Source organism: Ylistrum balloti, unplaced genomic scaffold (assembly GCF_031769215.1).
Source record: "Ylistrum balloti isolate Yb309-2 unplaced genomic scaffold, AGI_CSIRO_Ybal_v1 Utg369790, whole genome shotgun sequence".
Lineage (NCBI taxonomy): Eukaryota > Metazoa > Mollusca > Bivalvia > Pectinida > Pectinidae > Ylistrum > Ylistrum balloti.
In genome coordinates this window covers 1,256,321-1,502,500 of record NW_026781974.1, presented here as the reverse complement: position 1 = coordinate 1,502,500, position 246,180 = coordinate 1,256,321, and the positions used below count along the sequence as shown (strand labels likewise).

General features: G+C 37.0%; 5 protein-coding genes across 8 annotated transcripts; 3 read left to right on the top strand and 2 right to left on the bottom strand.

Moving 5' to 3' along the window:
* The first annotated feature begins 13,742 nt into the window (after window positions 1-13,742).
* LOC132544330 (ubiquitin-associated and SH3 domain-containing protein B-like) lies at window positions 13,743-39,202 on the top strand. Its single transcript, XM_060207912.1, has 12 exons — window positions 13,743-13,855; window positions 17,448-17,501; window positions 17,801-17,987; window positions 18,868-19,060; window positions 22,206-22,375; window positions 25,461-25,669; window positions 26,446-26,758; window positions 30,232-30,352; window positions 30,969-31,088; window positions 32,227-32,319; window positions 38,210-38,449; window positions 38,681-39,202. Exons 1-12 carry the CDS (start codon window positions 13,743-13,745, stop codon window positions 38,920-38,922), a joined length of 2,055 nt encoding a protein of 684 aa, XP_060063895.1. The 3' UTR covers window positions 38,923-39,202.
* Window positions 39,203-42,220: 3,018 nt separating this feature from the next.
* Window positions 42,221-44,340, top strand: LOC132544293 (prothoracicostatic peptide-like). Its single transcript, XM_060207868.1, has 2 exons — window positions 42,221-42,414; window positions 42,696-44,340. The coding sequence occupies exon 2, from the start codon at window positions 42,846-42,848 to the stop codon at window positions 43,524-43,526; it is 681 nt and encodes a 226-aa protein (XP_060063851.1). The 5' UTR covers window positions 42,221-42,414; window positions 42,696-42,845; the 3' UTR covers window positions 43,527-44,340.
* A 7,993-nt stretch (window positions 44,341-52,333) lies between these two features.
* Window positions 52,334-91,357, bottom strand: LOC132544322 (metabotropic glutamate receptor 2-like). Its single transcript, XM_060207899.1, has 5 exons — window positions 91,151-91,357; window positions 55,789-57,174; window positions 53,884-55,171; window positions 53,559-53,765; window positions 52,334-52,368 (listed from the first exon to the last, which is right to left on the bottom strand). The coding sequence occupies exons 1-5, from the start codon at window positions 91,355-91,357 to the stop codon at window positions 52,334-52,336; spliced, it is 3,123 nt and encodes a 1,040-aa protein (XP_060063882.1).
* Window positions 91,358-94,899: 3,542 nt separating this feature from the next.
* On the top strand, window positions 94,900-174,656 carry LOC132544346 (IQCJ-SCHIP1 readthrough transcript protein-like). Of its 2 annotated transcripts, none has more exons than XM_060207931.1 (9): window positions 94,900-94,912; window positions 115,824-116,949; window positions 163,425-163,646; window positions 165,633-165,668; window positions 168,537-168,740; window positions 172,753-172,824; window positions 173,195-173,309; window positions 173,660-173,753; window positions 174,194-174,656. In XM_060207931.1, the coding sequence occupies exons 2-9, from the start codon at window positions 115,945-115,947 to the stop codon at window positions 174,264-174,266; spliced, it is 1,821 nt and encodes a 606-aa protein (XP_060063914.1). In that variant the 5' UTR covers window positions 94,900-94,912; window positions 115,824-115,944; the 3' UTR covers window positions 174,267-174,656. The 2 variants fall into 2 exon arrangements, with proteins under 2 accessions (XP_060063914.1, XP_060063913.1); XM_060207930.1 differs by lacking the exon at window positions 94,900-94,912 and adding an exon at window positions 103,300-103,912.
* Window positions 174,657-181,618: 6,962 nt separating this feature from the next.
* Window positions 181,619-242,856, bottom strand: LOC132544333 (serine/threonine-protein phosphatase 2A regulatory subunit B'' subunit beta-like). 3 transcript variants are annotated; one of them, XM_060207917.1, is made up of 14 exons: window positions 242,781-242,856; window positions 236,525-236,902; window positions 211,571-211,933; window positions 201,775-201,878; window positions 198,741-198,843; window positions 195,663-195,737; window positions 194,357-194,443; window positions 193,358-193,514; window positions 192,561-192,609; window positions 192,205-192,291; window positions 191,579-191,723; window positions 191,104-191,253; window positions 189,847-189,950; window positions 181,619-186,109 (listed from the first exon to the last, which is right to left on the bottom strand). In XM_060207917.1, the coding sequence occupies exons 2-14, from the start codon at window positions 236,813-236,815 to the stop codon at window positions 185,941-185,943; spliced, it is 1,884 nt and encodes a 627-aa protein (XP_060063900.1). In that variant the 5' UTR covers window positions 236,816-236,902; window positions 242,781-242,856; the 3' UTR covers window positions 181,619-185,940. The 3 variants fall into 3 exon arrangements, with proteins under 3 accessions (XP_060063900.1, XP_060063897.1, XP_060063898.1); XM_060207915.1 differs by lacking the exons at window positions 236,525-236,902; window positions 242,781-242,856 and adding exons at window positions 188,281-188,311; window positions 223,763-226,107 and having other exon boundaries at window positions 186,024-186,109; XM_060207914.1 differs by lacking the exons at window positions 236,525-236,902; window positions 242,781-242,856 and adding an exon at window positions 223,763-226,107.
* Window positions 242,857-246,180: the final 3,324 nt, after the last annotated feature.

The following is a 246,180-nucleotide window of genomic DNA, read 5'->3' as shown; positions in this document are numbered from 1 at the left end:
ACTTTTGAACGCTAACACAGATGAAGTTGAACACGTTAAACACTGTTATATATGTAAATATTCTTATCAATATTCATTATCGTCTTCCAGAGTTACTTCCCCTCGAGAATTAATATTAATTTTCAAATCAAAATGATGATGATGATGATGATGATGATGATGATGATGACGACGGACGACAACGACTGGGACGACGATGATGATGATGATCGGGGTTATGCCCTAGATCAGAGTAGGACAATTTTTTTTTTTTAATTTGTAAATTTCTTTTCTTCGTCTCATATACGTAAGAACGGACCAGAAACGTAAGGGTATTATATCATTCATATGCAGTACGGACATTTCCATTCCGAATTTGAAATAGCGACCGCAAGTTACAAGTTACCTTTTCATTTCAGTCTCCATGGATAAGAAAAAATTAACGAAAACCTCGTCGATGAAATTTTTTTAAAAAAGATACATATGTTTTCATTTGTAGACTTTTTTTTCTTCCGATCGTACCCAAAACTAAGCATCAAACACTTGGGACCAGGAAAAGACACATACACAAACAAATTTTGCCGAAAGGATTCCTCCATTTCTTCCTAGATTTAACAGTGTAATGCCCTTTTTACTCGAAATTCAAGAAGTGATTTTTATCTTACCGATGGCGCAAGCCTAACATTAAATTTGCACATCTTGGGACAGGGGGAAATTTAATATATGAAGAGAATGATCTCTAGAGCTCTATGAAAGAAATAACAAAAAGAGATTTTGTGGGATACCATAGGCGAACAACGGATCTCCAGGCGCGTCGTTGCCTATACGCAAATACGGTGCTGCATCATTTTCATGAAATAAATTATTTGCAACACCGTCCTTATTTCTTCCCAGCGTTTGGGGACTCCCTCCCTGCAGGTGCTCATTTAAGGTTACAGTCATTATTTTGTGAATACCATCCGACCGGAACAACTGCCACCCGAAACTCAGAAATACTCGAAATAAGTATTGAAACATTTGAATGGTGCCGTGATGATCATAAATAATTGTAAACCCTTCGCAAAATTGGATGAAAAACATGTAATAACAAGCATGTCAACATAGAAAACTCAAATCTAATACAGCTAGGACAAAATATGAACAAAAGTAAGAATAAGGCCAAGAGTTCCGGATAAGTAAGCATCTTCTGCTTCATCGACCACACAAATATTGTAAATACAAATTCCGAGTATTTTTGAGTTTCGCATGGTTCTTGTCTCGGTCAGATTGTAAAATGAGAAATTGATTAATAGAAAGATAGATTATTCAGAGAGTTTGAATAAATATACTATAAGTTAAGGTGACTCTTTTCTGTACAACTTACTGTACAGGCACAGTAAACCCAAACGCAGAGTACCAATAAGGGCATATCATCTTCAAAAGTATCTAGTCAAGTACACCCCCCCCACACACACACACAAACGCCCTAATTGTACAGACCGTCTAACCACGTCCCGGATTGTACAGACCGTCTAACCACGTCCCTAATTGTACAGACCGTCTAACCACGTCCCTGATTGTACAGACCATCTAACCACGTCCCTGATTGTACAAACCATCTAACTACGTCCCTGATTGTACAGACCGTCTAACCACGTCCCTGAGTGTACAGACCATCTAACCACGTCCCTGGTTGTACAAACCGTCTAACCATGTCCCTGGTTGTACAAACCGTCTAACCATGTCCCTGATTGTATAGACCGTCTAACCACTTCCCTGGTTGTACAAACCGTCTAACCATGACCCTGATTGTACAGACCATCTAACCACGTCCCTGATTGTACAAACCGTCTAACCACGTCGCTGATTGTACAGACCATCTAACCACGTCCCTGAGTGTACAGACCGTCTAACTTCGTCCCTGATTGTACAGACCGTCTAACCACGTCCCTGGTTGTACAAACCGTCTAACCATGTCCCTGGTTGTACAAACCGTCTAACCATGTCCCTGATTGTACAGACCGTCTAACCACGTCCCTGAGTGTACAGAACATCTAACCACGTCCCTGGTTGTACAAATCGTCTAACCATGTCCCTGGTTGTACAAACCGTCTAACCATGTCCCTGATTGTACAGACCGTCTAACCACTTCCCTGGTTGTACAGACCGTCTAACCACTTCCCTAATTGTACAGACCGTCTAACCACTTCCCTGATTGTACAGACCATCGAACCACGTCACTGAGTGTACAGACCATCTAACCACGTTCCTGATTGTACAGACCGTCTAACCATGACCCTGATTGTACAGACCATCTAACCACGTCCCTGAGTGTACAGACCATCTAACAACGTCCCTGATTGAACAGACCATCTAACCACGTCCCTGATTGTACAGACCGTCTAACCACGTCCCTGATTTTACAGACCGTCTAACCACGTCCCTGATTTTACAGACCGTCTAACCATGACCCTGATTTTACAGACCGTCTAACCACTTCCCTGATTGTACAGACCGTCTAACCACGTCCCTGATTGTATAGACCGTCTAACCACGTCCCTGATTTTACAGACCGTCTAACCACGTCCCTGATTTTACAGACCGTCTAACCATGACCCTGATTTTACAGACCGTCTAACCACGTCCCTGATTTTACAGACCGTCTAACCATGACCCTGATTGTACAGACCAACCGCGTCCCTGATTTAACAGACCGTCTAACCACGTCCCTGATTGTACAGACCAACCACGTCCCTGATTTTACAGACCGTCTAACCACGTCCCTGATTGTACAGACCAACCACGTCCCTGATTTTACAGACCGTCTAACCACGTCCCTGATTTTACAGACCAACCACGTCCCTGATTTTACAGACCAACCGCGTCCCTGATTTTACAGACCAGGGGTGAATTATGTAATCGTACGTCTCTATACTGATCTTCTATTTCCATTGTACGTACCACACTTAGACCAGAATACGTGTAAATTGTCGATATAGTACTGAAATATCTTGGAATAGTATACAAAATTGTGATCCCATGTACACTAAAATGTTATCTTTAGTGCACAAATTATTGCACTGAAGTTCATTTTTCCTAAATTTTCTAGTGCAATGCAGTGCACTTGAACGGGCACTTAAGGAAGTGTGCTGCTAACTGTAGAATTCTGCATAATTTAACTCCATAACAATTAAATATTATCTACTCCAATAAATAGCAACCAAGGAAAGATTTCCAAACAAAACTTTTACATTCCGGATAATCATCACAAAATGTTTTTAGATTACACTCACCGTTAAAAGTCTTCAGTGTGTTTGTAACTTATTGACGGTTGTTATGGTAACTGTATTGTTACACGGGTACCAGCTCGATGTTTACTTGAACCTCCAAATTTCGTCAAAACGTCGAAGTAGTTTTTTAATCAATAAAATGTGCGGAAGTGTAAACTTGTTATGAGAGTAGTTATTCCGAAGTGGTATAAGTCATTACGGCACGTGCGCACGGGCCTTCTTAATCCTTTAGATAAAATACATGTATAAATCCGACTGTGCTTTATCATAACTTTTATCAAATTTGTCCACAATATGACGTCCACTCCGGGGGCCCGTATGCTTTGGAATTCATCAAGTGAAAAACGGTAGATAACTTGTCCAACCTATAAAGCAAGCAAATGTATATAAATTCTTAGAGAGAAAGAGAGGGGGCATGATGGAGGTCAATATTGCCTCTGATACAAGGTTATATTCCCATATCTCTCGTTATCAATGGACATGTTTCTTACATATTCAATGATAATATCTCGTCTGAAGATCAACTCACATGTTTTCGAGTACATGAACCCTGCCTGTGTTTCAACATGTGCAAGATGACTGCTCCCCAATAAAAGACGGACTATCTGTTAGATCGGCCGGCTAAGACAACCGCCACTCAACTATCTGTGAGTGCCTTGTCACACAAACCTAACATTTGTACGTCACGTGAGTACTCCGTCTATCCTTTGACCCTATCTAACCTCGTCTATTCCCGGGTCACAGGGATATGTGTCAGCTGAGGGACTTTCATATATAAGGATTCGTCACTTCGTCCCTCCATGTAATCTCCATCCCTCTTATATCACAGCAATTCGTCATCTGGGCGACAAACCTTGTATCCTCCTACCCCTCTATATATATCTACTGGGCGACAAACCTTGTATCCTCCTACCCCTCTATATATATCTACTGGGCGACAAACCTTGTATCCTCCTACCTCTATATATCTACTGGGCGACAAACCTTGTATCCTCCTACCTCTATATATCTACTGAGCGACACTGTGTATCCTCCTACCTCTATATATCTACTGGGCGACACTCCATGTATCCTCCTACCTCTATATATCTACTGGGCGACAAACCTTGTATCCTCCTACCCCTCTATATATATCTACTGGGCGACACTCCATGTATCCTCCTACCTCTATATATACTGGGCGACACTTTGTGTATCCTCCTACCTCTATATATCTACTGGGCGACACTCTGTGTATCCTCCTACCTCTATATATATCTACTGGGCGACACTCTGTGTATCCTCCTACCTCTATATATCTACTGGGCGACAAACCTTGTATCCTCCTACCTCTATATATCTACTGGGCGACAAACCTTGTATCCTCCTACCTCTATATATATCTACTGGGCGACAAACCTTGTATCCTCCTACCTCTATATATCTACTGGGCGACACTCTGTGTATCCTCCTACCTCTATATATCTACTGGGCGACACTGTGTATCCTCCTACCTCTATATATGTACTGGGCGACACTCTGTGTATCCTCCTACCTCTATATATCTACTGGGCGACACTGTGTATCCTCCTACCTCTATATATCTACTGGGCGACACTCTGTGTATCCTCCTACCTCTATATATCTACTGGGCGACACTCTGTGTATCCTCCTACCTCTATATATCTACTGGGCGACACTCTGTGTATCCTCCTACCTATATATATACTGGGCGACACTCTGTGTATCCTCCTACCTCTATATATCTACTGGGCGACACTCTGTGTATCCTCCTACCTCTATATATCTACTGGGCGACACTCTGTGTATCCTCCTACCTCTATATATGTATTGAGCGACACACTGTGTATCCTCCTACCTCTATATATCTACTAGGCGACACTCTGTGTATCCTCCTACCTATATATATACTGGGCGACACTCTGTGTATCCTCCTACCTATATATATACTGGGCGACACTCTGTGTATCCTCCTACCTATATATATACTGGGCGACACTCTGTGTATCCTCCTACCTCTATATATACTGGGCGACACTCTGTGTATCCTCCTACCTATATATATACTGGGCGACACTCTGTGTATCCTCCTACCTCTATATATATACTGGGCGACACTCTGTGTATCCTCCTACCTATATATATATATATACTGGGCGACACTCTGTGTATCCTCCTACCTATATATATACTGGGCGACACTGTGTATCCTCCTACCTATATATATACTGGGCGACACTCTGTGTATCCTCCTACCTATATATATACTGGGCGACACTCTGTGTATCCTCCTACCTATATATATACTGGGCGACACTCTGTGTATCCTCCTACCTATATATATCTACTGGGCGACACTCTGTGTGTCCTCCTACCTATATATATACTGGGCGACACTCTGTGTATCCTCCTGCCTATATATACCTACTGGGCGACACTCTGTGTATCCTCCTACCTATATATATACTGGGCGACACTCTGTGTATCCTCCTACCTATATATATACTGGGCGACACTCTGTGTATCCTCCTACCTATATATATACTGGGCGACACTCTGTGTATCCTCCTACCTATATATATCTACTGGGCGACACTCTGTGTATCCTCCTACCTCTATATATATATATACTGGGCGACACTCTGTGTATCCTCCTACCTATATATATACTGGGCGACACTCTGTGTATCCTCCTACCTATATATATCTACTGGGCGACACTCTGTGTATCCTCCTACCTATATATATACTACTCTGGTATCCTCCTACCTATATATATACTACTGCGACACTCTGTGTATCCTCCTACCTATATATATACTGGGCGACACTCTGTGTACTCCTACCTATATATATATACTGGGCGACACTCTGTGTATCCTCCTACCTATATATATATACTACACTCTGTGTATCCTCCTACCTATATATATACTGGGCGACACTCTGTGTATCCTCCTACCTATATATATACTGGGCGACACTCTGTGTATCCTCCTACCTCTCTATATATACTGGGCGACACTCTGAGTATCCTCCTACCTATATATATACTGGGCGACACTCTGTGTATCCTCCTACCTATATATATACTGGGCGACACTCTGTGTATCCTCCTACCTATATATATCTACTGGGCGACACTCTGTGTATCCTCCTACCTATATATATACTATATATATATCCTCCTTACTGGGCGACACTCTGTGTATCCTCCTACCTCTATATACCTACTGGGCGACACTCTGTGTATCCTCCTACCTATATATATACTGGGCGACACTCTGTGTATCCTCCTACCTATATATATACTGGGCGACACTCTGTGTATCCTCCTGCCTATATATACCTACTGGGCGACACTCTGTGTATCCTCCTACCTATATATATCTACTGGGCGACACTCTGTGTATCCTCCTACCTATATATATACTGGGCGACACTCTGTGTATCCTCCTACCTATATATATACTGGGCGACACTCTGTGTATCCTCCTACCTATATATACCTACTGGGCGACACTCTGTGTGTCCTCCTACCTATATATATACTGGGCGACACTCTGTGTATCCTCCTACCTATATATATCTACTGGGCGACACTCTGTGTATCCTCCTACCTATATATATACTGGGCGACACTCTGTGTATCCTCCTACCTATATATATACTGTGCGACACTCTTTGTATCCTCCTCTTTATCGATACTGGGCGACACTCTGTGTATCCTCCTACCTATATATATACTGGGCGACACTCTGTGTATCCTCCTACCTATATATATACTGGGCGACACTCTGTGTATCCTCCTACCTATATTATATACTGGGCGAGACTCTGTGTATCCTCCTACCTATATATATATAGGGCGACACTCTGTGTATCCTCCTACCTATATATATACTGGGCGACACTCTGTGTATCCTCCTACCTCTATATGTCTACTCTATATTTCTACTGCGCGACACTCTGTGTATCCTCCTACCTATATATATAATGGGCGACACTCTGTGTATCCTCCTACCTATATATATATATATCCTCCTACCTATATATATACTGGGCGACACTCTGTGTATCCTCCTACCTATATATATACTGGGCGACACTCTGTGTATCCTCCTGCCTATATATACCTACTGGGCGACACTCTGTGTATCCTCCTACCTATATATACCTACTGGGCGACACTCTGTGTATCCTCCTACCTATATATATACTGGGCGACACTCTGTGTATCCTCCTACCTATATATATCTACTGGGCGACACTCTGTGTATCCTCCTACCTATATATATACTGGGCGACACTCTGTGTATCCTCCTACCTATATATATACTGGGCGACACTCTGTGTATCCTCCTACCTATATATATACTGGGCGACACTATATATATACTGTGTATCCTCCTACCTATATATATATACTGGGCGACACTCTGTGTATCCTCCTACCTCCTCCTTATATATATATATATATACTACTGGGCGACACTCTGTGTATCCTCCTACCTATATATATACTGGGCGACACTCTGTGTATCCTCCTACCTATATATATACTGGGCGACACTATCTGGGCGACACTCTGTGTATCCTCCTACCTATATATATACTGGGCGACACTCTGTGTATCCTCCTACCTATATATATACTGGGCGACACTCTGTGTATCCTCCTACCTATATATATACTGGGCGACACTCTGTGTATCCTCCTACCTATATATATACTGGGCGACACTCTGTGTATCCTCCTACCTATATATATACTGGGCGACACTCTGTGTATCCTCCTACCTATATATCTACTGGGCGACACTCTGTGTATCCTCCTACCTCTATATATATATATACTGGGCGACACTCTGTGTATCCTCCTACCTATATATATACTAGGCGACACTCTGTGTATCCTCCTACCTCTATATATCTACTGGGCGACACTCTGTGTATCCTCCTACCTATATATATACTGGGCGACACTCTGTGTATCCTCCTACCTATATATATACTGGGCGACACTCTGTGTATCCTCCTACCTATATATATACTGGGCGACACTCTGTGTATCCTCCTACCTATATATATACTGGGCGACACTCTGTGTATCCTCCTACCTATATATATCTACTGGGCGACACTCTGTGTATCCTCCTACCTATATATACCTACTGGGCGACACTCTGTGTATCCTCCTGCCTATATATACCTACTGGGCGACACTCTGTGTATCCTCCTACCTATATATATACTGGGCGACACTATATATATCTACTGTCTGTGTATCCTCCTACCTATATATATCTACTGGGCGACACTCTGTGTATCCTCCTACCTATATATATACTGGGCGACACTCTGTGTATCCTCCTACCTATATATAACTACTGGGCGACACTCTGTGTATCCTCCTACCTATATATATACTGGGCGACACTCTGTGTATCCTCCTACCTATATATATACTGGGCGACACTCTGTGTATCCTCCTACCTATATACCTACTGGGCGACACTCTGTGTATCCTCCTACCTATATATATACTGGGCGACACTCTGTGTATCCTCCTACCTATATATATACTGGGCGACACTCTGTGTATCCTCCTACCTATATATATACTGGGCGACACTCTGTGTATCCTCCTACCTATATATATACTGGGCGACACTCTGTGTATCCTCCTACCTATATATATACTGGGCGACACTCTGTGTATCCTCCTACCTATATATATACTGGGCGACACTCTGTGTATCCTCCTACCTCTATATATACTGGGCGACACTCTGTGTATCCTCCTACCTATATATATACTGGGCGACACTCTGTGTATCCTCCTACCTATATATATACTGGGCGACACTCTATATATATACTGGGCCACTCTGTGTATCCTCCTACCTATATATATATCTACTGGGCGACACTCTGTGTATCCTCCTACCTATATATATCTACTGGGCGACACTCTGTGTATCCTCCTACCTCTATATATATACTGGGCGACACTCTGTGTATCCTCCTACCTATATATATACCTACTGGGCGACACTCTGTGTATCCTCCTACCTATATATATACTGGGCGACACTCTGTGTATCCTCCTACCTATATATATATCTACTGGGCGACACTCTGTGTATCCTCCTACCTATATATATCTACTGGGCGACACTCTGTGTATCCTCCTACCTATATATCTACTGGGCGACACTCTGTGTATCCTCCTACCTATATATATACTGGGCGACACTCTGTGTATCCTCCTACCTATATATATACTGGGCGACACTCTGTGTATCCTCCTACCTATATATATACTGGGCGACACTCTGTGTATCCTCCTACCTATATATATACTGGGCGACACTCTGTGTATCCTCCTACCTATATATATACTGGGCGACACTCTGTGTATCCTCCTACCTATATATATCTACTGGGCGACACTCTGTGTATCCTCCTACCTCTATATATATACTGGGCGACACTCTGTGTATCCTCCTACCTATATATATACTGGGCGACACTCTGTGTATCCTCCTACCTCTATATATATACTGGGCGACACTCTGTGTATCCTCCTACCTATATATATACTGGGCGACACTCTGTGTATCCTCCTACCTATATATATACTGGGCGACACTCTGTGTATCCTCCTACCTATATATATATACTGGGCGACACTCTGTGTATCCTCCTACCTATATATATACTGGGCGACACTCTGTGTATCCTCCTACCTCTATATATATACTGGGCGACACTCTGTGTATCCTCCTACCTATATATATACTGGGCGACACTCTGTGTGTCCTCCTACCTCTATATATATACTGGGCGACACTCTGTGTATCCTCCTACCTATATATATACTGGGCGACACTCTGTGTGTCCTCCTACCTCTATATACCTACTGGGCGACACTCTGTGTATCCTCCTACCTCTATATATCTACTGGGCGACACTCTGTGTGTCCTCCTACCTCTATATATATCTACTGGGCGACACTCTGTGTATCCTCCTACCTCTATATACCTACTGGGCGACACTCTGTGTATCCTCCTACCTCTATATATATACTGGGCGACACTCTGTGTATCCTCCTACCTCTCTATATATACTGGGCGACACTCTGTGTATCCTCCTACCTCTATATATATCTATACTGGGCGACACTCTGTGTATCCTCCTACCTATATATATCTACTGGGCGACACTCTGTGTGTCCTCCTACCTCTATATATATACTAGGAGGGGGATACATCCATGACGGTTATCAGAATAGTATCTAGAGAACAGTTATATGAAATATTAGGAAGGATATACATTGATGAAAATCATTAGAATAGTATGTAGGTGTATTGTATTCCGAAATATTATGGAGAGGGGCATATAATAATTTCATACTGTGTGTTCTTTTACTTTCAAATGTTCTGCATCTTTTTTTTTAAGTCAAATTCAGTAGTACCCATACTTTGTGCCACACACGTACCTCCCTTTACACTTTATGTAAAAGGCCAAAGACTATATAGTTCCCCTCTGATAAATGATTACTCAGAAATACAACTGGTCAGAATCCATCATCCTGGAAGCCTTGAATCCTTGACAGTTTACTGACAACAATTACAATGCATACAAGTCTTGGCTCAACATTATATCAGGAACCAGTCTTTGGCTCATTAGAATACAAAACAGAAAGAAAAAAATCAGTCACTCTATCATTTCATTTATTATGTCACATGTAGCAGAAAGCATCAGGCTTTATAGAACGTGTACAAAAACAAGAGGCCCATAAGGTCTGTAACGCTCTGGATCTGAAAGCCCACCAATGTCATACATGCCTATGGGTTGGATATTTTAAATATTTCCAAATTAAAGCTCTGTCACTTAAGTTCTTTGATGGGGCAAAACCAATGGGTAAATTCTTATATCATTACTGTCTTGATCTCTTGATGTCCGTTATTGCTAAATATTGTTAAATATAAACCTCGTTCCCCCTAGATATTTTTCTGACAACCATCATTATATGTATTCCTCATAGCTAAATGATAAATCTTCAAATTGAATTTCACAGTTGGCATTCACATTGCCCATGAATGCAGATTAAAGGTAATTCATTGCTCATGTATATAATTTTCAATATTCGGTTTAATATGTTGTTAGACGGCAGTTTTGGTATTTTCATACGTTCCAGCCAATCAGAGCCGAGGATTGACTGTGACATATACCTGTAGAAACTGACCCTCATGCTGAAGATAGGTCTTCGTGGTGATGATGATTTCATAAGATGACGTAACTAAAGCTCTGATTGGCTGATGGCCAATCACAAATGTACGAGTCTTCCGATATTTTGCAATCGCCAACCAGGCATTCCATATCGAAACACACCACTAAGTGTTAGTCCTAGATTTTTTTCGGAATCCTTTCCATAGGTTTCTTTGCGACATCGTCTGATGTAACAGCGGGACCAAATCTTGTAGAATTTTGTTTTGTTTCATTTCCAAATGCCGATAACGACTGTGTCGGAATAGAATGTTCCAACTGTGTCAAAGTAATATCATCACATTCTGTTTTCAAAATATCGTTAAAATCGTCCTTAAAATTGTCCGCAAGGGGTATCTTAACTGATCGTTCCTCTTGCTGTATGAGATCAGTCACAATATTAAAATCTGCCTCGCTCACATAATCCGACATGCTTAAACCGGAATAATTTTCTTAACGATGAACTATATGATCGGGAACAAACAGCAAATACTGCCCTTTTTCAGCCTCTTTCAATCAACGTATTGCATTACATCGGTTAACCATTTCAGTCAGAACACCGGAGCTGACACCAGCAAGGGTGGTGGGAGCAGGGTCAAAGCTTAAATGCATGTGGCCGTCTAAATTGGTTAGATGTATCAGAGATATATATATACGCTTCGCTCCGCCCATTTCAAAACCCTGAAGATTTCACTTAATACAATCTAACCTTTACATACATAAAGATCCAGAGCCGATGCCGAAACAATTCATATATACAATATATATGTCGTAGCAAAAATAAATCAAGGCATGTTTGCTGCTACTTAGTTTATTCCCCTGTCAGTCATGTCAGACGCATAGAAGAAAAAACCCTGCGATATGAAAGTGTGGCCTTAATCAAACAAACTATATATATTTATACTATGTAACTCTCGATACACTGATATAGTTAATTCAGTTACAGAAAATTACTTTTTATTGCTATAATATTCAGTGTAGTTACCTTCAACGACGTGGTCGTGTCGAGTATACAATATATAAACGTCTACCGTAGGGACTCCGGAGGATGCGTCCCGTGGTCGTTCCGTGGCCGTATGCGCCGAATGACTGCGAACTAATAGTTTTATTGAAAAGCTCACTCATTCTCGCACGATATTCTCACCTCTCACATTACATACCTAGCCCTACTTGTATAAAACATCTCAACTTGAGATTTCCTCAAGTCGAGATTTCCCTCAGCTGATATCTCCTTGAAAATATCTTGTATGGAATTCCTCAAGGAATTTCAGGACATCCTAGCCGATTACTTCCTCCTATTCCTTGAGAAAATTTTATACGAGCCGTTTTTAAGGAGATATCAGTTGAGGAAAATCTCGACTTGAGGAAATCTCAAGTTAAGATGTTTTATACAAGTGGGACCTGGACACATAAACCGGTAACTATATGGACAGACACGGACACTACACATCGACGTACGGACAGTGACGAACTCAAGTTATACAGGACACTTACAATAGACAATACAAGTTCATGTGTACTTTCCAACACATGACCATCGTAGTGTATACACATTATCTAATTAGTATACAATTACCTAGTTGTATTACAATTGTACCCTGTGACATATATATCTTAGTTCGTGATCTGGATAGAAACGTATTAGACAGAGGGATCAGAAGCTTACTGATTTTCAGACTTGTGTAAGTTTTGTGATACGCTATTTTGATTTATTAGTAACATGTTTCATACGAAAATGAGTTTCACAGCTCACTGGCCGACAAAATGGCTCTGGTGAGGCAGGCCGGTCTAAATTTCAATCTAACATTAGAATATGGCTTTGATGACTTCACAGTCCAGTGAACAAACACAAAAGGCAATGACCAGTCTCCATTGGGCCTAGTTTCGGTATCCCACTTTCTCTCTCATCGCTTCATATTTCCTCTCTACTCATCTCCCTATCTTTTCCCGTCCGCTTAAAGGCCAAACGGCCATTTTAGTGGACTTGCAACCGTTAAATAAATACCCGATTCTAGAGCACAAGACAATATTCTATCCACGATTCAAAACTGGGCTATATATACATGTTCGTTCTTTAAATAATCTAATAAAGCATTGTAACACGTCAGAACAGTATCATACTAGATAACTCGAATCCAAAACTAAAAGACTTCAAGCTAACTATTCTTTAAAGCTCGTGTCAGTTTTAATGAGTTATCTCCCTTACGTTTAAGGAAGTAAGATGGCTTCTGGTGTACTGCCGACGAGACATCGGAGAGATGAATCTATCAAACGTCAAAAATCGAAGTCCGACCGAGAAATTTTGTTACAGATGGGATTCTCTAAACAACGAGCGTGAGTAATTTCAAAATGTCCTGCGCTTTGTTAACAGAGGTATGTGCTCCAAGCTCGACCACTTTGTTGGGTGTCAACAGCCATCAGGTTGTTGACATGAGTCACCGACACAGATCACGTCACGATCTTCATCAAAACATATCTTATTTATATCTCTTTTGTTATTAATATTTCAGGACAAAGTAAACGTAAAATAATAATCGATACTGCGTCGATCTGATTAGTGATGCGCGGTCGATAATCGATACCAAGTAAGGAGAGGAAGTAAAATCGCGGTTACAATATTCCAGCATACATTGGTCCATCGTCTGTCAAACATCATGTTATGTACATGTCTTGTGGTTCAAGGAGAAATATGAAAATACGATAGTACAGATAGAGATTTTACATCGGTCTAGATCCTCTGTACCATTGATAAATGTAATATATGTTTATACCATGGCTAGGTCCGTTTGCTATCTGTACTGATCCTGAATAAGGTCAGGGCTATTTTTACCTTCCTGGATGTTATGAAAAGGGTAGAGTAATTTGTCTACTCAGTAAGTTTATTCATCAAGCAGATTTAACCTCCTTTGTCACTGTTAGTCAAGTATTTTACATATACACCATCCACACTGAGGACGCCCCCAAATGTAGGGATGTGAGTACACCATCCACACTGAGGACGTCCCCAAATGTAGGGATGTGAGTATACCATCCAGACTGAGGACGTCCCCAAATGTAGGGATGTGAGTACACCATCCAGACTGAGGACGTCCCCAAATGTAGGGATGTGAGTACACCATCCACACTGAGGACGTCCCCAAATGTAGGGATGTGAGTACACCATCCACACTGAGGACGTCCCCAATTGTAGGGATGTGAGTACACCATCCACACTGAGGACGTCCCCAAATGTAGGGATGTGAGTACACCATCCAGACTGAGGACGTCCCCAAATGTAGGGATGTGAGTACACCATCCAGACTGAGGACGTCCCCAAATGTAGGGATGTAAGAACACCATCCAAACTGAGGACGTCGTCCCCAAATGAGGAGATGTGAGTACACCATCCAGACTGAGGACGTCGTCCCCAAATGTAGGGATGTGAGTACACCATCCACACTGAGGACGTCCCCAATTGTAGGGATGTGAGTACACCATCCAGACTGAGGACGTTCTCCCCAAATATAGGGATTCAAGTACACCATCCAGACTGAGGACGTTCGTCCCAAATGTTTTTGTACAGTACACTGGATCAGCTCACTGTTTTTGTACAGTACACTGGATCAGCTCACTGTTTTTGTACTGTACACTGGATCAGCTCACTGTTTTTGTACAGTACACTATATCAACTCATTGTTTTTGTACAGTACACTGGATCAGCTCTCTGTTTTTGTACAGTACACTGGATCAGCTCTCTGTTTTTGTACAGTACACTGGATCAGCTCTCTGTTTTTGTATTGTACACTGGATCAGCTCTCTGTTTTTGTACAGTACACTGGATCAGCTCTCTGTTTTTGTACAGTACACTGGATCAGCTCTCTGTTTTTGTACTGTACACTGGATCAGCTCTCTGTTTTTGTACAGTACACTGGATGAGCTCTCTGTTTTTGTACAGTACACTGGATCAGCTCACTGTTTTTGTACAGTACACTGGATCAGCTCTCTGTTTTTGTACAGTACACTGGATCAGCTCACTGTTTTTGTACAGTACACTGGATCAGCTCTCTGTTTTTGTACTGTCCACTGGATCAGCTCTCTGTTTTTGTACAGTACACTGGATCAGCTCTCTGTTTTTGTACAGTACACTGGATCAGCTCTCTGTTTTTGTACAGTACACTGGATCAGCTCTCTGTTTTTGTACAGTACACTGGATCAGCTCTCTGTTTTTGTACTCTGTACACTCTCTGTTTTTGTACAGTACACTGGATCAGCTCTCTGTTTTTGTATTGTACACTGGATCAGCTCTCTGTTTTTGTACAGTACACTGTTCTCTGTTTTTGTACAGTACACTGGATCAGCTCTCTGTTTTTGTACTGTACACTGGATCAGCTCTCTGTTTTTGTACAGTACACTGGATCTGTTTTTGTACAGTACACTGGATCAGCTCACTGTTTTTGTACAGTACACTGGATCAGCTCACTGTTTTTGTACAGTACACTGGATCAGCTCACTGTTTTTGTACAGTACACTGGATCAGCTCTCTGTTTTTGTACAGTACAGTACACTGGATCAGCTCTCTGTTTTTGTACAGTACACTGGATCAGCTCTCTGTTTTTGTACAGTACACTGGATCAGCTCTCTGTTTTTGTACAGTACACTGGATCAGCTCACTGTTTTTGTACTGTCCACTGGATCAGCTCTCTGTTTTTGTATAGTACACTGGATCAGCTCTCTGTTTTTGTACAGTACACTGGATCAGATCTCTGTTTTTGTACTGTACACTGGATCAGCTCACTGTTTTTGTACAGTACACTGGATCAGCTCACTGTTTTTGTACTGTACACTGGATCAGCTCACTGTTTTTGTACAGTACACTGGATCAGCTCACTGGTTTTTGTACAGTACACTGGATTAGCTCCTTTTTTTCTTGATCAGTGTCTTCATACTGTATTTGTCCAATTTTGTGGTTTGTTTGAATACCCTGTGGCATGATGGAGGTCATGGCCAAAAAAAAGGTTTTGGAAAAATTTTAAATCTTTCTTCTACAGGAGGAATACCTGCATTCTGTCCAGCTTTAGTCTGAAGTATCCTTAGTTGAAAGTGAATCAATTTTTTTACAAATGGTCAGTCATCACTCCCAGTGGCTTGAAGGATGGGGCCCAATTTAGGAAACAGATAATTATCTAAAATTGATATTTTGTGGAAGTGCATAGATTCTGTCTCAATTGGGTGTGAAGTATCTTTAAGGTGAATAAGAATCCATGTTGTATAAACTTGGTGTTGACTCCTTGGGGTGGAAGGGGCAAGGCCAGTTATGGGAAATAGAGCAAATTGTTTATAATCCTTCTTCAGTAGGAATGGCTGGATTCTGTCTCAAATCGGTCTGAAGCATCTTAGAAACATTTGGTTTTAGTCTCATGGGGTTTGAAGAGGTAGGCCTGATGGGGGAGATATGGCGAATTCTATAAAACTCTTCTTCTTCTTTAAGAATGCCTGAATACGGTACTGATTTGATCTGAAGCATTATTGTGCAAAGGGGAAACAATTTTGTAAAACCTTTGGTCAGGAGCCATAAGGGAAGGAAGGACAGAGCCAAAAAGGGCACTTTTCTTAAAAATTATTCTTCTGTATAAGCTGGATTCTGTTCCAGTTTGGTGTGAAGCATGGTTTTAAGGGGAATTTATTTTGTGCATCTGATCACCAACATCCCCCCCCCCCTAATATTTTTCATGTTAAGAATATTTTTGTTTTTCATAAATTTCTGTAACTCTTAGGGCAAATGTTGTCAATATGTAATAAAAACAACAGAGTATCAAATTCTAATTTCTTAGTTACTAAATATAAAATTGTACATCTGTTAATATTTATGATAATTGTGTTCAAATACTAATACTCATCATTAAAGTTCTGTAATACTGTGTTTTGTACAATAATGTTATTATTGCAGGGAGAAGGCTATAGCATCAACAGGAGACTGTGGAGTACAGCTGGCCTCTGACTGGTAATTAGGATTAATTGTCTATAAAATAGTGTGTTTATTGTAGAGTATTTTCAGGCAAGTCCAAATCAACATTTTGAATAATTTGAAGAATCCAAATATCCAGAGATAGTTGGTTCTCAAAATCTGAGCCCAGAGTAAAAGCATGAGTCCAGGATCCATGTTGGATTCCAAAAAGTCACTGAAGAGTCAGCAATAGTTTGTACTTCTTACACTTCCTCTGACCTTTGACCTCTGATCTCAGATCAGTAGATGTGTTCTTATGTTGAGGAAGTAACATAGATTTGCTACTTTTGTAACAGGCTCCTGTCACATGTGAATGACCCTCACCTAGACAAGAATAATTCCAGAGAGTATATTCTGTATCTCTGCCCCAAGGGGGCGCTGCAGAAAGAGATTGTAGAATTCGCTGAGAAGTCTCTCAACAGCTGTGGCTGGAACGGATCACATGCTTACTTCCCACATATTACACTTTGTCCCTTTTTCACGGTAAGTGACCATATTTCACTATCATTTTTAAAATTGAATGCATTTTTATTTAGAATATTTTAAGAATATTTTCATACTATTCTTATTACATATATCTCAGATGATTAAGATCAAACTATATACTGTAGATATACCATTCACTGTCTGTCCTCCCTGTCATCATATCTATAGCTGTTCCATTCACCATCTGTCCTCCCTGTCATCATATCTATAGCTGTTCCATTCACCATCTGTCCTCCCTGTCATCATATCTATAGCTGTTCCATTCACCATCTGTCCTCCCTGTCATCATATCTATAGCTGTACCATTCACTGTCTGTCCTCCCTGTCATCCAGGAATTGCCTGGATTCTTCTACCCCAATTTTCTAAGAGCTTTCTAGGGTGAAAGGGAATCTATTTTGTATAAACATTGGGTCTAAACCCCCTGGGACATGAGGGGTGTAGCCCAATGGGTGAAATAGAGCAAATCATTTCAAATCTTTATTTTGTTGGAATGTCAGGATTCTGTCACATTTTTATCTGAAGCATATCTGGATAAAAGGAATGCTTATAAACCAGGAAGGAGTGACATCTCGGGCTATAGGACATTAGACAGTTTATCTGATTTCCATTTTAGTACAGGACCTAGGCCCCATACAGAAATTATTTCAGAATGTTTTTTTATTCGCTTTCCTTCCTTTCTATTCAGTATTCTATTTACTTCTTCCCCTTGTTATGTTTATCTATTCTATTCCCCCTCCCACCCTACCCCCCATTCTATTCAGTTTTCCCCCTGGTATGTTTAATCTATTCACTTTTCCCCCTGGTATGTTTATCTATTCACTTTTCCCCCTGTTATGTTTAATCTATTCACTTTGCATTCTCCCTTCTTTATTTTAGGTGGAGGATGCTAAGACCCATGATGTAACCTGTGCTGTCCTGAAGCTGGAAACTAAGCTACGCCAGGCTCCAGGCAAATTGAAACTTGACTTTTTCAGTCAGATGAATTTTATTGGATTGTTTTTACAGGAGGATTTCTACAGGTATCTGTCAGATATCACAAATCAAGTTGGAGAAGAACTGAAAAATTCAGGTGAGTCAAGCAAACAGTCATTTTTTATTGATTATTTGCGATTTCCTTTTGTCTGGCATTGTTCACCGTTGACTTTTAACATTTTGGACTTCTTTTGAAAAACTGGTGAACCAATTTCAACGAAATGGCCAAAAGGCGCAACAAATGGTAAATTATACAGTCCCTAAAACCCACTTCTTACATGGGGCCTGAGGTCCTGGGCCATCTGAAGGGTCAAATTGATTTTAACTTCAAAAATCTTCTTCTCAATACCCAGGCAAGGTAGAATGAAATACTGTATATAGATGGAAAAGCCTTTAGATGCTTTACAGATATTTAAGATGTGTGTAAGATTTAGTATAGGTTTGTATTGGAAAATTACATTTTTCACCATAGTTTGTTTGTTTTCTATTGGAAGTAATTCAAACTTGGTTAGAATTATTAGTATAAGATGGCAGTTTGATGATGTCTTGATCCTGGCTGACCCCATGGGTGTGGACAGCATGGTCGAAGGGAGGTCAAATTGACTCGGAATTCGAAGATCTTCCCAATACCCCGATAACAAGAGTCAAGAAGCTTTGTTTAAAGTCACTTATGGTAAACACTACATTAGCACTGTAGTGCTATTATTGTGACAAACATGACTATAAAACACTGCATTATATACAATGATGTTCACTGACCATCTGGTCAAGGGACATTAAAAGAAACAGTAAGATGATTCAAGATAAATGTCATAAGTAGAGAAAATATGATGATATTCTTGTAAACTTCCAAATGTTATGCATGATCCTTTGAAACATTTATTTGGTAAAAAAATGGCTTTACAGTAGGCCAAAAATCGTTAGAAGCTGAACCATCACTGCATCTTTCCTGAAAATATATCTGCACAAGCTGCCTCCTTAGTTTTTCAGCGAAATTTCTTTGCTTTCTTTAGGCTTCCCAGCTGTTTTCATTCAGTTGTACTTACTACGTAATATATCTTCCTTATAAGCCACCCTTCGGTGATTTCCATTTTAAAAAGGAGGTTTATTTACTAGAGGTTTACGTTCCTTTACAGGTGTATTAGAGTGAATAACGTCTCTGATCAGCTGATCATGAGCCCAGTAAATATCATCAGGCTTTTCAAAAACATAAACCACATGGAAAGGGACATTATTAGATGAAACAAAAGGAAAATTTTCCTGTTCAAAATTCTCAAAACTACAGAATTTACACTTCCCTCTTGGAAAGCAAGGTGCTGTACCTTTTGTAAAATTGTGAGAGTCACTAAGACCACCGTTAAAATTGGTCTAAAACATAGGTTAGGGCAATTTGTGAGAACAACATCAACTAATGAAAGGGTAAGCCTTTCATGAAGCAAATAGCTTTCGTTATTTTTTTAGTGATGTGATAGAATCTATTGAACGCTGTTCCTGGAACGAAGAATTTAAATAGAAAAACTGTGTTTTTGGGTGTAATTTCCTCTTTAATTCAAACTTGATAAGAAGCCTTAGCAGAGAACAGCAGTTAATGTTATGCACTGTTTACATTTGTGTTATGTGTACAATGTAGTTAAAGTTATCTTACTTTTTTTAACAAGATTATTTCTGTGACATGTTACAAGAAGCATTTTGACTCAGATGGCAGTTAAGGTCCTTTGGCCTCGTGTTACAGTTACAGTGTACAACAATAACAATATAATATACTCATGTCTATGATGATGTGTGTTTTGTGAGGAGTTTTGACTCCTGATGTGTGTGTTTTGTGAGGAGTTTTGACTCCTGATGTGTGTGTTTTGTGAGGAGTTTTGACTCCTGATGTGTGTTTTGTGAGGAGTTTTGACTCCTGATGTGTGTGTTTTGTGAGGAGTTTTGATTTCTGATGTGTGTGTTTTGTGAGGAGTTTTGACTCCTGATGTGTGTTTTGTGAGGAGTTTTGATTCCTGATGTGTGTGTTTTGTGAAGAGTTTTGACTCCTGATGTGTGTGTTTTGTGAGGAGTTTTGACTCCTGATGTGTGTGTTTTGTGAGGAGTTTTGATTTCTGATGTGTGTGTTTTGTGAGGAGTTTTGACTCCTGATGTGTGTGTTTTGTGAGGAGTTTTGACTCCTGATGTGTGTTTTGTGAGGAGTTTTGATTCCTGATGTGTGTTTTGTGAGGAGTTTTGACTCCTGATATGTGTTTTGTGAGGAGTTTTGATTCCTGATGTGTGATTTGTGAGGAGTTTTGACTCCTGATGTGTGTTTTGTGAGGAGTTTTGACTCCTGATGTGTGTGTTTTGTGAGGAGTTTTGATTCCTGATGTGTGTTTTGTGAGGAGTTTTGACTCCTGATGTGTGTTTTGTGAGGAGTTGATTCCTGATGTGTGTTTTGTGAGGAGTTTTGACTCCTAATGTGTGTTTTGTGAGGAGTTTTGATTCCTGATGTGTGATTTGTGAGGAGTTTTGACTCCTGATGTGTGTTTTGTGAGGAGTTTTGACTCCTGATGTGTGTGTTTTGTGAGGAGTTTTGACTCCTGATGTGTGTGTTTTGTGAGGAGTTTAGATTTCTGATGTGTGTTTTGTGAGGAGTTTTGATTCCTGATGTGTGTTTTGTGAGGAGTTTTGACTCCTGATGTGTGTTTTGTGAGGAGTTTAGATTTCTGATGTGTGTTTTGTGAGGAGTTTTGACTCCTGATGTGTGTGTTTTGTGAGGAGTTTTGACTCCTGATGTGTGTGTTTTGTGAGGAGTTTAGATTTCTGATGTGTGTTTTGTGAGGAGTTTTGATTCCTGATGTGTGTGTTTTGTGAGGAGTTTTGATTCCTGATGTGTGTTTTGTGAGGAGTTTTGACTCCTGATGTGTGTGTTTTGTGAGGAGTTTAGATTTCTGATGTGTGTTTTGTGAGGAGTTTAGATTTCTGATGTGTGTTTTGTGAGGAGTTTAGATTTCTGATGTGTGTTTTGTGAGGAGTTTTGACTCCTGATGTGTGTGTTTTGTGAGGAGTTTTGACTCCCGATGTGTGTGTTTTGTGAGGAGTTTTGATTCCTGATGTGTGTTTTGTGAGGAGTTTTGACTCCTGATGTGTGTTTTGTGAGGAGTTTTGACTCCTGATGTGTGTTTTGTGAGGAGTTTTGACTCTTGATGTGTGTAATGATGTGTGATGTGGTTTCCTATATAATGATAATGAAGCTGTTAATTATTTTACAGGTATCAAGTTTGAGCCACACAAGAAACAGTTACACATGACACTGGCATACCAGTACCAACCGGATCAACATGAAAAACTGCTTACTATGGCCAAAGACATCAATTTTGATGCTGATGTTCAATGGGACTTCAGATTGTATTCTCGTGACATTAGCAAAGCAAAGTGTGAGGTAAATTAATCTGGAATCAGTAGGTAGGGGGTATACTGGAATCAGTAGGTAGAGGGTATACTGGAATCAGTAGGTAGGGGGTATACTGGAATCAGTAGGTAGAGGGAATCAATAGGTAGAGGGTATACTGGAATCAGTAGGTAGAGGGTATACTGGAATCAGTAGGTAGGGGGTATACTGGAATCAGTAGGTGGGAGGTATACTGGAATCAGTAGGTAGGGGGTATACTGGAATCAGTAGGTAGGGGGTATACTGGAATCAGTAGGTAGGGGGTATACTGGAATCAGTAGGTAGAGGGAATCAATAGGTAGAGGGTATACTGGAATCAGTAGGTAGAGGGTATACTGGAATCAGTAGGTGGAGGGAATCAGTAGGTAGGGGATCTACTGGAATCAGTAGGTAGAGGGTATACTGGAATCAGTAGGTAGGGGGTATACTGGAATCAGTAGGTAGGGGGTATACTGGAATCAGTAGGTAGGGGGTATACTGGAATCAGTAGGTAGATCAGTAGGTAGGGGGTATACTGGAATCAGTAGGTAGTATACTGGAATCAGTAGGTAGGGGGTATACTGGAATCAGTAGGTAGGGGGTATACTGGAATCAGTAGGTAGGGGGTATACTGGAATCAGTAGGTAGGGGGTATACTGGGTAGGTAGGGGGTATACTGGAATCAGTAGGTAGGGGGTATACTGGAATCAGTAGGTAGGGGGTATACTGGAATCAGTAGGTAGGGGGTATACTGGAATCAGTAAGTGGGAGGTATACTGGAATCAGTAGGTAGGGGGTATACCGGAATAAGTAGATAGGGGGTATACTGGAATCAGTAGATAGGGGGTATACTGGAATCAGTAGGTAGGGGGTATACTGGAATCAGTAGGTAGGGGGTATACTGGGATCAGTAGGTAGGGGGTATACTGGAATCAGTAATCAGTAGGTAGGAGGTAGTAGGTAGGGTATACTGGAATCAGTAGGTAGAGGGTATACTGGAATCAGTAGGTAGGGGGTATACTGGAATCAGTAGGTAGAGGGAATCAGTAGGTAGGGGGTATACTGGAATCAGTAGGTAGGGGGTATACTGGAATCAGTAGGTAGGGGGTATACTGGAATCAGTAGGTAGGGGGTATACTGGAATCAGTAGGTAGAGGGAATCAGTAGGTAGGGGGTATACTGGAATCAGTAGGTAGGGTGTATACTGGAATCAGTAGAAAGGGGGTATACTGGAATCAGTAGATAGGGGGTATACTGGAATCGGTAGGTAGGGGGGTATACTGGAATCAGTAGGTAGGGGGTATACTGGAATCAGTAGGTATACTGGAATCAGTAGGTAGGGGGTATACTGGAATCAGTAGGTAGGGGGTATACTGGAATCAGTAGGTAGGGGGTATACTGGAATCAGTAGGTAGAGGGAATCAGTAGGTAGAGGGTATACTGGAATCAGTAGGTAGAGGGAATCAGTAGGTAGGGGGTATACTGGAATCAGTAGGTAGGGGGTATACTGGAATCAGTAGGTAGGGGGTATACTGGAATCAGTAGGTAGGGGGTATACTGGAATCAGTAGGTAGGGGGTATACTGGAATCAGTAGGTAGGGGGTATACTGGAATCAGTAGATAGGGGGTATACTGGAATCAGTAGGTAGGGGGTATACTGGAATCAGTAGGTAGGGGGTATACTGGAATCAGTAGGTATAGGAATCAGTAGGTATATACTGGAATCAGTAGGTAGGGGGTATAGTAGGTGGAATCAGTAGGTAGGGGGTATACTGGAATCAGTAGGTAGGGGGTATACTGGAATCAGTAGGTAGGGGGTATATACTGGAATCAGTAGGTAGGGGGTATACTGGAATCAGTAGGTAGGGGGTATACTGGAATCAGTAGGTAGGGGGTATACTGGAATCAGTAGGTAGGGGGAATCAGTAGGTAGAGGGTATACTGGAATCAGTAGGTAGGGGGTATACTGGAATCAGTAGGTAGGGGGTATACTGGAATCAGTAGGTAGAGGGTATACTGGAATCAGTAGGTAGGGGGTATACTGGAATCAGTAGGTAGGGGGTATACTGGAATCAGTAGGTAGAGGGTATACTGGAATCAGTAGGTAGGGGGTATACTGGAATCAGTAGGTAGAGGTATACTGGAATCAGTAGGTAGGAGGTATACTGGAATCAGTAGGTAGGGGGTATACTGGAATCAGTAGGTAGAGGGTATACTGGAATCTGTAGGTAGAGGGAATCAGTAGGTAGGGGGTATACTGGAATCAGTAGGTGGGAGGTATACTGGAATCAGTAGGTAGGAGGTATACTGGAATCAGTAGATAGGGGGTATACTGGAATCAGTAGGTCGAGGGTATACTGGAATCTGTAGGTAGAGGGAATCAGTAGGTAGGGGGTATACTGGAATCAGTAGGTAGGAGGTATACTGGAATCAGTAGATAGGGGGTATACTGGAATCAGTAGGTAGAGGGAATCAGTAGGTCGAGGGTATACTGGAATCTGTAGGTAGAGGGAATCAGTAGGTAGGGGGTATACTGGAATCAGTAGGTAGGGGGTATACTGGAATCAGTAGGTGGGAGGTATACTGGAATCAGTAGGTAGGGGGTATACCGGAATCAGTAGGTAGGGGGTATACTGGAATCAGTAGGTAGAGGGAATACTGGAATCAGTAGGTAGGGGGTATACTGGAATCAGTAGGTAGGAGGTATACTGAAATCAGTAGGAAGGGGGTATACTGAAATCAGTAGGTAGGGGGTATACTGGAATTAGTAGTTAGAGGAAATAATATCCTTAACATTGTACTACCTGTAATCTTATCAACACTGTATTACCTGTAATCTCATTAACACTGTACTACCTGTAATCTTGTTAACACTGTATTACCTGTAATCTCATTAACATTTAATTTCCTGTAATCTTGTTAACACTTAATTACCTGTAATCTCATTAACACTTAATTACCTGTAATCTCATTAACACTTAATTACCTGTAATCTTGTTACTAATTTACTCCATGTAATTACATTAACCCTGTACTCCCTGTAATTTCGTTAACACTATAGTACCTGTAGTTAGTTATTACTGTTGTATTTTGCTAGGTACGTAAGGTGTTGAAGGCTTATACTCCACAACTGGGAGATGAATTGGAGTTAATTGATGGAGACTTTGTTTATGTTGAACCCTCTGAAATCCAGCAAAGCAAGGATCAATGGTATAAGGGAATATCCTGGCTTACTGGAAACTCTGGATTGTTTCCAGGACCTTACACGCAGAGAACCGCCGACACACGTACCTGGACGTTACACAGGTAGGTATCTACAAGGATTCACAAACAAGAACATTATACCAGTAAATACAAACACACAGGTGACATGTGGATGTTATTTTTTCGGGTCAGTTTCAAATGCAATATTACAGCCTTCTTTAAAATCCATTTCAAGCTTATTCTTCTGTTTGTATTTTGTAATTAAGCTGAAAATTTGTAGGGAAGTTAACAAATGAAAGCTGACAGAATGCTATTATCTTCTGGCCGGGTCAAAATCATCACAATCAAGAATCACAATATTTGACATGAAGGATCCTTGAATGAGGCCCAACAAAATTTGTAAAAAAATTTGACCTTGATGCAAATATAAGGTCACAGGCATCAGTTTTATGAAAATGTTCAAACAACACTTTCTAATCGACTCTTTTTTACTCTTCCTGTATGTCTATTGGATAAAGCCTACCATTGTTTTGTGACAAGACTTACATTCATGGTCACAGGGGTGAGATTTATAGAGAAAAAAACTTCTTCTAATTACCCTTACATTTTAATGATGTGTAAGGTTACTGTATATGGGGGAAATTAGATACCAATGGTCTCTTTTTACCATTACTGCTAAAGTATACAGAATTGTTTTAATCATTAAAAATTGTTCATACTATTGCTTCCACTGTTATATCATAGGTTGTCATTGGTAACTATGAAGGCCTATAGGCGTCTTAATTGACTGAAATTCAAGTTTATATTTCAAAGTTAATGTATGTAAAACACATGTATTTACGTATCATATATCACATTGTGTTTGTTGTTAATTGTAGATCTTTACCTATGGAAGCTAAAGTTGAAGTTCATCAAAGAAATGCACCACTGATCCCTCAGTTGGTTCCGCCACTCATACCTATCCCTGCAGACCCTGCAGGAACACCACCCCTCATCGCTTTAGGGACTACACCTCTTATTCCACAAGGGGCCACGCCGATAAACCACCAGGCACCAAGCCTTAATCCCACTGGGAACGCATCGGTCAGCACTCAGGGGGCCACCTCTACCACTCAAAGTAATGGGTTGGCTGTGGAAATGGACTGGACCCCTTACGATAATTTGTGGCATGACAAAAATGGATATGCACAGGTGTGTTTTGTTGTTCCAAGTAGACTTAAGGGTGTATGCTACCTTCCTGTTCCTAGTACAGTTAAGGGAGTATACTGTTTCCAGTGGACTTAAGGTTGTATGCTACCTTCCTGTTTCCAGTACAGTTTAGGGTGTATGCTGTTTCCAGTAGACTTCATGTTGTATACTCCCTTCCTCTTCCCAGTAAATTTTAGGGTGTGTACTCTTTCCACTAGACTTAAGGTTGTATGCTACTTTCCTGTTCCTAGTACAGTTAAGGGTGTATGCTGTTTCCAGTAGACTTAAGGTTATATGCTACTTTCCTGTTCCCAGTACACTTAAGGGTGTATGCTGTTTCCAAGTAGACTTAAGGGTGTATGCTACCTTCCTGTTCCCAGTACAGTTATGGGTGTATGCTGTTTCCAAGTAGACTTAAGGGTGTATGCTACCTTCCTGTTCCAAGTACAGTTTAGGGTGTATACTGCTTCCAGTAGACTTAAATGTGTATGCTACCTTCCTGTTCCTAGTACAGTTTAAGAAGTATGCTGTTTCCAAGTAGACTTAAGGGTGTATGCTACCTTCCTGTTTCCAACACAGTTAAGGGTGTATGTGTTTCAATGTAGACTAAATGTGTACTTAAGGGTGGATGCTACCTTCCTTTTCCCAGTAAATTTTAGGGTGTATACTCTTTCCAAGTAGACTTAATGGTGTATGCTACCTTCCTGTTCCTAGTACAGTTTAGGATGTATGCTGTTTCCAGTAGACTTAAATGTGGATGCTACCTTCCTTTTCCCAGTAAATTTTAGGGTGTATACTCTTTCCAAGTAAACTTAAGGGTGTATGCTACGTTCCTGTACCCAGTAAATTTTAGGGTGTGTACTCTTTCCAGCAGACTTAAGGATGTATGTTGCCTTCCTGTTCCCAGTACAGTTTAGGGTGTGTACTCTTTCCAGCAGACTTAAGGATGTATGTTGCCTTCCTGTTCCCAGTACAGTTTAGGGTGTATACTCTTTCCAGCAGACTTAAGGGTGTATGTTGCCTTCCTGTTCCCAGTAAATTTAAGGGTGTGTACTCTTTCCAGCAGACTTAAGGGTGTATGTTGCCTTCCTGTTCCCAGTACAGTTTAGGGCATATGATCCTTGATGTTTCCAGTATACTTATAGGATTTTGGTCATAATTTTTTATTACTCCATATTTCACTCTTAATGGATGCAATAATGTACATACTCTCCTGCCTCCATTGGCACACAGATGACTGCGAAAGCTAGTCCTGTGCCTGTTTGCTTATTCTTGTGAATATGCATATTTTGAATGCGAAATGAAGTCACGTGACATGTGATGACAAAATATTACTTGGGCATTAGTAATACATTTACCTATTAAGACTGCACAGGTCAGGCTCGTATTCATTTACAAAAGTTTAAAATTGTTTGAAAGTGAAAGCTTCCTTCATACATAGTTATTGTTTACTTAATGATGTATAAAAGTGAAAAATGATGGTGTTTTTTCTTTCTTTTTCTGATTATTTTGAAAGGGAAGCAACACTCCAGACACTGCTATATGCAGTTACGTAAAATACCTTGTTCAAGATGTTTCATAGATTTTATCAAGAATAAATACGTTTAATTGTGACTTTTAACTACCGCATAATTTTTTCATGAAGTTTTATTTTGTGATAGAAAATACACCCTAAATATACTGGGAACAAGAAGGTAGCATATACCCTTGAAGGGTTTTGGCCACTATTTTGATTTTTATTCAATTCTGTTGCATCATAATCTAAATATAGCACTATTTCCCAGATTGCACAGATATTCATACCTGATTTTAAGCAGTCAAAAATATGTATTACGTTTGAGTCAAAAAAGACGTTACTTGTCATGTAACACATGTAACATCAAAGTGTTGTTACAACTCACCGTTAAATAGGTGTTCCAGGATCCTGATTCTTCTTTGTGATACCCTTGATTAAAAGTGAAATATTCTACTATAAATAAATACTATATATCGTTATACAAAATCTTCAGCAAATACTACTACTGTGTGAATGAAACCAAAATAGTGGAAAATTCACATTGAAGAATCCTAAGCCAGCAGCCTCAATCATACTGTACAAGCATCTCTTAATATATGCTTGTGGTAAGAATAGCTGTTATTGTCAGGAATTAACTGTGATGTATGACATACGATATGATTATATATGATATACAAAATCTGTTTGCATTTATTCGTGATCAGCTTCTCTCGGGAATTCAATCCCTGGCTAAAACTTTCGAATATTTGTGTGAGCAATGTGCAGTTCTATCGTATAAATGTGTGATTCTGTCGTGGTTCCTATAAATTAAAAGATGACTTATGAATAAGTGTGGGATAGGGTTTACCTATCTTTAGATATATATATATGATTACAGTTTGTATGTTCTAACTAAGTTATATATTGATAGGTTTGACAATGTACATTTTAAGGCCAAACAAATATATATACTTGTTTTTAATTGAGATTTGTTAACTCTTAATATATACATTATACATGTAAACATTAAACAGATGTTTCTATTTGTCTTGGCAATGAATTATCTACAATTATATACTGTCACAAAGGAAAGTTGATTCACATTCCTTTTGTGAGCGATCTGACATAGGTATTACTTAGTGGTGATGTGAGATATAGGTATTACTTGGTGGTGATGTGAGATATAGGTATTACTTAGTGGTGATGTGAGATATAGGTATTACTTAGTGGTGATGTGAGATATAGGTATTACTTAGTGGTGATGAGATTTGTAAACAACTCCTGATTATTCTGTCATCACTAAACCTACGTAATGGTTATACATAAGCAAAAGTTTCTTGGTTCATGTTTTCTTTGAAGATTTTAACCGGTGGCCATCTTTGATTTTGATACTTTGTTATTAAAGTATTCAATAAAATTCTTCTTCTGTCTCATGTTTAGGTTTACCTGGGTTCCTAGTTGTGCTTTTTATTTTAGAACTGTATGATCAGAAAATGTGTGATAAGTAGCCATCTTTGATATTAAAGATTGTTATTCTGGAAAAGTGTACATTGGATTATTTCATAGTAGTATTCACGATGCAGATACTTTAGTAATGTTGTTTGTGAAACTGATATTTTTACTCGCCTGAGTGGATGAATCAAGATATTTTTACTCGCCTGAGTGGATGAATCAAGATATTTTTACTCGCCTGAGTGGATGAATCAAGATATTTTTACTCGCCTGAGTGGATGAATCAAGATATTTTTACTCGCCTGAGTGGATGAATCAAGATATTTTTACTCGCCTGAGTGGATGAATCAAGATATTTTTACTCGCCTGAGTGGATGAATCAAGATATTTTTACTCGCCTGAGTGGATGAATCAAGATATTTTTACTCGCCTGAGTGGATGAATCAAGATATTTTTGATAATTCTTATCAGAAGATGATTTGATTGAAATTATTTCATCTTTGCAAACAAATTTTTTGTTGTTGTTTAGGTGAAGAAGAAACCTGGTTTAGAAAAATCGGCGCCACGGAAGCTGTATATTGTTAGACACGGGGAGCGTGTGGATTTTGCTTTAGGCAAGGAATGGTTTGACATGTGTTATGATGATGACGGTGAGTAGAACACACCAACATTAATGTTACCTTAATCTAGCACTTTGGAAGAGATAAAATTATAGATGATCAGTGTTTAGGACAATCCTCGATGATGTCCCTTTGCCTTAATATTCCTGAATCATGACTCCTCAGGACTTACAATCCTCAATCATGTCCCTCAGGACTCGTAGTCCTCAATCATGGCCCTCGGGACCCAAAGTCTTTGATTTTGGGCCAAATTGGATCAGTATCTTCCAAGGATAAAGAGGAACAAATTTCTTGTAAGCGATGGATCTCGGCCAAAAAGGGGAAATTTGGAAATCCAACTCCTCCTGTAAGAACAATTTGATTTTGCCTAAAGTTGACACATTTTTCAAGCATGAATGATTGGCTGACAGACAGAGTAATGGGGACATATGGGAAAATAGATATGTTGTGTGTATGTATATTTACTGGTATAATTTCCCTGTCCTTTAGTTTGGATGAAGCAATTTTAGCCAGACAATGCCATTTTAATGATACAGGCCCTGTAGGCCTGTTGTTGATAAAACTTTTCAAGAGTAGAATGGTCAGGAACTGCATGCTATTTTTATCCTGATCTTATCTGGACAATCTACAACTGATATACTTTCAGGTCACTACAAAAGAAATAATTTGAATTTACTCCGGGAACTGCCAAAAAGGAAAACGCATCTTGAGTATATCAAAGACCCTCCACTAACTGTTATAGGTCATTACCAGGCTACCCTTACAGGTAAATATCACTGAATATCACATACAGGTAAATATCACTGAATATCACATACAGGTAAATATCACTGAATATCACATACAGGTAAATATCACTGAATATCACATACAGGTAAATATCACTGAATATCACATACAGGTAAATATCACTGAATATCACATACAGGTAAATATCACTGAATATCACATACAGGTAAATATCACTGAATATCACCTACAGGTAAATATCACTGAATATCACATACAGGTAAATACCACAGATATATGTCACATACAGGTAAATATCACTGAATATCACATACAGGTAAATATCACTGAATATCACATACAGGTAAATATCACTGAATATCACATACAGGTAAATATCACTGAATATCACATACAGGTAAATATCACTGAATATCACATACAGGTAAATATCACTGAATATCACATACAGGTAAACATCACAGATATATGTCACATACAGGTAAATATAACTGAATATCACATACAGGTAAATATCACTGAATATCACATACAGGTAAATATCACTGAATATCACTTACAGGTAAATATCACACTGAATATCACATACAGGTAAATATCACTGAAATATCACACTGGTAAATATCACCTACAGGTAAATATCACTGAATATCACATACAGGTAAATATCACTGAATATCACATACAGGTAAATATCACTGAATATCACATACAGGTAAATATCACTGAATATCACCTACAGGTAAATATCACTGAATATCACATACAGGTAAATATCACAGATATTTGTCACATACAGGTAAATATCACTGAATATCACATACAGGTAAATATCACAGATATATGTCACATACAGGTAAATATCACAGATATATGTCACATACAGGTAAACTTAGCATACAAGTATAAATCACACACAGATTGTTATTACTAAATAACACATACAGATAAATATCACAGGTTATTATCACAAAATGTCACATACAGGTTAATTTAATTAAATTTCATGTACAGGTAAAAATCACTAAATATCACATACATGAAAATATCACTGAATGTTTTATTCAAGTATATATATATCACTTACAGGTAAACATCACATACAGGTATATATTTTTACAGGTAAACCTTCATGTATTTATTCTTTGTTACAGCTGAGAACCTTTTAGAGAGCGGGGTGACAGTGTTTTGTATATACTGCTCTCCTTCTCTGAGATGTGTACAGACAGCTACGCAGATCTTCAAAGGTAAATGTCATCTTGTATGTAAGGAAAAGATCATGTACTTGATATTTCTTTGATGCTTCAGTTTTCAGGCTGCCATCATCCACATTGCTGAACTATAATAATTCTTTCTTGAAAAGTACTGGATGGATTGTACTCAACTTTCATATATAGGGTTCCTCTTGGTCCCTAGTTATATCCTTTTTATGCCCAACCAACCATGAAAGTGTTACCCTTGGCCTTCCATACATCCCAAAACAGTTTTCGGGGGGGGGGGGGGAATATTGTGCAAGATGACATTTTCCCTTAATATTTTCTGATATATTTGGGTTAATTTGCAGAGGCACTCATGTGGTTTTTACTGGATGGACCGTAATATGTAGGTTTCTCTTGGTCCCTAGTAGGGACATATTTTTCTTATTTTGAGACTGATCAGAAAGATAACATGATTGCCAGGCAGCAATCATGGATTTAGACAGTGAAAGTTTGTCATCTCTATTTCTTGAGAAGTGCTGGATGGATGAATCTTTCTCAAATTTCCCAATTTAGTTCTTTTTTGTCCCAAGTTGTGCCTTTTTGATTTTGGGACTGATCAAAGAAGCAAAATTGTTGAAATGCAACTGTGTTTGATTTTACAGTTAAGTAATATCATTGCTGTTTTTAGAAGGTTTTCTCATATTCTGTATAATCAAAACAGAGGAAAGACGAGAATGATAGGAAAAAGCTTTTACATTTAAACAACAAATGAAGATTTTACAATGCTGGCAACTAATATTCATCTGGGATCTTTATTCCTAGTACATCACCCATTACCTGTGTTCCCAGTAAATAATCCAGTCACCTGTGTTCCCTGTAGATAATCCAGTCACCTGTGTTCCCAGTATATAATCCAGTCACCTATGTTCCCAGTAAATAATCCAGTCACCTGTGTTCCCTGTAGATAATCCAGTCACCTGTGTTCCCTGTAGATAATCTAGTCACCTGTGTTCCCTGTAGATAATCCAGTCACCTGTGTTCCCAGTAAATAATCCAGTCACCTGTGTTCCCTGTAGAAAATCCAGTCACCTGTGTTCCCAGTAAATAATCCAATCACCTGTGTTCCCTGTAGATAATCCAGTCACCTGTGTTTCCAGTAAATAATCCAGTCACCTGTGTTCCCTGTAGATAATCCAGTCACCTGTTCCCTGTAGATAATCCAGTCATATGTGTTCACAGTAGATAATCCAGTCATCTGTTCCCTGTAGATAATCTAGTCATCTGTTCCCTGTAGATAATCCAGTCATATGTGTTCACAGTAGATAATCCAGTCATCTGTTCCCTGTAGATAATCCAGTTATCTGTGTTCCCTGTAGATAATCCCGTCATCTGTTCCCTGTAGATAATCCAGTCATATGTGTTCACAGTAGATAATCCAGTCATCTGTTCCTTGTAGATAATCCAGTCATCTGTATTCCCTGTAGATAATCCAGTCATCTGTTCTCTGTAGATAATCCAGTCACATGTGGATAATCCAGTCATCTGTTCCCTGTAGATAATCCAGTTACCTGTGTTCCATGTAGATAATCCAGTCATCTGTTCCCTGTAGATAATCCAGTCATATGTGTTCACAGTAGATAATCCAGTAACATGTGGATAATCCAGTCATCTATGTTTCCTGTAGATAATCCAGTCATATGTGTTCACAGTAGATAATCGAGTCACCTGTATTCCCTGTAGATAATCCAGTCACCTGTATTCCGTGTAGATAATCCAGTCATCTGTTGCCTGTAGATAATCCAGTCACCTGTATTCCCTGTAGATAATCCAGTCACTTGTTCCCTGTAGATAATCCAGTCATATGTGTTCACAGTAGATAATCCAGTCACCTATATTCCCTGTAGATAATCCAGTTACCTGTGTTCCCTGTAGATAATCCAGTCATATGTGTTCACAGTAGATAATCCAGTCACCTGTATTCCCTGTAGATAATCCAGTCATCTGTTCCCTGTAGATAATCCAGTCATCTGTTCCCTGTAGATAATCCAGTCATCTGTTCCCTGTAGATAATCCAGTCATCTGTTCTCTGTAGATAATCCAGTCACATGTGGATAATCCAGTCATCTATGTTTCCTGTAGATAATCCAGTCATATGTGTTCACAGTAGATAATCCAGTCACCTGTATTCCCTGTAGATAATCCAGTCATCTGTTCCCTGTAGATAATCCAGTCATCTGTTGCCTGTAGATAATCCAGTCACCTGTATTCCCTGTAGATAATCCAGTCACTTGTTCCCTGTAGATAATCCAGTCATATGTGTTCACAGTAGATAATCCAGTCACCTATATTCCCTGTAGATAATCCAGTTACCTGTGTTCCCTGTAGATAATCCAGTCATATGTGTTCACAGTAGATAATCCAGTCACCTGTATTCCCTGTAGATAATCCAGTCATCTGTTCCCTGTAGATAATCCAGTCATCTGTTCCCTGTAGATAATCCAGTCATCTGTTCCCTGTAGATAATCCAGTCATCTGTTCTCTGTAGATAATCCAGTCACATGTGGATAATCCAGTCATCTATGTTTCCTGTAGATAATCCAGTCATATGTGTTCACAGTAGATAATCCAGTCACCTGTATTCCCTGTAGATAATCCAGTCATCTGTTCCCTGTAGATAATCCAGTCATCTGTTGCCTGTAGATAATCCAGTCACCTGTATTCCCTGTAGATAATCCAGTCACTTGTTCCCTGTAGATAATCCAGTCATATGTGTTCACAGTAGATAATCCAGTCACCTATATTCCCTGTAGATAATCCAGTTACCTGTGTTCCCTGTAGATAATCCAGTCACTTGTATTCCCTGTAGATAATCCAGTCATCTGTTCCCTGTAGATAATCCAGTCATCTGTTCCCTGTAGATAATCCAGTCATCTGTTCCCTGTAGATTATAATCCAGTCACCTGTATTCTCTGTAGATAATCCAGTCATATGTGTTCACAGTAGATAATCCAGTCACCTGTATTCCCTGTAGATAATCCAGTCATCTGTTCCCTGTAGATAATCCAGTCATCTGTTCCCTGTAGATAATCCAGTCACCTGTATTCCCTGTAGATAATAGATGCTTTGGTATGTTGAGATGCCCACAATACTGTTGATGGGGAATAAATTCTGTATAAACTGTGGATCTCAGCCCCTTCAGCAGTGGCCCAATAGAGAAAATAGAGCAAAATACTTAAAAAGTAATGAGTAATGCCTGGATGTTTTCCCAAATTGGCCTGAATCTTGCTTGTTTGGAAAGGAGTCAAATTTGTACAAAACGTGGCTCTCAGCCCACTGAGGCAGAAGGAGCGGTCCTCAAGGGGATCAATTGAGTTTAAGGTGAGGATCTTAGCCCCTTGTGGAAGGAGGAGAGGAGCCCAATATGGAAGATATAGTCACATGTGTTCCCTGTAGATGATCCAGTCACCTATGTTCAAGGGGATCAACTGAGTTTAAGATGAGGATCTTAGCCCCTTGTAGAAGGAGGAGAGGGGCCCAATATGGAAAATATAGCAACTTCTTCAATATCCTTCTTCTGTTGGAATGATTCAGTTTTGTTCAAATTTGATCTGAAGCATCCTAGGGTAAAGTAAACTTACTGTGCTCCTCTGTTTGCTGACTTGTTTTTGTTTTCATACCAGGCTGAATTTGTTAGAGAGGACTTTTCCAAGTCATTCAATTTCATATTCAGATATATTGATGACAAAAAAATTCACTAACTGCGTCCATCATATGTACCATCAAGAATTGGAAATCAAGGACATGACAGACCCTTCTGCTTCTATCAGCCACTTATCTCAATCTTTTCCTACAACTAAACCACCATGGATAGCTTTCCATGCATTGTAAAGCTTTTGTAAAGAAGTTGTAAACTGACAGACAATTTCATCACACAGGGGTTTAAAAGATGCAGGTTGATGAAAACTTTGAGGGAATTTGGCAGTTGCCATAGTAATCTCATTGAGAAATATTCTATTTTTTTGTAAGATAGGTAGACATATTTGATACATGTTCGTTTGCTCATTGGTTCCTTTGTTGTATACCTTGTTCTCATTACTTACATGGATAGATTTACATGGGGGGTGTCGTCAAAGAGGCAGAAGATTCTTACTCTTCTGGAACACCTGGTCTTATTCTCCTTGTACTTTTTCAGTAGTCTCTGTCTGCTTTTGTTCATATTTTGCCCTAGTTTTATTGAATTCAAGATTGATTGTGTTGACATGTTGGTATTTTTCTTTTTTATATACATGGTGCATCTGACCCTTTCAGATAGAGGAACAGGACTTAACAGAGTGACGGGACGTAATGAGGGACGAGACATATTAGAAGGATGGAATAGAGGGATGGGACATGAGGGACGGGATGTAATAGAGGGACAGGATATAATATAGGGACAGGATGTAATGGACGGACGGGACACAGTAGAGGGACGGTGCATAATAGAGGGAAAGGAAGTAATAGAGGGACAGGACTTTAATAGAGTGACGGACATAATAGAGGGATGGGACATAATAAAAGGATGGAACGTGAGGGATGGGACGTAATAGAGGGTTGGGACATAATAGAGTCACAGGACGTAATAGAGGGACGAGACATAATAAAGGGATGGGACGTGAGGGATGGGACATCATAAAGGGACGGGGCATATCAAAGGGAAGGGACGTAATAGAGGTACAGGATGTAATGGACGGACGGGACGTAATAGAGGGATGGGACATAATGAGGGACGGCACATATTAGAGGGATTGGACATGAGGGACTGGATGTAATATAGGGATGGGATGAAATGGACGGACGGGACATAGTAGGGGGACGGGCCATAATAGAGGGACAGGATGTAATAGAGGGATGGGATGAAATGGACGGACGGGACATAGTAGGGGGACGGGCCATAATAGAGGGACAGGATGTAATAGATGGATGGAACATAAGGAGGGACAGGACATATTAGAGGGACGAGAATAGAGGGACAGGACTTAATAAAGTTGAGGGACTTGATAGAGTGACGGGACATAATAGAGGGATGGGGCATAATAAAGGGACGGGACTTGAGGGACGGGATGCAATAGAGGGTGAGGACATAATAGAGTGACAGGACGTAATAGAGGGACGAGACATAATAAAGGGACAGGATGTAATAGAGGGACAGAAGGGATGGGTAGTAATTGAAAGACAGGACGTAATACAGGGATGGGACATAATGAGGGACGGGACACATAAGAGGGACGGGAATAGAGGGACAGGACGTAATAGAGGGATGTGACATAATAAAGGGACGAACGTAATAGAGGGACAGGATGTAATGGACGGACTGTATGTTGTAGAGGGACGGGGCATAATAGAGTGACAGGACGTAATAGAGGGATGGGACAAAATGGGGGACAGGACATATTAGAGGGACAGGAATAGGGGGACGGGAAGTAAAAGAGGTATGTAATAGAGGGACGGGGCATAATAGAGGGGTGGGATGTAATAGAGGGATGGGACATAATAAAGGGACGGGACATTTTAGAGAAAGTCATAAATCTTTTAAACGCTTTTCATTTAATTTAAATGAAGCACATTAAGCCTACTCAACCAGTTGAACAATACAGGCCCTATGGGCCTATTGTTTCTTAATAACACTTTTGTGCAAAACTTGAAACCCAGTTTACCAGTATTCCATAAGCTATCTTATCTTGTTATCCTAGAAATGATAGTTGTGCTACAATGCTTACTATATGATCTTGTTAAAATCAGACTTCATGTTTTTGATGCAAAACTTGGAAGCAAATTGTTGATGACAACACCACCATTATTGTTGTTTCTCCTAGAACACCTTTCACAACTTTTCATCACAGCCCACAAAAAGAAAACATTTTCCTGCAATGACAGAACATTTCTATGCATTTACCTGTAGTGTTTAACTTACCATGGAAGCTGAGGATTGAGCCAGGGTTGTATGAGTGGACAGGCTACCAGGCTGGAGTTCCACGATGGATGTCACCCTCAGAACTACTACAGCATGGTTACCCTGTAGATACAACCTACACTCCTCAGTACCCTCGAGACAAACTGCAGGAAGATGAACCAGTTGAGGTGTTGTATGCCAGATCAACAGAGTCTACCAAACAAATTCTTAAAAACCATGAATTAGAAGGTAAATCAATTACTGTCTAAATGTATCCCCTATTTTTCCATCGAGACAAAATTCTTCCTTACGCAAAAAAATTCATTAAAAAATGAAAGTAGGATTTGCTATATATCAATATTTCTAGTTCCGTAAAGTTGTAAATTCGGTGTTTCAAACATTGAATACCTGTTTCCTCTCAGTTTTCTTTTGACTTGGTAATATACAAAGTGTACAAATCTTTGTTGTAATTTGTTGTAGGTGGAAACCTGTTGTTTGTTGGACATGCTGGAACGTTGGAATTATGTACACGACAGTTAATAGGGAGGGGTACTCGAAACATCACAGACTATAAAAAGATCTTACCCAAAGTGCCATACTGCAGTGTGTGTGCAGTTGAGGAGGATCCAGCAAGGAAAAAATGGGCCTTTATAGAACCACCCTCACTAGCCCTGACACACGGCCGAAACCACAGTCAGAGAGTGATACCACTACTTCAGTGATACGACTCACGCGAGCACTAGTTCTGTACACCAGTACTTCAGTGATACGACTCACGCGAGTACTAGTTCTGTACACCAGTACTTCAGTGATACGACTCACGCGAGCACTAGTTCTGTACACCAGTACTTCAGTGATACGACACACACAGGTACTAGTTCTGTACACCAGTACTTCAGTGATACGACATACACAGGTACTAGTTCTGTACACCAGTACTTCAGTGATACGACACACACAGGTACTAGTTCTGTACACCAGTACTTCAGTGATACGACTCACGCGAGCACTAGTTCTGTACACCAGTACTTCAGTGATACGACTCACGCGAGTACTAGTTCTGTACACCAGTACTTCAGTGATAGTACACACACAGGTACTTGTACACCAGTACTTCAGTGATACACAGGTACTAGTTCTGTACACCAGTACTTCAGTGATACGACACACACAGGTACTAGTTCTGTACACCAGTACTTCAGTGATACGACACACACAGGTACTAGTTCTGTACACCAGTACTTCAGTGATACGACTCACACAGGTACTAGTTCTGTACACCAGTACTTCAGTGATACGACACACACAGGTACTAGTTCTGTACACCAGTACTTCAGTGATACGACACACACAGGTACTAGTTCTGTACACCAGTACTTCAGTGATACGACTCTCGCTTGTACTAGTTCTGTACACCAGTACTTCAGTGATACGACTCACACAGTTCTGTACACCAGTACTTCAGTGATACTGTACACCAGTACACCAGTACTTCAGTGATACGACACACACAGGTACTAGTTCTGTACACCAGTACTTCAGTGATACGACACACACAGGTACTAGTTCTGTACACCAGTACTTCAGTGATACGACACACACAGGTACTAGTTCTGTACACCAGTACTTCAGTGATACGACACACACAGGTACTAGTTCTGTACACCAGTACTTCAGTGATACGACACACATAGGTACTAGTTCTGTACACCAGTACTTCAGTGAGTTCTGTACACCAGTACTTCAGTGATACGACTTACTAGTTCTGTACACCAGTACTTCAGTGATACGACTCACACAGGTACTAGTTCTGTACACCAGTACTTCAGTGATACGACACACACAGGTACTAGTTCTGTACACCAGTACTTCAGTGATACGACACACACAGGTACTAGTTCTGTACACCAGTACTTCAGTGATACGACTCACACAGGTACTAGTTCTGTACACCAGTACTTCAGTGATACGACACACACAGGTACTAGTTCTGTACACCAGTACTTCAGTGATACGACTCACACAGGTACTAGTTCTGTACACCAGTACTTCAGTGATACGACACACACAGGTACTAGTTCTGTACACCAGTACTTCAGTGATTCAGTGCCCTATGATATTAGTTAGATATATTCATAATGTTTATACTTAAGACTCACCAGGCACCAAACACTACAGGACAATGTTTTGTCTGCATTCCTATTGAAACTGCTATATATGTTGATGTGCTTATGTCTGAAGTTGGGTTTGTTTATCATATAAATACGGTACTGAAAATCTTACAGCAGATCTGTATTACATTTACCTTATTTATACCTCAATTATCCCAGGGCCTAAATGTAAATGATTTTTACTGGTCCTGATCTTCAGCCATTTTTACTGAAAGTGATTTTGTACTGTGAAGGTTTGTATTGGAACAATAAGGTGCTCCGTCTGATGTTTATTCAGATATTTGGAATTTACATGTATTGAGAATGTCATTGTAGATCTACGTTTTAAACATTGGATTAGAATGCTTTGTAACTTATATTACTACCCAGTACTGTATTTGGAAGGGACTCGTATAAGGGTGTGGGAGTGAAGCATTTTGTATCATGTAGCTTTTTTTAAATACTGCTTTATTTTTCAATTTTTGTTTACAAATTATTTAAACATTTTTTAATCCAAAATTACATTTTTGAATATTCAACTGTTTTTATGGAAAGGAAGTTATGATGGATGTGAATGTTGTTACCTTAAGACATAATGATTTTTATTTAGTATAGAACAAAAGACATCGGAAACAAAAAGCTTTATACTGAAATATGTGTGAAAATATCCCTTTGTTTCGGGCATCTAACTGACTGTAAGTGTGAATGTTTTTTAAATAGATTTTTTTAACTATAAAGGAAGGATTTATGTGAAACAGGTGTTTTAATGTTCCTGGATGATTATTCTAAATAAGAAGGCTGTAGTTTCTACAAATATTTTTATGGTAATGTTGATGTATTTAGAAAATATATTTCAGAGCATTTGAACAGCTGAAATTGTGGAGCTGGTGAGAGGACTGGAGGGATTTGTTTTCTGCCCCACCAGGAACTGGGGTTGGGGGTAGGGAGATTATAGTTTCGTGTTGTGTCCATCCGTCCTTGCATTAACTTGTCTGGACTCAATCTTCATTGCATACTACTTGTCACTCACTGGAACTTGATACTTTTGCTCTGGGTTCACCTTGGTGTGTTTTGTATTAAAAGGAGGTCTATCTGACCTATATTTTCACCTTTGATCTACATTAAATAGAAAGGTTGTTTGGCCTCTATCTCCTACTCTACTTGTTACTAACACTTCATACATAGGACACCGGAAATGTTATTCACTGACTCTTTTGATGTCAGCCATATATACAGGTAACTAGTGGTAGTCAGTATAAACACAACTGGAGGAACAGTGAATAGGCTCACCTGCATGTCACAGGTACATCAGTGAATAGGCTCACCTGTATGTCACAGGTACATCAGTGAAAAGGCTTCACCTGTATGTCACAGGTACATCAGTGAATAGGCTCACCTGTATGTCACAGGTACATCAGTGAATAGGCTCACCTGTATGTCACAGGTACATTGTTACAGGTACATCAGTGAATAGGCTTCACCTGTATGTCACAGGTACATCAGTGAATAGGCTCACCTGTATGTCACAGGTACATCAGTGAATAGGCTCACCTGTATGTCACAGGTACATCAGTGAAAAGGCTTCACCTGTATGTCACAGGTACATCAGTGAATAGGCTCACCTGTATGTCACAGGTACATCAGTGAATAGGCTCACCTGTATGTCACAGGTACATTGTTACAGGTACATCAGTGAATAGGCTTCACCTGTATGTCACAGGTACATCAGTGAATAGGCTCACCTGTATGTCACAGGTACATCAGTGAATAGGCTCACCTGTATGTCACAGGTACATCAGTGAATAGACTCACCTGTATGTCACAGGTACATCAGTGAATAGGCTTCACCTGTATGTCACAGGTACATCAGTATGTCACAAGTACATCAGTAAATAGGCTCACCTGTATGTCACAGGTACATCAGTAAATAGCCTTCACCTGTATCTCACAGGTACATCAATGAACAGAAATTAAAAAATTTGGCTGGGAAGAAGGAGAGGGGAGTACTGTATCCCATCCAGTGATGGACTTGTGTGGGATGTGACATCTAGAGTGGCGTGGGATGTGACATCTAGAGTGACGTGGGGCGTGACATCTTGATTGGCGTGGGATGTGACATCTAGAGTGGCGTGGGATGTGACATTGGTGTGGAATGTGACATCTAGAGTGGTGTGGGACATGACAGTGGTGTGGGACGTGACATCTAGAGTGGTGTGGAGGTGATAGTGGTGCAGCAGGTGATATCTAGAGTGGTGTGGGATGTGACAGTGGTGTACAACATGACATCTAGAGTGGTGTGGGACGTGACATTTAGAGTGGTGTAGGACTTGATATTGGTGTGGAAGGTGACATCTAGAGTGGTGTGGGACGTAACAGTGGTGTGGGAGGTGACATCTAGAGTGATGTGGGACGTGATAGTGGTGTGGCAGGTAACATCTAGAGTGGTGTGGGACGTGACATCTAGAGTGGTGTAGGATGTAACAGTGGTGTAAAACATGACATCTAGAGTGGTGTGGGACGTGACAGTGGTGTGGGACGTGACAGTGGCGTGGGATGTGACAGTGGCGTGGGACATGACAGTGGCATGGGATGTGACAGTGATGTGGGACTTGACAGTGGTGTGGGATGTGACAGTGATGTGGGACGTGACAGTGGCGTGGGATGTGACAGTGATGTGGGATGTGACAGTGGCGTGGGATGTGACAGTGATGTGGGACGTGACAGTGATGTGGGACATGACAGTGGCGTGGAATGTGACAGTGGTGTGGGATGTGACAGTGGCGTGGGATGTGACAGTGATGTGGGACGTGACAGTGGCGTGGGATGTGACAGTGATGTGGGACTTGACAGTGATGTGGGACGTGACAGTGATGTGGGACTTGACAGTGATGTGGGACGTGACAGTGGCGTGGGATGTGACAGTGATGTGGGACGTGACAGTGGCGTGGGATGTGACAGTGACGTGGGACGTGACAGTGATGTGGCACGTGACAGTGATGTGGGACTTGACAGTGATGTGGCACGTGACAGTGGCGTGGGATGTGACTGATGTGGGACGTGACAGTGGCGTGGGATGTGACAGTAATGTGGGACGTGACAGTGATGTGGGACTTGAAAGTGATGTGGGATGTGACAGTGGTGAGGAAAGTGACAGTGGTGAGGAAAGTGACATCTGATGACAAAGTAAAATATACAAACAGTAGATTGAAACAAATCAAGTAGAAAAAACTGGTTGGATGTCACAAATAGCTTGGTTTGAAACTAATCTTCAATTCAGAGTGAATTTTAATCTTCGTACAGTTCCTTTTTTTCCAGTTACCTCTGTAGTAGATGATAAATAGATATATACTTATTAAATGGTGGACATACAATAATGTTCTTGAAAAAAATACTTGTGAATACCCTGAAAGTTTATATAATACATGGGCAGCAGCTTGCTGAAAGGAAGTCTGTTTGTTCAAATGAATGTCCTTTTTCCTTATTAGGGGTCACAGAAGAAAGTCTTTCAGTTTTATTTTTCCTTTACAAGCTGTAGAACAGGCGAGTGATACAGAACTATGAATCCTGTAATGTGATAATTTGAGTTGAATATGTGTATAATATCAGTCTTTGTCTTGTCTCTGTGGAAAGAGTATTCAATCCTCTGAATGTATCAAGTTTATAGACTGTTAAATAATTTGTCAGACTTATATTTCATTCATTCTAGGCAGATCGTAGAAGGTATTCTAGAATGTCAGAATGTTTGAGGAAGGAACCTTCATTGTTGGTCAGTGTTCATGTACCTAGACAATTTTATAGAGCACCAATTCAATCATGCTGTAATTTTGCTCCACATTTCTCATAAAGGCTGCCCAATGGTATGTAGCTTAGTATTTGCCTGAAGGTTTGAGACCGAGACCCTGTGATATCAACGATCATTTGTCTCCCACTTGTCCTTCATATATATATGTTATCACTCGGTATTGTTGATATATATGTATATATATATGTTATCACTCTGTATTGTTGATGTATATATATATATATGTTATCACTCTGTATTGTTGATGTATATATATATATGTTATCACTCTGTATTGTTGATGTATATATATATGTTATCACTCTGTATTGTTGATGTATATATATATATGTTATCACTCTGTATTGTTGATGTATATATATATATGTTATCACTCTGTATTGTTGATGTATATATATATATATATATATGTTATATATATATATATGTTATCACTCTGTATTGTTGATGTATATATATATATATGTTATCACTCTGTATTGTTGGTATATATATATATATATGTTATCACTCTGTATTGTTGATGTATATATATATATATGTTATCACTCTGTATTGTTGATGTATATATATATATGTTATCACTCTGTATTGTTGATGTATATATATATATATATATATATATATATGTTATCACTCTGTATATATATATATATATGTTATCACTCTGTATTGTTGATGTATATATATATATATATATATGTTATCACTCTGTATTGTTGATGTATATATATATATATTATCACTCTGTATTGTTGATGTATATATATATATGTATACTATTGTTGATATATATATATATATATATATATATATATATATATATATATGTTATCACTCTGTATTGTTGATGTATATATATATATGTTATCACTCTGTATTGTTGATGTATATATATATATATATATATGTTATCACTCTGTATTGTTGATGTATATATATATATGTTATATTGTTGATGTATATATATATATGTTATCACTTTGTATTGTTAATTTATAAAAATATGGGATATGAAAATAAGGTCTTTGTGTTGTTTTGGATATCCATATATATATATATGTTATCACTCTGTATTGTTGATGTATATATATATATATTATCACTCGGTATTGTTGATGTATATATATATATATATAATTTAGTGAGACCAAGAAATCACACACTTGTGAAAGCTTGGAAACAGGTGTCCCTGAGGGAACAACAAACGAGAGAAATTGTTACTATATATTAAATCTTTACATGTTATTTGATTAACTTTATTTATGTTATTAACACAGAAAAGGAAAACAATTTCTTTGTTCAGTTGTCACCCTGTATTACAAGTGTATCATAAAGTGAGATTTATTTGTAAAAACTTTGTAATGTTTGACCGGAGTTATTGTATTTATTTTAACATTACTATGTATTATCCCATAATTTCATTCGCCAAAGTAACATGTGTTTTGTTATGCTTCAATGTTTGTCATACAATACCAGAATAAAGTTAACATGTTCTCACTCATAATCAATGTAAGATTTAGATGATTGTATAATCATCTCCTGCAGAAATCTGTTGATTTCATTGTAAATTAAGAGAATTTTGTGCAGGTCACAAAATGGCTGGAATAATTGTATTATAAAGTTGTTTGATATCTGTATAAAAATATATATGAAAATAAGGTCTTTGTGTTGTTTTGGATTCCAGTGTTGGTAGCTTATCCAACAGTCCTGTCAAGTGTCACCCTAACATGTAGATATCCAACAGTCCTGTCAAGTGTCACCCTAACATGTAGATATCCAACAGTCCTGTCAAGTGTCACCCTAACATGTAGATATCCAACAGTCCTGTCAAGTGTCACCCTAACATGTAGATATCCAACAGTCCTGTCAAGTGTCACCCTAACATGTAGATATCCAACAGTCCTGTCAAGTGTCACCCTAACATGTAGATATCCAACAGTCCCATCAAGTGTCACCCTAACATGTAGATATCCAACAGTCCCATCAAGTGTCACCCAAACATGTAGATATCCAACAGTCCTGTCAAGTGTCACCCTAACATGTAGATATCCAACAGTCCCGTCAAGTGTCACCCTAACAAGTAGATATCCAACAGTCTCGTCAAGTGTCACCCTAACAAGTAGATATCCAACAGTCCCATCAAGTGTCACCCTAACATGTAGATATCCAACAGTCCTGTCAAGTGTCACCCTAACATGTAGATATCCAACAGTCCCATCAAGTGTCACCCTAACATGTAGATATCCAACAGTCCTGTCAAGTGTCACCCTAACATGTAGATATCCAACAGTCCTGTCAAGTGTCACCCTAACATGTAGATATCCAACAGTCCCATCAAGTGTCACCCTAACATGTAGATATCCAACAGTCCTGTCAAGTGTCACCCTAACATGTAGATATCCAACAGTCCTGTCAAGTGTCACCCTAACATGTAGATATCCAACAGTCCTGTCAAGTGTCACCCTAACATGTAGATATCCAACAGTCCCTGTCAAGTGTCACCCTAACATGTAGATATCCAACAGTCCCGTCAAGTGTCACCCTAACATGTAGATATCCAACAGTCCCATCAAGTGTCACCCTAACATGTAGATATCCAACAGTCCCATCAAGTGTCACCCTAACATGTCAAGTGTCACCCTAACATGTAGATATCCAACAGTCCTGTCAAGTGTCACCCTAACATGTAGATATCCAACAGTCCTGTCAAGTGTCACCCTAACATGTAGATATCCAACAGTCCTGTCAAGTGTCACCCTAACATGTAGATATCCAACAGTCCTGTCAAGTGTCACCCTAACATGTAGATATCCAACAGTCCCATCAAGTGTCACCCTAACATGTAGATATCCAACAGTCCTGTCAAGTGTCACCCTAACATGTAGATATCCAACAGTCCTGTCAAGTGTCACCCTAACATGTAGATATCCAACAGTCCTGTCAAGTGTCACCCTAACATGTAGATATCCAACAGTCCTGTCAAGTGTCACCCTAACATGTAGATATCCAACAGTCCTGTCAAGTGTCACCCTAACATGTAGATATCCAACAGTCCTGTCAAGTGTCACCCTAACATGTAGATATCCAACAGTCCTGTCAAGTGTCACCCTAACATGTAGATATCCAACAGTCCTGTCAAGTGTCACCCTAACATGTAGATATCCAACAGTCCTGTCAAGTGTCACCCTAACATGTAGATATCCAACAGTCCCATCAAGTGTCACCCTAACATGTAGATATCCAACAGTCCTGTCAAGTGTCACCCTAACATGTAGATATCCAACAGTCCCATCAAGTGTCACCCTAACATGTAGATATCCAAGTCCTGTCAAGTGTCACCCGAACATGTAGATATCCAACAGTCCCATCAAGTGTCACCCTAACATGTAGATATCCAACAGTCCTGTCAAGTGTCACCCTAACATGTAGATATCCAACAGTCCCATCAAGTGTCACCCTAACATGTAGATATCCAACAGTCCTGTCAAGTGTCACCCTAACATGTAGATATCCAACAGTCTCGTCAAGTGTCACCCTAACAAGTAGATATCCAACAGTCCTGTCAAGTGTCACCCTAACATGTAGATATCCAACAGTCCTGTCAAGTGTCACCCTAACATGGAGATATTCATCATTCCCGTCAAGAGTCACACTTACTCCATATTTTTGAGCTTTTAGGATAATAATATTGTGTACACAATATGTGATGAACCCCAGGACAGCTTTAGTTCATACATCTAACACAACATACTGTCAAGTATTGCATCTTATTACATTTCGGTTGTCGTCATCAAAGTTAAAGGTGATAGGTCAATCTTAGAAATATGTGCTGAAATAAAAGTTTATAAACATAACAAGGGATATTGTATTAGTAATGGAAAAACCATTCATAAAGTTAAGCAGTCAGTATGTGAGGGTAACAGTAGTATCAGATGGTGACAGGCTGATAGACACTGTACTTGTACTCTCAGTCACTATCTCTAAATCAAGGAAGATTACCCACAATCATCATCTCTAAATCAAGGGAGTTACCCTCAGTCACTATCTCTAAATCAAGGGAGTTAACCTCAGTCACTATCACTAAATCAAGGGAGTTATCCTCAGTTACTATCTCTAAATCAAGAGAGTTACCCTCAGTCACTATCTCTAAATCAAGGGAGATTACCCTCAGTCATCATCTCTAAATCAAGGGAGTTACCCTCAGTCACGTTCTCTAAATCAAGGGAGATTGCCCTCAATCATCATCTCTAAATCAAGGGAGTTAACCTCAGTCACTATCTCTAAATCAAGGGAGTTACTCTGTCACTACCTCTTAATCAAGAGAGATTACCCTCAGTCACTACCTCTAAATCAAGGGAGTTAACCTCAGTCACTATCTCTAACACAAGGGAGTTACCCTCAGTCACTATCTCTAAATCAAGGGAGTTTACCTCAGTCACTACCTCTAAAACAAGGGAGTTTACCTCAGTCACTGTCTCTTAATCATGAGTGTTAACCTCAGTCACTTTCTCTAAATCAAGGGAGTTAACCTCAGTCACGTTCTCTAAATCAAGGGAGTTAACCTCAGTCACGTTCTCTAAATCAAGGGAGTTAACATCAGTCAGATACACATTGGTAGTGACTTGTGTGGTAAAATAACAATTAAATTTTTAACAATATATTTGTTTATTTCTCATACAAAAATCATATATTTTGCATAATGGAGTATGAACCGTTATGATTTTAATGGAAAACCTGCTTGTATGTATAATTAAGCAGTACTTTACAATAATCTAGGTTCTCCACAAGTGGAAACAAAATTGCTATACATATATATGTGGGGAGACAAACAAACTGAAAGCGCCGTTATCTTCTGGTAAAAATACTTGAGAGATATAACTTCGCACTTTTCAAACTGCAGATAGAGCGAAACAAAAACCTCCTTTAGCTATCGGCATGTCTCCAATAATTACACGCTGGTGAATATATACAATTTCTACTGTATAATCTTTAATAATAAAACATGATAAGCACTAAGTACACACAGAACCTTACATGGGCAGACACTAAAACAAAGATAGGATAAATTAGCCAGCATTTATTAAAAATCAATTAAGAGTTGATTACCCAAGCATAATACTGTACAGAGGAATCTAGTATGGCCACCGTGTGTTACAAAGTTTGTTCAAGTTGTCACCAGATTTGTTTCCCAAAGAGTAGTATGGCCAAGTAAACTAGATTCAACAGCATTAAAAAAATCTCCAGATTTTCAACATTAAATTTGATCATATTTCAAACTGACAATATTGTTGAAAATGAATGTTAGGCAAGTTGGCATTAATTTACAATCTGAAGGAAAGTATCCAAGACTTGAGCCTGGTGTCCCAGACTGATGCCCAGTGTCCCAGACTGGAGCCCAGTGTCCCAGACTGAAACCCAGTGTCCCAGACTGAAACCCAGTGCCCCAGACTAGTGCCCAGTGTCTAAGACTAAAAACCAGAGCCGCAGACTGAAACCCAGTGCCCCAGACTGGAGCTCAGTGTCTCAGACTGGATCCCAGTGTCCCAGACTGAAACCCAGTGTCCAAGACTGGAGCCCAGTGTTCTAGACTGAAACCCAGAGCCCCAGACTGGAGCCCAGTGCCCCAGAAGGGAGCCCAGTGTCCCAGACTGAAACCCAGTGTCCCAGACTGAAACCCAGTGCCCCAGAAGGGAGCCCAGTGTCCCAGACTGGAGCCCAGTGTCCCAGACTGATGCCCAGTGTCCCAGACTGGAGCCCAGTGTCCCAGACTGGAGCCCAGTGTCCCAGACTGATGCCCAGTGTCCCAGACTGGAGCCCAGTGTCCCAGACTGAAGCCCAGTGTCCCAGACTGATGCCCAGTGTCCCAGACTGGAGCCCAGTGTCCCAGACTGATGGCCAGTGTCCCAGACTGGAGCCCAGTGTCCCAGACTGATGCCCAGTGTCCCAGACTGATGCCCAGTGTCCCAGACTGGAGCCAAATTGTCCCAGACTGAAGCCAAATTGTCCCAGACTGAAGCCAAATTGTTCCAGACTGAAATTCAGTGTCCCAGACAGAAGCCTGATATCCCAGTCAAGAAAGCTAGGCCACTGTTGTCTTTAGCAACATTTAGAATGATCAAAAATATAAAAATAACTGAAAAAATTTGTCTTCAACATTAAACTTTACATACATATTTTAGTGAATGATATATAAATGTCAGACTTCACACTCATCAATCTCGCATGTTATCTGTTAGATCAAACATTCACAATCCACACAACTATATATTGGAGAACATTATTTTCTAAATAGTCCTATAAAGAGGATTTTTTCTGGTTTTTTTTTCCTGGAGAAAGTTGAGTAGAGGGATGAATGATTTATAAACTACAGATAATTGAAAGCTTGGGTAGGAGGAGGAATCTAATGTGAGACAGATTTCCTCTCATTTCTGATCTCTCCACACAAATTAACAAGCTCCTCTTGGCCCAGAAATCTGAAAGGAAAAAGGTCATTATGTTTCACAAGATTAATTGCTATCTCTCATTAACTAGCATCCCTCAAAATGTCACATCACAGCATTTATTTGTAAGTGTTACAAAATACACATTTATCTTCCACATGTGCAAATATCTGAAGGAAGTATACGCACTCATACATACACAAGTATACAAGCACAATTCAATACATGTAAACAAGTACATACACATGTATTCAAATGTACAGACACAACTGGATACCTGTACATGTGTACATTCAGATTTAAACAGCTGCATGTACCCGATATGTATGTACCTGACAGATTCACACATGTATGTACCTGACAGATTCACACATGTATTTACCTGACAGATTCACACATGTATTTACCTGACAGATTCACACATGTATGTACCTGACAAGTTCACACACATGTATGTACCTGACAGATTCACACATGTATTTACCTGACAGATTCACACATGTATGTACCTGACAGGTTCACACATATGTATGTACCTGACAGATTCACACAAATTTATGTACCTGACAGATTCACACATTTATGTACCTGACTGGTTCACACATATGTATGTACCTGACAGATTCACACATTTATGTACCTGACAGATTCACACATATGTATGTACCTGACAGATTCACACATTTATGTACCTGACAGATTCACACATATGTATGTACCTGACAGGTTCACACATGTATGTACCTGACAGGTTCACACATATGTATGTACCTGACAGGTTCACACATATGTATGTACCTGACAGATTCACACATGTATGTACCTGACAGGTTCACACATATGTATGTACCTGTACATAATGTGTGTACATTCTGGAATCCTATATATAATTTGGAATGAGTACACAGCATTTGTAGGCCTTACATTGTATAGGGTTTGTATGTACATGTAGAAATGCTATGGAATATAAAATTATATATATATATTCTATATAATGTGAACAGAATTTGACCAATCACAGCAGGCTTTGCTAAAGAGAGGCTCTGATGTCTGGCTCATAATTAAGAACCTCAGCTGTTATACTGTGATGTCACTATCAAACTGTCAAACAGGTGTCAGCCCATCCTGAAATGTTACTCTACAATAAACAAGTACACAGGAACTTCTAAAATTTTGTTGTGATGCAGAAGAAAGAAAATTAACAAGAGACATACAGGAAAGGGCCTACCTAGGTTTTATCTGTAGCCCTAGTATTTGTTGTTTCCACAATGATATATTTTGAAATAGAAAAACTGTACACTTGTATCTAAAGTCAAGAGATTGCCTTTAATTACATTTTCTAATAAAATTGCTGCAGAGTAGCTGTAATATACATCACTTGATTGATAATCTAAGTCAGATATTTCACATAAACTCCAGACAGCAAATGTTGGGATAAAACAAAGAGTTCACTTTTATCACTGTGTAGGAGAAGACTTGCTTCCCCTTGTAAAACCATCCTACAGTGGAAAACTCCAATGTGTTTCTCGCTCCAGAAATGTTTCCATAACACACATAAAAAAATTGTCCAAAAATTATTGACACTATGGAAATTGGTTTCTATCGAACAAGTGTTTCGTTAAGACTTTAGAAACTGTACGAGTTCCAATGTTGACAAATGCTTATTCTAGGGCTTGTCCTTAAAGGTGATTGGTTGTTTGAATGTTGCTTGCTGTTGATAAAACAGTATACGGGGACCTCAGAGTGATCCTAGATTCTGGTGAGAAACTGCCTCTGCAAAGACAAAAATTATTGTATAGTTAGTCGCCATAATAATGACAGGCAACCTTAATTTTGTAGACATACAGACAGACAAAGTTACAACAAGCACAAGAGGGGATGAAAATTACACAGATGTGTAGACAGACAGATTTACAGCAAGCACAGGGGGGATGAAAATTACACAGATGTGTAGACAGACAGAGTTACAACTAGCACAGGAGAGGATGAAAATTACAAAGATGTGTAGACAGACAAAGTTACAACAAGCACAGGAGGGGATGAAAATTACACAGATGTGTGGACAGACAGAGTTACAACTAGCACAGGAGGGGATGAAAATTACAAAGATGTGTAGACAGACAAAGTTACAACAAGCACAGGAGGGGATGAAAACTACACAGATGTGTGGACTAGCACAGGAGGTGATGATAATTACACAGATGTGTTGACAGACAGAGTTACAACTAGCGCAGGAGGGGATGAAAATTATACAGATGTGTGGATAATATAACAACTAGCAAAGGAGGGGATGAAAATTACACAGATGTGTAGACAGACAAAGTTACAACAAGCACAGGAGGGGATGAAAATTACACAGATGTGTGGACAGACAGAGTTACAACTAGCACAGGAGAGGATGAAAATTACAAAGATGTGTAGACAAAGTTACAACAAGCACAGGAGGAGATGAAAATTACAAAGATGTGTAGACAAAGTTACAACTAGCTCAGGAGGGGATGAAAATTACACAGATGTGTAGACAGACAAAGTTACAACAAGCACAGGAGGGGATGAAAATTACACAGATGTGTGGACAGACAGAGTTACAACTAGCACTGGAGAGGATGAAAATTACAAAGATGTGTAGACAAAGTTACAACTAGCACAGGAGGGGATGAAAATTACAAAGATGTGTAGACAAAGTTACAACTAGCTCAGGAGGGGATGAAAATTACACAGATGTGTGGACAAAAACAGTAAGTAATAGATCTGAAGGGGATAAATATTACACAAATGTGAGGACAGATAATGTCACTACTTAAACTCGAGAGGATGAAAATTAACAGATGTGTGGACAGACAAAGTAACTACTAGAACTGGTGGTGAGGAAATTTTCACATTTGTTTGCTCATGGACAAAGTTACTAGTATACTGGGACAGGATAGATATTACAGTGCTATAACATGTAATGTTAAACTCACTCCTTAGGGTACCACTCTCAGACTGTGCTTTTCTATAATGTCCTATCTCAGATGAAGGTTTCTTGGGGTTTTTGCCTGTCAGTTCGCCAGTTACACGGAGGACCTTGGTACCTCTGATGCTTTCTGTCCCGTAGTTATCTCCCTTCCTCAAGTAAATGGGAGCACTCAATGTACTCCCTGATCCAGGGTGTTTGAGGTGAACTGCATCTATACAACAGAAATAGGATAAATATTACCAAATTTTTATCACTATTTCCTGGCTGCACAGCATTTCAAACTTCACTGTAAAACTACACATTAATAGGACTTATCTGTAGATACTTACTTGGGTCGCCTCCATTACCAATAATGATAGGATCACTGTAAACACCTCCTGAGTTGGCGTATACAACAGAACTTGGCCGGCTTTTGTAACTGGGAGGAGCCATGATCACTGATCCATTGTAGTAAGTGTCACGGTCGTCCTCCAAATAGATTCCTTCTACACCCATATTGATGAGTTGTCTCACCTTGGGCAGGAACATGGAAAACAACGCCAAAGTGGCAACAATGAATAACCCAAACGCCAGACAGGCATCTCCAAACTGATGGCCATCATCCAGCTTCTTGTTGAGGCCACCAACCAGCCCCCAAGCGATCCAGATGGGGATGGAGAAACCCGCCACAATCCCAATAAAAACGCTTTCACGGTGATTTGTAATGATTCCATGGGCACGCATGGCAACAATGGTTGTTATGACAATAAGGAACATGACATAAACCAGGGATAATAAGTGGTTTTCAAACTCGCTGCGTACAAAGTTTTCCATGTCACCCCAGCCATGATCTACTGACCATGTAAAGTGGTTACAAACCCAGGCTACCTCTCCACCATTTGTCATCACCTTGACTGCCTCTGGAGGCACTTGGATTAGCCACTGGACATCGATGACCATTTGAACACCAACTGCGAAAATAAACATCAAGAACTGATAAATGCCCTTGAGATAATTTGGAGATTCGACGTCGCCTGGAATCAGTGACTCTGACGTTGTGGAGGTGAGAATGACCATCAGTTTAACTAGCAGTACAGAGTAAATAGTTGCATAGGAAACTCCGATTCCAAATCTGATGATTCCACAGGTAGCTTTCGTCGGGATGAACAGAAATGCAAAAAGCGTGAGGTAAGATAGGAAGATACCAAACAGCAACAGTTGTCCGAGCCACATCGTTCTCCACTGACGGCCTATTCGTGTTCCAAGCAGTTTGAAAAGAATGTAAATTTCAAACACAAGGACAGCCACACAGCCAACGCCAGCAAGAACCCCGAGAGCAATGATCCATTTCTGTCCAATGTCAAATCTGGTTCCATACTCATTGTCCATGCGTATGCTACTGGAGTACACACCTGTAAAGTGTTGACCAGCCATAAACCTTATGAATTTGTATTTCCCACCCTCAGTAGGGTCTGTTGTGGTCACCACTGGTGCCGCTGTTGTTCTGACAGTGGTGGTGCTGGGGGAGGGTGGCACTTCTCCACACACCAGACAGGGAGAATCCGGACAGGAGTTAGATAGGGCAGGCTGGGCGGCCATATTGAGTGGTGAACCAGAACCAGGTGCATACGTCCCAACCTACAACAGATTAAGTAACAGGAGATCAACACTAAAGTAAACAGCAGTGAACATATTACAGAACAAGAAAATATCTGTAGATATGTCTCTCCCAATAATATAATTATCCTTGTTTAGGTGATATCTGGAGGGTGGTTCATCAAACTCCCTTTAAATATCACCTAACTACCCTCCAGATATCACCTAACCTCCCTCCATATATCACCTAACCTCCCTCCACATATCACATAACCTTCCTTCAGATATTCAGTACATCACCTAACCTCCCTCAGCACATCACATAACCTCCCTCAGTACATCACCTAACCTCTCTCAGTACATCACCTAACCTCTCTCAGTACATCACCTAACCTTCCTCAGTACATCACCTAGCCTTCCTCAGTACATCACCTAACCTCCCTCAGTACATCACCTAACCTCTCTCAGTACATCACCTAACCTCCCTCAGTACATCACCTAACCTCTCTCAGTACATCACCTAACCTCTCTCAGTACATCACCTAACCTTCCTCAGTACATCACCTAACCTCCCTCCATATATCACCTAGCCTCTCTCAGTACATCACCTAACCTCCCTCAGTACATCACCTAGCCTGTCTTGGTATGTGTGTACCTACCTCTGTATATCCAGTACTGACTTGAAACTTGAGGATTCTGTAAGATATGTAGTTGTTTGCAAGCTCTCTATTATTAAAGAAGGTTGTGTCACCAATTGCTCCATAAATCCTTTGGCCTCTATTTTCCTGGTTCAACAAATTGGAACAGAGATCATATTTCCCACATGCAGCCAAGGCAGCCATTCTTACACCTTCAATGATGGACCTGACAGCTAGTATTGTATACGGGACGTAAACATCAGGTGTGTAGCGTCCTGTCAAACTGTCAGAAGCCTCGTTACAGGTGCGTTGTCCACACTGTAGCTTGTCATTCCAATAACCCTGAAACCATGGGTTCCAGGAGTTTGTGCTCGGCTTCACAGTGTTCAGGTACTGGTAAAACTTGGCTACATCAGTTGTCAGCTGGCCTGCAGGTGTGGTCAAATCAAGTGTGTATGCATTCACATATAAATTATCAGTGACAGCTGTATTATCAGCCCAGGAAGAAGTTCCTATGAAATACAAATTCTGTACCTTGGTGGTATCTCTAGTTTGAACAGCATTCAACAATTTTCTGGCATTTGCTGCATCAGCATAAACAACAACATATCGTGTGGCCTCCCTCTGAATGAGCTCATCAGCGATGGCTTCCAGCTGATCATCTGTGGCCATAACTGGCATCTCTGTCTCATAAACCATGCAAGTTCCCTCGAGTTTTGATTTAAGAGCCTCAAATCCACCACGACCATAAGAATTACCAAGGTAAACGCCAAGGACGTATCGTATATTCAGCGTTTGTAACATCTTTGCAATAATCGTAGCATCATGTTCATCAGATGGGACAGCTCTTAAGAAGAATGGATACATGTCAGGATCATTCAGATCTGGGGAGGTGGCCGCGTGGGTGACCTGAGTCTTGTTCATGTCCTTCAGTAACGTTGCCACAGCCATTGCCTCCGTACTCCTGTCTGGTCCAACATAAGCCAGCAGGTTTCGCGGTGAAACAGCATTCAAATTACCAAAACCAACTTTACATGTTTCAAAACTCAGAATGTTTTCAATGGTTTGTTCTACACGTGAACATGAATCAAGGGCTACTCCTCCAATGGAGATATTTTGTCCTGTGCCGTATTCCTTGATTGCCCAATGAAATGCTTCCATATTCAGAAGCCCACGTTCACGTATCGGAGCATCCTGACAGGAGTAAGCATCCAGCGCACGGTCATGGACTCCGAACAATCCTCCAATGTAATAGTGTTGGTTTGGCAGCTGGTTATCTGTAGGCACGAGACCAATATTTGTGTACTGGCAGCTACCGCCTGATCCAGACGGACATGTAAGTTGAGTCTGAATCAGTGTTACACTGGATACCAGCATCAGTATCAATACAGTTTCTACTTTGGTCACCTGGAAAAGACAATGTTGAGTATTCTTAAGATACTGATAATGTACTAGATTTATAGCATAATCCAAACTACATAATTCTCCAGCAATATTAACAAGCACATAATGAAAGTCAACAAATATGGCCTTAGCTAGTTCTTGGCATATCATAAAAAACTGCAGTATCTTACTACCAGGCATTAACTCATTGTCTCACACTGGCTCCTTGTCTGACATGGGCAAATTGGGGCAAATTGCCTGACATGGGCTAATTGTCTGACATGGGCTAATTGTCTGACATGGGCTAATTGCCTGACATGGGCAAATTGTCTGACATGGGCTAATTGTCTGACATGGGCTAATTGTCTGACATGGGCTAATTGCCTGACATGGGCTAATTGCCTGACATGGGCTAATTGCCTGACATGGGCTAATTGCCTGACATGGGCTAATTGCCTGACATGGGCTAATTGTCTGACATGGGCTAATTGCCTGACATGGGCTAATTGCCTGACATGACATGGGCTAATTGCCTGACATGGGCTAATTGTCTGACATGGGCTAATTGCCCGACATGGGCTAATTGCCCGACATGGGCTAATTGTCTAACATGGGCTAATTGTCTGACATGGGCTAATAGCCTGACATGGGCTAATTGTCTGACATGGGCTAATTGTCTGACATGGGCTATGACTTGTAATATTTATGAATAAAGGACCATAAATCTCGCTGTTACTGACTTGTAATCTCAATCAATAAAGACCCATAACTCTTGCTGTTACTGACTTGTTATAACCACAAATAAAGGGCCATAACTCTTGCTGTCATCGACTTGTAATATCCATCAATAAACGGCCATATCTTGTTGTTACTGACTTGTAACATCCATCAATAAAGGACAATAACTCTCGCTGTTACTGACTTGTAATATCCATCAATAAAGGGCCATAACTCTTGTTGTTACTGACTTGTAATATCCATCAATAAAGGGCCATAACTCTTGCTGTTACTGACTTGTAATATCCATCAATAAAGGGCCATAACTCCCACTGTAACTGACTTGTAATATCCATCAATAAAGGACAATAACTCTTAATGTTTTTGACTTGTAATATCCATCAATAAAGGGCCATAACTCTTGCTGTTTCTGACTTGTAATATCCATCGATAAAGGGCCATAACTCTTGCTGTTTCTGACTTGTAATATCCATCAATAAAGGGCCATAACTCTATCTGTTACCAACTTGACCTGAACGAAGACTGTGACTCCATTTCACCAACCCATCCTCAAATCCCTTACACTGACCTTATAGAAATGTTGTGCACATTAACTGTTTAACACTCAACAGGTCCAGAATCAAAATAATCCTAACACACTTTTAGGATCAGACAGGAAATATTTCACCCATGGTTTGAGAAGTTTTTGTTTGGCATACAAAGTGTGGAAAATCAATGATTAAAACAATTTTATCATAGAAAAAACAGGAAGTGCCGTTTTTTGTCTTTCAAGGCATTTTTTTTTTCTCAATTTAAATAAAATGCTACTTGGCTTGTTTTGTTTTGTTTTTTTTTATCAAATTTTTTTTTCTGAATACTCCATGCCTACTTCCATTTGCCCTATATGCACTTTGGACATGCAGCTTTTTCTGCGATGGTAGTTAATAGTAATTAATTTTCGAAAATATTTTACCACAAACAGTGAGATCTTGGGCAATTCTGTGGAAATGATAAATTTCAATGCATTTTAGAAAAAAATTCACATCTAATATTTGTGTTTTAGACACCTAGATTGGCTTCATGATTATCTATATATATAATTATACTTGTATACAAATTTATTTACTGTATTCTTATTAACTAACAACAAAAATCTAGAGTGTTTAACTCCAGATATGACCCTGTCGTAAGAACACGTCAGTCTCTGGAGCTGTGCTATCTGAACGGTATCACATGGTGTATCTGTATAGATAAACAATCTGAACGATATCACATGGTGTATCAGTATCACATGGTGTATCTGTATATATAAACAATCTGAACGATATCACATGGTGTATCTGTATAGATAAACAATCTGAACGGTATCACATGGTGTATCTGTATAGATAAACAATCTGAACGATATCACATGGTGTATCTGTATAGATAAACAATCTGAACGGTATCACATGGTGTATCTGTATAGATAAACAATCTGAACGATATCACATGGTGTATCTGTATAGATAAACAATCTGAACGATATCACATGGTGTATCTGTATAGATAAACAATCTGAACGATATCACATGGTGTATCTGTATAGATAAACAATCTGAACGGTATCACATGGTGTATCTGTATAGATAAACAATCTGAACGATATCACATGGTGAATCTGTATAGATAAACAATCTGAACGATATCACATGGTGTATCTGTATAGATAAACAATCTGAACGATATTCCACATGGTGTATCTGTATAGATAAACAATCTGAACGATATCACATGGTGTATCTGTATAGATAAACAATCTGAACGATATCACATGGTGTATCTGTATAGATAAACAATGTATCTGAACGATATCACATATCACATGTGTATCTGTATAGATAAACAATATGAACGATATTACATGGTGTATCTGTATAGATAAACAATCTGAACGATATCACATGGTGTATCTGTATAGATAAACAATCTGAACGATACCACATGGTGTATCTGTATAGATAAACAATCTGAACGGTATCACATTGTGTATCTGTATAGATAAACAATCTGAACGATATCACATGGTGTATCTGTATAGATAAACAATCTGAACGGTATCACATGGTGTATCTGTATAGATAAACAATCTGAACGGTATCACATGGTGTATCTGTATAGATAAACAATCTGAACGATATCACATGGTGTATCTGTATAGATAAACAATCTGAACGGTATCACATGGTGTATCTGTATAGATAAACAATCTGAACGATATCACATGGTGTATCTGTATAGATAAACAATCTGAACGATATCACATGGTGTATCTGTATAGATAAACAATCTGAACGGTATCACATGGTGTATCTGTATAGATAAACAATCTGAACGGTATCACATGGTGTATCTGTATAGATAAACAATCTGAACGATATCACATGGTGTATCTGTATAGATAAACAATCTGAACGATATCACATGGTGTATCTGTATAGATAAACATTCTGAACGATATCACATGGTGTATCTGTATAGATAAACAATCTGAACGATATCACATGGTGTATCTGTATAGATAAACAATCTGAACGATATCACATGGTGTATCTGTATAGATAAACAATCTGAACGATATCACATGGTGTATCACTATATTACACACTGTTTCTGGAGTTCAGACGTTTGCTCTTCAGAGAGAAACAATCTGAACGATATCACATGGTGTATATCAACATATCACATGGTGTATCTGTATAGATAAACAATCTGAACGATATCACATGGTGTATCTGTATAGATAAACAATCTGAACGATATCACATGGTGTATCTATATAGATAAACAATCTGAACGGTATCACATGGTGTATCTGTATAGATAAACAATCTGAACGATATCACATGGTGTATCTGTATAGATAAACAATCTGAACGATATCACATGGTGTATCTGTATAGATAAACAATCTGAACGATATCACATGGTGTATCTGTATAGATAAACAATCTGAACGATATCACATGGTGTATCTGTATAGATAAACAATCTGAACGATATCACATGGTGTATCTTTATAGATAAACAATCTGAACGATATCACATGGTGTATCTGTATAGATAAACAATCTGAACGATATCACATGGTGTATCTGTATAGATAAACAATCGGAACGGTATCATATGGTGTATCTGTATAGATAAACAATCTGAACGATATCACATGGTGTATCTGTATAGATAAACAATCTGAACGGTTTCACATGGTGTATCTGTATAGATAAACAATCTGAACGATATCACATGGTGTATCTGTATAGATAAACATCTGAACGATATCACATGGTGTATCTGTATAGATAAACAATCTGAACGGTATCACATGGTGTATCTGTATAGATAAACAATCTGAACGATATCACATGGTGTATCTGTATAGATAAACAATCTGAACGGTATCACATGGTGTATCTGTATAGATAAACAATCTGAACGATATCACATGGTGTATCTGTATAGATAAACAATCTGAACGATATCACATGGTGTATCTGTATAGATAAACAATCTGAACGATATCACATGGTGTATCTGTATAGATAAACAATCTGAACGGTATCACATGGTGTATCTGTATAGATAAACAATCTGAACGATATCACATGGTGTATCTGTATAGATAAACAATCTGAACGATATCACATGGTGTATCTGTATAGATAAACAATCTGAACGGTATCACATGGTGTATCTGTATAGATAAACAATCTGAACGATATCACATGGTGTATCTGTATAGATAAACAATCTGAACGATATCACATGGTGTATCTGAACGGTATCACATGTGTATCTGTATAGATAAACAATCTGAACGATATCACATGGTGTATCTGTATAGATAAACAATCTGAACGGTATCACATGGTGTATCTGTATAGATAAACAATCTGAACGGTATCACATGGTGTATCTGTATAGATAAACAATCTGAACGGTATCACATGGTGTATCTGTATAGATAAACAATCTGAACGATATCACATGGTGTATCTGTATAGATAAACAATCTGAACGGTATCACATGGTGTATCTGTATAGATAAACAATCTGAACGATATCACATGGTGTATCTGTATAGATAAACAATCTGAACGATATCACATGGTGTATCTGTATAGATAAACAATCTGAACGATATCACATGGTGTATCTGTATAGATAAACAATCTGAACGATATCACATGGTGTATCTGTATAGATAAACAATCTGAACGATATCATATGGTGTTTCTGTATAGATAAACAATCTGAACGGTATCACATGGTGCATCGGTATAGATAAACAATCTGAACGATATCACAAGGTGTATCTGTATAGATAAACAATCTGAACGATATCACATGGTGTATCTGTATAGATAAACAATCTGAACGATATCACATGGTGTATCGGTTTAGATAAACAATCTAAACGATATCGCATGGTGTATCTGTATAGATTAACAATCTGAAAGATATCACATGGCGTATCTGTATAGATAAACAATCTGAACGATTTCACATGGTGCATATGTATAGAAAAAAACTGTTAGGATTACTACCTTGTTCACTCTGTGTTAAATATAAAGTACACTACCTTGTTCACTCTGTGTGCACTATAAAGTACACTACCTTGTTCACTCTATGGGCACTACAAAGTACACTACCTTGTTCAACGAATAAGTAATACCTTTAGTTCGAGAAGCCAATTTCACTTATTAGAATCGATGGTAACAAATATTTATAGTTTAGGTCGAATGACCTACTTTCTTTTTTTTCTGTGTGTTTACTGGTCCGTGAACAGCCTGGGTAATTTTGAGTCCAGGTTTCCATGATACATCACCTCACCAAGATTAACCCATGAACCATGTTTGAAGATCTAATGACTTGTAGTGTAGGAGATAGAACCCGGACAAACATTTTTTTCTGTGATGTAAGTCAAATGACAACAGGTGGGTCATAATAACGTACTTTCGGTTGATGACACACTGCCTTACTTATATAAATCTATGTCTATATATGAAGTTTCAGTGACGAACATTTTCTATTATGTAGGTCAATGGTCACAGTGACCTACTTTGGGTTCATACACCGCCTCACTTGGTTTTACTCACGGCCCTAGAATGAAGTGACACTAAGTGAAGGGAATAAAACAGAACATGATGATGTGGACGGACGGTAAAGAAAGTCTCTCCTTCCAAACAAATAACATGCGGTCTGGTCATGACTACCATTTCTCACTGTCTTATGACAACCACACTATAACCAGACAAAACATCGTAATAAGATATCAACGCCACTGGGTTTTTTTCTGTTGATAGATACAGGAAAAAATTCTGATATTTTACAGTGATGTTTTTTCCCGTGGTTGATATTTACTTGTACGTTCTATATGTAGTGGTAAGTCTGTGAGTGTACAGCTGTTTTATACCCAAAATACATTAAATATCAAATGTATTATATCATCAATCGTAGATATCATTGACCAATGGCCTAGATACCTTGTCTTTTGGTTTTTTTCTTCGGCTGTGGAGAAGGGTGACACAAATATAGAACTAATGACACTGACTAGTTGAGTTGCTCAGTAGAGCTGAAATATTGAGTTGTCAGTAGAACTGAGTTGTTCAGTAGATCTGAATTATTGAGTTGTAAGTAGAGCTGAAGTATTGAGTTGCTCAGTGGAGCTGGCTTGTTGAGTTGTCAGTAGAGATGACTTGTTGAGTTGCTCAGTGGAGCTGACTTATTGAGTTGTCAGTAGAGATGACTTACTGAGTTGGTCAGTAGAGCTGACTTATTGAGTTGCTCAGTAGAGCTGACTTGTTGAGTTGTCAGTAGAGCTGACTTGTTGAGTTACTCAGTAAAGCTGAATTATTGAGTTGTAAGTAGAGCTGAATTATTGAGTTACTCAGTAGAGCTGACTTATTGAGTTGTCAGTAGAGCTGACTTATTGAGATGTCAGTGGAGCTGACTTATTGAGTTGTCAGTGGAGCTGACTTGTTGAGTTGTAAGTAGAGCTGACTTATTGAGTTGTCAGTAGAGCTGACTTATTGAGATGTCAGTGGAGCTGACTTATTGAGTTGTCAGTAGAGCTGACTTGTTGAGTTGTCAGTAGAGCTGACTTATTGAGTTGTCAGTAGAGCTGACTTATTGAGTTGTCAGTAGAGCTGAGTGGAGCTGACTTGTTGAGTTGTCAGTAGAGCTGACTTATTGAGTTGTCAGTAGAGCTGACTTATTGAGTTGTCAGTAGAGCTGACTTATTGAGTTGTCAGTAGAGCTGACTTATTGAGTTGTCAGTGGAGCTGACTTATTGAGATGTCAGTGGAGCTGACTTATTGAGTTGTCAGTGGAGCTGACTTATTGAGTTGCTCAGTGGAGCTGACTTGTTGAGTTGCTTATTGGAACTGACTTCCTCCTTTGAACTTTTCACGGAGTCTCCGTATAAATATTTCTTTTATTCATATTGTGCCCTAGTTTTATTTAATTTGTGTTTGTGTTATGATTCCGTTTCTATTATCAATGTTACTGTATACAGCCGTATTATCAGGCGTCTATCATACTTACCCAATGTTTTATCTTACTGAAAAAAACCAGCGCATTTTTTCTTATATTGTCTTTAAGTTCGGTATTAAGATATTAATTGCTAAACTTTCTAGAGAATGTCGTTTTTGTCTAATATTGCTATCATGTTGATAATTATGGTTCACAACGAGTTCCGCTATAGGACTGCCAGAGTTACCCCCCTTAACCTTGCGGAAGAAATTGGCAAAATATTATATGGAAATATACTGATACATATAACCTACCATAGCCGTATTGATTATTATTTCGTTTCCGTGGTAAAATTTGTGATATTTGTATTATCCCGTCTCCTAACTGTATTACAACTGTATGATATGGATGTACTTGTGATATTTGTATTATCCCGTCTCCTAACTGTATTACAACTGTTTGCTATAGATGTACTTGTGATATTTGTATTGTTCCGTCTCCTGACTGTATTACAACTGTATGATATGGATGTACTTGTGATATTTGTATTGTTCCGTCTCCTAACTGTATTACAGCTGTATGATATGGATGTACTTGTGATATTTGTATTGTTCCGTCTCCTAGCTATATTACAGCTGGATGATATGGATGTACATGTGATATTTGTATTGTTCCGTCTCCTAGCTGTATTACAGCTGTATGATATGGATGTACTTGTGATATTTGTATTGTTCCGTCTCCTGACTGTATTACAACGGTATGATACTTGTGATGTTTGTATTGTCTCGTCTCCTGACTGTATTACAACTGTATGATATGATGTACTTGTGATATTTGTATTGTTCCGTCTCCTAACTGTATTACAACTGTTTGCTATAGATGTACTTGTGATATTTGTATTGTTCCGTCTCCTGACTGTATTACAACTGTATGATATGATGTACTTGTGATATTTGTATTGTTCCGTCTCCTGACTGTATTACAATTGTATGATATGGATGTACTTGTGATATTTGTTTTGTCCCGTCTCCTAACTGTATTACAACTGTATTATATACATGTACTTGTGATATTTGCATTTTCCCGTCTCATAAATGCAATACAACTGCATGATATATATGTACTTGTGTCCGGACGGACGGGCGTACTTGTGTCCGGACGTATGTACTTATACACGTGTACGTTAGTATGTGTAGTCATGATTTTAAATGAACTACGACCAGACGAAACGAAAGCAGCCAATCACCGTCCTACACGTCAATCGCAAATTAGTATCCTGAAGTGATAAGTCTAAATCCTTGGTGAAACCAGACAGACAGACAAACAGACAAAAAGGGTGTGGGTGCGCGCGCGAAACGAGTTTTTTTTCACGCAAAAGGTTTACTTTCAAGCGACAGAATTTGCACATCACGACAGAAAACTCTCCATGTCGTCATTATTCTCAACATGTGCGCCTATAGGTTACAAATAATTGTATTTCAACTACATTTCAAATTCTTCATGGATTTAGTCCTAATGACACGGTGCTGATGAAACTGTACATTCAAAGTTTGTAGCTGGGTTAAGTTCGTACGTTTTGTTTCGTTTTCTTTTTACAATATAACAATTTTACAGGGGAAAATTCTTGATACGTGTTATAAGAAAGCAATGCTTAATTATTCTCAAACAACCTGATATCTTACATCTAACTCATGTCTTTTTGAAATGTATAAATCTTCATTGTTTCATATAGGATCCCAAAATACATTTGACACAACGTGATCGTAATAAACACGTTTAACAATCATTGGCGAGATCTTGTCCAATTTTGTGCATTCTTTATTTAAAAAAAAAATCTATGGAATGCGTATCCGTGACACATATTGAAAATATGGGGCATGTACACCAGACCAACAGATGAGCTCAGCCTTTCCATGTCATATGTGCGTCAGTTCCTCATTGTCTCGAGTATTCTGATATCCCGTTAAATCCGAGTCATGAGTATTCTGATATCCCCTTAAATCTGAGTCCCGAGTGTTCTAACATCCTTTTAAATCTACTCTCTGACTATTCTGACATCATACTAAATCTCAACTTTGAGTATTCAAGCATCCTATATAGTCTGACACCTAAGTATTCTGACATCATGTTAAATCACATTCCGGAATTTTCCGACACATATACAACAGAAAATATATAAAAACAGAAAAAACAAAGTATAAATATAATTTTATGTATTTTATTGCTGATTAAATGGAAAACATACAATACACAGAGATAGAGTTACAGTATAATTTAATATAAACAGTTACTTTTAAAAAGGAGATTATCCAAAGGTATTGACTAAAAATATTAAACAGAAATGTTGATTTTTACCACTGTTTTCCCTCGGAGGAATCAGCAATGTTTTTACACATTAAAGTATATGTCATTTTGATTTTTACACACACATACGTTGTTTACAAAGTTGAGGTTTTTTAATGTAAAACCAATTTTCATGATGTAATACTTACCATAACTTTAGTATGCAAATACAGTACCTACACCCATCTTTGTATCCCAACAACAAAAGATTCAAAAGAAAAACAATCCCGCCCTCCCTACGCCATGAGCCATCACGGCAGGAACGCAGAGTGATCTCCCTTCCTCTAATAACCTTTATGGCGTAAACCCCACAGAGGGGCAGCCAGGCAGATAAGGAAGAGGGGAGGATAGGGTGGGACTCCATAAAGTTATGGTAAGTATTACATCATGAAAATTGGTTTTACATTAAAAAACCTCAATTTCATTTCAGTAATAATTACCATAACTTTAGTATGCGAATTCGTCTTACCGTAGTGGTGACTAGAAGCCAGGCAGCCCCTTCAGCACAACCAAAGTAGTAGGGAGGGAGAACAGAGTGCTAAAGTGAAGGAAGGGACCTCTCTGTGAAAGAGCAGGTGTACCCACATGCCGCCGTACGGAAAGACATGGCCCGGGGCTAACGAGGAGGCCCAGCCACTGACTATGCCACCACCAAAGGTCCCAATGAATACAGGCCTTCTGAGTGGGAAGCTAGGGATCACAGATAAAAATCTGTTAAGGTATCCCTGCCCTGCCAGAATACTGCAGACATGACCTCCTGAAAGGAGGACTCATTGAGAGAAGGGCCCAGGATGAAGCAAGGGCCTTGACCTCGTGAGACCGCGCTTTCACTCTCGCCCGAGCCAGATCATCAAAATGCTCGTAAGCATACTAAATCACCTGGCAAACCCACCTGGAAACCGACTGGGAGGAGATATCTCGTTGCCCCTGTTTAATGGGCAAAACAGACGGGATCGAGAGCCCCGCCCCCCCCCCCCCCCCCCCCCCCCCCCTGGTTTTATCAAGATAAAACCTAAGAGCCCGACAAGGACAAAGCAACCTATCTCGCTCCTCCGAGCTAGTCACAGCCAGGATCCTGATGGGATCGTGCGAGAACCCCGGAACCTGATTCTTCGCTAAAAACAACTCTATTCATAGCAAAGCCTCTGATTAGGGCAGAAAGAGAGGAGGACTAACCGATCTCCTTCCTGCCATAACAAGCAAGAACTCTGGCAATAGCTGTACGATAGCTAGCAATAGTGCCAGGTGGCAGATAGCGGTACCTAAACAGAGAGATTAGGAATTCCGCAATCAAATGCAGAGGCTTCGAATGAATAAGCTTCCTTGCCGACACACCAATCACAGAAGATCATCCAACGTGACTGGTAGACGGCAGAAGAGGAAGCCCTGATTGATTGCTCAATGCAATCTGACACCTCTTGAGAAAAGCCTGCCTTGGCGTGGCTTCCAGAGATAGCCTCAGCGCGTGAAGGTGGAGGATCTCTGGTCAAGAGTGTGTCGTTCTGGGCCAAGGCTGGCGAAGGAGATTCGGTCTGGTGGGGAGAGCCAAGGGCTCCTCCACCAGAAACGACAAGAGCTCCTGAAACCAAGCTTGCCTCGGCCACAGAGGGGCTCTCAGAAGTAAGGAGCAGTGATGCTCCCAGAACTTCTGTAGAACCCTGCCCACCAGGTTGAAGGGAGGGAATGCATATGCATACGTCCCTTCCTATTCCAGAGAAAGGGCGTCCACAGCCCACGCCTTACGGTCTGGGACCGGGGAGACGAAGGTTAGCAGCTGGTTGTTCAGGGAAGTGGCAAACAGGTCTATAATAGGTCTGTCCCACGCCTGACAATTCCCCTTGAAAATCAAGGGACACAGCTGCCATTCCGTCAACACCGGCTGGTGGCGCCTGGAGAGTGGCCACCAACACACTCAGCCTGCCAGAAAGATGCTTGACCGCTATGGTCAACTGCATGTCCTGGCAGAGAAGATGGATGTGGATGGAGAGGGCACACAGGACATGAGACCTGGTGGCCCCTGTCTCTCCAGATACGCGACAACTGTTGTCGGTAGCCACACTTTGGACTGCAGGATACCCCTAAAGGACTGCAGAGCCAAATGAACAGTCTCATCTCGAGTACACTGATGTGCTCCGAGAGTTATTCGCCAGACCACTCCCCCATCGAGGTAAGCTCACATTCCTGTCATGAACGCGTCCATGAACAGGATCATAGAGGGGATAGGCTTGGTCAGAGGTACCCCGTGGAAAACGTTCTCCTGAATGGTCCACCAGCAAGAGAACTCCCTGACCGACTGGGTAAGCGGGATCCAGGCCTCCTGGATGACGGAACCCAGTCAGACAGGAGGAACATCTGGAGAGGTCCGATGTGAATCCTCCCTAGGGGGACCACATATGCCAAGGAGTTGAGATACCCCAGAAAACTGAGGAACCAATGTACCTGGACAAGCGACCAAGTGATGAAAGTCATAGCCAGAGCCCTGACCTTCTCAAACTTCTCCAGAGGTGGAAGGGCTAAGCCCCGAACCATGTCAAAATGGTTCCCCAGGAAGAAGAAGTCCTAATATGAAGGAACCTCTGACTTCTCTCTGGAAGGAATGAAGCCGACTCTGAGCAAGAGTTTCAGGACCAGACGAGTGTCCTTCACTAACGATTCCCACACCAAAAGAGGCATGAGGGAGTCGTCGAAATAGATGTGGACGTCTATTCTGCAGGAGTGAAGGAAACACCAGCAGCAACTTGGTGAACACCAAAGGAGCTGTCGTGAGCCCCAAGGGCATCTCTGCCTTGGCAGCATGGTCCCTACTTCCTCCTGGAGCACCCGTGCCCTTTCTGAATCCCCGGGAGGAGGAAAGAAACAAAAACGGCCAGGAGGCGAGGGACGAATCCTGAAGAAGGGGAATACCTAGACCCTCCCTGACCACCGACAAAAGCCCAAGCGTCCTCTGTAATATCCTGCCACTAGGAAAGGAAAGCAGAGAGACGTCCGCCCACAGGGAGTTCCGGATGGGGCAGATCGAGCCCCTGCCAGACCAGAGAATCGTCTGCCCACCCGGAGCCTGAGCCTGCAGGAGAAGGACATGAGCCCGGGAAAGGAGAACCACCGTCCACCCGGCCATACCCTTCGCCTTTCGCGGCCAAGAAGCAGAAATAGTCAGGAACCCTTCTTCTTGCCCCCAGGAGGTTTCTTACCCTTCCTACCCTTCCCCTTGTTGCCGTTGAAGTGAGGTTGGGACTTGGGCTGTGCAGAAAACTGAGCAGCCGAAGACTTCGCCTTCTTCTTAGGAGGCACTGACCCCTGCGAGGCACTGGCCTTCTCAGCCTGAAACCTCTTCACCAGAAGTGCTGAGGCGACCGAGTCCTCCTTCATATCCTTCTGAACCCAAGGAAGAGCTCCCCTGAACAGGGTAGAGCCCTAGAAGGGGGCATTCAACAAGCGGAAACGGTAGGGTTACTGGACTGGGCGGAATTTCAGAACTGAAAACTGCCTAGCCAACACGGCATTGACGAGCAGAGAACCTGCAAGGCTGCCGTGTCCTGTATGTCGGCTGTTCTGTCTCGGATAACCGACACTCAGGCAAATCGGATACCCTGTATAGACAAACTGTCAGGAAGTCTATGTATGACAGAACTTGGATGGAGAGGTGCAACATTCTCTCCATCCTGTGGTGCTCTTTGGGATCGAGCACCACCTGGTCCACTGATTTGCCGGGCCAGGCAGCCAGCTGTCTCAACTCCAGCTGTGCTGGTTGAGAGGCCAGCTGCCCATCATGTGTGGCATAGTCGGAAGCTGAAGCCTCCGACAATTCACCAACACTGAGCTGCAGACCGACAAACCCGAGAGCACGGGTAGAGAAGGAGTCCTTCTCTAAAACCGGAGCCCGGGCCGTGGCCAGAACCGAAGACATGATATTGCCTTCTGGCAGAGACCGATCTGAGCGAACGGAAGCCCGAGGAGCCACCAGGGAACCCAGAAGGATGGTGGATTCAGGCGCCGACGATGCTGAGGCGGTGGGCAAACCTCCGCCCTGAGAATCCGGGAGATGTTGGCCCGGAGGACCCGCATCCCAGAAAGCACATGCTGAGCCTCAGCTTCAGCAGTCTCAGGGCCATCTTCCCCTTGTGAACCCTCTTGGCCCAGGAGAAAGATGAATGACATCGTCTTCCTCTGCCGAGCCCGCACCCTCGATGTCCATCTCCTCCTCAATAGAGACCGAAGTCCCCTTGGGAGGAACAGGGGCCGCCAGAGGAGCCATCTCCGCAGAGGGGAACTCCTCTTTATGGCATTTGGACGCAGCGCGACCAACAGCTGTAGCTGTAGGCTTGGGTCGGAGACCCGAAGCCGACCCCTGGGAACAGGAGACCGACGGGTCCGCGCTGGAGGCGGAAGTCCTTAAGGTCTGGCAAACCTTTATAGGACCGGCCAACAAGGCCCCCGAAGTAGCAGAACATTGGGGGGATTCCGCACTGCTATAACATCTCCTAGAGGAGAGACCAACCCCTATGGGTTCCACGAGTGAAGACCCATGGGGTAAAAACCCAAACCCCTGAGGGAATGGGAACGGTCCAGCGGGCCGGGAGTGACCCCAGAACTGGCCAAGATGGCCTGCCTGAGTCTGGGGCTGGACATCCTGTCCAAAGGACCAGGATGAACCGCCACTCCCACCAGGTGGAAACCCAGACATGTACAGGCTAAGCCCGTAACTGCTGAGTAACTGTTGGTACCCAAAACCATCCGCAGGTTGGCCTGGGCGACCCAGGAATAAGTGCCCGCAGGCACCCCTACTCCCTGAGCCCGGGGGAAAGGGAGACCGGAAACCGGACTCCTGGCCTGAAGCCCCAAACCCTTGGAGGAAAACCCCCTGGGAAACCCTGCACTGGGAAATCTGGATTGGGACGGAAGTCCCAGAGCCAGAAGCCTGTGAGGGTGGGAAAACAGACCCCGCGCTGACACCAGGATTAGTGAACTCAAGTGTCACTAATCCCCGTAGCCACAGACAATCCTGACAAAAAGTCTGTGGCCCCTGAACCTATACCCGAAGGCACAGTTCCGGAGTCAAAGCGGCCCCCACCAACGACGCCACCTGGCGTGCCGAGGTCCCTGAAGGAATCAGAGACCTCGACCGGAAGTCCCTTTCCGACGGTAACACCGCCGCCTATCGAGAGCTACCGGCCAATTCGACCCTTGACTGCGCCGAGTCAGGGTCGGGCTGCCCCCCCCCTACTCCAGGACGCACCTGGACAGGGGGAGCCACCCCCTGCTGAAGGGCGGAGCTCGGTGGAACGAGAGCACCCCCAGCAGGAACGCTCTGGTTCAGAACTTCAGGAGGGAGGTCTTAAAAAGCTTACTTCCCTTACCGGAAGAAGAGGACGAATCCCTCTTCCGGCGGAAAGTTAGCTGGAAAGGCATGGGAGCCTAAGCAGCAGACTCCATGTGCAAACAAAGTTCACATAGTGAGGTCTGGCTGTAATGTCGGCAAATGGGACAGGTATCATGGGGTTCCCATTATCTATAGAAATAGGAACATCCATGCGCTGACCCCCGACGTAAACCCGGCACCTTTATCCAGCATCGAAACAATAAAAAATTGTAACAATGAAAACAAGGATAAAAAGTTTTCTAACAATCAAAAAACTACGAACGAGATCATAAAACCTACCGTACGCAGCAAGATTGTACTGCAAAAAAAAAGAAAACGGTCGTACAAAACGGCCGACAAAGCAGCAAGAAAACAATTTCAACTTCACGAAAATCCGAGTGACGAGACAAGTAGTCACTCACTCGAACACGCGGAGTAAAAACACGGCCGGAAACGAAGTTCTCGAACAATCAAAAAACTACGAACGAGAGCACAAAGCCTACCGTACGCAGCAAGATTGCACTGCATAAATAAAACGGCCGTACAACACGGCCGACAAAGCAGCAAGAAAACAAATTCCAACTTCACGCAAATCCGAGCAACGAGACAAGTAGTCACGCACTCGAATACGTGGAGGAAAAAACGGCCGGAAATACGGTCAAAATAAACAAATGACAATACTTAATTTCACAATATAAGTTGGGAGATGGGTTTATAGACTACTAATAGAGTAACAATATACTCAAACGACAATGGCAGTACGAAGAGAAGGAGTAAGAAAAGCACTTAGCTCAGACACCTCCGCACTCGTCGGCAGCCATAAAGGTAAGAGGAAGGGAGATCACTCTGCGTTCCTGCCGTGATGGCTCATGGATCGTAGGGAGGGCGGGATTGTTTTTCTTTTGAATCTTTTGTTGTTGGGATACAAAGATGGGTGTAGGTACTGTATTTGCATACTAAAGTTATGGTAATTATTACTGAAATGAAATCCAATATTCGTTAGGCTCCATAAAATAGCAAAGCTCACATATTGTAGCAAAAGGATGAGCAATTTTATATCTGGTGGGTGTATTTTTTTAATTAATTATTTTTCTAGATGACTGTAAAGTTTTATATATGGAGTTTTGTATAGGTTTTTCTTTTTTATCTAGATGGGTGTGCAGTTTTATATCTGGAGGGTGTACAATTTTATATCTGGAGGGTGTACAGTTTTATATCTGGAGTGGTGTACAGTTTTATATCTTGAGGGTGTACAATTTTATATCTGGAGGGTGTACAGTTTTATATATGGAGTGGTGTAAAGTTTTATACCTGGAGTGGTGTACAGTTTTATATTTGGAGTGGTGTAAAGTTTTATATCTTGAGTGGTGTACAATTTTATATCTGGAGGGTGTACAATTTTATATCTGGAGTGGTGTACAGTTTTATATCTGGAGGGTGTACAGTTTTATATCTTGAGTGGTGTACAATTTTATACCTGGAGGGTGTACAGTTTTATATCTGGAGAGTGTACAATTTTATATCTGGAGGGTGTACAATTTTATATCTGGAGTGGTGTACAATTTTATATCTGGAGGGTGTAGATTTTTATATCTGGAGGGTGTACAATTTTATATCTGGAAGGTGTACAATTTTATATCTGGAGGGTGTACAATTTTATATCTTGAGGGTGTACAATTTTATATCTGGAGGGTGTACAGTTTTATATCTGGCGGGTGTATTTTTTTTCTTTTTTTTTATCTAGATGAGTGTACAGTTTTATATCTTTAGGGTTGTACAATTTTGTGCCTGGAGGGATGTATAAATTTAAATCTGGAACAGTGTGCCATTTTATATCTGGAGGGATGTACAATTTTGTATGTGGATGTTCAACTTTATATATTTGGAGTGAATTTTTTCCAAGCCATTCCTTCCTCATTGATAAATGTCTTGTACTTACATTACACTACTATCAATGCATGAAATGTGTGAGAAATATATGATTTTTCCATGGTAACATCACATAAACTGATGGCACAATCATATTGTGAATGGTGACATTTTCAGCATAAAACATGTCTGTACTAGCCTTCCCCATAGGTATGGCAGATTAGATTTTCGTTTGAGAATTAGAAACTGAAACTGCATTTGTATGTAGATTGATTACTGTAACAGTTTACTGTATACAATGTGGATTTTATTATCACTATTATGTATTGGATGGATTTTTCAAATTTTATAAGTTGGTTTCTTTACTTTGCCAGAAAAACAAAATGGCTGTCAGGTAGCCATCTATGATTATGACATTGAATGCTTGTCAGTTTTTTCTGGGAAGTACTGGATTTGTCTCACTCAAATTTTGTAGGTTGTTCCCCTTGATCCGTTGTTGTGCCCATTTGATTTTGGGACTAAGTAGAAAAAACAAAATGGCTGACAGGTGGCCATCTCAGATTTTGATAAGGGTAGTTTTTATCTCAATTTCTTAATACTGGATGGATCTTTCTCAAATTTTATTTTTATGTTCCTCTTGGTCCCATTTTATGTCCTTTTGATTTTAAAATTGATCAGATAAACTAAATGGCTGACAGGCAGCCATCTTGGATTTTGACCATGAAAGATTGTTGTTGCACTTTTGTGAGAAATACTAGATAGATATTTTTCAAATTTTATATGTAGGTTTTCCTCGGCACTGAGTTTTTCCCTTTTTTTTAATTTTTGGATGATCAGAAAAAGTTAAATGGCAGAGAGGTGACAATGTAATTATTTCAATTCCTTAGAGGAATTTTCAAATTTCAAGTAATTAATCACAAGAACAGAAGAAGGAATAGAAAAGGGAAAAGTATGAATAACGACCAAACAATAGTTAAGATCATTCTGAGATCTTTTGTTCCAGATTCAGATTTGCTATGTATACATAGATACAAGTTTGTATATTGTACATTGTATAGTGCATAATGAGGGTATGGTGTGCTTATAAAAACACCAAAGCTATTTCCAAGGAAAAGGTTTCACATGAAAGGTGTTGAGATGTGCTAACAGAAAATACAATCTGAATTTGAAGTAGAAAAAAAAAACAATATTTCATACTGGCTGAGGTTGTTGAAAGCAAAAAGATTGAAGTCTTTAGTATTTTATTTTGTAGATTTATAAAGTTGAGAAAACTTTTTTATACAGTATAATGATTAATTTTATGGAGAATTTATTTTATTAATTATTTTTGGTTGTTCTTTTGGATTTATTTGTCAGCAGGTGACATATGGTAAACAAATAAAATTTGACATGGATTATAGTACTAGTGGGTAAAGTTAGTAAGATTTATTGGAGAAATCAAGTGGGAAGGAAAATGCAGATTTTTGTAAAACGCAAGAAATTTGGGCCCCATGAAAACATATGATTTTATAGTAATTAAACTATTAATTGCTAACTTTAATTAAATACACTTACGCTCAAGGGTGATAGAGGTGCTATTTGGCCATGTGAATATATTTTGTATCTTCCGTTAAGGCTGTATACTATCTGCCTAATACATTTACAGAGTTATTTCCCTTAAAATGGTTAAGTTTTCCTTGAATGGTTATAAAAATATATATTATCAGATGAACAAGCTTTTAAATATAAGTTAACTTTTTTAACAAGCTGTGTATTCAAGCTATAAATGGTAGTAAATCTACATGTTTATTTATATTGAACTGCAACAAACCAAAGGGAGGTAACTTATGTACAGTTAAGTCATAAAGCTGTAATATTATGGACTGAAATACTAACTGATTACATCCATTAGTCTCAACTCAGATGTAAATGGATGTAAAGATGCTGATGAACTCCTTATCTAAGCATTTTTAGCTATAGAGGAAAAAACGAGTCTCTTTCAATTGTAATCACTTTCTTATGTATTCATCATTGTCTGATTCTAAAACAGGCTTTCTCTGACTTTATCTAGGAGCCCATGCTATGTATTGTGCCTGTAAATACGTTTTTATGTGAAGAACATGACTAGAATCTAAAATCAATTACATTGCTTTCTTATCATAATATGAAAAAAGAGAAAGAAAATACAAACTGCTCAGATAAAACAAGCCCAATCACCATGTTTAGCCAATCAGGATTCCTTTTGTACATTATCTTCAAGTATTGCCGAGGTATCTTCTGCAAGTAAATCATGGTGTTTTACAAGGAATTGATTAAATAGAAGAAGAACACTGGGAAGAAAAAGCATGATTGTTGTAAGGATGCCAGCAGTAGAATGAGACACTGGAATATTTGGTGATACAAGTCAATTATTGATTGTAATGAGCCTGTGGCTGTAACATTGTTATGTAACAGAGACGTGTTGTTTAGGGCACTGTTTCTTCACCGGAACATCCTAGGACATCTCAGGATCTTAGCCATGTAAGTATAATATGCTGTGTATGCATGGTGTCATGGTATTGATTCAGGAAGGGGGAAGGAGGAGGTGGGAAGTAGTTGCAGCAAAGATGGAATTAATCTGTAAGAAGTATTAATATTCACCCAATATCTTCAACATGAACATTTTTGTCAATTGTCAAAATGCATGTTAGGTTACTGAAGTTTTTCATCAAAATTTTCAGTCTTGTAGTAACAGAGTATGCTGGCTGTCAGAATGGAATTTTCTTTGTATGTTTGTATCCTTCATAATTGTATTGGTAACAATTTTGGAAATTTCTATTTGTATACAACTGATGTAAAACTGTTATATTTGTTTTGTAAGGAAACTAGACTGGTAATATTGACTTAAGGATGTAAGCTGCTTTAATAACACTATTTTGGAAGTGAAAACAAACTTTTATCACATGACCAGAAATATTTCTTGAAGTGTAAAAGATGTTGATAACGAATGTTGAAAACAAGTCTGATAATTGTTAACATGACTGTGAACATTGGAGACACTAATCATGGGAAATTATATATTCTAAGGGAGCTAACTCTTACAGATTTAACTACTGTATATTAATTATGAAGGCTATATATTGTATGTGCTAAGTTTGAATGTGATTTACTCAACAAATTTACATTTATGTTGAAAAAGGAAAACAAAGATGCTCTCCATTCCTGGTAAAGTGTATTTCATTATTGGTGAAAATTATTTGTACAAAGGATATATAACAGAGGTCATTATGTATTCAAAGTTGTTTCAACTATTGCCTTGGCTAGGATTTGAACCTAGGACCTCTGGCTTACTAGTTTAATGTTAAACCAATCTGACGAAAGAGAAGTGCGACAAGTATTTTATCAGGGTTGCATTCTCCCCCTCCAGGAAATGACTCATCTTTGAGTTTCCAGCTGTTGAAGCAATACTAGTGAAAGTAACACTAAGTACTATTTCCAAGTCCCTACATTCGTGCCAGGGATCTCGATCTGCCAGATTTTGGGCCGAATATTGCAAAATAGTATCTTTTTTTCCCAATTTAGACCCCAAGTTTTCCCAATCCTAAGGAAAACACCATTATTTTTCCCAATTCTAAGGGCCCCTGGCCCCAGTCCCAAAATGGGGTGTGAGAGCCCTGAGTGCTAATGTAACAAAGGCCATTATTTATTCCAATCTATTTCAATGCCTCCATTAAGATTTGAACCCGAGACCTTTGGCTTACTCTCTGATGCTCAACCGATACAGAGAAAGAGAAAATCTTTCTAGCTGGGATATACAATATATATATACTGAATCAGCTTTCTAGCAGTACAGTTCAGTGTAGAATAGAACTATCTGAAGTGGTACGCAGATAATGCTGGTCTGTACAGAAAACACTTTCAGGTAACAAAATTTAACATGTAGGTTCAAGCATGCTCTATGTTGATTACAGGTTTAGAATGTAAGATGGCATATGCACTGTGTTAGTTATTGGTTACCCTATAAATAGAAAGTTCATTATAAAAACACTGAATATTTGGGTCCATGAACCATTTCAGCTGCCATGTCAATACATACTATTGGTCTAGCAACAGTTGACAATAAATCCCTAACAGACTTCACCAACAGCTGTATCAGTATTTTAGAATATCTTTTTTTAGACATGATTGGTCTGTACCATAACATGTTAGCTGACCTAGTACTATAGAGAGCAACCCTTCCTCAGTCTGGTGTATGTCAATGAACACATCAAACTTTGTCTGCTGATAAGTCAGTTGTGTTTCTAAATATTTATCTGGACACCGTGTGTAAGACTGGACTTTCTATGCAGAAGTTCATCTTTGGACAGGGAACCGTGCAGCTATAAGATGAGCTATATGGTATAATGAACATGGTAATTTATTTTTTCTTAGATTAAGATGTCAATAATAGTTTTTCTAATGCTGAAACAATTATCAGCGCAATGTCCAATGTTTGGGACAAGAAATGAACTTCAGATTACATAAATTTGTAGATTTTGGTCCTTTATAAGCTGTATATTTCTATAATTTGGTCTTGAATATAATCTTCAAGGGGCTTAGATATGTAATATTTGGTTGGAAATATTGTAGTGTTTGGTCCTTAATGATTTTAGTGTTATTTAAGTATTTGATGTTAATTAAATCACACAGTTGTGTTTTTCTGAATGGCTGTTTAATATGTATTTAGGAGAGTTACTGCCCTTTATTATCCCCCACCTATATATATATATAAAATATTCAAATGGGTTCTGTCTGTCCATCCTTCTGTACGTCTGGATGCTGCTTTCTACATGATGTCTTTTGAAGGACTTTGTCGAATTTTGATGAAACTTGGTAAGTTCACTTGTTAACTTAATCCCTTGCCCAAATCTGATTAATGGCAAAATCCTTGCATATTTAATGAGGCTGCTGTGACCTGATTGGCTGATTTCTTTTATCACTCAATGAAAATGCTTTCTGCGCATTATCTTTTGAAGGAATGATAAGATTTTTAGGAAACTTGCTTTATAGACTTATTACCTTAATTTCTTGTTCAGGTTCGATTTTCGGCAAATTCCATGCATATTTTATGAGACTGCTGTGACCTGATTGGCTGATATCTTAGTGAATGCTTTAGGCATGTTATCTTTTGGAGAAACAAATGAATTATGATGAGACTTGCTTGGTAGACTTGTTACCTTAACCCATTGCCAAAGTTCGATTAATGTCAAATTCTGCAAATATTGAATATGGCTGCTGTGACCTGATTGGCTGATAATTTTCAGCACCCTTACTGAATGTTTTCCGCTTGTTATCTTTTGAAGGAACAAATTAATTTTGATGAGACTTGCTTGGTAAGCTTATTACATAATCTCCTCACTCAATTCATATCAACTGTGAATTCCATGCATATTATTTAATCATGGTGCTCTTACCTGATTGGCTGATTTCTTTCTTGGATATTCTTGTCAAAACAATGTTTTGGTTGGTCCTTTCATTGGCAAGAAATGAATTTAGAAATTGTCCCAGACAATATTTGGGGAGAGGGAGGTGGTGGGGGGGAGGATGTCATGTGTACCAGTACATGCTGATACATCCAGTGTCTATATATAGATGTAACAGTAATTAAGTATCAATTAGGTGTTACAAGTGTAGACTTCCCATGTATGGCGTTGTGATGTTTGACATGAACTACAGGTCAACAAAGGTCATTGTGGTGCCTGCTATGATTTTAACTAACCCTGTCAAACTTTTAAGTGATGTTGGTGTCATTCAAACTAAAACTTCGTAGTGCAATTGTACATTTATTATTAATGATATCTTGGTTTAATTTGCTGCATTGAAATTTAATTGGGCAAAACCTGATCCATGTTAAAAAGTAGAGATGAAATTTGTAAAAGAAATATTGATCTATCTCTGTTAAATAAGAGGTCTAGTATGCTTGGTGTTTTCTGACTTAAATTTTCCCGTGATTTTACTCTTGCAATAATTTGTATAGAGGATAGATGACTTAAGTAGGGATTTGGAACATTCTGAACCCTGCTGGTTGGTTCAGTGTCAGGGGGTTGTGTCCCCTATTTCACCATCAAACCAGATGTTCAGATGTCACGAAATTGCCTCTTTGATTCTGATAGTCTTGTACATACTGTCATATTCATCCAGGGTTTCTGGAGCAGACTGGGATATATCAGGCCTGCCCAGAAGAGGTCCCTTGGGGTCTAAAGGTATAGTCTTTATTTGTCTGATGCGGGTATTCCAGTATGACTCCTGCTGGAGATACTGGGTTTTAGCTGTACAATGGCACAAGGATGATTAAATGTACACTACCAGAATTTGGTGGCCAGACTGGCATGTCAAGTGAAATGATATCGATCATCTTTGGTAACACAATTGGTATTGGGTACAAGTTACCACAGAATCATTACATATATGTGACAATATCACTGAGTATATCAAACGCATCAGTACAAAGGCGTGTTTTCAAAACATATTAAATTTGTCATAATTGGCAAACAATATTATCAGTGTAGTGATGACACAACAGTGTATTTAGCTGATTATGTAATTGGTTCACAATAATCTGAAATTTTCTTTACATGATCAGTAGCAGCCAATTATATTTTTTGTAACAGAATATGTCTTTCTTACATAGAAAAAAGCACAGGAATTAAATGTGTTGACAATTCTTTGTGTAATATATGAAGGTTATAAATTTACTGCCCCTCAATACTCCATCATCAAGTCAAAGTCAAAGGGGAATTGTTACAGGCCAAGTCAAAGTCAGGGGTTTGGATTGTTACAGGCCAAGTCAAAGTCAGGGGTTTGGATTGTTACAGGCCAAGTCAAAGTCAGGAGTGGGATTGTTACAGTCAAAGTCAAAGTCAGGGATGGGATTGTTACAGTCAAAGTCAAAGTCAGGGATAGGATTGTTACAAAATATCATCACTGGTAGGTGGTCAGTGATAGTTTTGTCATGCAGGGTTACAGTAGAAAAATGCAGTTTCCCTTGGTCGGGAAGTGTTATTTAAATATAGGAAATGTGTGTCAAGAGTGATGACAACACGAGCAGCCCCTTTTATCTAGTAAGGACTCTTGTATACCTTTCGGTATCCATGGCAGCCCTAGGGAGAAAACCTTGAATTTTTCTATTGTGGGACATTGTGCCTCCACCCCCCTGTGTTAAATATAGGAAAGATTAAGAACATCTTCCCAATTTCTAAGAAAATGTAACTCTATTTTTCAAATGTGTACAGGTGTAAACAGCTGAGAAATTAAGGTAGAAAAACACTGTTCTTTAACACAGGTTGACTTATAAATAACTGGCTTAAATATCACAAATAGAGATTTTAAAAAAAATATAGGTAGGAAAGCCTTATCAGTATTTTCTTTCAAATCTGTAAGACCTTCCTCAGTTTTAAGAAAATGTCTTTGTATTGAGAATCCATGAAACTAATGCTGGAGAAAGAATAGTTTGTACTCGTTTTGGGATTTTGTTATTTGATTTTTTCTGCATTTTGTCACAGGTTTATCTTCAGCGGATGAAATTATCATGACTATTTTTGAACAACATGCTTGTCGTTGGTCTCCAGGCTGTAATTTATGGTTGTTGCGACTTTTTATGTTAACCTCTTTGGAAACTGCATATAAAAATAAGAAAAGGTCAAAGGATTCTAAAGGTCATAGGTCATAGTATAAAATGACCATTTGTACAAAAATGATTCACAACTTGTTATTTATAAACAAGTGAAGATTAGAACATCAAAGAAATTCTTTGTGATAGGGAACTGTCACAATAACCAGCAGTAGTTATACCTTTGTAACATCTACCACCTCACCCATAACTCTGGTTTCTGAAGACTCTAAAGAGTTTGGGGCTAATTGGGCCAAGGTCATGTGATGTGTGCTGATATTTCTGGTCAAGTGCTTGTGAAAATTTTGGCTCTATTAACCACCATTTGTAAGTAAAGAGAGGATGTCAGTAATCTAGAGGCTTACCATTTATGTTTACGTTGTTATAAATAATGTAGACCTGACTTACACTTCTTAGGTATTATGCGTGAATATTAGCCAGGTGCTAATGTTTTACTGGTAGCCTGTAAGGTATGTATGACCTGCTTTCCAGTTAATAGTAAAAACCATCATTGTAGCACCAGACTTCAAAGTCAGGGATCTCCTGGTTTTGATTGATGAGGTGAGGTAATAAATAATTTGTCTGATCACACAACACATGGGTGGTTACAGCTACATAGTGAGGTTTCTCATCAGGTGGTAAAGGAATAGATCTACTGTGTCTTACATGTAGATACAGCTATGTTGGTGTTGATAAGCTGGTTTTATGAAATATGGTTAACTATATGTTTTTTACTTAGCTATAGTTGTCTGTGTAACAGTATGGATTGTGACTGCATGTGGAAATGGATGAAGAGATTGGGGATGTTAAATATAGATGTTAGTTTTAGTATATGTGGTTTAGGTGTTGTAAATTTGGCATGGTGGTTTAGACTCTAGGTTAATTTCTGGTCAGTGAGTCTGAACAGTTGTTCCTGTCTACCTGCTGATGTGGATGGCTTGATACAATTGTAAGGGAGCAGTCTGTTTAATAGGGTATCATTGTTAGGGAGCAGCCATTGTGACAGGGGAGAGGGAGCATCATTACCAGGACACCTGTTCCTCAATTAGTGTCTGTGTTTATGTAGGATACCTTTTATAGATGGACTTCAGATAAAATTAGCAGTTTTGTTGTTTACCACACATTTTACATGTTCTGATGTCAGTAGAACTTAGAGGCCAGTAAAGAAGTTAAATTCATACATGTAGCATATCCAGATACCGTTATATCTCTACTGTTATGTGTCTGTTTTGGTGATAGGGAGGGAGAAGGGGTAAAAAGTCACTGTTATGAACATGTTGATAGGGAGGGAGTAGGGGTAAAAAGTCACTGTTATGAACATGTTGGTGATAGGGAGGGAGTAGAGGTAAAAAGTCACTGTTATGAACATGTTGGTGATAGGGAGGGAGTAGAGGTAAAAAGTCACTGTTATGAACATGTTGGTGATAGGGAGGGAGTAGAGGTAAAAAGTCACTGTTATGAACATGTTGGTGATAGGGAGGGAGTAGAGGTAAAAAGTCACTGTTATGAACTGTTGGTGATAGGGAGGGAGTATAGAGGTAAAAAGTCACTGTTATGAACATGTTGGTGATAGGGAGGGAGTAGAGGTAAAAAGTCACTGTTATGAACATGTTGGTGATAGGGAGGGAGTAGAGGTAAAAAGTCACTGTTATGAACATGTTGGTGATAGGGAGGGAGTAGGGGTAAAAAGTCACTGTTATGAACATGTTGGTGATAGGGAGGGAGTAGAGGTAAAAAGTCACTGTTATGAACATGTTGGTGATAGGGAGGGAGTAGAGGTAAAAAGTCACTGTTATGAACATGTTGGTGATAGGGAGGGAGTAGAGGTAAAAAGTCACTGTTATGAACATGTTGGTGATAGGGAGGGAGTAGAGGTAAAAAGTCACTGTTATGAACATGTTGGTGATAGGGAGGGAGTAGAGGTAAAAAGTCACTGTTATGAACATGTTGGTGATAGGGAGGGAGTAGGGGTAAAAAGTCACTGTTATGAACATGTTGGTGATAGGGAGGGAGTAGAGGTAAAAAGTCACTGTTATGAACATGTTGGTGATAGGGAGGGAGTAGAGGTAAAAAGTCACTGTTATGAACATGTTGGTGATAGGGAGGGAGTAGAGGTAAAAAGTCACTGTTATGAACATGGTGATAGGGAGGGAGTAGAGGTAAAAAGTCACTGTTATGAACATGGTGATAGGGAGGGAGTAGAGGTAAAAAGTCACTGTTATGAACATGTTGGTGATAGGGAGGGAGTAGGGAGTAAAAAAGTCACTGTTATGAACATGTTGGTGATAGGGAGGGAGTAGGGGTTAAAAAGTCACTGTTATGAACATGGTGATAGGGAGGGAGTAGAGGTAAAAAGTCACTGTTATGAACATGTTGGTGATAGGGAGGGAGTAGAGGTAAAAAGTCACTGTTATGAACATGTTGGTGATAGGGAGGGAGTAGAGGTAAAAAGTCACTGTTATGAACATGTTGGTGATAGGGAGGGAGTAGAGGTAAAAAGTCACTGTTATGAACATGTTGGTGATAGGGAGGGAGTAGAGGTAAAAAGTCACTGTTATGAACATGTTGGTGATAGGGAGGGAGTAGAGGTAAAAAGTCACTGTTATGAACATGTTGGTGATAGGGAGGGAGTAGGGGTAAAAAGTCACTGTTATGAACATGTTGTTGATAGGGAGGGAGTAGAGGTAAAAAGTCACTGTTATGAACATGTTGGTGATAGGGAGGGAGTAGGGGTAAAATCCATTAAACCTCCAGTGAATTACTGGAAAAAAAATCTCAGTGTCTCCATGTGAACTCATACAAGATATTCATCATCACAAAACCAACGACTCAACAAGCTGAAAGAATGGATCATTTTCATTTTGTCTTTTTACATCTTTTATTGCTGTTTGCATGGGAAAGGTTTCATGTCTTGTTATCAACAGACTTTTAATGATAATTAAGATAGCAGAACAAGTGGTGTAGACAATGGAGCTTTTACTGTGTTAGGAACGATAAAATAACTGTTAAATGTCTGCCGCAGAGATATTGATGAATTTGTGATGTAACATTGTGTTTATAAAAGTGTGATTCAGGCATTCTCTGTATAAATGTCTTCTGCCCATATTTGGTCAATACATGATTGAGGCATTAGATCTGGAGAAATATGACCATATTTGAGCAATATACATATTCATAACTGATATATAATCTCCTTGCTAAGTCCATCAGTGTCTGTAATATGTAATAAGTAATATGTTGATCTCCTTGGCTTATTGTCCTGTTATAAGCTCAATGCCCCTCCCCCCTGATTTTGATCAGGAGTAATGTGTTGGTACCACTGGCTTATTGTCCTGTTATAAGCTCAAGCCCCCTCCCCCTGATTTTGATCAGAAGTAATGTGTTGGTCCCAGTGGCTTATTGTCCTGTTATAAGCTCAAGCCACCCCCCCACCCCCACTGATTTTGATCAGAAGTAATGTGTTGGTCCCAGTGGCTTATTGTCCTGTTATAAGCTCAAGCCCCCTCCCCCTGATTTTGATCAGAAGTAATGTGTTGGTCCCAGTGGCTTATTGTCCTGTTATAAGCTCAAGCCCCCTCCCCCCTGATTTTGATCAGGAATAATGTGTTGGTACCACTGGCTTATTGTCCTGTTATAAGCTCAAGCCCCCTCCCCCTGATTTTGATCAGAAGTAATGTGTTGGTCCCAGTGGCTTATTGTCCTGTTATAAGCTCAAGCCCCCTCCCCCCAGAGTTTGATCAGGAGTAATGTGTTGGTACCACTGGCTTATTGTCCTGTTATAAGCTCAAGCCCCCTCCCCCTGATTTTGATCAGAAGTAATGTGTTGGTCCCAGTGGCTTATTGTCCTGTTATAAGCTCAAGCCCCCTCCCCCCCCCCCCCCCCCCCCCCCCCCACCCCCACTGATTTTGATCAGGAGTAATTTGTTGGTCCTAGTGGCTTATTATCCTGTTATAAGCTCAAGCCCCCTCCCCCCTGATTTTGATCAGGAGTATATTGTCCTGTTATAAGCTCAAGCCCCCTCCCCCCTGATTTTGATCAGAAGTAATGTGTTGGTCCCAGTGGCTTATTGTCCTGTTATAAGCCCAAGCCCCCTTGCCCCTGATTTCGATAAAAAGTAATGTGTTGGTCTCCTGGGTTAATTGCAGTTTAAATGTGATAGTCAGCTGTACATGGTTTTTAATCTATTAAATGACGATGTAGGCAGTGATGTTCATAAATAGATTAACACCAATGAAGTAATGCATGTTTCTATCCCAAAGGAGAATTGGATTTAATTTGCTTGATATCCTGACTACCCACTTGTTGTTTCTTAGAAAGATATATCTACATATGTATGAAGGAGGCAAGGTAATTTGATTATTATCAAATACTGGAGACTCTTCTTCTTCTTAATTGTGTCATGCAAGCTTCTTTTTTACTGAAATTGTAAGAAAGCAATTTTGCATGTCAATGTTCAGAAGAACCTATCATGGAAAAAAGTCTTTGGTTAGCATGTTTCACATTTCCTTTATACATAGACAAATCTATAAGAAGGAAATAATGTGATTGTATTGAGGAAAACTGGGAGCATTCTATACAGTTTGTCACGAAGGTTTGACAGCCGTCCTAGTCAGAGTTTAATTGTAGCACTATATCAAACTCCATGGGAGTTTACAGAATGGGGGTGTCCAGGAATTATTGCCAAATGCTAGAACAACAGGCGGAATGAATAATGAATAGAGGCAATGTTCCTGTACACCTTCGCTAGCCTTGGTATCTTCTCTCCTCCGCCACAGAGGCCTTCAAATCACTTTTTTATTCCGCAGAAGACTATTATCCTCTGCAGTATATCTTGTGGTCTTCTAAATTGATGATGTCATAGAGGACGCAGCTGTGTTAAGTGCTCGGTTACATTGTGTGTAGATGTTGATGTAGAAACCATCAACTTTTGGTCTTTTACAGGACTGGATCACTTCGACCTAGATTTTTGGAACATGATTTATTAATACATAAAAATGGTAAGATATTGAATATTTCTCTAAAATCACAAAAATCCTCTACTAATGTCTTTTTAACCCTTTTTATCATATTGTAAAAACCATGTTGAGAACAGCTTGTATTTAGGGTATATCATATGAATAATAGTTTAGGCTCTACGACCTGATCTGTTTTACTGATTGTTCATATATTCCTAGCACTGCTTCACAAATCAATTTCTCTGAAAAGAAAACTTTCATGCTTCACATCTACAAAATTTACTTTTATTGTTACATTGCATTGGTTTACATGTAGACTGACTCAAGGCAATTTAATTCACATTGATATTGCTGTATCAGGAAATGTGTCATTTTATATTGCTTTCTGTGCATTTAATATCAAAAGGCAAAATGCAATTAATATATGTGATTTGGTGTTAATATGCAGGCTAGATGTGGAAAAGGTGGTTATCAGATCTACAAGTTGGGATTGCAATGAGGTTGTTGTCTGATCTTAACAAGCCATGTGTGTGATTGAAATGATTGTTAGATACAAGAACTATAGGTGTGAGACAGCTAGGTGTGTAACAGCTTGGTGTGTGATGGGGGTGGTTATCAGATATAACAGCTAGGTGTGTGATGGGGGTGGTTATTAGATATAACAGCTAGGTGTGTGATGAAGGTGGTTATAACAGCGAGGTGTGTGATGGGGGTGGTTATCAGATATAACAGCGTGGTGTGTGATGGGGGTGGTTATTAGATATAACAGCGAGGTGTGTGATGGGGGTGGTTATCAGATGTAAGAGCTAGGTGTGTGATGGGGGTGGTTATTATATATAACAGCGAGGTGTGTGATCGGGGTGGTTATCAGATATAACAGCAAGGTGTGTGATGGGGGTGGTTATCAGATATAACAGCTAGGTGTGTGATGGGGGTGGTTATTAGATATAACAGCTAGGCATGGGGATGTTTGGGATGGATTATTCCATGTCATTTCAGCCATTTAAGGTTGGTGCCTCCAATAAACCAAGGTCACACTATATAATCAAGGTCAACTTGTATTTGAGATATTTGGTAGTTGTGATGCGTTCTAGAATATCAGTGTTGATGCTTTATAAACTTTATTTATTTCACAACAATTGTGAAACAAGCATTCAGCTTATATTAATCTGCTCTTGGTGTGGATGGTTAGGTGAAAGGTGAGGTGCATTACCACTGCGCCAACCAGAGGAGAGTCTTGGTGTTAATATTCCATTCCCTATAGTTTCTATAAATATTCAGATCATGTACCATATTATCACTAATAAGCCCATGCTAGGAATTAAAAAGAGGCACCAGAGATGAGCGTTATGCTGAGAATTATGTAAATGCTACATAAGATGAGTTTTACAAAACAGCTATGAAATCATATCCATAACTACAGACTTAAAACCCCCTCAGGGCTTGTTGTTTCTAAAATATTGTAATATTACACCAATCAAACAATACCACTGAAGTGATTATAAATCTTTCTCTGATTTCCAAAAAGATTGTTCCAATCAAAAATTGTTCTGTTCTGATTTTATTAAAAAAAACCCGTCTGTGTTCAACTACTAAAAAGAAAATGTTATCTTATTGTGAACGGATGTAAGGTATTGATTTGTAGAGTAAATGGGCAGGTTTAATATCCTACAGAATGTATACAGTTGCATCATCTGTCAAGCATGCAAAATATTTATTCTGGTGTTGCTTCTTATCTGTACAAGGGCTGATCTGGCAGTCGATCCATTTGAAATCAAATCATGTGATTTAGTTCTCATAGAGATTCTGAAGATCTGTTATTTGAATTTTTCACCTAAAACAGAAAGAGGAATGATACAGTTGCCACCATCAAGTAAGTTAACTTGTATTTGTTACACTGTATTTATATGACATTGTGTATTATCAAGATGTGTTCTCAGTTAAATTATTGAAGATAAAGTCAGCAGAAGCGATTCAGCTTTTCTGAGTTTTATAATTTAAGATATCTAATGCTTGGTTGATTTAATGTGTTTGTTTCCAAGTTAGACAGAAACAAAATATGTGGACGGTCTTAGATACCCAGACCAGAAGAAAAGGTTATCTAAGGAACATCTCAGTAACAATATTAACCAAATCATTTTTAGCTCACCTATAGATTTCAGTTAGACAGGTTTTTAACTGTTAAGGCTATATCCTGTCTGATAGTGACTTCAGTTACCTTTTATTGTGAGCGTCTAACTGTGACATTAATAGATTTTAAGGCAGCTCCCTGTAACCTTAATAAGACACAACACGTTCCCATGCTAGCTGTAACCTACTGTACACAACCCCGTCCTATACTATCTGTAACCTTCTATGACAGAATGCCCTCCAAGCTGATTTCAACCTATTTTAACACAGCATTCGACAAGTTACCTACTCTGACACAAAGTACAGGAGCCCTAAGATGCCTGTAATTTACTGTGATACAGCACCCTCGTAATTACTGCCTGTTACATACTGAGACACAGGGACCTCCCATGCTGCCTGTTACATAACGTGACACAGGGCATCCCCATGCTGCCTGTTACATACTGTGATTCAGGGCCCTCCCATGCTGCCTGTTACATACTGTGACACAGGGCCCTCTCATGCTGCTTGTTACATACTGTGACATAGGGCCCTCTCATGCTCCCTGTTACATACTGTGACACAGGGCCCACTCATGCTGCCTGTTACCCACTGTGACAGAACCACCTCCTATACTGCCTGTTACCTGTAACAGAGTTATCCATCCCATGTAACCTACAGTGACATTGTGATCCATCCCCTGTAACCTACAGTGACATTGTGATCCATCCCCTGTGACCTACAGTGACATTGTGATCCATCCCCTGTAACCTACAGTGACATTGTGATTCATCCCCTGTAACCTACAGTGACATTGTGATCCATCCCATGTAACCTACAGTGACATTGTGATCCATCCCCTGTAACCTACAGTGACATTGTGATCCATCCCCTGTAACCTACAGTGACATTGTGATCCATCCCCTGTAACCTACAGTGACATTGTAATCCATCCCCTGTAACCTACAGTGACATGAAGATCCATCCCCTATAACCTACATTGATGTTTGACCTATCCCTTCCCTTGCTGCCTATAACCTACATTGATGTTTGACCTATCCCTTCCCTTGCTGCCTATAACCTACATTGATGTTTGACCTATCCCTTCCCTTGCTGCCTATAACCTACATTGATGTTTGACCTACCCCTTCCCTTGCTGCCTATAACCTACATTGACCTACCCCTTGCTGCCTATAACCTACATTGGTGCTGCCTATAACCTACATTGGTGTTTGACCTACCCCTTTCCTTGCTGCCTATAACCTACATTGATGTTTGACCTATCCCTTCCCTTGCTGCCTATAACCTACATTGATGTTTGACCTATCCCTTCCCTTGCTGCCTATAACCTACATTGGTGTTTGACCTATCCCTTACCTTGGTGCCTATAACCTACATTGATGTTTGACCTATCCCTTCCCTTGCTGCCTATAACCTACATTGATGTTTGACCTATCCCTTCCCTTGCTGCCTATAACCTACATTGATGTTTGATCAATCCCTTCCCTTGCTGCCTATAACCTACATTGATGTTTGACCTATCCCTTCCCTTGCTGCCTATAACCTGTGATGACATTGTGATATCCCTTCTCTTGCTGCCTCAAATGTTTTCCCTCTGCCTGGAGAGGCCCTACTACATGACATTGCCCCTTCCAGTTTTCACTCTGCCTGTATAGGCCCTGCTATATGACATAGCCCCTTCCAGTTCTCACTCTGCCTGTGCTGTACCTGTAGAGGCCCTGCTACCTGACATTGCCCCTTCCAGTTCTCACTCCACCTGTGCTATACCTATAGTGACCCCGCTACATGATATGGGCCCCTTCCAGTTCTCACTCCACGTGTACTCTGTCTGTAGTGATGGAGTATATAATTCAGGTTAGCCAGGTAGATAAAGAGGATATGTTATTATTGTGTTCTTTGCAAGTCAATGCGGAAACCATTCATTATTCATTGCGTTACACACTGATGCTGCTGGCCGGAAAATCTGAATGAATGGTATAGTTGAGTGGTGATTATGAATGGAGCAGGTGAAGGGGTAACAGATACTATATTTCTCCCATTGTGTCATACCTACTACTCTGTCACCTGGTTTACACATTCATTTAAAGATCTGTAGGTAAGTTAAAGAAAATTTTAACTTAATCAAGATATATAATCGTATACTTGTAATGTCCACAGACATTAAGCTATAGTTTCGGGGAGGTAATTTCAAAGTGGTTGGCTGTTAATGAAGCATTGTCAAGAAGAAATGTTTACACAGATATATCATTAAGCTGTTAAGCCTTTTTGGGGCTGGTTCTGGCCTTTATTTTTTGGTTCTTTTGTTCAAAGTATGGTTAATTTTAATGGACCTCTATACAGTAGGTCTACATTTTGTTTTCGTGTCTTTGCATAAGTCACTGTGAAGTCATTACTTTATATTGTACTGTTTATATATGTCTTTATAAAATTTAATTGACTCTGTTAATTTGTGTCTGAAGTCAACAGAGTAGTTGAAGTTAGCAGGATATTCTTATTATTGAACATACTTTGGTATGAGGTACAATAGACTGGTCAGACAGACTTTGTGGCATTTGTATAAACTCTATGAACTGGAAGACAGACATATCAGTATACAGATCCTTACATGCTGACTCTAGGCTATAGGGACTGTCATGCATGGTGGTTGTGGTTTTACCACTTGACTGACCTTGACCTTTAGATGTGAGAACTTTGACCTTGCTTTGTGGTGTCATGGGTATAATGAGGGTAAGTGTGGGGACAACTTTTTACCGTATCTACAAATCTATCATGTTTACAATCTGTGTGTGGTAATTGAGGCCTGGTTTGTGATGTCACCAGAATGTCATGGTTGTAATTTGTGTACATCTTAAAAGTTATGACAGACATACTGTTTATACTGTTTGGTCACTATTTCTCAAAAGTTTATTGACTTAAATATGGTATCAGAACCCATTAGAACCCAGAACCACATTCAGGTGGTCAATGATAAAGGGTCACAGATCACATTTAACAACTTCTGCTAATCATCAAACTATGATACTTATCCATATTTAAGATACTTGAGACGTTTCTAGTTTGGTTTGTAATTCGCGCATAGGAACTTATCTGACATTGGGTAACAGTACATAGATACATGTCTGTGGCTGAGTGCTTACAATTATACACTGTAGTAAATAATTTTAACTTTTTAAACAAAAATTTAATGTACTTGACTTTAGAACTGAGCTTTACTATGTACAGAATCCTGTGATGAAGTGTAAAAAGGTTTCATGATATAACAGATCCTACTGAGACCGATATTTCAGGAAGGGTTTTTAATTGAAGGGGTAATTAATAAACGTTCTGGTATTAAGTTAAAAGAAAGAATGATATACTTAAAGCCAAAGCTAAACTTGTTCACCATTTACTTATAGGTAGAGCAATAAGTAAGCTAGATCAGAAGGCTTGCGGGCTTATTATCTATGCACACAGGGTAACATCTGATATTACATTTGTTTTCACTGTTGTTATTGAATATCCAGTCTTAGTTAGATGGGTATGTATAACCTGAGACATGGCCTCTACATTAGCTAATGACCAAACCTGAATTCGGGAACATTAATGAGACCCATTAATGCCCAGGCTTAACTTTCTGTATAGATAAAGATTTGGTAGTGTAGACCAGGTGTACCTACCACAGTATTATGTAGTGATTGGTTTCGTGTATCATTTCCTATCTAATCAATCTGACTATGCAGGATATTTTATTATTTGTACCCTCCCCCCCCCCCCCCCCCCCCCCCCACTCCCCCACTCCCCCTCTATTTTTATGAGGTAACTAGTGTAACTAATGTCGTTCTTGTCCACATTCTAAATCAGTACCACACTATATTTTTGAAAACCTCTTAATAGATTGGGTTCATAATTACCCCATACTGCCATTGAATCATATTTATCACATGATTAGTTACGGGTTTCCATAGGCATTTTATAGTTTAAAAAAAAAGATTTAATATGATTTCTTAGGCACATGAATTTGTTACAGGAAAGAATAAAGATATGATTGATACAACGTAATAAAACATCAAAGTTATAAAAACTTTGCATTTATTTTAGAAACAGACAATATTTTGTTAAATTCCATTGTCTCAGTGGTATATATATATATATATGGTTATGTAAGATTTCCGAAGAGGTGACATCGGTCTTTACCAAAATAATATTTTAGTCATGGTATTACTTTCCAGTTCAATAGAAAGTAAAATAGAAAGAAAAAAGGACAAAAATCAAATTTCTTCTATTTTGAACAAGTAAGATATATATGTCACCTGAATATGTCCAAATCACTAGTTCATAAGTATATGTAAGTGTATATGTTGTTTATCCTGGTATATTTTTTAAACTCATGCAGACATATTTGCAACACCTGTGAAACATCAATATTTCACTAGGAAACCATGCATTAGTTATTATATTCTATATTTATTACCTGACACAAGGTGAAGTTGAATATATTGGCAAAATGTTTACAGACCATAAGTGTTCTTATGTCTGAGAGACTGGTAACAACTTAATGTGCTTATTACATTAGAATACAAGTACTCTGGCGGTGTATTTGTGAGAGTTTTCAACTTGCAAATAATCACTTCTTTCTAAACTCTTGTATTGACCTGAAAAAACTACATTCTATAAATGTTTTGCCTTCGTAAAGTTCTGTACACATCTCATTAAACATAGAAGTTATACAAGGTGTCAGTTTTCATTTTAGGATTTGAATATCATAGTTAAAATTGCATTTGTGTTTACTGTAACATTACATGTTTTTGTGGGACTTAATTTTTGTAGTTAAAAAAAAGTGGACACTTGATTTCATGGATGAAACAGCTCAACAAATCTACTTTAATGTTACACTTTCTGAAAATGCCAATTCATGATTAAATATAGCTCAATAAGTCTACTTACACTTCATTTTACAGTTTCTGGACAGTATCCATTTTGTGAAATTTGACTACACCACCCCCACGAAAATTAATGATGTTGCAGTATTATGTTTGATGACATACTATTGGACAAATCACTGTTAATAAGTTAATAAATGCAATTATTTTATGATTTTATTTCACTAAGAATTAATTACCCGTGAACTTATAATATCCTACCATCATCATTTTCCATTTAAACATCTTCTACTGAACCATCAGACCTCAAGTCATTTGAGTGATAACCATATTTATCCAGCAATAATTCCATATCTGATAATAAGCTATAACCATTTCGTCCCGATAGAATTACCACTAAATGAAGTTTGTAGTCCTGAAATAAGCCCTTCTCTTCTGTTTGAGTCCAAGTTGATGTGTGGGTTACTTGAGGTCCTGTATTAAGCCCATCTCTTGCCTTGGAGTCAGAGATAATGTTTTAGCCCACATGGCTTGCAGGATTAACACAGTATTGATAAAGTAACAGACAGTTTAATCCAGTGATAGAGTTAAAAAAAAATTTTGTGGTCAGGTGGTGCACTTGCCTTTCACCTAGATGTCAGGGGTTTGATTCCCTCAGTGTAGATTAAAAAGTACAAGGGTCACCTGCTCAATCATGTGGGTTTTCCTAGGTATTCTGTTCTCCTCTCACAGTAAGACCCATGACTTGTTTCAATCTAGACAAACAAGAGTGATTGCTGTAAGTTTATAGCTTGTTTTGCAGTTGCTGTAAAATAAAGTTTATATTTAGTTAAAAGAATCAGCGTGGACCAGATGGTATTTCAGTCATAATTTGATTACAATTTGATTTGAAGATACTGTACTATTCCTTTTACAATACCACCTCTATTGGTACCTGTGACCCTGACTTACTTTCAAGGTTACACAGGTGCGATATGAAAATTTAAAAAAAAAAAAAAGAAAAGAAATATTAGTTGCAATTTAATCATAAATTTGATTAACTTTGAAATGAAATTTCGTTTTTGAAATGGAGGAATAATAAGTTTGAAATCGATATACTCTGGTAGATTGCCCAGACTGTAGCAACAACCTGTAAAATGTTTTAGCTATAAATGTAAGACATTTTGTACTTTATCATATCATATGTGGTTATACTCAGGTAAGTATAATATATTTATGAGATTTTCATACAGAAAAATGCCTTTCTTATCCTAATGTATGTATATCTCTGCTAGAAGTGTAAAGATTTTCATTTCTCTATTAGTATTATTTTTTTTTTTTTTTTTGCAGTCACAAGCTAGAAGTTCTCTTAGATGACAACACAACGACACGCAGAAACCGATCCCGCAATTATTTATCCCATGTAATCACGTAAGTACACTGAAATGATAAGATCATATTTATAACCTGGTTCCTTCATATTTATAACCTGGTTCCTTTGTCCAAGGGTTTTTCCAGCCTATAACTTCAAACCCATCCACTCAACTTCACAAAACTTGTTGTATATATTAAATTAGTGCCCTAGTTGTGCCATTTGCTATTGATGACATTTCCTTTTTTTATATTTTTCTGTTACCATGGAAACATACCTAAAAAGCACAAAATTAGTGTTAACTTTCCTTTAGGGGCTTCAACTTTGAAACCATTCAACTCAACTCAACAAAACTTTCTATCTTTATTAGGTTAGTGCCCTAGTTAAATCTTTTTTCTGTTACCATGGAAACAGATAACCCTCATGACAAATTTAAGTTTTTCTGGACCAGTACTCAAAACTTTTTACACTTATGAAGCTAGTAGTATCTTTTATTGGTAAATTCTCCATTTAAAACCTTTTCCTGTTACCATGGAAACAGAGAGGCCAAATCACAAAGTTCAGCTTTTTCAGACCAGTTCTCTCAAACCATTCAAGGTAATTACCTAGTACTCAAAGCTTTGTCCATGCATCAAGCCAGTACTCTAGTACTCCATTTCAATACTTTGCATGGAACAATTATAAATAACACATAGAAATTCAATGTATTGTAACAGTAATATATATATATATATATATATATATACGATTGTGTGTCTTTCACTTAAACAGCAGTGCACAGGGGATAATGTCACGCTTTGTGTTAACTTATTTCAAATTTCATTTCTTTATTTTTTGTCTCTTTGCAAAATTTATGTTTAAATGTCTTCAATTTGATGGCAAGTTGGTGAATCATAAGCATGGAGGTGATCGAAGCAAGTAGCTTTTAAAGTGTGTTTTCCTCTTGGTTTTTATCTGACCTCAGAATATATTGAATGTCATTTTAAATTTCAAAATTTTCTCTAATGTTATTGATACTGGTGATTTTAGTAGCTACCACTTAAATAAACAAAGGTTTAAGCTGTTCTGTTTATTCTGGCTACATTGAAATGTCTGCATTTCCATCAGTTACGGTATCATTGTTATCCCGTCCCTAGAACTGTCATGACAGATGTCCTTTTTGTCATATGTGTAACATTGAAATTGCTCAGCCGTTTTGTTACCATAGCAACCTGTTAGATTGCCTGCCTGTTACAGTTTTATGCAAATGAGTGAGGACAATGTGCAATCTTGTCCAGGGTCCCAGACTGATAATCCTAAATTAGACTTTAACCAGGCTGAAAATTCTTCTTTTATCCTGTAATCTTTCCATATTCATTAGAATTGATGTTTAATTATTGTGCTTCTCCTGAAAATTATTGATGGTCTCGCCAAATTCTGGAACTATGCTATTGGTCTTGAATTAGAATTTCTAGTGAAATTTATTAATAGGCATGCAACATCTGTTGTTCACTTATTTTTGGTGTAACTTGAAAATTCAATAGAATGGTTTTTTTTTTTCATTTTCTTGGTTTCCAAGTCTCCCTTGGGCTCTATATAGTTTTCTGTTTGTCCACGATGTGTGTTATCAACTAGGTAGGCTGTTTCCATCTGACTCTCTCCTGAATGGTGGTCAATAAAGCTAACGAGGAAAATGTAATTGAGTTGAAATTCTCTGCTGGTAAAATTTCAGGTTTTACATTAAATATTTAACTCATGAATATTTCCCACACACCTTTGACTTTGAATTACTGGAATTTTATATAAGCTGACAGACATAGGGAGTGTTATGTAGTGTACAAGATAAGGATTTAAATGTTAACAGACATTCAGGTGTGATATTTGGGTAATTAAAACAAGTAGGATCTGGAGAATGTATTTGTAATGGGTTATTGAACAGCAGTTAATTGATATACACATTGTTGCAATGTAGAGTTTGTGTGTTCACCACTGAATTCCTGGTGAAAATTAGTCTTAATTTTATGGTAACAGTATTTTCCGATGAAGCTTTCCAATTTCAAAAGTGGAAGATGTTTGTTTTTTTTGGAGACCAACTCATTGATGATAGTTGTCTATGGAGTCAATTTGATCAACCTCAAGTGAAATTCTGTTGTGAAGTGCAAACAATGATAAATTCAGCCAATGAAGTCCAACCCGATGATAATATTTAACAACGGAGTCCAACCCGATGATAATATTTAACAACGGAGTCCAACCCGATGATAATATTTAACAACGGAGTCCAACCCGATGATAATATTTAATAACGGAGTCCAACCCTATGATTATATTTAACAATGGTCTCCAACTCAATGATAATATTTAACAATGGAGTCCAACCCGATGATTATATTTAGCAATGGAGTCCAACCCAATGATAATATTTAACAACGGAGTCCAACCCAATGATAATATTTAACAATGGAGTCCAACCAAAAATGAAAATATTCCCTTGTGGTGCACTTGGCCTGTATAGTCATAAGTGTAGAAACTGTTTTCATTGACACATTCAATGTAATATGAATTTTAGGCATAAATTTGGAATGACTTACGGCTATTGATACAAGCCTTGAAAGGTTTAGTCGAAGCTCAGGAGAAAATGGAATAAAATCACTAAGTCCCTTCTTATCTAAAAGTTGAACAACTCCGGTCCTTCCAGCTAAACTTATGAATGAAAATGGCCCAGTCCAATGGTAACGTTCGCCAACTGAGCCAAATCAAAATGACAGTATCCTATTGTGGAGCCCAACACTTGCAATGATGATGATATAATACTCTTGTGGATTTGCCCTTTGTAACTTTACTAATATCAGAACTGCTAGTTATACCTGTCATAGAATCTTAAATGGGTCTGTAAACTGGACAAGGATATGTCTGCCTGAGGTCGGTCAGTAAGAGCCTTGTGGAAAACATCATTTATCTGTAACAACATTCCTAACAGTGGAGCACTTAACTAAATGATGACATAGCTATTATGGTCCTTCTATAAATTCATAAATCGTAATATGTATACCATCTCACTCTATACTGTCAGATACCTATGGACACCATTCTTTACCTATTTCCAGTCATGCTCAATAATGGAATTATCTCATTTTTTTTTTACACACAGAGGGAAAATATATATATGTGTTTTAGTTAGCATTCCTTTTCAGGAAAAAATGTGATATCCTATGAAAATAGGCAAAAAAAAAAAAAAAAAAAAATGAAATAAAAAAGATAAATTAAGAATAAGCTTTCAATGTTCTGAATACCATTACTATGAACTTATTTTGGATCACTGAAATTTTGTTCTGTAGTTAACTTGTGTTGTATTTGTACAATTAGGTGAAGTGCCATGTTGATAGTCATCAGCTTTTAAATAACATTGAAGCTGCAATTCCAAGCAGATTAAGCTTTAGTGCAACCGCTTTCAGCACAAAAATATTGGTTACCACAAAACATGTTAACAGTAATCTGAGCTGGGCATATATATACATCACTGTCTGATAGATTTTTTGATGGTAACAATATAGAATAATGATCACCATCTGATAATTAAGATCCCTTCAGAGTCCAGGGCCTCTTGGGTCCATAAAGTTGAACTATTTGTCCTTGATATGTCTGTTGGATACAGTGGTTTAACTGACATTGTATCTAGAATGTAGAATTTATGAAGAAATCATCCAATGAAAGTTCTAATCTCATGGATATGTCTGATTCATGATGTTCAATCAAGGGGAAATAAGCTACAGCTGTAGAGGGAACTTAGGGACTGATAGCCAGACTTCTACTGTCAATACAGAAATTTCTAAGTCATTAGGGGCTGATAGCCAGACTTCTACTGTCAATACAGAAATTTCTAAGTCATTAGGGACTGATAGCCAGACTACTCCTGTCAATACAGAATTTTCTAAGTCATTAGGGGCTGATAGCCAGACTTCTACTGTCAATACAGAAATTTCTAAGTCATTAGGGGCTGATAGCCAGACTTCTTATGTCAATACAGAATTTTCTAAGACATTAGGGGCTGATAGCCAGACTTCTTATGTCAATACAGAATTTTCTATGACATTAGGGGCTGATAGCCAGACTACTGCTGTCAATACAGAATTTTCTAAGACATTAGGGGCTGATAGCCAGACTTCTACTGTCAATACAGAATTTTGGAAGTCATTAGATGTTAAATATTCATTTAATCTATTTCATGAAAATAGAATGGATTCCCAATACATACATTAGGTTTCCTGTATAAGAAAGAAACTCAGAACTTGTCTGTCCTGAGATAACAGATTGGTGCCAATCTGATTCTGTACATGCAGGAAATTAAGAGTGAAAACACTGACAGACCAATCAACAAAGGTGTCCTAGTTAGCTTTCAGTGATCAGCTAGAAGTATAACATCAATGGAAAGGCTGGTCGAAAAAAGTCTTCATTGAATGAAATTAGGTGAGAGTAAATAATCTGTTGTATCTTTGTTAAGATATGTTATTAAAATAAGAAATGCTTGATCATTGCTTTACACTAATTAAATACATCATGTCTAAAATATGCAGAATTTCTACCCTTTGTGAATATACATATTATGAAGTGGAGGGGCATATCTAATGAAGTATCCTAGCTTTAATTGCATATTTAGCATGTAGGTGCCTATAGATAGGTAATAGAATTTCACACCTTAAAAATGGGTCATGTATTATTTCTGTGACTGGTGAGCTTATGCTAGTAGTCATGAACAACAAAATTTGTTCAGAAGCATCCTTGAGAAAAGCGGGAACCAAGTTGATACAAAATTGTGGTTCTTGGATTCCAGGGGCCAGGAGGTACATACAAAAGGGAAAAATAAGCAATTTTTCAAAAATCATTCTTCTACTGTAGAAATGATTGCTGAATTGGATTTTGTTCAAATTTGGTTTGGAAAAAGAAAATCTCGATCAGCACCCTTGGGTGAGAGGGGCAGGACCCAATAAAGGAAAGAGAGCAAATTCATTTCAATTTTTTTCTTTAAAAATGCCATGATTCTGTCCTGATTTTTAACCTACCATCTGATGATTTCATATGAAGGTTTACCTTTGTCCCAAATGGTGCCCATTGAATCTTTGGACTGATCTGGAAAGCAAAATGGTTGACAGGTGGCCATCTTGGATTTTGACTTTGATAGTTTGTTATTGCTATTTCTTGAGAACTACAGCATACATCTTTCTCAAATTTCATGTATAGGTTCTCTTTGGTCTCTAGTTGGACCTGTTTGATTTTGGCACAGATTAGGAAAAAATGGCTTCCAGACGACCATCTTGGATTTGGCAGTAAAAGATTATTATTGCTATTTCTGCAAAGGAATGTTCAAATTTTTCATCATTAAGATCAAAAACAGAGAAGAGGAGAGAAAAGAAGGGAAAAGATTCAGAGCAGAAATTCTCTTAATATGATCTATAGGATCCTTGGAATCACTTTGTATAAATGATGGGTCTAAGCTTATTGAGACAGAAGGGGCAAAGCCCAACTAGGGGAAATTTAACAAATTCTTTAAAATCCTTTTTCTTCTGTAGGAATGCCTGGATTTCATCCCAATTTGGTCTGAAGCATGCTTTTAAAGGGGAGTTTTTAGTAAATGGATAATAGATATAGCAAGTCCTTTCTAATTTTCCATGTTGTTTAGGAATGCCAGGATAATGTCTGGTCTGAAGCGTGTTTTGAAGAAGGAGAGGCAATTTTGTATAAATGGTTGGTGTCAGTACCCTATGGCAGGAGGGCGGGGTCTGATAGGAGACATATTGTAACAGAAAATATGTTGGAATCATTCTGCTGTAGAAATTACAATATATTGTCCATATCTGTATGGGGCAGGGTCCAAGGGTTGCTGAATATATCCAGCTGTGCTGTCTGATGAAAACCTGCAGTATAGCTCATTTAAATTTCAGATAGGCTGAAAACCTGTTTAATGATTGCTTAATTCTCACTATAGAATTACTTATGATTTCACCAACTTCTTGTTCAGTTCAGAATACAGCAGTGATTCAGCAGTGCAGAACACCTGCTAAAAACCTGCTGTAAATTCAGCTGAAGTTCTATAAACCTTTCTCAATCCTGCTATATTTTGAGCTGGGAATGAATTCTGAGATTTTTATATTCTTCTGTACTGGTATAATCATATATACTGTGTTAGTGTCAGTCTGATGTTTTCATTCAGTTACTATCTTTCCATTATGTTGTTCTAAAATTATCTGATATATATGAAAATTATGAAACAATTAATTATGGGGCTAGTGCACTTTCCTATCTAGGTTAAGACTTTTCTTTCAATCACTTTGGATTTTCCTGAGTTGCCTCCAAGGCTTCAAAATTTAAGTCACTAGCATCACTGTTGAGTACTAGAAGGATGAAACAGTAGTATGATGCAGTTAATTCATCATTCGGCTCTACTGTTTGTAATGAAAGATGCTAATTACTTGTGTGCCTTCGGTTTTTGTACAATCTGTAGTTTACCTATTAAATGTAGAAATCATGTTTGGAAGATTTGACAATCAAATATTGTAATGTTAAGTTATTGAAGGTAAAGTAGTGACCTATAACTAGATAGGAACTTACTTTATAACATCATATTGTGTAGGCACTATCTTCTTTAGATTTAAGTTGGTTAGGTCACGATTTGAATTGGTTATGTCACGATTTAAATTGGTTAGGTCACAATATAATCATTTGTAGATATATTCTCCAAGAAAAACTAGTTCAGTATTAGTGTTACCTATTTCATTTTCTTGGTTGCTTAGCAAACCACGGGAATCAAAAGCTTATACAGTAAGCAGTATCAATTAATATCAAATCAGTGCCTAGAATTCCATTGAAATTCAGTCATTTTGCTTACTTGGCTCTGATGTGTGTACGTAATGTATACAAGTGTAGTTGGCAGATGTATCTAACTGCATATATATAGATACTTACAGTCTACGTAGACTGCAGCAGTACTGCAGATACCTGAAGTGTTTGCCAGAGACAGACACTATAGACACTTGTAATGAAGGTCAGAGACAGACACTGTAGGCCATTACCAGAAAAAGAAACCACAGACTCTTGCACTGTAGACCAGGACTAGACAGTACTGCAGAAACTTATACCGAAGACCAGGACTAGACATTGTAGACCCTTGTACTGTAGGTCAGAAACAGACACTAGACACTTGTATTGTAGGCCAGAACAAGACACTGCAGACACTTATACTGTAGGTCAGAGACAGACACTGTAGACAATTGTACTGTAGGCTGGAGACAGACACTGTAGACACTTTTACTGTAGACTGGAGACAGACAATGTAGACACTTATACTGTAGACTGGAGACAGACACTGTAGACACTTTTACTGTAGGCCAAAGACAGACACTGTAGACACTTGTACTGACACTTGTACTGTGGGTCAGAGACAGGCACCATAGACACTTTTACTGTAGGTCAGAGACAGACATTGTAGACACTTGTACTGTAGGTCAGAAACAGACACTGTAGACACTTGTACTGTAGGTCAGAGACAGACATTGTAGACACTTGTACTGTAGGTCAGAGACAGACACTGTAGACACTTGTACTGTAGGTCAGAGACAGACTCTGTAGACACTAATACTGTAGGTCAGAGACAGACACTGTAGACACTTGTACTGTAGGTCAGTGACAGACACTGTAGACACTTGTACTATAGGTTGGAGCCAGACATTTGTACTGTAGGTCAGAAACAAGCACTGTAGACACTTTTTCTGTTGGCCAGGACCAGAAAGTACTACAGAAACTAATACTTTAAATGCTGAGGACCAGACACTGCAGATATTAGGTATACTGTTGCCTAGTACCAGACATAGCAGTACTGGTCCCTCAGGAAGGTAATGAAATATCTGTCTGGGAGGCTGTAACAGATATCATTTGGATGTTGTTGGTATTTGTCTATAGTATATAAATGTCTACAGCTCATCATCAGATATTTGTATGTATGTCGACTATATGGGCTGCATGTTTAGAATCAGTTGTCAAGTCACTCTGCCTGCTATGAGGAACTGACAAATTAGTTGATGGAGCTTGTAATATGAATGATTAGTGTGCAGCACTGGTCCCCATTGGGACCTACACCAGACTAAAGACATTGTGTCTTTACAGGCCTTTATTGTAATATAAAGATATTGTCTCTGCATGTGCTGAGTCAATAGAAACATTGTCTCAGTATAAAGTTACACTCGCTGTTCCTCCAAGAATGTCGACAATATTGAATTGGTTATTCTCAGTCCGTAAACCATCTATTTCATCTGACAAATCATTGTATTGATCTGTTTATGGTTGATCTGGTCCGATCAGATCACAGCCTGTCATCTATAGAACTGGAAAGTGTGTTAGGTGTATCGGAATTCCATACATTCTCCTCAGGGCGCCTCCAATCCTTCACACTGGGGAACATACACAGCCACTGTATACGGCTTTAGGTACTAAACATTATTGGGACATAGGATCTAGTTTGAATCAGGAGGTCAAGGGTTACAAAAGTTCAAGTGTGAGGTCACTGGAGGTCAGGAACAATGTTATGTTGTGTCAATGAGTATGATATGACACAGTTTAAAGCTTCAGTGGCTGTGAATAGTCGCGGATGCTGACAGCCTGATGAGTAATACTTCACGGAGTACCTGTGGTAGCTGATGAGGCAGGCTCTCTCTGTTTTGCTGTCAGATATTGATGTTGTGGTGAGACAGAAATGATAGTTATCCACTAACAGTGATTTCCTATGTAGATACAAAGATTACTTACCTCACTATTAATCATTTGTATTTAAATCAAAATGGATTACTCCTATTGCCAAAATAATGGACTACCTGTATAAAAATTACTAAGGATTAGCTGTGTAAATCTTGCTGTGGATAATTGTCTGTTTATACCTTACAATGGATGGGCTACCTTTACAAAAGTGTAATTTCTGTGGATGGATTTTCTGTATGGACAAATTTACTACAGACTGATGAACATTACTACAAATTACCAGTGATATAATAATATAACAGTTTATTACAAGCCAGGAACATGGAGACAAACAGGTAAGGGTCAGTCAGTCCATAGTCATTAAAGGTAACATGTAACAGGTATAAAAAACACTTAAGTGATGCAACTTTTTATCTGTATTAAATGTTATCTGTAAAAACTCTATCAACTGTCACACAAAAACCTTAATAAAATAGTGACTGGTATAATCATTTGAGCCCTGTAACATGTGGTAACTTAATGTAACCTTGACAATTTTCACTCATATTGACTGTCTCATGTAGGAATTATCACATAAAAAATTATCACTTTTTACAAACAGTCACCTGCATAAACTGTCACCTTTATAATCAGTCACTGTATAAATCATGACATGTATAAATTATCACTTGTATAAACAGTCATCTGTAGAAACTGTCACCTCTAAACAGTCACCTGTGTAAATTGTCACCTGTATGAATTGTCACCTGTATGAATTCTCACCTGTGTAAATTGTCACCTGTATGAATTGTCACCTGTATGAATTATTACCTGTGTAAATTATCACCTGTATGAATTATCACCTGTGTAAATTGTCACCTGTATGAATTATCACCTGTGTAAATTGTCACCTGTATGATGTACTGACCAATATGACAGCAAAGTTTTAGATTTACATTCTGAAAGCAATATTTGCTGAGGTACCAGTCGTGGGATGTAAGCATGATTATATTATAAACATCTGTATAGATACATGCTGTTGTACTTATAAACATTAGGGGGTAGGGAGCTGGGGAGGATGTGTAGATATAAACATTAGGGGGTAGGGGACTGGGGAGGATGTGTAGATATCACTGATGATTAGTAAGAAGACTTGTGAGATACATATATTGTGCCAGATGGTACAAAATGTGCTCTATCCAAGCCTCAACTGCAACATTTACTTCATTAACAGTAGTATTTACACCTACAGTGCCTCTAGCTGTTTATGTTTTGTTTGCAGTAACTAGTTTAACAATTGATGTATGCTTGTGTTCATATTGTGATTTCGATTGATATGTTATAAAGTAATAATTAAATTAGATGATTTATGAAATATTTTGGTAATATTTTTTATAAAACTAAGTTCTATCAACATATAGTTTATAAGATTGTTTCATGTCTGTCCCTCCTACCTCAGTCATATATATGTTCTTCTCCCACATGTCTGTCCATCCCTCCTTCCTCATCACATGTCTGCCCCTCCTCCCTCAGACCCATGCCTATTCTCCCTCCATTCATGCCTGACCCTTCTCTCCTGGTCCCATGTCTATACCTCCTTCCTCAATTTCAGGTCTACACCCTCTTCCCTCAGACTCATGTCTATCCTTCCTAAATTCATGCCTGTCCCTTCTCTCTTGGTATCATGTCTATACCACCTTACTCAATTCTCAGTCTGCCTCCTCCCTCAATCTCATCTCTGTCCCTCCTCCCTCAGTCTCATGTCTGTCCCTCCTCCCTCAGTCTCATGTCTGTCCCTCCTCCCTCAATCTCATGTCTGTCCCTCCTCCCTCAGTCACATGTCTGTCCCTCCTCCCTCAGTCTCATGTCTGTCCCTCCTCCCTCATCACATGTCTGTCCCTCCTCCCTCAGTCTCATGTCTGTCCCTCCTCCCTCAATCTCATCTCTGTCCCTCCTCCCTCATCACATGTCTGTCCCTCCTCCCTCAGTCTCATGTCTGTCCCTCCTCCCTCAGTCTCATGTCTGTCCCTCCTCCCTCATCACATGTCTGTCCCTCCTCCCTCAATCTCATCTCTGTCCCTCCTCCCTCATCACATGTCTGTCCCTCCTCCCTAAGTCTCATGTCTGTCCCTCCCCTCCTCATGTCTGTCCCTTCTCCCTCAGTCACATGTCTGTCATGTCTGTCCCTCCTCCCTCAGTCTCATGTCTGTCCCTCCTCCCTCAATCTCATGTCTGTCCCTCCTCCCTCAGTCTCATGTCTGTCCCTTCTCCCTCAGTCTCATGTCTGTCCCTTCTCCCTCAGTCTCATGTCTGTCCCTTCTCCCTCAATCTCATGTCTGTCCCTCCTCCCTCAGTCTCATGTCTGTCCCTCCTCCCTAAGTCTCATGTCTGTCCCTTCTCCCTCAGTCTCATGTTTGTCACTCCTCCCTAAGTCTCATGTCTGTCCCTTCTCCCTCAGTCTCATGTCTGTCCCTCCTCCCTCAATCTCATATCTGTCCCTCCTCCCTAAGTCTTATGTCTGTCCCTCCTCCCTCAGTCTCATGTCTGTCCCTCCTCCCTCAATCTCATGTCTGTCCCTCCTCCCTCAGTCTCATGTCTGTCTCTCCTCCCTCAGTCTCATGTCTGTCCCTCCTCCCTCAGTCTCATGTCTGTCCCTCCTCCCTCAGTCTCATGTCTGTCCCTCCTCCCTCAGTCTCATGTCTGTCCCTTCTCCCTCAGTCTCATGTCTGTCCCTTCTCCCTCAGTCTCATGTCTGTCCCTTCTCCCTCAATCTCATGTCTGTCCCTCCTCCCTCAGTCTCATGTCTGTCCCTCCTCCCTCAGTCACATGTCTGTCCCTCCTCCCTCAGTCTCATGTCTGTCCCTCCTCCCTCAGTCTCATGTCTGTCCCTCCTCCCTCAGTCTCATGTCTGTCCCTCCTCCCTCAATCTCATGTCTGTCCCTTCTCCCTCAGTCACATGTCTGTCCCTCCTCCCTAAGTCTTATGTCTGTCCCTCCTCCCTCAGTCTCATGTCTGTCCCTCCTCCCTCAATCTCATGTCTGTCCCTCCTCCCTCAGTCTCATGTCTGTCCCTTCTCCCTCAGTCTCATGTCTGTCCCTCCTCCCTCAGTCACATGTCTGTCCCTCCTCCCTCAGTCACATGTCTGTCCCTTCTCCCTCAATCTCATGTCTGTCCCTCCTCCCTCAGTGCCATATCAGTTCCGTTCTTGCTTTTATGTCTGTCCTTCACTCATTCCATATCTGTTTTGACCTTGAGATTGCTATTTGTCCTACTCTTCGCTCTATGCCCATTCCTCCCAGATGAACAATATGACCTAGATATGTCTCCACGCAGACATACAATATGACCTAGATATGTCTCCACACAGACATACAATATGACCTAAATATGTCTCCAAGCAGATGAACAATATGACCTAGATGTGTCTCCATATAGATGAACAATATGACCTAGATATGTCTCCATATAGATGAACAATATGACCTAGATATGTCTCAGTGCAGATGAACAATATGACCTAAATATGTCTCCGTGCAGATGAACAATATGACCTAGATCTATCTCTAAATAGATGAATATCTATTTCTGCTCAGACAAACAATATGACCTAGATATGTCTCCAAGCAGACCAACGATATGACCTAGATAAAGGAGATGATTCAGAGCCAGAGATGAAAAAATTATCTTTTTTGATTAACAGAAAACAAATTAATTTGATTCTGTTCTTCGATTGAACTTCTGGAAGCACAAGACAACAAATGCAAATTAATTTGATTGTCATCGATTGTTCATACGGTATTGTCTAACACCAACATCTTGATTCTAGTGAAAGTTTCAAATCTTGTTATGATTATCCATGTCTCTACAGAGAAGAAGACAAATTTGTATATTGTTGTCAGAAATCTTGTATAGTTACCATGTCTCTGGAGAGAAGACAAACTTGTATATTGTTGTCAGAAATCTTGTATAGTTACCATGTCTCTGGAGAGAAGACAAACTTGTATATTGTTGTCAGAAATCTTGTATAGTTACCATGTCTCTGGAGAGAAGACAAACTTGTATATTGTTGTCAGAAATCTTGTATAGTTACCATGTCTCTGGAGAGAAGACAAACTTGTATATTGTTGTCAGAAATCTTGTATAGTTACCATGTCTCTGGAGAGAAGACAAACTTGTATATTGTTGTCAGAAATCTTGTATAGTTACTATGTCTCTGGAGAGAAGACAAACTTGTATATTGTTGTCAGAAATCTTGTATAGTTACCATGTCTCTGGAGAGAAAAATCAAGTCTGGATATTATTGTCTGTGTTCTGTTTAAGATTTAGGATTAAATGGATCTATTTAAAAGTCAGTAACATGTTAAAAATGTGCAGGACTTAATGTGTTATGCTATTTCTAATACATTCATCTTTATTAGTACAAATACTCAGTTATCTAGGAAAAGTTAGTCTGCCAGTCTGTCTGGTATTGTAAATCTCAACAAATGAGATTGGATCCATTTACTGGTCGGTCTGCTCAGTAATTGCCTTTCAAATCTGTGTATAAGTACAGTGTGTTTGGTAGCAATTCTGTAGGCTTTGAACATACAGCACAACAGATAAGGGCGTATTTACAAACACTTCATTTAGTCAGAGTGTATAATTGTTTTATAGAATACTATGCAGCCCACCCTCCCTCCTCTTGATATTGAACATTAGCTCAGTTGACCCCTTTGATACAAATTTTGTATGGGTTTGATAGAGTGTTCCTGGAGAAATTAATCCTGATATTGGTTTAAAGCAATGTTAATCACTCCCATATGGATTTCATAAAACATAATGGACTTATTCCTGATACAGGTTTTAGAGAACAGAGTTGTCATCCCAGATACAGGCTTTATAGAACAGGGTTGTCACCCCTGATACAGGTTTTATAGAACAGAGTTGTCATCCCTGATACAGGTTTTATAGAACAGAGTTGTCATCCCTGATACAGGTTTTATATAACAGAGTTGTCATCCCTGATACAGGTTTTATAGAACAGAGTTGTCATCCCTGATACAGGCTTTATAGAACAGAGTTGTCACCCCTGATACAGGTTTTATAGAACAGAGTTATCACCCCTGATACAGGTTATATAGACAGAGTTATCACCCCTGATACATGTTTTATAGAACATTGATAATGGTAATACAGAGGAAAGAGGGGATAAATAAAAGGGAAAAGCTCCAGCTTTCAGAGAACAAATAAACATTAAATAATGGTGGGCACCAAGATCCATCTGTGATCTCTTACATAACATTATGTAACATTATTATTAGAGTTTCCAACATTGATACTTGATGCATATTGTCTGACTTCAAATATATCCAGCAGAATGCAGCATACTACATAGTTGGTAAAATTTGCAGGAGATTTAATTCTGTTCAATAACACAAAAGAAAATACCCAGCAATCATTTGTGAATGAAAACTGCTTAAAATATCTGTAAAGAATGTATACATGGACATCATTTTATAGACATCCATGAAATTTAATGCTCGTGTACTGGCCAAAACTGGACAACACGGAAATATTAACCCTTCGAAGTTAAACCATCTTGTTTTAGAGATGTTTTTTTTTTGTCCTGGGTGTGAGGGACTCAGATGTATGATTTTAACCATTTCTGAAATGGGTCAACAACAAATGAAGTATTTCTTCATATCCATTTTCACTATGTTTATGTTTTGACTCATTAATCAATTGCACCCGACTTGTGGGCCTTTATGAGCCTGACCCATTAGATTAAGCATGTAATGAGTGTGCTAGAAAGTTTGTGACAATGTAATCCCTGACAAATCATCGATAATTCTACTTCTAGTAGTTCATAGTAAAATACCTGAATTACCTGTTACGTTTTGTATAGAGATTGATCAATAATTATTCTGTTATCAGTTCTTTTATGATTGAATCAGAAAGAGGATGTGTCCCGGATCTTGTTACGGTTGTACTGGCTCTATCACATTGATGGGTTTGACCCATATTTTTCCTTTGATAAAAAGGCCAGGATAGCTGATCAATACCGGAAAGTTATAAAAAGGTCAGTCTTAAATCCAGCAGAATTGTATTTTAATTCTGATTTATTTCACATTTATCTTCTTATCTGGTACAAGTTTTATATATGTATCTAATTAGATTGAAAGTATCAACACTTAGAAATTCAAATTCTTCAAAAGCCTGGGGAAAAAAAGGAAATAGATAATATTGAGTTAAGAATATTCAAATTGGCAAAGTTAGCTCAGGTCATGTATTGATTTAAAAGCTTAAATTTTTCACATCATTGAATTTTTAGAAGTCAGTCATGATTGTATCATTCAGTACTTCACTTTACCCGAATGGCTGTGGATGGCATGTGATCGGCCTCCCATATGTTGTTCAGTAAGGTTACCACCAGCTACTACCAGAAGACCCCACCTTAAATGACCCTGGCTGTTCATGGATGATAAACCCAATAAACAAACTAGAAACATGATCAAAGTAAACACGTACTGTATTAGGTGTAAGGTTTGTCCTCTGATGACAGTCTGATCAGTGAACTGACACAGAACCCATTGTATGGTATGACTAATACTTATCATATCAGTCAGCTGCTTTAAGTGTTGATCACATATTGACTGCTGTAATCGTCGTCATGTATTTTCAATGAGGATGAATGGTAAAGTTTCATGTCTAAAAGTGCGTTGTACATCATGTGTACAAAACATGTCTTTTTAACGTTGAATCTAATCCATAGTTCATGATGTCAGAATGTTTAAGTTTTAGGTATGTGGATGTCTCAGGTGTGTATCATGTATGTCAGAATGTTAAAGTTTTAGGTATGTGGATGTCTCAGGTGTGTATCATGTATGTCAGAATGTTAAAGTTTTAGGTATGTGGATGTCTCAGGTGTGTATCATGTATGTCAGAATGTTAAAGTTTTAGGTATGTGGATGTCTCAGGTGTGTATCATGTATGTCAGAATGTTAAAGTTTTAGGTGTGTGGATGTCTCAGGTGTGTATCATGTATGTCAGAATGTTAAAGTTTTAGGTGTGTGGATGTCTCAGGTGTGTATCATGTATGTCAGAATGTTAAAGTTTTAGGTGTGTGGATGTCTCAGGTGTGTATCATGTATGTCAGAATGTTAAAGTTTTAGGTGTGTGGATGTCTCAGGTGTGTATCATGTATGTCAGAATGTTAAAGTTTTAGGTGTGTGGATGTCTCAGGTGTGTACCATGTATGTCAGAATGTTAAAGTTTTAGGTGTGTGGATGTCTCAGGTGTGTATCATGTATGCCAGAGTGCCATGAACATGGACGTCATATGTGGAGACAGGCAGTAGATGTCTAAAGCGTGGGACTCCCCAATATCAGAATGTCTGAATATAGATATCAGGTTTCCGGAATCAATATCTTAAATGTAGACATCACGGTGACCACAGTAATGATATCAAAGTCGTTAGTGTCTGATTTCTGGATGTCAAGTCTAAATCATAAAAGTCTGATCCTCCATGATGTTTCAGCAAATCAATGGCATGGATATTTAAATGTAGGTATTGAATTTATTGATATCAGAAACATGAACACAGATAATGTCCACAGAGTCAGAAGTTTTCAAAACTGTTTGAACCAGCCAGTATACAGGTAGAATTAGGGATCAAATTATTTAATCGGGGGATCATTGTTTGTTTGATCTCTGTCATAGTAAAATTGTACTGATATTTGTACGTTAAAGAGATTGAGTAATATCCAATTTAGTTATTAATAGTTTGAAATGAAGTATTAATCTTAAAAAGGGGTGTAAATGATGATAAACATTTAGAAATCCACCAAATTTATATAAATATTAAAGTTTTTTATTCACCCGCAACAAAAAATTGTGGGAGTGAGGCTATGGAGGTGTTCCGTTTCTGGCCACACAGAGGACATGTACAGTGTGGCTATCAACATTTCACTGTAAAGTTTTTATTTTAAATCTGTCGCTCAAAAGGTATGAATCCAACTTTAGCTGAACTTAGTATATAGCTTGATTAAATGGTGGACACCTCAACACATTCATCATTTACAAAATAGCTTTCAGATTTTATGTTTCAGCATCTTTGAAATTTGAGGATACTTAAAAACTTCAGTGTTTTGGACAGTTTCTCATAAGTGCAAGAGCTATTTCAATCAAATCTAGAAAGCAGTTACATTTAAGTGCATACTTCTCAACTCAGATGTTGAGAAATCACTATTTTGTCATGATGGTCTGTGATGGTCTGAAGTCACATCTAAAAAAGTACTTTAAAATATTTGATAAATTATTCTCTTTCTCTTTAGGAAGAATTGATATTTTTGATGTAAAAATGGTAAAAACAGCAAATTTGCAATTTGCAAAAAAATTATTACATGCTGTACAATGCATGAAGTCTTCAAACATGAAAAAAACACGATTGATTAAAATTAAGCCGGAGATTAAAAATTTCTGTGTATTTTTAGGACTATGACAGTACTAATAATTGGGACAGGTGAGACATTATTTTATGTAATTCTTGTATATATATAAATAACTCACTCCAACTTCCAAATGTATCTTTCCCTGATACTGAAGGATGTATGGCCAGGCACTATTGCTATTGATATATATATTACCTGAGGGGTTTGTAATGAGTTGGATGATCAATAGGTGATGAGAGATCAGACTGGCTAATGTACTACACATTTTTAAATGATTGGGTTTTTTTTTATCTTTGTGATTTAAAGTGAAAATGAAACTTCAGAACTTGTTTGAATATCTTTTTATCATTTTTGTATAAAGTAAACATTGATAGAGTCAATCCATCTTGGATGTGGTTTCCAAGGCAACAGGCAGACAGAATTCCGTTAGACAGGGGATGAGTCATCATTGCCTGTTCTAGGAAAGCACATTCTAGCCAGTGTGTAATTATCATGGTGTAGAGAGGGCCAGCTACTTACGTGTAGAGCAATGGAGGCCAAGGACCTGAGAATCATCAATACACCCAGAATTAACAATTGGTTTGCATTCATTTACAATTTTATACATAATTTTAGTTTCCATTGTCTTTAACAGATCAACGACAATTCTGTCTATAAGTTAGCTGAAAGATTGTGGTGGATAGATATTGAATCTTAATTGTTTAAAGATGAAGAAAGATATGATGAGTGGACAGTGGGTAGGTATATAAGTTGTAGGTAGGTAAACATTGGTGTAGGTTATAGGTATATATAGATAGATATGATGAGTGGACAGTGGGTAGGTATATAAGTTGTAGGTAGGTAAACATTGATGTAGGTTATAGGTATATATAGATAGATATGATGAGTGGACAGTGGGTAGGTATATAAGTTGTAGGTAGGTAAACATTGGTGTAGGTTATAGGTATATATAGATAGATATGATGAGTGGACAGTGGGTAGGTATATAAGTTGTAGGTAGGTAAACATTGGTGTAGGTTATAGGTATATATATATAGATATGATGAGTGGACAGTGGGTAGGTATATAAGTTGTAGGTAGGTAAACATTGATGTAGGTTATAGGTATATATAGATAGATATGATGAGTGGACAGTGGGTAGGTATATAAGTTGTAGGTAGGTAAACATTGGTGTAGGTTATAGGTATAGTGATATATATATAGATAGATATGATGAGTGGACAGTGGGTAGGTATATAAGTTGTAGGTAGGTAAACATTGGTGTAATTTATAGGTATATATAGATAGATATGATGAGTGGACAGTGGGTAGGTATATAAGTTGTAGGTAGGTAAACATTGGTGTAGGTTATAGGTATATATAGATAGATATGATTTGGACAGTGGGTATATATAAGTTGTAGGTAGGTAAACATTGGTGTAGGTTATAGGTATATATAGATAGATATGATGAGTGGACAGTGGGTAGGTATATAAGTTGTAGGTAGGTAAACATTGGTGTAGGTTATAGGTATATATAGATAGATATGATGAGTGGACAGTGGGTAGGTATATAAGTTGTGGGTAGGTAAACATTGGTGTAGGTTATAGGTATAGTGATATATATATAGATAGATAGATATGATGAGTGGACAGTGGGTAGGTATATAAGTTGTAGGTAGGTAAACATTGGTGTAATTTATAGGTATAGTGATATATATAGATATGTTGTGGTAACTAGATAATCCATTATGACAGTTATATTGTGGTAACTAGATAATCCATTATGACAGTTATATTGTGGTAACTAGATAATCCTTTTTGACAGTTATCTTGTGGTAACTAGATAATCCTTTTTGACAGCCATATTGTGGTAACTAGATAATCCTTTTAGACAGTTATATTGTGGTAACAAGATAATCCTTTATGATATAGGTGTGTTGTGACAACTAGATAATATTAATGAGTTTTGAAAATGTTTTACATGACTGTCGGTGGTTGGTCATTATTTGACCTTGAAATGAAAATTTATGATTTAAGGAAGCTATAATAGCATCGTTACTTTTGGGATTGCTCTGCTATGTCCTTACCAAAATTAGTTGTGTATTATCAGCTTATGGTTTCTTGTAAGTTTCATGTCAGCTAATGGTTGATAAATGGTTTCTTACAAGTTCCCCATCAGCTTATGGTAGACAAATGGTTTCTAACAAGTTCCCATAAGCTTATGGTAGACAAAAAGTTTCTTACAAGTTGCCAATCAGCTTATGGTAGACAAATGGTTTCTAACAAGTTCCCATAAGCTTATGGTAGACAAAAAGTTTCTTACAAGTTGCCAATCAGCTTATGGTAGACAAATGGTTTCTTACAAGTTCCCCATCAGCTTATGGTAGACAAATGGTTTCTAACGAGTTCCCCATCAGCTTATAGTAGACAAATGGTTTTTTACAAGTTCCCATCAGCTTATAGTAGACAAATGGTTTCTAACAAGTCCCCATCAGCTTATGGTAGACAAATGGTTTCATATAAGTTCCCTATCAGTTCTTGACTGATAAAAGATTTCTAACAAGTTCCTGTCAGCTTATGATGAATGTTTGATTGATTTAACAATATTATGATTTTTGAAGTGATACCCAAGATTAAAACAGCATGTTAGACCTGTTGATTTGTCTATAACTAGTGGTACTTTTACACTGGTAGTCTATTTTAATCAGGTTAATTACGTGTACAGGTTTAGCTGATTGTAAACAGATAATGTGTTATCAAAGATTCTGTGTTGGTCAGCTGATCTTATTCTGACTCGGATATCAATGATTGACTCAAACAGAGAAGATATGGCAAGGGATATTACTCTAGTGGAGAAACAGACTTTAAAATAATACAGTATATGTTTGTTAGAAACAAACTTTAAAACAATACAGTATATGTTTGTTAGAAACAAACTTTAAAACAATGCAGTATATGTTTGTTTTTTCCATGTACATCCATTCTATTCTACAAAAGAGATAAACAAATATGTAGGAATATTGAGATAGGTATAATGATAAAGAAAGTCAAAATATTTGTAACAGAAGTTACTCTTCATTTCAATGCCTTCATTGGCTGGAGATGGAGCTCGCCACATTTGGCTTTATAGTTTTGTAATAGGAAGGAGTCATGAAAAATACACAGCACCTGCTGGGGATTCGAACAAGTGACTGTTTGGATCATAAGTCAGACATTCTACCGCTTTCTTAAAAGAAAACTCTCACTAGCTGTGGCTAATATTAGCCCAGATGAACTACTCACTCCTCCACAAGTCTGCCTCTGAAGACAATCACATATTTGGTCATTGTAATCATGAGACCATAGTTGTAACTAGTCACACTGCGTTATGAAGTGATGATGCTCTAGCTGGCGGTTTCATCTCTTGATTGGTAAAATTACTGGATCTGCTACATTACTTCATATTTAGGTTCCCCATGGTACCTGGTTGTACTCTTTCGATTTTGGAACGGATCAGAAAAACAAAATCACTAACAGACAGCCATCTTGGATTTTCACTTTGAAAGTTTGTTATCATTATTTATTGAGATCTAGTGAATAGATCACTAGTTTCATGTGTGTAGGTTTCCCTTTGTCCCTAGTTATGTCTTTGATTTTGGGACTGATCAGAAAAACAAAATGGGCTAAAGTTGGCCATCTTGAATTTCACCTAGTAAAGTTTGTTAATGCTATTTCTTTAGAAGCACTGAATTGATTTCTCTCAAATTTCATATGTAAGTTCCCCTCTTTGATCTCTGAATTTTCGTTTTCCCGTGGTCATCATGGGTCCAGAAGAGTATCACTATCTAATTTAATTGGTTATTTTCTTGTACTTTTAGTATACAAAGAGCATGGCGATCCTACTCTAAAAGAAAACATTTGGCTGATAGTGATTCGGATGAAAATTGTGCTGAAGAGCTTGAGGAACTTAAAATATTACATGATGGAAGTGAGAAACAGATGATGACCCAGACAAACCCGGACTCTTTGTCGCGGAGTGAGGATATCAAAGTTGTCCTGGAGAATGTGGCTCATGCAGAGGGTCTGGATAAGCGTGAGTCATCAGAGGAAAAACGTAGTTCCTCCGAGGATAAAGAGTATTCCCCTGGACCACTGTTTACCTCCCCTGCACACAGACTTGTTAACAAAGTTCGGTATGAACACGATAGTGATTCGCTGTCATCAGATTATTCGGAGTTTTCTGCTCCTCTAAAGGACCTAGCTGACAGTGAAGTAACTATTGTAGAGCGTCAACAGTTAGCAGAAGGCAACATTCCACAATCTTCCAGAAACACGTCCAGCAAAGTGGTAAGAAAACCGTTTGAATCTGATGAGGAGTTTAGCAGACGAATCAGAAAACTGAACTTTTTAAGCATTGCCCAAGAATTTGCAGAATTGAAAAAAGTAAATTGTGATATATTACCATTTGACCTCCATAAAGGTCAACAGTTTTCTGAGAGTTCTTGCAGTGACACTAGTTCTGCTCCAACATCACAACTCTCTTCAGAAATGAATACTCCCAGTGAACCCTCAGACTCATTTGTGCAACTCAACAATGGGGTGAACAATCTCATGTCCAAAGATCTAAATAGCAATATAAACAATGGCAATGAAGGGGATAGCCGGCCATTGACAACTGCAACAAGTCGGTCAAATAACTCTAACGATAATCTGCCACCAAATATATCCACAACAGAAACTTTTTTCAGAGGTAGAGTTGCAAAACGCAGTAGGGACCTGGAACAGGAGAATAGCAATGGAGGAGATAATTTAGATGTGACTGACAGGGGAGATAACTCCAACAATGACGAAAGTGAAGGTGATTTTGATGTGTATAATATAGAAACTGCTTTACCACAGATGAACTGGGAAATACTTGGTCAGCAGTTGGAGCAGGTTACCCTTCAGCAATCTTTACAGCAGCACCAGCCAGTAAGGGAGCAGCAACCAGAACAGAAACCACTGGTAAGTTCCTACTACTTTCATTTTTCATTACATCTTCAATTCAAATATCTTGATGAGTGTTCTAATCACAGCATTCAGACAATAATTCTGTTTTGGCGATAATGAAGGTCTTCTACATTGCTTTATTTCCAGATTAATAATGTCCTTAAAAAAAACAAACAAAAATTTGATGTAGGTTATGTAGGTTACATACATCATGTTCACCAAAATTATTACTTTCAGGGGAGGTAACTCTTGCAACTTTACCAAGTTCTAATACCAATGTTAGGGGAAAGAACTCTTGCTGCTCTGATAATACCCAGAAAACTTGAATGCAGTATAGCACTGATTACATAGTGGCAGAAATTAAAACATGATATCAGGAGCTCTATTTTCTACAACTTCAATCAATATATGGATTCAGACATGGGATGTTGCGTCAGCACATCAACACCCACAGTTTCCTAAAGAGAGATCCGGTCTTCTGGCATATAGCCATTGATCTATAAAAATGACTAGCAGCCCATCCTTATGACATATTAATCAATCAATGTGGTTGTTATGTTAACCATTTTAGATTTTTTGTCTAGAACAGGTCAAACATATTACATTAAACATGTTCAGGTGTCCACTGTGTGAAAATTTATTACAAAATATTAAGAGTGGAAAATTGGATTACGGAAATGTAAGTTTTGTTAGTCATGTGCATGGTATTTCAAATTATTCTTTTTTTTGGTGTTATTGCATTTTACTTGTGGGTTATAGAAAGGGAGGTAACCCTGTATTGATTGATCAATGAGATTTCTCAACATATACTAGTAATTGTTGGGCCTGTCTCTATTACAGCTACATGCCTCTCTAATTGACTCCACCTTTGTCACATTAAAGCACCTTAAGACCTATATCTCTGTGTGATCTCTATCAATATAAATGGGTTGGGACATTGATGTATTTTCTAATTGAAGATCAATGGGAATAGATTAAGATTTACAGCTTCACTATACCAGACCCTGTAGACAATGTCTAAGGTTATATTGTTGATTCTCAGTGATCAAACAAGGACTGAACACAACTTTTCTATTATATCATTAAAATACACAAGAAAATATCACCAGATAGGAATTCATATATCCACCGGGTATATAAACTGATTTGTGCATGGGTCTTTCCTCTGCGGGACTAGTGCTGTTGCTGATTGGGAGTAATTCCGAGACTAATGAAGTAAACCCAATATATAGATAATCAGGAGGAAAGTGGATCAGCCCTGCCGCCTGGTAATGGAGGGGCCTTGTCTCTGTATAGTCATAAACAGATTGTAGGCAGCCTAATAGGGGGGAGAGCGAGCTATTTATGTATCACTGCCCATTACTGGTGAGAAGTACAATCTAGGGCAGATCTATAGGGACAACTGTCTTTGATGGGATAGTGACTGGGTAGCATGGATTAAATCAGGAAAAGAGACAGGATGTAATGGTATCTCCATTTATGGAACGTGTTTTACAGGTGAGAATTTGTAGTCTTACTGTAATACTCATGGTGTCAGATTTACTGTTTGACAGGAAGGGGGATAACTCTTGGCTGTAGTGAATGTGGATTCGTCTATTGTAGTCAATAGGTAGACTTCACTTCATTAGAAAACTGATGTTTTTTTACACAATCCTCTATTCCTTTTTGCTTATGATTTTGAAATCAGTCAATGTTTGTGCAGTAGTTTTGAGGAAAATGTAGCAGATAAAATCATTTAATTGATCATTGCAGGGTTCATTTCATCCACACATTTTTCTTGCACATGGAGTTTGTTTGCCTCTTTGCCAAAGGAGAGAAAAACATTTTGACCACAAATATAGCATATTTACTTGTTACACAATTAGAAGTTATTTATATGTTCTGAGGTTGGACTTGAGTCTAGAAACAGTATGGTTGAAATGTTCATGTCACCAGCAAGTAGGTGACCTTCTGTATAAGAATATCATAAACCCTACACATCTGTTGCTAAGTATAAACCATCCACTGCCAAATGAAAAAAAACAGTTGACAGTAAATGACAGTAAACTTCAGCATGTGAAGTTAAACAAAAATAAAAACCAGGGAATTTCCTTATACAATTGCTTCTGTTATAAGTAATGAAAGCCTCTTGTTTTCCTCTCGTGTACTTATCTAGCATCAAAAGGTAAAGAAATTCATTTGAATATACTTTTAGTGGGAGATTTGTAGATCTGTGATGGAGCCCCTTATGGATGTGGGGATACTTTTATCATATTGATTTCTCTATGTGTTTACATTGCTGGAACAACAGGAAGCAGTAATCAATATCTATACACTAAAGCATAAGACTGCCACATTCCATCAGACCCACGGGGTTGGTGGTCTCACTTCTAGATTTTCTTCACTTTCTAGCACAAAAGAATGACAAAATTTTATAAAAGACATGAACCTGTTATTATTTTGTAGATATGAAATAAAAGTGTGCGACATTCAAAGCATGCTATAAATGAATGTATGTATAGATAGTATTATATTTTCTTTTGGTTTAAATTTTCATAAAAAATAATAATATAAAGATATTTAGGCATCCTGGTTTACCAATATATATATGTTAATTGTTAAACTTTATTATTGTTCATTTCATGCGAGTAAGGTGTTTCCAGCTCCGAACATTCATTTCCTTTTATATGCATTTGGGAATGGAATTAATATCAGCTCTAAGACCATACATATTATATGTATGTGTTGTATTGTTGAATTTTGAATGAAATATTGTAAAAATTCATCAAGTATATAGCTGAATTTGGAGCATGTTTAATTTTCATGGTTAAGTTACACCCACAGGCAGATGTACAAGTCATATTATGGATAAATTGCAACTTAAGAACCATTACTAAACAGTGAGAAAGATCTGTTTTTTGTGCCATTATCAAGCATTTGTTGTCACTATTGATGTGGGAAAATTCCAAATAAGGAAATACAGTTTGATGGACACCTGAGGGTTTTAAAGGTGAAATAAAAAAAACCTGATGTTGTCAGGGAAACAGATGCAGATTTGTGATGGTATTTAAGATAGTGGTATGCCTGATTTGCGGGGTCTGGTGTCTATGAAGAAGACCACACAATGTACAGGATTATCTCAATATGTTCTATAATTAGTGTATTCTGGCTTAATTGATGTCAGTATGGAAGTAATTACGGCCATTTTTTTAACTCGCCCTTTATCTGAGGCACATTATATCTGACAGTTATATTTCCAACAGCCCTTTGTTTATCATCACCAATAGAATTGTTTTCTCATTTTAAGGAGCATTGTTATTTTTGGTGTACTTTGTATATTTAAAATCTGCAATGGATATTACCTATACAATGAGGTGGATTATGTTGTTTTTGACCGTGCTTGCAAAGCCCTCAAAAATAGAAATAATGAAGTATTCTAAGATTCATATTTAAATCCAATGGATTGTCCCTTGTATAAGGAAGAGATGCCTCAAAATTAAAAATTTGTTCAAAAATGAGAATTAGATATTTTGGAATGCAAATGACTCCTGAAGGTTACTTTTAATCTTAGCCTTGTTTCCAGAAACACAGCAGATTTAGCGTTACCTAGATAATGCAATGATACATAGATGTAGTGTATTTTGTTGCTGTCTGTTGTCTGGTAGATTTTGATAGATGGCAGGTACATATTACTTATCCACTATTAAGTCCTTAGAGAGCAGGACAGGAAAGTGTAGCAGCTATCCCAGAATTTCATTTTTCTTTATTGTAGGTAGTATAACTGTGGACTTTACTGCAGGAAATCTGCCAGAGTTAATAAAACATATAAAATACTTAATTGGTTCATCACTTCATGTCTTAAAGATACTTTCACTTGCTCCACTTCCCTTATTTAAAACATGCATAAAGTTTTACAAAAGAAAAAAAAAAGAAATGCAAAAAAGAAAGAAAGAAAAAATCGGCTGGAACAAGATATAGCAATCCATTTGCATTTTCTTATTTATGAACAAAAAAATTTTGAAAGATGTAAAAACTTCAAAAATACACTCTAACTGACTTGATCTGTTACGCTTTGATATAACGATGTTTGTTGCCAAGTTTGAACACCAGGAGGAGCCACAGGTCAAGAATGGTAAGATAGTACATCTCTTCATAACTAGAGATAAGATTTTCTGATGTTATATTAACACTGTATCAAAGTGAAAATCAGGTGTTCCTGCCATTAATGAAGTGTAATTTTGGCACATCTTCTGCTACCTGTAGGGCTTGTTACGGTGTGAACATGGTAATTGCCCCAATCAAGCGCTTTGTACACCGTAAACTTTACCCGAGTGGCTCACACTGTCAGGAATAAACATCATTTGATGTTTTTTGCAGGTGATGTTTTTTCGGTGGAAATGATTCAAAAGATATGTAAGATTATGAGTTAATAAATAACACCTATGATCATGTTCCGAGACATTTCAGAGCAGCGATCAGGTTATTGGTTGGCATCCAAACTTTATCAAAGGAAAATATTCACAGTTGATTTGTATCTATAAATATTATCATGTCGATGAACATATTTATATGTGTTGTGATGATGTGATAGCCACTTCTGAAGCCTTGTGACTTTCGTATCAGAATATGATTATAACGTTATGTAGATCATTTCATATATTAACTGCTTTGACCATTTTTAGCCAACCATCATCAGTTTGTGGGCTATTCAAATCGTCCTTCATCCATAGTTCATCTCTCATCGTCTATTTATTAGTCCTTCATCCTTTCTTTTTATCACTTTTGCTGGAGGAGTACATGTTGGATTAATTCCAAATTTTTTATTTTCGTCTTGTCCCTAGTTATGCTTTGTCCCATTTTGGGACTTTTTCAAAAACAGCATTGCCATCTTTGATTTTCACAGTAATACTTTGTTACCACTATTTCTGGAGAAGTACTGTTTGGATAATTTTCAAATTTCATTTGTATGTTTATTCCTCTTGGTCCGTTGTTGTACCCGTTTCATTTTGTGACTAAGAAAACTAAATGGCTGACAGTCGGTGTCTTTGATTTGGCACTAAGGATTATCATTCGTATTTTTTAAAAAGGATTTTTCACATTTCATACACTAAGAAAAAAGAGGGAAGAAGAGAAAGGGGAAAAGATCCAACTTTTAAAAGAACAAATGATAATAAAAAAACAATAGTGGATACAAAAATCCCTCTTACATCTCATGTCTTTGAATGAAATTGATAAAGAAAAAAAAAACATAAAGTAGAGTAGAATGAGATGTAAAAATAAACCTGAAAAATCCACACATTTCTACAAAACATGTAGAATCAAACGTCCTGATAGATGGTCAGTTTTGATAAAAACTCTCTAAGTAACAGGGCACTGTGGGACCATAATATGTATTTGCCAAAGACCTTCAGGGAATCAAAACTAGCTATCTAATGCTTTGATCATATTTTCAAATTTAGTTGTTATGAGGGTATAGTGTTTTAACTGTTGGCAGTCTGCCTGTAGATAATGACATATCTGTGTAGATACTGCGGCTGTGTGATTCAACTTAATGGTGAATCACAGACTAAAGGTCAGTCCAAGGTCACGGCTTACTCACCAATGTAAGGTGTCGCTCTCAGTAGTAAGTGGATGTAGGGAATTGGCGATCACAGAGAGCCCTATTATACAACAAGCTTATGAGAATTAAATTCTGATTAATAGATTCAGCTGCTGCGTATGTGGTCTGTTGGTGCAGTAATTCTCATGAATAAAAGCTACTTGTCATGCAGAACAAATTCAATTAAATTTCTTGTACACCTCAGCACTATTTCATCAAATGTTTCAACTTGGCAAGATCTTCTGAAACATACAATTTAATGAAGTTTACATTTTTGAGCCAAAATTAAACTAAGTTATCCTAATGTATTTGACCTTTTCACCTCTATAATATTTTTTTTATTTCAATATGTGTCTCTGGGAGACAACATTCTCTAAACAAATTTCTTATTTTGTATTTTGTAGTCTTTATGATGACCAGTTTGTGTTTTTATATCAATGCAGCGGCTCTTGTATTTCTGGTGCTGAGTCTTCTGACTTTTACGGAGTCAAATAATTATCTCTGTCAGTAGCAGTCTTCAATACCAACAGTTGGCCTCATTCTGGCGCCTGTAACCATTGACACCAAGTATCCAATTCATGCAGAGAAACACAATAAACAAATTGTGTCCATTTGAAAACAGTCTAGACCTGATGGGGCTAACCTGGTAGCCACTTGAGAACTGCCTGATTAGGTAGCTCAGCAACATCACTTCATTCCTAGCTGTTATCTGATTCTGGTTACCATAGGTCAAGGCCTAATCTTACTCACAGAAAGTTTAATGACTCTCTGCAGCCACCTTCACTTTTCTGGATCCTTTTAAGTATGATCTTCCTCTCCACCTTTTGAAGTGTAATCCCAAATCGTTGATTAAAATCTTAATCACTGTTGCATGTTTTGCTTGTTTTGTGCTTTACGTAATGAATCTGCTAACAGCAGGTGTTTATTTTTGTGTGTCATCTTATTAATGTCTGGCATGTTGCCAGATACTAATTTGTTGTTATTATTAAATGAAGACAGGACTCATCTTTTCAGGCCTTGAAAAGGTTGTAAAATATTTTAAATCTTGGAAAACTTTGATGAGAAATGTTAGGAAAAGGCTTTTTATTAACAAAATAAATTGTATGTGCTGTTCCTGAGGTGTGACATATTTAATTATTTTTGCCTATCTGTTACATACTTGCCAGCTGTTTAAAATTTTCTTATGGGAGATATCAACTATTGTTTTTGTGTAGCAGCATAAGATATTGTTACAATAAACACTTTAAAAAATGTTTAATACTTAACAGCAATTTTCAGAAATAATAATATTTTTGCCGAATTCTTTAATTTAATCAAATTATCTATGTAAATGTGGTATTATAATTAACTACTTGCTGTAATTAATATTTGATGCTTATTGTGTGTAATATATCTTTTATGTTGCATTTAACATCAAACATTTATCAATTTAACTGTCCCGTAATCACAGTATTTTAGTAGGTAATTAATGGTAGTAATTAATAATGTTTTGACACGATAATTGACTTGATAATTAATGCATGAAGCCAAAAGTTTGTAAAAAATGTCATTAATAAAATGGACTTAGATTTTATGTATATTTCAGAGAGAATCAACATCTCTTATATTATCTTTAATTAATAAAGGGCTGAGTGTTGTACTACACAGAAACTTATCACTGTATCTTAGATTTACACAAGTCCCTCTATTGACTTTTACAAAAACCCATCTTTTATGGTTTCCTAACCACAGAGATATAGATCATATCATTAATTAAGGAATTAATCAGTGGGAAAGAACTTGTAATAGAAATTGTATGGATAATTCATTTTAATGAGACAGCTTCACCAAGACAGACATTAAAGTTACTTCCTATACAGACTAATTAAACAAAGATTTCTATATATAAATTCATTATCCTCACTCCCTGGACGAGGAAATATTGATAAGTGTGTCACAGATGATTAGGTTGGCTGTCTGTGATCTGATGATTTGCTTGTTACAGAATAGTCAATGGTCAGTTTTTTCTTCTGAGATGGCGACGATACATGGCCACAGTTTGTCATGGTGATAGACTCTCAAGCCTGTATGGAGAGGGCAACAAATTTGTATTCAGTATTGTTGTGGTTGGTAACTTGAGGTTTTTTAATGTAAAACCAATTTTCATGAGGTAATACTTACCATAACTTTATTTATACTTTATATTTATATTGATGTATATATTTATATTTATACTAAAGTTATGGTAATTATTACTGAAATGAAAATGTATTTTAGAGGTTGTTATTTTAGTGGGTTCTGTATCTCAGTATTGATTAAGATCACAAGATATAAATACCTTGAAAATATAGTTGACAGAGAAGACCAGATGACATTTAATAATTTTGCAGAATTTTTTTTCCCTTCAGATTTTCGCTCCTACTACAAAACAAATGCGCCATTCATATATTGATCAGATTAAATTCAGAAATATGAAGACAAAGTTTTTCATCCAGGAGAGTTTCCTTATTGAAAATTAAGAAAAAAAAAACCTTAGAGTTACCTGACCAACAAAAAACTGCTCTTCATGTGTATGTCCTTATTAATTTGGCACTTGAAATTGCAGGACATTATCATTTTTGTGTCAAATTAGTGCAATTATGAATCAGTGCATTCTCAAATGATACAATAGAATCTACATACAGTAAGTAAACTTAGCACATTATGCACGATAAACACTAAAACAACTATGTTAACAGTACTAAATAAATTTGGGGATAAAAAAACAGGTTTTTAATGCAGGAGAGTTTCAACTTGCTAAACTTAAAAACAAATATAGAGAGTGTTGTGATCTGTCCAGGCATCAAGTCTGTAAACTGACCTTCCAGAAAGATCCTTATTTTGCTTCTGGGAAATGCTGTATGAATACTGGTAAATCTTGCAGATGTAAAAAAGTAAATTTGCTGGGTAAGATTTCTTACATCGATACTATTATTAACCGCAAAGCTTTGCTCCTTCTGTGTCTGGAAAGGATTCATGTTTGAACAAGATGCGCCACAGACCGACATGGCGTGAAAGAGAGTTTAGTGACATGTGTTTTTGTCCTTGAGGGATGATGCCAATTTTTGTTGCAGGTTATCAACTAATAAAGTTTGAAACATAATCAATGACATAACCATAAAACACTTGGAATAAGGATTGAATCACATTACTCTGAGAATTGAAAGAAAAACTTAACAGTTCAGTTATTGCTGTGTTTAACATGTAAAACCTAAGGGAACCAACCTATCAATTAACTGAAGGTGGAGAGATGGGTTGATTACTGAAAAAGGGATTTATTCCAAATGTCAATAAAATAATTTGAAAGACCTGTTCATGTTCAACAGGTCTTAAAAGTGTTTGTCAGAGCACCTCAGAAAGCAAATAGAGATTAGAATGTCTGTGTCCATACTGTAAATTCATATATTTTTGTGCGATTAAAATTTCATGGGTTTTATTTTAAATATCACTATTTTGTGTACACATGATTTTATAGATTGTTATAGATAAATGAATCTATTAAAACATTTATTTTTACATTTTGTAGATTTATGAAGTTATGGGTGAAGAGGTCCCAAAGTAGCATTGGTAATAAATCCCCAATGAAAATGAATGATTGTACAGCATTTCAGAAAGGATAAATCCTAGTCTAATCACATAAATTGTTAGATAAATACAAATTCAAGAATGCATTATACCTTGAAAGAGTGTTTTAATACCTTGCTTTTGTCATATTTGAGTCCTATATAGAGAAACATACATTACATGTACAAAAATAGATCTTATAACTGTTACTATATATAGAAGTAGCCAAGGATGCAAGCTGGTTGCCTGGCAAGGCTGCAGTGGTTGTCAGGGATATTACTACAAATATATGGTGGTTGCCTGCCAAGGCTGCAGTGGTTGTCAGGGATATCACTATAAATATATGGTGGTTGCCTGGCAAGGCTGCAGTGGTTGTTAGGGATATTACTACAAATATATGGTGGTTGCCTGCCAAGGCTGCAGTGGTTTTCAGGGATATTACTACAAATACATATATGGTGGTTGCCTGGCAAGGCTGCAGTGATTGTCAGGGACAATGCTACTGATGTAAGGTGGTGGCCTGCCTAGGCTGTAGTGGTTGTCAGGAACAATACTACTGATGTAAGGTGGTGACCTGTCTAGGCTGTAGTGGTTGTCAGGAACAATACTACTGGTGTAAGGTGGTGACCTGTCTAGGCTGTAGTGGTTGTCAGGAACAATACTACTGGTGTAAGGTGGTGGCCTTTCTAGGCTGCAGTGGTTGTCAGGAACAATACTACTGGTGTAAGGTGGTGGCCTTTCTAGGCTGCAGTGGTTGTCAGGAACAATACTATTGGTGTAAGGTGGTGGCCTGCCTAGGCTGTAGTGGTTGTCAGGAACAATACTACTGGTCTAAGGTGGTGGCCTATCTAGGCTGCAATGGTTGTCAGGGACAATATTACTTGTAGCAGTGGTTGCCAAGGACAATTTGATGTAAATCATTTTGATCCATTTAAAATGCAGCATAGCAATCTGCTTCTTTTATGTGTCAGAAATAATTGTTCTTTACTTCCTAAAACAGGAACCATATTTCATTGATATCTGATCCTGAGTAATTGTTCTCTACAGTGAAACCCAGTCTCATTGTGTGTGTAAGTACAAGGGAAGTGAAGCAGAAAGGCTGGTTTATGTTTCTGAGATTTAACAAGCTGCTCTGTCATTTCTGCTTGTTAGGAATGTTTGTCACTTCCATACATTTACCAGTAACATTCTGGTTTTTTTATGCTTTCCCAGTTTAGTACTTACAATATTGTTAAACTTAAAGTAATCTTCTAACAGAACCTTGTTTTGTATTTTCTAACACCTGCATCCGTTTATTTGGAAGTCTGTTTCACCTATTTTCCATTGTTTATTTGGAAGTCTGCTTCCCCGTCTTCCATTGTTTATTTGGAAGTCAGCCACATTTAAACGCGTTGAATGTTGACAATCATATTTTATGTTGTTTGAATATGCATGTTGCAGCAATATGCAGATTGTGGCTTTTTATAAAGTTTTTTTTTTCATCTCTGATATAAGTTGTGACTTTATTAAAGTATTTCCTTTATCTCTGATACCAGTATTACTCAGGAATTCAGAATTACATAACATTATGTAAACAGGAATGTGTATGTATGGTTTTAAGGTTGAGGGCTTTTTATCAGGTTTTTTGGCATTTCCAAAATGTGTAGAAAAGGGGAGGCAACTCTGTAGAGGAGCTATTTTGATATGATCATTACTAGTGAAAGAGAAGATAAATATGGATTCGTGCTCATTAGTGATTGAAGTTCTGGTAACAATAAATCAATTGAGACTAAATGACCAGATATCCAGCGCAAAGGAAAAGGGAGATAATTTTCATGTTCATATTATCTCATTTGGTGTTGCTAGTATATATATATGCTAGTATAAATAAAAATGATTTTTGACAAACTTGACTTGACAACTTTTGTCAAAAATCATTTTTATTTATAATTTACCCGCATCTTGTCAAATCAAGTTTTTTCTATGCTAGTATATATATATATGTGTGTGTGTAATCTCTAGTCATTTTTGTTATCTGTATATGTGTGGGTTTCATTTCATTTAGTTATATTCCAGTGTTAATTTCACTTTTCACTTTTTTCTCTAAATCAATTAACAAAAATTGAAAATTTTAGCCAGATGTTTGTGTCAAGTTTACTTCTCAGCGCTTTCTTTATGATTTGTATGTTGAGCTTAATGTCACTTTGTTTGACAATCAAACAAGAGCTTATAATTATAAGGTTGTTAATATGTAATTATGACTTTACAAAGGAATGATTTTGTACACTACCTTCAGTACAATGTATGATTGATTTGGAACTAGATGTCTAGACGTTCTAACAGGTAGCCAAAGGTTGGTCAAACGTCTTTGTGTGGGGACATTGTACCCTGGATACACTATATAAAAATTGTCAGTCTCACGAAGCAGGATATAATATTGATCCTAATTTATATAACAGCATTGTTTGACTATCGATTGCTGCTCACGTGCCAACAACATAACTGCGCTTTTCCCAATTAATTCTTTGCCATTAGGTGAACATCTCTGGAAATGATTTTCCCAAACAGACAGAAATCAGACAGGTTAAATTTTCTTCGGGTTCCATGCCACTGACTTCAACAGATGGTGAAATTGTACTTCAGGGCAAAGTTTCTCTGGTGAAATGAAGAAGTTTTGGGATATGAATTTCTGATGCGGTAAAGCTGTAGCGGTTCTGGGAAGTTGTGACTATAACATCACCTGTGTTTTAGATGAATCACACTGCATCACTGCAGTCAGCGCTAAACTCGGTGACTCACTTGTTGATCATAAGATCATGTTTAGAGTGATTAAGTTTTTCTCTGATATTGTTACGGTACCTAAAGGATCACCTAACATTTTCTTCGGCAATCTGTCCAAAAAGTATAAATAATTTTCGGTATCTGTTTGCAGTGCTACACACTGTAAAGTCCCTTTTGGTAAGGGTTCACTTCCACTTGGATTTATATTGTTATATTAACAATTTTAAAAGATATTTGGAGGCACTATGTGTCAAATGTACATTTAAAAGAATTCATTATGTTATTGGGATTTTTCTGATAATCATTTTACGAATTCCTGTCGAATTTCTGTCGCTGTTCTTAATCAGAGCTCTGGTGTTGGATTCTGTGTGTGTGTTAATGACATTTGTTATCATTTCGTTGTGGTGTTGGATTTTTACGAATTATTATTGAACTTGCTCCATCCAGCAAACCTGAAGTGGTTGATACATGATATAGCTGTTGGTTTATGCTGCATTGTATTTGCATTTATAGCTATGCAGGGAAGTTATGACATAGGAGAAATTTCATCAGGACATTTTTTGCATCACAATGCCAGAATCAAAAGGAATGGCAGCAGCGCTGCAGAATCCAATGAAATGATGAAATTCTGTTTTTTGGTTCAGATTAGTTTTGATTGTGTTCAAATCAATGGTTTCTAGATTAGAAGTCACTGGTTGAAAACAAGAATGATTTCCACAATTGTGTTTTTAACCAATTGAGTATGCGTCAGAGTGATGAAACTTTGTTCTATAAATAGCAGACAGAGAAGACTGAAGCTTAAGTAATCACTTACTGTTTCCTTCAGGTTATGAAAAACGATATTGAATAGCATACATAGCTGTTCTGGTCTACAGTATCTTATCTGATATGGAAGTGTGGCTTTGTATCTATATGGTGATATAAGGTGATTGCTAGATTTTATACCATGTCATTCGTCAATTACAGAGACTTCATTTGTCTGGAAAACTTTTACAGCCTGAAAAATTGACACCATGAAAGGTGCGTAGGTCTGAGGTTGTACATACAGGTTGTTAGATATTACAGTGAACACCAAGTTACTCTATAGTGCCAATACCATATGCATCGTGTGTGTACCTAATACACATGGCTGAATTTTGAGAACATTTGACATCACTTTGAGATATTGCCAGATTAAGTCATCTTCAGATTTCTGGATGTGTTAACACTGGAGCGTGAAAATATCTGAATTTTATCAGTTACCTAATTCTTCAAGAGTTTTGGAAAGTAAACCACAGATTAACATCTGATTTGACCGTTTACCTAATGGAAGACCCAGCTTAAAGATTTCCCTGATTATGGAAGTGAAGGTGGTAAATCATCAACAACATCACCATCAAAGGTGAAGGTGTCAAGGTCATACATCAAGGTCACGATGTCATGTCAAGGGCATAGTAAGCAAGGTGGAAATGTTAAAGTTATAACCCAATGAACACACTGTTAAGGACTCAGAAGCAAGGCGACTCTGCCAAGGACACAACAGTAAGATGGCAATATCACAGTGATTTCAACAAGGTCACACTCATAAGATGACAATGTCAAGGTCATAGCAGCAATGTCTTGGGACTGTCAAGGTTGTGTAAGTAAGGTTGGGTCAGAAAATTATTGCAGAAAGGTAAATACATAGGATCTATTGATATATTTTTGTTGGTAAAGCCATAATAGCAATTCTTCATGTATTTGAACTAATTTTTAAAGTGATAAAACATTACAATATGATGTATAGTGTTAAGATATAACAGTACACACTGTCTACATATACCATGTGATGGTGATGATGGGTGATTGTTTGAGGTCTAATTGGAAGTCAGCAGACAGTGTGACAATCAATATACAGTTATCTACTACATCATTGTCTTACATTCATCCACAAATCACATAACCTCCAGCACAGTTTTGATTCTCAAGTGTCCAGATTACATCACTGACAACATTCTCTCATTGGTTCTTTATGTAAGGTTTTGCCTCTTTATATTCCCAGGGAAATTCCATTGCTACAGTTTCTTTCTCATTCATGGAATAGTAATTATCTGTCTCATAACTTGTAGATATAGCATTGCCCGCCATATCTATAGTTGTGCTGTAATTTTGTCTACGTGTGGTCCCGTTTTAGAAACACTTGGAGATGTACAGTATCACTGTTTTATTTCCTCATTATAGTACATTCATGGAATATCTGGATCTGTGTAACTGAAGACATGATGTAAGGACTCTGGAGTATATATAATATCCTACTGTGTATATATAGAAACCTGAAGCACTGTAAAACAGATGGCATTGATTTCATAATTGTATTATGAATAATTATGTTGAAGGATCTCAAACTTTTACCACTTAATTTTCACACCTTTCACTTGGATGTGTTATGATAAGACCACTTGAGGTTCAAACATCTCTGGGAATGTGACTACCACAGTAGTCGTATACCATTCATTGATTACACTGTTACCAACTCCGAATATTGAATTATTTCTTTTTCAGCTAGATAAAGGCAAGCCTATATACCTTTATAGTCATAGTGGGTGTGTATGTGTGTGAGTGATGATCTATATCCTTCAATGTCCTTGAACTGAAGAACAATTGGACAGACACAACATTGTGACCCCACCACCTACTAGCAATTTGTGTGGAAATTTAATGGAGCTACTACATGAACCATAATCTCTATGGGAAAATATTCTTCTATCAAAAGTTTGATCCAGACAGGAGAATTTCCAATTGTCAGAAATCAGATCCCTATGGAAAAATATCCGATTGCTGGAAGTTTGATCCCTTCAGGAGAATATTCAGTTGTCAGAAATTTGATCCCATGGCGGCAGAATTTCCAGTGATCCGAAGATTTGCTACCAAACACATATGAACAAGTACATGGCCATTGTAGTGGGCTTAAAAGTCAAATATTTATTTTTCAGAAATCTTTGCATAACAACTGGATTTAAAAAAAAAAGTTTGATGAAATTGTACTAATCGGAGATTAAGTTATAAAAAAAGAAACCGAGAAGGTTGATCAGATGATTGTACCATTAGAAGACTTGGGATGGAGCGATTTGACATTTTGTAAATGTCAGATAATGCGTGATGATACAGTGTTTATGACACTCTGATTGTTACCTTCTTCTGTAGTAGGTATTCTGATTCATATCTAATGGAGAGGATTTTGTTTTATAAAACTATGTGGCAGAGAAAGTAAAAATGTTAAGTTATCTACAACTTTAGCTGCTGTGGTGGGAAGATTGTGATGGAGATCTCGAGCTGTCAGTGTGGATGACTAACTTGCTAACATATGTCAGGAATTAGGATCTTTCTTGTAAGATACAGGAGGTTTCATCACATGGATCTAACAGCCTCTGTCTTTCTAATGTATCTGTTCTATTGGCAAAAATGGTGTTGACTTAGTCTGATGTTGATAAAGTAGATCCTTGCTAACGTGGATGTCACTTGACGCTCCAGACTTTTAACATATGTGAATCTGACGAAAATTCTTCTGTTAATCTGGCGATATTAACTGTGAGTGTATTTGCTGAAGGTATAGCAGTGTCTTCTTAATATAATGGATTGAGAGGTTTTAAAGATCCAATCATCATTCATCCACATGTTGTAAAGATACTCCGGAGAGCTTTTCTCAGGAGAAATAATATAAAAGTGTTTGAAATTGGATTTTGTATCCTCCATACATATTGACATTTGATGTACTGCAAGCAGAATGACGGTTATATCTGTATATTGAGTGCAGCTGCAGTATAATGCCACAGTAATTATGTAATGGTGTAATCACACAGGAATATCGATGAAGAGTTCAGGAACAAAAATATTTTTTAAATGAAATATTTTACATGAGACTTAATTTAGATCTCTGGTGACAATTTCATGTTGGAGTTTTATGTGAAATTCTAAATTTTCATTTCCATTGAAAATTGTGCGCTGTGTTTAATATTGGAATCCCATAGGATTCTAGTTTATCCTATGATTACTGGTACATAACTAATTCCATGGTTGGAACTTTATTGAGCCTTTCAGAGGTTGGTAATCATGTTTCTGGTTATACTATATTGAGTTTACATTTATCATTTGAATGGATGTGTTCATTGGAATTTTCTTATTATTTGACTGCAAGTCATAATTAGTGTTTTCTTTAATTGAAACACATCAGCTGTATATATCTGTAATGAGATTAACATGGCTGGAACAGGAGGAGTCTTGTATGAAGTACTGACAAAGCACCTGCTTCCGATAACTGCACATTCATATATAATATGTTTTATCCTATGCAGGGTGTACTTGGAGTCATCACTATATGAGCTAGGTGCTTGTCAGGCAATTGGCAATGTGATGGAAACAATGTGTAGTATTTAGTTCTGTAGCAGGAGTAACCTTCGTTACCTATCACCGTCTTGACATGGACTGGAGTACTAATTGTGGAGATATGATTTACAAATTGTGATACCTTTTCCAAACACGGAGATATTAATATGACGCAGGATTGATTCAGACAGTGTACAGATTTCCTAGCAGTAAGTAAAGGAGATGTATGGTATCTAAGGAATTGGAGAGGTATATTAAAGTACACCAGGTGTTACTTCTTTAGTGATTGTGTTAATGACTGATTAAACAGGTAATCACTATCTCTATCAGCCTCTATACCCCACAGTTACTCAGGTAATCACTATCTCTATCAGCCTCTATACCCCACAGTTACTCAGGTAATCACTATCTCTATCAGCCTCTATACCTCTAAAATTAGTCAGATAACCACTATCTCTATCAGCCTCTATATCCCACAGTTACTCAGGATATCACCTATCTCTATCAGTCTCTATACCCCACAGTTACTCAGGTAATCACCTATCTCTATCAGCCTCTATACCCCTCAGTTACTCAGGTAATCACCTATCTTTATCAGCCTCTATACCCCACTGTTACTCAGGTAATCACCTATCTCTATGAGTCTCTATACCCCACAGTTACTCAGGTAATCACTATCTCTATCAGCTTCTACACCCCACAGTCAGGTAATCTCTATCTTTGTCAGTCTCCGTACCCCCTCCCTACCTATTCCTATACTTAACTAATCCTCACAGCCTTGTTGCCATTAGCAGCCCAGGTGGTGTAGCAACACAGCTGTTTACTTAACACTGGGGAGGTACATGTTCCCTCACTTCTCCTGTGTTACAGAAGTCACTGTGATTGTGATATGAAAACTAAGTATAACAATGAGTTTTCAATAAAAAAAAAACTTGTAGGTTTTTGTAAGTGATTATTCTGTGGGAATTTATTTATAGGATGTGTTGTTCAATTGGAACTTACCAATGGATACTTGATGGCATTTCCCTTGGAGCTTACAAATGGATTAATGGAATTTTAATGCAGTTTATATGGAGCTAACCATCGGATTAATTAAATTTTAATGGTGTTACTTCAGAAAATGGTCATGAAATTCAACAGCAATTGTGTTATGAAAACTTCACCATTCTGTTTATGATAATTACAGAGAATTTACTGTTTATAAATGCCTTCTTCTATTGGATTGAATTAATATATGGAAACATAAACACTTGATTGAAGATTGAAGAATTGTGGTAGAACTTGTGTTACTGTTGGTACAGGATGTTGTAAGACATTGTAGATAGGAAACATGATCATGTACACCTGGGAGTCATGCTGGGACTACTACGAATGGGTAAGTATATAGGTATACAGTCTGAAGGGTTAAAGGTCAAGGCTAAGAAAGCATTGCAGTACTGGACATTGCCGTATTTATCCAGCAATAAGTCTTAACAGCAAATACATAACTTTGTACTTAAAATCATGAATGGGCTTATGTAAGTACAATGTTATAGCATTGGTTTGTAATTGTATCGAAAATCAGCATGAATGGGTGGGTGGGCTTATTACCAGGCAAGGGCATATTGTTGGATAAATGTGGTCATATTACCTTATAGCAATATAGAAGTCGGCATATCATAGCCACATAATAGAGGTAATATAGATTATGATTGTACACAGGAAATGTTTAGACACTAGTAGAAATTATAGTGACATGGGGTTAAGCTGTGTTCAGGAGAAACTGTTTTATGGAAAAGACATTTCAGGATTTTTTTACGTAAAATACAAACTTCACTATTTTACAATTACAAAACAAGATATCAGCCTATATGAGTCACTTTTGTTGGTGGAATTGAACCCAAGACATTTAGGTAAAGGGCCAATTTGTAGTGATATATAGTCATATTAGAGACACATACCTGTAAAGTTACACTTGTGTCTATATATCAACAGCAGCAAACTGACATGGTCAGTGACAATATCCCTGGGAAAAATTCAACGTGGTCATCTGGGTGTGGCCATATTTTTAGGTGATCAGGGAAGATCTTGATGTTGCAATGATCAACAACCAGGCCTATCCACAATAATGTATACCTATACTCAAGTACCTTCATATAACAGACATACTATAATTGTGATAAGATGTTGACCAATGTGATAAGATGTTGACCATTGTGACAAGATGTTGACCATTGTGATAAGATGTTGACCAATGTGATAAGATGTTGACCATTGTGATAAGATGTTGACCAATGTGATAAGATGTTGACCATTGTAAAAAGATGTTGACCATTATGACAAGATGTTGACCGTTGTGACAAGATGTTGACCATTATGACAAGATGTTGACCATTGTGACAAGATGTTGACCATTGTGATAAGATGTTGATGTGACAAGATGTTGACCATTATGACAAGATGTTGACCATTGTGACAAGATGTTGACAATTGTGACAAGATGTTGACCGTTGTGACAAGATGTTGACCATTATGACAAGATGTTGACCATTGTGACAAAATGTTGACCATTATGATAAGATGTTGACCATTGTGACAAGTTGACCATTGTGACAAGATGTTGACCATTATGACAAGATGTTGACCATTGTGACGTTGACCATTGTGACATCCTTTTTTGGGGTGGGAATGATGAGTAATGAGCATTCCCTTCCCCTCTTTTTTGTGTATATATGTACATATATGATTTGTTTTTTGACTGGATACTTTTTTGACATTTTGAGTTAAAACACAGACAACACTGGTATAAAGTGCTGACCAGAATAAACAGATCAATTCTTATACATAATGTACTCTTCAGCCAGCCACTGGATTCCTTTACAGCAGAGATCAGAGGCTTACGCAAAACACCATTAGCTTTTATAAAACTTCAAAAAAAAAAACAACATAAAACAGCAAAATTTTCATTTTCTGGCACAAAAGTATCTATAAGTTGTCAGTAATATCTCTGAAATCATATTTCGAAAAAGATAGCTTTGTACTGTTTTCAGCTTCCAGATAAGATTGTACAATAGACACACAAGTGAACTATAAGCACCTCTATACGATAACAACAAACATCAGGATTTCCATCTTTAAATTATTGATCTTATTGTATATGTAATGTTCACATGAAAGCCTTTGATGATTTCTTTGAATACAACCTTCACAAACAATACAAAAAAGCCATTGTTTTTATTGAACATCTTTATGATATTAAGGTTTAGTTACCCAAATACATAATGTAAATGGTGTCTATACCTTTAAAGTTAATTGACTTGTTTTGAAGGAAAACAAATTGAAAAGGAATTTCCAAGTATTGAATATGTTCCTTGTTATTTGATTACTTGTACTATAATTTGGAAACAGCTTTTAAGGAAATATTCATCCTCGATACTCCGGGGGTTACAAACGCTTTAACTCTCTGCACCCCTGGAACATTTCCTGACAAAATTGAAGGCACAAGCAAGTAGTTTGATGGGGCTAGAGCAGGTTTCAGGAGGAAAAAGCCGACCAATCACAGACTGATGTGCTCCTTTAAAGATTACAAAGGAGCGACACCCAACTTCAAAGCCAATACAACATACTGTTGTGTGACCTAGAGATTCATTTGATATACATCAAAGGATCAAACTAGTTTCCTCATCTTATCCACGGGGTATAGCACCTGGAACCTCCAGCCATGAAGTATTCCAAGGCTGCAAAGTGTGATAGTGAATGTAACCCAGGAGTATCAAGGGTAGAAAATAATTGATATGTAAATTATTTTAATAGCATCAGAGTGCTGTTCATCGTAAGATTAATTAGTTTCTGTTAAGATTTTACATGTTACCTGAAGAAATTCTTCATTACTTTGACCAAGATTTGCATGACATGTAACGTTGATAAAACAACTCTTCTGGACCATCTGGTCTTATTTTCTTGTACTTTTTCAGGAGTCTTTGTGTAAATATTACTTTTGATCACATTTTTATTGGGTCACCTGAGACAAAGACAGCGTCATGCATCCATAAACAATTTAACACTTTCAACTTCTTCTCAAAAACCCCTTACTCGATTTTATTGAAATTTTGCAGAAACCTTCCCTGGCCTAAAAGAAACCAAACTGTGAATATTACAGTCCCGTTCCTGAGGGGTAGGTCCAAAAGGGGGAAAATTTACTCTGATTTCAAAAATCTCCTTCTCAAGGCCCAGATATGGTAGAATCAATTACTCTTCATGTATGAAAGCATATTAAGGTGCTTCACCACAATTGTGAATTTCATGGCCCCAGGGTGTCACATTCCCCAGTGGGGAGGGTGTAAAGTTTACTATAGTTTATTTAGGTAAACTAAATATTTTTAGCATAATTTGTTTAATTTCCAATGGAAATATTTCAAACTTGGTTAGAATTATGAGAGGAGGATGATGCCCATTTTGATCCTGACTGACCACCAGGGGCTGATGGACGGAGCAAGGAATATTTTTTTAGACATTACTGTTATTTTTATAGAAAATTTGTATTTTTGAGCGTAATGTTGGTTATTTCCCACTGGAAATAACTTTATAAGAATAATCAGTATAGGATGACAGTTTTAATAACTATCCTTTAACCTCATTATTCAATATCGCTTATCTCAGGTGACCGCCAAAGCTGCTAGGCCTCTTGTTGAATTTGGGTTTGGATTCTGATTATGTTGACATGTTGGTTTTCAGTATTCATATTTTGGCTCTAAGACATAGCAGGCATGTCTGGTGTCTAATTGTGTACAACATGATATTGATATATCTGATAGGTGTAAAGAGAAGTCATTCTTCATTTTTGATATTTGTTGAATACAGAGCCTCACCATTTTACTGGCTGTGCACACGGGATCTTAATTAAGTTGGAGAGAAAGGACATGACATTATTTTACAAGACTGTTGACAGCTGGAATATTAAACCGTTAAACTTTCACATTTTTAATATGAGCCTTAATTGGATTGGATAAGAAATGCAGACTTTGTAAAACTGTTTGAGTATTAATTGGGCATTATCAGTTTCAATTAGTGAGGTTCGTTATTCAATTAGTACAGGTTGACCCTGAGAATGCTGAAAATGAGAGGCATAACTGTGTTTGTGACGATGCTCACCACATGACAGCCAAACTCATTTGGTATAGAGAGGACCCTGTTTCTCAAGGACCATATAGTTTGACTTAGTCAGGAACATGAAAAGATGTGCTAAAAAAGGATATGTACTAATTTTCAAGCTTGTTGGACAGTTTAAGGAAGACATAGGTATGCAATGTCCAGTTGCTCAATAGATAACAGGCATACAGAAAGCATTGATAACCTTGGACACCGGTCAATCTGAAATGTTAAACTGCAACAAAATTTTTCAAAAATTGCAGTAACCTTTTGAAATGAACTCTGACCTCGTATCTCCAGAACAGAAATTGGATTTGTGATATATTATGATTAGCATCATTAATTGTATTGAACTCTGACCTCTAGAAAACCTCTTACCAGGAAATAGATGGTGAAATATACTGTGATTTAATTGGAGCAGTGAGCATATTGAACTCTGACCTCTAATCTAAGTTGGATCATGTAGTAAAGAATGAATTGCTACAATACTTAGTGAAAGCATTGACCTCTTGACCTTTTGAAAACTTCTGACCAGAAGATTGGATTGTGGTACTTTGTCATGTCTGTTTCTCTAAAGGTATGGATGACTATGTTATTTATAGACTTTAGTTGTGCAGACATGGGAACAGGGTTTTCAGAAGATCGCCTGGAGTTAGAAGCCTTGACCTGCCAAACTCTCTCATTTAGAGGTGGTTTGATAAAACTCTGGATTTTTTCATACTTTATCCCTAGAAATGTTGTCTGTTCAGTTTTCACCTTGCTAAAGCTAACATGCAAGCTGGGATTTAAGTCCTTTCAAATGGATATTGTTACATATATTTTTGTTAAATCTACATCCCCTTTCAATCCCTCAGCCACCCTCAAACATCATGTTCAGAGTCTATTTATATCCTTAATCCTAAAATTACAGCATGTAGGTATGATTTATTGTCTTGTCAAGATCATACGTATTCTGAACTAATATTCTAGTTATTTATTCAAAGCTGGCATATTTTAAGAAGAGAAACTAGGCTTTTTAATACACATTTGCCAAACACAAAGCATTTTGTGATACTGTGTGGATCAAGTTTTTGGAAAAACTGTAACATTTCGGAACAAAACAGCTCCTGGTGTCAACAGTACTTGTCTCGTTGCAGTCCGTACACATATCAAATGTTTTAAAACCCTTGTGTATCCATTTAGAAACTTACTTTTTTACTTGTGATATCATTAAAACCATCATGTAAACACCTCCTTCCCCTCCTCTCCCCCTCCTCCCCCTCTTCCCCTTCCTTCCCCCCTCCTCCCCCTCTTCCTCTTCTCCCCCTTCTCTCCCCCTCTTCCCCCTCTTCCCCCTCTTGCCCCTCCTCTCCCCCTCCTCCCCCTCCTCCCCCACTTATTCTTAGGTCAACATTAATGGTTTTAACAATGTGGTGTTATCATCTTAAAATTGCATCACAAAAATATCTAGTGAAAGTGAGTTGATGCATTAAAGAAGAAATTTTCCTTAGATAATCTAAGTAAATCCATGGATTTTGGCATTTGAAGAATGTACACCACAGCATCTATTTATGTATGTATAAATACCCATACACTGTTGATATCCCCCAGGGCTGACAACAAATATTTGATAAGGATGAAAACAATTCTGGCTTAAATCCAAACTTTTTTATGTGGAGAACAAAATATTTTGAAACAAAAAATAGAAAATTGCAATGTATTGTACCTTTAGGAATACTAAGTACATTAGTAATTATGACATTGGCAAGAGGAAGGGAGGTAACTGTGTTAAATTGTCCTTAGAACCAAGGTCTAAGTTAAATAACGATCCTATCACTATGAGATTCTTCGTGAGTAAAATATAAGGATTTTATCACCTGGTAAGAATATGACATAGTGACAACGTAGCCACAGGTACAATCTTAACCATGTAGAATTCATGTTGCTTTTAAATACCAGTTTGATGGTATATTTCATTTCAATCTTGACTGCCCGTTTGAGTATTTTACTATTTATTTATTTACACCATCAAGGCTATCATTTCACCTTCTCTGTTGCTTAACTTTTTGGGGGGGGATTATGACCATTTTGCATGATTATAAGAACTGAAAAAAAAAATTAAGTGATAGAGGGAAATATTTTTTTTCCTTTTTTTCAGAAAGGTTTTATTGTAATGTGTAAGAAGAACATTTTGTTTTGCACACTCATTATGGTATATTGACCAAAAACACCATCAAACCCTCCCTAGAACAAGTTGCCTATTTTCAACTGTTGAAATTGAATTAAGTAGTGGAGTTTTACCATTTGGTTTCCTCACTATTGATTTTACACAAGGCAATGATATTTATGGAGGAAGTTTTTGTTTGGTAATTCATAGTAAAGCGGGTTTCCTGTTGGTGTAGAATAGTATAGCGTGGTGACGTGGGAGTAGTGCCTGTTTGATGATGCTGCCTCTCAATGACATTTGGAGATGTTTGATGCATTGAAATGTTTAAACTGGAGTTTGCAAATGTGATAATTATGATTCATGGATGATGTAGTTAATCTCACTTTGTCAATCTTTCATCTGGTATAATGATAGGACATATGTATCAGCTACACATTGCCCCTACAATCTGCAGTGATATCATGTAGATGTTAAAACTCCTTTGAGATGAATTTCCTATGATAATTTATATTAATGGGGCTGGAACGCCTTTCATATGAATTTAATTAAAACAGAAAAGGTAATCTGCTATTTAAGGACTATTCAGAAATGAAATGAAATGAAAACTTTGCATGTGACAGCACAAGTGGCATTTTTTTTTTTTTTTTTTTTTACTTTCTGGAAAACAAACAGGAAGACTGAAGGGAAATCAGGTTGTAAAGATTTCTAGATCTAATGATTAAAATAGATAAGCATTGTCTTTCAATAGAGTTACATAAACCTGGAATTATTTGTAAACGTTATCAGCGTGCCTGACAAATTTAGAACTAGTGGATGACGTGCATGATTGTCATGCAGTTGTGGAGTTTTTTTCTCTCTCAGTATTCATACTAATCGCTCAGAGAATCACAAATCTCTCATGAAAACAAAAGGATTTATGTATACAGTGTAGGTAATGACGTTAGACAGAAGGATGTATTGAGATTATGCTAGAGGGATATGTGGCTTTACTGACGTCATAACCATCCCTTCAGGTTTATTTTGTCTGCAGTAATTACTTGCTGCTCATACATCTCTTTGATATTCACAATACCCATATATAGAAAGTATGCAGTGGCAGATTAAGAGGGATTTTCTCGGCTTCAGGTATTCCTTAGACAGGAAACAGGCTTTTTGTTCAGAAGCATCCTCTGGGAAAGGAGAATCAATTTTGTATAAATGGTGGGTCTGACCCCAACCTTTTGGGGCCTAAAGGGCAGGGCAAAAAAAGGGAAATCAAGCAAATTCTTTAAAATCCTTTTTCTTCTTCATAGCAGTTAAAAGATTTTGTTCAGTTTGGTCTGAAATATTTTTAGTTTATGTAACTCAGTTTTGTATAAATGACACTTAATGGTCTCTGTCCCATGGGGTCAGAGTGGCAGGGCCCAATAGGAGAAATAGAACAAATTCTTTAATAACCTTTTTCTGTAAGAATGTCAGCATTCTACCCCAATATAGTTGGAAACATACTTTGTGCAAATTGTGGATCTTGGCTCCCCAAGGAGCCTTAGGAGTAGGGTCCAGTAGGGGAAAGAAGGCAAATTCTTTAAAATCTTTCCTCTGTAAGAATAACAGGATTCTACCAAAGTGGGGTCTGAAGCATCCTATGGTAAAGACAATTATAGGTTTTGTATAAACAGTTGGTCTTGCCCCTTGGGGCCTTAGGGTGAAGGCCAAATAGGGGAAGTAGAGGAAATTCTAAATACTTCTTCTGTAGGCATGATAAGATTGTGTCCAAATTTGATCTGAAGCATCCTTGGGTGAAAGAGACATGTATAAATGATTTTGCTGACCTCATAAAGACAGTGATGGTGGTAGCTTATTAGAGAAGTATATACAGCTATTAGAATTTCTTTTCCTTCATTTTTAATTGGAATAAAAGAAATCATTTAAACAAAGTCAAGTGAGCGATACAAGACCTATGTACCTCTTATTTTTGCAACAGCTGTTGTGACCCAGTTTATTGGTTTTTTCTCTGTTAAATACCCATGTTATAGCCAGTGGATAGTAGGAATTTGTGATACTTATAGAATGAAATAATAGATAAATGGTATTATTTGGTATTTACAAACTGTTTCTGGTTGTACCAGTTTCACCAACATGATTAAGGAATTAAATACTCATTAACACAGGTTGTTATCTTAAAAAACGAAATGGTCTCTTATTCAATATTTAACATAATTGCATGCTTATTGTAACATTTGACTTTGTGGTTGGTACCACTTTAAAATTAATTTGCCATAAATACTGATAACAGTCTGCTATCAGGCAATGTAATTGATCCCCAGATTAAATGTTCAGATAAGCATGTTTTTAGCGTATGGCAACAAGATTGAATTTTCCACGGAAGCAAATTGATCATGAATTGATTGTTGTAAAGATGGATTTGGATTTTTGTACCAGCGACCTTTGTGGCTGGCTCGGTAAAACACCATGCTTAAGCTTTAACTGAAGTACAGATCAATTATCATAAAAAGAGTTTTATAGAACCAAGAATTTTATAATTATGCTGCTAAATACTGACTATTTATGGAAGAATGTCTACCTTAGTCATCTTGAACTGAATGCATTCTTTGCTTTAAGTTAAGATTATTATTTTGATGTCTAATCGTTCAGAATTTTGAAAATGTTTCCACCCAAATAATTAATAGGTATGTTGATGATTAATTGCAAATCCCTGTAGAGCTTAAATATGTTGTTTATTTATTCCTACTATTTAGATAAACCTAACATATCCTATATCAAAGGATGTATGTTATATAAACTGATCTACTGTTGTTAAACTGTTGTCAGGAATTAATTGGCAATACTAACAATTGTGTTCATAGCAGCATTTTATTTCATATTGTTGTCTTTGTTCAAACTATCATCAACTAATACGACTCTGTGCATAATGCTGCAATGTTCAGGTTACACCATGTACAATCTACTAATGGATGTTAACAATATCAGAGACAATCGTAAGGATCTGTCGATCAGGATCTGTTACACAGATGTTAATTCAACAAAAAAAAACTTGGTTGTTTGTGTGTTGGTGTATACATAATGTCACTGTGATTGGTTTATACAAAAAAACCCAGACAGATTAAATTTTTTATAGATGCATGGACAGTCAGCTGTATATGTATGTATATATATATATATTGAAAATGTAGTGAATTCTCCGTGCCCAGTAAATGAAAGCACTTATGTTTTACATCATGTGTTTTCCAGTGTTTTAACTTTTTTCAATGTATATATATTTGTGTGTGAGTGTGTATGTGTGTGTGTGTGTGTACATGCGTGCATGCGTGCATGCGTGTGTTTAGACAGAAGCAGTTTGATGAAATATTGTATATGACCTATACGTAGTCAGATGTTGACTGTAGTTAGACTGGCCCCACTGGACTGGTTCCAATATCTAGATTCTTGAATTTGTAAAGAAAAAATGAAACTGAAAATATTGATTTTTGTAAAGTGTCTGACTAAAGCTTTAAACAAAGGGGAGATAAGCCAATAGATAAATGCAACTGGATAAATTTCAACAAAAGCTAAGGGGCAGTCAGCCAGTCGAGGCTGAAGATAGTGGTGAGCCTGCCGTGTAGTACTGCCAACATTGATTAATGTTGACTTGTTATTGAAATATCGAAGCATTTGTTCCTAATCATCATTGAAAGAGTATGTCGCTTTGTACAGTTTCACCTGATATCTTGTTGTAAAGAGGTTAGCTTTTTTATTCCAAATTTTCTTGTTTTGAAATGTGACATTTAATTGATATTGAGGTCTGAAGTGTTTGACAATATTTCTGTAATGTTGTGTGTTAATAGTAGAGATAGTGATTTCTGGTAATTTTTAATTTGTTCCTCTTTTGAAGAAAAAAATGAAATTTAAAGGTAAAGATAAAATAAAAAAAATATTTCAAAAACATTATGAATGAAGATTTTTGTTGTTTCTCAGAAAAAGAATATATACATGATGTACATGAATTCAGTTATAATTGGTGAGTCTACCATGAATTGTTCAGAATTTTACTCAAAAATTACATGAATCTGATAGGATGCCAGCGAGTCAAATCATTCAGAGTGCTTTAGAATTATAGGAGGCTGTAGAGGAAACTTAGATAATTGTCTACCCTAGTTGCTTTCACTTTCCTAGTACTTTATGTAATAGCACAGTAATTATCATTGTTTACAATAGCTATAGATTTCCTTACACGTCTATCATACTTCATTGAATGGACTACATCAGCTATAAATCACACTATAATTACCAGTAGGATTACAAAGTATGTAGATATGTAGTGATGATAAGAAATAGGGGTACAGGTGTGTATCGACACACTGTTCAGGTTTTTTTACCTGTCTATTCAGGTACAAATGTCAGGCAGTTTAAAGTTGTGCTTTAGGTACTCCAACAGTGTGGGTAAAATTTGCTTAGAGTGAAGGTTTTTACTGCATCTGCAGGTCGCACAGGTCAGTTTTTGGAGAGTTTTATTTGTGGGATCACAATATTCTGTATTTGTTTATTGCTGAGGATCACTAAAGTCAGTTGACACCGTGGTGTGTGTGTTATTTTACTGGTGTGACTGGAAATTTGGATGGCTGACAGGTAAACATTGATTTAGCAGGTACATATAACAATATCTTTCTGATTACCAATGATTATATTGTAACCTGAAAACTGTGTTTTATTTGTGACTTGATCATAAAATGCATTTCCTTTGAAATATTGAAAGTTAAACCAAATGATAATTGAAATTAAATTTAAAGATAAGTTTATATATAATTTGGTTTTTGAAAAATAAAGATTTACAGTTCTTGTATATCTGTATTAATATCAACCTGTTGGCATGCAATTTGTGAAAACAATATATAATGACTGATGTGAATAAGCTTAGGAAATGGTCTGACTGCATAGCTGTACAAATGGCCAGCTTTAGCAATGAGGATACTGGGCATTAGTGTGATGTCATTGGATAACTAGTACAGGTGTGAATTATGACGTTGAGATTGTATAACTATCTACAGGTCTTGGTTCTGATATCAGATGATAAGAAAAGTAGACAATTATATCATGTTGTATACATTGAAACATTTTATAAATTATTCTGTCCTAATATGTGACTCGAATGTAAATTTTCAGATCAGACTAGTAACATACTCTTCACGTTGAGCCAAGCATGATTCATGGAGTAGTGCAGCATACACATGTTGTTGACACTGTCCTTATTTACGGGTAAAAATAAAAAAAAAATGGAAAGTTTGATGTAGGGTACAAAAGGGAATATGTAAGTGAGGTGACTCAGTATTACAGCTGGCTGTGTTGATTGGTGAATCATATTCCTCAACACTCTACTTCAGTTTCTCATATAAACTTTACTTAGTCATTTAATAGGTTCTTCAAACTGGCCAGTGAAATCTAAATCGGATCAGTTAACGTGGTACATCTTTTCCTCAATGGTAGATTATAAGTTTATTTGAGCTATAACATATTGGAAACAACACATCTTACAGAATATATATTAGTGACACAAAGCTACCTGTCCTCAACTGAATATTCATTAGAGACACAAAGCTACCTGTCCTCAACTGAATATTCATTAGTGACACAAAGCTACCTGTCCTCAACTGAATATTCATTAGTGACACAAAGCTACCTGTCCTCAACTGAATATTCATTAGTGACACAAAGCTACCTGTCCTCAACTGAATATTCATTAGAGACACAAAGCTACCTGTCCTCAACTGAATATTCATTAGTGACACAAAGCTACCTGTCCTCAACTGAATATTCATTAGAGACACAAAGCTACCTGTCCTCAACTGAATATTCATTAGAGACACAAAGCTACCTGTCCTCAACTGAATATTCATTAGAGACACAAAGCTACCTGTCCTCAACTGAATATTCATTAGAGACACAAAGCTACCTGTCCTCAACTGAATATTCAATAGTGACACAAAACTACCTGTCCTCAACTGAATATTCATTAGTGACACAAAGCTACCTGTTTTATTACAACTGAATATTCATTAAAAAAGCTACCTGTCCTCAACTGAATATTCATTAGTGACACAAAGCTACCTGTCCTCAACTGAATATTCATTAGTGACACAAAGCTACCTGTCCTCAACTGAATATTCATTAGAGACACAAAGCTACCTGTCCTCAACTGAATATTCATTAGAGACACAAATCTACCTGTCCTCAACTGAATATTTTAGTGACACAAAGCTTTCTAGTGTCCTAAACTGAATATTCATTAGTGACACAAAGCTTGTTGTCCTCAACTGAATATTAGGACACACTTGTCCTCAACTGAAATTCATTAGAGACACAAAAATGGAAGAACTGAATATTTAATCACAGTCAGAAACTCCCCAAATACCTAATACATTGAAATAGTCCAGTACTGTTTTATTACAACTGAGTGTTTTAAAAAGTTTTTTCTACATGTATCTATAAATTGCAATTTTCTAGTTGTAAATTGGAGGAATTTATAAATTGTAAAATTAATTTCTTAAATTGTGAATTTGGGGAAGATTCTAGGTTGTAAATGGAGGATGTTTCTAACTGTTAATTTCCTGATTTGTAAATTGGGGTATGTTTTTATAGTTGTAATTTTAGAAAGTTTCTAGTGTTAAATTGTAGGTTGTTTCTAGCTGTGAATTAGGTGACACTTTCTGAGAAAATTTGAAGATATGAAAATGGAAGAGCTTTTACATCACAGTCAGAAACATCCACAAATACCTAATACATTGTAAAATATTCACTCAGATAGCAATTTCTTTGTCAGCAGAAAAATTGCCGACAAAGTGTTTTAAGGAAGATTTGTATGTCCGTGTGTAACGCAGATAGATGCAGATAATACGTTATATCCTATCTGATCTTTTAAGTATTTTCTACAGGTAGCCAGTCTGTACGACACATTAACAGCAAAGATTTTTACCAGACATAGGGGTATCGGCTGTGTTCCTCTACTGGTATCATGTAAAACTTTTAAAACATGCAGGTCACATCAGCTGACACCATCTTATTACCAACGTGGAAAAAACAAATCTTAACTTTACAAAAATATAACTGGTGTGCTGTTTTGTAATCAAGAAGAGTACACAGAAAGGTGTGTTGTTTTGTAGATACAGGAAGATTCTGTTGTGTGTTGTTTAACTGTGTTGTGTTTTGTATACCTACAGAGAAGAGTTCTGCTGTATACATGTTGGGTGTTTTTTCTGGATCAATCTTCGTGGTGATACTGCAGATCAAGATATACTGGTCAGTTTGTCGCTGTGTAGAGTTATTTTGGGATATAGACAATTAGGTCTAGCTGTTGAATTAGTATTTCTATACTAGTTGAACTAATTGGCGGGTATGGAACATGGTGTAAAAGTCAGATGACAAGACATTCTGGTCTAGATCAAGTTTGATTTCTGATGTACATTAATATTGTTGGTCCCCAATAGATTAAGGCTGGGTAATCTCTAAATGGTCTATAATTAGAGACCTGATGTAGGACAGTCTCCTCCTGTTAGCTTTGTATCAGCACAGTTCATAGTGTTTTGTGGAGGTCTGTTGTTGGGTGATTGACCGGAGATTTGAAGACGGTCTTTGTAATTCTCTTGTTAATGAATGAAGTCATTGTGTTATCTGATACATGTCTGTAAGTGTCTTTGATAATACACTTCACAGCTTTTTGACACCTAACACCCAGTGGATGTCTGAGGAAATACTTTAATGGTCGAATCCTGGTCAGTGTGAAATATAAAGACTTTGTAGGTCCTTCAGAATTCAATGGTCATTCTGATGACCAATAATAATTGAAAAAAGCAAGTAAGATTTCAACAAAGAGCAAAATTAACAATGTGTCAAATACTTTTCAAATCTTGAATGTAAAACAGTCTTGCTGTGCAGTTCATGGTGCCATAAATTGCCACTTCTTTCTATTAGTGATACTTACTTTCTAGCTTTCTTGGTGATATACATGAAATCTGAAAAATAACACAAGATAACATTTTCTATATCTATAATAGATATATGATTTGAATCCCAGTCTATGTATATTATCAAATCAGTTGACCGAGCGATGGTGATGATCCGCAGAAGGAGGTATATATAATTGTCATCCATTGATATTGAAGTGACTATAGTACAAATATGCCATAAATGTGTTTGGTCTAACAGATTGGGGTTATTCCCACAGTACAAAATGACAGCACACAAATCAATATATTTTTATCTTAGCACAGTCACATTCTCTGTTGAATGATTTCTTTAGTGGTTTGTGTCTTAAGTGGTGTACTGTTGTAACAAATTTCCTGTAGTCCTTACCAAACACTTGTCATTTAAGATATGTGTACTTACAAGCCACAGACACCCCCTCCTGTCTCTTATACGTTACACTTATGTAATTAAGGCCCAAATCTTCTCACAATGCCTTCCTTATAAACTTAACACTTACAGAAAAAAATCTGTTGTATACAGGGTTCTTTATGTAAATGTAAACATTTTGGAAAAAATAGATGTATTTGATTAAGAAAACAAAAATGGAAAGATATGACTTTCATAATCATTGAAAAAAAAGATGAAAATCAATAACTGTTGTATGGCTTATTGTTGTAAATATATAAAGCTGAACGTACTCAAATATGTGGTTAACTTAGTGTTAATCTGGGTATAGTGGAGAAGTCAGTGTGTAAATCAGAGTATTATGTAATCTAGGGAGGATTAGTAAGACTACAGTAAATAAACAACCACTTTATGTACATGTTAGCCGGTTAAGTGACCAAAGTGACCAGCTTATAACACCAACGTATGCCAGCTGAGCATGGTGAGTGACTATCATTTTTATCATTTTTCCAGAGTTCCTTTGTTTGAAAACATAATTAATTTTTGTAACAGATATTTCTTTAATGCTATTCTTTCTCAGGTATTGCTGTGAAATTTCACAATGAAAATTGCTGGCATATTTTATCAACAAATGCGAGGGTCCCTGCATCAAAAATCCTTCATTTCGGTAAAATCATTAAACTTCATGAGGTATTTATATCTGTTCCATTTGTGAATACTCTAAACCCAGGAATTCATGTTTCTGCAAAGTAATAAATAGATACAGATTGACATAGAATAAAAAATACTAGCAACCACAGAATCAAGTTCTAACGAAAATGTGAAATCTTGGAAAGCCACAAAATTTGAGCCCGTCACCCCCAAAGTATGATTTTATAGTGTATTATGTGTTTGGTATTTAAACATGCTCTCATTATACCACAGTGCAGGAGGAATAGATTGTAGTCACTGACCTGATACATGGTCATGTACATTGGGTCGAGGGTTCAGTTTGAAAATAGTAATAATTATCAAGTTGTTCAGTCTATATTCTTTCTCCTTGATACACGTTGATTAAAAAACTAGATATCAATGTTTGTATCATACAGCTGAAGAACTTTGTGTAATTAGCCGATTGGTTCTATGGTAGAGAATGTTTTCAGCTTTAGTAACAAGAGTCGGAGACGATATTGACTTATAGAGTGATATGTTGACACACTCATTAACCTCTTACTGATCCACTATGATTGATTCCTCCAGTATATCAAGGTAGTGGTGCGATGCTGTGTGATCTCGTTATTGCTGTGGTGTTGATTCATTTGGAAATAATTAATGTTATTCTCAAGTGTCTTAACTTAATCATTACATTGACTACTGTGGTATTAATGTTCTGTTGTTTTTGTCACAGAAATATTGCTCTATGGAGTAGTAATGCCTGTAGCATCTTGTACTTTTTGACTGTAAAGGGTTTTTAATTTTGTGGCCATTAAATCACCATCATCACTATAGCAACCTCATTTCTTCAGGGGTTTTGATATTGCTTTATAAAAGGTCAAGGGTCAACAACAATGCATCAAATAGATTTGTGTTACATGGTTGTAAGGTCAAGGTCACAAGTACTATCCATTGAAATTTGTCAAACAACCCTTAATATTTCATCATTTTCTAATGATGGAGGATTGACAAAACATCTGAATTACAGAGTTATTGCACTTTGTTGAAATGTTGTGTTAACTAGGGTAATGAAAGTTGGTGTATACATTGGTTATACTAAGATAATGTGAAAATGGGCAGTATACCACAGGGCCCAAACCCTCTTAATTACAGAATTATGGCCCTTTGTTAAAATATTCTGACTAAAATATTTGTTTTATGGAGTGTTCACCACTTTCATCAATGCTTTTGTTTGTCAGAAATCTCATCCCAATGTGAATAAATGTCTAGATATTTTTACTTTTATATACGACTATTGTCAAATGCAACCTAGATTAGATAATAGAAGCCAACCCACACTTACCAGCTCAAACTTCCATTTTAGTTTATATTTCACATAGACACAGTTGATGAGGGTGACACAATTAAGTTTCCTAATGTGGTTACTGATAGTGCTGGAATTAGTGTGTAACATCCAAAAGAGGTGCTGAACCAATTAATTTTTTTGTACGTGAATGACGGTGTCACATTTTACATAAAATATGATAAAGTACACCATGAAATAGTCCCTCGGGGACTTACAGCACCTGGTGTACGACATGGCGTCTCTGCTTATATTGATTGTTCTCAAACATGTGTACCATGTTCTGGAATATAGGGGAAATCTATTGTTGAAAAAACTAGCGTAGTTTTTAAATCAAATAAAAAGGAAAAATAACCTTTCATTGGAAATAGTGCAGCCATGTGTATATAATCAAAATACTACACCTTTTTAATGATGTCTTGTGATTTAACTATATAGGTACTAAGTTGCAGAATATAAAGGATGATTTTTATCAATATCTGTCAGCCAATTAACTATCAGTGATTTTTAGTCTGCTGATTTAGTGCTAGCAGTTTTGAGGTCGTTTGACATCAATGGTGACCATTAAATTTTCTTCTGGTCTTTTTTTTTATCCCTTGTGAATCGCGTTTGTGGAAGATATTAATTTGAGCTCTGTCTGTGCATCTGTTCGAGGGCTTTAACTTCAAAACTTTTCAACTCAACTTTACAAAACGTGCTGTGTATATTAAGTTAGTGCCCTAGTTCTGCCTTTTGCTTTTGACAACATTTCATATTTTATATTTCATGTGTTGCCATGTAAACAAAGCCAAAAAACACAAAATTAGTGTTTACTTTCCTTTCCAGGCTTTACTTAAAAACTGTTCCACTCACCTCAACAAAACTTTCAGTAGATATTTGGTTAGTGTCTAGTTGTGCCTTTTGCTATTGATGACATTTCATATTTTAAATTTTTTTTTTGTGTTACCAGGGAAACATAGTCAAAAAGCTTGTTTGATTTCTTGTTACTTCTTGTATTACTCCAGAGTCATGGACAATGCCAAGCTCTATACAAATATCAACAGTCAAACACACAGGCTCTACATCAAGATATAAACTCTTACTATAAGGTTGTGGAGATAAAAGGCACACAGGGTCTACATCAAGATATAAACTCTTACTATAAGGTTGTGGAGATGCAAGGAAATTTAATTGATAATTGACAAAAGAAGACATTACATTTTGCACTAGCACTTTCACTGTATAAGATCTTCAGGTGATAGTAGCAGTACATAAATGAGTGATCTCACAAATTGTTATACCGGTATATCATATTTGGGTTGCACACCAACAGCTGGGTGCAGGGGGATAATGCTATGCTCTGGGGCTCCTTGTTTAAATTGAGCTTCTTTAAAAGATATGTAAAATCTAGAATCTTGAAATTTATTATGAGAATATCAGCATTGTAAGGATGGTCTTTTAGTTTATTTCCTAAATACCCAATTTAGTGGACACTTTTTTTAATGTAATTCAGGGCATTGTTACTATATAGGGGACATGGTCTCTTGCTATGTTTTGTTTGTATTAAATGATAACCTCAAATTAATAACAGAATACTCCACTGAAAGTTAGAATACTGTAGCAAAGATTTTAAACATTTCATTTGAAGATAGTCATATACTGTTTGATAATCATGAAATGCTCTCAGCATATTAATATTTTACACCATAGAAATCAGTAGGAATGTAATCATGAAAATAGATTTCTTCTTTTCAGATTCCATAATGTGTTTGATGTGATAATTAACAGAATGTTTCCAGGTTTTTTAGTGCTGATCAGAATGAGAACTGTTGGCAATGTGTACACACAGAGTATAGGGCAAGTAGTTGTCATAGTTTATTGTTGTAGATCAATACCAAAGTCTAGGGTACTGATATTGTCTCAAAGACTTCAGTAAAAATCAGACCTCTTTGAAGTGCTAGGTTATCACCCTGTTATGCATGTTTCATCAAGTGTTTATGTATCTTAGAACGTGGCAAAAGATATAAGTTTCAGAAGACATTGATTTGGTTTCATTTTCAGAAGATATTGGCTTGGCTCTGTTTCAGAAGATTTTGTTTGTTCAATAGCAGGAATGAAATGTGCCATATATAATTATATTGACATTCATCATGGAATCCGATGGCATATGATGTAAAAAATCTGGTCTTATTATTAGACTGCACTTCAAGATCACTGCTCAAGTGTGTTCTTAACTCAGAAATGGTTGTTACGATAGTCATTTTTGTGCACAACATTGATTTTCTGTGATACATACAGTGATTGTTGAAGAGAAATATGTAAATAAATGTTCTTTTTGAAGGGGTCTTTTTTCACTTTTTATAACAATGAAATATAACCATATATAGATTTAATAGCTCTAACTTGAAAATCGTATGGCGTTCTCATATAAAACATATCCCTTTCTTATCAATATATTGGTGAAACTGGGGTTGAACCTTAAAATGAAAAACTTTTCTTGTAGTCATGGTAACTTGTGATGTCAGATGTATTACACACACATGACACAAGTTGTCTGTAAGAGGCCTTTCTTCACTAAGACACTAGAGGACTATATTTTGGATTAGTTGTTAGAATTTATTCTATTTTAATGTTGAGTGGTCATGTGGTATAACAAATTCATCAGGAATCCAAATTTACCTTGTGCTGTTGGAGCTCATTTTTCACTAGATTTAAAGTCTTGTTATTGATTTTTTAGTGTTCTTAAGGAAATGTGTTCATGCCAAGTTTTCATATATTAAGCACGGAATTATATACACAAAGTCCGTGTATTAAGGCATAATTACTGAAACGATTCATATACTTTAGAAATTAAAATATCTGTCATAATTGTATCCCTCAAAATCAGGGATAATAATCGATCAAAATACAGCAAAAATAAAGTCACTTGCATGTCAAATCTTTTGTCTGTACATAAAATCTCAGTTTGTATCAATACACATTGAAACAAGATGTTACGCACAAGCGAGATTTGTCTGGGAGCTTGATCTCCAGTTCACCATAACAATACTGTATTTTGGTATCCTCAGAAGGGTTACTGATCAATATTTTTACCAGCCCTCAAGTTCTAAATGTCAGGGCTTGACATTCCAGCTCTGTTGGTATTCTTTCTGAATTGTTCATAGGGTCAGGGCATTACACATGTTAGGACATTGATTGCTGTTGTTGGTTTCAAACCAAAAGTACATTGTCAGGGCTATACATGTTAAGGCCTTTAGCACCCTTGTTGTTGTCCTTGACAAAACATGTAGCTAGTCAGATCTGAATAGTCTCACTGAGGCCCCAGGAAGGAGAACATGTACCCTGTCAGGGCTGAAATTCTTATAGATCTCAATGAGTCCCCAGGAAGGTGAACATGTACGCTGTCAGGGCTGCATGCCATTCCTTAGGTACGAGACTGAGTTGTTTTATAACCTGAATTTCTTATAGGTTTCAACAAGGCCCCAGGAAGGTGAACATGTACCCTGTCGGGGTTAAAATTCTTATAGGTCTCACTGAGGCCCCAGGAAGGTGAACATGTACCCTGTCAGGGCTGCATGTCATTCCCTAGGTATGAGACTTCGGTTGAACCCCTGTTCCTGATGGAATGTGATAAGATACACTTTCAACATCCATTGACTTCAAAGAGCATGCTGACAAAATGAACTTGCACACCGAATTTAAGAATGCGAGTCTGATACTATCTACAATAAAACCATCAGTCTACTTGTAATGTTTAAGGATAATAGTTCAATGTAGTAGTCGGTGTTTACGGTGTTAGAGTTTAAAGCTGATGTAGAGGTCTTTGTTTCACTAATGTTTTTCACCAGACTGAGACACTATTGTATAAATATTTGATGGATGATAGCCCTGGGTATACCTCAGTTTGAAGCTGGAACAGACACTTCTGGGAGCTCGTTCTCTTTCAATGTGACAGGTGTACGAAGAATATATACTACCGTTGGGATGTAGGAGAGCTTCCAGAAGCACAGTCAATTAATTCACTAGCAGTGTCTTCACTTCTGTTTCAAATCTGTCTTTCACTCTGAACTGCATTACTGTCACTTAGCTATAGCACTGCATGGCTTGATATTGGTGTTGGTGCTGAAAGTTAGGGGAAAAGGAAGCTAAAAGTAAATCTGGAGATTTTAATTTTTAACATTTAGTAATGAAGTTTGATGTGTAGAAAGCATACAAGAATTTGGTGTAAACTGTGCTGTGGATAGAAAACGTGTGCCATAGACATCAAGTTTTTTTATGGTGCTTCTGGATTAACTTATTGTGTGTTGATCAGTAGATCTGTGTATTGATCAGTAGATCTGTGTGTTGATCTGTAGTTTGTGTGTTGATCCATAGAACTGGATTAACCAATCGTGTGATGGTCAGTAGTTCTGTGTGTTAATCTGTAGATCTGGATTAACCAATCGTGTGATGATCAGGAGTTCTGTGTGTTAATCTGTAGATCTGGATTAACCAATCGTGTGGCGATCTGTAGATCTGGATTAACTAGTCGTGTGATGGTCAGTAGTTCTGTGTGTTAATCTGTAGATCTGGATTAACCAATCGTGTGATGGTCAGAAGTTCTGTGTGTTGATCCGTAGATCTGGATTAACCAATCGTGTGATGGTCAGTAGTTCTGTGTGTTAATCTGTAGATCTGGATTAACCAATCGTGTGATGATCAGTAGTTCTGTGTGTTAATCTGTAGATCTGGATTAACCAATCGTGTGATGGTCAGAAGTTCTGTGTGTTAATCTGTAGATCTGGATTAACCAATCGTGTGATGGTCCGTAGTTCTGTGTGTTAATCTGTAGATCTGGATTAACCAATCGTGTGATGATCAGTAGTTTGGTGTGTTAATCTGTAGATCTGGATTAACCAATCGTGTGATGGTCAGTAGTTTGGTGTGTTAATCTGTAGATCTGGATTAACCAATCGTGTGTTGATCTGAAGATCTGGATTAACCAATCGTGTGATGATCAGAAGTTCGGTGTGTTAATCTGTAGATCTGGATTAACTAGTTGTTCGATGGTCAGTAGTTCTGTGTGTTAATCTGTAGATCTGGATTAACCAATCATGTGATGATCAGTAGTTCTGTGTGTTAATCTGTAGATCTGGATTAACCAATCGTGTGGTGATCAGTAGTTCTGTGTGTTAATCTGTAGATCTGGATTAACTAGTTGTTCGATGGTCAGTAGTTCTGTGTGTTAATCTGTAGATCTGGATTAACCAATCGTGTGGTGATCAGTAGTTCGGTGTGTTAATCTGTAGATCTGGATTAACCAATCGTGTGATGGTCAGAAGTTCTGTGTGTTGATCCGTAGATCTGGATTAACCAATCGTGTGATGGTCAGTAGTTCTGTGTGTTAATCTGTAGATCTGGATTAACCAATCGTGTGGTGGTCAGTAGTTCTGTGTGTTAATCTGTAGATCTGGATTAACCAATCGTGTGATGGTCTGTAGTTCTGTGTGTTAATCTGTAGATCTGGATTAATCAATCGTGTGATGGTCAGTAGTTCTGTGTGTTAATCTGTAGATCTGGATTAACCAATCGTGTGATGGTCAGTAGTTCTGTGTGTTAATCTGTAGATCTGGATTAACCAATCGTGTGATGGTCAGTAGTTCTGTGTGTTGATCTGTAGATCTGGATTAACCAATCGTGTGATGGTCAGTAGTTTGGTGTGTTGATCTGTAGATCTGGATTAACTAGTCATGTGATGGTCAGTAGTTCTGTGTGTTAATCTGTAGATCTGGATTAACTAGTTGTTCGATGGTCAGTAGTTCTGTGTGTTAATCTGTAGATCTGGATTAACCAATCGTGTGATGGTCAGTAGTTCTGTGTGTTAATCTGTAGATCTGGATTAACCAATCGTGTGATGGTCAGTAGTTCTGTGTGTTAATCTGTAGATCTGGATTAACCAATCGTGTGATGGTCAGTAGTTCTGTGTGTTAATCTGTAGATCTGGATTAACGTGACATGTGATGGTCAGTAGTTCTGTGTGTTAATCTGTAGATCTGGATTAACCAATCGTGTGATGGTCAGTAGTTCTGTGTGTTAATCTGTAGATCTGGATTAACCAATCGTGTGATGGTCAGTAGTTCTGTGTGTTATTCTGTAGATCTGGATTAATCAATCGTGTGATGGTCAGTAGTTCTGTGTGTTAATCTGTAGATCTGGATTAACTAGTCATGTGATGGTCAGTAGTTCTGTGTGTTGATCTGTAGATCTGGATTAACTAGTCATGTGATGGTCAGTAGTTCTGTGTGTTAATCTGTAGATGTGGATTAACGTGACGTATGATGGTCAGAAGTTCTGCAGCTGATCTAAACAAGATATTCCATTATACAAGAACATTGCATCTTTTGTAAAGGACAGACAACAATGTCATGTGATTAGTAGATCGTTCTGTATATTCTTTATAAGTGTAGAAAAAATAACATTTTACACCTAGAGATAGGACAAGTCAAGGAGACAGAAAACCTGTTATCAACCAACTACATTATGTAATATCTATCTGTAGTCCATTAAGTCATTGAAATAAGACTTTAGCAATCAAAATTATATCAAAGATTATACAAACTCCTAATCCATACTGAAAACTTCTATTTAATATTTGGCCATTGAAGGACATAAACAAATCTGCTCTTGTTTGTTCCATTCATCTTCCTAAACAAGGATCCTTATCCATTCACAAGCTTAACCTTTATAACTGATACTGTAACCTGGCACCCTGAAGTCATATCCCTTAATATGTCAATCCTCGCCCCTCCATATCCAAAAATTACAAGTTATTTTGTTTATTGTCAAATTTTTAAAATTCTCACACCTCATAACAAATGATATTTGGGAGCTTATTTTTTTTCTTTTTAATTCTTTTTAAAAAGTTTTCTGCTAAAGATAAAAGCATTATGATGGAATTTTTCATTAGGCTTACATAAGGGTTTATTGTTGTGAAGGATTAAGGTTTACCAAACACAGTTTTATCTTTCAATGTCCTGAATAGATATTATAATCTAGGAATGCAAATTATTGTCAGGAAATGTAAAAATTATTGTTCGTTTTTCAGAACTTGTATTAATTGTCTAGGACTAGCTTTGGTTATCAACACAAATCTGTGATGGAATAAACAGCCTATATTTAAATAATGCGTGAGATTTACATGGCTAATGATTACTGCCGAGTGCACGGAAAGATATTTATAATCAACAATAACTGCTTGTTTGCTGGCGTTGTGACTGTTGACATTTGTGAAATGCAGAGGAAAACACAAAATGATGTTGGATTTTGTGATTGAGAATTTTTGAATCAAGTTACATTTATGATTCTGAGAAGATCCTCTTAGCGGATTACAATGTAATTGTGATTTGTGGTAACGTTTGGATGGGACACGCCATCCACTACTGCTTCTGTCATTGACAACACATAATGGTACTTCCCGTTCAGTCTCCTCGGGACATAGGCACTATTAGCATGCCAGCAGGTTGATAATTATCTTTTAAAATAAAGAAAATGAAATTATAGATTGGTTATTAGTGATAGAGACTTTGTACATAATTCCATGAAAGGCGTGTGTTTCCGCTGTAATTAAGGTGAAATTCCTGTACACGAAGGCTAGTTGATGTGAAGTAAAGGTTCGGAGAGTTGGTATGTAACTTACAATGACAGTACTACAACCTGAAGAAGGTTTCGTGGGAAATGTCAGCAGTGGATTCTGGATCATGACAAGTGACAATACTGAAGATGTTGAACCACTCAATCTCGATTTCTCTGACAGGGATTTTAGTGTGTTAAGCTTCAGTCATCAAACGAAGAGCTCTGGGATCTGTCGACCGACCTCATTGATTGACAGCACAGCATCATCCTCATCGGTAGGGATACATTTTGTTTTATCATCTGTCACTTGTCTCTACGGAAATGACGTGCAATATTTCATGATCGTACGGAAAAAGGAACTGGGTCACATAATATATTGGTGTTCGGTAATGAGAAATAGTATGTTTTGAAAACAATGTTTTAAATAATTCATTAGAAATTGAACTGCTGTGTTATATCTATAATCAATCTCATTTCAATCTTCATTGTATGGGAACAAATTTTTTAAGAAGAGAAAAGAAAAACATTCATTTTGGAAGACAGAGGTTCCTTTTAGAGAAGGTTCAAAGTTTTTCTAAAAAGTTCCTTAATATACCAGATCAACTAGAATTTTGTTGTGTGTAGTCATGTGACATCAGCTAGGTTAGGGATATAAGATTTCAGCACTTAATGTACAGGACAGGGATGAATAGGTGGGATAGATTTCAGTCCTAAATTGAAGTAGGAGTCATATTTCAGCTTAACTTAAAACAAGCAGGGGTCAGATTTCAAGGACTTGAAACAAATATGAGTCATATTTAAACATGGTTTGAAACAAGTAGGGGTTAGGGGTCAGATTTCAAGGACTTGAAATAAGTAGGGGTCAGATTTCAAGGACTTGAAATAAGTAGGGGTCAGATTTCAAGGAGTTTGAAACAAGTGGGAGTTAGGGGGTCAGATGTCAAGGGTTTGTAACAAGTAGGGATCTGTGTTCAAGGCTTGAAATAAGTAGGTGTCAGATTTTAAGGATTTGAAACAAGTAGGGGTCAGATTTCAAGGATTTGAAACAAGTAGGGGTAAGATTTCAAGGATTTGAAACAAGTGGGGGTCAAATTTCAAGGATTTGAAACAAGTAGGGGTCAGATTTCAAGGATTTGAAACAAGTGGGGGTCAGATTTCAAGGATTTGAAACAAGTTGGGGTCAGATTTCAAGGATTTGAAACAAGTGGGGGTCAGAGTTCAAAGATTTGAAACAAGTGGGGTCAGATTTCAAGGATTTGAAATAAGTTGGGGTCAGATTTCAAGGATTTGAAACAAGTGGGGGTCAAAGTTCAAAGATTTGAAACAAGTGGGGGTCAGATTTCAAGGATTTGAAACAAGTAGAGGTTAAACTTGAACAGGACCACAGTTTCATATATCTTTACTTTCAATACAACCAAGCAAAAATGCTTGTCTGACATGTGAATTTCATAGTTTCTCTAATGTATTTGTGCTGTTATATCGGGATCTAGGGATAACTGACTGTGAAATGTTTGTATTGTTGTTTTCGGTATGATTTGTCAAATGGAAATGGTCACTTCATTGTCACTTCATTAGAAAAATGGCTATGTAACCTTCAACACTCATGGATGCAATTAATTGTCAATGATCACGGGCAGAATTTAAAAATCAACGCTCATAGACGCAATTTAACTGTCAATGATCATGGGTATCATTTAAAAATCAACGCTCATAGACGCAATTTAACTGTCAATGATCTTGGGTATCATTTAAAAATCAAAGCTCATAGACGCAATTTAACTGTAAATGATTATGGGTAGCATTTAAGCACTTTTGATATGGTTTAAAGAATAACCAGTATCATATTTTTATTTTGAATGATGAACTTGGGCCACAAGGCTATAGTTTACATGTATCCAATTACATTAATGGCTTTCTTGTTGAATGTAGTAAGATGGTTGTTGATGTGGGAGGACATTATGTTTTATTTGTATTTATGCAGTCTGGTGGAGAAACCCAATTTCTGTATGGCTTTAATTTGAATTTTAATCACTGTTAAAGTAAGAGAATATCTCTAGCAGGTTCATGTTTCAGGATTTCAAGGTTGTTTTATTTATTTCATAAAGCCTTTATCGTTACTAATAGTAACTTCAGTTTTGAAAGGGTGCATTTTACATACAGTATTAATCAAGTGGAGATTTCAAAATTGAAATAATATTTTGCACAGAACAGAGGACAAAATACAATTTTGTAAAAGTATCTCTAAAATACAATTGATGAAAAATCTATTGCGTTTCATCACTCTGGAAATAAACTCCTTTTGGTAAAACTGTAAAAATTTTAAACATTTAAAAAAATTTTTTTACAGTACTTAAATTACCAACTTGGAAGTGACAGAAATCAAAAGCTCAAAACGAACCTGTCAACAGCATAACTGTAGCCATTCCTGATCTATGAAAGTTAATTAATAGGTAGAGATATAAGATAGTGTGAGCTGTACACTATAGTTATATACATAGTCGTGATATTTACTCATAGTCACTTCAATCTACATTGAATATTTTTTTGGTGAAATTTCAAATTCAAATATGTGAACATATGTGTTACTGTATCATTGTTATATCATATATATATGATTTTTAAAAAAAAATTTTTTTTTTATTTTTCTTCTAATTTTGTATTTTATTTTTTTTTGTGGGAGACATGATAGATACCAAATCAGTGATGGAGAAATATGAATGAACAAAGAATGTCATCCTTGCCTTTACTGGGGTAGTGATAAAAATGTAGAAAATATGTCCAATTTATATCGGGAAATATATGCAACATGTATTTTGTTAGTTCTGGTACTTCAGTATTGAAATATTAATTTGAATACCACATTTAATATTGTGTCACTATAAAATGCTACAATACTGAAAGGTTGGTATTTAATTATCATTAATTGAAGGGAATTTTAAAAAAAAAGACACATTTTCTTTGTGCCAATAAATTATTGGAATGTATGGGTAATTGTATTTTTTCAACCTTCATACACTTTGAAAATTTATTAACTGGAAAAATAGTATGATGATATGGTAACATGGAGTAAATATTGTAGATATGACCAGTCCAGGGGAGATAACTCATTCAGAAGATAACCAGTCAGTTACTGTGGAGAAAAGTGATGGTTCCTGTTATCACTATAACTGTTTGATAAAAGACTTGACTAGATTTGTAAGACTAACAAGATTGATTCTGATTGGTTCTTGATGCGGATGGATTGTACCTAACCCCCACCAGTATAACATCTGTATACTAACGATGGGTTGAAACCTCCTGGAGGGTTATAGTACCTAGTGGAGTGATGTATTATTTGGTTCCTTATAGATTCTGCCTTTAAAGTTCAGACTGGCAGACAGAACAGAAAAAAAAATCTATTTAAGTAGTGATGCTGTCTCTTATAGCAAATTACCCAGAGAAATAAGAGGGTCCTCCTCTGCCAATATCCAGGCCAAATATTCTCAGTTTTACAAATCGTTCCAGGGAGACAAACATTTTCTTTACCTCCTATGTCAGCACTTCTCTAATCAATAAGGATCCAGCATGCAGACATATACAACTGACAAGTCAGAGAGTGAGGTTTGATTTACACAACCATTACCTAGTGATACAACCTCAGCATATCAATATGGTTGACTCCAGTTCAATATGGAATGGAACAGCAGAAATACCAAGACAAAACCTGTAATATCCATGTCACACACTCAAAACCAAAATATTGTAGAAATATTGAGAGTGACTAACTGTTGGTCACAAGTGGAGAAATGTAATTAAACTCTCTTCCTTATATAAAGATAAACAGATTTCAACCAGATTTTTTATTATTAAAAACAGGAAAGATGGTTTTGATTCAGTCATTTTTTAAATTTGGCAAATGATGAAATGGTGTTCCTGTCCCTTTCTTTGTCCTGTCCTTGTCTCTAGTCACCATCATCACTCTAGCAACTTCCTCTCTTTAGAGTTTTAGATAATACTTTATACAAATAAACAATGGCAGACACATTTCTAGTTAACTGTCACAGGTACTATTAATATATCATATTGTCAGATATTGATACTAATGAATGTGCAGGAAAATGTGGGCATTATATTATATCTTGAGTCACTAACCTAACTGGGTTACTTCTGACTGAGTAACCATGGAATGAGTTACTACTGACTTGAGTCTCCAGTAACCATGGATTGAGTTACTACTGACTCGAGTCTCCAGTAACCATGGATTGAGTTACTACTGACTCGAGTCTCCAGTAACCATGGAATGAGTTACTACTGACTCGAGTCTCCAGTAACCATGGAATGAGTAACTACTGACTCGAGTCTCCAGTAACCATGGAATGAGTTACTTCTGACTCAAGTCTCACAACTTTTTTGAAAATAAATATAGCTGCGTTTGTTTTGTTAGATTTCTAGTATAAATATTGATTTTCAAATTTCCAGAGATTTGTACAGCAGAAGCTGTGCTAACTTGATCACAATTACTGTGAATGTTACCGCCAGTTATCCTGTCTGGCTGGTGGGTTCACCATTGGTGCCATTGGCATGTAGGAGGGGCAGATATTATACGAGATATATATTACATGTACAACTAAAGCATTTTGTCTTTTGTGTTGTCCATTAATTGATAAATGTTTACTTAGGATAAATGATTAATGTTTCAAGTCTAGTATGAGACATATCGATTCCCATACGTGGTGACAACATACAGAGCCTCTACTTAGATTCACTGAAGGCTGTCATGTTGCATCAGCTTTGAAATGATTGCTTGTAATATGTGTGGGTGGGAAAGAGCTTTTTTTAAAAAACTTTGAGAATGGTTTTTAAAAACAATCCTGCATTATCATATAAAAGAATACCTGGTAAGAGCCGTTATTGCATTGTAAATCCCGTTCATAATTCTGTCCTGATTAAGCTGTAACCAATCCATAGTAATCTGCCAGTGCAGCTTCCTAATCTATCTCAATCATGCAATGTTTTTTGTGTCTGCATCATGTGTGCTTTTGTAATTTCAGTCACAACGTAATGACCGTGAGGAGATCCGTCGGAAGCTGGCCATGGGAGGCTTGGAGGAGGACTACTATGGTGGGGAGAGGTCGTATAAAAAACCCAACCTTTCCAAAAGGCTCCAGAGTGGTATGAATCTACAGATTTGTTTTATGAACGAATCTCCAGGGGAAGAGCCTGACCCCATTAAGTCTTCACCGCAAAAATCTGAACTTTTACAGGAGGAAAAGGTCAGTATATACTGGGTTATCTCCCCTTGAAAGATACAACCTTGATGTAAATAAATTTGGTGTTGAATAAATCACCACTGTATATAGTTCTTTTTTTTTTATCAAATCCCAGTGCTGACAGGGAAGGACATGGGAATCATACAGTATATATTTTTCATTTCACTTTGTACTTGATGATTTTTTTTATCAATTTTCAAGTTTGGGTATATTGGACCAATAAATGTAGAAATATTCAACGTTTTACCTGGAATTCTTTAATTTTGAACATTCAGAGTTCCCCTGTAGATAGTGAAGTATCACAACCATACTGAAATCTTATTGTTTACTAAATAAAGAGTTATGGCCCTTTGTTTTCATCACAAGTAATGGCAAGACTAGTCAAGAGTTATACTATACTTTTCACTTTGTTCTGAGATATCTCACACTCTGTCTCTACTGCTGAATTTTATATTTCCAATGGGACAGAGAAAGAACAGTACTCAATTTTTTCACTTATCTAGATTCAGATTCATGACCCTTTGTTCTTTCCTTAAACACTAATATAGCTCAAAAGTATAGATGGATTCCTGTTACTGGTTCCTTGAATATTGTAAATATAAACACTGTCAGGAACAGGGTCTGTAACGTAGCTCCCTATGCATGCAATGGAAGTGACACATCTAGGCCTAGCCCCAGCTTTGACCAAGTATCCGAAGAGCATTGGTTCAAGTGATGAGCAAACACAGGGTCCCGTAGCTGCCTCCCTTGGTACATAATAGATGCACTGAACATCCAGGTATGGGTAGGGCCCAGCTATCTCGTCCTTGGTTAGTCACACTATGATCAATACACAAGCGTCTGTAGTTGCTAGCCAGTACTCTGCTTATGCCAGTCATTTCTTCCTTGTTTGTTGGAGAGCGTCTGCAATGATACTGGTGACTGCATGCTCCTGGTTTTATCATGGTTTGATTTACGGTATGTCTGTTAATTATTCATTTTTAATAAGCTGATATTCCTGGTGGGACACTGAAGTGGTAATGGAGTGGCAGTTATAGTTAAGTTTGTCAGTTCTATGGGATACGGAACCTGTGTACTAGCATCGGTAGGTTTTCACTAAAGACGCTTTTGTCTTATTTTGCGTTTATTTCATTCTGCATTAGAAATTACGTCACAATTGACTGGAAGCGATGAAAAATCATCATATTTAATATTTATATCAGGTAGCTGAATATTTTATTGCAATGATTGATCTCTTTTGAAAATGTTTGAATGATATTTTTTTCTATTTTTTTTTTTTTGCTGTGTCTGTTCATCTTAAGTAAGTCAGTGTTGATTTGTGACCTTTCTCTGTTTAATAGAAAGTTTTCCTTGTCCATTTTATTAAATCAGGTTTGGTTCTAGGGGCTGGTTTATCACACTCTGACCATGGCTGGGTATGATACAAAGAGAAATAAGGTTATCATTCATATACAAATTTTCATAACCGACATGGTCAGAGAACTTGATTTAGGACATAATCTTGACACATGCAAGTTTTTCTATTTAGCTTGAAAAAAGGCTTAATGAGACTGGACAGTGCAATGACAGGTTTTAAGGTAACCTGTTATATCTAGTGGGTTTCATGTCTGACTCGGTAAAATGATTAAGTATTTAAAGCTATATACAAAACACATATCATTACCAATCTTATCCTGTAATAAGCAGAGGGGTTGACCGAGATGTTCTCTCACAGAATGTAAAGGGTTGACTAAGAAATTCTCTCACAAACTGGCCAAGGGTTGACTGAGGAATTATCTCACAAAATGCCAGAGGTTGACCACTTGTTAGACAATTATTATACAGCACGATTAATCTTCGTCAGAAATTCTAATGAACAGCATAAGATACAGAGAAACGTATTACAAGGCACGGGCTTATTAGATAATTCTGGTTCTAACCCTCACGCCATGTTGTTTTGTAGAACACTATTTTGTGAATAAATAACATGTAGTACACATTTTTTAACAGATTTCTTCAAAACTTTCCAAATTTTTTCGAAATAAGGTGAGAATACCATATTTTTTTCAGTGTGATCAAAGCATATAGGTCACACAATAGCATGCTGTCTTTAATCATTTGTTTAAACCATGTGTGGGCATTGACTTGACATTTTCTGATGGGGATAGAAGGTTGAAATTATACTCCATAAGGATTGAATTTGCATGGTCAGTGCATTTTTGATAAAATTATTTCGTTGGCGAGAAATTCTTGAAAGGTGGTTATGATTTAACTGTCTTGCTTAGTCATACTAAAATATCATTCTAGCGATTCCTTCAGAATGAATTGCATGATTTTTAGCTAACAGATTCTTTATACCTGTAATCCTTCCTGCCATTAACTGTACAGTCAGGATAGCCGTGTGTGAGAACATGGCATCCTTAAGTCATCATTCTATTGGTTTGTTAGTGTGCTCATGAAATTAATTACCACATAGATGTAACATATTCTGAAATCTTCAAATGATAACATAATTCTTTAAATATTTTATTTCTTATTTTCTGTGGAATGTCCCATTAGTTTTTCAGATTTCACCAGTCAAATTTACTAAACTTTTTTATAATCATTAAGGCTTCTGTTTTATAATGATGATAGAGATATACTCAAAAGTATTGGTCAAATTGAAGACCTGTCATTTTGTACTTATCTCTGATTCTGCTGGCTTCCCTATTTGATCATCGAAATTTAAAGAAGCATTTTGGAATGTGATATTTAACATTTTCTTGTCCTTCTAAAATATCTTTCAGGTTTTACTTTTTGCATCAAGACTTTACCAATCATAATGTTTTTATTTTCAGTTGATGTAATTTTAGATTCTTCTTTAAAGGAAGTTAGTCTGCAAGTCTGCATTTCTGTATTAATGTGCTTAATCACAAAAAAATATGACCGTGACTTTCAAGCCCAATTAATAAGATTGTAAATTGTTTGGATTTTCATTCCTAAACAAGGGTCAAAGTCGTTCAAGAAGTCATAGCAAAATTTGAGGTTTGAAAAAAAACGACATTTGATGAAGACTCCTACTGATCAGTCAAATTGGTAAAATTTGTCAAAGGTCAAGTTTTCAATGTCATTTTCAAAGTTAATAGGTTGTGCCAGTTGATGGTAAATGCAGAATATCACAACTATAAGATTGTAAATTCCAAAGATATAATTGTAGTTATAAGATCGTAAATTCCAAAGGCTTTGACATGATTATGATGCATGTGCTGACAAAGCAATACTTAATGACATTTCTATCATGTGACAGTGTGTTCTGTCCTTTGTATCTTGATAATCTGCTGTGCTTGCTGTTTAAAAGGTCAAGCATCATGATTTATACAAATGTTCCCTGTGCTAAAAATAACAAATCTGCATAGGACTAATTTATATGAGAGTTGTGAATATATTTTCAATATTCCATAGGTACCAGAACATGGTATCATTGTCAGTACTAGAAGCTGGAATAATTGTTACTACTATAAGTTGGTATCATTGGTAGTACTTAAAGTTGGTATAATTGTTAGAACTATTAGCTGGTATCATTGGTAGTACTATGAGCTGGTATCATTTTTGGTACTATAAGCTGGTATCATTGTTAGTACTATAAGTTGGTATAGTTGTTAGTACTAGAAGCTAGTATAATTGTTAGTACTTAAAGTTGGTATCATTGTTAGTACTTAAAGTTGGTATCATTGGTAGTACTATTAGCTGGTATCATTGTTAGTACTATAAGCTGGTATCATTGTTAGTACTATAAGCTGGTATCATTGTTAGTACTTTAAGTTGGTATCATTGTTAGTACTATAAGCTGGTATCATTGTTAGTACTATAAGTTGGTATAATTGTTAGTACTAGAAGCTGGTATAATTGTTAGTTCTAGAAGCTGGTATCATTGTTTGTACTATAAGTTGGTATAATTGTTAGTACTATTAGCTGGTATCATTGTTACAATTGTTAGCTGGTATAATTGTTAGTACTATAAGTTGGTATTATTGTTAGTACTATAAGCTGGTATCATTGTAAGTACTATAAGCTGGTATCATTGTTAGTACTATAAGTTGCATAATTTAGGAGTTATTGCCCTTTGTTGTTTTTCATAATTAAAATTTTGTCTGGAACAGTACACTAAAACTGTAAGAGGAAACAACAAGAAACTTAATAGATAGATAGATATTGTTGAGAAAGAGGGCAGTGCACAAGAATCATAACTCTCTTACGCCCTCTGTTATTTTAAAGTCATTCTTAAACTTTGTCCCATTTGGGGAGCATAATCTGTCTCTGACGGCCCTTGTTTGTCTTGATTAACAACGGTTGTGATGATTAATTGATGCCTCGGGGATTAAATATCACCCACTAATAATGGCACAATAGTGTTATTTGTGTACAAACTATCGGAGAAACAGGTATCCATTTGTGAAATGGTAAATGGTCATTTTGGTGAGCAGCCAAAGGTGTCTGTAAGAGAAGACATGTGATCCATGGCCAACGTGATGTGCTGATGCTATAGGGTATACAACTTATTTCCTCAGCTAATCTGATGTACCATTCGCCTGCAGTTCCTATTTAAATAGATGGAACGTCTGTCCTTAGAGAGACGTGAGCTTATTGTACGACAGAGTTGATGGATCATTTCATTAGGAAGAATTCCCTGGCTTGATCAACTCACCAAATTTAAACATAAAAAGTTAATGATAAACCAGAGAAATTAGCTCTTTGGTATCAATTCTCTTCGTCTTTCTTTGGGCTGCCCAGTATTATTCATTTTCATCTCAATGTTTAGAGTTGAAATTGTTTTATAATAGGAAGTGAAGTCTATTAAGAATTATTTTCCCTTGTAACACCTATCTGTATGATACCAGAAATGGTAAGTCTGATGTATCTTTCTTGTGTTTACAGTCTGAATTGAGTAAAGTAGATACAACAGATGTAAAGACCTCCGAAGCTGCTGGAATTACGCCAGACTTATCCAACAACAAAATGTCCTTGGCCGCTGACAAGACGGGCAAGTGTGGGCCACCTGGTGCCAGACAAGCAGGGGATGAAGATTTTTTCAAGAAACAGGCCCGACTACAACGGGAAGCAAAAATTGCACTGGCACAAGTATGTATTTCTCTATATACGAGACAAACGTTTATACAAAAGACACAAGTGATAGCCCTTTAGAGGAATTTCAACATAAATGGAGTAATGTAGTGCCAACCAAATTAATACAAAACTTTCTTTATATAAAAATGTTTCATTCCTTCAAGGAATGTTCTAGAACATTTATCAAACAGACTTCAAAAAAGATTTCAAAAGTTAGAATTGCTATTTTATCAGCTTTTTCGTGAACTAGTTCAGAATATAATGAAGAGCAAGAGATTTTTAATTTAAGCCAGGAATCTTCCCATAAGTTCATGAACTGTTCACAAACAGTTTCTTAAAGCAGGTTGTGAACTTCAGTCCTAATGATAAAGTTCACGAACATCAAAGACGTATGCTATTTCTGTTCTAGATCTATTCCACGAACAAATGACATACATTTCATAAAGTTAACATAAAAATGAAACAAATTTGATGTTAAATCTGATTCCTGTTAGTCCTGGCCAAATTCAGTCCTGTTAGGACAGATATAGGATCTGCTTAATCCCTGTAAGTCCTGTAAAGTTATATATTGGTTTCGCTTTGCTGGAACGTCACGGATGATTGGATATTGTGTAGAAGATTCAGCCTTGAGTATCTTATGACAGCCATTTGTAGGAAGATAGGCCATTTTGTGGAAACATCTATAGATTGGTTGTATAAATGGTAATGTTGGTGTGTTCTGTAGATTGTAGCCTTGTCAGGTAATAAGTCTTAGGTAATTATGTAGAGAACCATGTTTCTGTGGGGAATCGGATGTAACTGAAGCCATTGATCACTACTTCATAGGGTAGGCCTCAACAGAAATTACAGCCTGTGAAATATGGTAATGACTGGTAAATCCAAGATCACTGTGACTTCAACACATATCATCATTTACAATAAATCCCTGCTTACACCAATGAATATATAATTCGTGCAAGCATCGCTTCTAGCCAAGTTTAAATATTCCAAACCAACACTCTAGAGTCAATCAGGAGCCAATATCTTCTACTGATAATTCAGACCAAATTCAGATGTGGGGATCTCCATTTTTTGTACAGAAACAGAAGTGTTTTAAAGTTTGATTCCCTTATTTGGTTGGTCCTTGTCTCCATAGGAACACAACAGTCATATATTATTTTGTTTCCTTGGCTGTGCATGGACGAAGATGTACAAAAGGGGGCACTTGAGATGAACTGAACTGAATTTGGCTTCATCATCACTGGACCAATACAACTAGCATGTTCCTCCTTATGAAAAGGATTAGGAACTTGGAACGGAAACTCTTGTAAATCTGAGGGGAAAAATACTTCAGAATTGGGAAAAAGATTTTGAAGCAGAAATCAGAGAAAGGAATGCAACATTATGTGACCAAAAGTCCTGACTACCTAGATGTAATATGTATGTCACTCACGCCTGTAAAATCTGAAATTTCATTTATATTTATTACATAATCTATAATACTTTCTTAAAAACCAGAAAGTGTAGGCTTGCATTGTGATGCTATGTGAATTCTTCAGTGATTTCGCAGGTGTACAATTTCATATCAGATTTACTATTGATTAGCTTCTAGAGATTTATTTAAAAAGTTTAGCTAGCCTGACATAGTTTCCATAGCAACCATTGAAATTGTTCACCAGCCAAAGACACATTGATGTAAAATCTAAGCTTGAAGCATGAGGCTTTCACTGAAGGTGTACAACTTGGAATATATCACATGAGGCAAATTTGTGGAAATCAACAGGGGAAAGTGTTGAGATCTGGTGCCACTAACGATTGTTCAGGGGTTTTCACTCTATACTGTTTTAAATGCTGTATATGAGAACGTGAGATTAGTGACAGTAAGTAGGACTTAAATACTTTAATCACTGTAAGACAAAGAAAGAGATAGGTTTGATCAGTAAACACTTTGGAAGGTAGAAACTAGGTTAACAGCAACAATGAAATACATACTGTAGTGTAAGTCATACGAGAGGTGTAATACTAAGCCTTGTAATGGTAGCAGATTTAGACATGATTGTGATGGATCAGAACCAATTCCACACAGTGATCTCTAACATTAATGGTGCTCTTTATACGTGGGAGGATGTGATGTTGTGGTTGAGGACAGCGCAGCAGCACAAATAAAAAATAAACCACTCAGTCAGGTGGTCTGATTGATAGTGTTGTCAAACCCCACCAATCACTTTATAGATTGTCAGGTATGGAAATAATCCAGGGGAAAAAACTTTTAAAAATCCTAAATACCCAAAAAAAGAACAACCCACATAATTTCCTTTACACTCATATCAGCTTTGATTTACAAATACTAATTTTAGGGTTCTTGGCAAAAAGCAGAAGTTCTTTAAGGCTGCAACCATTTTGGGGGGAAGGAGGGGGCATGAGTGTTTTCTCTGTCTGTCTGTATGTCCTGTCGTGTTCCATTCTGAATCAGTGTTACATCTTAGGATTGTTTTAATATATTTGGTTCATATTTGTCCTACAATATGAAATCATTAGGTATAGGGTATTTATGTCATATAGACATTGTCTAGGTTGTTTTTGTTTTGTTAGCTTGATATTGATGCATTGTATAAAAAGTTTTTTCAAACCAAAAACAAGTTTTCATACTATTGGATTACTTTTGGAGAACAAAATTCATTCATTTGGAGGTGAGAGGTAATCTTTGAGTAATTAATCTGTTGATGACTGATAAAAAGATATATTCTGTCACGCAAAAGAAACACAACCCCAATTAGATGTCAGTATTTTAATTTCTATTTGGAATTATTGTATGTGATCTTAACATACTGCACCATACACATTTCCTTTGAAATTCACGATTGATTGAACACCATCATGCTTCCTGTGCTCGTGTTCGCGAGACAATCCCGAGACCTCGATTTACACATGCACCGATAGGTGTGTACCATTTTATAAGTATTTAACCTCTGGGTCATCCTCCAGATATCTGAACCCCAGAAATACATAATCCAAGAATAAGTTGTGACACTGTTTTAAGGCGCTTGCGCTCATTTGGCATAAAAGCCTTGTCATGTTGCTGTTGGAATGCCACTAAATTGACATCAATGTGACATCAGACTACTGTGGTTGCAACGACACAGATTAAATGTATTTCCTATGTAAAGATGGCACCATGTACTTTTCTCTGACGAGTCAAGATTTACACTGTACCGCTCAGAGGACGTCGCATGGTGGAATGCGACAGATTTGGTGGTGGTAGTGTTATGGTGTGGGGTGGTATCTGTAGTGGCTGCAAAACCCCTTTGGTAGTCATTGAAGGCAATTTGACAGCTCAACATTTCATAGACTCAGTATTGCAACCTGTTGTCATACCCTTTCTTCACAAACACAACCTGCTCTTTCAAAAAAACAATGCCAGGTGCCATGTAGCATGACAGGCAATGGATTTTCTTAGTCGAAACAACATAGACACATGACCTTGGCCTCCTTACAGTTGTGATCTTTTGCCAAAGGAGCAAGTGTGGGACATGTTAGATCGTCTCATTAGAAGGCGCCAAAAACCACTGGAGACAATACCAGCTTTGCACCAAGCACTTCTGGAAGAATGGCAGAACATCCTTATGACACAAATAAACTGTTTAATAAACTCCATGCATCGCAGAATTCAAGCCACAATGAATGCAAATGGGGGACCTACTCGTTAGTGAGACTGGGGAAATTTTAATAACTACCCTCTCCTGAACCTTGACTGTTTCGCTGCATTGGTGATAACTAAACACTACATTGAATGTGTTATCCAGTAAAATGAATATTATTCTTTGATTAGTTGAAAAACTTAAATGACATAATTGAATGAAATAGTGAATTTGTTTCAAACATTTAGCGGTTGTGATTCATTCTGCGTGTCAGTATATTTCATCAATTTTAAACTTCATTCTTTCGAACACTCCCTCAGATTTGAGGATAGTTAATGCATGTTGTAATGTAAGTTGAGAGGAGATCAATGAAGGCTGTAACACTAGTCACCTTGCTTATCTGTCCACAGGCAAGTACCATGGCACATATGCAGCTGGAGGTAGAGAAACAGATGAAGAAAAAGTCGCCGGTAACTGACATTGTAAGTTTTATGTTCCAAACTCCTCGATGGTATGGTGTAATCTCTTCTTATTGTTACTCACTGTATGATCTAAACCTCATGATTTAACACCCTAAATAACTTTAAAGCCGTTTATATTTGTACTGATATAAAAACGAATATCTTTAATGTAAGAGATTAATTGTAATGGGTTTAGATATGCTGCGTGAATTCCTGAAGTTGAATACATGATCGTTTTATCTTATATAAAGATGTATTATGTTGATTGGTTAGGAAACTGAACACACATTTTGTATTTATTAAGAGAGTGTAGGGCTGATGATGTCCTTTATACTTAACAAGTTGGTCTTCCTTTATACTTAACAGGTTGGTCTTCCTTTATACTTAACAGGTTGGTCTTCCTTTGCTGGGAGACAAAATCATGTCCTGGGGTAACAAACCTTTACACGAGATGAATCTAGCGCAGTTACAGGTTCTCGTCAACGACCTTCATTCACAGATAGAAAGTGAGTAATGTTCTCGGGTCCTCAACCAAGGTCCATAATTCAATGACAGCAATCTCCAGGCAATATCAAGGATATGTTAGTGACCTTCAGTCAATCATAGCGACATTAAGTCCGTCACTTTGGACACTTTGCTGAACTGTCAATATGAATAAAAATAATTAGGAACTATGGGTATTTAGTTCACTTTAGTGACTTTGATCAGATCTGAGACAATGAACTGTAATGTTAAGTTTGACAACCTTTCATCTATAATTTTCTGGGGAAAATATTCTTGACTTTGATTTTATATGGATACATTTGAGCTACAAAGTGTTGGAGTGAAACTCACCATCACGGTGTTCAATTTACAGAGTTAAATGAGGATCTTGTGCGTCTTCTGATGGAACGTGATGAGTTACACATGGGGCAAGACTCCATGTTGGTGGATATTGAGGATCTTACAAGGTAAAGTCATGTTATAAAAGGTGTAGAAAATCAATCATGTCATGTTTGTTTTTAGAAATTTTGTTACTTTCTTATGCTGTTAAAATGAATTTTAAGCAGTCAATCAAATGAAAATAAAAATTATCAGTCTGCAGTGGGAGGTTAAAATTTACTACTGACACAGTCTCATTCATAATCACAATTAAATGTACTTTGATGTAAGATATGACTACGGTCTTACTCTGACAGTAGGCATTGTGGAGATAAATACAAATGATTAATTGCTATTTGAATGAGTCTGCTGTGGTCATCAAGCACTGAGATGAATAAGATTCTTATTCTCAAACATTGAGATGACTGAGATACTAGTATCAAACTAGTATAAATAAGACATTTCATCAAACATTGATATGAATTAGATATTTAACTTCAAGCATTGAGGTAAATCTGATTAATTTCAGGAGAGCTGAAGATAAAGCCAAGCGATTCAACTCACAGACCGGGAAGAAGGGAAATAACTCTAAACGATCATGACAGCAGCTTTCACTGTAGTATTGAGGAAAATGTCCTGAAATCCATTCCAAAATTCCATAGTCTTCCAGACTGGCTGGCACCTGCTGAATGCAAACCTGGAAACAGCTAATGTCTTATATAGTGATACATCAGTGATGTCCAGCTGGAAAAGAATTACCCAACTTGAACTGGAATAGTTGGCATGTGATTCTTTGCCAATGTGAGGAACATACCCCAGGTTATTGAACTCTAGAGGTGTCAGTCTCTAGATATATCAAGAGTGTCAAATGACAGGTGTGTCTGACTGCCGGTGTGTCTGACTACAGGTGTGTCTGACTGCCGGTGTGTCTGACTACAGGTGTGTCTGACTGCCGGTGTGTCTGACTGCCGGTGTGTCTGACTACAGGTGTGTCTGACTGCCGGTGTCTCTGACTGCCGGTGTGTCTGACTACAGGTGTGTCTGACTGCAGGTGTGTCTGACTACAGGTGTGTCTGACTGCCAGTGTGTCTGACTGCCGGTGTGTCTGACTGCCGGTGTGTCTGACTACAGGTGTGTCTGACTGCCGGTGTGTCTGACTGCCGGTGTGTCTGACTACAGGTGTGTCTGACTGCAGGTGTGTCTGACTACAGGTGTGTCTGACTGCCGGTGTGTCTGACTGCCAGTGTGTCTGACTACAGGTGTGTCTGACTGCCGGTGTGTCTGACTACAGGTGTGTCTGACTGCCGGTGTATCTGACTGCCAGTGTGTCTGACTACAGGTGTGTCTGACTGCCGGTGTGTCTGACTGCCGGTGTGTCTGACTACAGGTGTGTCTGACTGCAGGTGTGTCTGACTGCAGGTGTGTCTGACAGCAGGTGTGTCTGACTGCAGGTGTGTCTGACCTATCGTATCTGAAACTATAGGATTGTCAGATGTAACAGGTGTGTCATTTTCACAGACCACAGGTGTGTTAAACCACAAATCTGTCACACTGCAGTTGTTACAGATGACAAGTGTAGGACTGCAGTACATTTGATAACAGTTGTGTGAGACCACATGTGTGTCATTCTTCAGGTGTGTCAGACCAGGTATGTGTCATTTGACAGGTGTGTCAGATAGCATGTGTGTCATTCTTCAGGTGTATCAGACCAGGTATGTGTGATTGGACAGGTGAGTCAGATCACATGTGTGTCAGAACACAGGTGAATGAAAAGCATGTCAGACCACGTATGTGTCATTTGACAGGTGTGTATATGTGTACTTTATATTGCGACAAAAACTAGTACCAAGAAGCTTATAGCCTTACCAGGTATATAACTGACACAGTTGGACAGGCAGAGCCAAACATTGTCTTAGTATATCGACAGAATGATCCATATCTTCCATACATAAACAATGTGACACTTGAGCCCCGTAGATACTGTGAACTCAATGGATACACTGACCGTGATATATCATAGGTTGCTGAATCTCTAATCCAGGCGGATATTAGATATTGTTCTATGGGGACAGTGTGTAGGCATATGTGGAGGAGATGTGGACAGTGTGTAGGCCTATGTGGACGAGATATGTCCTGTGTGGACGGTGTGTAGGCCTATGTGGACGAGATATGTCCTGTGTGGATGGTGTGTGTAGGCCTATGTGGACGAGATATGTCCTGTGTGGACGGTGTGTGTAGGCCTATGTGGACGAGATATGTCCTGTGTGGACGGTGTGTAGGCCTATGTGGACGAGATATGTCCTGTGTGGACGGTGTGTGTAGGCCTATGTGGACGAGATATGTCCTGTGTGGACGGTGTGTAGGCCTATGTGGACAAGATATGTCCTGTGGACAATGTGTGTAGGCCTATGTGGAGGTGAATGTTCTGTGGGGACAATGTGTAGGCCTATGTGGAGGAGATATGTCCTGTGTGGACAGTGTGTGTAGGCCTATGTGGACGAGATTTGACCTATGTGGACAGTGTTTGTAGGCCTATGTGGAGAGGATATCCCTTGTGTGGATGTATACATGGTTAAACATATGGGACCAGTATACATTTGTTAAATGGGATGCTTATTAAATCTTCAGAATTTTGTGATACTGTATAAAACATTTTTTCTAGGAACCATATTGAGTTATGTGATTTCCTGAAAATACGCATATAATCAAAGGACTGAATAGTAGCAGTGCTAGGCCAGCCAAATAAACTGTATATTAGAATGAAAAAAGAAATTGTATGCAAAAGGAATGTGTGATTCTGTACTTAAAACGTGTGATTTGTTGTTTATGATTTGAACTAAGGTGAAAAATGTCCCTTTTTGAATTTTTGTCTGATACAGATGGAAACTATATCCGATGGATTCTGGATTTGATTGTTTGATATTTGATATGTGATACTACCACAAAATTATCAGTAATCTTATTTCTTAGAATGTAAACATGCAGAAATCTTCTGTAGCCCCTCATTTCAAGTGAAACATGTGAACAAAGAATGTTTTGAAACTGTTGCTGTAGTAATCGTTTTACTGGTGGTGCCAGGACTTGTCTGCTGAAAGGCTGTACTCATGGACATGAAGCCTGTAATGGTTAACCTGTACCACCGTGGTGGTTTCTGTTGTCAGTCAAGGATTAAATCATCATATGCTTTCTATATAGGAATCCTTCATCCCATTGATCACTAATAATGTCTTTGTTTGAACTATGATACCAACATACATGTATCTATATGTAATAATGAATGTAATTCTGCTTTTACCTGACAACTTTTGACCCAGATTCAACAAAGAGAATCCAACCACAGTAAACTCATAGGTTTTCATGGGGTTCTATTATCGTAGTTTTCAAAAAAGTCATTTTTTCATTGGCATGTGATCTTGTCCATAAATGTAGCTCAATAAATCTACCTAAAATTGATTACATCACTTAATGGACATCTGAATTCCTGGATTAAGACGATTGAGACTACCCACAAAATCAACGAAAATAAATCCCTATGAAAATTATGATTTCACAGTATTCTGTATTGTATCTCAAATCCATTACAGTATCATGTCATCTAGGAAAAAAGATTTTGTCATTGATATTTCCAAAAGCTTGGGAAAGACATTGATCTGACATCTCTTCATTATATACATGTAACAGACATCTTATTTACTGCCCACAGCTACTATCATGATATTGGTTTAGATTTTCATGCTATATCTTGAAACAAGTTCAAATTGTTCTTGTACTCAACCTACAGCTGTTTTACTAGGAAATAAGACGAAATAAAGAAAACATTGATAAGAGAATTATTGAGATTGTTGGACTTTCTACTTCAGATCTTTACAAAATTTATTACCTAGTATTTGAAACATATTGATTTTAATTTCTTTTATTTTGAGAAATATGTTGAGTTTTTACATATCTGACCTCACCTGAAGACGGATATTTAAATTACAATTTGAAAGTATCATTTCTTTATCATACAGTCTAGAATGTGAAATGCTGTATGAACTATGAACTTTTGATTTTGCTTGTGTCAGGGGTCATGTGGGACATTTTGATTGGTTAGGGTATTAGGTCATGTGATATTAGGGTATAAGGTCATGTGATAGTTTGGGGTGGAGTCAGAGTCTTGTGTGATAATTTGATTGGGTTTGACCAGCGATCTAATGTGGAACTCGGATTAAAGATCTGTAGGTATAATTCAATCTCTTAATGGTTCGTTTTACATAAAATGTCAGCAGTTTTTGTCTTTTCATTGATTGATCATCCAAATTGTTTATTTTTTTGCAAAATGTGGACTTTTTTATGAATGTCACTGAATGGCTGTGCCTGGTGTGTATCCTTGTTGGTGAAATTGGTGAAGAAAATTGGTTGCCATGTTTTTATTGAATATGCATGTTTTGTCTCAAGTTAATCAGACGTTATTGTCGACATTTTTATGATATTTTTTTACGCTGAGTGTTATTTCTGACTTGCTGTGTCGACTATAAGTTGCAGATTGTATTTTGAGTGGTGAAGCTATTATGTATCAATTTGTTATACATTATATACTATATTTATATGCAACTATTTTCATCATGTCTCAACAGTTGGTCTACAATATCTCCTGAATTCATGCTGATTCCACAACTTGTCGGTTGTACAGTGAACTAGGTTATATTAGCGATGCATTCAAGTTCCAAACTTGATACACACATATCTTGTTCACAGATAACTCATTTGCTGTCAATTTAAATTCTTAATAGAAGTTCAACTTAACATAAAAACTAGATTTCACTACCCTACCATCTGTTTCCACTGATCTACAAAGCTTGTGTCAAATGTTTATGCAATATATTTCTTTACACATGTACTTGTATTTCCTACTCTGTAAAATGCTTTATAAGCCTATAGCACTCAAGCCATCAGTCTCTAGAACCATACAATGTTATCAGCCTGTAGCACTATACAATGTTATCAGCCTGTAGCACTATACCATGTTATCAGCCTGTAGCACTATACAGCCTGTAGCACTATACCATGTTATCAGCCTGTAACACTATACAGCCTGTAGCACTATACAATGTTATCAGCCTGTAGCACTATACAGCCTGTAACACTATACAATGTTATCAGCCTGTAGCACTATACAATGTTATCAGCCTGTAGCACTATACAGCCTGTAACACTATACAATGTTATCAGCCTGTAGCACTATACAATGTTATCAGCCTGTAACACTATACAGCCTGTAGCACTATACAATGTTATCAGCCTGTAACACTATACAGCCTGTAACACTATACAATGTTATCAGCCTGTAGCACTATACAATGTTATCAGCCTGTAACACTATACAGCCTGTAGCACTATACAATGTTATCAGCCTGTAGCACTATACAGCCTGTAACACTATACAGCCTGTAGCACTATACAATGTTATCAGCCTGTAACACTATACAGCCTGTAACACTATACAATGTTACCAGCCTGTAGCACTATACAGTCTGTAACACTATACAATGTTATCAGCCTGTAACACTATACAGCCTGTAACACTATACAATGTTACCAGCCTGTAGCACTATACAGCCTGTAACACTATACAATGTTATCAGCCTGTAGCACTATACAATGATATCGGTCTTTATCAATACAAAATGCTATCAGCCCTGCCTTTGCCAGTTTAACTGCTTATAATCTGTAGCACTACAGTGTTGTGTATTATTGTAACATCGGTATACATAAAAAACATCTGTCAGGAAGACACAAGTCTATTTGGTACACCTAAAACTTTCTGATGTAATAACACAACACAGTTATATAATAATTCTTTACAATGGTGTAAAAATCTGTACATGGATGTAACAACATGATGCCATATTGTAATACTGTATTATGGGGGTAATAACTCTGTACCATGATGTAACAACACAGTACCATGATGTAATAACACAGTACCATGATGTAATAACCCAGTACCATGATGTAATAACACAGTACCATGATGTAATAACACAGTACCATGATGTAATAACACAGTACCATGATGTAATAACACAGTACCATGATATAACAACACAGTACCATGATGTAATAACACAGTACCTTGATGTAATAACACAGTACCATGATATAACAACACAGTACCATGATGTAATAACATGATACTTTGATGTAACAACACAGTACCATGATATAACAACACAGTACCATGATGTAATAACACAGTACCATGATGTAATAACATGATACCTTGATGTAACAACACAGTACCATGATATAACAACACAGTACCATGATGTAATAACACAGTACCATGATGTAATAACACAGTACCATGATGTAATAACACAGTACCATGATGTAATAACACAGTACCATAATGTAATAACACAGTACCATGATGTAATAACATGATACTTTGATGTAACAACACAGTACCATGATGTAACAACAGAGAACCATGATGTAATAACACTACCATTTGCTCCATCAACACTCAACGTCATTGCATATGTTTCTACACATCTCTGTCACATCTCACAATTTAATCAGTAACTTGTATGTAGTTTCAAGAATCATGTAACAACCTTATGTTTACATTATAACTGTAATAAATTATTTTAAAATTTTGTCTTGTTTTGTGTCTTTATACATTGATATGGTGTGAGGTATTCTCCCTGGAATATTCTGTTGAAGTTTTTCCTTGGTACCTGGTTTTGTATTCCTTGTCTCCCTTGGGATTGAAATCTGGCCATTATAACCAAAAAAGATTAAAAACATTAAAATCTTGACATTACTTAGTTTGATTGACCAAGATTTAGATAGCCATGTTGTGTTGATGAAGATGCTTACCCTTCTGGAACACCTGATCTTATTTTCCTTCAGCTATTTTAGGAGTTTTCATGTAAATCTTTCTTTTGTTCATATTTTCCTTAGTTGAATTGTTGACTATCAGTATTTTTAGGTCACGGATGTCTCATGGTGACCTATTCTGATCACTTTTTGTTTGGTGTTGTACTTTGTAAACTTTTAACATTTTGATTCCCTCCAAAGAACTCTTGTACTGATATCAGTGGAATTTTGCAGAAACCTTTCATGGCCGTAGGTGAATCAAAATTGTAAATAATATGGTTCCTACTTACTGGGGGAGAGAAAAGTCTTAAGGTGCTTTACTAAAATTTGAATTTGAAGACCCTAGGGTAGTTTACTTTTAGTTATATAAGAAAGTTATATTTTCGAGTATAATTTGTTAATGTTGAATGGAAATATTTCAAACAAAATAATTAGTACAAATATGATGACAGTTCGATGGTATGCACAAACTGATCCTGAATCTCGTCCTATGGTGGTTACATGTTGCTGGTGATTGATATTCACGGGCCTCTTAACGGACTAACTCGTAACACAGGGTTTCAAAAGATACAGGTTAATGAAAATTTTGAGGAAGTGTTATGGTCGTCATAGTGATCTGTGGACGGGTTCGATGCTGGTTAGTTGGACTGTTTGCTCGGCTGTGGCATACCTCGTTCTCATTTGGGAATGTGACATTACTTACTTTTGACGAAAATCATTGGTCTGGTGACAGTTAGAGATACCACACCTGAGGTCTATATACGAAGGTCTTTATTGATGAAACACAGCAAATCTCCCATATTTATATACTGGATAATCTGGATCCTTACCACTTACAAGAAACAACTCATTTATTGGCTGACCAAGAAGGGAAAATCATTAACAAAGTCACCAACCTGATTTCTCACAACATAACCATCACGAGAAGTACTCACATGCACAATATTCTCATTATAAAATAGTGCAAACTTGGATACAAACCTATAGTCTCCTCCATTTATACTTTGAGAATCAAGAGTGAAATGTTTATTAGACCATTTACAGCAGCAAGATTAAGGAACTTGTTGCATAACAAACAACACAAGACAAATTTTATATTGGTCTCATTTAATGAGAACATCAAACTGTTAACCAATCATTTGAACACACATTGTAATGAAGCATTGGATGAATAAATTAACTATTCTGAACCAGTAGTTGGACAGACAGGGTTACACAGATGTAGTTCATGTGATTTGATATTACACAGTAAAGTTAAATAATGCTCAATGAAGTTCTGTCACAGAGGTTTTGAGCAAATTAAGATACCTTAAATATACAGATAATTTATGTATCTAGGCGATAGTAGGACATTCATACAAAAACATTAAACTCTAAAGTTACTTTCAATATCAAAATCTCATGAATTTCATATAACATTTTTTATAATATAACTACCCTGTTATCAGTGAAATAACATCTATTATATCAGTTGTATTATGACACATGATCTATAATAATACCCTGCCAGGATGTTGTTGGGTGAAGGTTCATGGTGTTTGCATACTTTTTTTGTTGCGTTACATCTTCAAGGCATCATACATATCTCTATAGTGGCATTACAAAAGACAGAGATATTGAGTGAGAATATTGTCAATTTTGATTTTATAGCAGTTTTATAAGGAGAGATCCCTATAACAGACCAGAAAGATTCTAAAAGGCTGTTGTACGAAAAATTATAAATTTTGAAATTAAATTAATACATTATGTAGCTGAAACTTTTAAAGGTTTAAGTCTGCACAGCTGAATTTTAAGACCTACTATATGTTCTACATTTTTGTTTTTGCAAATTGATATCAGCAAAAGCAAATCAAAATGAGGCATAATACAAACTACTGCACCATTTAGTAAGCCATCTATATATCTTTTCTGTTGGTGTACTCAAAGCAAAAATATATCTGTTTTAATTAAGGCAATATAAGCAAATTATCACAGACATAAATTAAGAAATATCATTTGCACAAAAGGGCTGTAATCTCTGAAACTAAAGCCTCAAACAATGAGCTTAAAAATAAAATAAAACTGACTTAAGTTAATAAATAGAGCTGACATTATGTCTGTAGGATGACAAAATATGTAAATCAGGGGAGGTAACTGTCAGTTAATAATACAACCAGACTAACCAACTTCTAATCTAAACTGACACACATGTACAAACAATGGTCTATTTATAGCTTTGTTATACTTAATGGACTTGGTATTCAGTTACTCATTTAAATTTCTACAAAATTTAGACAATAAACCTTATTAACACACAAAATATTAGAACATCTATGTCCATATTAGTTTATTTAGTATTTAGCAAACCATTATACAAAAACATTAATTTGAACAACTTTGCCTACACTAAAAATTCCAGTTCTGCTTCAGCAAGGAAAATATTTAACATCTGCTTACGGTTGTAACCAGGAGAAGCAGATCTGTTTACTGATCAATGATCAAACAAATTATCAACAGTGGCCTTATTTCTTGTCTTGGCATATCAAAATATCGACATTTTTGTTTTAAATACAATTTTAAATGATTGAAAACATTTTTCTTTTCAGAGCACACCCCAGGTAGGAGTGACTACATTACAGGTGTAAATAAAAATGCACTGTACAAGACAACACCAATTAACCAAGCCAACGGAAGACAAAATTCATTACAGATATTTTATAATCATCACTTCTCTATTTAGTATAACAATTTATCTACAAATGTTTTAATACATATCTGGTGTTAAATGATTATCATCACTGACAAGTACATGTACAGGTATCACATGATTTATTTGGTGTATGAAGAAAAGAAAGATCCACACAAGCATCGACACATCACATTTACTGAATACAATGAAATGTTTGTTGTAGAGATCAACATACTTTTTCTTGGTCTTCCTGGCAATGAGTTAGCATTTCGCTTTACCCTGACACTTAGCCCTCAACTATATAAAAATTCATATAAGCCCTCAAACCAGCACTGCTTCACACATACTAATGCCTACAACATACAATACTGTGTATTTCCCTCCCACTTCAAAGGAAAATCAATTTACCTGAATCAAAACTGGAACAGAAGGTTTTTCTCTCTGGCCATGTCATAGAATTTTCATGGTTTCATCACTATCAGAAATAAGCATGTATAGTGTGATATACAAAACTTAAATGGGAAATATTCAACACAGGAAAGAATTACTGACACAATGAACAGTTTATTACTACATCTTTTGAATAAATAGACTAGATTCATCATAAGTACCTTAAGAGATGTTATAAAACAAATTTGAAGAATGATGGACACACTTTTACAGGGATACTACACTTGGTGGTTCAATGAATTCCTGACGGATTAATGTCTAACATTTTCCAAGCAAAACTTTATTCCTCACAGACTCGAATAAAATTCAAATTAACAAGCAGAGGATAAGTATGGCTGATCCTTCACTTCTGTAATGTTTATAGAATTAAAGCAATGACTTATATCATAACAAAAGAAATATTTAATATGATGCATGTTCTATGTTTCTCATATTTGAGTACAAAGTCATCAAGCTGATCCTTAAGCACTACTTGCAGACTGAAAGATATTCCCATAAATCATGAAATTTTGGCTGTAAAAGTTTATCCACAATCTGTGGAGGACCTGTAAATCACATCCACAACTTTTCACGTAGAAAAAAACAGAAATATTGTTTGGCCAGTTCAATTAATGGAAAGCAAACCGACTTAATGTCACAAGGGAGATAACTAGAGATGTCTTATGATGCAATTACTACCTACACATACTTTACACAACATCAAAACTATGCACATACAATTCCAGGAATACTCTATCATCCTCAGAGGTATGTCCTCTTTTTCAGTAAATTTATTTGTGGAGATGACTTTGAAAATTACCAAATTCTTCTCCAGTATTTTCAGTTTTTTGTGTCAAATGCCTTTAGAAGACAGAAAGAATAATCTTTTGAAGTTGTTTTTTTAATAAGATTCTGTTCTTCACTAAATTTTACAAACTATGAAATTCATTTCTGATATTATTTTGATTCCCAATCATATCTAGACAATTGCTGAACAATCAAAACATATTGACAATAGAACAACCACATGGTACATTTTTTTTCATTTTATAGTTTTTGAGAAAAAATATTTTTAAAAATTAGTTATAACATGTACCTGGTACTACTTCAACAATTTTTTAAAAAGTTCCATTAGAAAACAAAAAAATACATCGAATCAATGAGAGTGGATAATTTGTTACCACAGAAATGGCAGAAGATTGCCTCATTCAGATTTTTTCTAGATTTTGTCACTCACTTTAGCATTGTTTGTGATGCTGACCCTCTAGAAGCCCTCTTGTCACAGTAAATGAACAGATGTAACAACAAAGTCAACAATATAATTAACTATAAATGATGACATCAGGAATAACAAGGCACCAAACTGCATCAAGACATACAATGTATAATGTTGAAAAACCTGACATGTATAAACAGTAACAAGTGGACGGAATCTCTCACTGTTAATTCATCAGTACAAATAATTTTGTATTCCAATGTTGTTTAGCATGGTAAGACTGTATGATATGTTTCAATTAATTGCATTTACCTTCATTTAATGTTCAATTTTTGTTATTTCAGAATAACACAATAAATTATTTTCTTATTTTCTCAAGTTTGAGCTTGAACAAGGTTAATTTGAACTCAGACACTAAACAACACAAATCCGTCGTCACAATAAGGAAAAACTTATGTAAAGGCTTAAATAACATCTTACTAATGTAATTTCACTCATATTTCTATTCACATATACAATCTGCTAACTAACAAATTACATAAATACAGTCTGACTACACATACATGCAGTTCATATAAAGTCATCGACTAGCCACAAAAACAAGGACAAGCAGAAATTAGTTACTGCTAAGTGTGGTCCTAGTCCATAACATACAGCCTCAATCTGGCAAGTGTTTTTACATTTCAGGTCATTCCTCACCTCAGGACACACTGGTCACTATTTTCATACATATCAATCAAATCAAATTCCTAGTATGTTGCAGTATATCAATTGCTGACACCATCCCATCCAATCAAAATCCTTGTAACATTATCACTACCGCAATCAAACATCCCAGAAAACTTCGTGCATCACATGATATGTGAAAATCCTTCATCCACACTGATCATTCTGTCTACAGTAATCACCAGAAACTGAAGCACTTCTGGTGTCAAAGTTTTCTGAGCAATCACAGTCTTTGTTACATAGTGTTTGCTCCTGAGACCTTGAAAGGCGTATAACAATAACCACCGCGACGCAGAATCCAACAAATATCCTGAGAATAACCAGGTAACACTAGAAAAATGTCGAGTTTCCATCTGTGACCATAACTCTGCAGTTAATAGCCAAGATCTTTTGTACTGAAGTCATAGATATCGTCATTGGTATTCTTTACACCTATTTTCCCTCGTGACACAGGAGAGTTCCGCTGCATTTCAAGTTCCAAGTTAGCCCGTTCTTTCTGTATGATCTCATCATCATCTGGTTCAAAGTCATCCTCATACAGTCTGAAATTGAAGGTAAATTTAAAAATAAAAGACACAAAAAATAAAACACCAATATATGGCGTGTACAATAGCGTATAACAGCTTCAGTTCTGAAACAGGTGGTTTACTGCTGGAGATCTTCTATGTACATGTTTAACACTGATGTATTCATGATAGCTGGTTTTCTGGAAGTGCTTCTGCATTTTTTTAGAATTACACTGTTACATTAGAGTAAATTAATTTACCATAATGAACTGAGGACTAGAACCTGACTTACTGTGATTGTGTTCACTAAACCTCTTCATGTGTGAATAAATACAAATTCTGACAACATCAAAATAGGAACAACCGAAAATGGAAAATAACCATACTTAAATCATAGTACAATGTACTCTACCATATTCTGGTAAATCATTTTTCACTGTTCAATATACTGTAAAACCATTTATTCTTTGCGGGGAATTTATTTTTCATTGAGTTCTTGGTCACTCTTAATCCACCCATTCTTATGTCCATGAAATTATGACCACATAGAAATTGACATACTTAAATACAATTAGATTTAGTTAGTAAGATATCTCCAAGAAAAATTAAGTGCCAATGAAAACACATGTTTCTGTAAAATAACCAAATTTGAGCCCCACAAAAATATATGACTTTACAGCATATGTCGACAAATGCTGTTGAATCTTCTTAAAACCAGTGACTTAAAAATCCCTAACCCTTAATTAGAAACTGCATGTTGGCCACTTACTTGAGCTTACTATAGAATACCCATGATATGCAGTATTATGAAAATAGGTACAATATTCATATAAATACTTGTATAGATCTATAGATAAATAAAACACAAATACACGGCATCATGTTAGAGGGCTATGAGATTAAAGAATCTTTTCTCAAAAACAAGTTTATATCATCTCCTGGACAATCATCAGTTAAATTAATGAAGGCCACGGTTAGAAGTTAAGAGAAAGGGAGACAACAGAGCGTAGAATGCCCTCTGTATGTATTTGAAAAATTCAAATTGATTGGATTCTATCTGTGGCCTTTGAAGTTTCCTTATTTTGAATTTTACAAACTGACACATATGAAACATTCTGGACACAGTTTTCTCCCTCTCTCTTAAATGAACCTGCACATGAATTTCCACAAACACTTTCTTTATGGTAAATTGATAGAAAAAAGTTGTTTCTGTTCAGAGTTCAAAGACTGTAAAGATAAACATGCAAAAATTTCTCCCATAACAGTAAGAATTTTCAGGGAGTTTTTGGCTACAGCATCACTCCGACCACAATGCTATCCAGACTAAAAAGATTACTGTAAACACAAGTAAGTTTACAGGGACAGCACACACAGAATCTGTTGACTCATCCAATATAGACCATGGCCGCAAGCTCTGATAATGAAGTGAAAGAAAGATTAAAATCTGTACAGTTAAGAAGGTAAATATTTCAATCATGTATCGCACACAATTATATAGAGGTCTGTTGCTATGAAAGTTACCACTGTTAGTATGGAAAGAAAACTTTCCAATGAATACCATGCTAGGCAAATTATGAATGAAAATTGACAGAAAGTAACAGTCAAATTTCAAACCACATTACACCAACTACAAATATAAAAGTGACTACGTATGCAAAAGCAGGCATTTGCAGACATAAAATCCAGGAAAGGAGAGAAAAGGAAAGTTTTATAAGACAAATATTATTTTTGTGTCAACAAGCATCTTTCATTATTCATACAAATGTTTGGTGTTCCTTATAAGCACTCCAAGGGATATATAAAGAGTACATCCCTAACATTTTGAGTTAAAGATTCTTCTTTTAAATCTGATCAATGACAAAGGGAGACTGTTTCAGGTTGTTAAAATGTTCTTAAATAGTTCTACACTAAAATAACAAACCAAACTGTTCTGGTTATCGTCTTTGTTTCCCCAAATTCTTCATGGCGAAGCTCTACCTTTCAATTTTAAGTTAAAAAAATAGGCATTAGCGGCTGAAATTTTCATCTGAAAAAATTGGAAATTAACCATCACTATCTAAAGCACAGTTTTGATTTATCTTTATTCAATGTTAGGTGATTGAGGTCCCTTACAACAAAGGAGTCTCTCTGGATCCCATGCAGGTTTATAATAGTGGGAGATTCTACAACAACCAGTAACATAGAGAGAGGTTACAACACAATACTACCTAGTAGTAATCATCCTCTCGTGGTCCCCAGCTGCTTGTGAGAAATGTGATGTTGAAAAGAAAATCAGTGTAGACTTGTGTTGTGATTTTTTTCTTTTTCTTTTACATAAGAAAATACATACCATGTATATGTATTTGTAACATACAGTAAAACCTGACCTTATCAAAAGGTCATTTGTTCAGAAACTAAAGAGTAATCATGCTTTCACAGTTTTTGTATTAAAAGTATTGTGTAAAATCCTTACTACAAACTGTCAGGTACATATGTACTATTTTGTTTCAGCAATATTGGGAATTCAGCATCATAACATGATGAAACACTCTACATAAACTCTTCAGTGTTTAACAATCATCACACCCATAATATGACAGTGCATGAGGATGAAAATTTTTCAGGATTTCTTAAAAGTCAGCTTTTCTTATATCTGAAAAAAAAACCTGCTGTCTGACATACAAGATAAATACAGTAACCTATGTTAAATTTTTAAACTAAGAAACAAATTTCATTTTTACTGTTATATGTAAATATATATATTTCTTAAATTAATCATTACAATGCTTTTACAAGAACCATACATATATGATAAGATTTTTTTTCCCCTTAACATAAAGATTGTGCATTAATTGAATGTGACAAGTAACATGTGTTATATTTTAAGGTGAGCCATGAGTGAGGGTATATCTATCTACATACATTGATGACCTGGCAGGCATACCTGTACAAAATTACTACACTAACACCTCAAGTCACCGGATTAACCAGCATACCTATATACTTTATAGCATGCTAAGGCCAAGTAAAACTCTCTGTTTCCCGTTACATTAAGAAAGGATTATAATATCTTAAATAATCCTCACTTCTCCAGCTTAAACAACATGTTTTCAAGTTTTTTATTTACCAAAAACAATTTCAAAACTTCGTCAAAAAGTATTAAAAGTGAAAAAGGTAGAGTAAAAAGAAACAGATTCCATTTTAAGCTTGGCCTCAAAATATTTTTCATTCTACAACAAATCTTATTAATAAATAAATTTGTATTTATACGACATGCAATATGATATAATTATAGATTTCCTGACCCCCTATTATTACAACATGAAAGTGACCCTTGACCTTATACAGATAATCTGCCATCCTGGCAAGATGGTGAACCTATATAAATGTGATTCCACTTCCGAATATAACTGTTCCCGCAAGCAGACCCCGATCTCAATAAATAATTAAGTGTACCTTGTACAACCGTCTATACCTCTTGTTGGCTTTAAAATACCTATATTTACTCTGGGCCCCACTCAACATAAAGGATCTTAGAAATGTAAACACATACAATTACTTTATAAACTCTGTTAAACTGTAAACATTAATTTAATTCATCACAAACAGATATTTGTTCACTACAGTAGGTATTGAATATTATATTATGTAATATGACTACCTTTCAAAATAAGTAAAGATTTCATACATTATCATCTCCAACAAAGTTGGCATGTATTTCCTGTGGTTTCAGACTTAATTGTGAGAAACTCCCAGAGTTAGCTCCCCAACCTTTGACATGGTTTTACACTTACATCTCCTCTTGCTCCATGGCTCCCTCCTCTGCCACAAGGTTTTCGTACTCCTCTGCAGCATACTTTTCCCAGTCTGTAGGTTCAGGACCATCATTCTCCAAATCCTTCAATCATGAGGAAACAAAAATTCAGATCAAATTGCAATCTCATAAATCAAAATGATTTTATATACATAATATATGTGTAACAGAGGTCATTATTTATTTCAATGCCTCCGCTAGGAATCGAACCCGGGACCCCTGGCTTACTAGTCTGACGCTCAACCAATCGAGCTAAAGAGAAGTTCTCTCTAGCCGTGTGGTATATTGCAACTAGTATTTTACAAGGGTTACATACTCCCCCTCCAGGAAATAGCTCGTCCTCGAGTTTCCAGGGGTTATAGCTACGCCGGTGGGGCATGGCTAAGTACTATTCCCGGGTCCCTACATGGGCGCCAATGTAACAGAGGTCATTATTTATTTCAATGCCTCCGCTAGGAATCGAACCCAGGACCCCTGACTTACTAGTCTGACGCTCAACCAATCAAGCTAAAGAGAAGTTCTCTCTAGCCGAGTGGTATACTGCGGCTAGTATTTTACCAGGGTTACATATGTTACTGAAATAATTTTGTATACATTATATATGTTACTGAAATGATTTTATGTACATTATATATGTTACTGAAATGATTTTTTTAAAGTTTTTAATTTACAAATTACATGTCAATTAGAAGTTATCAATATCACAGTTTCCCAGGCCAATGTTTTTTAATGTGAAAAATTACAAAAAAAAGGTGAGTTGGTGATATTGTACACAGACAAAAACTACCCTATTAACATCGACATATGAATACTGATATTTACAAATAAACATTGGTCAGAACAGACAAAACCTTTCCCTAATGCTGGTGAATTAACCCTAACACTGTTGAATGAGAACTGCATGCTTTTAGACAAAACCTACCCTGACATTGGGGAATGAGAACTGCTGCTTTATGACAAAACCTACCCTTACATTGGCGAATGAACATCGCTGCTTTAAGACAATACCAACCCTGACATTGGGGAATGAACATCGCTGCTTTAAGACAATACCAACCCTGACATTGGGGAATGAGAACTGCTGCTTTATGACAAAACCTACCCTTACATTGGCGAATGAACATCGCTGCTTTAAGACAATACCAACCCTGACATTGGGGAATGAGAACTGCTGCTTTATGACAAAACCTACCCTTACATTGGCGAATGAACATCGCTGCTTTAAGACAAAACCTACCCTAACATTGGCGAATGGATCCCGCTGTTCATGCTCCAGGAACTTGTCTAGGTTGAAGAATGTATCAAAGAAAATATTGGTCATTTTACAGTTCTTCAGGTCAGCTAACGTTATGCGTCCTTCATCTTTTGGTCCAACTAAATCTAACATCTGAAAACAAAACAAATATTACATCATTTCTTTATCCTGATTGATTCAGCTGATTTAGATGTGAAATGTTTATCATATTATCTTATTGTCCTGTATCCTAATCCTGGTCCAACACACAATCACTAACTGACAATGCTGGGATGCTGTATCCTAATGCTGGGATGCTGCAGTATATTCTGATTAACATTGGGATATTTCATTAATCTGAACTAGTCTTCATCATCTGGTCATCAACAGTTCTTTCTTACTCTTTCCCTTGAAGATTTCAAACAAAGTTTCGTTTTTGGCTACTCAGACATATATCCAACTTTTTTTTTTATTTTACCTGACAAAGGCAATCTTCAAAGGGAAGTTTCTCAATGCCCATGTCCTCCATTTTCTGCATCTGTTCCTCATAAAAGTACTCCATCTCGTACATAGAGATAACACCATCCCCATCCAGATCCATACAGCGAAACCAGTACTCTATACTGTAGTAAAAACAAGGAGGATTATTGCAGTGTTATTTAGTACTAGTCTCATTTCACACTAAACTTAAATTTTACTGATTAACTCTGTACTATTATTTGATGAAACATGCAAGTCTATTGTTTTATTCCTAAAGGAAATGCTTGTTGTCCTTCTGTAATAAAGAGCCAGTTTTCTATAACAACCATGGCTTTTCATGATCTCATTGCACACATTTTCCCCCATGTGTTCTTGTTTTCTGTTTTTTTGTGTCACAAAGTTCTGTATTAAATTTTTGGTCAGCACAAAGATGCGACTCTGATAGTCTTGGGCAAAGCTACATGTTTCAAGTCTCCTCAAGACATCATATAAGGATTTAGGCAGAGAATTGCTTCAACTAAAATTTTTCATACTTTTCTGACAATCAGTATTTACATGTGAGGCAACTTTTATCCAACTATGTACCTACCTAGTGGAGTTACATTTACAACACTATATACCTACCTTGTTGGGTTACGTTTATCCTCTTCTGACAGTAGGAACCACACAAACTCTGGATAAGTCATTTTGCCCTCCTTGAATGCCTTACCTCTACCAAAACAACAAGAACAAGCATTAAAAAACACACAAGACAGTAAATGACAATTTATAACAATTGACAGGGTGAAACCTGTCTTTCTTAAGATTTGTAGGATGAAACAGTTTTTATCATTTTAATTTTTCTAATTTACACACATTTTATAATGTTAACTAATCATCAAAGAAGGGAAAAGTGACATGTATGTTCAAGACCTGGAACATGTATGGCAGCATTATCATAATCAAAGCCTGGTATATCCCTTACCAGTGTGCACACCTACCTTGTTACACACCCTGAGAATATTCTGTCGATCACCCGTGTTGCTATAGCTGAAATTATAACAATGATGCTATAGATGAAAAGTAATGTTTTTATTTCAAAGAGAGACAACTCTATTATAAGCAATAGACTATAACAGAGAGGGCCATGCATGCTGTGTGCCAGATAGTATATATTCCCTATTATAATAAAAGAAAAGACAACAATTTGGATTTAGAGATATATACAGTCTAACCCATGTATGGAATCCTGTAAAAAATTATCTATTTAAGAAAATTTTGGTTATCTGTTACATCATGATATATAATGTATTATTTGAAAGTCTATATCCTGTTCCATTTTTAGTAACAGTGACCTTAAGTTTGACCTAAGTAGCATTTGATATTCCATATCTGCACATCAAAGTTTAAAATCATGTGAAATTTCAGAAAGTCTGGTCCTCTGTAAATGCCCTGTACAATGTACAATGTACTTTTGACAACATTTAGCTGCTTCTATTACAAGTACATTTGTAACAGCAATATTAACCTTACAATCTATATAAACTCCATTTGCAATTCTGTATATCACAGTGTAGGATCATGTGTAATTTTTGAAAAGATGTATTTTTACAGTATATTCTGGTGCTAATTTTAGCGACCTTGTTCGTGACCTTGAATAGACTGAGTTTTACACAATGTCTTTGATTATTTATCTTCCAAAGCATGTTGAACTTTTTAGTTTTCACATTCTTTTAATCATGTGTAATGACAGGACCAGAGCTTTTCTTTGTTTTAACAACCTACATCATCAACTTACCATGATCATTGTGACGTGACAAATCATTTTTGTCGATGAGGAGATCATGATCTTTATCTAGCTCCCAAAACTTACAATACACAACATAAAAATGTTCATAGGAAAAGAAGTCCATGATTTGATTAATATCATCTTCTTCTTCTAAACGTTCTAAAGTCTGAAACATGAAATGAAGTTATCATTGTAAGGAAGTGTAGTGACAATGTGATACACTCTATCAGTGATATTTGTCATGAAAAATTTCATCATATGACACTGAAAATCATACTTTAAAATAGACTTTCTTTTAATTAAAGTTTAGCAAAAACATTTACTACATCTGTCATCAAGATGAAGAATACTGAATCTTCATATTTTTTTTATGCACTTCAAATAAAAGCATGATTTTAACAATGACAAAGTAACATGTATATTGAAATACATTTTCTGATTTTTATATTATTATAATTATATTATACAAACAATAATTAAATTATTACATTTGGCAGAAGCCCACTACCCTCTTGAAATACTCTCTTCAAATTAAAACTGATATATTGCCAAAAAGTGTTTTCTAATTTCATAATTGCTAATGAAATTGTTGTGCGCATGGAATACAAATTTTTAATCTTTCTTCTTAGAAGGGTATGTTTGGTATCTGATAAAATGAACGCAGTACACTCTAGTTATCAGGTTTCAAGCCTACCCACAGGTACATGTATTGCAAAACGAGTAGAAATGCATTTCAATATCTATTATTTGAGTCAAGTTTGAAGTTTTGAACATTATTTGTCTACTGCACAATAAATATGTTATAATAACTTTGAGCTTTATTTGAGTCAAGTTTTATGTTTTGAACATTATGTGTCTACTGCACAATAAACATGTTATAATAATTTTATGGATAATAACGACATACATGACATAAGTAAACATCAATATAGATTTGTATCCCACATTTGTCTAAGTTTAATCGTCTTGTCCCACTAGGTAGTAAATCCTGTATTGTATCACACTCACCCGTAAAAAGTTACTTCTCCGTAGTTCAGGTATGGTGATCATACCTGTCCAAGTGCGATTTATACAGTAAAACATCCTAGCTATCACCTGTAAGCAGAAATAAAATTACATTTCAATGTTTATTTCGTTGAAGTAACACAGAAGTCATTTGTTAACTTCCAAATTGCTCAGAAATTTCAATACAAATTTTTTAATAATATCCAAAGGTATTATAATGTCATACAATATATTCCTCAAAGATTTATTGTGCATTCATTGTCTATAATCATATCATCAGTCTGTTACAATTCTAAACTAAATTAGAAGGAAAGAGTTTCTACAATCTTACTCACCATACCAGTAACAATATGATATGATGAGAGTTGTCTATGGTAGGTTAGTATGAGTAATAGTGCATTTTACACAATCTACTTTAGATCTAGCTGTGTTAAGGCTATATGCTACCTCACAAATCCTACCTGAGATCTGTATTAAAGTTAAGGCTATATGCTACCTCACAAATCCTACCTGAGATCTGTATTTAAGTTAAGGCTATATGCTACCTCACACATCCTACCTGAGATCTGTATTAAAGTTAAGACTATATGCTACCTCACAAATCCTACCTGAGATCTGTATTAAAGTTAAGGCTATATGCTACCTCACAAATCCTACCTGAGATCTGTATTAAAGTTAAGGCTATATGCTACCTCACAAATCCTACCTGAGATCTGTATTAAAGTTAAGGCTATATGCTACCTCACAAATCCTACCTGAGATCTGTATTAAAGTTAAGGCTATATGCTACCTCACAAATCATACCTGATATCTGTATTAAAGTTAAGGCTATATGCTACCTCACACATCCTACCTGAGATCTGTATTAAAGTTAAGACTATATGCTATCTCACAAATCATACCTGATACCTGTATTAAAGTTAAGGCTATATGCTACCTCACCAATCCTACCTGAGATCTGTATTTAAGTTAAGGCTATATGCTACCTCACAAATCCTACCTGAGATCTGTATTAAAGTTAAGGCTATATGCTAATTCACACATCCTACCTGAGATCTGTATTAAAGTTAAGACTATATGCTATCTCACAAATCATACCTGAGATCTATATTAAGGCTATATGGTGAGGCATTGGTCTCAATGAAAGCACCTTTGACCCTTTATTCCCACTTATTTGACCTTTGATCCCAATACTAACATATGACCTTTGACTTCAGTAATGTATCTTCAGTTTCAAATGACACATCATTTTATGTTACAGAAAAGACTAAAAAACTTTGATCCCACCACAGACTAACAAATGACTCACAGTATTAACATATCTGGAGTGGAACTCTGGAGCCTCCTGAAGGAAAGTCAAACCAGGGTGAGTGTCCACCACATCCTGTAACAAAATTAAAAAAATCAAAGGTAAAAACTGAGAACTATGGTATTTACCTTAAAAGTACATCTTTGTCGAATTCTAATCAAATGAAAACATGAAGTTTTAGACATGATATGTTAAAAAGTTTCAAGCTGCTTTGTGCAAAAATTTACATTTTTTTGAAAGTATTTTAAATACACATATGAATGTAAAAGAAACACCAGAATTGAAAGAATACTCCAGTGCAAAACTAATGTAATTTAGTCCAAATTTTGATTTAAGGACTAGGAGCCTAATGTAACAGCCGAAACAGACACATGGCTAGCCATTGTCACGGTTTATTGAACCTAAATTGTTCTTTCAGTATTTTATCTGGTACTAAACAGAGACAGTATGGTTCACTGAAAACATTAAACAATTATTCGTTCCAGAGAAATAATGCTGTACTTTACTGTCCAGTATAAAACATTCATTAAACTACACTTATAAGTCTGATTCAAGATAAAAAGAGAATTGTTCAAAATAATTATTTTATTATGTGACACAACATTTTGGCAGATAGAGAGAGGCACCATGCCAAATAATTTCATCAAATGTAAATTGAAGTTTAATGAAACGGAACATGAACCATCCTGTTTTACAACAAGATGTCAAACTTAGAATAGCCGAGACAGTGAAGAATTATATATCATAACTTTGTACGTATTTGGTGAAAGACATGATTTACTTTAAATATAGATAAAATAAATAAACTTTATGAAAACCCAATAAATCTCTGCATATCAAAGAAGCATGTAGTTAAGCTGTACTCTTCACAAGCTGGTAGGATTGCTTTCAAATTTTGTTTTGTTTTGCCACTTCAGTTTCATTACAATGTATACATGACAGGGTCAGGACTTCAGGACATGTTGCTGAATCACTGAGGAGATGGGGTTTTAATTCTGATGTGCTCAAACTTGAAGTATACTTAAAAAGAAACCACCTAGTCAGTCAACAGGTAAGTTTGTTGAGATACCACCTGGTCAGTGGACAGCCACCTGGTCAGTCAACAGGTAAGATTGATGAGATACACCTGGTCAGTCGACAGGTAAAGATTGATGAGATACCACCTGGTCAGTAAACAGGTAGGATTGGGGAGATACAACCTGGTCAGTCAACAGGTAGGATTGGTGAGATACCACCTGATCAGTCAACAGGTAGGATTGGTGAGATACCAAATGGTCAGTCAACAGGTAAGATTGATGAGACACCACCTGGTCAGTCGACAGGTAAGATTGGTGAGATACCACCTGGTCAGTCGACAGGTAGGATTGGTGAGATACCACCTGGTCAGTCGACAGGTAGGATTGGTGAGATACCACCTGGTCAGTCAACAGGAAGGATTGGTGAGAATCCATCTGGTCAGTCAACAGGTAGGATTGGTGAGATACCACCTGGTCAGTCGACAGGTAGGATTGGTGAGATACCACCTGGTCAGTCAACAGGAAGGATTGGTGAGAATCCATCTGGTCAATCAACAGGTAGGATTGGTGAGATACCACCTGGTCAGTCAACAGGTAGGGTTGGTGAGATACCACCTGGTCAGTCGACAGGTAGGAGTGGTGAGATACCACCTGGTCAGTCGACAGGTAAGATTGGTGAGATACCACATGGTCAGTCAACAGGTAGGATTGGTGAAAATCCATCTGGTCAGTCAACAGGTAGGATTGGTGAGATACCACCTGGTCAGTCGACAGGTAGAATTGGTGAGAATCCACCTGGTCAGTCAACAGGTGGGATTGGTGAGAATCCATCTGGTCAGTCGACAGGGAAGATTTGATTAGAAACCACCTTGTCAGTCAACAGGTAGATTTGATGAGAAACCATCCAGTCAGTAGACAGGTAACATTGGTGAGAATCCACCTGGTCAGTCGACAGGTAAGATTGGTGAGATACCACCTGGTCAGTCAACAGGTAGGGTTGGTGAAAATCCATCTGGTCAGTCAACAGGTAGGATTGGTGAGATACCACCTGGTCAGTCGACAGGTAGAATTGGTGAGAATCCACCTGGTCAGTCAACAGGTGGGATTGGTGAGAATCCATCTGGTCAGTCGACAGGGAAGATTTGATTAGAAACCACCTTGTCAGTCAACAGGTAGATTTGATGAGAAACCATCCAGTCAGTAGACAGGTAACATTGGTGAGAATCCACCTGGTCAGTCGACAGGTAAGATTGGTGAGATACCACCTGGTCAGTCAACAGGTAGGGTTGGTGAGATACCACCTGGTCAGTCAACAGGTAAGATTGGTGAGAAACCAGCTGGTCAGTCAACAGGTAGGATTGGTGAGAATCCACCTGGCCAGTCAACAGGTAGGATTGGTGAGAATCCATCTGGTCAGTCAACAGGTAAGATTGGTGAGAATCCATCTGGTCAGTCAACAGGTAAGATTGGTGAGAATCCATCTGGTCAGTCGACAGGTAAGATTGGTGAGAATCCATCTGGTCAGTCAACAGAAAGGATTGGCTGCTCCCTAACAATACAGATTTCTCATACAAGTCTGATGTGTGGGATTTGCCTTATTTGTATCATATTGTTGATCCAAGACATCACACCAACAGTTCATATGAAATGTCAATTATACATATAATGCATCGTAATGTCAAATAATATGATATTGCAATGTCTACATCTATATGATGTCATGTCAACGATGAATATGAAATGTCAAGATTACAGAGGCATTTTTCAGCAAAAGTCAGACAATAAAAGCTTTGAAACAATTTGGAACCTGGAATAAAGATAAAAAGTTCATCTTATACTGATTAAGTGTGTGTATATACAGAATATCCAATAGCTTTCTTTATAAAAACGTAGTCTTCACCAAAAGGAAAACAACTGGTCAGGCTATAATTATAATGATGAGTTCCACATTTTTTCCAGTTTTATCCAATTGAGTTGAAACCTTGGTGTGACATGTGTTGATTTCTCCTGTCAGATTCCAAACATACCCAATGTTGTCCTGTTTCAGTTCAGGTAAACTTACCTGAATTAATGGAATTAAATCATCCTCTTCGAGGTAGTTGGTAGAAGGTTTGGCTAACAATTTAAGAAACTGGGACGGTCGATCATGACATGTTTGGAATACTCTGTTAAAGTAAAGCATTACAAAGGTTAATTAAATATTCATTCTAATATTTGAAAAAAAAATTCCAAAGTGCACAGTTACACTAAAATTAAAAATAAATTTTCACTATACAGATATATATACATAAGACAATTTTTTTTTATTTATGCACTGTCCAAGTTTGCATTTTATCATCTGTCATCTTGTAGTCACACAACCTCAGTCAGTAGAGCATCAGATATTTCAACCTCCGTAAAATAAGATCTGACTAGGTAATAAGTCCAACCCAGGCACCCATACCTACAGCTGTTCCATCAATAAGACCTTGTTTGGTAATAAACTCATCCCAGGCACCCATACCTACAGCTGTTCCATCAATAAGACCTTGTTTGGTAATAAACTCATCCCAGGCACCCATATCTATAACTGTTCCATCAAAAAACCCTTGTTTGGTAATAAACTCATCCCAGGCACCCATATCTAAAGCTGTTCCATTAATAAGACCTTGTTTGGTAAAAAGCCCAGCCCAGACACCCATACTTATAGCTGTTCCATTAATAAGACCTTGTTTGGTAATAAGTCCAACCCAGGCACCCATACCTACAGCTGTTCCATCAATAAGACCTTGTTTGGTAATAAACTCATCCCAGGCACCCATATCTATAACTGTTCCATCAAAAAAACCTTGTTTGGTAATAAACTCATCCCAGGCACCCATATCTAAAGCTGTTCCATTAATAAGACCTTGTTTGGTAATAAACTCATCCCAGGCACCCATATCTATAGCTGATCCATCAAAAAAAACCTTGTTTGGTTATAAACTCATCCCAGGCACCCATATCTAAAGCTGTTCCATCAATAAGACCTTATTAGGTAATAAGCTGAGCCCAGGTTCCATAATTATAGTTTTTCCATCAATAAAACCTTGCTTGGTAAAAGCCCAGCCCAGGCACCCATATCTACAGCTGTTCCAACAACAAGAACATCATTGGTAATAAGCCCAGGCCAGGCACCCATATCTACAGCTGTTCCATCAATAAGACCTTGTTTGGTTATAAACTCATCCCAGGCACCCATATCTAAAGCTGTTCCATTAATAAGACCTTGTTTGGTAAAAAGCCCAGCCCAGACATCCATACTTATAGCTGTTCCATCAATAAATCCTTTTTTGGTAATAAGCCCAGCCCAGGCACCCATAATTATAGTTGTTCCATCAATAAATCCTTTTTTGGTAATAAGCCCAGCCCAGGCACCCATAATTATAGTTGTTCCATCAATAAATCCTTTTTTGGTAATAAGCCCAGCCCAGGCACCCATAATTATAGTTGTTCCATCAATAAATCCTTTTTTGGTAATAAGCCCAGCCCAGGCACCCATAATTATAGTTGTTCCATCAATAAATCCTTTTTTGGTAATAAGCCCAGCCCAGGCACCCATAATTATAGCTGTTCCATCAATAAAACCTTATTTGGTAATAAACCAATCCCAGGCACCTATAATTATAGTTTTTCCATCAATAAAACCTTGCTTGGTAAAAGCCCAGCCCAGACATCCATACTTATAGCTGTTCCATCAATAAATCCTTTTTTGGTAATAAGCCCAGCCCAGGCACCCATACTTATAGCTGTTCCATCAATAAAACCTTATTAGGTAATAAGCCAATCCCAGGCACCTATAATTATAGTTTTTCCATCAATAAAACCTTGCTTGGTAAAAGCCCAGCCCAGGATCCCATATCTACAGCTGTTCCAACAACAAGAACACCATTGGTAATAAGCCCAGGCCAGGCACCCATATCTACAGCTGTTCCATCAATAAGACCTTGTTTGGTAATAAGCCAATCCCAGACACCCATATCTATAGCTGTTTCAACAACAAGGCCATCTTTGCTAATAAGCCCAGGCCAGGCACCCATATCTTCAGCTGTTCCATTAATAAGACCTTGTTTGGTAAAAAGCCCAGCCCAGACACCCATACTTATAGCTGTTCCATCAATAAATCCTTTTTTGGTAATAAGCCCAGCCCAGGCACCCATAATTATAGCTGTTCCATTAATAAAAACTTATTTGGTAAAAAGCCCAGCCCAGGCATCCATAATTATAGCTGTTCCATCAATAAGACCTTATTAGGTAATAAGCCAATCCCAGGCACCTATAATTATAGTTTTTTTATCAATAAAACCTTGCTTGGTAAAAGCCCAGCCCAGGCACCCATAATTATAGCTGTTCCATCAATAAAACCTTATTTGGTAATAAGCCCAGCCCAGGCACCCATAATTATAGCTGTTCCATCAATAAGACCTTATTAGGTAATAAGCTGAGCCCAGGCACCTATAATTATAGTTTTTCCATCAATAAAACCTTGCTTGGTAAAAGCCCAGCCCAGGCACCCATATATACAGCTGTTCCAACAACAAGAACACCATTGGTAATAAGCCCAGGCCAGGCACCCATATCTACAGCTGTTCCATCAATAAGACCTAGTTTGGTAATAAGCCAATCCCAGACATCCATATCTATAGCTGCTCCAACAACAAGACCATCTTTGGTAATAAGCCCAGGCCAGGCACCCATATCTACAGCTGTTCCATCAATAAGACCTAGTTTGGTAATAAGCCAATCCCAGACATCCATATCTATAGCTGCTCCAACAACAAGACCATCTTTGGTAATAAGCCCAGCCCAGACACCCATATCTACAGCTGTTCCAAAAACAAGACCATCATTGGGAATAAGCTCATCCAGGTACCCATATCTAAAGCTGTTTTTTCTTTGTTTTATAGAGTTATGCTTGGTTATACATTTTGACAATAGCAACAAAACATCAGCTGACTGTATAAAGACTGTGAAGTATAAAATACACATATTACACAATCAAGAATATAATACTGGCAGAAATATTTCTCAATTATAAGTTTACTTCAAGTGTACATACAGACAAATATACAATGTACCTTTTCCACATGGAATTGAAGGACTGTTGTGTAATGAAGCCATTCTTTTCACCTCCTGCTGCATGAAATAACAAGCTCTTCCAATAAAGTGGGAGTTTGCATGCCTGAAATTATACAAAATTCTTAATAAAATTTAATTTCTTCTATTTGAATCACAGAAACTTTGAAAATTAATCACAAAAATAGAAAAAATATTTTTTGAAGCTTTCTCATTATCTGTAACATTAAGGAAGATACAATTATACAGACCATACTTTAAACCTAAAATTATAACATCTGGTGAATTAGATGAAACACTTAACAAAGAAACCCATACCCTAACTGAAGCAGAAGTCCATATCTACCAGGTGCATCAATTATAGAATAGGAGAATGAGCATACATTTTATAATACAGACTTGGATAATCTCTCCTTTTTTATCATTTTTTAACATTTTGTCTCCAGCATGATCCTGTCCCTGGGGATACATATATATATATATATACTTGGTACAGGTGTACAGACACATTTGGGTTATGCTAAACCTCAGCCAAGTCCCTCCTCCTTTTCCTCAGGGAGAAGTGAATGGCCAGACCTTTATGGATGGTAGTAACGGCAACATGTGCTGTTCCTCACCAAACAACAGTATTACATAAATTTATCTCTATAGCTCAGAACTTACCAAACCCTAATATCAACCACAACCAATCAACAAGATATTTATCTTCTAAACATTTCTGTTATCAATATTATTACAGCCAGAGAGAAAAACTTTTACTTTAATCTTGTTTAAAAACTGGATTATTTCCATCTGTATCAGCAGAAGAATGAGGAAGGGAAAGTTTATTATTGCTCTCACTTTCCTTGATAGTTACTCACTTTTTAAACAAACAGTTCCAAAGAGGAAAAATGTTTATTGATCTGATCCACCATCAACTGTCCACCTTCTGTTGTGTACAAAGACTCTGATCCCCACCCACAGTCTTCCTTCTGATGTGTACACAGACTCTGATCCCCACCCACAGTCTTCCTTCTGATGTGTACACAGACTCTGATCCCCACCCAGTCGTCCTTCTGATGTGTACACAGACTCTGATCCCCAACCACAGTCTTCCTTCTGATGTGTACACAGACTGTGATCTCCCAACCACAGTCTTCCTTCTGATGTGTACACAGACTGTGATCCCCCACCCACAGTCTTCCTTCTGATGTGTACACAGACTCTGATCCCCACCCACTGTCTTCCTTCTGATGTGTACACAGACTCTGATCCCCACCCACAGTCTTCCTTCTAATGTGAGCACAGACCCCAACCCTCACACTATATTGTACAATTCATCAAAAGTAACTATCAAGTTTTTATGAAGCTTGTTTATTACCTAGTTTCTGTGTATCTACATTTTGTTTGACCATGGCAATGCCAACTTCTGGAAGAGGGAGTAAGTTACATTTTATAGGAAAAAGGTCATGTTTACAGACATTACTGCTGGTAAGTGTGTGTAGGAGTGGAATACGTCCAAAACTCTTGGCAACTGTGCAAAAAAACTGTAAAATGATTTCTCAGATTCTCAGATCTCCAAAGTACCAACGACAGACCGAAGCATCCTACAGGGAAAACCCAATCATGTACAGAGGTAAAAGTAAACAGCACCATCTCTTATAACAATCCCTGGTCAAATACCAGCATCTGTGATACCATCCCTGGTCAAATACCAGCATCTACAATACCATCAATGGTCAAATACCAGCATCTACAATACCATCCCTGGTCAAATACCAACATTTACAATACCATCCCTGGTCAAATACCAACATCTATAATACCATCCCTGGTCAAATACCAACATCTACAATACCATCCCTGGTCAAATACCAACATTTACAATACCATCCCTGGTCAAATACCAGCATCTACAATACCATCAATGGTCAAATACCAGCATCTGTGATACCATCCCTGGTCAAATACCAGCATCTGTGATACCATCCCTGGTCAAATACCAGCATCTGTGATACCATCCCTGGTCAAATACCAGCATCTGTGATACCATCCCTGGTCAAATACCAGCATCTACAATACCATCAATGGTCAAATACCAGCATCTGTGATACCATCCCTGGTCAAATACCAACATCTAAGATACCATCCCTGGTCAAATACCAGCATCTGTGATACCATCCCTGGTCAAATACCAGCATCTGTGATACCATCCCTGGTCAAATACCAGCATCTAAGATACCATCCCTGGTCAAATACCAGCATCTGTGATACCATCCCTGGTCAAATACCAACATCTACAATACCATCCTTGGCCAAATACCAACATCTGTGATATTATCCCTGGTCAAATACCAACATCTACAATACCATACCAACATCTGTGATACCATCCCTTGTCAAATACCAACATCTACAATACCATCCCTGGTCAAATACCAACATCTGTGATATTATCCCTGGTCAAATACCAACATCTACAATACCATACCAGCATCTGTGATACCATCTCTGGTCAAATACCAACATCTACAATACCATCCCTGGTAAAGTTCCAACATCTGTGATACCATCCCTGGTCAAGTTCCAACATCAGTGATACCATCCCTGGTCAAGTACCTATATATCTATTTCCAGTTCTTCGTCATTTACATAATGCATACATATCAATGAAGCAGAATGAAATTTTAGTGCATTATCACATTTCCACAAATCAGTAATAATTGCTCTATATAAACCCAGAAGTGATGATTAGCACAATCATATCCAAGTGTAAAACTTTATTCATATATTTCAAAGCATGTATGTTTCCAGTATATGAAACAGTGAGATATATATGACCATAGCCATATACCACCAACACAATCAAACCTTTATACAAAATAACATATCCAGGCCTTTTTTCATCCTTGCATTTAAGAATATAATTTAAAATGTCAGCAAGGGTAGATTGTCTCTGTATCTTCATTTATACAGCTAATTAGCAATTATACCCTACATACATTTGGTAAATTAAAACAGGGGTACCATGTGCACATTTAACCTTCAAGATTTCTTTTGTTTACTTGCTAAACAACATACATGGATGAAAAATAAGTAGAACCTGCTATAAATCACAACAGGTCTTAAACTATGTGGGTGGCAAGATCAAATACTTCTGGTCATGAAAACTTCATCAAGGCTATTTTCTATCAAAATGTTCTAAACATTCATGAAACCACGACTAGAGAGAAACAGCATTTGTAGGTATGATAAAATTATGAACTTGACTAGAAGATCTGAGAAAGAGTGTGTTTCAGTTGTTGGTATAAACAGTAGCTGTCTTACTCCCCCTAACTATATCCCCTTATATCAGTACAATCAGCTTTATCTACGGGATCAGATAATCCAGGGTATATAGGCTAGCCATGATGTGGTGTACAAACTCCTCAGAGAATTGGACAGGTCCATTCTACAGGCAGTAAGGGGAATACAAAAAGACAAGCACATGCTCCAAGGGTAAGCTGCAGAACAACATTTTAACCATCACTTGATCTAGGAAACAATATATCAGTAGCAGAACTTCAGCCTTTTCCACCAGAATTTAAAGGAACAATATCTCAAACACATCACTCCATTTAAAGTTTTTATTCCTAAATGTCATTCTATTTCACAGTTGTCTCCTCATATAACACCAATTCACAGGTGCTTGCTAATTTCATCCCAGTTTGAATTAACAAACCTCTCAGCATAACACCTTAATTAGCAGTTGTCTCCCCACATCATTCAAATTCAGTTTTCTCCCCACATAAATGTCCAGCTGTCTTCCCCCATATCACATTCATAATTGTCTCCAAATATCACTTTCATTTACAGTTGTCTTCCTATGGGCACGTTGTGCAATTTATCTCATATCATCCGAATTCAAAGTTATCTCCCCATGTCCTCCAACCTCTTAACTGTCTACAAATTCACACTTAACAAAAAATAGAAATCTCGAAAATATAATTAACAGTAGAATTAATAATCTGTTTCTTGACTTCCAAGAAAAACACATCATTTTACTTTAAGCTTCTCATAAATCCATGAAAATTTGAATCATGGACTGAAACAATCCAATTATTGTAACTGATGAAAAGCAGCCCATAACAAAATCCCACAGTGGATAATTAAAGGGAAGCCATGAACATTTCTACAGGTAGCAGATCTAAGTCCTGGGTGTAATGGAAGTAGTTAAAACAGTGGGCTGCTGGTATCTATACCAGAATCATGTCAGATTTACAACATTTCCATGATAAAACCTAGCCTCTTAACCACAGCCAGACGCAAAAGTTCCAGGACATTACAGCCGCCTCATCATATCTGATTCTACAGTTTTCTAGTTAATTACCAAAGCAGAAATCAGGAAAGTGTTCAATTAGGGTGGAAAGTCTTTTTAACAACCATGAAACAACAGAGTTACGCTAAAATCAGAACCAGTGTGGTGTATGGAACCATGCATGTGTGAATCTTAATTTCACCATCATTTGGCACCAAGCTTATTCTCATTATCTTCACATTTAATAACAAAAACCTGAAATACACATCCTCTCTAGCATAAGTAATTGGTTTTAATGACTTGCCACTAAGAAGGTTGAATAAAGTATAGACACATCATTATATATTTACACAAGGTTGTTTGCAGTTACAAAGATAGAAGATTCGGAGGACTACAAACATCCCCAGGTCTTTCCTTGTGTATCACATGTCTGATGTTGACCCTCCTCTACATGTTCATGTCTGCATCATTCTTATTAAGGTGGACCATGATCCAGATAAATCCCACACACCACACATCTTACATTAGAGCATCACTCTAAGAACTATATTAACATGTGCTGGATGTCTCATGGTTGGCCATTTATATCCTAAATCTGTGTGACTGGAGTCTTCGAATGTGTCATCATTCTCTGGACTTTATTGCTTTGTACAACATGTATTAGGATTCACCATACAATACAGTCTATTTAAACTTTTAATATTTCTATAAACCTTCAGGTGATTTAGGTTATGTCAAATGTTAATAGATTCATTATAAATCTACATAGGAAAGGACGGTGGCTTTTCTTCAGGACAGCCTTTCCTCTCACCTACCCAAACCTGTCACGTTCTTATAGGACCCTGGCTGTTAATATGCCATAAAAACAACAATATTAAGAAATAAAATTATATAGACACTCTGACTTTGAAAAATCTGTTAAATCCTGTTATGATGCTTCTGTAAATATACATGTATTTATACCATGTCTTAGTGCAACGCATGTTAATTTGATTAACAGGTTTATTTTCAAGGACCAAACATGTTGAGGACATATATTTTCTGACCACAGTATATTAAACAGGGTTGCCACCATCTGAACGTCATTACATGGAGCAATAGAAGCAATTACTATATCCTCGATAGGACTTGGCCCAGTGTGAACTTGTTACCTCAGACAGAATGGATGAATTACTATAATTATTGTAGGGAGGCCTGAGGCCAATCTATAGTTATCATACATCTAACCCCCTCGTCCAGCTAGATTTAAGGTAGGGCTCAATGTAAATACAGGAAATGATAAACATAGATACATCTTATATTTTCTTTGCCTGCAGTGAAAAAATGTTTAGAGTACATATATAATATGGAAATTATCGGAAACATCAACTTTAAGGTCATAGAAAGGCCAAATATAACAGATACTCTGAGTTGGATTGAGGGAAGAGGGAATGAGTGGGACATATGGGGGAAGGGGAGAGGGAGGGGGTGGGGGGGGGGGGGGAGGGGGGATAGCAGACAGGAGTAATAGACAGTAAGAAAATCTGTCAGTCAGCCAAATGATTTGTCCAGAGGCACAGCTCACTCATAACAAGCCTAAACAGTATGGACATAACACCTAGCCTGCTATCACTGAACAGTTTACCATGACTAGTTATATATTTCCATAATCATAACCCTGAAATGATTTTCTGGTCATTTCCCTAAGATGTCTTGGACATTATGGAAGAAAAGGAGTGTTTTTCAAAATAAACCATGACTAACACAGGACTTCCTCTGTTATGGAATAAAATCCACCGGACTTTTTCAAACTAAACCGTGACTGACAAAGGACTAACTCCCAGATGAGAAGGAGGATAGAATCATTTTAAAGTGTTATACAGATCTGCACAGATTAAATGAAGAAGAGATTGTTATTAAAGTCTTGCTATCTCCCCTTCTTTAAATTTCACCACTACCAACTGGCTGTGTTCTTGGGCAAGACACTTTACCCTAATTGTCCTGCATCAGTATGAAATTAGCCTCCCATAAGTTGTTCATTGAGGTAGCCACCAGCTACTACAAGGAGGCCTTGCCTAAAAATGGCATTGGGCATTAACCCAACAAACTAACTACCATCTTCTACTATTGGTAAATATGCCTGTCGAGTAAAGGCAAATGTAACTTTCTGGGAAACTTATGGAGTAATATCCTATGAATGACACTATAAGTACTTTGAGAAATCCCAGTCATCATACATCATACACAGTACTTCTCTGGGTCTATATGACTGGCACTGACCTATTTATTGCTGTAGGAGATCGCTGGCAATCTCTCAGTGTCAACAGCATCCATCATATCATCCATACACCTGATATATCTTCATGTACTCAGCTCTACAACATGCTGAAGTACACTGATCCCAACCTACTAGCTTTACATGACAGGGAGTTCAGTCAACATTGATCAGGACAGAAATGATTTTATCAAATATATAAAGGATAAAAATATAATTTTCTAATAAAAAAGTACATCATATAATATGTTTTGGGAAGTTTTACAGTAAGTGGTGTAGAAAATATGTGACAAAATAACCCACATTGTTCCCAATCTTCAGTGTTTTTGATGTTTTAGTATAACTTTGATGAAGGTTTATACAGAGTGAACTGTTTCATACTTACATATAGAATGGTTTTCTCAAAATCAGACCACTTAATCTTTGCTCCCAGAGTTCAACGAAACCAATAAGTTCACGTACTCATTACTCAGGGTAAATAAAGTCTGGTCTCGGTACAAAACATTTAATTACTGTTTTCTTTGAATGATTTCCAAAAGAAAAAAAAAACATTGTCAGAGGTGAAATACATGAAGATATCAATACCTCTCTGCACCATTAGCTGTTGCTTTGACTGGAAGTAAAAGGTGCTTCAGTGTTTTATACATGGTGGTGATTGCAGCATTATTTTTCTTTAATAACAATATGAAAAGATATGTATACACAGATGCTGTCTACTTATCACTATTCCGTTGTAGGCTTTCTCTTTACCTACAGCTATTATAGAGACCAGATTGTTACTAACTCTGGCAGAGGTCAGAACTACAGGGCATTTAGCCAAGATCACAGCCAAGCTTTCATCTCTAGATTTTTTATTTCATTTTTCTTTTGTTTTATATACTGATATAACTACATCTATTAACCTGCTTGTTTAAATAGTTATAGACAAAGTACATATTTAGGTTAATTTGTTAGATGAGTGCCTATTCTAGCTTAGCTTTCTCCTTAATGTTATAAGTCAAGGTCATATATTATTAGCTAAGGATTGACAAGGGAGATAAGCCACCATGACCACCCAGATCTACAGGAGACCTACAAACAAATGTTACATCATTCTCCAGGGGGGGAGGGAGGGGGGACATAGCATGGAATGTCAGATAGTTTAGTCTGTTCCAATAGATCACCGCCCTCCCCCTCACAACCATCCATTCAAATATTTATACTAGATAACACTGTTTATTTTCATCAAAACTCTATTTCAGAAAAATTCCTGGTATATAACCAACATATATTCTACTTGTACTCCTTCTGAAGGATACCCTGAAATACGATCTATGGTGGAAGTTCCTAGAGATTTCCTGTGTTAATGTAAGATGCTGCTCTAACACTCTAACTTACATAAACCTGATCCTTTGTTCCTTTCAACAATCTCCACTCACCTGTCACATGTCAATGTTTAACTGTTCTAGTCTCAGAGACAGAAACAATAACGACACATTTCATAATGATTTATGCATGTTTTTCAGATAAAAAAATCAGTCATGATATCATTTTATTTGACGATGTTTTTCCTCTTTTGGATACAGAAAAAAAAAACAGAAATGCTTTGGAATTGATCAATACATTTTTTCAGTTCAAGTTGGTGCTGATCCACATTATATCCAATATTAAAGGTGAAGTTTACAGTTCTAATTGGTGCTGATCCACACTATACCCAATATTTAAGGTCATGCCTACAGTTCTAATTGGTGCTGATCCACATTAAACCCAATATTTAAGGTCATGCCTACAGTTCTAGTTGGTTCTGATCCACATTATACCCAATATTTAAGGTCAACATCACAGTTCTAATTGGTGCTGATCCACATTAAACCCAATATTTAAGGTCATGCCTACAGTTCTAGTTGGTGCTGATCCACATTATACCCAATATTTAAGGTCAAGTTTACAGTTCTAATTGGTGCTGATCCACACTATACCCAATATTTAAGGTCATGCCTACAGTTCTAGTTGGTGCTGATCCACATTATACCCAATATTTAAGGTCAACATCACAGTTCTAGTTGGTGCTGATCCACATTATACCCAATATTTAAGGTCAACATCACAGTTCTAGTTGGTGCTGATCCACATTATACCCAATATTTAAGGTCATGCCTACAGTTCTAATTGGTGCTGATCTACATTATACCCAATATTTAAGGTCATGCCTACAGTTCTAGTTGGTGCTGATCCACATTATACCCAATATTTAACGTCATGCCTACAGTGCTAGTTGGTGCTGATCCACATTATACCCAATATTTAAGGTCATGCCTACAGTTCTAGTTGGTGCTGATCTACACTATACCCAATATTTAAGGTCATGCCTACAGTTCTAGTTGGTGCTGATCCACACTATACCCAATATTTAAGGTCAACATCACAGTTCTAGTTGGTGCTGATCCACATTATACCCAATATTTAAGGTCATGCCTACAGTTCTAATTGGTGCTGATCTACACTATACCCAATATTTAAGGTCATGCCTACAGTTCTAGTTGGTGCTGATCCACATTATACCCAATATTTAAGGTCATGCCTACAGTTCTAGTTGGTGCTGATCCACATTATACCCAATATTTAAGGTCATGCCTACAGTGCTAGTTGGTGCTGATCCACATTATACCCAATATTTAAGGTCAAGTTTACAGTTCTATTTGGTGCTGATCCACATTATACCCAATATTTAAGGTCAAGTTTACAGTTCTAGTTGGTGCTGATCCACATTATACCCAATATTTAAGGTCATGCCTACAGTTCTAGTTGGTTCTGATCCACATTATACCCAATATTTAACGTCATGCCTACAGTTCTAGTTGGTGCTGATCCACATTATACCCAATATTTAAGGTCATGCCTACAGTTCTAATTGGTGCTGATCTACACTATACCCAATATTTAAGGTCAACCTTACAGTTTAGTAACCTGTATTAAACAAGCTATATTATTTCATATTCTTATGCTTACTGGCCAAAAAAAGGAAATCAGAAGTATCCAGAGAAATCTGTGTGGCCACACAAGTGACCTATTGAAAAACAGTCAAAAAAGAAAATGAGATACCAAACAGTTACAGTATGGCATGTTTGTTGTGTAAAAACTTCTGTTGTCATGGATATACTCCAAGCATGACAGTAAAATGTCAGTTTTTTACAACTATATATGTATCTTTGTCAATGACAGGTAAGCTAAGTATTTACAGCTATCTGTATTTATTCATCAATTTATTTTGGTTTTTGAATGAATATACCTTAATGATAGCTGCCATATGTTGCTTAAAGGCCTTTCCTCCCTCCAGATTAGAGAACTCCTGACTGACTGCCTGTGTGATTTTGTCCCTGTCCCCATCCCCGACACCAGGCTGTCCCAGAGGAAAGTAGAACTTAGGGATGTTCACATTAAGCTGTCGTGTCTTCTCCTTCCTCTTGCCTTTACCATCCTTGTCAGACAGGGTTGTGATTGTGGGGGCAGCAGTGGACATTGGGGGAGACAACTCTTTGTTTTCTTTGTCACGCACTTTACTCGTGGCTTTCCTATTGTCTTTATCACCATGGCTGTCGCGGGAAATGTTTTCTTTGGAATCCTTTGCGGAGCTTGACACACCATGATTTGTCTGCAAGTAAAACAGATTGGTAAAGATTTGTGTTCTCATTTGTAGTTATATATAGGTCCATGACATATGTATTTATTTCTCAAAAAACAGTTCTGTCAAAGGATTTAGATTCATACATCTCTTGAATATAAATAAATAAAAAAATCTTAGACAATATGCCAACTGCTCTCATTTAAGCCAACTGCTCTCATATAATACACCTCGCAGTGCAATTAAACAATTCTTAAACCATACATTTTCATGGAGTTCATTTTCTTGTAGTTTTACAAAAAAATTACTTTGTCATGAACATTTGATCAGTGAATTAAATATAGCTCTATAGATGTACTTATACAAATCATGACAGTTCCTTGACATAAGTTAAGGATTAAGAGTATCCCCAAACCAGCAAAAATCAATCCCCCAGGAAAGCTGACGATTTTACAAACACATGTAAAAATGTATAGCAATTTAACAGTAAAATAACTTGTCAGTACTTAAGTATACTGTGATACCTTAATGAGACACAATCTTTTAATATATAGGGATAATTTCAGCAATATTAATGTGTAAATGTACCCTCTTGTGGATTTCTACAGCTCCTAAACTGAATTCTCGATCAAAGATTCCGTCCACTGCCAGGATTAATAGCATTTAATGTACATGTATTTCCCTGAGGGATAATTAGTATATATACTGCAGGTTAAACAGCCTGATCAATAGTCAACAATGACCCTATCAACATACACAACATGTATTAAACTATACCACTAATAAGTCCACATCAGAAAACAAATCTTACAACAACTTTCACTATAGAAATATATCGGGAGCAAGATTTTTTATGGTGCTTGTAAAATTTATTAAAATTTTTAATTTTAAACTGTAAATTAGGTTTTTAAAAAAAGCCTGAATCTAGTGAGGTATTAAAGTTGAAAATCCAGCTTTCTGTTAAACAAAATGCGAACAAATGCTATTTGACTGAAAGTTTGATGGCACTTTGACAACACAACACCTACAGAATAATTCATACATCTACTGCTAATGCACGTCATTCAAATAGCTCTCAAAATTCATTACACAACTTAGGGAGTTTGGTTGCGTTATGACAAAGTCCAGGTGGCCTAAGTAGAAGAGACATGAATAGAAGTAAAGAAACCAATGAGAGGCATCATTACTAACATTTAATGTGATTAGGAAATATTCCAACCCAAAGTTTATCTTATACAAAAAACCTGGATCACACTTCAATTCCGGCAAGTGAGAAAAGTTGGAGATGTTCCAGAGAGAGGAATGATATTATAAAGGGAGGTATTGTCTTCTAATGTAACTCATCTGTGGAAATGTGGCAAACTGCTACAATTTTCTTTTCACATAAATTGTACAAAATCTACACTGGAAATTGCATGAGACTTAGAGTTATTTGTTTAATATTTGACACGAACTACACAGTTAATCCAATGAAATGTATAAATTCCACTCATCACTCCTAATGTTGTGAGAATCTATTAAAGTGCTAAGACTTCTAATCTCTGAAAACCACCCTACAATTTTTATTTTACTTGGAGACAATTTTTAACAAATTAAGGTCAGAATATAAGTTGTTTCCATACAGAGGTAGGGGGTACAGGGAGGGCTACTATAAAAATTCATATGTGTCCCTGACATACTCGTCTATAAAAATATGATTATATGAAACTAATATAAGTTGAGACTTGACAACAATAAATAAAAATTCCGAATTAGTCCGATTTAAAAAAATTTCAATGTTATTGTATCTTTTAGGAAATCCATATCTTTGATCATTACTTGTTAGTATCCTGGTCATTTTGCAATTCACCATCATCATTCTTTATTTCCCTCTCGCGGAGATTAAGATACAACAAAAGACAAGACATCGACAAAATTCAAGTGAAAAGTAGAGATTTGAATATATATAATTCGGCTAAGTCATTTAAAGCGAAACTTCCTATTGGAGGGTGTGACCTGTGTCACGACCTTTTTTTATTTGTTCTATTTCAAGATGTGATCTTACTTAATTGAATGGATCATGGCTTACATGCCAGTGTTCTCAAAGTAGTAGAAGACATTTTTCCTTTCAAAAAACTCCTGGTTTTATTCTTGTACTTTTTCTGGTGTCCTATCTTAAATTTCTCTTTCTGCCCAAGCTTCATTGAATTTAAGTCTCAATTAAAATACTGTTGATATTACAGGTCTGCTTTTCACATGCATATCATTTGATTTAGTTTTATGTTAAGTTGAAATACACCTTTTCATTAGTAAAAATCTTATTCTTAACATGCCTATCACAGTAGTAAGAGAGGTCTATAATCATTGTAAGTCTGACCATACTTTGGCTTGTAGTCATTACAACGACAAAACATTCCAGAATTCTCCACAGAAAAATGGCATCTCTGGGATAAATAAAAAGTTGCTTTACACCTAGACCGAAGTAAACGAGAAGAAAAACACCTGCCTTTGTATAAATGAGATATACACAAACACATTTTAGAAACAATGATAACTACTACACCTACTTGTATCTCAAATACACAGTACTATCCATAGTTCATTTCATTACCTTATCAACATTCTTTTCTGAAGAAAAAACATGTTTTTGTTACAAATAAATGATGGATATGATCATTAACAAAATACACTTATAGTTTATACATATTCAAAACACTAACTGTAATTGTAAAACTCTAAAATCTGAGAATGACCATTTTTTCACACATATTAGTACAAATTCCTATGTGCACAAACCAGCCTATATATTCCAAATATCTGTGAATATTTTTTTCGTTGTAAGGATATTGAGTGCATATTTCATAAAGAAAAACTTAGTATATAGAAAGAAAAGACAAAACAATTTGTCTCTGTTAAATTGTACAAGTAACACGTCAACTTGTCAGAAAGCCAGCAGATGTCATATCGTAACACAGGACATCCATTCTGTACACAAGCATGTTTATTAAAATGAGGTCAGAATACAAACAAAAACAGATATGTCAGAAAGCCCAGATCTTGATAAACCTGCTTTCATTCTGTTTTAAATTTGAGATTTCAAGTTTGGTTGTGGTTTTCTTATTTTACAATAACTCAATTGAATAACGTTGATATTAATCAACATTTTTACTCTTAAAACCTTGAATTATCCATGTGCTAAATAACAAACCATTTTCTTTTGAAATGATACAGATCCAGTGGTACTATCAACATGTATTGCAGTAGCTGTAACTTTCAATTACAACACCTTCCACACAACCACTCATCCATACTTCCAACCACCCCCCTCCCCCCTCCCCTCTCCCTCCATGAGTGGGTACAAACAGTGAGTACATCATTTGTAAGTACCATTAGTAGGTACTAAATTAGTAGATACCAACAGTGGGTATGCCATTAGTAGGTACCAAAAGTGGGTAAACCATCAGTAGGTACAAACAGTGGGAACCCCATTAATTAGTACACACAGTGGGAACCCCATTTGTAAGTACAAACAGTGGGAACCCCATTAATTAGTACACACAGTGGGAACCCCATTAGTAAGTACAAACAGTGGGAACCCCATCAGTAAGTACAAACAGTGGGAACCCCATCAGTAAGTACAAACAGTGGGAACCCCATCAGTAAGTACAAACAGTGGGAACCCCATCAGTAAGTACAAACAGTAGGAACCCCATTAGTAGGTACAAACAGTGGGAACCCCATCAGTAAGTACAAACAGTGGGAACCCCATTAGTAGGTACAAACAGTGGGAACCCCATCAGTAAGTACAAACAGTAGGAACCCCATTAGTAGGTACAAACAGTGGGAACCCCATCAGTAAGTACAAACAGTGGGAACCCCATCAGTAAGTACAAACAGTGGGAACCCCATCAGTAAGTACAAACAGTAGGAACCCCATCAGTAAGTACAAACAGTGGGAACCCCATTAGTAGGTACCATCAGTGGGAACCCCATTAGTAAGTACAAACAGTGGGAACCCCATCAGTAAGTACAAACAGTGGGAACCCCATCAGTAAGTACAAACAGTAGGAACCCCATCAGTAAGTACAAACAGTGGGAACCCCATTAGTAGGTACCATCAGTGGGAACCCCATTAGTAAGTACAAACAGTGGAAACCCCATTAGTAAGTACAAACAGTGTGAACCTCATAAGTAGGTATAATTAATGAGTACCAACAGTGAGTAAGCCATCAGTGAGTATTATCAGTCGGGTTCACAAAGGACTTATTTTTTGTTTCTGTTGAATCCCGACATCAAATTAGAACAAATTCTTTTTGTTTTTAGTCAGTTTATAGCTTGTGGTTTTAAACCAAGGAAGCTTTCAATGAAGATTTTTGTTCTTTTTTCCTTCTTTTAAGCTTAAAAATGATATCTTTGATAGTCACTTCTGTGACAAAATATGCCAATTATCTCAATGTTTCCATCTCTTTAATGTATAAGGAACGGTCTTCATTATCATTTTATATCACAAAAAATATCTGTCTCTGTTTACCAAATATTTCTGGAATGTCTTTTGGATAAAAAACATAAGAATACCTGGTACAAAGTCAAGTACATGTAAATTAATTCATTCATCTCCTGAATGTGGTTGTGTAATAGTTTGTATAAATACTACATTTCACAAAAGATAATGGTATATCAATTAATTGGGTCACCAATTACAAGGATAAAGTACTGCCCCTGTTGTGAACAGTGTGCCATGGTTTGTCAGCTTCACAATAAGAATAATGTGAAAGTTTTGATAATTGTTTTTTAAAATGAAAACTAAAACTTACATGACATGTTCTGAAATTTTTGTTTAGGTAAATGACTTCAACAAAAATTACAGAGAAATACTTATTAATGATTGTTCATAACTTTTCATTTTTTACTGTCAAGTTAACAAATAGTTTGGACTGACATGATGTAATAGGCAGCCAAGCAATAACATAATCAAGGTAAGCAGTACACATTGCCTATGATCTATGTCTATACACTACAACAATAATACCCGCTGATTAAGTCCTATACAGGTGCACTAAAGCTCCCTAACACCTATAATCTACATACACCTACGGCTCCAGGTTTCCCTGAAGTCACTCAGTATCAGGTACAGTTGCTAAAGTCTTAGCTTATCCCTGATAACTAACTATTATCCTAATCAGGGTATTACTATTAAGTCAATAACATGGTTATTACTACCAAAATAATAACAATGTCTGCTACAAAATCAAAAAACATGTCTTACTAACAAAATAAAAACATGATTTGCTTCAAAATCGCCAGCATGCCCAAAAACATGGACATGTTTCTCTACCAAATCACAAGACATACTTAACTACCAAATTAAAATCACAGTTTGCAATAAAAAAATTCTAAAAGTTATGTCTTATTATCAATCCATACTAGACAATTTTTCCCCATTGAAAATATTTTTGTTTGGGTTTTCTCAATGTGTTCAATATTTCTTTAAAGTTCCATGTTATCCTGTGTCTTGAAAACGTTGGACATCTGTAGTGGCGTGGAAATATACTCCACACATGTGTGAACTATTCCTGTAATTGGTCATATCTTTATTGACACATACCTGTTTTTTTTTCAATTTTCTTTTTCTGAAATCTGACTTTCATAAAAAAGTAGGATAAAAAATATCAATGATGACTTAAAAAAACACAGAAAAGGCTTTGATTGAAAACTTCCAAGATTGGTTTTTTTCATGTAATTGGTAAAAAAGCTGAGATAGATAAATGATATAAATTTTCACAAAAAAAATTATAAGATGTTGAGTATTACATGCAGCTATAGGAACTGTTGTTGAAAGAGTCTATGCGCTGACCTCATAACACAGGTGTGTGTAATACATGATGGCACTTACTCCTTTGTAACCCCTGACAAATTGACAGTTTAAAGTGGTGAATGGAATCCTGCCCTATGATCTTCCAAAAATACATCATACAGTTACAAATGACAAGAATTTTCTACAAAGCAGAAAACACAGCTTTTTTTCACAAAATCAGGCAAATATAAGTTGTGTTATTAAACAATATGTCAGCAGACCTGAAATGGTTTAAGCCATGAATATTTCATATCAAATGTAAACATACCAAAAAAGCATGTTAATTTGACATGTTTTAAGATATAGAGAGTATTACCAGCATTTATCACAAGCCTAATATAAACTCTGCTATATAAAAAAGGATGAAATAAACCCTATATTTTCTCGCTTTGAGTTATTTCCCTTGATAAAGCATTTACCTCTCACCCTGATACTGTATGCTTATAGTTTTGTAGATAAAAACATCAGTATATGATTCGGGACAAGATATGGATAGGCCTTGATATTTTTGTACTTAAATTTTGAATATTTCTTGACATTAATATTCCATGACAGTATTTTTTTTTAATCTTTGCTGAACACCTGAAGACATCAAATATTGTGGACATTTACTGTAAAGGTGTTTTGTGAGGGTGTATGATGACACACAAGACAAAAGAGGTAGCTACCAATTAACAGGTACTTTATCACCAGAGTAAGGCACTTTAGTCATTACACAGGTAAGTCCAGGTGTCCTGTATGTATTTCTACCTGCTTTGTTTAGCATTCCACACTCGTCTGAATGTCAGTGGTACTATAATAAAAGTACTCAATGGTCAATCATTTCACCTTGAGAAATAACTTAACCCTACTCGTTAAAAGCCTGTCTTTATAATAACACATGGACACAAATGTTTCATGTCTAACATTTTTAGGAAAAAATATTTGACCTCACCATCGAAGTATGAATTTACAGGATTAAACCTATAACCGTCTAAGCACATATACTGGAACATGTAAATGTAATTTCAAAAAACTAGAAATGGTCTGTAAGACTGTAACACTCCAGTTCCCAAGCAAAAAAGTAGAATGTAATGAAAGTACACAAAGATATGAAACACTATGCCCCATCCTCCACCCCTATCCCCTCCTTCCCCTTGAAAATAGTGAGGTTATCTACTTTGATAACTGGCTGTTTAACTTGTTTAGATATGAAAGCTATAACACACAAGTGTGTGTCACGATAACAGATCAAAATCTAAATTTGCAGAGTGAGAAAAAGTGAGTGACAAATTATGGTTACTTAAAAACAATTTAAATTCCAGTTGAAATTCCTAAAATGTTTCCACTACAGAGACTTACTTTTAATATCCTATCATGTAAATGTATTTATTGGTATAGAATTTGTTTATGTGTCACCATATCGTTCTACCATAACAACAGAATTATCAATGACTAAGGCAAATTCCATGACTAGAAATTAACATAGTTTTAACAATCTTTAATAGAGATTTTGTATAAGGTTTCTTTCACAAGTGTGAGAAAATAGTCTGATATTGTGTCAACTGATACCAAATCAATAGCTTTGTAAATACAAGAAACAATTGCACAAGACATTCAATAGATAACATTGCTAAAAATTCAAACATTCAAAAATTTAAAATAAATGAAATTAATATTGTAGCAGTATGCTTGTCATCAATAACTATATTAATATTAATTCTCAAAATCACTGGCAAAAATGTAATTACTAGTACATTTATACACTGTGGCAGAATATTCAATATGTCATTCTGTTTTACAAAATAAATCTTACACCAGTGACAATTCTCCATAAAAACAACTGATTCAACTTCCAAACACTTATCATTAATTTTCATCAGAAACTAGACTAGATGTGTTGACGTGACATGCCTTAGGCAGCGAAAAAAAAGGAATATGGAACATCTAAGTGTTTTAGGCGTTGTAAAGAAGTGTTTTTTACAATTCTATACATACTTTAAATTACATTTCCATATCTGTATCTACAACAGTTTGACCACTATGGAAGTGAGACACTTCTACAACAGTTTGACCACTATGGGAGTGAGACAGTTCTACAACAGTTTGACCACTATGGGAGTGAGACAGTTCTACAACAGTTTGACTACTATGGGAGTGAGACAATTCTACAACAGTTTGACTTCTATGGGAGTGAGACAATTCTAGAACAGTTTGACCACTATGGGAGTGAGACAATTCTACAACAGTTTGACCACTATGGGAGTGAGAGAGTTCTACAACAGTTTGACCACTATGGGAGTGAGACAGTTCTACAACAGTTTGACCACTATGGGAGTGAGACAGTTCTACAACAGTTTGACCACTATGGGAGTGAGACAATTCTACAACAGTTTGACCACTATGGGAGTGAGACAGTTCTACAACAGTTTGACCACTATGGAGTGTGACAATTCTTCAACAGTTTGACCACTATGGAATTGAGACAATTCTGCAACAGTTTGACCACTATGGGAGTAAGACAGTTCTACAACAGTTTGACCACCATGGGAGTGAGGCAATTCTACAACAATCTGACCAATATGGGAGTGAGAGAGTTCTACAACAGTTTGACCACTATGGGAGTGAGAGAGTTCTACAACAGTTTGACCACTATGGGAGTGAGACAGTTCTACAACAGTTTGACCACTATGGGAGTGAAACAGTTCTACAACAGTTTGACCACCATGGGAGTGAGGCAATTCTACAACAATCTGACCACTATGGGAGTGAGACAATTCTACAACAGTTTGACCACTATGGGAGTGAGACAGTTCTACAACAGTTTGATTAAGGAGTTTTACAACAGTTGTTAATGTATTCTACAACAATCTGTATGGAATTGACTTTGATAGTTTGTTTATAACAGTTCTACAACAGTTTGACCACTATGGGAGTGAGAGAGTTCTACAACAGTTTGACCACTATGGAGTGTGACAATTCTACAACAGTTTGATCACTATGGGAGTGAAACAGTTCTACAACAGTTTGACCACCATGGGAGAATTATCCAACAGTTTGACAATATGGATGTGTACAATGAAAGTTTGACCACAATTTTGTGAAAACAGTGTTGGGAGTGAGCATGTTTGTTGGAGTGTGACAATTCTACAACAGTTTGACCAATATGGAGTGTGACAATTCTACAACAGTTTGACCACTATGGAGTGTGACAATTCTACAACAGTTTGACCACTATGTTTGTGAGGCAGTTCTACAACAGTTTGATTAAGGAGTTTTAACAGATGTTAATGTATCTACTGTTGTACTTTGATATTGTTTATAACCTATCAATCAGGAGATAAAAACACTCTTATGCTTTTGAAAATGAAGTGTACCTTACCACAAAAATTATCCCTACATTATTATGTTTACTGTGAAAGTAGAGTACAATTTTGTGAAAACCTGTTGTGAGCATGTGTTGGTGATACCTATCTTAAGTAGTCTGAGCATTGTCAGTTATGTATGCCGTTACAATCTTTTTCCCTGCAGGCAAAAATACTTGAAATGTTTATGAATCTTTTATTCTAGAGCAACAGGCTGAATATACTGTACAACTGTATAACGTATTTACAATATAAATTCTTCGAAAGTCTGTTGTATTGTACTGTTTTTATGCTAACAACAGTCTGAATGCTTCAGTTCAACATATACACAGTATAAATTTCTTTGTTAGTCTGTTTTATGGTACTGTTTTATACTAACAACAGTCTGAATGCTTCAGTTCAACATATACACAGTATAAATTTCTTCGTTAGTCTGTTTTATGGTACTGTTTTGTACTAACAACAGACTGAATGCTTCAGTTCAACATATACACAGTATAAATTTCTTCGTTAGTCTGTTTTATGGTACTGTTTTGTACTAACAACAGACTGAATGCTTCATCAAATGTATCAAATGCCATGACATGTATCAGGATCACGACTTGTTCAAATCTAAACCTACTCTGTAAGACAAAAGAAAGTTTCCTGGTTTTCAGTCTAAATCACTCCATGTTTAATCAATTCACCATTGTTCGCAAACTATCCTTATATTTTCATCAAATTCAATTTCTCACCACCTGTACAACAAATCTAAATCCCACAAGAAATTTCATAAGAACAACAGTAACCATTTTTATCTTTTAAGACATTTTACACAGTGCTGAATTAGAAGTACGGTGTAAATTGTCTGCACAAGTTTAAGATTTAATCAACATTGAGATTGAAATGAGTGAGTATTGATTGTAATGAAAGCTAACTATCTTTCCCCCACTTCTACATGTACACAGTGAAGCAGGACTGATGATATCACTTGTAACTGTACACTAGGACCCCCCACCCAATTTTCTCACTCTGAAATACTGGTACACACAGATTCACACCCCCTATACATAACACTTGAGGACATAGGAGTATACAGTCACACCCAGATATCAATACTTACTCCACCCATATGCCCCCTTACTGACAGCCTAGAATGAGCCCCTCCCACGTGACTGTTTCAACAGACAATTACTACATATATAATTACCAGTGATCAGCCCACTTCCTCATCATACTTACATCACAACCTCCAATCCCCTGCCTTTTAAACTGATTCAGGGTCCCTCCTTCTGCACTATCATCATGACTTAGATATTTCTCCTCCCATCTCATCATCCACAGTTAATAACCTCCAACCCCACCACAACCCCAACCCAACACAACCCCCACCCCAACCCCCACCCCAACCCCAACCCTAATCCCACCCCAACCCCACCCAAACCCCACCCCCACCCCCACCCAAACGCTAACCCCACCCCAACCCTATCCCCAATCCCAACCCAAACCCTAACCCCACCCCAACCCTAACCCCAATCCCAACCCAAACCCATCCCCTGCAAGACACACTATGATATAACTGACCTCCTGTAATTATTCCTCTCTACAGTGTTTTCCTGTTCTACATACAGTAATTGATTAATTATCATATTACAACTGTCCCGTTCACTTTCTGAACCAGCAGCATTATCTGCAAATTGTTGAAGTTGGTCAGTTTCCTTTAAAATTGTAGCACCAGCTTTCTCCACAGCTATTGGTTATCAGTACAAAAAACACTTGTAATATTTAAATATTCCTTTCCCCTCTAACCTTCCTTTATTATAGGATTAGCTTTCCAACCCCAGCCTGGACTTTCTCCAGTGTTATCCCTCTAGTGTTAATGATGGTAATCACCGCCTACCCAGTAGCAGGACTTGCTGAAAGTGTTAATCACGATTTCAGTAATGATATAACGCCTGTCTGACAAGAGCATGATCACCTGTCTATCAAATCCTGCATATTAACTATTACTGACCTAATTCTGGGGAAAAAAACGCCTTAAAGTCCTCATTTCCACTAGTGATTGACCACGCACAACATATATACTCTAGACTATATATCAACACGGAGACAAAATTAAAAATTGATTTGTAATTAATTATATCTGATAATAAGCGACTGTGGCTCGAAATTTTATTTCTATTTGATTAATGTATTCTTTCTTAAATTATGTAAACACTTAACTTTAAAACTAATATAGAGAAGTGAAAAAATACTATCTTAATATACTTTTGGAATGTATTTCAGGCAGTTAGTTGTATGATTATGATAATTAGTCACACAAAACATCCCAACGACCCTGATCTTTGGTTCCAATTATTCAGGAATTAAACCAAGTAGTACTGTTCCTTATATTGTACCATTAATCCTATGAAATACTATACACTTGGCACACTGATCAGTCCTGGTCAATTTGTGTGTGTATTGACTGTTATTAATCTACAGGACATACTATTCCTTACAACGTACCAATATAAACCATTCCTTACAACGTACCAATAATCCTATATAACACTATCAGATGTGGCACGTAGGGACCAGATTAGAATAACTTGTAAAATGTGAAACGTATTTGTAACAATTTCAGTTGCTTTAAATAAGTGATCTACAATTCAACATTTTTTCTCATGCACAAACTTCAGTATTTAAACATACAATCCTTACCCCATCAACATTATCTCCCTTGTCTGGCTCGACCTCAGTGACCCTTGATTGGTCAGTGGTTGGCTCGGGTCTAACTGGTCGAGTGGGAATGACTTTGGCCACAGGGATAGGGCCAGGAGAAGAGGGTGATATTGGGCTCTTTTTTCTGTAGTTCTGTGGAAACGGATAGGACACAGGTGTACACCGTCCATAGTGGACCGCCCCACATGGAACACTTCCCCGACCCCTGACCCCTGGAGCACTGCTTCCGATCCCACTCGCTCCATAGTCACATGAATCGCAATAGTGAACTGATCGCTTCCAACGGAGTTCAATGCGAGTACTGTGGTAGACATTAACTCGGGTATAAACATACTTGGCTCCAGCCCAGGTCTTCTGCATAATATCCGCTCCACCTGAGTCAGCTCTCCTGGGTACCTTGCCTGTTCCCAGTTTAACGGACACTGATGGCACTAGTCCTGGTCCAACTCCGAGTTTAACGGACCCTGTCGGGCTTACGCCTCCCCCGACTTTGACGGGCCCCGTCGACACCACAAACATGTAAATCTTTTACATCCACAGAAACATGTAAACAAATAAAGGCTCAATTCATACCTCCCTTAGGAATAGCACTTCCTAGAAGTTGTATATAACTTCTATAGAATATATGCGTACATCAAATCATCTCCAAAGACTTTTGTTAATCATCTGTATTATCTTGGAACTGAATTTTTATGTCACAAAAATCTTATTTCCATTGTTTTAATAATGAATTTCTACATTTTATCTATTCAGAACACCAAAGTCTAGAATTCTGGATTGTCAGGGTCAGCTAATAGATAAAGTTGTCAAACCAATAGTTATCCTAACCATAGTGTCATTGACAGCACATTTCAAAGTGAGGAGCCCAGCTTCCTTATAGTATAACACTCACTGGTCCAAAGTAGACATGACTGTAGATAATGAGACAAGTTCATGTCTACATCACTTGTAGTAAGAAGGTTAAGTGTTAAAACGGTTTTTCTTTATCTTTCTCGACAAGTAAGTCTCCAATGCTTGGTCATGAAAACAAGTTTATGAGACAGAGATGTGATTTCTTTAAAAGAAAAGGTTGTAAAATAAGTGCAGTATGCCTCAATTCTATTATAAAAGTCCTTCTGTCCAAAAATTTGCTGGGTTGATTTAACACTCCTGAGATGTGATGAGGGTTCTCCGTAAAAACCTTTAAGTGACACACTGAATGTAAAGATTTTTAAATCTCTCGACAGTTCAACAAAAACAGTTAAGTGATTAGAATTGAGACAACTGGCAACCTCAGTTCTCCCATCAAACTCTAAATCTGATAAACATAGCCATTTCCAACCTTGTCAGGAAACAAATACCATTAGTGAGATTTTAAAAACATTAAGCTTGTACAAATCTCAGAAATCTTCTTTCTTTTTTCTTCAGGGAAAATTCATTATTGAGACGAACACATCTTCAGTGGATTATGACCCTGTTAAGATGCAGTAGGCTGTATTGTGTGGATACCCTCACCTGTGTTGGACAGGATGTAGGATGCAGGTTCTTCCGCAGAACTTCACAGTAGCATTGATGTTAAAAATCTTTCTGAAAAACTTACATACTTTCAGATTAAAGTCAAGAATAACACAGCTGAGCTGACCCTGATTTTTCCCGATTTCCTGAATGGCACATAAACTTGTGTGTATCTCAGAAATCTTAATCACACTATTTGAAAACATATATGTATCCTTTCATCAAGTTCCAATTTCTGTAGCCAAAGAGATGGCAAGATGCACTAGAACTCTGAAGAAAGCTGTCTTTGGTACGATGGTAAGATGTGATTTCCTGAGATGTGAAGCACACTACTAGAAGGTTGCGAAGCACACAAGTTTGTATCCTGGAGATATACTTGTATATAGTAGGTCATCACACACTGTGTATAAGCCTTCTGTACCAGGGATGCCCTTTCTCTCTACTCACCTGGTCAGACTGATAGTACTATCTGGTCCCCCAAGGCCAATTATCCTCACACTTCAAGGATCAATCTTCAACAGCTTTGAGCTTATAATCCTCACCAAGGAAACAAAAACTTTCAAAACTTACTTCAAATTCTTTTTGCCCAGTGATTTTCACTTCAAAATACTTGTGTTTACATTTTAAGACACAAAACAATCAATCTCATCATGTAAGATTTTTCACATTTTTTTTTTCATCTTACAAGAAATATTCAATATCCATGACATCATGGCACTGGCCTTACTTCGTAACTTTCTGAAGTTATAGGAGTTTTAAATCACATTTCCAACACTGGATCCTGACTCAGTGCGTAATATCCTGTTGTGAAGATTCCAATATCCTGAAGATATAGACAGACTGTTGTTTATGTTATAGTGGCCCCATCTGATCAGAACTCCTACTACACCTCCAAGATGAGGGGGTCCACACACATGTATACAAACTGGGGTACACAGAGGCTGCACCACATGTACAGTGTAACATCTCCTGGCTCCTCATCAGCTGTAGATACACACTTTACTGCCACTCAACAGTAAAACTGTCTTCATTCTTGAATCACTCTGTATTACATGTTTACTGCGAGTGCACGAGTATGTATGTGTGTTTTGGGGGTGAAGGAAAAATCAGCACCATGATTAATGTGTACGTGTGTGTGTGGGTGAGGAGGGGGCAGATATCAGTTCAGAAATGGGGAGGATTAGGTCTGCTAACTTCTACTGATTGCCTGCATGTACGCACAAATTTTATCTTGAGTCAGGTTAATGAATTTATGTGTGTCCCTTTAAAAGTCTATGAATTTATGTGAACCTCAGAACAAGTATGTAAAACAACACATGTACTGCTAAACTGACTATAAAGGTCAATAATAGAAGTCTATAAACTATATAATTGTATACTATAAACTCCTCTAAATAAGCTCTGAAAGTTCACATCTTTCAGTCTACATCTATGCATCAGTAGCTCAGTCCAGGAGAAATATCTTACTGTTTAAAAATGTCCTCAGTTTATCGGTTCTGTCCATTACATACCTATACTGCTACTTAAAACAATGAGGGGGATTATTTTCACAGTAACAGTCATATCTGACACATCTTCTCTATATCATTATTAACACTGTTGGGTCATAATAATTAACTCTCAGTAATATGTCAAACTGTCATCACTTATGTTCATAAAGTAGGTCATTACAGACCAGAACAATCTATAAATAGGTCATAATCAATAACACTGACCATAAACCATGTCATATGTAGGTACTAAACTTCACACCAATATATAGCAGTACACGGAGGGTTATAAAAATTTGATATTCACAAATATCTACTTCTTTATATAGTAAAATTTTCTGAGATAAAGACATTACCGTTTTGTTTTACTTTGACTTTGGAAAACGAAATGGAATAAAATCTTTCAAACAAAATTAAAGGGAGATAACCATAATGAAATAATCTAGTGTACATTTTCTAGTAGATCCTCGGGTATGTTTTTAGGACTGGCCATTACTATTCAAACCCTATACAATAATTTATATCTCAACCTATCCCTACTGTTATATCTCTAACAGTCAAAAGGACCTGACCTTGACATTTGACCTGATGTGAGCTGTCCAATAGCCAATCTAGAGTCAAGTTGTCAGGGGCTTTACTGTAATGTCCACCTACTGTAGTTGTAATCAGTATATAATGGAATGACATGTACTGTAGATAAAAAGTAATTCTGACATGAATATACCTGATGTTATGATTTACAAATCAATAATATCTTAGCAGTCATCCTCAATGTCAGGTTTGTTGTTATAACTACTGAAGTAACAAGGTGGCTTTAATTATATGCTGTAAATTCTAGTAATATCTGGTATTGTGAGATATTGAAGTGTAAGTTTGATTCCAAATCTGATACACTAGTGTCATCCTTATGATCTACCCAATGTTTTCACCAACACAGGTAAACTCCTTCCAATAGTCGACAAAATAATCCATCCAGCACAAAAATTTCTCCATCCCAACATCACCTTCAAGATGTTCAATATTGTTTATATTAAAGTCATCAATTTAATCCTGAGATTCCTAAATATTTGGCTTTAAAAATATTGAATCACTTTGAAACTGGTCATAATACCTTTACTGGTGACTCCAATAACACGTTTCACATTCAAATCAAGCTTTTATGGTACCTGGATTCTTCCTTTACAATAATTGGTTTGTCTGCCAGCACACTAATAGGTAAAAGAGTTGTATGATTCCAAAGGATAAAGAATTGTTATGTAACTGTCAAATCTTCAAGTTTTCTCTCAAGTGTCTTTTTCTTTGATCTGGTTACAGCTGCCTTGGCAATGTTTTCACAATCAAGAGGCATTTACATGTAATAGTGTAACTTACACTGGAAAAGTCCTTAATTTAAACTTACGGTTCTTCTTGTTTAATCCTGATAAACTTCATATTCCATCAGATAACAGTTTTGAATATCAGACACCAGTTCTCCTTGAAATCATGCATTAATTTCTGGTTTCAAAACATTTGCATACAACACAGTATAGTACACCAGTATGATTGAATACAGGACCACTACAATGAATGACAACTTCTTAGTGCCAATGATGTCAGCCTATATCACTCAATTGTCTTAAGACAAAAGCATATTTGCAAAGTTAGAAATGGTAACTCCCGTAAATCATAAACATGTTTCCAATCTATACTGGTCAGTAATGGACTGTTTCTGTCACTCATGGAAGGTAAAAATCCAGGTGAAAAAAACTCTGTAGAAGAGATAAAGTTCCACAATCTCATTCAGGTGAGAAAGATAGGTTAACGAGATTGATGGACATATCGCATACCTGGTTTGGCCATGTGGGGACTACATAGTTGTATCGCGGTGAGGACCATGTAAACTACCACAACAGCAATCACTCAGCCGTACAAGTAATACACACACACACAGTAAGAACAGTACACAGGTAAACAACAGGTAAACCCAAAGTTATTTATAACATAAAAATATAATAATACTGCCCCACTGATCTCATTACAGCAAAACGCCAAAATTAATGCTAGGCACTAATTGAATTTTTTCTTCATTTAATTGGGTTTATGGAGAGATCTGTCACCTTGAAGTAGATATTAATCTGCATAAGTGATATACTGAATGGTAGTATTATATATTGGAAGCCCGAGGATGTGGTCACACAACACAATTTGTTACAACTTTCAAATAATATGTAAAAGCTCCACAACCAATTATCTTGTATACAAAACTGAGGTCCATCTCTCAAGGCTAAATTTTTCTCAGACAATCTCTACCTACATAATACCTTGTGACCACAATACTCTACTGTCTGCTGTACGTCCATTGAGTAGCCATTAGCTAGGATAATATACGTAGTTAATGATAGGATTGGGAAGATTGTCATACCTTGTGTTATTCAGAGAGTAACTATGTAACTTTATTTACAATTTAAAGTGTTAAAACCTGTATAATTAAATTCAACTTATATACTTCAGTGTACTATACTCCAATTTATTGCACTGGATCCTGCTAGATTATCTCAAGAACTGACAGAAGAAAAAACATTTTTGATATTGAAAATTCCAATGGAGACTCGATCAATGAGTAAAATATTTGAAGTCTTACCTGACATATCTTTTGATCTGTACAGGTTCAATACGTTTCACTGAGTAATCATTATAGATTGTTTGCTATAACCTAAGTCAATCAGAATTGATTTATTGCACCCAAAAACAAACAATATCACTACATTTATTATCATCTTGATTTTTTCTTAAAGGGAATTCTATGACCAAAAGCAATAACAACCATGTTCTATTTCATGTATTTTCCCTCTGTAATATCAGCCTTACAACTATGTACCACACTGAACCTGAAGCTATCAGTGACCAGTCCATTAGTTACATTTCTTCTGTACAATCAAATCATCCTGAGCTACCCATAAAACAATTAACAAAAGACCATCAGTAACCAATCAGAGAAGTCCTAATTGGAATGCTGATTGTTTCAAAACTACAATAAAAACTTAACACTTTTTGCCTTACACACAAATTGAATTGTTCAAGTCAGTCCAGGTTTGAGTGAAAAACTTTCAAATATAAGTTAAAAATGTCCTTGACCTTCGAGTCAAAAAGCTATGGCCAAATGAATTTGCTGAACTTTTAAGTTGCAGGAATTTGATTCTGTGATGATAATACAACTATCAAGAATTTGAAACCTGTCATAAAAATTATTACAACAGTTGCATCCCTTTATAGTCTGACATCACCATCATTTTACAAAACAAAAGGATTTGAAAATTCATTTAAGTTATTATACCTATACATTTTGAAATCTGGATGTAAAAGGACTAATACACAGTAGTCTTATTATATCATGGATTCCATTTTCAAGATAACTTTTCATGTACAGCAAATCAAAAATATCATCTCTACAAAAATAGTCGGCTTTACCGTAACTTGCTACTTTCTCATGTTATACTAACAATTGTTTCCACTTAGGTTATATATATATGTAATAATTGATAACAGAAAAAGGAGATACTACATTAAGAAAATGAAAATAGTTTTAAAACCTGTGACTACAGACCCAACCAGATTTGAATAAATGAAAGCAAACGCTCTGTACGATTATGTCTCCTTCATGTGTTTTCACCTGTACTATAACGATATAACACAGTTCCAGAACTAATATTATCTCCAACTAAGAAGAGTTCATATCATCTCATTAAGTTGTATAAAATCAATTACAATTGAGACTTTTAATCATTTTGATACTTTCACTTGTATTGTCTTCGTAGAAGTGGCATTTTTGACATTTTCTGGGAGATTAATTTGATCGTGAATATTTGATCTATGATACAGTAAGATGGGTATAAACATCTGTTGACATATCGTTATTGTCACATGACTCAGTTAGCTTCAATTATCCGAGTATATCAGGACAATCACAATGTCATATAACTGATTAAATAGTACCTAATACAAATTATTTGCTACATGGTACAGACCTGTAAGCATAAATCATTACTGATTATTGTTGAATCATACTGGTGTTTGACGGATAAATCAGAAATCACAGGGGCCTGTGACAACATTTATGGAGATGTAGGCTTATATGGTATAACTAGTAAATAGTACTAGTTATAGCACACCATAAAAGCCCTCATCCACCAGAACTGTTACATTTAATCCCCTGTTATAATGTTACAGTTTAGTTTACCATAAAAGCCCTAATCCACCAGAACTGTTACAATCCCCTGTGACAGTTTACCATAAAAAGCCCTCATCCCCTAGAAACACTGTTACAGGCCCCTGTGATAGTATACATAAAAAGCCCTCATCCCCCAAAAAACATTGTTACAAGCCCCTGTGTCAGATATTGTATATTTGAAACTTGATATTAAGAGCAATTTTAGATATTAACTGATGTCTTGATAGTGAAATTTCAATTAATTAAATTCAAAGATCTCATTATGAATGAAAATCATTGAAATTTGCATCCATGAAAATAACCTGCTGTATGGTAGTAATCCAAAGTAGTTAGAACAAGAACTTCTCCTACAGTAATAAACTGGCCACTTTATTTCCCTTAATTGTGTCACCTGGACATGCCTTACACAGTATGATGGGTCAAACAGTTTGATTACATCATGACCTGTCTAAAAAGGTCAAACCTATACACTTATTACAGATGTAAATTACAGGTGTGACAAATTACCTGTACAGGTAACATGTTTTGTGTATCCTTAGGCCTACAGAGCTGTTACATGCTCCTCTAATATATCACTTATTTTAAATTTGGCATAAGAACTATATTTTTATAAACTCACAGGGGTCTGTAACAATTTTTCCCGGGGATGAGAGCTTATATGGTATACCATAACCCTCATCCCCAGAAACATTTTTACTTTGACTATATACTTTCCCCAAAAAACTAATTCCTCTCAAACTATTTGCACCACTTTAGGTTCAGTCTATTGAAATATTCTGTATATTATCCTGCATCAAGATCTAAAGGTTTTATTTGTTTTCGGCTGCAGGAACATTGCATGAGAACCCTGAATATTTTTTCTAACTTTATTTATTTCACAACAATTGTGAAACAAATTTTTCCAACTAATATTTATCACTCCGGATGGAAGCGGGTCTTACCATGGAAGGTAAATTGAGAACCTAAGGAAAATCCACATGATTGGGCAGGTGACCCAAAGATACCTTTTCATGTACATTATGGGAATTGAACCCTCGACAACTATGTGAAAGGTGAGTGTGTTATTGAGCTACCCAAACACAGAATTGATTTGCTTCCAACACTTTGTACCTCAGTCTTATTAGCTTCTATACTTACTGTAGTTGAGATATATTAATCTAGACAACTTTTTTCTATGGTATAAACTAAACAATGTGAGACTGGTATATCTAACAAAATAAAGAAATACCAAAATGACACATATGTTAAGCTCTTTTACCCAAAAACAAAATGAAATTATATATCCTCATACTGAGGCATATTTTTGTATTTCAGAATTTCTTCTCAGTCTCTAAATCAAAAGCTGTTACAGATAAGTGTTACAAATACTGTTTTCATTATTCCACACAGATGTATACATGCATACATACAATTTCTCCTAAAATCTAACCAGTCCTATATATATATGTAACAAAATTCAATCTACAAAAATTATAGAAATCGCCATGCAATATTTTACCGTGCTGAAATCCAGAATAGCTAATATGTGTGTCGACTTCAATCAAGTATGGCATGTACAAAGATGTTCAAACTAGCAGATGCAAATTCTGTACATTCTTGTACCTAAAAAGGATGTCCAAGGTGACCTTGAGTTGACCTTCTAGAATTGTATGATAGTGGAAAAGTGTCAATTATAATTACATAACCAATAATGTTCTGTAGTTATACCCTGGCATAATGCATCTGAGGTAATTGGAATTTGCCTATTATCTCGGCCTGCCACTGATTGGGGGAGGTCAACATTCCTGCCATTCTATTGATAAAGTAGCCTCCCGCTGGTAAAGTAAAGATCAGTAAAGCTTACACAGGTAAACCATTATTCCAAGACCATGTACAAACAGGTCTGAAACAGGCCTATTTTCCTAGAGCCCATAGACCGCCTGGTTGAGTAATTCATAATTATCAACACAGCACACAATTGTAGAGCTGGGTATATTTTTTTTTAATAAAGCACCTTTTTGACTAAAAACAATTATTTCATTCCTTATTGTCGTCAGACATCACTTCATATTTTTACAAATTTACCAGCAAATCCATGAGAAGCATTGATGAAAAACATTTGAATAATAATGGTAGCAATGTTGAAGAGAAGAATTCTTTTTCTCTCTCTTTTTAAACTCAGGCTTTTTCATAAAAATGAAATCAAGCCATTTGGGAAATGATATTTTTATCAACACACACATTACTGACAAACAGGTCAATCTATTTTTGAAATTTTATATCTAGCTATCAAATAATGTGCACAAAATATTCACATTTTCAATGTTTAATCTTTCGAAATATCCCTGAAAATCCAAGTTGTTTATGAGACTTATGAGAATAAAGATTATTCCTCCTTGTCTTTAATGAAATAAATACTGTTGTTAGATTTCATCAAGGATTTTATCAATGACAACTTCTTCATTTTTTCAGGATTCATACAAAACATTTTGAATGTGTTATTTAATTAAATTTCTTTGTTTCTTTCTTATTGTCCTGCAAACAGCAAGAATAAGAATTAAGTTTCTTTTCCAAGGTCACAGCCAAGACAGCACTGACAAATCTGTTTCTCACTTTTCTGAGAAACAAACACCACCATAAATCGAACCAGGTCTCTTAGGTCTCTATCTCATATTATCTCCCCAGCCTACTGACTTAGCTATTCCGACCCTTTAATGCATCGAACCAGAATCCTTAGGTCTCCATCTCATATTATCTCCCCAGCCTACTGACTTAGCTATCCCAACCCCTTAATGCATCAAACCAGAATCCTTAGGTCTCCATCTCATATTATCTCCCCAGCCTACTGACTTAGCTATCCTGACCCATAAAAGCAAAAAACCAGAATCCATAGGTCTCTATCTCATATTATCTCCCCAGCCTACTGACTTAGCTATCCCAACCCCTTAATGCAATGAACCAGAATCCTTAGGTCTCCATCTCATATTATCTCCCCAGCCTACTGACTTAGCTATCCTGACCCCTTAATGTAATGAACCAGAATCCTTAGGTCTCCATCTCATATTATCTTCCCAGCCTACTGACTTAGCTATCCCAACCCCTTAATGCATCAAACCAGGATCCTTAGGTCTCTATCTCATATTATCTCCCCAGCCTACTGACTTAGCTATCCCGACCCCTTAATGCAATGAACCAGAATCCTTAGGTCTCCATCTCATATTATCTCCCCAGCCTACTGACTTAGCTATCCCGACCCCCTTAATGTAATGAACCAGAATCCTTAGGTCTCCATCTCATATTATCTCCCCAGCCTACTGACTTAGCTATCCTAACCCCTTAATGTAATGAACCAGAATCCTTAGGTCTCCATCTCATATTATCTTCCCAGCCTACTGACTTAGCTATCCCAACCCCTTAATGCATCAAACCAGGATCCTTAGGTCTCTATCTCATGCCTACTGACTTAGCTATCCCAACCCCTTAATGCAATGAACCAGAATCCTTAGGTCTGCATCTCATATTATCTTCCCAGCCTACTGACTTAGCTATCCCAACCCCTTAATGCATCAAACCAGGATCCTTAGGTCTCCATCTGATAATATCTCCCCAGCCTACTGACTTAGCTATCCCGACCCCCTTAATGAAATTTCAACAGGCAAATTCCTGGCCTAGTAAAGATAGAAGTGATATCAATGATGGCCCATGGGAGCCACAATAGACTCCTCTACCATGATTAATCACAGCAGTATCTAGTATTGGTTACAAATGGCACCTATTCATAAAGTAAATGGTGAAGGTTTTAATGTGCCAGCCCTTAGTCAGAAGGTGTCAGCACACTATATTGATGATATCCTGTTCTCAGTAATGTAATCTGGGGAGCTGTTCATTGTGTATAACTGTTCACAGATCAACAATGATAATATTGACCTTAAACTGTTAAAGGTCCAAGACTAATATTTAGAAAGTGGTTTCTGATATAACTTCTGTTGACAGGGTCTGTTTATAACTTTAACAGTGAGTAAGACAGTTAAAGATGACAGGTAAGATGGTTTTGGAACTCTTTTGTGCCAAACGACCCATTATTGAACAAATAATAATGAACATTCAAAAACTTTTTCCTTTGAATCTGATGACTGTATCAAGAAATATTTCAAGTTTGTCAGAGATAAAATCAATCCTTGAGAAGAAAATTCATTATAATTCTAGTAACCAGTTTCTGATTACACCAAAGCAGTGTCTGGAACTTTGAGGAGAATTTCTACTTTGTTATATGAAAAAGTGTGAATGACATACAGGCTTATATGTGGAGTAGAACAATATCTTCATGTCTCCTGTCTACGTTAAATACAGTTTTGTATCACAGACAGAAAAGAAACATGAAAACACAATAACAAGTACTATATATATACCCTGTAAACCATAACCACTTACTAATGGAAAGAGCAAAGTCATAAGCCTACAAATTGACAAAAGAGATCAGTGTCTATATTCCTCATTAATTTCATATTCCCCAAAGTTATTGTCTTATATGACTTAGACAGATCTTCACTAGTTTCTATACATACAATGTCCTCTATAAATCCACTGACACATTATTTTGACATCTTTATACAAAATTCATGAGAAAATTGAAACAGTTCGATTTTCATGAAAGCAATTATGTCAAATTAAAAATACTTATCTCTTACAGGTAACAGAAAAGTCAAGGGATGGGGGCCTATTTTCAAGTGTTTAAAAATGCATCACAAATTATTTGCTTTATTCATGGTATTTTATCTAACACTGATAAAAATGATCAGTCCATCAAAAGTAAATTACTGTATATTGATAATTATATTTTGCAAATTTAGCAACACTTCCAATATCAAAACAGCAAATTCCGCTTGTTTTCTTCTTTTTATTGTAAACATGTGAATAATTCATCTATAGAGCTAATGTACCTACATGTACCTGAATACTCTCTAGTCGTGAATACTTTTATAATAGATAAATACTTGTTGATATGTAAATCTCTTTTCTAGTTTGACTAGTCAGTTAGATCTCTAGTTGATGTAAGAATCTAGGTTAACCTCCGTTTTTAATTATTCAGTCTTCAAAAAAAGCCATCGAATTTCTGAGACAATGAAATCGCAAAAAATAAAACCAGAAATTGCAAAAGGTACTATTTTGGGATTTTTCGCAAAATTTGCACAACACAAAAATATCAAGATATACAGTATTTGCTGTATGAATACATGTTCTTTTTCTATATAAAATGATGGGGAAAACAACACACAATAACCTTTACATAACTCATATCACTCTACAATAATTAATGTATAATGAAAGGAATTTAATTTGAGAAGTTATCAAATGGAAAATAAAAAACAGTAAACTTTGAAATTATTTTATTGAATTTCGAAGTATTTATCTGAAAATGTGTAAAGGGATTTATCGAAGGCTGTGTGTTAACATCTTACAACATTCACAAATACATTATATGTTGATAAGTAGACTATTGTCCATCCAATGCAAATGAAATCATAAACAACTTGTCTTCAAGGAAATTTTACATAGATGTACATGTCTTACCTTTGATGAACCATTTACACGACTGTGGTTGTTTTTGTTAGACAGAGGTCGTCGAGGACTTCGAGGACTTGGAAGGCCAAAGGTCGGGGACGTAGGTCGCAGCCGAGGAGACTGGGGTTTTCCTGTTCCCCGTGGAGAAGAGGTTGGAACATGGGTAACTGACTGTTTAAAAGCCTCCCCATGGACAAGGAGGCGCAGGTTCTCTTTGAGACTCTGTTGTGTTTCTGTTTCACTGAGCCAGTGGAGGAAGAGCTCGTCCACCTTGTTCTTCAGCACTGGTTTTAACGTCATGATGTACAAAGTGATGGCCAAGCTTCCAGACTTTGTCTTAATGTTCCTTCATTAAGACTTCTCCTCAGTTCTAAACTTCATTGTCCACTGAAAAACACCAAATTCAATTCATTTCATCTGTGCAAATAAAATGTTAAGAGTCAACGCACCATTGCTAGAGAGTTGATCCCATAGCTATGAATTAGGTCTTTTGATTCATCTTAACTATAAAATTTATATTATTTCAAACCTGATAAAAAATCTACTGTTTCTTAACTTTGTATACAACCAAGTTTGGTTAGGAATCGTTTATTGAATCATATTTAGATCTCTAGTCATTTAATGACAGTTTAACTACTGAAGTAAAACAAACCCATATAATATATCAATTTACTTTGAATTTCCTTTTAACGGTCTATTAATGGAATAAAGCAGCATTAATGTTGCGAGAAAGATACATCAAATAACACCTTTATCATCCTGAAAATATCCAGAAGCCTTTGTTTTAGATCTGTCATTTAGTGTTTGTCTTATTAGTACTTCATTTACATTTATGTCACAAAATGTCCATCTGGGTTTGTTGACTGTAAATACTATAATATAATCTTCTCTTCAGAACAGTGCACTTAAATCTCACAAAAGTTAACTGAACATATATGGTGTTAACAAGGCCACATCTTTAACACAGTCTATAAAGACCACTGATTTGGGGTCTGATGTCATGTCATTTATAGTACTTGAACCCCTATATAAAGGCCACATGTCTATAAAGGATAACTTTGTTTGACTGTAAGTATTTGATTTATGGTTGAAAAGTATGTAAGTATAACAGAGTTATGTCCCTTCCATCATGAATCCTATATGCATATACACAATATTCAAGTTCTTATGCAAAATGGAATCAATTAATTCTAACACTACTTAAATCCACAAATAACATAAAAGTTAGAGATGAATATCTATACATGAATCTGTGCTTTCTTGGTTGATATATACAAATGTAGGCACAGTTATTTCTAGGGTTCAAGTATTTGAGTCTTTTTCCTGTGGGACTAAGCTCAAATTTTTGAGAACTCACTATGGTATATATCTTAATAGTGGGGCTTATTAAAATTTTGTAATTAGTGTTCTTGACCGATCTGGAAAAATCCTCTAAAAACTACTGAGGCACTTACAATTTTGTATATATATCAGGGAAATGGTTGTATTGACACAAATGATGCATCTTTTACAATTTTTTTTTCACTAACAAATTATAATATCAATAATTTTTGTTGCCATTCCAATGAAATCATGAAATGAATGAAAGGGAATTAATATTTCATTAGGCAAGTTTCAGTAAAAAGTCAAAATCTGTGTTTCAAAATTAAAACATGAACCAGACTGTTAAGATGGGGTAAGAGACAACCTTAAAACTCTGATATATCACACTGTCACATGTTCCAAATTCTGGTCAAAACAGATGATTGCAATCCCAATCAATACTTAAAGAAATTGCAATTCAAAATGAAAATAATTCAAGTACAGGTACAGGTTTGGGTGGTAAACGGCGCAGTGGTAATGCACTTGCCTTTCACCTAGCTGTTCGGGGTTCGACTACTGGAAAGGATGTGAAGACGTAAGGGTCACCTGCCCGACCTTGTGGGTTTTCCCCAGGTACTCCACAATAAGACCCCTTGTCCGCTTACATCCGGGCCAACAAGAGTAACTGGTATAAGTTGAAATAACTTGTGTCGCAATTGTTGTAAATTAAATAAAGTTTAAATTTTAAGTTCATGTTCTTTTTTTCAAGGTCAGTAGGGCTTGGGCTAATAATCAGCATTTCTAAAACATGTGATTTTGACATTTTTTTTGGGGGGGGGGAGGGGGTATAATAAACAAGAAATAAAATCAATAAGCCATGTTGTTTACGTGGTCAGATTAAAATGCCATCCTAAGATATTAGTTTATGATATATTAAACCAGAGGGATCTTGGCGCCCACCATTTGAGGATCTGTTTTCAGTTCTTGAAGATTTGTTGATTTTTTTTTTGTGTGTTACAGGTGTTGTAAATGTTCATGAACTGGTCTTCATTGAATGTTCTCAATGATGGCACAAGATATTTTTATTAAGCACCTATTAGCAAATATCATTTGAAAAAGATCCCAAAGTATTATTAGATAGCAGTCAGTTACAGGTGGATAATGGACAATATGCTTGTGCTGTATTACTGTCGACATCCAAGATGGCTGCCTGTGGGCCACCTTGATTTCAAATCAGTCCAAAAAAGGTACAATGCACAACTAGGGACCAAGGGAAACCAATATCTATGAAATATCAGAAGGATCCATCCAGTACTTCCTCAGATATAGCAGTAACAAGACTTTACTCTCAAAATCCAAGATGGCTGTCTGTCAGCCATCTTGATTTCGGATCAGTCCAAAAAGGTATAATGCACAACTTGGAACCAAAGGGAACCTGCATATGAAATTTGAGAAAGATCCATCCAGTACTTTCCAAGAAATAGCAGTAACAAACTTTTACATTCAAAATCCAAGATGGCCACCTGTCTGCCATCTTGAATTCGAATCAGTCCCAAAAAGGTACAATGCACAACTAGGGACCAAGGGGAACCTGCATATGAAATTTGAGAAAGATCCATCCAGTACTTTCCAAGAAATAGCAGTAACAAACTTTTACTTCCAAAATCCAAGATGGCTGCCTGTCGGCCATCTTGAATAAAAAAGGTACAATGCACAACTAGGGACCAAGGGGAAACTGCATATGAAATTTGAGAAAGATCCATCCAGTACTTTTCCAGAAATAGCGGTAACAAACTTTTACTTCCAAAATCCAACATGGCCACCTGTCGACCATCTTGAATGCGAATCAGTTAAAAAAATGTACAATGTACAACTAGGGACCAAGGGGAACCTGCATATGAAATTTGAGAAAGATCCATCCAGCACTTTTCCAGAAATAGCGGTAACAAGAATTGTTTACAGACGGACGGACCACGGACGCAGGGCGATTTGAATAACCCACCATCTATTTGAATAGATGGTGGGCTAAAAAACCTACATTATCATTAAAAACATTAATCAACTATGAAAATGTAACAAATTGCCTAGAGGACCAGTAAGTCTCACAAAGTAATCATGTGTTCTGGAAGCTGTGGACATGGTGCCTATACATTAAAAGTGATTAACAACTGGCCTTAATGATACAACAAAGAATGACTCTCCTCTTGCAATTCTGGTAAATAACACATAGTTTTAATAACTGGCCTTAATGATACATCAAAGAATGACACTCCTCTTGCAATTCTGGTAAATAACACATAGTTTTAATAACTGGCCTTAATGATACATCAAAGAATGACACTCCTCTTGCCATTCTAGTATATAACACAGTTTTTATAACTAGGCCTTAATGATACATCAAAGAATGACACTCCTCTTGCCATTCTGGTATATAACACAGTTTTTATAACTAGGCCTTAATGATACAACAAAGAATGACTCTCCTCTTGCTATTCTGGTATATAACACATAATTTTAACACATATTTCATTCTTTTGACCACTGAAGATACACAAACATCTGTTTTATGACAAAAGATTCAAAATTAAGGAACAATGGAAAATTCCAAAAATAACCAAGATAACAATATTCTAGATCTAAAGACACAATATTTCTCCTACAAATGTTACTTTCACTGCTTATTTATTGACATCAGCTGCCAGATGATCTGTGCTACAAACATGCCAGCAAAACCAGTCAGAGCAAAATCAATACCTGTACCATAATTAATTCAGATCCATTAATAATCAAAGGGTACTTTCATTTTATTAACTCAATTATTGGTTACAATTCTATATATCCATTAATAATTAAAAGATACATATGTCAGCTTCTGGACAATTACACATAAAAATGTGTATCTAGATTTTTGGACTTAATGGTAGAAGCATGCTACCTGACACACAACAAAATGCAACTGACAAAATTTCATTTTGAGATTTTGTGTTTTATATGTAAAATCCAATCATATCTAAGCCACAAAACAAGTAATAATTAGAGAATCTATCAATATCTATCTAACATTAAACACTGTAAAACGATATTTTTGGAAGTCAAAGATTTTGAAGATATATTTGGACACATTTTTCACATGTGTATTTACATGATGCACATACAAAATGTAAATAGCTTGAATCAGAAAGTAAATTGTATACAAGGAACAATGAACAAACTCTTGATAAAGATACGCTCAGTTGTGCATGATTTCACAATGACAGTGGAGAGAAAATCCTAAAAAAATGGAAACTCATTTTTAAACGTTATTTTCAGTATCAGACAGTCAATCACTAAAGGGAAACAACTCCTGTATTACTTTTGACATCAATGTTTCTGTTCTATTCAGTTATTCAACATTTTCACAATTTAATATTCAATAATTTTAAAACATGTAATGCTTTGGTACTATTATGTACAGTACACATAAATATGTTTTGATTTGAAAGTCTATATTTTAAATTTCAAAATCATGAAGATAAAATCTATTTAATGATGTAATTAACATAACATTTAAAAGGAGACCACACGTAGATTAAGAACTTCTGCACTGATACAAGAAAAACAACAAGCTGTCAGTTGAGGATCTGAAGAGGACACAGTAAACACTTCTGTATTCTTTCTCAAATATATATGTAAATTAGCATGTCTGTAAAGAAACACATGCATTGTACCAACATTTACAATCTACCAAAATATTACAAGACACCATGATATAATGTTTCGACAAGGCTTAAATTACTGAAATCTAACGGGTGACTGAGGAAAATCCAACATGAGTTAAAAGCATATGATGTCAAAAACCGCACGGGAAGTGGTTTAAGTCGAATGTTCAATGAGTTTTATGATTTAAAATATTGAAATGATGAACAGTTTTCATGGCTTGCAAAATTAATCTGCCAAATGACATACCTGATGGCCATAAAACTACTGTTTCTATTTCTAGCAAAATGTGATGAGATTGGCTTTGGTATTACTTCATTGCTATCAGGAACGAGGCAATTCTAGATCTGTTCACTTGTTATATAATGGTGTAATGATAGGTCAACTTTTCGATGTATTGTGGCAACTTTGCTCTTAATAGCAATAGGGTGATATCTGTTCAAGTCAAAAACTTTCGCAACTTGTTCAAGTATGAATTGTTAACAATGTTTTTCTTTACCTAAACAAAAAACACTTTGAAATCAAATTTTTTCACTGAGTTATTGCTGAAGGGCTGCAAGTTTTCGTTAAGTTCAGGGTCCATGTTTTAAACCCATTCTTCAAAAAAGATTCAATTCGATAAACAAGATGGCTGAAGGTAACAAATTTTTCAAAATTGTTTCCAATAATAATGCAAAAGCAGGGGTAGGTGAGCATTTTGGTTTCGTGAAAATTAATGACAAAGTATATCATTGTGAATTAATTAATAAACAATGTTTTAAAACATGAAACCAGTTCAAAAAATAAATTTATAACAAAACTAAGGCTAATATGAAAATAATGTTGTACAGTCTTGAGTTCAGTTGCGTTACGAGTGTCACGACAAATATCACAGAATAGTAGGTTTATGTAGAAAATGAATGATATGAAAATATAACGAAGTTTAACAAATTGCATTAAGAAACCAACTTGATTGTATGAAAAGTGTCTTTTTTCAGTTGTAACATTTGCTAAATTGAGCATTCCGCTATATTCAGACACTAAATTTGTTTGATGAGGAGTTTAAAACGTGAATTTCACAACATGATCTATAGAAGAAACTACAATCATTAACGTTTTATATTTCTGTCAGAGAAGTAGAAAAGAAATATCGTTGACTGAGTGTTCTTAGGTATGTGTACCTCTCTATCTGGTCGTTACTTGTACACATGATTACAGCGGAAGGAAGCGGAAAATTATTTCTTATCCAACGCTTTTTATTAAATATGGCCCAACATTCATTACTTACTTGTCAACATAAGCAGCTCAAAAATGCTTATTTTCTCTAATAAGACCCTGCTGTCACTAAAAATGGCACACTCTTTCGAACGAATGAATGGTAGTGGGTATTTAGTGAACCAAACAAGTAGGATCTTGCCGCCGGACAGAATCCGGAAACGTCAAAAAAATGCGGAAGTGCTCCACTAAATTGTGAAACGATAAGACACATCCGGAATTTAGCTGTCGTTCTGCGACAGTACATAACTAAATAGTTCCGTAACTGTGAACGTTAAAGTTTATCTAAAAAAAATCCTCAATTCCAAAAAAAGGTGATGGAGCTGTAATAAAAAAAATCATGAATGGTTAACATATCTATGCATTTACAAATACAAATTTAAGCGTTAATAATACTTTTTTTAATTTTATCAAATAAAGAAAAAATAATTTGTATAAAATCACAGTGACTTTTGGTATATCACCGAGTGAAATTACGATAACAGTCATGAAAAGTTTATTTTTAAAAAATACAGCCAAGAAAAATGATTAAATGCCAACAGGACTGATACGCAATAATTTTCTTTCGGATAGAAAAATACATATATATATATATATATATATATATAATACTTGTGGGCCGGTTCAATCTAATGATCATTTAGCGTGTTGGAATAGAAAAACTTCTACTGACAAAGATCAACGCTTATAAGTGTTAAACCCGATGGCTTTATTTTCGGAAGTTATAAAATGACCCCCGCTATAATAAAACAATGACCGGGTACAAACACAGACCACTGGAATTACGACGTATTCTTTATTTTGATGACCAAGTTAATGTCACAGTCCTTTCCAGCATGACAGGTCAAGCTATATAATGTTGTGGTGACCAACAAAAAAGTAAACAAGTCTTGTAAACCTATGTAATGACTACCAGAATTCAATTGGAGAAGTTAACTGCATTATTTGAGAAGCCAATGTTTATCATATTGGAGTTTCCGGTTTGTTTCTTGTAGTCGATATATTTCGGCATGCTTATTAGATACAAAGATTTAAAAACTGTAAAAAAAAATAGATAATGATGATGATAATAATAATAATTTAGTTAACATACTCCGATAATTGACTCGTCAGTGGGCCACAACCTTAGATGAACATAATTTTTAGTACAAAGGACTGATATATATAAAGTTTATCAAGGACCACATACTTAACTATACATAATTTATTGATAGGTTTATCTACAGACTTAGTACACATAATTTATTGATAGATTTATCTACAGACTTAGTACACATAATTTATTGATAGATTTATCTACAGACTTAGTACACATAATTTATTGATAGATTTATCTACAGACTTAGTACACATAATTTATTCAGAGATTTATTTACAAACTTATATATACATAATTTATCTATTGCCAAGGACTAAGATATACATAATTTATCTATGACCAAGGACTTAGATATACATAATTTATCTATGGCCAAGGACTTAGATATACATAATTTATCTATGGCCAAGGACTTAGATATACATAATTTATGTAGGCCCAGAGACTTAGATGGAATCGTCTGTCAACAATGACATCAATATCTATGAAGGTAATTTCCAAGATCTATCCAATCATATTTAAAATTCGCATTTGCTTCCGGGCAGAACAACAATTTATGATTTAACTGGTATCACCAGTGAAATTATTAATTTACAGAAAATAAATGAAATTTCCGTCTCGTCTGATTGTCTGGTAAACGCATTTTCAGTTATGAAGCTAGACTGTTTGCCCTTCTACAAATAATCATTTTGCTAACTTTGTTTTATAATACAGGAAAATGGCGACATGTTTTGACTTTATACAGTGAGAGGAAAAAGAAACGCAATTAGGAATTTCCAGGTCAACTACGGGAAATAGAAAAGGGTTTTAGAAAGTAATTATGTTGTAACTGAAAGATAGATGACCACTCTGTCATCTACGAGATTTTCATTCGTGTACGTTAAGTAAACCTTTCAAATTTGAGGTTGATTAAAGAGTACCCCACTCAAAATGAAGTGCGTTCTGGACCCATCAATATCGTTGAGCTAAAATCACTGGAAAAATTATACATCAACAATATTTGATCGCTTCCTTTCCGAGTCATTTGTTTTGTGTTTCATGGGTTTAGTCCCATTTTCAGAACATATCATCAAGCAAAATTTCAGAGCATTACGTACAGCGACCTGAACAGACTCGCAAATTTCTGTCACAATATAATTGGAAATGAATACAGAGATATCCGCCAAATAGACTGAAGGCAGTTGTTCAATGCATTGTCAGCATCATGATTTCATTGATTTACCATACCGTTGAGCATTAAGGAACTGTACCTTTGAGAATCCGATGCTGATGGTGAAATGCTGATGGCACGAGGTTTCCTTACAAAGCGTATACTGTACAGAAACTGAATGTTTAGATGATATTGACATAAAATGTAGTTGAAGAAAAGAGTTGCTAACAATTGTGGAGACTCACTATTGGCCAATATATTCAGCATACGTTAATATCTGTAGCGAGTTTACGCACAACAAGCGTTTTCTTTTATTTTTAACATACGGTCGAATTTACAAAAAAAAAAAAAGATTAATAAAAAGTCTCCAAACTCCATGGCTGTGCATTATGGAGATTTTTTTATAAATTATTTAACAATCTCAGAAATTTGCAAATATATTTTGGAAAAGGTTTGGGCTTGTCTCTCACCTGTTGTTTTTGTTGGTTCTGATCCATTCGGTGGTGGAATTGTATTTGTTATATTCGATATTTGATATGTAAGTACTGGTTCTGATTTACAGATCTTATCATTGTTCTGTATCTAATATTTATTGGATAACCGATAGAAAAGTACCTGTAGTTAGGTATTATTCCTACGTTCTACTTTTGTGGTATGTGTGACCTTTGCTATTCAAGCCCTATATCACCTCAGTGAATGCTTTACATTTCATTTCTGAAGTATTCATCGTATGCAGTGATCCATTTCAATGCGAATCCTAAGTCCGGTACTCATAGGATTTTGATGGTACTCACAGAGACGTACGAGAAAGACGAAACAGCTGTATGATGCAGCCAGGGACGTAGCTTCCATAGAAAGAAAAAGCTCGAGCTTACACATAAAAAAATCCGTGCATAGAGTATGTCGGACAAAATATTAAGGTTGAAAATAAATATTTAATATTTTTGATAAATAAAAAAAGTATAGATAGAAAATTGTTGAATAACTAGGCCTAGTGCATTGCTTTCCGGAACTTTATACACGTCATACTGTTCTACTTCTTATTATCATTTCAACGTTTCCGATTATAATGTTGTTAAAGTGCAAATTTTCAAAATGGATAAGGCTTCTGGATTACAGACGTCGATCGACAAGTTTTTAAAGCAAAATAAAGTCGAATCAAGT

What these genes read in the sequence shown, in the direction of transcription:
- LOC132544330 (XM_060207912.1), top strand. Translation starts at nt 13,743, where the DNA reads ATGGCTTCTGGTGTACTGCCGACGAGACATCGGAGAGATGAATCTATC. An exon ending in CACTTTGTCCCTTTTTCACG is followed by an intron (nt 17,988 to 18,867) that starts GTAAGTGACCAT and finishes TCTTTATTTTAG; the next exon opens with GTGGAGGATGCTAAGACCCA. An exon ending in CGTACCTGGACGTTACACAG is followed by an intron (nt 25,670 to 26,445) that starts GTAGGTATCTAC and finishes TGTTAATTGTAG; the next exon opens with ATCTTTACCTATGGAAGCTA.
- LOC132544293 (XM_060207868.1), top strand. Translation starts at nt 42,846, where the DNA reads ATGACATCTAGAGTGGTGTGGGACGTGACAGTGGTGTGGGACGTGACA.
- LOC132544322 (XM_060207899.1), bottom strand. Translation starts at nt 91,357, where the DNA reads ATGACACCACAAAGCAAGGTCAAAGTTCTCACATCTAAAGGTCAAGGT. An exon ending in CTATTGTACCTCATACCAAA is followed by an intron (nt 57,175 to 91,150) that starts GTATGTTCAATA and finishes TGTCTTTTCCAG; the next exon opens with GTGACCAAAGTAGAAACTGT. An exon ending in TCAGTACTGGATATACAGAG is followed by an intron (nt 55,172 to 55,788) that starts GTAGGTACACAC and finishes AATCTGTTGTAG; the next exon opens with GTTGGGACGTATGCACCTGG.
- LOC132544346 (XM_060207930.1), top strand. An exon ending in AACTTTTACAGGAGGAAAAG is followed by an intron (nt 163,647 to 165,632) that starts GTCAGTATATAC and finishes ATTTTTTAACAG; the next exon opens with ATTTCTTCAAAACTTTCCAA. An exon ending in AGTCGCCGGTAACTGACATT is followed by an intron (nt 172,825 to 173,194) that starts GTAAGTTTTATG and finishes TATACTTAACAG; the next exon opens with GTTGGTCTTCCTTTGCTGGG.
- LOC132544333 (XM_060207914.1), bottom strand. Translation starts at nt 224,302, where the DNA reads ATGTTTGTGGTGTCGACGGGGCCCGTCAAAGTCGGGGGAGGCGTAAGC. An exon ending in ATTTAATTCCATTAATTCAG is followed by an intron (nt 195,738 to 198,740) that starts GTAAGTTTACCT and finishes ATTTTGTTACAG; the next exon opens with GATGTGGTGGACACTCACCC. An exon ending in ATCCATTCGCCAATGTTAGG is followed by an intron (nt 189,951 to 191,103) that starts GTAGGTTTTGTC and finishes TCATGATTGAAG; the next exon opens with GATTTGGAGAATGATGGTCC.